Source organism: Salvelinus alpinus, chromosome 5 (assembly GCF_045679555.1).
Source record: "Salvelinus alpinus chromosome 5, SLU_Salpinus.1, whole genome shotgun sequence".
Taxonomy (NCBI): domain Eukaryota; kingdom Metazoa; phylum Chordata; class Actinopteri; order Salmoniformes; family Salmonidae; genus Salvelinus; species Salvelinus alpinus.
The window spans coordinates 39,156,219-39,444,576 of record NC_092090.1 but is presented as its reverse complement, the minus strand read 5'-3'; the positions used below and the strand labels follow the sequence as shown (position 1 = coordinate 39,444,576).

At 43.4% G+C, this 288,358-nt stretch overlaps 9 protein-coding genes, 2 long non-coding RNA genes, 1 other non-coding gene and 1 pseudogene across 18 annotated transcripts in view; 3 read left to right on the top strand and 10 right to left on the bottom strand.

Moving 5' to 3' along the window:
- The window catches only part of rhcga (Rh family, C glycoprotein a), a 6,441-nt gene extending 2,581 nt beyond the window's left edge, over nt 1–3,860 (bottom strand). Inside the window, exons 1-6 of the mRNA XM_071401802.1 lie at nt 3,552–3,860; nt 2,564–2,756; nt 1,217–1,367; nt 877–1,024; nt 524–690; nt 89–226 (exon numbers count right to left, since the gene is read on the bottom strand). Of these exons, the coding sequence (XP_071257903.1) occupies nt 89–226; nt 524–690; nt 877–1,024; nt 1,217–1,367; nt 2,564–2,756; nt 3,552–3,777 (1,023 nt within the window). The 5' untranslated portion in view covers nt 3,778–3,860. The remainder of the gene's footprint in view (nt 1–88; nt 227–523; nt 691–876; nt 1,025–1,216; nt 1,368–2,563; nt 2,757–3,551) is intronic.
- A 15,728-nt stretch (nt 3,861–19,588) lies between these two features.
- fes (FES proto-oncogene, tyrosine kinase) lies at nt 19,589–56,453 on the bottom strand. 2 transcript variants are annotated; one of them, XM_071401797.1, is made up of 19 exons: nt 56,299–56,453; nt 54,133–54,402; nt 52,462–52,635; nt 46,811–46,907; nt 46,344–46,527; nt 42,918–43,055; nt 42,687–42,806; nt 37,743–37,865; nt 36,072–36,267; nt 32,168–32,245; nt 28,424–28,633; nt 28,153–28,275; nt 25,304–25,357; nt 25,063–25,181; nt 24,880–24,974; nt 24,664–24,787; nt 23,767–23,924; nt 23,197–23,319; nt 19,589–22,500 (listed from the first exon to the last, which is right to left on the bottom strand). In XM_071401797.1, exons 2-19 carry the CDS (start codon nt 54,355–54,357, stop codon nt 22,349–22,351), a joined length of 2,493 nt encoding a protein of 830 aa, XP_071257898.1. In that variant the 5' UTR covers nt 54,358–54,402; nt 56,299–56,453; the 3' UTR covers nt 19,589–22,348. The 2 variants fall into 2 exon arrangements, with proteins under 2 accessions (XP_071257898.1, XP_071257899.1); XM_071401798.1 differs by lacking the exon at nt 32,168–32,245.
- A 53-nt stretch (nt 56,454–56,506) lies between these two features.
- On the top strand, nt 56,507–63,493 carry LOC139576116 (uncharacterized). The gene is made up of 3 exons (XR_011675064.1): nt 56,507–56,641; nt 62,459–62,508; nt 62,752–63,493. It is a non-coding gene; the product is annotated as an uncharacterized lncRNA (long non-coding RNA).
- A 6,222-nt stretch (nt 63,494–69,715) lies between these two features.
- Nucleotides 69,716–164,475, bottom strand: furina (furin (paired basic amino acid cleaving enzyme) a). 2 transcript variants are annotated; one of them, XM_071401801.1, is made up of 16 exons: nt 163,775–164,475; nt 159,032–159,335; nt 111,250–111,348; nt 105,678–105,773; nt 97,802–97,930; nt 97,570–97,646; nt 88,267–88,355; nt 85,875–86,047; nt 83,927–84,139; nt 82,517–82,617; nt 81,537–81,640; nt 81,032–81,149; nt 78,883–79,062; nt 78,680–78,804; nt 77,362–77,490; nt 69,716–73,725 (listed from the first exon to the last, which is right to left on the bottom strand). In XM_071401801.1, exons 2-16 carry the CDS (start codon nt 159,230–159,232, stop codon nt 73,112–73,114), a joined length of 2,448 nt encoding a protein of 815 aa, XP_071257902.1. In that variant the 5' UTR covers nt 159,233–159,335; nt 163,775–164,475; the 3' UTR covers nt 69,716–73,111. The 2 variants fall into 2 exon arrangements, with proteins under 2 accessions (XP_071257902.1, XP_071257901.1); XM_071401800.1 differs by lacking the exon at nt 163,775–164,475 and adding an exon at nt 162,413–162,567.
- A 13,519-nt stretch (nt 164,476–177,994) lies between these two features.
- On the top strand, nt 177,995–179,943 carry LOC139575294 (creatine kinase U-type, mitochondrial-like; annotated as a pseudogene).
- An 855-nt stretch (nt 179,944–180,798) lies between these two features.
- On the bottom strand, nt 180,799–194,949 carry LOC139576113 (stereocilin). Its single transcript, XM_071401796.1, has 29 exons — nt 192,386–194,949; nt 191,110–192,264; nt 189,572–189,596; nt 188,823–189,408; nt 187,821–188,729; nt 187,673–187,735; nt 187,456–187,581; nt 187,191–187,357; nt 186,924–187,110; nt 186,714–186,829; nt 186,451–186,583; nt 186,073–186,255; nt 185,940–185,978; nt 185,658–185,834; nt 185,217–185,366; nt 184,779–184,837; nt 184,459–184,582; nt 184,158–184,240; nt 183,927–184,062; nt 183,510–183,718; nt 183,274–183,364; nt 182,947–183,118; nt 182,659–182,828; nt 182,396–182,551; nt 182,146–182,288; nt 181,809–181,957; nt 181,532–181,629; nt 181,256–181,403; nt 180,799–180,985 (listed from the first exon to the last, which is right to left on the bottom strand). The coding sequence occupies exons 1-29, from the start codon at nt 192,456–192,458 to the stop codon at nt 180,897–180,899; spliced, it is 5,916 nt and encodes a 1,971-aa protein (XP_071257897.1). The 5' UTR covers nt 192,459–194,949; the 3' UTR covers nt 180,799–180,896.
- A 7,258-nt stretch (nt 194,950–202,207) lies between these two features.
- Nucleotides 202,208–218,641, bottom strand: LOC139576112 (vitamin D(3) 25-hydroxylase-like). Of its 4 annotated transcripts, XR_011675063.1 has the most exons (10): nt 218,382–218,583; nt 217,431–217,593; nt 214,543–214,695; nt 214,105–214,265; nt 208,369–208,542; nt 208,071–208,209; nt 207,808–207,995; nt 205,964–206,109; nt 204,692–204,833; nt 202,208–202,467 (listed from the first exon to the last, which is right to left on the bottom strand). XR_011675063.1 is itself a non-coding variant. In XM_071401793.1 (9 exons), the coding sequence occupies exons 1-9, from the start codon at nt 218,538–218,540 to the stop codon at nt 202,280–202,282; spliced, it is 1,467 nt and encodes a 488-aa protein (XP_071257894.1). In that variant the 5' UTR covers nt 218,541–218,641; the 3' UTR covers nt 202,208–202,279. The 4 variants fall into 4 exon arrangements, 3 of the variants coding, with proteins under 3 accessions (XP_071257894.1, XP_071257895.1, XP_071257896.1); XM_071401793.1 differs by lacking the exon at nt 205,964–206,109 and having other exon boundaries at nt 218,382–218,641; XM_071401794.1 differs by lacking the exons at nt 205,964–206,109; nt 218,382–218,583 and adding an exon at nt 217,935–217,994.
- A 5,135-nt stretch (nt 218,642–223,776) lies between these two features.
- Nucleotides 223,777–237,276, bottom strand: LOC139576111 (transcription factor E2F4-like). The gene is made up of 10 exons (XM_071401792.1): nt 237,028–237,276; nt 236,100–236,515; nt 234,050–234,159; nt 233,798–233,958; nt 233,457–233,566; nt 233,111–233,360; nt 232,660–232,785; nt 224,251–224,298; nt 224,022–224,066; nt 223,777–223,932 (listed from the first exon to the last, which is right to left on the bottom strand). Exons 2-10 carry the CDS (start codon nt 236,241–236,243, stop codon nt 223,817–223,819), a joined length of 1,110 nt encoding a protein of 369 aa, XP_071257893.1. The 5' UTR covers nt 236,244–236,515; nt 237,028–237,276; the 3' UTR covers nt 223,777–223,816.
- Nucleotides 237,277–247,303: 10,027 nt separating this feature from the next.
- Nucleotides 247,304–249,474, bottom strand: LOC139576110 (uncharacterized). Its single transcript, XR_011675062.1, has 3 exons — nt 249,013–249,474; nt 248,574–248,607; nt 247,304–247,776 (listed from the first exon to the last, which is right to left on the bottom strand). It is a non-coding gene; the product is annotated as an uncharacterized lncRNA (long non-coding RNA).
- On the bottom strand, nt 247,935–248,057 carry LOC139577396 (small nucleolar RNA SNORA76). The gene has a single exon (XR_011675287.1). It is a non-coding gene; the product is annotated as a small nucleolar RNA SNORA76 (small nucleolar RNA).
- Nucleotides 249,412–253,675, top strand: LOC139576109 (lysosomal protective protein-like). The gene is made up of 11 exons (XM_071401790.1): nt 249,412–249,771; nt 250,423–250,534; nt 250,671–250,808; nt 251,029–251,187; nt 251,402–251,493; nt 251,677–251,761; nt 251,896–252,045; nt 252,209–252,363; nt 252,490–252,652; nt 252,782–252,871; nt 253,007–253,675. The coding sequence occupies exons 1-11, from the start codon at nt 249,596–249,598 to the stop codon at nt 253,088–253,090; spliced, it is 1,404 nt and encodes a 467-aa protein (XP_071257891.1). The 5' UTR covers nt 249,412–249,595; the 3' UTR covers nt 253,091–253,675.
- Nucleotides 253,676–256,306: 2,631 nt separating this feature from the next.
- Nucleotides 256,307–265,984, bottom strand: LOC139576108 (sodium-coupled neutral amino acid transporter 7-like). Of its 2 annotated transcripts, XM_071401788.1 has the most exons (13): nt 265,854–265,984; nt 264,971–265,030; nt 263,717–264,220; nt 263,534–263,587; nt 263,296–263,440; nt 260,355–260,499; nt 260,087–260,185; nt 258,519–258,576; nt 258,273–258,387; nt 257,996–258,143; nt 257,711–257,910; nt 257,573–257,624; nt 256,307–257,475 (listed from the first exon to the last, which is right to left on the bottom strand). In XM_071401788.1, the coding sequence occupies exons 3-13, from the start codon at nt 263,969–263,971 to the stop codon at nt 257,358–257,360; spliced, it is 1,389 nt and encodes a 462-aa protein (XP_071257889.1). In that variant the 5' UTR covers nt 263,972–264,220; nt 264,971–265,030; nt 265,854–265,984; the 3' UTR covers nt 256,307–257,357. The 2 variants fall into 2 exon arrangements, with proteins under 2 accessions (XP_071257889.1, XP_071257890.1); XM_071401789.1 differs by lacking the exon at nt 264,971–265,030 and having other exon boundaries at nt 265,854–265,949.
- Nucleotides 265,985–278,363: 12,379 nt separating this feature from the next.
- Nucleotides 278,364–285,910, bottom strand: LOC139576106 (aspartate aminotransferase, mitochondrial-like). Its single transcript, XM_071401787.1, has 10 exons — nt 285,722–285,910; nt 282,906–283,062; nt 282,088–282,216; nt 281,931–281,990; nt 281,523–281,684; nt 281,231–281,335; nt 280,856–281,006; nt 280,576–280,741; nt 280,236–280,386; nt 278,364–280,071 (listed from the first exon to the last, which is right to left on the bottom strand). Exons 1-10 carry the CDS (start codon nt 285,802–285,804, stop codon nt 279,949–279,951), a joined length of 1,287 nt encoding a protein of 428 aa, XP_071257888.1. The 5' UTR covers nt 285,805–285,910; the 3' UTR covers nt 278,364–279,948.
- Between the last annotated feature and the right edge of the window lie 2,448 nt (nt 285,911–288,358).

The window sequence follows — 288,358 nt, the reverse complement described above, 5'->3', positions numbered from 1 at the left end:
GTCATGACTTTCTTTGGACAGAACCTACTAAGCCTACAAAACAAGACATTGTAGCTTCAAGCTGTGAGAGGCCAGGGGTGAGACTCACAGAAATGAAGATGTAGCCCATGGTAGAGATTATGCCGCAGAAGAAGCCCACGATCAGAGCGCCGTAGGGAGAGATCATAAACTCAGCCGCTGTCCCCAAGGCAACACCCCCCGCCAGGGTGGAATTCTGGATATGCACCTGTTAAGCAAGAGAGAGCACCAGTCATGACACTCGAAAACTTGTCAGTCAACAAGATGAGTGCAGAGGAAGATTATGTAGACTGAGAGGTTGTCAGTTAGTGTCACAAATACACAGTTACAGAGAATGTCACACATGTGTACGTCCAAGCACACACACACACACACACACACACACACACACACACACACACACACACACACACACACACACACACACACACACACACACACACACACACACACACACACACACACACACACACACACACACACACACACACACACGGTTCCTTGCCATGTCGAGCTTGCCAGTCTTCTGGGAGAGGCTGGAGATGGCCACTGTGGTGAGGACAGTGGAGGCTAGGCACAGGTAGGTGTTGATGACTGCCCTGTGCTGGCCGTCTCCATGGTCAGTAATGGCCGAGTTGAAACTGGGCCAAAACATCCACAGGAACATTGTGCCTGAGGAGAGAGAAGGGACAACACAGTTAAGACACACCGATCATCACTCATACTTCAGAACAGGAACAGTGCCATGGCAGAAAACTTCTACAAACTAAAGATAGGTCACCATCACCAGAGGGAGTGAAACCCACACAGAGCAAATCAGAACCATTCATATGTTTATGCAATGGACAACTAACTCACCGATCATGGCGAAGGTATCGGAGTGGTACACAGAGCCCTGCATACGCTTGCTCTGGTGTAAATTAGGTCGGTAAAGGACCCGGGAGATGGCCAGACCATAATAACCTCCAAAGGTGTGAATAACCATGGAGCCACCGGCATCCCTAGCCTGTGGGTACAGAAACAGTCATTTGTTACCAGGTGTACCAAACCATGTGATTATGTGGCTGCAGGCCATTGAGGTTAGATAAATAAGTTACTATATCAGGGTTATAGGGGGAATTAAATGAATCCAACCATGGCTAATACAGTGTGTTTAATTTAATAGTTGTACGCCCAGAGAGTGCTTGATGGGACTCACATGAAGTAAGTTCAGAATGATGTACTCTTCCACAGCGAACAGAGTGACACCAAACAGGGTCATAACCAACAGCTGGACCGGGCTGACTTTGCCCAGCACTGCCCCGTAGGCTATGAGACAGCCCGCCACACAGAAGTCAGCATTGATCAGACTGCAGATAGAAGACACAGGTGGGTGGGGTGGAGACAGATTATTACTGGAGAGTCATGTGAGAGTCAGTCATGTATACAGTAGTAAAACCTGAATGACTAGATCAGTAAGTAATCCTCCTTCAGGTAATCCTCCTTCAGGTCTTTCTCTCATCTATGAGAGGAATGATAGTCTGCCCTTCAAGATGAATACCACAGGAGATAAGTCTCAAGGATAATGATATTTGTGATGAAGTCAACCTAAATGATTACAACCTCCCCGCCTCTTGTTATTGAGATTCTCAGAACAAGAACCCATCCATCAGTTGAACCCAGGGATGGGCAACTTTGATGGGGTGAACCCCCTCGTGACAGTGAAGAGAAAACATTTACATTTCAAAGTTCATTTCCTGCAAAACAGCACATTTTGGCATGGGACGTAGAGAATATGTTGCTGTTCTAAAGCAAGTTTGCTGCAATTCTACACATTTTGTCATGGGGTGGAGTCAAATATTTGCATCAATGGGCCCCACACTGATCGGTAATACGATCATGCTTAGATAGCTGACCACTAGACTAACTCACCAATCTAAAAACAAATGTAGCTGACATGGGCTAATTGAGTGACTGCTGATGCACAACCACATTTTGAAATTGCACTTAGTTTATTCTATTATTCTAACACTCAATAGTAAGTTGAGACCCCGACTGAGTCCCCCCCCAGTTTAAATAATAATAATATGATGCCCTCGGGCCGCCAGTTGCCCATACCTGGTTTAACCCATCACTGCTTAACCCATGGTGACAGCTTGCTTAACCCTAAGAGAGTCTATGGTACAGTCTATTGCTCCAATAGGGGCAGGGTAGGGGAGGCAGGGTAGCATAGTGGTTAGAGCGTTGGACTAGTAACCGAAACGTTGCAAGATCAAATCCCCGAGCTGACATGGTACAAATCTGTCATTCTGCTCCTGAACAAGGCAGTTAACCCACTGTTCCTAGGCCATCATTGCAAATAATAATTTGTTCTTAACTGACTTGCCTAGTTAAATAAAGGTAAAATAAAAAATAACCATTCTGCCATTGTTTCAGTATGAGTAGCAACTCACTGATTAAGCCTCCTCCCCTCCCCTCTCCTATGTGTGTGCATACCTCATCAGTTCTCACTCTAATTACTGAACAAATTGCAGCCTCATAGATGCACATCAGTGCGGTTGCATACCTTTCAACACCGATGAAGATCTTTCCTGTCTGAGGATCTAGAGAGTGGAACCAGCCTTGCATGAGCAGAGCCCACTGCAGGCCGAAGGAGGCAATGAGGAAGTTGAAGCCGACTGCGCCGAAGCTGTACCTCTTCAAGAAAGTCATGAGGAACCCGAAACCCACAAAGATCATCACATGGACATCCTGGAAGCCTGGAGAGAGGAGGGTTAGAAGGAGAATGAGAGAGAAAGAGAGAGGTGGAGAGTGAGATAATTATTCAAAGTGTGAAATAAATCCTATTAGTTAATGCAACATAATATTGCATCCAATGCAAGAGGCTCTCAGTAGTTGCATAGTTTTTGATAAAAATCAGTCCTGATGTTCTGTACCATTTGGTCAAAGTTTTAAAGCAGTTAACTCAACATGTTCAACTGGATATGTCATCATCAGATTAGAATGTTTATGATACACACCCTATCAGTTTACACGCCAGAGCTACAGCTGGGAAATAATCTCTGATAAATCCAAACACATCATATTACAAGAGGAAACAGATGCCACATAACATCACAAGTGAACTTAACTTGTCACTCATTCAGCCTGGCTATCAGCAAAGATGCACCATCAGAAGCTGGTATAAACCAAGCTAGAATCAGACAAATTGGAAATAACCACTGACCTACATTTGGTAAAGAGAATATGTAGTTTTAACCCAAGTTAGAGAAGTTAGAGAGGCAAATTTGGACTGCCACTGCATTTGTCCACTAACGAATAGATGCTTTCAAAATAACTGAGACTGAGATCGTTGTCCAGGGGATTTCACAGGGGAAATTGTCAAACATCCTAGAGATCAAAGGTTGTCATCTGATCAAACAGCAAGCATGCTTTTTATTAATAACCTGATTCTTTATCATTTCAATGAAGATGAAACCATGAATCATACATTTACTGTATATTGTCAACCTAAACGATGCACCAGGCAGTCCAGTGATTATGAATGTACTTACTGGGGTATCTGAAGTAGAAGTCATTCTCTATGTCACTGGTGATGTTCTCATGGGCCTTGGTCTCTACCCAGTGTGTGTCCGACTCCTCGTCGTAGCGGATGAAGACTCCGAAGAGGATGATCATGGCGATCTGCCAGACGAAGCAGACTACCGGCAGTGTAAGACGGATGTTGGTGTTCTTTTGCCGAGAGAAGTAGTCTTTGCATCCCTGGATGCAATTCCCCATGGTGGTGGCTGAGTAAGTACTGAGACAGTGATGCTCTTTGACGTGCCCTGAGTGTGGCTGTGACCCTGAAACTACAGGCTGTATCAGCACAGGTATATATGGACCAAAGAGAGGTGTGTCCTCAGTGTGAGCCAGCTGTTGCCCTACCCAGCGCCAAACCCTCCCTCCCCCTTCCTGCCCTCTGGCACCTTGATAGATGACATCTGGCACAAAGCAGCAGAGAGTCCCGTGCATTTGATGTTGCATAAGAGGGGTTAGAGGAAAACCTGAAAAAAATACATTTGGTTGCCATTTTTTGTTGTTAGAGGAGATCTCCTTTGTTGTTACTGGGCAACAAGCAACCTGGTCTCAGAGAAAGAAGTATAATACTATACATCCTCCAAGATGTATGATAAGTTAAGTCATCCAATTTGTATGCTATTGTACTGTACAACCGGGTAAGACATATACAGTACCAGTCAAAAGTTTGGACACACCTACTCATTCCAGGGTTTTTCTTTATTTGTACTATTTTCTGCATTGTAGTATAATAGTGAAGACATCAAAACTATGAAATAACACATATGGAGTTGTCTGGTAACCAAAAAAGTGTTAAACAATTCAAAATATATTTTATATTTGAGATTCTTCAAAGTAGCCACCATTTGCCTTGATGACAGCTTGCATACTCAACTGGAATGAATTTCAATTAACAGGTGTGCTTTGTTAATAAATCCTCTACTTAATCACCCTCCCGGATCCGGGATCATCCTCATCAGAAAAGCTGACTAGCATAGCCTAGCCTAGCGCCACAGGGATATCATACGATATAATTTCATGAAATCACAAGTCCAATACAGCAAATGAAAGATAAACATCTTGTGAATCCAGCCAACATTTCCGATTTTTAAAACGTTTTACAGCGAAAACACAATATATATTTATGTTAGCTCACCACAATAGCCAAACACACAATGCCATTTTTTCACCGCAAACATAGCTTTCACAAAACCCACAAATAGAGATAAAATGAATCACTAACCTTTGAACAACTTCATCAGATGACAGTCTTATAACATCATGTTATACAATACATTTATGTTTTGTTCGAAAATGTGCATATTTATAGCTACAAATCCTGGTTTTACATTGGTGCCATGATCATAAATGGCACCAAAACAGCCAGAATAATTACAGAGAGCAACGTGAAATACATAAATACTCATCATAAAACATTTATGAAAAATACATGTTGTACAGCAAATGAAAGATAAACATCTTGTGAATCCAGCCAATATTTCCGATTTTTTAAGTGTTTTACAGCGAAAACACAACATATATTTATGTTAACTCACCACAATAGCCAAACACACAACGCCATTTTTTCACCGCAAACATAGCTTTCACAAAACCCACAAATAGAGATAAAATTAATCACTAACCTTTGAACAACTTCATCAGATGACAGTCTTATGACATCATGTTATACAATACATTTATGTTTTGTTCGAAAATGTGCATATTTATAGCTACAAATCTGGGTTTTACAACGCAGCCATCGTCACAAATAACACCAAATTGTCCGGAGAAATTTTACACAGCAACGTAATCTAACTAAAAAACTCATCATAAACTTTGCTGAAAAATACATGTTGTACAGCAAATGAAAGATACACTTGTTCTTAATGCAACCGCTGTGTTAGATTTAAAAAAATAACTTTAGTACAAAGCACAGCATGCAATAATCTGAGACAGCGCTCAGCCATTCTCCGCCATGTTGGAGTCAACATATTCCACAAAAATACGAAATAACATCATAAATATTCTCTTACCTTTGATGATCTTTCATCAGAATGCAGTGCAAGGAGTCCTAGTTCCACAATAAATCGTTGTTTTGTTTTAGAATGTCCATTTCTTCTGTCGAATTAGCAACTTTGGCTAGCATAATGGTGCTCACGTGTCCATGAACGCTTGGCGCATGGAACGAAAAATTCCAAAAGTCATAATAAAAGTCGAATATAAACTGGTCAAACTCAGTTGAAAATCCATCTTTATGATGTTTTTCTCATATGTATCCAATAACGTCCCAGACGGAGCATTTCGTCGTGTCTACCTAACGCATTGCAGAAAATGATATGGTGCTCCCAGGTGCGCAGCAAAATACTGCCAATATGGCGGACCTGTCACTCCAAAAGCTCTCATTCGGTCCCACATCAGGCTAGACACCTCATTCAACATTCTACTGCCTGTTGACATCTAGTGGAAGGCGTATGAAGTGCATACAGATCCATAAATACAAGGCAATTGAATAGGCAAGGCCTTACACAGAGACCCATTTTCAGAATTTTCACTTCCTGTTTGGAAGTTTGCTGCCAAATGAGTTCTGTTTTACTCACAGATGTAATTCAAACAGTTTTAGAAACTTCAGAGTGTTTTCTATCCAATAGTAATAATAATATGCATATCGTATGATCTAGAACAGAGTACGAGGCCGTTTAATTTGGGCCCGATTTTTTCCCAAAGTGAAAACAGCGCCCCCTATTAAGAAGAAGTTTTAAAATGTAATTTGTGGAATTTTTTCCTTCTTAATGTTTTTGAACAAATCAGTTGTGTTGTGACAAGGTAGGGGTAGTACACAGAAGATAACTCTATTTGGTAAAAGACCAAGTCCATATTATGGTGTTAGGTTCTAAATGAACCGAGTAAAACACACGGACGATTAGTAAAGCTTAAACCAAGTTTTTTCACCCATTGAGTCATACAGCTGCATAAGACAAAAACATATTTCCACCAGTGGTAGTATATATACCCCAATTTGGGAGGAGTCTCCTCCTTCCCTCTAAATATTACATCTTTATTACTAGGCAGGACGTTAAGTGATTAAGTGATGTGGGCAATAAACTGTTCCTTCTCCCTTAATGTGACCTTATCTGACCTCAACTCCCTTCCTCACTAATCCACGGCTCTCAACCATTATCAGTGACCGCAATTATGTGATTGCCTCTCCTCTACTCAGCACCTCCCAAAGCCCCCTGGCTCCTCCTGACCCAACCATATACATTCCTCCTACAGATACCCATTAACTTCTGGTGTATAAACCAGACTAAGGCACTCCTCATGTCTCTAGTATAAGTGATTATTAACAATATGTAAAGTTTAGAAATCCGAACCCATCAATAGCAAGAACAGCTCAAATAGGCAAAGAGAAACGACAGTCCTTCATTACTTTAAGACATGAAGGTCAGTCAATCCGGAAAATTTTAAGAACTATGAAAATTGTGCAGTCGCAAAAACCATCAAGTGCTATGATGAAACTGTCTCTCATGAGGGCCGCCACAGGAAAGGAAGACCCTGAGTTACCTCTGCTGCAGAGGATAAGTTAATTAGAGTTACCAGCCTCAGAAATTGCAGCCCAAATAAATGCTTCACAGAGTTCAAGTAACAGACACATCTCAACATCAACTGTTCCGAGGAGACTGTGTGAATCAGGCCTTCATGATCAAATTTCTGTAAAAAAAATAAAAGCACTACTATAGGACACCAATAAGAAGAAGAGACTTGCTTGGGCCAAGAACACGAGCAAAGGACATTCAACCGGTGGAAATCTGCCGGTGGAAATCTGACATTCAACCGGTGGAAATCTGCCGGTGGAAATCTGTCCAATCTGTCCAAATTTGTTGGTTCCAAGCTCCAACTCCGACTATTTACATGGGACAAGACGGGACAAGACAAACACACATCCGACTGCTACGCCATCTTGGATTAAGTTGTATGATATTGTATGACCACTATTCCATTCATATTGTAACCTAAAGTAGTAGCAGAGATTTACTTACAGAAGTGATATAGCAGTACTCATTACAAACAACATTCTGCATTAGAGGTCAGAGAAACTACTAATACTGTAGGTCATGGTTGACATTTTTGGTAGTCAAAAGACAGATATATACAATATTTAAAGCTGCAATATGTAACTTTTTGGGCGACCAATCAAATTCACATAGAAATGTGAGTTATAGATCTGTAAATTGAAAGCAAGTCTAAGAAGCAGTAGATCTGTTCTATGTAGATATATAGATGCTTCCCCTGCTCAAGTTTCGTTTTTGCATCTTTTACTTTCGGTTTGTACACCAGCTTCAAACAGCTGAAAATACAATATTTTTGATTATGAAAAATATATTTTACAGCAGTTTAGATGGTACGTGAGAGTCATTTAATTAAGATATTCTTCCAAGAGGTAGGGTTTCAGAGGTTTTCGGAAAAGGGGCAAGGAACCCTGTCCTGACTGTAGGGGGAAGCTTGTTCCACCATTGGGGTGCCAGGACAGAGAAAAGCTTTGACTGGGCTGTGCGGGAGCTGCCTTCCCTTAGAGGTGGGCTAAGAGACCCAGGGATGGCTGAACGGAGTGGTTAGGGTTGGGACATAGGGTTTGAGCATAGCCTGAAGGTAAGGAGGGGCAGTTCCCCTTGCTGCTCCGTAGGCAAGCACCAGGGTCTTGGAGCGCGAACCCATTGGAGTGTGAGGAGGAACAGGATGACATGGGAGAACTTAGGAAGGTTGAACACCAGACATAAACAACACATTTGGTATGTTATCCCGCAGCACTGTGTTGTATCCCCTTCTACCTGCAGTGTTTATTTAAAAAAGCAGCTGATGGATCAGCAACCTCAACTTTGGCTGCTTTGAGTTACCGTGAACTGTATTTGCATCTTGGGGGGGATTTTGCCCTATCCGCTGTCTGTTATGTATGAATTAACATGTATTTAAATATTTATGTTTGGACAAACAAATTATCCTTTTTGTTTAACATGTGAGGACCTATTTGACAATGTCTGTCTTCCTTAATCCATTTGAGCAGACATAATTCATGTAGCCTAATAATGTTGAGATGAGTACCAAGGCTATGCAAATTACAGTACCAAATCTTCTACACATAGCTTGCAGCTTAGTTGGTGCATTATTGATAGAATTTAAGGTCAGTGCAATATAAAATATACTAATTTACAGCCTACATAGCGGCTTGGTTGTCCTGGTGATGGTGATGTTTGGGTTGATAGTGTACTACTTGGTGCCCTGACTCCTGTTGATGGTGATGTGTGGATTGATCTTAAATTAACACTGCAGGCAACAGGGGCATTTCTGGCATACAACACAGGCCTGCAGGATAACATACCAAATGTTTTGTTTATGTCTATATCAATTTAAATAGACACACATAGAGCAATATCTGTCCAGTCATCTGCCCAACGTGGTAATGAGGTGTATCTGAGGCTATAAGGGCATCCGGTAACTCCATGTGCCACACTGACTTCCCTGAACAGCAGGCCTGTATCAGTCTGGGTTATATGTACATAGCCAGAGCACTAAGAGGTAACTTATACTTATGTGTTACCCCACATAAGTAAAATGTGGGGTAACATAAGCTTACTACTAAATATGTATTCTGAACAAAGTATATTGAATGAAATGGCTTTTCAATTAAATGGAATCTGGAATCTTAAAGTTTTGTTCAGGGCAGGGAGAACATAGAGGAGTGTGAGAATTAGAAATTAAAGTAATCTAATCCTGAAACAAATGTTCAGTAAACAAAATGACTCTCACCTGGACCTTTATATGGATCAATGTTGTTTCGTTTACCTTGGACACTCCCTGATGTGGTTTTCAGTAGAGCCCAAACTTTAGCTGTGATTTTGAGTTATAATTTGCCTTGACTGAGCCCCTACCAAACTCTACTTTCATTGATCAGTCATTGAAAAAACATACAAAATAAATGTCAACATCTTCTAAAGATACCGGTTGCTAACCACATAGGCCAACTACTATAGTCATAATACTATATGATGAAATACAGTATTATTGAATATTCCTCTTCTGAAACAACCCTTAGTGAACTCAGTATACTGTATCAATAAGGACCTGTGCACCTGTACTAGAAGAGAACATCCTCCTACATGCATGTGTTTTCTAGGTATGCAGACGACGCGTGCACATGGGGCCTGATAAGAACACGCGTGACGGACACACACACACACAGCATGATGTCGGTTGCTGTCTTAGTTGGTGTCTTGCTGACGACTCTTATCTTAACTATGATCAAGGCCCTGGAGCGTTTCTTTTGCTATTCTAACATTTACTGTCGTTTTTGACAGTTGATAATCAGAGGGAATTAATGGACAAACTCGTGATATTGGTACTGTACAAGACCTTAGTGACATAAGCATAAAAAACTGTTAGGTAAAACCTAAATTGATGTTGTACTGTATGTAATCAACATGAAATACAATGATAAGAATGCTGTAATGATTGTCAATTGTGCTGTAATAGCTATTTTGCATTTTAGATTAGGTTTGAGGTGTCTCAAGGTTATCTCTCTTGAGGTTATCTCCAGTGTTCAACTATGGTAGCCTGGTCCCATCTCTGTTCGTGCTCTTGCCCAAAAAATTTTAATAAATGTAACCTATACTTAACTAGGCAAGTCAGTTAAGAACAAATTATTATTTACAATGATAGCCTACCAGGGAACAGTGGGTTAACTGCCTTGTTCAGGGACAGAACAACAGATTTTTACCTTGTCAGCTTAGGGATTCGATCCAGCAACCTTTGAATTACTGGCCCAACGCTCTAGCCACTGCCGCCCCTTAATGGCTGTCATTATCAAGCCAACCATGACATTGGCATGATAATAAGTGATAGCGTAACTCAACTGGCACTGAGGCTTCAACTACGGGATAAAACTTCAACAAAATATGTTGTATGAGTAGGCCTGATTTGTCTGTAAAAAAAGAAGATATTGAACGAGGACAAAAGTGCCTTGCATATCTAATAGGTTGTCTAATAAGGAGTTCTCTGATGGTTCGGAATAATACAACAACCTTATTCAAAAAGAAATGTATGACTGGGTCTCACCTCATTGTGATGAGCCTGAACAGCCTTCGAATAACTAACCATTAGAGACAAAACTAATCAGTGAAAGAATGTGACCGAGGGATATGGAGGCACTCAGATCGTTATCTTCAAAGCTACATTCCTACAATGCTCTCTATCACATGGTGTGGTGTCCTCAACTGTCATTGTCACAGCGCTGATACATTCCACTAGTGATGTAGCTTAAGATATCATGGAGAGCTGCCAATCAATTGGCAGGTGAGTCACAGAACAGCGTCCCACAGATACTTCAGGCAATTTCTGAGTTTTGCTTTCTTACCCCTCTCTGCCCAAAACAGTGAATGTGGTTTGCCTGCCAGTGCTGCAATACAATAACACTATTAACCATCTCTGACACCACTGAGGGTTGTAAAATCACTTGAGCTCTGAGGATAAGAGAAGATGTACAATGTAAAGCAACAGGGCCCTCTCTCCTTAAACTTAGCTGTGATTGCCTTGGTGCCAGTCTGTTTTTGCTCTCTTGCCAACTACTTATTGAATTATCATGTCTTTGACAAGGAGTTGGAATGATAGCACCGATCTGGGACCAGGCTATAGCTGTGAAGGAGAGAGACAGTGAATATGAATGACACAACATCGGAGATGTGAAGGGAAAGGGGAAACCTAGTCAGTTGTACAACTGAATGCATTCAACCGAAATGTGTCTTCCGTATTTAACCCAACCCCTCTGAATCAGAGAGGTGCGGGGGGCTGCCTTAATTGACGTCGACATCATCGGCATCCGGGAAGCAGATGTTGTTGGAGGTTAACTACCTTGCTCAAGGGTAGAACGGCAGATTTTTCCACCTTGCTGGCTTAAAGGAAAATAAACTATGCATTTTGCATCATGATGATGTGGCAAATGACACTTTGTCGAATATCTTGAAAACTTGAATGCTAATATGCAAAACATTTGGGGACTGTATCAACAGTAGACTAATGAAAAGTTTTTGAGTGGGTTTGTCCTTTCAGTCAGGGATTTACAACACAAGAAGATTTATAATCCACCCATTCTGCATAATAGCATTGCTATACCACAGTAATAGAAACCAAGCCAAAGAAAACAGGAACAACAGTAAAAGTTCCATTAAGGCCCAAGCCCAGTGATTGTTTACCTTTGTCTCAGATGGCTCCTCGTACGATCTCTACTGTGAAAACGAATCAAATGTGATTTATGTGATACATTTCCAGTTTGCTCCTTTGTTCGTGTACCTTGGTTGATGCTTATGGAGGTAGCAACTGTACATTTTTTCCTCAGACTGTTACAGAGACATACAGTATGCATTCATGAGATAGGTGATAGCGTAGAGGAATGAGAGACAGACAGCTCTCTCTGGGTGACACCGACCCACGCTCACTCATAGTAGAGAGCAGAGATCACTGATCTACAACAGAGATACACTTCATCATACCTCACTGACGTGAAACCCTTCACAATGGCTAATCATGTGATAACTCACTTTTAAGATGGCACAGACTGATGCAAAACCCCTGCCAGTGTCATAAGGTTTCCTGCATCGTGATGTGTGGACAAAAAAAAACAGGTAACGCTGAGTGATGGGGAGATAGGCTTCTGAGAAGTTTGGAGATTATTGGAGTTTTTGCACATAGAAGAAGCACGCTTTTATGAATTGGAATGTTTATGCAGCAGAATTTTGTGTTATTTTGTTGACACCTACCCTGGTCATCCTGTGACATTCAGGCCCTGAAGTCATTGTGGTTCAAAGCTCAACCAGTAGGGTAGTAAGTAAAGTGGACAGGCTCGTTGAGCGGAGGAGCCAACCAAAACTAGCTATAAATCAGGCCCTGACTCAATTAAATGTTAAAGTACCTTTACAGCTAATGTTTAAAAATTGACTAATCCCAACACTTTGCTGTACTAGCTGCTTTTGAAATTGCTGTACTAGCTTTGAAAATCTTTATTAGCAATGAAATGTAATCTGTACGAGATGTACTAGCTCTGTAACTGCAACTGTACAAACTGCACTAGCTTTGAAATTGTATCTGCTCAAAGAACATACAGTGGTGTAAAGCAGGGTATCCCAAACTCAGTCCTGGGACCCCCCCTGGGTGCACGTTTGAATTTTTTGCCCTAGCACTGCACAGCTGATTGAAATAATTGAAGCTTGATGATGAGTTGACTATTTGAATCAGCTTTGTAGTGCTTGGGCAAAACCCACAATGTGTGCCCAGGGGGGGCCCCAGGAACGAGTTTGGGAAACCCTGGTGTAAAGTACTTAAGTAAAAATACTTTAAAGTACTACTTAAGTAGTTTTTTGGGGTATCTGCACTTTACTTTACTATTTATATTTTTTGACAACTTTTACTTTTACTTCACTACATTCCTAAAGAGAATAATGTACTTTTTACTGCATATATTTTCCCTGACACCCAAAAGTACTCATTACATTTTGAATGCTTAGCAGGACAGGAAATGTCCAATTCACACACTTATCAAGACAACATTTCTGGTCATTCCTACTGCCTCTGATCTGGCGGACTCACTAAACACAAATGCTTTGTTTGTAAATTATGTCTGGTGTTGGAGTGTGCCCTGGCTATCCGTAAATTTAAAAAACAAGAAAATGGTGCCGTCTGGTTTGCTTAATATAAGGAATTTGAGATGATTTCTACTTTTACTTTTGATACTTAAGTATATTTAAAACCAAATACCTTTAGACTTTTACTCAAGTAGTATTTTACTGGTAGTTGATTCACGTTGCTTAACCCGCCCTGTGAATGGAAAGAGGGAGGAAGGCGTTTCTGTATTATTGAAGTAAGATGAAGAATTTCTCCTGACCCATGTAAAGCTGGGATATATGAGATATACGGTGCGAGTTCATGTACAAAAGCTTCAATGTCATAAATGTAAAAAAGTTGGGCCACATGTCAAGTGTTTGCAAACGGAATATCATTGTTGAAGAGTCTGAGGATGCAAGGTGTTCAAATTGTGATGCGAATCACATTCCAGAGTTCCCTGGGTGCCCTTTTAGGGTGAAGGAGGTCAAAGTAGGAAGGATCAGGGCTGTCGAGAAGGTCTCCTATGCAGAGGCAGTGAAAATGTAAATGATGAAGCTATGACAGTGGATGCCCAACAGTCTGTGGACGTCAGTCAGTTGAGAGATCCTGAAACATTAATCGTGAAGAATGCTGATTTTGTTTATTGCGGAGTTCATTAATTGCACAGGACAAACTAACAAAATATCTGTAAATCATTGTGAAAGCGGCTAAAAGATATTTGGATTTCCACTATTTCAAGGCTGAAAACATTGCAGGGAATACTGTTTGAAGATGCTTCCACCTCTCAGGCCCCCAGAGCCTGTAGGGATCTGAGTACATTTGTGAAGTGAAGGAGTACATTGACTTTTGTTTAGTTAGTTTTTTGATAATAAAACCTAGTTAGTTCGTAGCTCATGCAAGTTTATTGTGTATTGTCTAGAATACGGCTGGTCATGTAAAGTTATCATTTGATAATGCTAGCGAGGCAGGTTAGCTAGCTATAGGCTAGCTAATGTTAGCTAGTTATTTAGCTAGCTAACGTTGGCCTACAATTCGGGTTTGAAAGTTAGTTCGTAGCTCTTACAGGTGTGTCCTGTATTGTCTAGGGCAAAACGAAATAATGGATGCAGCTATGGTGGTAGCTAACAAATGTCTGACTAATACAGTGAACTAGGACTGGAGCAACAAACCGTAATGGCGTTACCGGCCTGAATATAGTCCAATCTGGAGCTACAGTCATTCTACATCTGTAAAGCATATAATTAGGATTTCCACAAGTTACTACAGCCACAAAGTAAAAATTGTCTCTATCAAAAAACTTATAAAAAATAAAAATAAAAATCTAAAAGTTTGCCTTTTGGTCTTAAGTTAAGGTTAGGGTTATGCATGAGGTTAGCAGTGTGGTTAGGGTTAGGTTTAAAATCACATTCTAAGAAGTGTAATTGTAGAAATAGGCAGTGTATATAACTTTATAACTGTGTCTGTGGTAACTAGTAACGACCTAGAATTAACTTGACCCGAGTTACTGCCTTGGTGACATAGACGGCTTCATCAACAACGGTAATGTGTGCTATATGAAAATGTGTATTAAAAAAAATACCCGGTAAATTACTAGGTTAATTACTCAGCCAAGCAGATACAAGGAGTAGTTTTTTGGGTTGTGAAGTGCTTTATCAAAAAGCTTTGTCCTTTCTTAATAACAAAATGCAATTTACCACTTGGGTATCTATTGAATAACCCTGTCACAGGCTCTCCCAGTCAACACCACCTCATAAGATGAGGAAGTACATTGTTTATGAGGATTGCCTGCTGCAGAGAGGTCAAGTTTGAAGCCGAACATGCAACATAGAGAAGACCAGCAAGGGGACCCTCAGCATCATGCAGACATGCCCTTGCTGTGAGCATTCTTATAAATGGAACATTTATAGTCAAAGGTCAAAACAGTTTAGAGTTTTTCCCAATTCCCCTTCATAACTTAGCCTGGTGTAACCAGCCTGATCACTGTGTTTACCATTGTATTTCACTTCACATACCATTATATCTGAAGTGAAATAGAAAGGTGAATACAGCAGTCAGGTTGGTTCCACCATGCTAATCATAACCACCATTGATAATGTAATCAGTGCTTTGTGTGTGTGTTTGTGTATGGCCGACCAGTATCTTTGATGAGGGGCCAGGAGCTGATCTATGCTGCCATGCCCATCAATGGGGTGCTGACAAAAACCTTACCTCCAGCCTCACCTCTTGCCCTCTCTCCAATGGTTTTCGATGGGGAGACCATAATTGGTAGGTTTAGTCTGACCTATTCAAACTTTAACATAGTATACTGTACACTCAGTGGCCAGTTTACCTTGTTCACAAAAATGGATTGCTCCTACAGACAGTGAGTCACTGGGCAGTGGCTTGCCTTATAAAGCAGGCCGACAGGCATCGAGGCATTCAGTTACTGTTCGATTGAATGTTAGAATGGGCAAAATGAGTGGCCTAAGCGACTTCGAGCACGGTATGATAGTTAGTGCCAGGAGTGCCAGATCCAGTATCTCAGAAACGGCTTCCCTCCTGGGCTTTTCACACACAACAGTGTCTAGGGTTTACTGAGAATGGTGTGACAAACAAAAACATCCAGTCAGCGGCAGTCCTGTGGGCGGCCGAAGGAGATTGGCAAGAGAGGTCAAAGGAGAATGGCAAGAATCTTGCAATCTAACCGGTGGGCCACAAACAGACAAATAACGGCACAGTACGACAGTAGTGTGCAGAATGGCATCTTGGAACACACAACTTGTCGATCCTTGTTACGGATGGGCTATTGCAGCAGACGACCACACAGGGTTCCACTCCTCTCTTCTAAAAACAAGAAGAAGCGACTCCGGTGGGCACGCAATCACCAACACTGGACAATTGAGGAGTGGGAAAACATCGCCTGGAACATGACAGTGAGTTCAGTTTACTTGAGTGTCCTGCGCAGTCCCCAGACCTTAATCCAATAGACCATCTTTGGGATGAGATGGAACGGGTTGTTGGCAGCATGAACGTACCCCCGTCCAATCTGCAGAAACTGTGTGATGCCATCGCGTTAGTATGGACCAACATCCCTTTGGAATATTTCCGACACCTTGTAGAATGCCCCGAAGAATTCTGACTGTTCTGGAGTCAAAGGGGGGTCCGACCCGGTACTACATAGATGGGTGAACCAAAATAAATTGTCAGATATCAAGAGGATCTATGGACCCAGCACATGGAGACTTGCAAGATGATGTGATAGAGTCCTGACCGACTAAGGCTTGATACTGACGTCGCTGAATGGACAGAGACCTGGCACTCAGCATTAACATTTTACTAGACAACTTTTACTTGTATTGTCTTTTTTTATTATTTAATTGAATGGTATGAGTCATTATGGGGAGGGAGAACTTGTGTGTATACTACACCAGGATCAGGAAATTCCTGTTGTATACGGGACAACACAGGAAGTTATGACCACTCTGACATGTTTGCCAAGGTAGCCCTATTACCACCAGACTTAATCCCTGAGAAAGACAATGAAAGGTGCACATTGTTATATTAGCAGAACACTGCTTCTATGGTATTATGTAAACGGTTGTTTATTGTACATGGACTTGTTGTTACATTTGAAAGTTATCAAAACACTTAGTTTAGAATATCTACATAAATTCAGCAATTTCATTTGTCTCATATTACATTGTAGGCTGCTGACCTATTCAACGCTTCATCCGGCATCTCACCATACATCTATCTGCCTGTAGTTATTGATCTCAACCTGCAGGCGGTTTGTTTGTTGTGATTGAGTGGGGGAAACAGCTGCAGGCAAGGTTTTGACAGATGGGTGTGGCAAGGATCCGTCTTCTCTATGTTACACCAAGAAAAACCCACATCAAATTACACCCCCAAGCCAACTCACATTTGGCTTCTGTCAAGGCCTCCAGCATTTCTTGAGGAGCAAGCCAAAAAACAAGGCCGAATCAGCGGGTGCAGTTCCCCTTTAACTATAACAATGAATATAATTAAACACAAAGATAGTTTCAATGAAAGATGTTGCAACTGCAGCTTTCTATTTCATGTTCACTCTTTGTTTTAAGTGAGATGTGAGAAATTGGTGTGTGTTGATTCCTGGAACAGAGTGCATTTGGTCCTACATTCAAAAGCAGTCCCATTCCTTATTTCGCTTATATCAAATAGTGAATTTGGCCCTACTTTTATACACATAAATGGGAAGCTGCAGTTGCAACATCTTTGACTCAAACTAACTTTTCATTTATGCATTTTCATTTTGTAGTTAATATTCAACTACTAAAGACCTAGAGACACACCACTGAGTGTTTGAACACTGCAATAATAAATAATTATCAATACAACTTTATTATAAGTTATATGTTTAGTAGTTACATTTTAACTACAAAAATGAACATGCATAAACACATTGAGTCAAATATGTTGCAACTGCAGCAATCCATTTCATGTCTACAAAATTCGGGCCAAATTAAGACCGGTATTCAATCCAATCCCGAGTTATATGCATTGCGGCTTTTAAAGGCAATGTTCCAAATTCACACTGTTACAGAAATCGAGGCAAACTCCTGGAACAGAGTGAATTTGGTCCTACTTTTCAAACCAGCCCATTCCTTACATCTCACTTAGAACAAAGAGTGAATTCTGCCATAATTTGTACATATTAAATGGGTAGTTGCAACATCTTTGACTCAAACTAACTCAAAGTTTGTGTTTATGCATATACATCTTTGTGGTTAATAATGACTGCCTGTGACTAACTGCTATTGATCACATACAGTATGTGTTTGAGGAAAAATGGGTGCTATAACTGAAAAGAGATAAAGGCTGTTGCCATACTTTACTTTCATCCACTGGAGTCAATAAGATAAATATCAGATGGGTTCGCTTTGTTTGTTGTTTTCTATAGAGACCGAACACACTCATCATGGACAACTACAAATACCTAGGTGTCTGGTTAGACTGTAAACTCTCCTTCCAGACTCACATTAAACATCTCCAATCCAAAATTAAATCTAGAATCGGCTTCCTATTTCGAAACAAAGCATCCTTCACTCATCCTTCAAACATACCCTCGTAAAACTGACCATCCTACCGATCCTCGACTTCAGCGATGTCATTTACAAAATAGCTTCCAACACTACTCAACAAATTGGATGTAGTCTATCACAGTGCCATCCGTTTTGTCACCAAAGCCCCATATGCTACCCACCACTGCGACCTGTATGCTCTCGTTGGCTGGCCCTCGCTTCATACTCGTCGCCAAACCCACTGGCTCCAGGTCATCTACAAGTCTCTGCTAGGTAAAGCCCCGCCTGATCTCAGCTCACTGGTCACCATAGCAGCACCCACCCGTAGCACGCGCTCCAGCAGGTATATCTCACTGGTCACCCCCAAAGCCAATTCTTCCTTTGGCCGCCTCTCCTTCCAGTTCTCTGCTGTCAATGACTGGAACGAACTGCAAAAATCTCTGAAGCTGGAGACTCTTACCTCCCTCACTAGCTTTAAGCACCAACTGTCAGAGCAGCTCACAAATCACTGCACCTGTACATAGCTAATCTGTAAATAGCCCATCCAATCTATCTCATCCCCGTACTGTATTTATGTATCTTGCTCCTTTGCACCCCAGTATCTCTACTTGCACATTCATCTTCTGCACACCCTACCATTCCAGTGTTTAATTGCTATATTGTAATTACTTTGCCACCATGGCCTATTTATTGCCTTTACCTCTCTTATCCTACCTCATTTGCACATGCTGTATATAGATTTTTATACTGTATTATTGATTGTATGTTTGTTTATTCCATGTGTAACTCTGTGTTGTTGTTTTATGTGTCGAACTGCTTTGCTTTATCTTGGCCAGGTCGCAGTTGCAAATGAGAACTTGTTCTCAACTAGCCTTACTGGTTAAATAAAGGTGAAATAAAAAAATAAAAAATCATGAGACAATCAGGTGATGCAGAAAGTGACTGAACATGCTTAACTGGCGAGATGCTTTTCACATCAGGCTTGTTGCACAATCACAGAGAATGTGACATCTTTATCACCTGGCTGTCTGCCTGTCATGCTGTTTGCTGAAGATGGGGGATGAGTGAATTGCTGCCACTCCTCCAGGACTGTGTAGGTATTGCTCCTGTTAGATCAGCAGAGGATGAATGGCTATTAAGCACTGCCATATTACACATCTGCATTCTTCTACAACAGACAGGATCCAAATCACTTGGGCTACTCTCCTGTAGGTTCATCTGTATTTTCCCTGGATCGGTCGGTGGATGGGCTAACCACTGCTTACCAAGATTAAAAACCTCAATTTTTTTGTGCTATCTTCATGCTTTTGATCTTATACACATGTAAAATAAAGAATACAATACAAACTGCGCATGTTAGACACAATATCCACAGATTTGTTTACTGATATAGTACATTCAAACTCATGCTTAGACAGGTAGAATAATGTGACATATTTGGCTAAGTAATGCATAGTAGCAGTGCTTGTGTGATTCCACAGAAGGGGTTAGCATGTCCTCAGAAGTCTCTCTGGTGTCACTCCTGTACAATAAGTGGTTGATCCTGAGAAAGTTGCTCACTAGTCACTTAACTTGATTGTCATGCGGTTTGCTGACCTTTCGCAATCAAGAGCTTTAGAGATGAGTCACGAGTGTCACCGTTGTCTTTTAGCTCCTTTTTAGACCTCTGTTTTGCTAGTCTGGTCTCAGATCTGTATGTTCTTTAGCCAACCCTTCTGACTATCATTGTGTGTCAAGTTGGCTAATGCACAAACAGATCTAGGAACAGGCTACTGTTTCCCCTCTTGTCATTTAGTATTGTTGTGAAAGGTTTTGACATGAAAGATCTGAATAAAAACATATTGCTGCCCGTAGACGTCACTACAGTCTCTGGTTCGAATACAGGCTGTATCACATCCGGCCGTGATTGGGAGTCCCATCGGGCGGTGCACAATTGGTCCAGCATCGTTCAGGTTTGGCTGGGGTAGGCCGTCATTGTAAATAAGGATTTGTTCTTAACTGACTTGCCTAGTTAAATAAAGGTTAAATACATATATATATATATATATTGCTTAAGATAAAGGCCAGTCTAAGAATCTGGAATTAAATGAGCAGCACAATGAACTAGAAATAAAGTTCCAGAATCTGAGAATGTGACAGTGCCAGTATCAATGTTTAGACAAGGTCCCGTGCAGAGGGTGTGTCACATACCATACTGTACAGTAGTTATCTACATGTGAGCTGTCTCATCACTAGCCTCACTGGAAGTGGATCACTCTTTCACACACACAGCGCTGCTCTCTCGTGGCTACATTTTCAAACGTAGTAGAAAACACAGGCATCATCATGATCAGAGGATTTGAATTAATTTAAATACACTGAACAAAAATATAAATGCAACATTTTCAAAGATTTTACTGAGTTACAGTTCATATAAGGAAATCAGTCAATTTAAATTAATTAGGCCCTAATCTATGGATTTCACATGACTGGGAATACAGAACCATCTGTTGGTCATTGATACCTTAAAAATAAGGTAGGAGGGCGTGGATCAGAAAACCAGTCAGCATCTGGTGTGAACATCACTTGCCTCATGCAGCGCGACACATCTCCTTCGTATAGAATTGGTCAGGCTGTTGATTGTGGCCTGTGTAACGTTGTCTCACTCCTCTTTAATGGCTGTCAGAAGTTGCTGGATATTGGCTGGAACTGGAACACACCGTCGTACACTTTGCTCCAGAGCATCCCAAACATGATCAATGGGTGACTTGTCTGGTAGGTATGCAGGCCAGGGAAGAACTGGGACATTATCAGCTTCCAAGAATTGTGTACAGATCCTTGCATTATCATGCTGAAACATGAGGTGACGGATGAATGGCATGACAATGGGCCCCAGGGTCTTGTCACGGTATTTCTGTGCATTCAAATTTCCATCGATAAAATGCAATTGTGTTCGTTGTCCATAGCTTATGCCTGCCCATACCATAAACCCACCACCACCACCATAACATTGACATCAGAACATTTACATCAGAAAATCGCTTGTCTTCCATCTGCCCAGTACAGTTGAAACCGGGATTCATCTGTGAAGAGCACACTTCTCCAGGGTGTCAGTGGCTATCGAAGGTGAGCATTTGCCCACTGAAGTGAGTTACAACATCAAACTGCAGTAGGTCAAGACACTGGTGAGGATAACGAGCATGCAGATGAGCTTCCCTGTGATAGTTTCTGGCAGTTTGCGCAGCAATTCTTCAGTAGTGCAAACCCAGTTTCATCAGCTGTCTGGGTGGCTGGTCTCATACGATCCTGCAAGTAAAGAAGACAGACTTGGAGGTCCTGGGCTGGCGCTGTTACACGTGGTCTGCAGTTGTGAGGCCGGTTGGACATACTGCCAAAACGACATTGGAGACAGCTTATTGTAGAGAAATGGCAACAGCTCTGGTCCATTAATGCAGTCAGCATGCCAATTGCACACTCCCTCAAAACTTGAGACATCTGTGGCTTTGTGTTGTGTGACAGAACTGCACATTTTAGTGGCCTTTTATTGTTCCCAGCACAAGGTGCACCTGTGTAATGATCATGCTGTTTATTCAGCTTCATGATATGCCACACCTGTCAGGTGGATGGATTATCTTGGCAAAGGAGAAAGGCTCACTAACAGGGATGTAAACAAATTTGTGCACAACATTTGAGAGAAATAAGCTTTTTTTGCATATGGACAAATTCTGGGATCTTTTATTTCAGCTCATGAAAAATGAGACCAACACTTTACATATTGCGTTAAAATTTTTGTTCAGTGTATATTAAAAAAGACAAGAGAGAAAAAGATCCCATCAACTCTTTAAAGCTGATATAATAGGAACATTCAATTTGTACATTTACAGTAATGTAATACAGCAAACAATAGCAACATTCAACAGATAGAATATTCTACTTTGTAGAATATGGTACCAATATTTTCAATACACACGTCCTGTGTATTTACATTACCTGTGGTCTCACAGCCTGGCGCATTATCACTACTTAAATATGGTAAAATCAAGATCACATAGCAACTGGTTCTCTATAATCAATGTATATTAAATAAAGGCAACATTTGCTCCATATAAAAAGGTAAAAGAGAATCAAACAAGTCACTTGAGTAAGGACACTTTGTGGTATAAAGCACTGAGTTCGGTCCTGAGTTTGCTGAACGACGGCCGGTTCCTGGTGTCGTACTGCCAGCAGCGACACATAATGGCATACACATCTGGAGGACAGGAGTTTGGGGCTAGCATCCGGTATCCTAGGAGACGGGACAGGAGAACATGATTGGACATCAGGTTGGCTTCACCTGGGGTTAATCCAGAGGGGTGTAATGTTTTGGACTCCTGTATAGAGCTGACCTAACTCCATATTGTACCCAGAGTCATGTCTGTTCTATACACTTCTATAATGTTGCATCACCACTCCTAAACTAGTTACACGGACTGTCTGAGTTAACCTTGTATCCTTATTGACCTTTTTATTTTTGCACTGTTTATGCACACTCAGAGTCCTACACACTCACTGCTCACTCACACATAATATGCACATACATTTATACTGACTCTACACACACGTACACCCACTCACATACAAGCTGCTGCTACTCTGTTAATTTTATATCCTGATGCCTTGTCACCTTACCTCTATACATATCTACCTCCATCACTCCAGTAGCCCTGCACATTGTAAATATGGTATTGGAACTGACCCTGTATATAATATGCTTACTTACTTTATTGTGTTCTTCATATTTTTTTTTTCTCCTGTTTTTTTCTAGTAATACATTATTGCATTGCATTATTGATTATTGCATTGTCGGGTTTTGAGTTTGCAAGAAAGGCATTTCACTGCACTTGTGCATGTGACATTAAAACTTGAAACTCCTACAGAGCACAAACTACAGTCAACTCCAAATGCTGACTAATGTGTTAGAAATCTCATTGACTCGCTGTACCTTTCTCCACCTCGTCCCGTGTCTGCTGGTTGGACATGCTGGTGTAGGGGGTGACTCCCCTGGAGAATATCTCCCATAGGAGAACTCCAAAACTCCACACGTCACTCTCCGTGGTGTACCTCCCTGAAACACAGGCAGGGAGCAGCATTGAGACAGCTATTACATTTGACAGTGATCCTGTAGAGATGCCATACCCATTCAACTGTACACTATTCCACAATCACAGCTTGAGAAAAGTAGTGATAGAGTTTTGAAATTAAGCTTCCTCTAAGCCCCAAAAGGTATGTTCTGACTTTTATTCTGACAGAACTCTTCTATGTTTCACCAGCACTCCGACCCCAGAGAGCACAGTTCAGCGTGTGTCTGTTAGAGATGACATTTCAGAGAAATACAAAAGCAGTACACTGATCACAGGGTGAGGAATGATGGCTGGGTTGACAGGTTGTTGCCATGTTTAGTGGGTTCTCTCTAGCCTTGGGATATGCAGAGAGATTGATGAATAAAGAGAGGAGGGGGGAGAGGGATGGTTGTGAGTGTTGTGGCCGTGGGGCAGAGCCAGATGGGACGTACCGTAGTTGAGGGCTTCGGGGGCCGTCCATTTGACAGGGATCTGTTTGAGGCCCCCCGCGGCAGAGTAGACCCCGTCCTGCTGCTCGCGAGACATCCCAAAGTCACTGATCTTCACCCTGCTCTGTTCTCCCACCAGACAGTTACGGGCTGCTAGGTCCCTGCAGAGAGAGAGAGAAAGAGAGAGAGAGAGAGAGAGAGAGAGAGAGAGAGAGAGAGAGAGAGAGAGAGAGAGAGGGTAAGGAAAAGAGGAGCAAGACAGAGGGGTTGAGGGAAGAAATTAGAAGGCAATATAATCAAAGTCGAAAAAACAGGTAGAAGATGAGCCAGAGAGGGAGAGCGAGAAAGAGCGAGCGAGAAAGAGAGAGAGCAAGTGAGCGAGAAAAGTGAGTGAGAACGAGAGCGCCAGAGAGAGAACCAGAGAGAGCCAGAGCCAGAGAAGGAAGCAAATGACAGCCGATAAATAAGTGAGAGAAAATCAGCAGCTCTTGTCATCTGTGGGCTCCCTGATGCAGGGTGTAGTAGTGAGCAGAGGCAATTTGACATGCAGTGTTCGGAGGAGTGTTAGAGGGTAACAGGGGCTGGAGCATCCAGCCTGGATGTGTTCCTGCTTGGTTAATTATCCAGCACTCCTCTGATGAGCCAGGAGCCAGGGCTCTGAGCCCTCTGTCCTCTGCAACCTCCTCAGAGACACGGCAGCTTAACACTCCTAGGGTCATTCCTACGCTACAGGCTCCAATAACCCCTACACACTGTGTTAACTTCACTGTCCCAAAAACCTCAATCTGTTTCATCATCTAGAATAAATTGTGCAACCAAAGGCAATGTAATCACATTGTATGGCAGCCTTCATTCAGCTCAATGTCTGAGAAGACTAGATCCATCTCCCTAGCCTCTCACCGGTGGATGCATTTCTTGCTCTCCAGATACTCCATGCCAGATGCCACATTCTCTGCCATTTTCACCAGCATATTTGACTTCAGGTTGTGACCTTCACTGCGCAGGAAGGACAGGAAGTCTCCCCCTGGCAGAACACACACAGTCACACACACACTTTATCAGTCCATTGTAATGATAGCTGTGGTTAGTGTAAAGGCCCTCGACAGATTGGCTCACCTTGTACCAGCTCCATAATGATATAGATTGGTTGTTTCTGTGTGCAGACACCAATCAGCTTCACTATGTTAGGATGGTCATACTGCTTCAGGATCCTGCACAGCAGAGAGTCAGCAAGGTCAATGTGAATGAGAGAGAGACAGAGAAAGAGAACGAGAGAGGGAGAGGGAGAAACAGACTGACCTGGCCTCCATAAGGAACCTGTTCTTGTGTTCTGGGGCCAGGTTCTCTCTGCAGGCTTTCACAGCTACAGGGGTGTTGTCAGAAAGCAGACGACCACTGTACACCTCCCCAAAGTTACCCTGGACAACAGACACACATCAAGCTTCATTCTGGATCTTGGCTGAAACAAAAACAGAAGGCCAACCTGACAATCAGAGCCTCTCATAACTCCAAACAGACATTCCACGGGTGGTGAGCTCACCCGGCCAATGCTCTGCCCCAGGATGACATCATCGTGTTCCAGAACCCACTTGTCCTGGAGGGAGAGAGACAGAGAGGAACCAATCAGAGATACCAGTGCTGCTGTTCCTTCTGAATGGGTAGACTGGCTTTGCAGCCTGGTAGAAGCATTTCGGACCAACTTCTAAAACTGCGTTGTACGAGTGTAAAATAGTGTATGTGTACAGTATGTGTGTGTGTGTGTGTGTGTGTGTAGAATGGAGACCTTGTAGTGTGTGCAAAACACTGGAGCCCTTTTGATGGACAGCATAGTGGTAGTACAGTATGCATGCAGCTCTAGAGAACATGTGAGTGTGGTATGTATAGCACTCTGGAGGAGGGTGGAGAGAAAGTATGAGTATGTGGATCTTGGGAGCTCATTAAAATCTGATGGATCCTAACGCTGAGACAGCTGCTACACAGAGTGGTGAGCAGAGCAGGTGTGTTCCGAGCCCATTCACTCCCAACATGCTCAGGAGAGGTGTAATAGAAGCTTGCGCGCATGCAGGCACACACACAGTGTTTTGCACACACTACAAGGTCGCTATTCCACACACACACAAAATATAGACCTACATACAGTGGGGCAAAAAAGTATTTAGTCAGCCACCAATTGTGCAAGTTCTCCCACTTAAAAAGATGAGAGAGGCCTGTAATTTTCATCATAGGTACACTTCAACTATGACAGACAAAATTAAGAAAAAAAAATCCAGAAAATCACATTGTAGGATTCTTAATGAATTTATTTGCAAATTATGGTGGAAAATAAGTATTTGGTCTCCTACAAACAAGCAAGATTTCTGGCTCTCACAGACCTGTAACTTCTTCTTTAAGGGGCTCCTCTGTCCTCCACTCGTTACCTGTATTAATGGCACCTGTTTGAACTTGTTATCAGTATAAAAGACACCTGTCCACAACCTCAAACAGTCACACTCCAAACTCCACTATGGCCAAGACCAAAGAGCTGTCAAAGGACACCAGAAACAAAATTGTAGACCTGCACCAGGCTGGGAAGACTGAATCTGCAATAGGTAAGCAGCTTGGTTTGAAGAAATCAACTGTGGGAGCAATTATTAGGAAATGGAAGACATACAAGACCACTGATAATCTCCCTCGATCTGGGGCTCCACGCAAGATCTCACCCCGTGGGGTCAAAATGATCACAAGAACGGTGAGCAAAAATCCCAGAACCACACGGGGGGACCTAGTGAATGACCTGCAGAGAGCTGGGACCAAAGTAACAAAGCCTACCATCAGTAACACACTACGCCGCCAGGCACTCAAATCCTGCAGTAGCAGACGTGTCCCCCTGCTTAAGCCAGTACATGTCCAGGCCCGTCTGAAGTTTGCTAGAGAGCATTTGGATGATCCAGAAGAAGATTGGGAGAATGTCATATGGTCAGATGAAACCAAAATAGAACTTTTTGGTAAAAACTCAACTCGTCGTGTTTGGAGGACAAAGAATGCTGAGTTGCATCCAAAGAACACCATACCTACTGTGAAGCATGGGGGTGGAAACATCATGCTTTGGGGCTGTTTTTCTGCAAAGGGACCAGGACGACTGATCCGTGTAAAGGAAAGAATGAATGGGGCCATGTATCGTGAGATTTTGAGTGAAAACCTCCTTCCATCAGTAAGGGCATTGAAGATGAAACGTGGCTGGGTCTTTCAGCATGACAATGATCCCAAACACACTGCCCGGGCAACGAAGGAGTGGCTTCGTAAGAAGCATTTCAAGGTCCTGGAGTGGCCTAGCCAGTCTCCAGATCTCAACCCCATAGAAAATCTTTGGAGGGAGCTGAAAGTCCATGTTGCCCAGCAACAGCCCCAAAACATCAATGCTCTAGAGGAGATCTGCATGGAGGAATGGACCAAAATACCAGCAACAGTGTGTGAAAACTTACAGAAAACGTTTGACCTCTGTCATTGCCAACAAAGGGTATATAACAAAGTATTGAGATAAACTTTTGTTATTGACCAAATACTTATTTTCCACCATAATTTGCAAATAAATTCATTAAAAATCCTACAATGTGATTTTCTGGATTTCTTTTTCTCATTTTGTCTGTCATAGTTGAAGTGCACCTATGATGAAAATTACAGGCCTCTCTCATCTTTTTAAGTGGGAGAACTTGCACAATTAGTGGCTGACTAAATACTTTTGCCCCACTGTATATACATACATACATACATACATACATACATACATACAAGAGCACCCCCTGACTCACACATCTCCCTCCTCCCACATACATAAAGTTAAACCCACAGGTCCACCCAACACCAGCACACAGGACCGGAGACACGGGGCCCATTAACTACACTTTGCTAGGCCCCAGACTTAATTGATGGCCGCCTCATTATTCTCGACCTGTTAGAAGCATTAACCAACAGCCACATGTCCCACAGCACAGAATGAGAAGGGCAGCGGAGGGTTTTTACTGTAATCCTGCCAAGGACAGATTTAGAACACCATCTGAGATAAAATTGTATGTAATTCATCTGTAAAAGAGACATGGTCTCAGTATAACTCCCAGATAAATTAAAGGTAAAATTGTCATTACAGAACTACTGGAGAAAGACAACTAAACATGTGGGAATGTAATTGAATCCTTATTTAGGTAAGTTAAACTAATAACATTAATATTTAAGAAATACTTAGACAAATAAAGCATTGAGGAACCTTGAATTAAACACGATAAAACAAAACAAGGGACTTTTCAACAAAGGTAAAACAGGATCTACAATATATTACAGTTGATCAGTGAGTGAGTGTGAGAGAGAGAGAGAGAGTGTGAGTGTGTGAGTGAGTGAGAGCGAGAGAAGCGTTACCTTTAGGACAGGTCTCTTCAGGACAATGTCAGACCTCTTGGTGACATGTTGGTGTGACGAGACCAGGTGGTTCATCAGCATGGGAACGGTGTGGAATCCCTCTCCATCCAGGCGGTACATATTCTAAAACACACACACTTTATAACCATACAAACTGTACAGACATGATCATATTGTAAATACACACACACACACACACACACACACACACACACACACACACACACACACACACACACACACACACACACTCACACACTCACACACTCACGTCTGTGCTCTGGATAAGGAAGTGCCTGCAAGAGCCAGCCCAGTGGACAGAGAGGACATACTCCTGTTTGCCCTGACTCTGTCTGACCAGGAAGTCTCCATCACACCTCAGCAGCTCCTGGACTTCCAGCCTGGGGATGACTCCGTGGTACCAGTTCTGCTGCTCCAGGGGGCGCTCTACCTCTGGGACTGGGGACAGGGCAGGGGGCACCTGGAGGGGATTCACACAGCAAGGTCAATGAGGGGCCAGGAAAGGAGGGACCTGGGCATGGAGCGCCCACTGTGAGACTCATAAACCATAAATTGATTTCAATGGGAGATTAGTGCGGTTTGAGATGCATGACTCACACGTGTATCTCTAGATGAGATTCAGCACAGGGGAACAAATACCAATAAAGTACATCCAGTGGTGTAGTGGAGTGTAAACAAGTAAACACAGTTTACATTTTTTTTTGCCCAACAGTTTACACACCTTTTGCAGAAAAATTAAAAAATGAAAGAATAGGAAGGGTTACTTTTTTCACCACAAACGCGATCAGTTTACCCACCAACTTTGTTACCACTACATCACAGATTAATACATAGACAGGGTAACAATACACTGCTAAGGAGACAAGATACAAGGAAGATACAGCTACAAACTACATTGATCAGGAGATACAAAATACACTGCTCAAAAACAATACAATATATCTCTAAAGACCACCCACATGGATACTAGTGGTGTAACGGACCGTAGTTGATCTGGATCACCCCCACGGTTCGGCACCCATGTGAACCGCGGATTAATTGCAACGTTTAACCATCATAGTGTGAAATACAGTTTTACTGCCGCTGTTACTTTTTAAAGTAATAATAAATATCGATGCAGAGTTGCAGTGAAAAGATAAAGACAAGACAGATGTATTTTACTCTGAAGCCTGAAGGTTGATTTGATTTTTTTTTTTAAGCAGTTGCGTGTACTGTTCACGTGAACCGGGCATGTTGAATCCCAACGAATCAATCTTGGATGATCGCGTTACAAAAATCAAAGAAGAAGAAAGAGCAGTGACAGCCATGGCTAGCGGAGGAGCTGAAGAACTGGAAAAGCCTCCCGCTTCATTTAAGTCTCATGTTTGGGAGCATTTTGGCTTCCCTGTCAAATATGATGACGGAAGAAGGGTGGTGGACAACACCATAACGGTGTGTAGGCATTGTGCCACAAGAAAGCCGTATGGTCATGCAAATACATGGAGCATGGCCACACATTTAAAGCGTCATCACCCTGGTGTGTCAGTGACGGGAGACAACAACTTCTCACTGCGACATTTAAGCAGCCCTTTGCTGCAGAATCAGACCGGGCTAAAGCCATCACCAAATCTATTGGGATGTTTATCGCTTTAGACCTGAGGCCATACTCCGTTGTGGAAAACAAAGGTTTTCAAAATATTGTAATGGAGCAGGTCGCTAACCCTCGACCTATCGACTGTGCCCCAAAAGCATGCTCGAGTGGCAGAGTCGATATCCGCGCTTATAAACCCAGGGTCGTTACAATATGGTGAAACTACTTGAGCCACGCTACGAAATCCCCTCGCGCACCCACTTCAGTATGAAGATCGTGCCAGATCTTTATGAACAGGAAAATAACAACATTGTCGACGAATTATCCAAGGCATCCTCTGTTGCCTTCACCACAGACGGGTGGACCTCCTGGGCGACGGAAAGCTACGTGACTGACTGCTCACTACACCACAGAGGAGTGGAAGATGCGAAGTCTGGTGCTACAGACACGCCCCCTCTACGAGAGTCACACAGGCACAAATCTGGCGCAGGTACTGCTAGGAGCAGTAGCAGAGTGGAAGCTAGAGGCCCAATAGCAATATCCCAATCACCACAGATAATGCCAAGAACCAAGTAAATGCAGTGATAGAAGCTGGACTGGGGCCACAGATAGCTTGCTTTGCACATGTGATCAATTTAGCATCCCAAAGGGGAATCTCAGTGAACCAGATGGACCGCCTCCTTGGGACGATCAGGAAGGTGGTTTCCTTTTTCCAGCTGCTCATGTGCTTAAGATCAAGCAAGAAATGCTACAGCTACCGACCCACAAGCTCATACACGATGTCACTTCAAGATGGAACTCCACTTATGACATGTTGGAGCGCTATCTTGAGCAGCAGGCAGCTGTATACTCTGCACTGACAGACGAGACCCTGGAAAAAATATAAAGACATCGTCACCTTATCTGATGACCTGAAAGTGGCCGTCTGTGTCCATGATCCTACTTCTGAAAACAAGGATTCTACAATCCATGGCCCCAAGAGAGGAAGACGGCACCATCACTAGAGATGTCAATGCTGCCATTAGAGAGGACCTGAACCCCAGATACCCCCCTAATGTACAGGACTACCTTCATAGATCTACTGCACTGGATCCAAGGTTTAAGTCCCTGTCTCACCTAGACCCTGCCCTACACCGGAGGACATACAGTGATCTCCCCACTGAGATTGTGGCCACTGAAGAGGTAACAACAACAAAAAAGAGTGAATTACTTCAATAATAAATATACTGCAGTCAAATGTTAGATTTAGAATTGGAATCATCCGGTGTTTATTTTGAATAATAATGGATTTTATTAAATGTTATTGCCACAATTATAGTTCTAGAGCTGACAGGAGCAGACTCAGAGGCATCTCCTCCACAAAATAATTTGGCCACGAAGAAGCTTTTCGGGGAGACCTTTGTGAGCAAGGACACAGGCAAGATGTTTGCCAACACCATCAAGAGGAGGTGGCATCCTACAAGGCAGCAAGTGGCATTCCAGTGGATGGTGATCCACTGTATGTTGGAAAAGCAATGAGTGTAAATACCCTCACATTGCTATGACGGCAAGATGCTACCTGGCTGTGCCTGGCATTTCATATCCTAGCGAGAGGGTCTTCTCCACAGCAGGGGACATAGTGACTGCAAAGGAGGTCTATCCTCTCCCCAGACAATGTAGACACCCTCATCTTTTTGAAATAGAATTTGAAGTTCTAAGCTCAGGTCTGCTTTGCTTTCTTTTTTTTGATGTGGACACAGGCTATTTTTTCATTCACTATTGTTCAAAGGAAGAAGGTATCATGTCTCATATTGCACTTTTTAATTTAACAATTGAGTACTGAATATTTTATTTAAAGATTTTATTTAAAGATTGAAAAGTTCCTTGCTTTAAGTGTTCTTTAAGTAATACATGGAAAGCAAAGTTATATTTGTCCCCCCCTTTTTTTTGGCGGATCCGGAAAATGATCAGATCCGTGACTCAAAACTGTGATCCGATCCGAACCATGAGTTTTGTGATCTGTTGCACCACTAATGGATACCTAGTCATTTTTTTATTACTACAGACAACATGGCGCCAATTCAAAAATATACTACTGTTCAGATGACAAGATAAGGCATCCTACAACTGGAGCGTTTCACAACTGGAGTCCTACTCTGAACAGTTAGGCTTACAGAGAAAAAATGGCGAAATGCTATTTGACAAGGGAACTGTTTGACTGTCTGACTTGGGTTGTTTGAATAGACAGAGAGAGATAAATCAAAGGCAGCAGGTGGGTGAAAACAGAACAGGTCCATCTGTGACAGGGGTGATCACAATGATGCCTCACTGACAATGAATGACTATAGTTGACCGTGTATGAAAATAACAGATCGTCTATGCTGCATCAGTGGTATGACCATAGCTGACTATTTCTGAACACTGACTGTGTGTTACATCACTGACCGTGTATTTGGGTTTGAACAGGCCGCTAAAATGGCTTATGATGCCGTCCACACTGAGGTTTCTGAGGCCGTCCCTCTCCTGAAACAACACAGAGCACAACCATCAACAACCTCTCTTTTAGGAATGCTCATCACCACCAGTATCTGTGTTAATAATAACAACATGTAACAGCACTCAGAAACACTTAACATAATCCACAGATGAGAGAATTTCACAAAAAATTACAAACATGATGAGTAGAGAATGTCAAAGAAGAAAATACTTGTTTGCTTTAGGGCGGATCTGGATAAATCAGCGCTATGAAAATGGGTGAAGGAATGCACTCCAGTCAACACCATGACAGACAGCAAAGTATGCAAAGCACCAAGATCCTCAACCATGCCTCTGTTACAATAGAGATGGTTGTGTCTGAACGAGACACGAGGATAGGTTGTCCTCAGTACAGAACAGACTGGTTGAGTCAGTCTGTAGTTCAGATGCCTTCTAGTTGAACTGTAAGGTTACATAAGGGCAATTCCAAGGTAGCAGAATGACGCTGAGATTTTTTACTTTAAAAAGTATGCCAAACAAAAACCATTGATTGCAAAGTTAAACAAGTCATACAACTCTATGCACAAGCAGTACTATTAAACATTTCCACAGAATTCTACAAAAACACATTTACTCGAATAACAGTATAGATGTAAAGTTTGTTAACAGAATGACGGTAAAATCTCCTTCAGTTTTTTTATGTGACCACGTTTTCCAAAAACTCTTAAATATCTACTCCGAATTGAGATTCAAAGAAGTTTGCAGAAAGATTGGGGTGTCAGCTATAACATGATACCTTGAGTTTGACATTTTTTTATACTTTGGATATTGAACCACAGTAAGTGAAGTGGATTACCACCCGGTAACAGAGTGATGGTAACATAATGACATCATGGGTGCCTGAACTGTACTACACAGAAATGCATAATCCTGAATGGCATTCTCTTCATGGTGATGTATCCTGAATAGGTACACAAAAAGGTAGAAACATTTTATATCCTCCTTTGCATGTTTGGGTATTATTCTACATACTGGCTATTCTAATGAGCGCCGCCCCAAAACAAGATGAAATCTGGTTGAACCGGACCGCACCAAATCTGTACCAATCATAGACGTCTATGTTTCACAAGTTTGTACATCACAGTTTAGCACAGAGTACAGTACAGCAGAGTAGAGTTCAGTACAGTGCAGTATAGTACTATACAGTAAATTATACTGTGCTCTACTGTACTGTACTAAACTCTACTGTACAGTAAAGGACAGTACTGACCTATACTCTACTTTAGATTACTGTACTCAATCAAATCAATTTGTATTTGTCACGTGTAGACTTTACCGTGAAACTATCTCAGGAGCTCTTCCCAACGATGCACAGTTAAAAATAATACAAATACAAATAGTAACACAAGAATTAAGCTGTATAAAAGTGAGTACCAGTACCATGTCACTGAGCAGGGGTACAAGGTATTTGAGGTAGATGTGTACATGAAGGCAGGGTAAAGTGAATAGGCATCAGAATATATAATAATAAGAGTAAAATTAAAAACAGTAGCAGCATATGATGATTTTGAAATTATGTGTGTATGGCGTCGGGGTGTGTGTGTGCGCGTGTATGTATGTAGTGTATGTGAATGTGTGTGGGTTTGAGTGAGACTGTCACTGTAATGTTTGTGGGTGAGTCTATACATAGTGTGTATACAGTTGAAGTCGGTAGTTTACATACACTTTAGCCAAATATATTTAAACTCAGTTTTTCACAATTCCTGACATTTAATCCTAGTAAAAATTCCCTGTCTTAGGTCAGTTAAGATCAGCACTTTATTTTAAGAATGTGAGATGTCATAATAATAGTAGAGAGTGATTTATTTCAGCTTTTATTTCTTTCATCACATTCCCAGTGGGTCAGAAGTTTACATACACACAATTAGTATTTGGTAGCATTGCCTTTAAATTGTTTAACTTGGGTCAAACGTTTTGGGTAGCCTTCCACAAGCTTCCCACAATAAGTTGGGTGGATTTTGGCCCATTCATCCTGACAGATCTGGTGTAATTGAGTCAGGTTTGTAGGCCTCCTTGCTCGCACACACTTTTTCAGTTCTGCCCACACATTTTCTATAGGATTGAGGTCAGGGCTTTGTTATGGTCACTCCAATACCTTGACTTTGTTGTCCTTAAGCCATTTTGACACAACTTTGGAAGTATGCTTGGGGTCATTGTCCATTTGGAAGACCCATTTGCGACCAAGCTTTACTTCCTGACTGATGTCTTGAGATGTGGCTTCAATATGTCCACATAATTTTCTTTCCTCATGATGCCATCTATTTTGTGAAGTGCACCAGTCCCTCCTGCAGCAAAGCACCCCCACAACATGATGCTGCCACCCCCGTGCTTCACGGTTGGGATGGTGTTCTTTGGCTTGCAAGCCTCCCCCTTTTTCCTCCAAACATAACGATGGTCATTATGGCCAAACAGTTCTATTTTTGTTTCATCAGATCAGAGGACATTTCTCCAAAAAGTACGATCTTTGTACCCATGTGCAGTCTGCCGTTTTTGGAACAGTGTTTTTTTCCCTTGCTGAGCGGCCTTTCAGGATATGTCGATATAGGACTCGTTTTACTGTGGATATAGATACTTTTGTACCCGTTTCCTCCAGCATCTTCACAAGGTCCTTTGCTGTTGTTCTGGGATTGATATGCACTTTTTGCACCAAAGTACGTTCATCTCTAGGAGACAGAACGCGTCTCCTTCCTGAGCGGTATGACGGCTGCGTGGTTCCATGGTGTTTATACTTGCGTACTATTGTTTGTACAGATGAACGTGGTACCTTCAGGCCTTTGGAAAATTCTCCCAAGGATGAACCAGTCTTGGCTGATTTCTTTTGATTTTCCCATGATGTCAAGCAAAAAGGCACTGAGTTTGAAGGTAGGCCTTGAAATACATCCATAGGTACACCTCCAATTGATTCAAAGTATGTCAATTAGCCTATCAGAAGCTTCTAAAGCCATGACATCATTTTCTGGAATTTTCCAAACTGTTTAAATGCACAGTCAACTTAGTGTATGTGAACTTCTGACCCACTGGAATTGTGATACAGTGAATTATAAGTGAAATAATCTGTCCGTAAACAATTGTTGGAAAAATGACTTGTGTTATGCACAAAGTAGATGTCCTAACCGACTTGCCAAAACTATAGTTTGTTAACAAGAAATTTGTGGAGTGGTTGAAAAATGAGTTTTAATGACTCCAACCTAAGTGTATGTAAACTTCCGATTTCAACTGTATGTAGTATCGTGAGTGTGCATAGAGTCAGTGCAAGATAGGGTCAATGCAGATAGTCCAGGTAACCACTTAGCAGTATTATGGCTATTTAGCCATCTTTAGCAGCCTTTGCTTATTCCTAATATTTAGGATAGAAAATGGTTAAACACGTTATACATGCCTTTGTAAAAATAGACTCAGCTTTCATTTGACAGCAAATTTGATGCGCTCCAATGAACTTCACATTTTAGTGCTCGTGTGACTTTTTACTTGGTGGCATTTTACAAATGCCCATAACACCAGGGTTACAACACAACCTGCGTGGGAACATTAATGCAATTCACTTTAGTCATCTGCTACTACTGTATGAGTATAGAGGGGACGACAAACCAATTAACCTTTTGTTTAATTTCTTTCGTTTTCAAAACAATGGGATTTCAAAAGCTTTTATATATAGCTCAGTGATTTTCATAAGCCCACAGTACATTCATGTTTTAGTGATGATGTATTTGTAGAACTTAGAAAGCAGCAAACTACCAAGCTAACAAACTAAAGTACAGAGGGTGTGTGTGCGTGTGTTTGAGAGAGAGAGGGAGAGAGGAGAGAGGAGACCTACACTAGAGGTGATGGAGGAGAGGGAGATACGGTCCTCTTCCAGCCCCAGGGCAGGTGGGGGTTCACTGGATCCCAGCCATTCCAGCTTCCCCTTCAGCAGCAACCTCTGGGCCTCCAGCCTGGTTCTAGCTCCCAGGGACAGCATCACCTGCTGTCGGCTCTCCTCCAGCGCATGCCTCTTACTGAACTGGTAAACCCTGCAGAGAGTGGAGCAGCCTGTCAGCTCATCAATTAAAGCATTGTGATGATACTGTGGAACAATGTGTTTCCATTACAACATATAGCAACAATTCCATTGACTTTTGCCTCACTGTCAATATATTTACAGCATAACTGACATGCCCGATGGCTTTACACAAGAATGCTGGTTAACTGGCCCATCTCCTACACCTTAGCCATATTGCTTCCGCAGGGCACTCACCAACAGTATAGTTTAAATGAGATATTCTATAGGGGAGAAGTACGGTTAAAAATGCAGTAAGTCATGTCAGAAGGTAGCAGATGTATTAACAACAGCTGCAAATTCCAATAAAACTACATCACGTTTTAAAGTTCACTTTCCTTGCTTTGTCTAACAACACTATCATGAATCTAGTGAAGAGGTTTTCTGGGTCAGAGTGCATATTTATTTAGTTCATAGCACAAATGTTTGTTAGCACGTTTCTCACACTGGCTTTAGCCATGGCGGGAGCAGACCAGCCCAGGCAAGTGCAGGGAGATTGCCATGCAACACGTGCCTTAGAGGGAGACGTCTTCATAGTGTGACAAATTCCCATGATTTGTGAATCTGTTCGAACCGAACAGCTATCGTGACAGCTAAAATGGCTTTGTAAAAATATATATTTCAGCTAATAAGGGGTACCTAACAAAATAACTACATTATGGCATTCACTAATCATAAACCTTTTACATATAATAGAAATGTCGGTATATTTGTGGACAAAATTCTTCCTTACTTAGCTTTCAAATATTGCACTGCTACATTAACTAACATCACCACTTGGGTAAAAGAGTTCTTTACTAATCAAGGAAGCATTCAGTCACTCCCGTCTGTCTCTGTTGATTTCCAAAGTGTTTCATCAAACCCATGACTCCTTAAGGAGAGGCATGTTTCCCTCGGCACCAGTGAACATTAGGCTAGTGTCAGTCAACACAGCTGCTCCATCTATGCACTAAGAGCTTATTAGTAACTTCTAATAACAGAGGACAGGCATCTAAACCAAGATAAATGAGAGAAGCTTGAAAAGTCTCCTCATATCACCATGTTATATTCATAAGGCATAGTGAGTCTGTCCCCCAGAGAGCAGCCAGCTTAGCCAGCCATAGCAGAGAGGAGAGGAGAGCAGCCTAAACTACTCTGATAGGAGACTGCCTGCAGATGGAACACCACCGTTGAGAGGATACACCAACACACTGCAAAAATATGACGCAGATCTTTTTTTTTTACAGTCAGTGTTGGTGAAGACGGTGGTTTGGTACTGCCAGAGCCAACTTTATCCTGGTTCAAACCATAAAAATGGAATTCTATTCTGTTTACCCAGGATAAATCACCATATTATCAGGTATAACAGCTGTAAATACTATCTAATTACACTATATCTGCCTAAGTGATTACCAAGTACGCTTGTCCATGTAAAGTTGGACCTTCCTGTACATGTGGATATCGCCTCACCTCTGACCCCGTTTGATGCCCTCTTCCTCTGCCTCCAGCTCCAACTCCAGCTGGTTGACTGAGGCCTGTTGGGAAACCACATTACCAGCCAGAGACAGCAGTTCCTCTTCCACTGCAGTCAACCTGGTAGAGGGGTAGAGACATGGGGAGAGAAGGGGGACGAAGGGGTGAAACGTGTTGTTGGTGTTGAGATTGTGTGTGTGTGTGCCTTTTAAAATTATAAACTTGGATTAGCTAACACAGGAGTGATGGTTGCTGATAATGGGTCTCTGTACGCCTATGTAGATATTCCATAAAAATCTGCAGTTTCCAGCTACAATAGTTACTTACAACATTAACAATGTCTACACTGTATTTCTGATCAATTTGATGTTATTTTAATGGAAAAAAATGTGCTTGTCTTTCAAAAACAAAGGCATTTCTAAGTGACACCAAACTTTTGAACAGTAGTATATATATATATATATATATATATACACACTGCTCAAAAAAATAAAGGGAACACTTAAACAACACAATGTAACTCCAAGTCAATCACACTTCTGTGAAATCAAACTGTCCACTTAGGAAGCAACACTGATTGACAATACATTTCACATGCTGTTGTGCAAATGGAATAGACAAAATGTGGAAATTATAGGCAATTAGCAAGACACCCCCAATAAAGGAGTGGTTCTGCAGGTGGTGACCACAGACCACTTCTCAGTTCCTATGCTTCCTGGCTGATGTTTTGGTCACTTTTGAATGCTGGCGGTGCATTCACTCTAGTGGTAGCATGAGACGGAGTCTACAACCCACACAAGTGGCTCAGGTAGTGCAGCTCATCCAGGATGGCACATCAATGCGAGCTGTGGCAAGAAGGTTTGCTGTGTCTGTCAGCGTAGTGTCCAGAGCATGGAGGCGCTACCAGGAGACAGGCCAGTACATCAGGAGACGTGGAGGAGGCCGTAGGAGGGCAACAACCCAGCAGCAGGACCGCTACCTCCGCCTTTGTGCAAGGAGGAGCAGGTGGAAAACTGCCAGAGCCCTGCAAAATGACCTCCAGCAGGCCACAAATGTGCATGTGTCTGCTCCAACGGTCAGAAACAGACTCCATGAGGGTGGTATGAGGGCCCAACGTCCACAGGTGGGGGTTGTGCTTACAGCCCAACACCGTGCAGGACGTTTGGCATTTGCCAGAGAACACCAAGATTGGCAAATTCGCCACTGGCGCCCTGTGCTCTTCACAGATGAAAGCAGGTTCACACTGAGCACGTGACAGTCTGGAGACGCCGTGGAGAACGTTCTGCTGCCTGCAACATTCTGATAGGCTAATTGACATCATTTGAGTCAATTGGAGGTGTACCTGTGGATGTATTTCAAGGCCTACCTTCCAACTCAGTGCCTCTTTGCTTGACATCATGGGAAAATCAAAAGAAATCAGCCAAGACTTGTTCATCCTTGGGAGCAATTTCCAAACGCCTGAAGGTACCACATTCATCTGTACAAACAATAGTACGCAAGTATAAACACCGTGGGACCACGCAGCCGTCATACCGCTCAGGAAGGAGACGCGTTCTGTCTCCTAGAGATGAACGTACTTTGGTGCGAAAAGTACAAATCAATCCCAGAACAACAGCAAAGGACCTTGTGAAGATGCTGGAGGAAACAGGTACAAAAGTATCTATATCCACAGTAAAAACGAGTCCTATATCGACATAACCTGAAAGGCCGCTCAGCAAGGAAGAAGCCACTGCTCCAAAACCGCCATAAAAAAGCCAGACTACGGTTTGCAACTGCACATGGGGACAAAAATCGTACTTTTTGGAGAAATGTCCTCTGGTCTGATGAAACAAAAATAGAACTGTTTGGCCATAATGACCATCGAGATGTTTTTTTTGTTTGTTACATTACAGACTTTTTCAAAAAATTCTAATTATCCTCATCAAACACAAATTACCCCATAATGACAAAGCAAAAACAGTTTATACATTTTTGCTAATTTATTTAAAAAAATAATAATAACGGAAATATCACATTCATAAGTATTCAGACCCTTAATCACTACTCTGTTGAAGTACATTTGGCAGCAATGACAGCCGAGTCTTTTTGGGTGTGACGCTACAAGCTTGGCACACCTGTATTTGGGGAGTTTCTCCCATTCTTCTCTGCAGATCCTCTCAAGCTCTGTCAGGTTGGATGGGGAGCGTCGCTGCACAGCTTTTTTCAGGTCTCTCCACAGATGTTCGATCAGGTTCAAGTCCGGGCTCTGGCTGGGCCACTCAAAGACATTCAGAGAGACTGGTCCCGAAGCCACTCCTGCGTTGTCTTGGCTGTGTGCTTAGGGTAGTTGTCCTGTTGGAAGGTGAACCTTCGCCTCAGTCAGAGGTCCTGAGCACTCTGGAGCAGGTTTTCATCAAGGATCTCTCTGTACTTTGCTCCCTCCATCCTAACTAGGAGGTCGACCGATTATGATTTTTCAACGACGATACCGATTACTGGAGGACCAAAAAAGCCGATACCGATTAAAATCGGCCAATTTATACATACTTTATATATATATATATATATACACACAGAATACACACACACATATATATATTTGTAATAATGACAATTACAACAATACTGGATGAACACTTATTTTAACTTAATATAATACATCAATAAAATCTATTTAGTCTCAAATAAATAATGAAACATGCTCAATTTGGTTTAAATATTGCAAAACATAGTGTTGGAGAAGAAAGTAAAAGTGCAATATGTGCCATTTAAAAAAGCTAACGTTTAAGTTCCTTGCTCAGAACATATGAAAGCTGGTGGTTCAATATTCCCAGTTCTTCAATATTCCCAGTTAAGAAGTTTTAGGTTGTAGCTAATATAGGAATTATGACGCGTCGACTATTTCTCTCTATACCATTTGTATTTCATATACCTTTGACTATTGGATGTTCTAATAGGCACTTAAGTATTGCCAGCCTAATTTCAGGAGTTGATAGGCTTGAAGTCATAAGCAGCGCTGTGATCAAGCATTGCTTAGAGCCTCTGGCAAATGGAGTAAAGTTTGAATGAATCCTTATGAGCCTGCTGCTGCCTACCACCTCTTAGTCAGACTGCTCTATCAAATATCAAATCATAGACTTAATTATAATATAATTAAGACAGAAATACGAGCTTTAGGTCATTAATATGGTCAAATCAGTAAACTATATTTTCGAAAACAAAACGTTTATTCTTTCAGTGAAATACGGAACCGTTCTGTATTTTATCGAATGGGTGGCAACCCTAAGTCTAAATATTGCTGTTACATTGCACAACCTTCAATGTTATGTCATAATTATGTACAATTCTGGCAAATTAGTTCGCAACGAGCCAGGCAGCCCAAACTGTTGCATATACCCTGACTCTGTGTGCAATGAACGCAAGAGAAGTGACACAATTTCCCTAGTTAAAATGGCCTGTTAACATGAATTTCTTTTAACTAAATATGCAGGTTTAAAAAATATATACTTCTGTGTATTGATTTTAAGAAAGGCATTGATGTTTATTGTTAGGTACATTCGTGCAACGATTGTGCTTTTGTTAAATCACCCGTTTGGCGAAGTAGGCTGTGATTCGATAATAAATTAACAGGCACCGCATTGATTATATGCAACGCAGGACAAGCTAGTTAACCTACTAATATCATCAACCATGTGTAGTTAACTAGTGATTATGTTTAGATTGATTGTTTTTTAAAAGATAAGTTTAATTCTAGCTAGCAACTTACCTTGGCTCCTTGCTGCACTCACGTAACAGGTGGTCAGCCTGCCATGCAGTTTCCTCATGGAATGCAATGTAATCGCCGATAATCGGCATCCAAAAATGCTGATTACCGATTGTTATGAAAACTTGAAATCGGCCCTAATTAAAATTGGCCATGCCTAATTAATCGGCCATCGGACGACCTCTAATCCTAACTAGTGTCCCTGTCGCTGAAAAACATCCCCACAGCTTGATGCTGCCACCACCATGCTTCACCGTAGGGATGGTGCCAGATTTAGTCCAGACGTGACGCTTAGCATTCAGGCCAAAGTGTTCAATCTTGGTTTCATCAGACCAGAGAATCTTGTTTCTCATGATCTGAGAGTCTTTAGGTGCCTTTTGGCAAACTCCAAATGGGCTGTCATGTGCCTTTTACTGAAGAGTGGCTTCCGGCTGGCCACTCTGCCATAAAGGCCTAATTGCCGGAGTGCTGCAGAGATGGTTGTCCTTCTGGAAGGTTCTTCAAATCTCCACAGAGGAACTCTAGAGCTCTGTTAGAGTGACTATCGGGTTCTTGGTCAACTCCCTGACCAAGGCCCTTCTCCCCCATTTGCTACGTTTGACCAGGCGGCCAGTTCTAGGAAGTCTTGGCGGTTCCGAACTTCTTCCGTTTAAGAATGATGGAGGCAACTGTTCTTGGGGACCTTCAATGCTGCAGAAATGTTTTGGTACCCTTCCCCAGATCTGTGCATCGACACAATCCTGTCTCAGAGCTCTACGGACAATTATTTCGACCTCATGGCTTGGTTTTTCTTTGACATGCACTGTCAACTGTGGGACCTTATATAGACAGGCGTGTGCCTTTCCAAATCATGTCCAATCAATTGAATTTACCACAGGTGGAATCCAATCAAGTTGTAGAAACGTCTCAAGGATGATCAATGGAAACAGGATGCACCTGATTTCAATTTCAAGTCTCATTGCAAAGGGTCTGATTACTTAATTAAATAAGGTATCTGTTTTTTGTTTTATAAATGTGAAAAAAATTATAAAAACCTGTTTTCGCTGTGTCATTATTGGGTATTGTATGTGGATTGATGAGGAAAAAATACATTTAATAAATTTCAGAATAAGGCTGTATCTAAAAAAAAAATTGGGGAAAAGTCAAGGGGTCTGAATACATTTTGATTGCGCTGTGTCTGTGTGTGCGTATAAACTAACCTGTGCTGGATCCCCTCCACTGTAAGCTCATTTAGTTCCAGCTCTCCAGTCTTTAGTCGATCTGTGTTCTCCAGAAGACCAGAGTCAAACTCTACACACACCGGAACCTCCCCTACAGACCTGAACACACATGGTGAAACTTTTCAGCCTCTTGACAGCACTAAGATCAGAATATTTACATTTTAGTAATTTAGCAGGTTCTCTTATCCAGAGTGACTTGCTGCTGAATACCTGTTCTGTTGGATGAAGCTCTCATACTCTCTGTGTGGCTCTATGGCCATCAAAGCAGCAGACATCTCCTCGTGGACAGATACGACCTCCTGTTGGAGCATACTGGATATGTCATAGTACTCCTGCAGGATCTCCTTCCTGGGTTACAGGGCAAAAGTCAGAGGTCAGGGCTGTATTATTCAATCCTGGTCTGGGGACCCACTGGGTGTGCAGGCTTTTTTCTAGCCCAGCACTAATGCACCTGCTTCATCTAATCAAAGGCTTGATGATCAGTTATTAAATAGGTACAGTGACTTCGGAAAGTATTCAGACCCCTTAACTTTTTCCACATTTTGTTAGGTTATAGCCTTATTCTAAAATTAAATTGTTTCCCCCCCCTCATTAATCTACACACAATACCCCATAATGACAAAGCAAAAACTGTTTAGAAATTTTTGCTAATTCATTAAAAAAACTAAAACAACGGAATTACCACATTTCCATAAGTATTCAGACCCTTTACTCACTACTTTGTTGAAGCACCTTTGGCAGCGATTACAGCCTCGATTCTTCTTGAGTATGACGCTACAAGCTTGGCACACCTGTATTTGGGTAGTTTCTCCCATTCTTTTCAGCAGATCCTCTCAAGCTCTGGCAGGCTGAATGGGGAGGGTTGCTGCACAGCTATTTTCAGGTCTCTCCAGAGATGTTCGATTGAGTTCAAGTCCGGGCTCTGGCTGGGCCACTCAAGGACATGCATGCTCTTCAACCGATTGCTGCTCGCACCCGCCCGCCCGACTAGCATCACTAACTCTGGATGGTTCTGACTTAGAATATGTGGACAACTACAAATACCTAGGTGTCTGGTTATACTGTAAACTCCCATTCCAGACTCACATGAATTAATCTCCAATCCAAAATTAAATCTAGAATCGGCTTCCTATTTTGCAACAAAGCCTCCTTCACTCATGCTGCCAAACATACTAGAGGTCGACCGATTAATCGGAATGGCCGATTAATTAGTGCCGATTTCAAGTTTTCATAACAAATCGTTAATCGGCATTTTTGAACACCGATTATGGCCGATCACATTGCACTCCACGAGGAGATCTCTGTTATGCGAGTGCATTAAGGAGCCACGGTAAGGTGCTAGCTAGCATTAAACTTATCTTATAAAAAAACAATCAATCCTAACATAATCACTAGTTAACTACACATGGTTGATGATATTACTAGTTTATCTAGCTTGTCCTGCGTTGCATATAATCGATGCGGTGGCTGTTAATTTATCATTGAATCACAGCCTACTTCGCCAAATGGGTGATTTAACAAGCGCATTCGCGAAAAAAGCACTGTCATTGCACCAATGTGTACCTAACCATAAACATCAACGCCTTTCTTAAAATCAATACACAAGTATATATTTTTAAACCTGCATATTTAGTAAATATTGCCTGCTAACATGAATTTATTTTAACTAGGGAAATTGTGTCACTTCTCTTGCGTTCTGTGCAACAGAGTCATGGTATATGCAGCAGCTTGGGCAGTATATGCAGCAGCTTGGGCCGCATGGCTCGTTGCAAACTGTGTGAAGAATATTTCTTCCAAACAAAGACAGCCAACTTCGCCAAACGGGGGATGATTTAACAAGAGTGCATTTGCGAAAAAACACAATCGTTGCACGTATGTACCTAACCATAAACATCAATGCCTTTCTTAAAATCAATACACAGAAGTATATATTTTTTTAAACCTGCATATTTAGTTAAAAGAAATTCATGTTAGCAGGCAATATTATCTAGGGACATTGTGTCACTTCTCTTGCGTTCATTGCACGTAGAGTCAGGGTATATGCAACAGTTTGGGCCGCCTGGCTCGTTGCGAACTAATTTGCCAGAATTGTACATAATTATGACATAACATTGAAGGTTATGCAATGTAACAGCAATATTTAGGCTTATGGATGCCACCCGTTAGATAAAATACGGAACGGTTCCGTATTTCACTGAAAGAATAAACGTTTTGTTTTCGAAATGATAGTTTACGGATTTCACCATATTAATGACCTAAGGCTCGTATTTCCGTGTGTTATTATATTATAATTAAGTCTATGATTTCATAGAGCAGTCTGACTGAGCGGTGGCAGGCAGCAGCAGACTTGTAAGCATTCATTCAAACAGCACTTTCCTGCGTTTGCCAGCAGCTCTTCGCAATGCTTCAAGCATTGCGCTGTTTATGGCTTCAAGCCTATCAACTCCCAAGATTAGGCTGGCAATACTAAAGTACCTATTAGAACATTGAATAGTCAAAGGTATATGAAATACAAATGGTATAGAGAGAAATAGTCCTATAATAACTACAACCTAAAACTTCTTACCTGGGAATATTGAAGACTCATGTTAAAAGGAACCACCAGCCTTCATATGTTCTCATGTTCTGAGCAAGGAACTTAAACGTTAGCTTTCTTACATGGCACATATTGCACTTTTACTTTCTTCTCCAACACTTTGTTTTTGCATTATTTAAACCAAATTGAACATGTTTCATAATTTATTTGAGACTAAATAGATTTTATTGATGTATTATATTAAGTTAAAATAAAACTGTTCATTGTTCATTCAGTATTGTTGTAATTGTCATTATTACAAATACATGTATATAAAAAAACTGTAAAACAATTTATTTATATTTATTTATTTATTTATTTTTTAAATTGGCCGATTAATCGATATTGGCTTTTTTTGATCCTCCAATAATCGGCATCGGCGATTGTGGGACCTTATATAGACAGGTGTGTGCCTTTCCAAATCATGTCCAATCTATTGAATTTACCACAGGTGGACTCCAATCAAGTTGTAGAAACATCTCAAGGATGATCAATGGAAACAGGATGCACCCGAGCTCAAATTCGAGTCTCATAGCAAAGGGTCTGAATATTTATCTAAATAAGGTATTTCAGTTTTTTGTTTTTAATGTGCAAAAATGTATAAAAACCTGTTTTCGCTTTGTCATTATGGGGTATTGTATGTAGATTGCTGAGGAAATTGTTTTATTTAAACAATTTTAGAATAAGGCTGTAACGTAACAAAATGTGGAAAAAGTCAAGGGGTCTGAATACTTTCCGAAGGCACTGTATGTATAGTACAGGGCTGCAACAAAAGCCTGCACACCCTGTGGGTCTCCATGGCCAGTATTGATTACATTATTTGTGTTTGGACAACAGCCCAAAACTATTATATCAAACTTCCCATGAGAGTGCTTGAAATCTTATCATCAAAAGGGAAGGATATTAGGTGAGATAAAAAACCATGCAGTGTAATGACGGGATGACCATAGAGTCACAGTACTTCCCTACCGCGCTGTACACACACAATATGATCATCACTGACTGGGAATTCACTGACAGAGTTGTGCTTTCCGCTCACTCACCCACACACACACACTTACAGTACGAGTACCATCTCCTGCTGTAGGCTCTGTAGTGCCATGAGCAGGGCAGGTTGGGCCTGGCTGTAGTGGTGCTGATGGTACACCTGGGCTGCTCTGACTGACAGCACATACTCATTATGAAGCTCATGGAGCCTCAGAGTAGCCTTCACATAGCGCTCCCTCGCACGCTCACGTTCTTTATCTAAACAAACACAAGATATATGTATATATATATATATACCAGTAGGACACACACAAATGTAGCATAGAAGTGGAAAAACAATACACATGACAAATAGTCACTACTAATATGATCAACTGTGTTAATTTGGTGAATCAATAGGATATCAGTTGTCTAAACAGAAATATCAGGAGGTAATGATCATCTGTTGTCCAGAATGTAATCCTTTCAGTCAGTCAAAGTGAGAGTGTCTCTGTGCTGTTTGGAGAATTGAGACGGAGCCAGACAGAGTGAGCTTCCCCACCTTTACTGGCCTCCTGGTACTTCCTCTTTGCCTGCGCTGCATCCCTCACCAGCTGTCTGTAGCTGGCCTTCAGCCTCTCCACCTCCGTCTGGGTCACCTGACAAATGGAAAGGGTATATTAGTGTTACCTCATCCAAACAAGGTGCATAAATTGAAGAACAAATGGGATGCCTAGAGAGATATTCAGCCACTCTCTGAGGACAATGAGAGTCCTCAAATACATTTCTACTCGTCCTGTGATCTAACCACACAGCACCGTCATCAGAGGGAAAGGAGGGGATCATAAATGTACTTAAAAAGGAGCGGAGGTGATACTGTACAAACAAGTGATACGGGTGTGGTTTGTTAAAAGCGGGAGTGCCTTCACAATGTAGGCTTTTGTTTGACCCCAGCTTTGCCACCTCTGAGGCAACACAGACATACGAGAGAGAGTAGAAACAACAGACAGGAAAGACCAAGACCGAGACCCTACAGGTCTGTATCTCAACACCTCTCAACTCAGAGGTAGAAGCACACAGGAAGTGGTCGGTGACGTCAGAGAGGCCCTGTAACAGGAACTGGTTTGACTGCAATTCTTTACCCTTAACATTTCCATTAGCCACCATCTAAGGCAGTGGTCACCAACCTTTTCTGAGTCAAGATCACTTTGAGTCAAAATGCCTATGTAACATTAACCAATTAAAAACAGTTCTGTAGCAATGGTGTTTGTGCAGTAGGCTATAGGCCCAATACATTATATTGGCTATGCTTGAATTGCCCTGCCAATTATGTTCTTCTCAGACAATTTTGAAATTATATTTTTAAAATGTAGGTATATGATCACACTGGGAATAGATCATTTGTCGCAAATGTGTCTTCCAAACGGACAATGACCCCAAGCATACTTCCAAAGTTGTGGCAAAATGGCTTAAGGACAACAAAGTCAAGGTATTGGAGTGGCCATCACAAAGCCCTGATCTCAATCCCATAGAACATTTGTGGGCAGAACTGAAAAAGTGTGTGCGAGCAAGGAGGCCTACAAACATGACTTAGTTACACCAACTCTGTCAGGACGAATGGGCCAAAATTCACCCAACTTATTGTGGGAAGCTTGTGGAGGGCTACCTGAAACATTTGATCCAAGTTAAACAATTTAAAGGCAATGCTACCAAATACTAATTGAGTGTTTGTAAACTTCTGACCCACTGGGAATGTGATGAGAGAAATAAAAGCTGAAATAAATAGTTCTCTCTACTATTATTCTGACATTTCACATTCTTAAAATAATGTGGTGATCCTAACGGACCTAAAACAGGGAATATTTATTAGGATTAAATGTCAGGAATTATGAAAAACTGAGTTTAAATGTATTTGGCTAACGTGTATGTAAACTTCCGACTTCAACTGTATATATACACACACACACATTTTTCCCCCCATATATTTTCCCCTAACCCTACCATCCCTCCCCTAATTGGAGTAAACTAATTAACAACAACACTTAGGCTTATACATACTACCCCTCCTGTCTCAGCCTCCAGTAATTATGTTGCAATAGTTTATGTGTTGGGTGGCTAGGGTCAGTCTGTTATATCTGGAGTATTTCTCCTGTCTTATCCGGTGTCCTGTGTGAATGTAAGTATTCTCCCAACCCCCCCACACTCGCCCGCACCTGCTGTCTAACTCTGAATGATAGACTATGAAAAGCCAACTGACTTTCTAAGGAGTTTTTCCTAGACACCATGCTTCTACATCTGCATTGCTTGCTTTTTAGGATTTTAGGCTGGGTTTCTGTATAACACTTTGTGACATAGGCTGATGTAAAAAGGGTTTAATAAATACATTTGATTGATTGATTGATTTACAGACACAGCATATTTTACAATAGTAATCTTTTGTTTGTTTTTAATCCCATCCTTCAACCACTCAACCCCTCCCATCTATCTCTGAACACCATCCAGTTTTGATTTATATTTGCCATATATTTTTCAACTGTGCTGTGGTGTTTCACAAAAGTTCCCAAAAGGTTAATTATACATTGCACTACCAAAGTGCAGAGGATGTCTGCATGGTGCCTGTGACTTGTTTGTAGTGCACTGTACAGAGTACTAAGGCAAAACCTGACCCAGGCAATGTACAAACTGCAACCCATAAACCTAACAATTCATTAAAGATTAACACATCATTTGCTCGCCGTAATAGGGTAATGATAGAAACCATGGAAAGGGCAAAAACTATTGTCATATTAAAGTCCCCGATGGATTTTGCTCATCAAAATGCATTTGCTATGCAAGAGCAATTCTCAATTAGACAACAATGGCCAAACTCAGTTACAGCCCATTGGCTTTCATTTCAACTTGGTGCTGTCTGTTAATGAAGTTGCAATAACTGTGCAGCTCTGCATCTCAATGAGGAGCGCCTGCTGCATATCCACACTGGTGAAAAGGGAATGCATTATATTCACACATTTGTGGTTCTTTTAACTATTTCAAGGCCAAAGTTTAAAACAGCTTTCTTTGCAACCTCGATCTTCAAATGAAGCACATCATATTACAGAGATTAGTACAAGGTGACCGTCTGTTTTGACTGTTTGTTTCAGGTGATAACAGTATTCCTACGAAAGGTATGTAGGCGCAATAAGCCTTAACAATAGTCATATTAATAGTCTTACAGTAATAGCCCTTTGTGAAACAGGATTTTTGATAATTATTATTTGTACATTGCCTTTTTTTATTTCACCTTTGTTTAACCAGGTAGGCCAGTCGAGAACAAGTTCTCATTTACAACTGCGACCTGGGCTTGATAAAGCAAAGCAGTGCGACAAAAACAACAACACAGTTACACAAACAAACCTACAGTCAATAACACAATAGAAAAATATATGTACAGTGTGTACAAATGTAGAAGAGTAGGGAGGTAAGGCAATAAATAGGCCATAGAGGTGAAATAATTACAATTTAGCATTAACACTGGAGTGACAGATGTGCAGATGCTGATGTGCAAGTAGAAATACTGGGGTGCAAAAGAGCAAGAGGATAAATAACAGTATGGGGATGAGGTAGTTGGGTGTGCTATTTACAGATTGGCTGTGTACAGGTATAGTGATTGGTAATCTGCTCTGACAGCTGATGCTTAAAGAAAGAGAGGGAGATATAAGACTCCAGCTTCAGTGATTTTTGCAATTGGTTCCAGTCATTGGCAGCAGAGAACTGGAAGGAATTGCGGCCAAAGGAAGTGTTGGATTTGGGGATGACAAGTGAAATATACCTGCTGGAGCGTGAGATACGGGTGGGTGTTGCTATGGTGAACAGTGAGCTGAGATAAGGCGGGGATTTACCTAGCAAAGACTTATAGATGACCTGGAGCCAGTGGGTTTGGCGATGAATATGTAATGCGGGCCAGCCAACGAGAGCATACAGGTCGCAGTGGTGGGTAGCATATGGGGCTTTGGTGACAAAACGGATGGCACTGTGATAGACTACATGCAGTTTGCTGAGTAGAGTGTTGGAGGCTATTTTGTAAATGACATCGCCGAAGTCAAGAATCGGTGGGATAGTCAGTTTTACGAGGGTATGTTTGGTAGCATGAGTAAAGGAGGCTTTGTTGCGAAATAGGAAGCCAATTCTAGATTTAATTTTGGATTGGAGATAATTAATGTGAGTCTGGAAGGAGAGTTTACAGTCTAACCAGACACCTAGGTATTTGTAGTTATCCACATATTCTAAGTCAGAACCGTCCAGAGTAGTGATGCTAGTCGGGTGGGCAGGTTCGGGCAACAATCGGTTGAAGAGCATGAATTTAGTTTGACTAGCATTTAAAAGCAGTTGGAGGCCACGGAAGGAGTGTTGTCAGGCATTGATGCTAATTTTGAGGTTTGTTAACACAGTGTCCAAAGAAGGGACAGAAGTATACAGAATGGTGTCGTCTGCGTAGAGGTGGATCAGAGAATCACCAGCATCAAGAGCGACATCATTGATATATAAAGAGAAAAGAGTCGGACCGAGAATTGAACCCTGTGGCACCCCCATAGAGACTGCCAGAGGTCCGGACAACAGGCCCTCCGATTTGACACACTGAACTCTATCTGAGAAGTAGTTGGTGAACCAGGCGAAGCAATCATTTGCGAAACCAAGGCTATTGAGTCTGCCGATAAGAATGCGATGATTGACAAAGTCGAAAGCCTTGGCCAGGTCGATGAAGACGGCTGCACAGTACTGTCTTTTATTGATGGTGGTTATGATATCGTTTAGGATCTTGAGCGTGGCTGAGGTGCACCCATGACCAGCTCGGAAACCAGATTGCATAGTGGAGAAGGTACAGGGGGATTCAAAATGGTCGGTGATCTGTTTGTTAACATGGCTTTCGGAGATTTTAGAAAGGCAGGGCAGGATGGATATAGGTCTGTAACAGTTTGGGTCTAGAGTCTCTCCCCCTTTGAAGAGGGGGATGACCGCGGCAGCTTTCCAATCTTTGGGGATCTCAGACGATACGAAAGAGAGGTTGAACAGGTTAGTAATAGGGGTTGCAACAAGTTCGGCGGATAATTTTAGAAAGAGAGGGACCAGATTGTCTAGGCCAGCTGATTGGTAAAGATCCAGATTTTGCAGCTCTTTCAGAACATCAGCTGTCTGGATTTGGGTGAAGGAGAAGCCGGGGGGGGCTTGGGAAAGTTGCTGCAGGGGTTGCAGAGCTGTTGGTCGGGATAGCCAGGTGGAAAGCATGGCCAGCCGCAGAAAAATGCTTTTTGAAATTATCGATTATCGCAGATTTATCGGAGGTGACAGTATTTCCTTGCCTCAGTGCAGTGGGCAGCTGGGAGGAAGTGCTCTTATTCTCCATGGACTTTACAGTGTCCCAAAACTTTTGGGAATTAGTGCTACAGGAAGCAAATTTCTGTTTGAAAAAGCTAGCCTTAGCTTTCCTAACTGACTGAGTATATTGGTTCCTGACTTCCCTGAAGAGTTTCATATCGCGGGAGCTATTCAATGCTAATGCAGAACGCCACAGTATGTTTTTGTGCTGGTCAAGGGCAGTCAAGTCTGGGGTGAACCAAGGGCTATATCTGTTCTTATTTCTACCATTTTTGAATGGGACATGCTTATTTAAGATGGAGAGGAAAGCACTTTCGAAGAGCAACCAGGCATCCTCTACTGACGGGGTGAGGTCAATATCCTTCCAGGATACCCGGGCCAGGTCGATTAGAAAGGCCTGCTTGCTGAAGTGTTTTTAAAAGGCCTACTCGCTGAAGTGTTTTTTGCCACTGACATGATCAGTGGCAAAAGGCTCTACAAAGAGATGTATACTGTCTCTAAAATAGAGTGGTAACCAAAGAAACTATCAGAACTCATAACAAACAAACCAGATACAGTATGAGCTACAAACAAGACTCAGAAATAGCACCACAAATGTGTGATTTTTTTCAACACTGTAGGCTACTGCATATTTCTCAACACAAGCATATAGCTGAAAGCCAGCATGTGAAAGTGGAAGATACTTCCCATTTTGAAAGCAAACTGACAAGGTGTTTAGTGGAAGACTACAAAGTGCCTGGTAATATTTATCAGGGCAAATTGAGTTTTACAGAGTGATATGTTCATCTGTTTGTGTGTGCGTGTGCAGTCGTGTGTGTGTGCGTGCAGTCGTGTGTGTGTGTGTGCGTGTGTGTGTCTGACCCTGCTGAGCTCCTGGCTGAGCTGGCTCCACTGCTCTGCGTAGGTCTTCCTCAGCTGCTGCTTGTCTCTGATCAGCAGGGTCAGTTTGCTGAGAGGCCCAACCTGCAGGTCCTCAGACTGCCGCCGCATCACACGACTCAAACTCTCCGTCTGAGCCACCAACACACCCCACGACTGAAAGAGGAAGGAGTGCAGAGAGAGAAAAAGAGACAGGGAGAGACAGAATGAATCAAGAGAATACTCTGCGTATTGCCATCTACTGATCAAACGTAATGCTCAATCATCAATAATGTTTGAAAGGTCAAGTCCACATTGCAGCTGGATGTGGTCTAATGTCTAAACCAGTGTGCTTGCTAAAACCCACTGATATAGTGTAGGGGTCATTCCATTTGATTTCAATCACTTTTTGACCGCACCCCTTTTGATTTGAATGAAACTTCCCATTCATATTTGCCCATGGTTAAAGTAAGTGGTCAGAAAGGGACTTAATGGACCGGAATGCAAAAACATTTAGGAGTTAGCGGTGCTCAAAGTTGACCCATTTTGCCTACCCCACCCAACCATGAGACATACTGTACATGTCTTAATCACTGGAAAATATAAATGGTTGAGTTTGACATAATTTAAAAACTTAAACAGGGTTGTCAAACAAAAAAGAATGTCATTTTTTATCCTTTAACGTCAATTACCTACAAATGAGTAAACTACGTTTTTTTTCCCGCCTTATGTTGTAGCTTAGACCCTATTTTACATAATCTGAGATGTTTATATTGTTCCCTCCATCGGTTGAGACGCAGTATACTTTTGAATACAGGGTGGGTGTCATATCGATCATGAAAATATATGGATATATCCCAGACCACTGCAATTTAGCTGGTACATCATTGAAATGTAATATACATTTTTACATCCAATTACTACCACAAAGATGGCAACTGACCCACCCACCATCGAATGTCAACTTAAATAGGAATGGCTAGAGGCGTCACTGCAGTCCCTGGTTCGAATCCAGGCTGCATCACATTCGGCTGTGATTGGGAGTCCCACAGGGCGGCGTACAATTGGCCCAGCGTCGTCCGGGTTTGGCCATCATTGTAAATAAGAATTTGTTCTTAACTGACTTGCCTAGTTAAATAAATAAAATAAATAAAAAATTCAATAGGTTTCCTATGGAAGATTGACAGTATAATTTCAAAAACTGTCCCCCACCCTGTACTCAAGAGCATGCTGTGTATCAACTGATGGCAGGCACAACACAAACACATCAGATGATGTAAAATAGGGACTAAGCTACAACATATGTGAAAACTGTAAAATAAATCTGAGTTCACGTGATAAATAATTGATATTAAAGGTTAAAAAAAAATGATATTACATTTTTCTTTCTTTCAAGAAATAATAAAATAAAGACAACCCTGTTTGTAAGCTTTTAAATTATATCAAACCCAACCGTTTATTCTTTCCAGTGACGAAGACATGGATGTCTCATTGTGGGGTATGCAAAATGGGTCAACATTGAGCACTTCTATCTTCTAAATGTTTTGGCATTCAGGTCCAAAAAGTTACTTTCTGACCACTACTTTGATGGGCAAATATGTATAGAAAGTTTCATTCAAATCAAAAGAGGTGCGGTCAACAAGAAAAAATGTCAATCAAATGGACCCAGAGTACCTGACTGAGCTGGCTGATGTAGTCCGGTCCTCCCCCAGGCTGGGGCCCCTCCAGTTTCTCAACCATGGCAGCCATCTGGTGCAGCTGAACAGAGAACTCCCGGTCGCTCTTGGACCGCTGGCTCATCCACTTCTTCATCACCTCCATCAGACGCAGCTCCGAGTCCTGTAGCCGCATCAGGGCCGCGTTGGCCTGGGGACACCACAGGTCCTCCCCAAACCCCATCAGATATGCTCCCAGAGCAGTGGGAACCCAGTCAAACTGTAGACACTGGAGTGGATTTGAGAATAAACCACACACACACACACACACACACACACACACACACACACACACACACACACACACACACACACACACACACACACACACACACACACACACACACACACACACACACACACACACACACACACACACACACACACACACACACACACACACACACACACACACACACACACACACGTGACCTGGCTAATAAGGTGCAGGAAGATGAAAATAAAAACTGAATGAGAATGCATGGGATTTATCCTCAGTCTAGACTCTGAACTTTGGGTGTACTTTCTTTACTGGACTGTAGAGTCAGGTGAATTAGTTAAACTTGTGAGGCAAGATGTATAAATAATACCAAGACTACACAACTGATTATTTAAACAAGTTGTGGCATGTGGAGGGTTTCACTTCTGGGTGACTTATTTTCAAGGGAGAAAACAGTTAGGAGGCACTTCCTCTTGAAATACAGAACCGATGAGAAGTGTGACACGACTCTAAACTGTTTATTGGTTTTAGTATAATTTTACTAAGTGAGTAATTATACTATTACAGAGTAGAATGGTAAAGTAAGTTGGATTTGAGGCTTAATATAATGCAGCCTACTGTGGAACTCTGGCATCATCCATAACCACTCTCCTTTGCCAAGATAATCCATCCACCTGACAGGTGTGGCATATCAAGGAAGCTGATTAAAGCGCATGATGTTTACACACATGCACTTTGTGCTAGGGACAAAAAAGGCCACTCTTAAATGTGCCGTTTTCTCACACAACCCAATGCCACAGATCTCTTAAGTTGAGAGAGTGTGCAACTGGCATACTGACTGCAGGAATGTCCAGCAGAGCTGTAGCCAGAGAACTGAATGTTCATTTATCTACCATAAGCCGCCTCCAACGTAATTTTAGAGAATTTTACAGTAAGTCCAACTGGCCTCACAACCGCAGACCACATGTATGGCGTCGTGTGGGGGAGCAGTTTGCTGATGTCAACGTTGTTTACAGAGTGCCCCATGGTTGCGGTGGGGTTATGGTATGGGCAGGCATAAGCTATGAACAACAAACACAAATGCATTTTATCAATGGCAAATTTGAATGCACAGAGGTACCGTGACGAGATCCTGAGGCCCATTGTCATGGAATTCATCCCCTGCCATCACCTCATGTTTCAGCATGATAATGTACATCACCATGTCACAAGGATCTGTACACAATTACTGGAAGCTGAAAATGTCCCAGTTCTTCCATGGCCTGCATACTCACCAGACATGTCACCCAATTGAGCATGTTCCAGTTCCAGCTAATATCCAGCAACTTCGCACAGCCATTGAAGAGGAGTGGGACAACATTCCACCGGCCACAATCAACAGCCTGATCAACTCTATGTGAATGAGATGTATCCCAATGCGTGAGGCAAATTATGGTCACACCAGATACTGACTGGTTTTCTGATCCTCGCCCCTTTTTTTAAGGTATCTGTGACCAAGAGATGCATATCTGTATTCCCAGTCATGTGAAATCCATAGATTAGTGCCCAATTTATTTTTTTCAGTTGACTGATTTCCTTATATAAAATGTAACTCAGTAAAATCTTTGAAATTGTTGCATTTATATATTTGTTCTGTGTACATAAAGCAGGGATGAGTAATGTGTTGACGAAACCTTCAACTGAACATGTAAACCCGCCCTGCTGAGTTTACCTTGATCGAAATTCGATCACACAAAATCCTTTATCTAACTTCATAGGGAGATGTACATGTGTAGCTAGCTGTTGAATCCGATACAAATGGTATCATTATCAATAGCCCATGTCGGCTATCGTTAAGAGTTAAGTAATAGTATACTGTAGTGTAGCTTACTATGAGTTTAGGTCGTCTGAAAAAAATATTCTCACCTCAGGTTATTGCAAGCAGTCCACTCCGACGTTTCAAGTATTTATAGCATATGTAGGCTATGACTATTCGTATCGAGGAGGCATTAATTGTGCCGAAAAACTGTTACAGTGAGGTAGTATTGATATCACTGGTCTGGCACGGCGACCATACTCGCATCAGAAACATAAAAGCAGGAAGCCAGCGCTGTCCTATCAAAGCGGGACTGACTGGGGAGGTGAGTGACTGCGTCCTCTTCGGGACGGAAGGCTTGGTACAGCCCTGGTTTTAATGTCTATGGGTACAGCACGGTTCAAGAACATAACAGCTCATTAACTGGGTGGATTAACGGGGACAATAATTGCGGTAAGCAGGTGACTAAATTGGAACACAACATTAGCTTGAGCAGCGGTGGCCTAGACTACTTGCCCTAGTGACATTCATGATCCAAAATTATACTTTCTGAAAATGCTGTAGAACACCTGCCACACATACATAACACCAACCTACAGCACAATGAAATGTATAAGTATGAAATGTACATGCATAGGAATGCACCACCACAGTATGAGTCATAATACCCATAAAACCTAGCGGGCAAACAGGGAAATTGTTCCAATCGTTTTCCTACATACATTTTCCCCATCGGGAATTTTAGAAACACAAAAAAACAAGGGCTGTGGCTCGTGTAGGCTTACCCTGGCGTGACGTTTTGATAACAGTGTAAATCTCTCTAGGAAAAGGTGACTTCTTTGAAATTACATTGCTGACAGGCCAGAGCCCATATTCACAAAGAGTACTGATTTTAGGATAAGTTGACAAGGGGGAGGTTATCCTAGATCCCGGTGGAAACTGTGGCCTTCAATGGTACTGGAAGCAAGGGCCTTACATGGGAGACAAGCAACAGTCTCTCTCTCTCTCCATTCTGTTAACATGTATTCTATGTACATTCATACAAACTGCTATGGATGCAATCACTGACTTCTATTCACTTTGTCTACTTGTCCCATTCTTCAATCTTTTCTGGGATATACTGTATATTATTTAGTTGACACACCTGCAATGTATCTGATATACATTAATACAAATGTATTCAGCCTGGAAATGAGACTTGCATTTACTTTAGAACTGATGTCTGTGTTAAGTTTACCACAGAAGTTAGTAGAAGTGAGTGTGAAGACCAACTTGACAAACATGCTATGAAAAAGTTGTTTTCTAATCTAACAAAATAAACATTTGTTTATACAAAACTTTATTGCATTTGGTCATTCCCAAGATGTGGCCTTTTGAAAACTTTGATAGTTGCATCCTTGCACAGGGAACTTTATGCAGATAGTTGACAACAGGGTGGCAGGTTTTTTGATGTGCTGCTCTAGAGTTCCATAGCCCAGCAGACTCACCTGGGGATAGGGGGATGGATACATGTTAGCTTTGATAAATGTCTGGGAGACTTTTACAGTGAGGAGAGAGCATGAGCTTTGGCGTGGGTACAGTAAATCCAATCCAACCAGTGGCCTTGGGATAATATGCTATGTCACACAGGCAGACTGCAATAGTGAAGTAGGTTTACATAGTGCATCAGTTATACTATTATGAGTGTAGGTTACTTCTCTGTGCTCTGGAGAGGTCACAGGTAGTTACTTGGTCAGAAGGCTCTGGAGGGGGGGGGGGGGAGAGAGACAGAGGTAGTGAGTGCTAGAAATGGAGAGAGTCCTCACCCCTGACCTCCCACTGACCAAGGGCCTGTAAATATCATGACTAGAGGTTGACAGATTATGATTTTTCAACGCCGATACCGATTATTGGAGGACCAAAAAAAGCCGATACCGATTAATCGGCCAATTTATGTATATATATATATATGTAATAATGACAATTACAACAATACTGAATGAACACTTATTTTAACTTAATATAATACATAAATAAAATCAATTCAGTCTCAAATAAATAATGAAACATGTTCAATTTGGTTTAAATAATGCAACAACAGTGTTGGAGAAGAACGTAAAAGTGCACTATGTGCCGTGTAAAAAAGCTAACATTTAAGTTCCTTGCTCAGAACATGAGAACATATTTTTTATTTAACCAGGTAGGCCAGTTGAGAACACGTTCTCATTTACAACTGCGACCTGGCCAAGATAAAGCAAAGCAGTGCGACACAAACAACAACACAGAGTTACACATGGAATAAACAAACAAATAGTCAATAACACAATAGAGAAAAAGTCTATATGCAGTGTTTGCAAATGAGGTAAGATAAGGGAGGTAGGCAATAAACCAGCCATAGTGGCAAAATAATTACAATTTAGCAATTAAACACTGTAGTGATAGATGTGCAAAAGATGAATGTGCAAGTAGAGATACTGGGGTGCAAAGGAGCAAATGAATAAATAAATAATAAATAACAGTATGGGGATGAGGAAGTTGGATGGGCTATTAACAGATGGGCTATGTACAGGTGCAGTGCTCTGACAGCTGCTGCTTAAAGTTAGTGAGGGAGATATGGGTCTCCAGCTTCAGTGATTTTTGCAATTCGTTCTAGTCTTTGGCAGCAGAGAACTGGAAGGAAAGGCGGCCAAAGGAGGAATTGGCTTTGGGGGTGACTAATGAAATATACCTGCTGGAGCGCATGCTACGGGTGGGTGCTGCTATGGTGACCAGTGAGCTGAGATAAGGCGGGGCTTTACCTAGCAAAGACGATGACCTGGAGCCACTGGGTTTGGCGACGAATATGAAGCGAGGGCCAGCCAACGTAGTATATGTGGCTTTGGTGACAAAACAGATGGCACTGTGATGGACTACATCCAATTTGCTGAGTAGAGTGTTGGAGGCTATTTTGTAAATGACATCGCCGAAGTAAAGGATCGGCAGGATAGTCAGTTTTACGAGGGTATGTTTGGCAGCATGAGTGAAGGATGCTTTGTTGCGAAATAGGAAGCCGATTCTAGATTAAATTTTGGATTGGAGATGCTTAACGTGAGTCTGGAAGGAAAGTTTACAGTCTAACCAGACACCTAGGTATTTGTAGTTTTCCACATATTGTAAGTCAGAACCGTACAGAGTTAGTGGTGCTGGACGGGCGGGCAGGTGCGGGCAGCGATCGGTTGAAGAGCATGCATTTAGTTTTACTTGCATTTAAGAGCAGTTGGAGGCCACGGAAGGAGAGTTGTATGGCATTGAAGCTCGTCTGGAGGTTAGTTAACACAGTGTCCAAAGAAGGGCCAGAAGTATACAGAATGGTGTCGTCTGCGTAGAGGTGGATCAGAGAATCACCAGCAGCAAGAGCGACATCATTGATGTATACAGAGAAAAGAGTCTGCCCGAGAATTGAACCCTGTGGCAACCCCATAGAGACTGCCAGAGGTCCGGACAACAGGCCCTCCGATTTGACAAACTGAACTCTGTCTGAGAAGTAGTTGGTGAACCAGGCGAGGCAGTCATTTGAGAAACCAAGGCTGTTGAGTTTGACAGAGTTGAAAAGCCTTGGCCAGGTCGATGAATACAGCTGCACATTATTGTCTCTTATCGATGGCGGTTATGATATCGTTTAGGACCTTGAGTGTGGCTGAGGTGCACCCATGACCAGCTCGGAAACCAGATTGCATAGCGGAAAGGTACAGTGGGATTCGAAATGGTCGGTGATCTGTTTGTTAACTTGGCTTTCGTAGACCTTAGAAAGGCAGGGTAGGATAGATATAGGTCTGTATCAGTTTGGGTCTAGAGTGTCTCCCCCTTTGAAGAGGTGGATGACCGCGGCAGCTTTCTAATCTTTGTGGATGTCAGATGTACGAAAGAGAGGTTGAACAGGTTAGTAATAGGGGTTTCAACAATTTCGGCTGATAATTTTAGAAAGAGATTGTCTAGCCCTGCTGATTTGTAGGGGTCCAGATTTTGCAGCTCTTTCAGAACATAAGCTATCTGGATTTGGGTGAAGGAGAAATGGGGGAGGCTTGGGCAAGTTGCTGTGGGGGGTGCAGGGGTGTTAACCAGGGTAGGGTGGCTAGGTGGAAAGCATGCTGCCTACCACCGCTCAGTCAGACTGCTCTATCATATCAGACTTAATTATAATATAATAAACACACATTAATGACCAAAGGCTCGTATTTCTATGGTCAAATCCAGAAACTATAATTTTGTAAACAAAACATTTATCCTTTCAGTGAAATACGGAACCGTTCTGTATTTTATCGAACAGGTGGTCACCCTAAGTCTAAATATTGTTGTTACATTGCACAACCTTCAATGTTATGTCATAATTATGTACAATTCTGGCAAATTAATTATGGTCTTTGTTAGGAAGAAATGGTCTTCACACAATTCGCAATGAACCAGGCGGCCCAAACTGCTGCTTATACCCTGACTCTGCTTGCACTGATCGCAAGAGAAGTGACAAAATTTCCCTAGTTAATATTGCCTGCTAACATGAATTTCTTTTAACTAAATATGTAGGTTTAAAAAAATATACTTCTGTGTATTGATTTTAAGAAAGGCATTGATGTTTATGGTTAGGTAAATTTGTGTAACGATTGTGCCTCTTTGGCGAATGCGCTTTTGTTAAATCATCACTGGTTTGGCGAAGTTGAAGTAGGCTGTGATTTGATAATAAATTAACAGGCACCGCATTGATTATCTGCAGCGCAGGACAAACTAGTTAACCTAGTAACATCATCAACCATGTGTTGTTAACTAGTGATTATGTGAAGATCGTTTTTTTTATAAGATAAGTTTAATGCTAGCTAGCAATTTACCTTGGCTCCTTGCAGCAACAAGGTCCTTTTGATGCTTCACTCGCGTAACAGGTGGTCAGCCTGCCACGCAGTCTCCTCGTGGATTGCAATGTAATCGGTCATAATCGGCATCCAAAAAGGCCGATTACCGATTGTTATGAAAACTTGAAATCGGCCCTAATTAATCGGCCATTCCGATTAATCGGTTGACCTCTAATCATGACTAAAGGAAGGCGTAATGCTTCAGCCCGGCTGGTGCCTAACCGACTCAAACGAGTGTGCTTGCATAATCCCTTAAAGGGACCTTTGCTTGAAAAACCATAAAAAAGCAGCAATAGTAGGGGAGTCTTTTAGCAATAATGTCTGTAGCATTTCCCTACACATTCATTGCTTATAATGCATCTATGCACTTGGTAAAATAGTGCCATCCTCTCATCATTGATTTAACTTACTTTAACTTTCTCTATAGTTGTCTAATGTTGGTGGGTCGTTATTCTGTTTCAATGTTACTCCTGAATCACTATAATAAATACAATATCATAGTTTATCTTGAGTGTTTATTCAACAAAGCTGAGATTTACTTTGAAGTCCAAAGTGCAGGAATACAGGTGTGGTGGCGTAGCAGAAATATCATAATGCCGTGAACAAAGAGGTTGTGAGTTCAAATCCCAGATGATGACACATTGAATAGTAATTACTGTATAAATAAACATACACAATGTAGTCAAATATGTCAGATGAACACTATGTTAAAATAACTGTGTGTGTATCATAAACACTTGTTTTGTTGTCCAAATACATGTGAAATGTTCTAAAAAAGACATGAGTTCACATATAAAACGTCACATTTGAAGTGTTCCAAAAAAAAATGTTTTTGTGTGTGTGTGGATGTTTATACTTGTGGAGAACAAAAGTCTCAACAAGAATAGTAAATGAACAAACATTTGACCAACTGGGGACATTTTGTTAGTCAAATGCTATTTCTAGGGTGTTTAGGATTAAGGTTAGAATTAATGTTAGGGTTAGGTTTAAGGTTAGGAGCTAGGGTTAGTTTTAGGATTAAGGTTAGGTTTTTGGGTTAGGGTTAAGGAAAATAGGATTTTGAATAGGACTGATGTGTGTCCCCACAAGGTTAGTTGTACAAGACTGAGTGTGTGTGTGAGTGAATGTTTGACATGTTCACTGAGTCACAGTTGTGACAGTGGTATGGTAGTCCTGGGGTACAGGCTTGGTGGGCATAATTTGCTATTCCCAGTACCCAGACCTCCTTAGGCTTGTTACAACTAACCCTGACCCTTGCAGCCATTAGCTATCTTCAATTTTAGCTTCAACTTCAAATATATCTACACACACTGGTTATAAATCTGATATAAGTTTGGTGAATCTAACGGCATTTGTTACTTTCTTACCTCAAAATCAGATTTTTGTCAATAAAATCTGCGGTCTTTCACAGGGTCTTGCTTCTTCACATGAGGTTTGAGGACTAAACTGACCATCTGCACAGTGAGTAACATGATTTTAGTTGGTTCCTGATTAGAGATATTGAGAGTGTTACAACTAACCTGTGTTATAACCATCCCCGGTCTCCCCGTCGGTTTGTCCATTTTTAGATGCCGTAGCCAGAATACACTTCCTCAAAATAGTCAGAAATAGTATAAGATAACTGTTTGGTGCACTATCCAAAATGAACAAAACGTCACAAAATGTCATCATAATATATGCACTAACTCTACCGAACTGTTTCAGGTGGGAAGAATGCTGGTAGAAAGCCTTAATCTGGATGCAGAAAAATACCCTGTGTTGTAGTATGGTTGCATCAATCTTCACCAGGCTTCAAGAAATCATACGACAAACCAGTAGATTAACAAAAGAAAATGGTATTTAGGATTCATGCCGTTCTTATGGCATCCGTCAAGTGTGGCTGAAATTCCCGAATCCACTCATTTGAAGGGGTGTCCACATACCTTTGGCCATGTACTGTAGATCTGATGAAAAGTATGCATGCCATTTTGTGATATTTGTTGCTTTGACAAATGACATGGCATACATGTGAATTTATAACTAGCTAAGATATTTATATTATGGCACAATGTCTCATCTCAGTAACAATTGCTCAGGCGTACAGCAAATTCCAATATTGTGGCTAATCTGTATTGTAGCTACCTTCACATACAGTAGGTGACTTATTCCATCATGACAAAATGTTCCTCCTTATTTGACAGTAGTTAGCTAGCTGCTAGCTTAGATACCTGTGATTGTTGAGACCTAATTTTGCAGTCAAACTGCTTCAAAGAAGGATGATGTCAAGAATTTGCAAAGGTAGCTAGCTAGTTAAATAAACGACAACCCTATTAAGTATTCACTCTATTGCTTAATAAATGACCTACAGTACACTGAACAAAAATATAAACGCAACATTTAAAGTGTTGTTCCCATGTTTCATGAGCTGAAATAAAAGTCCCAGAAATGGTCCATACGCACACAAAAAGCTTATCTCACAAATTGTGTGCATAAATTTGTTTACATCCCTGTTAGTGAGCATTTCTCCTTTGCCAAGATAATATATCCACCTGACAGGTACGGCATATCAAGAAGCTGATTAAACAGCATGATCATTACACAGGTGCTCCTTGTGCTGGGGACAATACAAGGACACTTTAAAATGTGCAGTTGTCACACCACCACAGATGTCTCAAGTTTTTAGGGAGCATGCAATTGCCATACTGACTGCAGGAATGTCCACCAGAGTTGTTGCCAGAGAATTTAAAGTTAATTTCTCTACCATAAACTGCCTCCAACGTCATTTTAGAGAATTTGGCAGCACGTCCATCCGGCCTCACAACCGCAGATGACACGCCAGCCCAGGACCTCCACATCCGGCTTCACCTACGGGATCGTCTGGGAGGGTGGGAATTTCTGTCTGTAATGAAGCCCTTTTGTGGGGAGAAACTAATTCTGATTGGCTGGACCTTGCTGCCAAGTGGGCCGACCTGTGGCTGCACCTCTTCGCAGTCATGTGAATTCCAGAGATGAAGTCCTAATTTATTTACTTCAATTGACTGATTTTCTTATATGAACTGTAACTCAGGAAAATCTTCGAAAATGTTGCATTTATATTTTTGCTCAGTATAGCTAGCCAACATGCTTATAACACATTCTACTATCCTGCTGACAGATATTTAGCTACCGTAGCTAGCTATATAATAATGGTTTACGATAATTGCAGTTATCTAGCTAAGTGTAAAACAGAGAACCTGTCTATAAAACGCAGCTAGCTAGCCACCTCGACTTTATCAGTTGTAGCCAAGCCAGCTAGCTTGATAATCACTCAGTAATGTTAGTTTACCATGCTTTTTTGGCCAACTGGACATTCCTCTCACCCATCCCGGTCGACTCCTTGCCTACTGCCGTCTCTTGGTCTTCTTCTAGGTTCAAAACTATATGGCTGTAGTCTGGTGCCTTATTGTCAAAAGTAACCTACTCGTAACACAGCTAACTGGTGCTTGCAGTCAATGGCTCAGTGTTCCAAAACTGTTCACCCGTTGCTACATCAAGTAAGGACAATGTTCCATTTCTTTGTTTTGTGTATTTTTATGGTGCGCGTGCGGAAGGCCAAAAAGATTATCAAGGACAACAACCACCCGAGCCACTGCCTGTTCACCCCGCTATCATCCAGAAGGCGAGGTCAGTACAGGTGCATCAAAGCTGGGACCGAGAGACTGAAAAACAGCTTCTATCTCAAGGCCATCTGAAGGTTAAATAGCCATCACAAGCACATAGAGGCTGCTGCCTATATACATAGGCTTGAAATCACTGTCCATTTAATAAATGGAACACTAGTCACTTTAATCATGTTAACATGTCTTGCATTACTCATCTCATTTGTATATACTGTATTCTATTTATTTAACTAGGCAAGTCAGTTAAGAACAAATTATTATATACAATGATGGCCTACCAAAAGGCCTCCTGCGGGGACGAGGGCCTGGGATAAAAAATATATATATATATATACAGTGGGGAGAACAAGTATTTGATACACTGCCGATTTTGCAGGTTTTCCTACTTACAAAGCATGTAGAGGTCTGTCATTTTTATCATAGGTACACTTCAACTGTGAGAGACGGAATCTAAAACAAAAATCCAGAAAATCACATTGTATGATTTTTAAATAATTAATTTGCATTTTATTGCATGACATAAGTATTTGATCACCTACCAACCAGTAAGAATTCCGCCTCTCACAGACCTGTTAGTTTTTCTTTAAGAAGCCCTCCTGTTCTCCACTCATTACCTGTATTAACTGCACCTGTTTGAACTCGTTACCTGTATAAAAGACACCTGTCCACACACTCAATCAAACAGATTCCAACCTCTCCACAATGGCCAAGACCAGAGAGCTGTGTAAGGACATCAGGGATAAAATTGTAGACCTGCACAAGGCTGGGATGGGCTACAGGACAATAGGCAAGCAGCTTGGTGAGAAGGAAACAACTGTTGGCGCAATTATTAGAAAATGGAAGAAGTTCAAGATGACGGTCAATCACCCTCGGTCTGGGGCTCCATGCAAGATTTCACCTCGTGGGGCATCAATGATCATGAGGAAGGTGAGGGATCAGCCCAGAACTACACGGCAGGACCTGGTCAATGACCTGAAGAGAGCTGGGACCACAGTCTCAAAGAAAACCATTAGTAACACACTACGCCGTCATGGATTAAAATTCTCCAGCGCACGCAAGGTCCCCCTGCTTAAGCCAGTGCATGTCCAGGCCCGTCTGAAGTTTGCCAATGACCATCTGGATGATCCAGAGGAGGAATGGGAGAAGGTCATGTGGTCTGATGAGACAAAAATAGAGCTTTTTGGTCTAACTCCACTCGCCGTGTTTGGAGGAAGAAGAAGTATGAGTACAACCCCAAGAACACCATCCCAACCGTGAAGCATGGAGGTGGAAACATCATTCTTTGGGGATGCTTTTCTGCAAAGGGGACAGGACGACTGCACCGTATTGAGGGGAGGATGGATGGGGCCATGTATCGCGAGATCTTGGCCAACAACCTCCTTCCCTCAGTAAGAGCATTGAAGATGGGTCGTGGCTGGGTCTTCCAGCATGACAACGACACGAAGCACACAGCCATGGCAACTAAGGAGTGGCTCCGTAAGAAGCATCTCAAGGTCCTGGAGTGGCCTAGCCAGTCTCCAGACCTGAACCCAATAGAAAATCTTTGGAGGGAGCTGAAAGTCCGTATTGCCCAGCGACAGCCCCGAAACCTGAAGGATCTGGAGAAGATCTGTAGGGAGGAGTGGGCCAAAATCCCTGCTGCAGTGTGTGCAAACCTAGTCAAGAACTACAGGAAACGTATGATCTCTGTAATTGCAAACAAAGGTTTCTGTACCAAATATTAAGTTCTGCTTTTCTGATGTATCAAATACTTATGTCATGCAATAAAATGCAAATTAATTACTTAAAAATCATACAATGTGATTTTCTGGATTTTTGTTTTAGATTCCGTCTCTCATAGTTGAAGTGTACCTATGATAAAAATTACAGACCTCTACATGCTTTGTAAGTAGGAAAACCTTCAAAATCGGCAGTGTATCAAATACTTGTTCTCCCCACTGTATATATATATATATATAAATATAGGACAAAACACACATCACAACAAGAGAGACACAACACTACGTAAAGAGAGACCTAAGACAACAACATAACAAGGCAGCAACACATGATAACACAGCATGGTAGCAACATAACATGACAACAACATGGTAGCAACACAACACAGTGTCCATGATTGAGATAAAACTGTCCAGTTTGAGTGTTTGTTGCAGCTCGTTCCAGTCGCTAGCTGCAGCGAACTGAAAAGAGGAGCGACCCAGGGATGTGTGTGCTTTGGGGACCTTTAACAGAATGTGACTGGCAGAACGGGTGTTGTATGTGGAGAATGAGGGCTGCAGTAGATATCTCAGATAGGGGGGAGTGAGGCCTAAGATGGGTTTTATAAATAAGCATCAACCAGTGGGTCTTGCGACGGGTATACAGAGATGACCAGTTACAGAGGAGTATAGAGTGCAGTGATGTGTCCTTTAAGGAGCATTGGTGGCAAATCTGATGGCCGAATGGTAAAGAACATCTAGCCGCTCGAGAGCACCCTTACCTGCCAATCTATAAATTATGTCTGTAATCTAGCATGGGTAGGATCGTCATCTGAATCAGGGTTAGTTTGGCAGCTGGGGTGAAAGAGTAGCGATTACGATAGAGGAAACCAAGTCTAGATTTAACTTTAGCCTGCAGCTTTGATATGTGCTGAGAGAAGGGCAGTGTACCGTCTAGCCATACTCCCAAATACTTGTATGGGGTGACTACCTCAAGCTCTAAACCCTCAGAGGTAGTAATAACACCTGTGGGAAGAGCGGCATTCTTCTTACCAAACCACATGACCTTTGTTTTGGAGGTGTTCAGAACAAGGTTATGGGTAGAGAAAGACACTAAGAAAGCTTTGTTGTAGAGGATTTAACACAACATCCGGGGAGGGGGCAGCTGAGTATAAGACTGTATCATCTGCATATAAATGGATGAGAGAACTTCCTTACTGCTTGAGCTATGTTATTGATGTAAATTGAGAAGAGCGTGGGGCCTAGGATTGAGCCTTGGGGTACTCCCTTGGTGACAGGCAGTGGGTGAGACAGCAGATTTTCTGACTTTATACACTGCACTCGTTGAGAGAGGTAGTTATCAAACCAGGCCAAAGACCCCTCAGAGACACCAATACTCCTTAGCCGGCGCACAAGAATGGAATGGTCTACCGTATCAAAAGCTTTGGCCAAGTCAATAAAAATAGCAGCACAATATTGCTTAGAATCAAGGGCAATGGGGACATCATTGAGGACCTTTAAGGTTGCAGTGACACATCCATAACCTGAACGGAAACCAGATTGCATACCCGAGAGAATACTATACACATCAAGAAAGCCAGTCAGTTGATTATTGACAAGTTTTTCCAACACTTTTGATAAACAGGGCAAAATAGAAATAGGCCTAACAGTTAGGTTCAGCTTGATCTCCCCCATGAACTGTGGCTGCCTTACAAGCAATGAGAACATCCACAGAAAGGAGAGACAGGTTAAAAGGGTCGGAGATTGGCTTTGTGATGATAGGGGCAGCAACCTTAAAGAAGAAAGGGTCTAAACCATCTGACCCAGATGGTTTATTGGAGTCAAGTTTAAGGAATTCCTTTAGCACCTCGGACTCAGTGACTGCCTGCAGGGAGAAACTTTGTAGCAGGGCAGGGGAAAAATAGGGAGAAGCATCAGGGATAGTCGCATTAGAAGGGGTGGGAGATGAGGAAATGTTGGACGGGCAAGGAGGCATAGCTGAGTCAAATAGGAATCCTGTCTTAATGAAGTGGTGATTAAAGAGCTCAGCCATGTGCTTCGTGTCAGTAACAACCACATCATCAACATTAAGGGACATGGGCAGCTGTGAGGAGGAGGGTTTATTCTCCAGTTCTTTTACTGTTTTCCAGAACTTCTTGGGGTTAAACCCACAGAGAGAGAACTGCTCCTTAAAGTAACTAACTTTGGCCTTCCGGATAGCCTGAGTGCACTTATTTCTCATTTGCCTGAACAATAGCCAGTCAGCCCGAGTATTCGTGTGCCAAGCCTTTCGCCAAATGCAATTCTTGAGGTGGAGTAACTCTGCAAGATCACGGTCGAACCAGGGGCTGAACCTGTTTTTAATGTTCATATACAATATATACATTTAAAATAGTGTGAGATGTAAACCGACAAAAAAAAGTGTGCGCAATGTGTATATGCCATCGGGTTAGCTAGAACCAATTTTGAAAGTTTTAGGAGTAATGGTTAGAGCTATTGAAATTTGATTTGTCACTATGTTGACGGCCCCTAACTGCTGATGGTGGATGTTTAGCCAAACTACCAGCAAATATTCAACCTGAATCTGTCTTTACCTCAGGAAATTCAAGTAAGTCCCTCCCCGTTCCGTTCCATTTAAGAAACGTTTTTCGACAGAATTGGCACAATGAATATGCCCCAGTGGACAGCCATTACCTATACAATGCGCTCTTGCAACAGCTGAATAGTGGAATAAGAATTTGAGGAGTTCCTCCCTTCTAAACTCCCCCGTGGTAGTGTGCTCCATACTATCAAAAACAAGTTCAATTTAAGAAGACCACAAGTAGCGCTTTTATTGCTCAATTGAATGCTGATAAGAAAAATGGACACATGCTCAAACTCGCGCACGTTTGATATACTTAAACAGCTGCAAGTTAGCAAGATAAAGTGTTACCAACAAAATGTAAAAAATAGGCGGTGAATGCAGCAATTTTGGACAACTAGTAACTAACAGATTACATTAAGAAAGTAACCTACCCAACCCTGGGCGGAGGCCACATACTGTAGCTCTTCTGGTGCGATACACAGTACTGCTATTGTAAGAAACAGGTTATACTTTTCTTTTCATGTACCACAATTGTCCAACCCCATTAGGCCTATACTTTGACTCTATATTTGAACTGCCATTGTATTCTCTTGGAGCACAGCACTCCGGTGAAATAAAGTATTCTGCTCAATTGAATCTAGCTGGACATAAGATATTGATTCTTGTCATACAGGTACAGTATCAATCATAATTTAGATTTTTGTAATACAGCTTTCCATCAATCACATAGAAAAGCACATGACAAATCCTGAAGTTTGCATAGATCTTTATTTTTCGTAGAATCTATCAATTAAATAAAAATGACAAATTTAACAAGAGCAAAAAAAATCTTTAAATTACAAGAACATTACACTGCACCATATATATATATATAGTACAAAAATAGGCCTTATTTTATAGTTATGTTCCATCTAAGGTAGTCATTCTTTTACATTATTCATAGGTCACTGTTTCTGTAAGGTACTATATGTAGCCCCAGGTCAAAGACTTCATAAGGAGAGGTGTGGAGAGGTGGACAGAGCTGGATGGGCCGTATGTCCAGAGCTCTGTTTAACCCCCATGAGTGTGTTTCTTCTGTAGTTAAAACACACACACACACACACACACCCTCATTCAGCCCTTTAGTGTATGGGGATGGGATACATTCTCAATCTGCTCCCTCCACATCCAACGCTGTATCTCAGCATACAGAATGTCTCTGCTCCACCACTGTCACCAAGCAGGGGGTGGAGAGGGAAAGGTCTCTCTGCATTAAAAAGCAGGAATAACAAAGATATTAAAAAAGACATATTCATCTGATTTATGAATCAATGCATATAGAAAACCTCAGATTACATCATCTCCCCAACTCAGGCTCAGCAATCTGGAGCAGAACTGTACTGAACACAACTCTAAATTGCCACGTCTTTGGTAATGCCAGAATCTCTGCTGCAGTCAGCTGTAGTATTGAGGCTGCACTGCAAGGGGCGCAACCTCCTTCCCAGCAGCTGTCTTTTTCCTTAGACAAACTGTTATAATGCAATATAGATTTCCCCATTCAGAAGTGACCAATTTAGAGGAAACAATGTAAAGGGGGGGGGGGGGGGGCATTAAAATGATTGCTATATGATTGCTCAACTATAATTCTGGTAGGAAGAAAAGTCTCTTAGGATTTATCAGTTACTTCATTTTAAGGGAACACATTATCATCAACGACAGCACCTTACATCAGCCAGGGCTAAACGGCACACTATTCCAGCGTTGTAGTAATTACATATTTTGCTCAAAGTTGGCCGTCATTACTTTGCACTCAGAGGATAGCAACTCCCCAATCTGTGTATGGAAGATTGTCTTCCTCAGCAATGTTTTTAATTACATAAGATTTAAAGCACAGGAATCACCCCCCCCCCCCCCCCCTTTAAAAAACAATCCTGAAAACGATATATTCAGAGGGCATAAATCAGGATATATTAAATTACATTTCAATTGTGCCAAGACAGAGTAGGGGAGGAGAGAGAAAAAAGGAGAGAGACTGCAGCCCTACAGCCCTGGCACTGTAGATAAAGACATTTCAGTCTTATTATTACTGTAGAAGTGTAAATCAGTGTAAGGAAAACTCCTACAGTTCAAAAGAAATATCCTTCTCTGAAAAGCTTTCACCTTTGACCTATATAATCCTTCATCATTGCTATGGAACACATATACTCTGCTGCCGTTGCTGTGTGATCTGAGTGAGAGGACGGGATGAGCAGCTGCATCAATCTTTTATGCACGTTGTCACTATGACAACCCCTCTCAGTGAAGCCCCCTATTATCTGCTCGAAAATGAAAAATAACTTCAACATAAAAATAGAAAAAAAAAGATGGATGGATCCAATATTTGTCCAATGGATGAATTAATGAGGTACAGATTGTAGAAGGAAGATATGCAGCCAAAAATTCACTTAAAAGTTTTTCAATAAAGATACAGTATGAGTAGAAAAAACCTCCTTTGGAACACATCTGAGCTGTAGTGTCGTTCAGGATATAATTCATTGGCAAGTATATGAAACAGATTATCTCTAGTTTGCATCGACATCCCTGATGACGACTGGAGGGCGAGTGGAGAGAAGCTGTGATAAGTCTCAATGACAGATAAAAGATGTTAAAATAAGTTTGCTTATTATAGCCAACCTCAGTTCTTTAACATAGGCAGTTCTTTAAAGAACAGCAGACAGGGAAACTACATAGGCCAACCAGTATCATAACTCAGCCTACAAACACAACCACATCCTTAGTATTCTTAATGTGGTCATTCCTTCCTTTTGCTCAACTGGACACCTGCTCACACACTTGGCAGGCACACACTCAGACACACATATACCTTACTGAAACGAGGTAGGGTGTGTGTAAGACCAACATAGTGCTAAGTGTGTGTGATGAACAGCATTAAAAAGAGCAGCAGAGTCGGGAGAGTGGAGTGGCCCGTCTGGTAATCACGGCCAGACTTTGTTATTCTCTCTCTCTCTCCTCTGCAGTGCGTAAAACCCTTCTCTCTATCACACACTCCTCTCACTACCTGTATAGCTGCTCAGAGAAGCCCACAGGAACCCTTGTGTTAAGTCACTTCTACAGTACTGAGCCCCATCCACAATACATCTCACTACCACTTTCACCCTCAGTAGCTGAGCAATTATAAGACTTAAGTGGAAAGCCAATTTAATTATTCATAGGTACTTTTTTCTTGGGAATGGGATTTCAAATCATAGAGGCAGTATTATTTTGGTCTAAATTCTGAGGCCCAGTAAAGTGTGGAGGCGTAGCTGGGTGAACTGCTGACCTATCTTTGGGGATCTGGCAACGAGCAAGCACTCGGTCCGAACACCCCCCCCCCCCCCCCCGGAGAACAGAGAGGGGCGGAGGTCAGGGGACTTTATATAACCCTCAGAATCACATGAATTCAGCATTCCTAAACCGCTCGGAATAAGCAGAACGCCTTCTGAATTCCATGCTGGGGGTAGAGTGAGTGTTGCTAGTCTCATGACTCATAGCCTTGTATCCAGCCAGAGCTGAGAGATACAGTCTCATACTGCAGCATGGACACACTCAGTAGCTCTGGGAGAGCCTGGGGCTGATTCACCAAAACACTGGGACTATGAGGACTCAAGCTGTGGCTTCTCAGAATCTGACACTACCCTGATCTCGCTGTCTACTCAGCACGCACACAGCTGTGTACCCCCAATTTACAATCTCATCCGGCTACTGCACTGGAACTGGAAAAAAAGAAAAAGAGAGCAAACAATAATGGTTTGTTTATTGTGACAGGGAAACCCTGGAGCCGTCCGGGAAATGGGCTGTGTTCAGAAAACACTCTGTCTGGTGGTGATTGAGGGCGAAAGGGCACAGAGAGACAGTTTAATAGAAAAGCACCCGAGTGTGAAGCGAGCGCCGAACACGCCATCCCTGTTTCCGCGTGACTCCAGCCTCCCATCAGGTCACCCACTACAGAGTGGAACACTAAACCTGGGGGATGAAACCCGATGAAAGGAAGAACGAGGGAGCGAAACAGGGAAAGAGAAACCAGAGGAGAGGACCATGAGGACAGGGAGCCCAGAATTAGACGAGTCAGTGATTGGGGGGGGGGGGGGGGGGGCTGTAGAAAGCAGGAATACGAAGACAGGAAGGGGTTAAAGAGCACTTTGTGTTTTGATAAAGGCAGTCTTCTCATTGTGTACGTCAAACTCATCGTTGTCGGAGTCAGTGTTTACCCCTTCGTCGCCCCACACTGTAGGGATACCGCGGTACGACACCATTCTACTGCTCCCCCCCAGGCCGAAGCCCCCCCTCAGGCCTGAGCCGGCTTCCTCCAGTGAGGGCAGTTTGGCCAAGACTCCAGATCTCAGCTGCAGCAGAACGAACACCCCAGCGAAGGTGGCCATGATGATCATGCAGCTGAGCACGGCGATGGTGACGGGCAGGCGGGAGCTGAGCTCTGGGCGCGGACCGGTATTGCCCTGGCCCACCATGAAGTTGCCAGGGGACTCCCTCTGGATCTGGTTGAGGTGCAGGCAGGTGCTGGACACAGGGTCCAGGTGGCTGTGAGGGGGGCAGGAGAGGCAGGCACTGGGGCTGAGGCCGCTGCAGGTCAGGCAGGAGGGTTGGCAGGGCAGGCAGGAGGGGACCGAGGCTGGATCCACAGAGTTCCCCATGGTGTAATTGAGGAGCTGGGAGCCTGCGGTGTAGCCGGCTGGACAGTCCCTCACACAGCCCTGCTGGAAGAGGTAGTAGCCACCATTGCACTCTGCATACAGGGAGACAAGAGGAGAAACAGAGACACGTTTTAGTACTGCTGGTGTCCAAATTCTTCATTTAACATGGTTAGTGCACAATCACCACTAATAAATTGATTTAATTCACACAAACCTTCAAATATGTGAACTGTATTTGAATAGTCTGCCACGACAATCATGCAGCACATTACGCATCGCCTCATTCTGGGGCATTAAAATCATGAGCCTGTGAAAGTTCCCTCAACTTAAGCTGCATAATGTTCATGTAGCCTCTGCTAGAATGAACAGTTTCCTGCCGCAAACTGTTTGGAGTGTGAGAATGTACAGATTGTGTGCTGAGACAAATGCAGCATGTGTAAATCCCTCATCTATCTGAGGAGAAATGCACTGTAGCATATTTATGCCCTGAGCCGTGCTTTGCCAACCCAGTTGGAAATAATAATATCGCAGATATATGGACCTTCTAATAAGCTCTGAAGCATTTATCTGTACTAAGTCTGCACATCCATGTGAACAGTTTGGCAGTGGCATTAGTGTGTTATCACCACAGTAGTTTCTGTAGCAGCACCCTGTAACTCCTTATCTCCCCCAATGATTTGGAAAGCTAATCTCACACACACAGCTACTGAGGCTACACCCCCCCCCCCCCCCCCCCCAGCAGCCCACTCCGCAAGGCCCATTCCCCCCCAGCCTACACGGTCAGACAGACCATTACCCCAATCTAATTACTTGGTTCATAATGAGTTGTCATTCTCTCCCTGTTGAAGTGGGTGGGAGAGAGAGGAAGGATCAAATGAAAGGGGACAGCAGGAAAAGAGGAGGACAGAGGAAGGAGAGGAAGGAAGAGAGAGGAAGAGGGTGGGAGTAGTGATGGAGTGTTGAGGGAGAAGGGGTTGATGACAGAGGCAAGAGGAAAGGGGGAGGAGGGAGCAGTAGGGACGAAATTCCAATACAAATGATACAGTATGTCTACAGGGCTGGTCTGGCTGCACTAATAAGAGTTGTCATCTGCTAACTGGCTGAATGTGTTAAACACAGCCAGGCCCTGTCCTGGCCGTTCTGCTGCTCTAGATGAGACCCAAAATTCCCGCCCTCCTCCTATACCCCTACAAAACTAGAATAGTCCCATTAATTAAGTATTTTCCAGACGTTGAAGTGACGTTCATTTTAGGTTCTGAATGAAAGGTGAAAATACATATTTTCCGGATGTTTAAAATACGTATTTTCCGGATGTTGAAATCAGGTAAAATTTCAGTTCTGAATGAAAGTAGAAAATACGTAATTTATAGTCAGCCGTCTGTTTGGAGCAAACAAAGGTCGGTCCAGACCAAACCTTTAAATTTTGGTATTTTTTCCCCCCCGTTTTTCTCCCCAATTTCGTGTTATCCAATTGGTAGTTTTGGTCGTCTTGTCTCATCGCTGCAACTACCGTACGGACTCGGGAGAGGCAAAATTCGAGAGCCGTGCGTCCTGCGAAACACAACCCAACCAAGCCGCACTGCTTCTTGACACAATGCCCACTTAACTCGGAAGCTAGCCGCACCAATGTGTCGGAGGAAACACCGTGCACCTGGCGACCGTGTCAGCGTGCACTGCGCTCGGTCTGCCACAGGAGTCGCTAGTGCGCGACAAGGACATCCCTGCAGGCCAAATCCTCCCTAACCCGGACGATGCTGGGCAAATTGTGCGCCGCCCCATGGGCCTCCCGGTTGCGACAGAGCCTGGACTCAAATCCAGAATCTCTAGTGGCACAGCTAGCACGGCGATGCAGTGCCTTAGACCACTGCGCCACTCGGGAGTCCCAGACCAAACCTAATCTGAGCCAAACATAGACGTCTATAATTGGTTCAGATTTGGTATGGACCTGACCAAAAATCTACATCCGTGGGCGTGGAAACAAAAAGACTGGTCCGGACAGGACCAAAAAAAAGACACCCAATTGATGTCGGCGTCAGTCAGTGCTGACTGGGGTGTAGCCTACAGTGTCAGCCTGCAATGGAATTTTATGAATGCCCATCCATTTGGTAGGCCTACTGTTTGTAAAACAGGCAGTTGCATTTGCTTCATTAGTCCTGATTCCCATGATTAAGTTACCCTGTGACTAAGCTACCCAACTTTATCAGGAGTTATCCTGGGCCTATTTGCAATGAGAATCAATGTGTTTACACAGCAGCAAATGCAGAAGTATCTTATTTTTTACTATGATCAGCTCGTCAAAAATGTACCGATACAAACTTGAAACCAATGTAACCCACTGGTTGTCCATTACATAATGTAATTTTTTTTTTTTTTAACCTGTCCTATTTTTTTAGGATTGTTTTGGGGCAGAATGATGTGTTATGTGTTGTTGGAGGTGCGTCTTGGTCAGTTTAGCTCGGAAAATGCCGTCCTCGCCAACCTGCCGCCATGTTTACTCAATATCTCAGTAGATGTCACTGAGGACGAGCTAATCAACAAACTCAACCATCCAGAGTTCATGCTTCACAACCTACATCTATGCCATTACGCCACTCACTATCTGATACAGTATACCAACAAGAGTGTTAAATTGTGATACCCAGGGGATCCTGCAGGGGTCAGACTGTTCCTGTCTCTCCCAGTCTTATTCTAGGGCAGTGGTCTCCAACCTCTAGCATGAACGCTACCTTAAAATTTAACATGTCACGAGCTACTTTTTTTTTATATTTTTTTTATTATTTTTCAAATAGGCACATTATTTTGTTCTCCTCTACCCTGCAACTCTTCCCCGGATCCTTAGTGAACAATATTTGTGCTTTCTGTCAATATATCCGGGTAATATAATGGTTAATAAACAGTATTTGGCATGACAGGCCTCATACAATGTGTATTTTCACAAATTCAGATCTCTGTTTAATTGTATTTTTAACTCTCAATATAACAATTATTCATAAAGAAACAACGAAAATGGAGTCCATGTCAATGCTTAAACCACATCAGAAGACCATTTTTGAGATCTGTAGAACATGTCATGGCAGAGTTTGCAAAGCAATGGCCACCCAATTGATACAAATAATCATGACATAGCCTAGTTCTGTGAGGTTAAATGTTTGTTCACATTTAGTTGAAAAGGTTTATGGGGAAAGTCCTTCTGTCTACCCACAAGACGCCGGTTATCATTAGACAAACGCGTCCACCAAACAGGCAATATTGCGAGAATTTAATTGCCAGATATTGTGTTACGTTTGGCTTTTTAGTCAACAGTGGCAAACCAGGGGTGGGATAATGTCAATGTGTCTGATTGGATAGTAACCGGTAGCCTTATGTTCATGACAATTTCTGATTCTACCGGTAGCTCGCAAACTATCTTTTGGAGACAAGCTGCACACTTTTGATAGGAGAGCCAGTGTTTCATCTCTCCGGTCTTACCTGTACAGTGTGCAGTGTAAATGTACCTGTTCATTAAATGGTTAGGTTTAGGGTAGGGGTAGGTAACTGAAGCCTGCAGAGCCACAGTGGGGCAGACTTTTGATCCATTAGACCATGATGGATTTAATTAGGTGCATTTGTGCTGTGCAGGAACAAGCCTGGGCACACCATAGCTCTACGAGACCCTAGTGGCCTAACCCTAGGTACAGAATCTACATTCTCTTACAGTAACCAATGGTAACCAACAGTAACATTCTTACCAATGCAGATCTGCTGTAGGTCAAAAGTCTTACAGCTGCCGTTACTGGACTGAGAGAGGTCCTTGGCTGTGGAGCTGGGAGAGTCTGAGCCTGTACCATACAGCACCAGGGTGAACTGAGTCAGAGTGCCTAGACAGAGGGAGGGAGAGAGCGAACTTTACACATAAGCAACAACAGCACAGATCTCCAAGCCACCGTCTACGCCAGCAAGGCTTTGGCACTCTTCAGGGTGGGTTCTGTAATTGCAGCTTCTATCCTGCTCATTTTATATTCTTGGATTTCCTGGATGGAATGACAGGAAAAGATTCCTAGAAGTAAAGCATTAAATATATAAGCATATATTCTGGTGTTTCTCTATAGACCCGTTAGTTAAGAACAACATTTCCCGGGAGAGCCATTTATATGAGGGGCCCTTTGAGAGGGTCCAACTTCCTATATCACAGAAGGGGCGGGGGGGGGGGGGGGGGGGGGGGCTGAGAGGTCTACAGCCGGAGGGAGGGAGGGAGGGAGGGAGGGAGGGAGGGAAAGAAGAGTGAGAGAAAACAAAACGAAAGAGAGCAACAGAGAGAAAATTACAAATAAATATTGTCTGACAGTAGTGTGGCCTGGATGGGTCTTAGGTCATAGTTATTCTGAGTCAGCCTGGGTCAGCCTGGGCCAGCCTGGGCCAGACAGCAGGGCCCTCCACTCTCCTGCTTGATTTACTCTCCCTGGTTTAATGAAGCTGATTTAGAGGTGGGTGTGTGGAGCTAGAGAGAGACTGCCTGACAGTTTGTATAAAAGGGATCAAAATGAAAGCTCTCCAGGCACAGACACTGCTGCCCCTCGCATAAAACACCCCTGTTAGCGGTCTGGAAGCATCTCACACACACAAAATCATCAACACATGAATGACGTACATGCACAGACGCACACTACGAAATACACAAATCCATTAACACATAAATCAAGCACATACTGCACATGCACACACTCTCTCTCACGCAGTACATCAATGAATCAAATCAAATCAAGTTTATTTTATATAGCCCTTCGTACATCAGCTAATATCTCGAATTGCTGTACAGACACCCAGCCTAAAACCCCAAACAGCAAGCAATGCAGGTGTAGAAGCACAATCAAACATATATGATGCACAGATAAATGCAAACACAAGCACACATCCCGTCACACACACATTCTTTCAGTGACACTGCTAGTCAGACATGGTTGCACTAACAGAAACCCTGTCACTCTCTCTTTCTCTCTCTTAGCTCCCAGACAATGTTCCAGACATAACAATAGCATATGTTAAGGTATTAAACGAGAGGTGTCTTACCATAGTCACTGGCCCCTGCCACGTTTACCATCTCCAGGATCCACTCCCCCCGGGGGTCCTCATCCCAGGAGTGTGTGGTCATGAAAGCCCAGTCATTAAAGCCCTCTGACGAGTAGTCATGCGGCCTGCAGAGGGGAGAAACAGGAGGTATGTAATACAAGGTGTGTGTGTGTGTGTGTGTGTGTGTGTACGTACATACGTACCTGGGAGCGAGCAGTGTGGAGCGGGTACCCTGTGGGCTGGTCAGGTAGATGCCCAGGTTGCCCCTGCGGTTGTAGGAGAGGGTGAGCTGGGCCTGGGCATGTTCTAGGGAGCTCACATGGTTGGCTGTCCCAACACAGCCGTCCACTGTCTTGGTGATCAGCAGGTGGCTCCCAATGTTCCTGACACAGATAAACATATATATGGACCAAATACATACATTTGCACAAAGACGGCTTAGTTATTGAAGATGAAAATTGGCTTGGAGTGGCTTGTGTTGTCATGTTGCTGGCTTCTGGTGTCAGTGAGAAAGATGCCTCATCTGGGAGTGAGCATGTGACAGCAATTATGTGTGCGCGACGATAATGGTTCTCTGAGTGATGCTGCATGAGGGTGTGACTGTTGCTCTGGACTAGTGTGTGAGAGAGAGAATAGTGTGTGAGAGAGAGCCTGCTGAGGGCATAGGGTTTGCGGCCTTGAAACAGGATTAGCAGCTCAGGTCCTGCAGCAGCCCGGTCCTCTACAGGAGAAGAGTACCAGGCTCCCTCGTCTCCCCCCAATCCGCTTAGCAGCTTACACACATCCACTACAACTGAACCCAGAGGAGGAGGGGGAGGAGAGGAGGGCTGTGGGGGGAGAGGAGGGCATGAGGCTTTAGAAAAGCTGTGGCACCCAGCTGATAGAAAATACGGGCCGTAATCAGTGAACTGGGTGTAAAAACACACCGCTTCCTCCTAATTAAATCCCTTAAAATGTTAAAAACCTCTTGTACTGTACAATGCACACTGCACAAACACCATGTCACTAACACCTTTATCACAGGCTCCAGTGGTAGGCTGTGATCTGGGGACCAGTACAGAGAGAATACAACAGGGCTGGGATCCTGTCAGCTACTGTATGTAGCAGAGGCAGGGTTAAAGACAGGAGAGAGTGGGAGAGAAAGAGCGATATTGAGAAAGTGTGAGAGGAAAACAGAGAGGGCTAGAAAATGAGAGAGGGATAGAGAGAGAGCAAGACCAAAGGAGCAGAAAGATGGAGTGGAAGAGGTGAAAGAGTAAAAGATCGACAGAGGTCTAGAGACAGAGAGAGAGAGAGAGGCAAAGAGAGAGAGAGAGAAGCAGAGCGAGAGAGAGAGGCAGAGAGAGAGAGAGAGGCAGAGAGAGAGAGAGAGAGAGGAGAGAGAGAGAGAGAGAGAGAGGAGAGAGAGAGAGAGAGAGAGGCAGAGAGAGAGAGAGAGAGGCAGAGAGAGAGGCAGAGAGAGAGAGAGGCAAAGAGAGAGAGGCAGAGAGGGAGAGAGAGGCAGAGAGAGAGAGAGAGAGAGAGGCAGAGAGAGAGAGAGGCAGAGAGAGAGAGAGGCAAAGAGAGAGAGGCAAAGAGGGAGAGAGAGAGGCAGAGAGGGAGAGAGAGAGGCAGAGAGAGAGAGAGGCAGAGAGAGAGAGGCAGAGAGGCAGAGAGAGAGAGAGAGGCAGAGAGGCAGAGAGAGAGAGAGAGGCAGAGAGAGAGAGAGGCAGAGGCAGAGAGAGGCAGAGAGAGAGAGAGGCAGAGAGAGAGAGAGGCAGAGGCAGAGAGAGAGAGTGGCAGAGAGAGACTCATCTGAAAGTGATTATTTCCCTTAAACATGCTCCCCCAGGCTCAGAAGATCATCACCCTACCACACACACAAGAACCCAGCAGAGCATATCAATGGGCCTCCGGTGCCATGATCAGAATAGAAACATGACGTGCAGTCACACTGAGGTATGACAGCTTGGTCCCACATGAGCACCTCTCACACCTACGGCCCATCACAAACCAGCCCACATCACCTCCACAGCCGACCCCCCCCAGATGTGAAACACTCACACACACACAATCTGAAGCATCCTATTCTAATAAGGATCACATAGGTTTATTATACGTTAATCACCTGGTAGGTTAACTGTACTATACCCAAAACCAATGTAATCCCTATGAAGCTAGTACTGATACTCCTGCCAGCCAAACAGTGAGTGGTATTACAGGTCGAGTTGGTAGAGCTGTTGTGAGAGTGTGAGAGTGAGAGAGAGAGAGAGAGAGAGAGAGAGAGAGAGTGTGAGTGAGAGAGAGATAGAGAGAGAGAGAGAGAGTGTGAGTGTGAGTGTGAGAGAGAGAGTGTGTGTGCGTGCAGCTCACCTGGGCTCTGCCACCATGGACAGCACACATTCTTTCTGGGGCCCAACGTTGGTCCAGTTCTCAGCCAGGGCCACGATCGCACTGGCATCAAGCAGACCATACCCATATGAGTGGCTCACTGAGAGAGAGAGAGAGAGAGAGATCGAGAGAGAGAGAGAGAGAGAGAGAGAGAGAGAGAGAGAGAGAGAGAGAGAGAGATAGAGAGAGAGAGAGAGAGAGAGAAAAGAAAGATCGATATCAGACTGCTGAAAGGCTACTTCATCACGATTCCAGTTCCAACTCAATAAGTGCCTCTTCACTATTAGATTATTGCATGTACCCTGCTGTGTGCCCAGTAAAACCTCTCCCTGAACTTTTGAGCCATTGCTTTCTGTAATTGCTTAATGTAGGCAACTTTAAATCAATTGATGTAAATACAATATAGATCAGTCTCCATTGTGCAACTGGCAGGGCACGGGAATGATGATGGTCAGCCGAGCTCAGCTAATGGGACGCCTCGCTGTACCTTTTCGGCCGACCCCATTGGTATTCCAGTCGTTGGTGAGGAGGTGGGCGGGATGAGAGGTCCTCACGACCAAGTGCTGCATGTCCCTCCATGTCAGGTTTTTACTGCACACGCACACACACACACACACACACACACACACACACACACACACAAACAAACACCAACCATACCTTTCATCAATATAGAAGATACCAGATCTGAAATATCCTTAACATGATTATGAAGACAGTACAACAAGCAACAACATATCCTACTGTACCACAATGCATAGCGACTGATTGCAAAGGAAATGGCATTAGGTGCCCAAGAAGAGTTGAACATCCGGCTTAATGTTACCACATTGAAAAGATAAAAAGACCAGAGATCCCTCTGTCAGTCTCATCTCTGCTCTCCCAGACTCTCTTCTGTTCTCCATATAAAACCCTGTGTTACTGCAGTTCCACCCAGCAGAGCAACAGTAAAATCCTACAGTAAAACAGAGTCAAATAGTGTACAGTACCCCAGCGACACAGAGTTTAAAACCTCATCAGCTCTCTTTTACTTAAAGGTCAGCTTTGACTGAAGGGAAAGTCAAAGCCCTGCAGTACAGTCAGACACTTTTAATGGACAGGGAACTACAGAGGTTTTTAACGGGTCACACGTGCCCCGTTCCCCAACCAGACTACAGTACTGAGCTGATGACACGTACATAGCAGAATGATAGGAGATAACTGACTAATCTATTCTGATCCACAATGCATTATTACAAGACAGTTTCCTTCCCCCAAGAGTTAGTCGTACTTCTGAGACATCTGTGTGTGTGTGTGTGTGCGCTCAGACGGCAAATATTTGTGAACAGACAAAATGCACAAAGGAGGGAGAGAAACAGAGAGAGAAAGATCAGGGAGAGAAAAATGGGAACAAGAAAGGGGACAAACAGAGACAACCAAAAGAGGAGACAGAGACACAGAAAGAGACAGGTGGTAAGAGTCACTCACTTGGCTTCCAGTGCGAGGGCGATGATCCCAGCAGCCAGTGGAGCCGAGGCGGAGGTGCCTGTGTGGGTGTCAGTACACTTCTGTCTGAGGTCCGTTGTCACCTGACAGGAAGAGAGTTTCATAGTCAGATATGGTGCTCAGATGAATGCCCATACCGGGCCGAAATGTTTACACCTAATATATGGGCAAATAAATAACTTTTTATTGAAGCAAGTTATACACTATAAAAGTCATATATTCTACTCAGCCCCATCTACTTTGATAGATGTTTATGTATCAACACATGGTGAACATGATTAATCATGAATGTGGAAACATACACCAATTCATTATGGCAAGAGGTTGGGATGAACATCCATTATACAGTATTGTACTGTAATCTCTCCTAGTGAGAGGCTCTCCTTCCTCCATCTCGTGTGTGTGTGTGTGTGTGTATGTGTGTGTGTGTGTGTGTGTGTGTGTGTGTGTGTGTGTGTGAGAGAGAGAGAGAGAGAGAGAGACACCGGTCTGTGGAAGGGCGAGACATGGAGATGGGATTTTAATGTTTTACAGTTCTTCATTCAAATGGGCCTCAGAGGGCGGGTGGGAAAGAGTGTGAGTTTATGAAGAGAGAGAAAAGAATGAAAGCGGGAAAGAGAGAGTGTCACTGCTCAATGTGAGAAGACTGCAGGCTATGGCTGTCTGAGGCAGGCCAGTGAGAACTCATTCCTCCAGAGTGAACATACAAAACCTGCCTTGAAGCACCAAACAGTTTAGTAAGCATCTGGCTTACAGGAGCACTAAAACCAATTGGAAAACTGACAAAGAAGTGCAACAGAAATAAGAAAGAAGTGCAACAGGATACAGGCTAACAAGGACATCCAGAAACGCTCAAACCTCTAGAGTACAGCTAGAGAGTCTGGACTAGTGCTTTGGCTCTGGATTCAACCATCTGAGATACTCTATGGATCCCAGGAGCCAAGTCAACCTGGTTCTATACATCACCCTGGCTATACATCAAAAGTTTCTATCCATCCATTCTTACTGAAGCACACATCATTCCCCTGACTAATATGCTGTAAAATAGACTTCCTCCTCTTCAAAGCTCAGTGGAAGCTGTGTGATCTCCCATTGCAGTTAGCAACATAATACCACTGAGGCCCTGGAACCACAGAGCACAAGACTCTCACAGGACAGGAGCCCCGACTCACACACTCCTCCACCCTGCATGCACACCACCACTCAGTTTAATGTTTTCTGACATGCCTATTTTCAGACTGTACAGACGAATACTTCCCGTTCTCTCCATGACGCTCACACTGGGAGTGAATGAGAGTGTGTGTTCAGTATGTTTATTAATCAAAATCTGTGTTTCCCCCTCCGTTTGCCACTATGTGTGTGTGTGTGTGAGCACGTGTCTACTGAACTCACTATCTGTTTCTCGTTGAGGTTGCCAGAGCTGTAGGTTGTGGCGAGGGTGGAGGAGCAGGCCTCGCTGTACCAGGGCACATTGCCGTTCTGGGTGGAGCTGCTGATGGACAGGGTGTAGATGCTGTTGGTGTAGCCGTCACAGTTACAGCTGTCCTTCTCACGCCCGCCGTTCCCTGACGCCCACACAAAGATGGAGCCCAGGCCCCCACGACCCTAGAGGGAGAGACAAAACAGAGTCAATAACAAACCTAGACAACCACAAGGCTTCTAGACAGGCCTTTCTGACGTACATGACCACATGCATGTGTATCTTGGTGTGGCACAGCTTATGAAAGAGGGGAACACGGTGTCATTCAATCTAAATTAGATTCCCATTGATACTACAGTACAACTCTTTACAGGGTCCATCTCTGAAAGGCCTGCCTCAGCTCATCCATACATCACAAGACCGTGTGATCACTCAGACGCTTTGAATCCAAAGAGCTTTAATGTACCACGGCCACAATACAACAGGGACAACCCCGGAGCAATACATTATCTGTGCTATTCAGCATTCACAGTGAATAAATATCAAAGTCCCACAGAATGCTCCATTGTGCAGCCTCTCCACATTGACCGTCACACGCAACCATCATGAACAGTGTAAACAACAGACTGGAGCTACTGATGATGCCATGGCTCCCTATAGAATAGTATGTGTTTACATGCCATATACTTTTTATTTGACAGGCCTGTAATAAAAAGGGAGGCAGAGAGGGCACCATTAACAGCCCTCAGATGCGGTTTACCCCATAAGATCTGATGTTTCTTTGTCTGAATGGCTCTCTGTGGCTCGGCTCAATGCTTTATGACTGGCTCTCTCACACCCTCTTACCCTTAGAGCTGGGATCAGATGGATGCAGGCTCCCATGTGTACACTACAGAGAGCCTGGCATATGGACCCTATACGTCTGCAGTCTTGATGCTTACTGTTCCCTCCACTCAGTCATGCACTGTACACACCTGCCACACTCCCTGGACTCCCACACATACAAAGACTATACACACCCTCTCATGACTTATTGCTTAACTATAGTATGGCCTGAAAGCGTTGGTAATCACATTTTTGTTTGGTGGAGACTGTATACAGTAAGAAGCCCATTAAAGACACAGCCTTCAGCAAACCAGCTACTGTTTCATATTGACACTAAAAACCAGGACCATTCACCATCCTGCTCTTTAAATAGCTATCAAAATGCCTAAAAGCAATAGTCTCTCTCTCATAAGCTCTCATATACTCCCTCTCTCTCTCTCACACACACACACACACACACACACACAGTGAGCGGTAACGTCTCAGGGTTGGCAGTATGCCAATGCTCTGCCCGGATGCCCATGTGAGACGAAGGAGCTGTAGCTAAGACTTCGGTCTCTCTGAATCCTGCCACACTAACGTTAAAGCCCCATGAACTATTTACATCCGTTTGCATTTCACATGCAGAAGAAAATCTGCACCTGAGTTCAATGGCTTTTTATTGAGATATTCTCATAACACAAATATCTTCCCACTCAGATTCTGAAATCACTTCTACAATTGTGGTACTGTGAAGGGAAATTATTGTGTAAAGTGCACTTTTGGTGGTTATGAATGTACAATATTTTCAGTGCTTTGTATTGAGGATTATTTTTCCTATATTATTTTTTCAGGACATTTATTTTTTTATCCTTACTGGAAGCCTGATACTTCCACTGCGACCAAATCAAATTTCCCCATTCATAATCGTCAGGGTCAAAAAGTGTGCTTGCGTTGTTCAAGCCACCTTTGTCCTTCAAAATGGTTGAATAGTTTACTACATAATTACTGCCTGTGTGTAGAGGAAGTCACCCACAAACTATTTTATGGGGCACATAGAAATGGTGGAACGCGGCACACATCTGAGGCCCAAAACACACCGATATTTACACACACCTCGGTCACTCCGCGCAGGAAGGCCTCCTTGGCGAGCTTGGCGGGCCCATCCACCGTCTTCCCATCATCCTCTGGGCCCCAGCTGGCACTGTAGATGTGGATGTGCTGTGGGTTCAGACTGAGAGACTGGGCCTCCACCACGTCGGTCACCTCGCCGTCCAGCATACGCACTCCTTCACACACGTCAACACATACAAATTTGTACACATTTGATCTGATAATCATCTACTCCTTTTCTTTGAAGAGAAATGCAGGTGAGGTTAAACTCAAATACCAAAGCCACTGGTAGGAAGTGTTCCACAGAAGAAAAAAAACAGTCAGCAGCAGAGTTGGTGATAAATAAGCCTTAGATCTGAAGAAGCTCTGATACTGAAGGTTCGTTTACAGGTGATAAATGAGAACATTCTGTTTCCCTCCCCAGAAAACAGATGCAGTTTGAATCCGGGTGGACATTGGGTTGCACAAATCCCCTCTGCAGAAGAAGGACACTTGAATTGGGATATGCCAGCACTTTTTGTATATTAAAGCCATCGAATCTGAATTTAATTTAGAATGTTTTCTAGCGCCAGCCTCCAGGGCACTTTTCGGAGCCTCCTCATCCTCTTTCTCTCCGCACCCCCATCCCAGCCCAGCAGACAGAAAGCTGAGAAATCGAAGGCAGACATCTTCAAAACAAACGCGTTGGCTGCTTTGATGCATGGAGGGTCAAGTTACTCCATACTGCTCTCATACTGGTTAAAGTAAACAAACAAAGTTCATCCCTTTGAAGTTCTCCAAAGGCATCCAGCTGTGAGGGCACTGACTCAGGGTTCCCGTAGAGCTCAGAACGAAACGAGCAAATAGTTTTATAGGAGGAGATAGCCCATTATCTGGGGAACGCTGCGCCCAATCCCTGCAACCCCTTACCCCCACCAACACACAGGGATTCTTCTATAGGTGGGTTGAAGCCAATACAGCTTTCTAAATCTTAAGGTCAAAGCTTGAGCTTACAGTTTGTGCTCTGGAATAGTGGTAGGATTTCTGGTGGGATGACAAAGACCTGCCTTTCATTTGTAGTCACTGCCATAGAGTGATAGGAAATTAGATTAATCTCTCCCTGTATGCGTGTGTGCGCACGCGCACATACACACACACACACTTTACTATACTTGTGAGTACCAGAAGTTCTCACAAGAATAATAAACCAATACAATTCAGAGAAGTGAGGACATTTTGCTTGTCCTCACTTGTAAAAAAGGTATTTTAGGTTTAGGGGTTAGGTTTAGAATTAGGGTTAGCGGTTATGTTTAGGGTTAGGGGTAAAATAAGATTTTGAATGGGAATCAATTGTTGGTCCCCAAAAAGTCCTCACATGTATAGTAAGACATAGTTGTGTGTCTGTAGGTGTGTATGGTATGAGAGCTGGTAGAGTGGCAGTGCAATAGGCCCTCTACAGTATTGCCTTTCTAGAATTCAAATATTTCTTTCTAGAAGTGGGTACTACTCACTTATTAACAAGCAGCTGCCGGACTGGGCCAAACCTGCGGGTTGGTCACGCACGCACCCACACACACACGCACACAAACACACATGCACACACGGCCTGCTGTTCCTCTGCTTCACTCTCCTTTACGCCCGACAGGGCAACCTTGCTGCAGTCTTGGAAGGACTGTGGTTGGTCAGAAAGTTTCTGTCCTCTGAGTGAGGAAGGTGAGCAGAAGCTGCTGCTCATTAACCATCTCATTAACACTCAGGTTCCAAGGCAGACTGTTTAATCACTGCCCAGTGTGGAGTCTACCTTAATAAAGGAAGTAGTCATGCTGAAGAGGCTGAATGCAGGAGGCACACACTGTTAAAACTTCTGCAGACTTCATTTTTCAACTAACCGAATAAGACTTGTCTGTGTGTTCATGGTTTAAATGAGACAGTACTACTCCTGACAGTAGAGAAGCGGCGGCAGGCAGATATTGGATGTGACCAATAAGGACTAAAACTATGCGTTGGATTTAGCCGGGCTGTGACAGCTGGAAACATGCAGCGGCATGGAGAGATAAAACATGCAGAGGGGTAATGAGATGAGAGCATGAACTGACTGGATAAAAGAGATGGCTCTAATTAAAGGGATTACACACGCTTACACTGAGGCATGGACTCAGAGGAGCCACGCTGCACGCAGATTATCTCACACACACAACTAATGTTCATAGAGCCTCCCTGTCATCTCAGGCCAGAAGTGGAGGAAGAGTTACCCTTGAGCAACTCCCGCTCAAACTGAGCTCAGAATAGTACGGAGGCAGCACACATGGGTATTTCAGCTGTTTAAGCAGTCTGAAAACGTGAAGAATTGAAAGATAAAATGGAGGAGAAACACAGAAAGATGACATCAATCACCCTCTGTTCTACGGTACTGTACCTCCAATCTTGGCGTTGTAGGCAACCCCGACTCCACAGATCCCATTGTTGGCCATCGCTGCCACCTCACCTGCACAACGAGTCCCATGCCTGGAGGGAGAAAGAGAGAAAGAGAAAACGAACGAGAGAGAGAAAGAACGAACGAGAGCGAACGAGAGAAAGAACGAACGAGAGAGATAGAAAGAACGAACGAGAGAGATAGATAGAAAGAACGAACGAGAGAGAGAGAGAACGGGGGAATGTAAGTCCTCATTTTGATGTGATTTACCCATATAAACACAGTGTACATTAGCTACAAATGACATAATTGTCTCCAGGCAGTGTGCATTATCTATGAATAGAGCTCTTGCAGAGAGTAAATTAACAGATACAGGAGGTTGTGTAGGAATGCACTCCCTGCGATACTGTGGTCTAAGATAACCATCGACAAAAAACTAACTCATGTAGACAAGTCCTTGGCTCTAGCTGCCTCTCAGCTGTTCCGACTTGGTTGTAGCCCAGAGGAAAACAGTCAGTCAGTCAGTCAGTCAGTCAGTCAGTCAGTCAGTCAGTCAGTCAGTCAGTCAGTCAGTCAGTCAGTGAGCGTGGGTCATGAAACAGACTGTGCCCTTCCAGCAGACCTTGAGTCTGGGGCCGCGGGGCCTGCCGGCAGCAAGGAAAGGCAAAATGAGCTGACATGCTACCATCTTACGATGGGGGAAACAAATTAGATTTGCCATTTCCACAAGGTCTGGTCCTCTCCCTCTCAGCACTGCAGGAGATCGGTGGAGAATGTGGCCCACCACATTCCAGTCAGGTTCATTCCGCCGCTCGTTCATCTCCACCGGATGGACACGGACACTAAAAGTCCTCCAAACCACCGGCTCCCAAGCGGATCGCAGGACAATCAGTGGGAGCGGATAATGCCAGGGTTAGGATACACCAGATAAGCAGAGAGCAGCTACACTGCCCAAGAACACAGCCCAGCCAGCAGGCTCCCATTCAAGCAGAGAAAATAAACCAGTACTATGGTGTTCTATCATAGCCCAGGGGAAATACCCCAGTGGGCTAAGAGAGACTGATATCCTCCATTGATAACTTGCATGTGGTCTCAGCATGTGGCTCTATGGAGCACTGAGACACCATAGCTCTATGAAAGCAGCAGCATATGCAAACTGTTAGCGATACACCTCGATGAGCAATTAAAGAATATGAAAGGGACTTAACGCCTCTAGTACCTGTCTTATAGTGGGACGTCTAGTAACTGCCATTTAATTCTGGGGGTCAGCTGTACTCAAACAACCTCTGCAACACTTTAACCTAATTTCTCCAGGACTGACTGATGGGCGTTAGGCTAGGCTAATGTATTCCCTTCATTAAACCCACAGTGCGGAGACCAGACCCCGTTAAACAAGAGGATCAGAGAGCGCTGCACTGTGGCAGTGGATCAACCAATCCATTGGAGATCTCTTTAGACGCGGCTATGAGCTGCAGGTCAAAGGTTAATGTCAGAGTTACCCCTGAGTGCTCAATGTCCCACTAACAAGTGTCATGGGACCTGGATTAACTGCAGGACCAGAGGGCCTTTTAACGACATGCTTGAATGGTGAAGGGTAGAATGTGTAGAGGCAATTCAAAGAAAACTGGGTCATGAAGACCAGATCTGAAGCGAAGAACACATCTAAAAGAATGACGCACACACGCTCTCTCTCTTGTACACACACGACAAAGGTAAGCGAAAACACACCCACACACATGTAGGCTGGCAGCTAGTACACCGCTAGTGTGAACTGACAATGGAAGATCGGCAATGAACTTAATCTCCACTTTCATACCAGGGCAGGTATGTTAGTCTCTGCCCAGGCAGTGTTTGTAAGTGATCCATCCCTTTGTAGCGGTAGGAAAGCAGGCCAGCGATGCAGCAGATAAGGCACAGCTCAGATGTCTGAAAGGATGTAGGGCAAGCCCAAGCTTATAACACCAGTCTGGTCTTGATCCCATTCATATCTGCCTCTGACAAATACATATCCACCTAGATCTATCTGACACATTCTTCTGGCATGTGATGTTGCTAGGGTAAAATCAAAGGATGCGGAAAATATCCCAATCTGAACATCTTCCAGAATCTAAGATGTGCGATCCTTTTGATGCAAAATGTTCTTTCCACGAGACAAGTGCATTTTGATCTATTTGCACCACTAAAAGGTGTATGAACATTTCTAAAAAGGTTGGAAATTATCCAGGAGAGACCATTTGGCGTCTCTCGTGTTGCAAGACATCCCAGGATCAGGAATGGTGGCGTGTCGACTGGCCAGCAACGCAGGACAGTAGCAGTGCATCTCAGAGCCACACAATGTGCTTATCTGACCTCCTCATTCAGAGAATGTGGAGGACATAAATGGTCGGGTCAACAGCCCATAAATCAATTCCTCCGAGTGAGTGGGCCTTTACAGACTGTGGGTTGCTGCTCCAATGGAGAGGGATCAAAGCAAACATGCCACGGTCATCCAGTCTGGTCTAGTCTGGGGGTTAAGGATGAAAGTGGGCTTTTGGAGGTGCTGGAACTGCTGATGAAATCTCCTGAAGAAATGGTTTGTGAAGTCTTCTGTAATGGAGGAATGTACAGACAGACTGACCATGTAAAAGCTATAATGCCTTGTCACTTGTTAAATCCACTTAAATTCGTGTAAATTAAGTGGAGGAGACAGGTTAAAGAAATATTTTTAAGCCATGAGACAATTGAGACATGGATTGTGTATGTGTGCCATTCAGAGGGTGAATGGGCAAGACAAAAGATTTAAGTGCCTTTGAATGGGTTATGGTAGTAGGTGCCAGGCATACCGGTTTGTGTCAAGAACTGCAGCGCTGCTGGGTTTTTCACACAACAGTTTCCCGTGTGTATCAAGAATGGTCCACTACCCAAAGGACATCTAGCCAACTTGACACTGCTTCCCACAATTGTGTCAACATGGACCAGAATTCCTGTGGAAAGCTTTCGATACCTTGTAGAGTCCATGCCCCGACGAAACTTCCCCCTTACACTAACTGGTTGTGCCACCTTTAGCTGCAACCAAATGCTTCCTGTAGTTGTTGATTTGTCTCTCATATCGCTGTAGAGGTATTTAGGCACACTCGTGCATGCAGAACTACTTTAACTCGCCGACATTTATGGGTTTTCAAGCATGAACTGCTCATTCCGTATCTGTAACTCTGAAGGTAAGTGGAACTCTGTTATACTATGTTCCAGGCTTCCAGCCTAATAACCACTGGGGGTTCAACCAGCTGGCCAGAGTCAAGGTCAATTCCAACTCATTTCCTGATCCAATGGAAGCACAAAAACAAACAGAACATTCCCAAGATTATCTATGACAATGTACGGTTTACATTTGACATTTTTAGTCACTTATCCAGAGTGACTTACAGGAGCAAATAGGGTTAAGTGTCCTGCTCAAGGGCACATTGACAGATGTTTCACCTAGTCGGCTCAGGGATTCGAACCAGCGACCTTTTGGTTACTGGCCCAATGCTCATAACCACTAGGCTACCTGCAGCCAAATTGAATTTCAATTGATTCGATTTCCTGCATTGCCTCAGCCTGGCATTGACATGGGATTGAACCCAACCTTGTGGTGTGGTTACAGAGGTTGTTGCTGAGCAGAGCTCTGGTGTAGGCTATATGAGGGGGCTCAGATGAATTGGCCTATCAAAACACACTGTGCTCCACTCTGGCAGAACAAAGTGACGTCTCTCACTCACACAGGGGAGGAGGGCATCTTTCATCATCAAGTCACAGTGAGATAAATTAACATCGAAGAGCCTTAATATCCCCCTGACACGTCTCACTGACAGTCTGGACTGATCTGACACACTGGCAGACTCATTTACCATCAGTCACAGACCAGAGGACAGAAACTCTACTTTATATTACTGCTGTAAAGTGTGCAGTTAAACGCCTTCCATAAAACAACCATCAATGATATATAATATAGATGAACTAAATGTACTTCCCTGGGATCAGACACTGATTCATGTGAGTAGGTCGGCCTCCATCTTATATTTCATGAAAGAATACACTGACACTCACGTTCAACACAAAGACTCAATCACACCGTGCTGGTATGATATAAACTACAGCATGTAGAGAGGAGGTGCATCATCAGTAATAGATTATAGTTATCCCTTCAGTTCCTGTTTCGCCATCATTGCCAACATCAGCTAAGCAGGAGGCAGACAGACAGTCAAAGTAGTAGTGTTCTTTTTCAGCAACTCTGGCTTGTGGCTACAATATGGCAGCAACTACAAAGATTAGCCTACATCATCACACAAAATGCTAATTGTTTTTGCTCCAATGCAATGTGTAAGGACTGCGTCCTGCTTGTGGAACTGTAATATCCGTTACAACAGTCAGAGAAGGTTGTAGCCTTCCTAATGGCCTTGAATGTTCGTTCAAATCGCCGCAGGGTTTTTATTTCAGCTGTTCAGAACTATGAGGCAGAGGCTATCACCATGGTTCAGAAGAGGGTGAGTTAAAGAGAGAAATGTGAAGGGAGGTGGAGTGTGAGCAGCAGCAACATAGAAAAAATGTGCATGTAAAATAACATGCGCAGAATGTGATCCGAATCCATAGGTTTTCAAGAGGGACGGGGACCAAAACACTATTCGTAGCCACAGCATTAATAATATCCTCTGAATCTTTGACTAATTGTGTAACAATGCTCTGCAGTCTCTACACAATGGTGATATTTATCTAGAGGGATAAGAGCAACAAAAAGCCATGTCAATGAGTTGAACACAACAGGCAATATCTGATTACAGACACACATGTCTGGAGAGAAGACTCAGACTTACACACAGCTACAGCTGGCTGCCAGCCCAAAGCGAACCATTAGATTAGCATTCATTCAAAGAACAGACAGCCCTACTTGCATCACATCACTGTGTGGAGGAAACACATTCTACTCAAAGACTCTTAAACACGGACTCAACTGAAAGCAGGCAGGCAGTGTCTAGGCACTACGGTAAACCCATAGGGTAATACCTCACCAAAGTCACTTTGAAACATTAGACTAACTCTGAGTAATTGCTCTACTGTAGTCTGGAACATGGGCACAAATCTTGGATCAGCTCCCCCAATCCTAGGCTAGAACTCAAAACTGACATTGAATTAGTCCAAGTGCTAATTTTACTTTTATGTGATGACGCTGGGTCAATTGTCTTCGTCCTTGCTTTAATTGACAACTGCAGTAGGTCAAATAATCCATCTCCGTCAGACCGCTAGCTGGCCGTTCCTCCTGGCAGAATTTACCATTAGGCATGGATCTAGGATGAGCTTGCCATGCCCAAAACCTCACCCGTAGGGGGAAAACTCAAAAACAAACCTAAGCTCAGTGTGAAGGGGAAACTCCATCCTTCCTTTGTCTGGGCTGCAGCAGAGCAAGAAATGAGGCTGGTCCCTGAGGAGCTGCAAGTCAGCCTGACCAGAACTACTGGAGCATAGACACGGCCATCTCCATCGCCAGTCTTAACACCACTGACAAAGCCAGTTTTCAACTGAGCTGGCCAGAAAGTAATAGATAAAGGTAAACTGAGGAAAGTATACTAGAGACGGTGTTGGAATGATAAACGAGGAGACAAACTTCCCAGAAGTTTGGACTAACTTAACCTAAGGGCATATTAAAATAAAACAGGAAAGCTGATTTCCATGGTAAGGTAAAACAACATTATCATTGTGCTGTGAGAATGCTGACTTGGCTTTCTCCTTAGCTGGAACTCATATTTCATAGTTATCAGTTTCGATAGAACATGCCTCCCATACTGGTGTGGAACTTGAGGGCTGAAACCAAAAGGCTACAGTTTGATGAACTTTCGGGATGATGCAGCCAATTTGGTGCTCACATCTCCATGGCAACCAGCTGCCTCCTGAAAGGTCTCACATTAGCATAATACATGTTTATACGAGGGGGAAAACCACAGGTGGAACTTCCATGGAGACAATATTTCAAACGGAGCCAACTGTTATAAGAAAAGAGACATAATGGAATAAACAAATTAACGAGACAAATATTTTTATGTGGGAAAAACTACAGGTGGAACTTTAGAGGTTTCCTACAAAGCAGAAACACAGTGCTAACAGCCATTATGTCCTTTCAGGTCATACATAAAGTTAGACCTATTATCGTTGCGTAACATGATGAAACTTCCTAAGGCAGATCCAATTGGAAGCTGTAAAATACAGTTCAGTCCACAGAAGTCCTGGTTAAAATCCAAAATTACACCCTACTACGCATAGTGCACTACTTTTTAATGATGTCAAAAGCAGTGCCCTACATAGGGTATAGGGTTCCATTTGAGCCTGGGCCGTAGTCCGTCTTTGTGTGAGAGCTCTTTCTTCTCTCTCAAATTCCATATTGGGCTATTGATAGCTTGGCAAGGCGCTCCTTCCACTCGCTCTGCTTTTCCTAACTTGAATTAATTACTGAGAAGAAAATCATTTGTGCTCTCTGAGGCTGGGCCAGTGGCCCCAGCTGATCATTAGGCTCTCTGCTCACTGCCTGCCGGGCCTCTGCCCGGAGGTAAATCTGGACAACTGCTCTGGCCCCGCTCCTACTTAATCAGCTGACTAATGAGTTGACCTACAGGACAAAAGGTCTCTCAGTGTTTATGGAACAGAGGCAGAGGGGGAATACAAAGCAAACATCTTGTGTAACTAATCTGAGACAATGTAAAATGAATCAACCTGGGTTGTTCTGTGGAGTGGTCCTGATAAATAGAGCCTTCCTCCCAATACTGACGACCGGGCACATTAGGAAGAGTGATTTAATGTTCCAAAGAAATGATGGGCTGTAATGAAGAACAAGCATTCTCCTCCTCGAACTTATAGCAGCATTTGATAAGTCAGAATGCAAACTTATAACATCAATTGAACTATTTTCCTTGGCCCCTGCAGCCTTGGCACAGACACAAACATGTGTATGTACTAGACATTTCAAGCTGTGTGCACACAACCTGACATGTGACAGTGACACAGCGGAAACTGAAAGCAAATACTACACACAAACACACATGCCTCCTGTTACAAAGCAAGAACTCGTTCTGTCTTGCACTAACAGACACAGAGCACTGGCACCCTGGAGGCCTGAGAAAAGGTGGTCAGATGATGATCAATATACAGCTACATTACCGTGTGTGTACAACTACAGTACAGTTCATCTACGTTTCTTGTCCTTGATGGTATCTTGCAGCAAGCCAACTTAATGTAATGCACTATTCAAAGTGGCAAATTCAAATTAGCCAACTCCCTGGCTCTTTTTAATTAAAATATTAATAACATGATATCAGCCATAGTACAGCAGTTACAGCATTGCGTGATAAAATCAACTTCCTCAAGTCTACTTCCCACTGCTTTACCAAATGTCTCAAATAACAGAAAAGCCTCCGTTGGCAAAATCAATAACACAAGAACCTCAGCTCAAATCTTGTGGAGATTATCCCGCGCTAGACGTAGCTGTACAGCCTGCCACTCCCAGCTGGGGACGGGTATATGGGAAACATTCAATACATAAAAAGAAAACCCCCCCAATTTAGCTCGCAGCAGAGGCCCCTAGAGAGACTGATCCTCCTGTTCTAAGACAGTAAGGCTGCAGACCCACAGGGCCAGATCACATGTTGACTTGACAAACACGGGGCTGAATGGCCACATTGCTGCAGAGGAGCGTTCCTCATGCAGGGGAAGAAAGGGAGCTTTATGGAGGTGAACAGAGCTGGGCTTTCTGCAGGGAACAGACCCTTACACAGCCTTACAGAGCTCCAGCCTTCCCACAGGGTGTTTACACACACGCCTACACCAACCCCACGCAGTTACACACACCTCAGTCCTGCCACGGGGAAGCGAGGCAGAGCTGGGCGGCCGGAGATAAGGGCTGGGGTGAGCTAGGCAGGGAGGAGAGGACAAGCCAGGAGGATTCTCAGTCCAAAGGCATTTACTCCACTGTGTGTGGGGGATAGGGGAATCAACTGTCTGTTGGCTGTGTGTATGCTGGGGGAATAATACTGTATGGCGCTGTGTGTATACTGGGGTATTCATAATAACGGATGGCTCTGTGTGTGTGTATATATAGTGTGTTCGCGTGGTAAGTGGCAGAGCTCCATTGGCGTTAGCTCTTACTCCGCCGTTTCACTTTCTCGCCTTGACAGCAGGAGGCTCAAGACCTATGGCTATACACACTAGTGTAGGAAGTACTGTATACACTGTCGTTTTACTTGAGGCCATCTCCATCTCTCCTTACACCAGTCTGGCCTCCATGTGGACAGTGCCTGCTCCAGACCCATGCAGTCTCAGTTGGAGACCTTTGATTTCCACCAGCGTCTAACTATAACCTTTGTCTGTCATCACCAATCATGGTCAGCCTCAAGTAAAAAAAAAAAAGGGTATTTGGCTAGCAACACGAAACCAGCAGATTACGGAAAATCACAAATTAAAAGTCAGAAAGGGGAAGCACGCAGGGGAGCGGAACGAGGGGAGCAGGCATTTCCAGAGCCAGGAGATTTGTCGTATTTCGTTAACGCTGATGAAATTAATTCGATCAATTCAGGGCAGCAGGGAAGACATCGGGGTGGTAATAAACAAGTCTTAATGCTATCTGCTCAGGCCACTGCAGTAAAGCTGCTTTCTTCACAAATTCACTTAATCCCAGGAGATTTACTCCACTTAACTAGGCCACAGAAATGCCCTGGTAGCAGCTGGGTGATTTAAGACCAAAGCACATGTGCTTGCTCTCGATTGGGGGGAGACCCAAAACCCATTGAGATGTCCTCCGGCCCTCTAAGAGTCTACTACTTCAATCGGTCTCCCGGCTTATTAAAATATCTCAACTGTCACATTCAACACATTCATTGAGTGCATTTCCCTTTCCAGTCAGAGAAGCTCTGCTCTAACAGCAGTGGGCAGCCCAACACCTGACAGACCTGGACCCAAGCCAGAGTGATGGTGACCATAACTCACTTCATTACACCACCACTACCCCAGCGCTTTTGGCATTGTCTCGCTCCCTCTCTCAGCTGACTGCATGAGAAAATACAGTATTTTTATCAGGACATCACAATGAAACAGCCTATTCATGTAGAGGCGTGACGTTTCCTGTGTCCTACACGTCTCTCCTCTCAGAACTGAATCATTATGTGGCATTGGCACACGACGTGACTTGTATTTCCATGATAATCATGCATTGACGTCAATGGTAGATTTGTATAAAGAATCAAGTTAGGCACGGGGAGATCAAATTCTGCTGCCACTGAAACAGTGTCTTTTTTAAAATCAGGATCTTACCGGTTGTCGTTGAGTTGTGTGTATCGTGGCTGAGGGTCTGGATCTCCATCGTTCACATCATAGCTGGCGTCTGGGTCCTACAGGCAGACAGAGACAATCAGAATCACTCATCTATGATAAGAGGAGCAAAAGTCTAGGGGTGAATACCAATATTCCAAAATGGCCATCTTAAACTATTGAGATGCAGCAGCCCCAGCTTTGAAGCCAGGGGTAAGATGACGGTGATACTCACATAGTTTGATATAAGGTCTGGGTGGTTCTTCTCTATACCATCATCCAGGATGGACACCACCACTCCCTTCCCAGTGTAGCCCAGCTCCCATGCACCTTTAGCATTCAGGTCACGATGATTAGTATTGTACTGTAGAGTAGAAAACACCAAAACCAGTCAATAGACTCTAAAGAGCCATTACAAGACACGCATGTGAGATGACGAAAATGATCAAACTTCTTTGCATTATCAAATTAAGCAATATACCACAAACCCCTGAGATGCCTTATTGCTATTATAAACTTGTTACCAACGTAATTAGTGCAGACAAAAATGTATGTTTTGTCATACCAGTGGTATACGGTCTGATATACCACGGCTGTTAGCCAATCAGCATTCAGGGCTCGAACCACCAAGTTTATAATTGTTTTTAGACTATGAAATGTAAAAAATAAAGAGCGATCGTCACCAAACAGAAATATATAGATGAGTGTTTCCGGTCACAACTTGCAGACTTGTTTACATGCTGCTGTGCGTTTTGTTGCCAACCTTACTTTGCTACCTGACAACTTTACCGTTTATATTTTTTGTTTTTCCCTCACTCAACTTTTTTTCATTTAACTTTTTCACTCCTGACGTTTTATCTGGACATGGTTCGTCAGGACTTCCAACAGTTGAAGCTAAGTAGTAACATTAACATGATGCCTTCTACTGCCTATTACTCATAATATACAGGAGAATGATCGCCTTATGGCGAGGATAGCTGTGCTGCAAGCCCAGCTTCAGACGCAATCGTTAGGCAAGGGTAATTTCAGTGTAGGAAAGGATGAAACAGCGTCTGTGCCACCAGTAAGTACAGATAGTAACGTTAGTATAAATCCCCTCACACGGTCCCTGCAGCCAGACAACTTTCTCATGGCTTCTGGAGGGAAATGCTGTAGGAATGCTCAACCGGTGTCGCTCATTCAGCCGACAGAAACTTTCAACCGGTTCTCCCCATTAAGCAGCGAGTCGGAGTCAGAGGCCGAGCCTTCTCTGGTCTCTACTCCTCTCGTTACGGGGTCTGAGACGGCGAAGGCTCCCACCATTAGCTCTGACAAATTGAAAACCCTAGTCATTGGCGACTCCATTACCCGCAGTATTAGACTTAAAACGAATCATCCAGCGATCATACACTGTTTACCAGGGGGCAGGGCTACCGACGTTAAGGCTAATCTGAAGATGGTGCTGGCTAAAGCTAAAACTGGCGAGAGTAGAGAGTATAGAGATATTGTTATCCACGTCGGCACCAACGATGTTAGGATGAAACAGTCAGAGGTCACCAAGCGCAACATAGCTTCAGTGTGTAAATCAGCTAGAAAGATGTGTCGGCATCGAGTAATTGTCTCTGGCCTCCTCCCAGTTAGGGGGAGTGATGAGCTCTACAGCAGAGTCTCACAACTCAATCGCTGGTTGAAAACTGTTTTCTGCCCCTCCCAAAAGATAGAATTTGTAGATAATTGGCCCTCTTTCTGGGACTCACCCACAAACAGGACCAAGCCTGGCCTGTTGAGGAGTGACGGACTCCATCCTAGCTGGAGGGGTGCTCTCATCTTATCTACCAACATAGACAGGGCTCCAACTCCCCTAGCTCCACAATGAAATAGGGTGCAGGCCAGGCAGCAGGCTGTTAGCCAGCCTGCCAGCTTAGTGGAGTCTGCCACTAGCACAGTCAGTGTAGTCAGCTCAGCTATCCCCATTGAGACCGTGTCTGTGCCTCGACCTAAGTTGGGCAAAACTAAACATGGCGGTGTTCGCCTTAGCAATCTCACTAGAATAAAGACCTCCTCCATTCCTACCATTATTGAAAGAGATCGTGATACCTCACATCTCAAAATAGGGCTACTTAATGTTAGATCCCTCACTTCAAAGGCAGTTATAGTCAATGAACTAATCACTGATCATAATCTTGATGTGATTGGCCTGACTGAAACATGGCTTAAGCCTGAAGAATTTACTGTGTTAAATGAGGCCTCACCTCCTGGTTACACTAGTGACCATATCCCCCGCGCATCCCGCAAAGGCAGAGGTGTTGCTAACATTTACGATAGCAAATTTCAAAAAACAAAACAAAAAAAAGACGTTTTCGTCTTTTGAGCTTTTAGTTATGAAATCTATGCAGCCTACCCAATCACTTTTTATAGCTACTGTTTACAGGCCTCCTGGGCCATATACAGCGTTCCTCACTGAGTTCCCTGAATTCCTATCGGACCTTGTAGTCATAGCAGATAATATTCGAATTATTGTTGACTTTAATATTCACATTGAAAAGTCCACAGACCCACTCCAAAAGGCTTTCGGAGCCATCATCGACTCAGTGGGGTTTGTCCAACATGTCTTTGGACCTACTCACTGCCACAGTCAGATTCTGGACCTAGTTTTGTCCCATGGAATAAATGTTGTGGATCTTAATGTTTTTCCTCATAACCCTGGACTATCGGACCACCATTTTATTACGTTTACAATTGCAACAAATAATCTGCACAGACCCCAACCAAAAAGCATCAAAAGTTGTGCTATAAATTCTCAAACAACCCAAAGATTCCTTGATGCCCTTCCAGACTCCCTCTGCCTACCCAAGGACGTCAGAGGACAAAAATCAGTTAACCACCTAACTGAGGAACTCAATTTAACCTTGCGCAATACCCTAAAAACTAAAAACATTTGTCATAAGAAACTAGCTCCCAGGTATACAGAAAATACCCGAGCTCTGAAGCAAGCTTCCAGAAAATTGGAACGGAAATGGCGCCACACCAAACTGGAAGTCTTCCGACTAGCTTGGAAAGACAGTACCTTGCAGTATCGAAGAGCCCTCACTGCTGCTCGATCATCCTATTTTTCCAACTTAATTGAGGAAAATAAGAACAATCCGAAATGTCTTTTTGATACTGTCGCAAAGCTAACTAAAAAGCAGCATTCCCCAAGAGAGGATGGCTTTCACTTCAGCAGTAATAAATTCATGAACTTCTTTGAGGAAAAGATCATGATCATTAGAAAGCAAATTACGGACTCCTCTTTAAATCTGCGTATTCCTCCAAAGCTCAGTTGTCCCAAGTCTGCACAACTCTGCCAGAACCTAGGATCAAGGGAGACACTCAAGTGTTTTAGTACTATATCTCTTGACACAATGATGAAAATAACCATGGCCTCTAAACCTTCAAGCTGCATACTGGACCCTATTCCAACTAAACTACTGAAAGAGCTGCTTCCTGTGCTTGGCCCGCCTATGTTGAACATAATAAACGGATCTCTATCCACCGGATGTGTTCCAAACTCACTAAAAGTGGCAGTAATAAAGCCTCTCTTGAAAAAGCCAAACCTTGACCCAGAAAATATAAAAACTAATCGGCCTATATCGAATCTTCCATTCCTCTCTAAAAATTTTGAAAAAGCTGCAACTCACTGACTTCCTGAAGACAAACAATGTATACGAAATGCTTCAGTCTGGTTTTAGACCCCATCATAGCACTGAGACTGCACTTGTGAAGGTGGTAAATTACCTTTTAATGGCATCAGACCGAGGCTCTGCATCTGTTTTCGTGCTCCTAGACCTTAGTGCTGCTTTTGATACCATCGATCACCACATTCTTTTGGAGAGATTGGAAACCCAAATTGGTCTACATGGACAAGTTCTGGCCTGGTTTAGATCTTATCTGTCGGAAAGATATCAATTTGTCTCTGAATGGTTTGTCCTCTGACAAATCAACTGTAAATTTCAGTGTTCCTCAAGGTTCCGTTTTAGGACCACTATTGTTTTCACTATATATTTTACCTCTTGGGGATGTCATTCGAAAACATAATGTTAACTTTCACTGCTATGCGGATGACACACAGCTGTACATTTCAATGAAACATGGTGAAGCCCCAAAATTGCCCTCGCTAGAAGCCTGTGTTTCAGACATAAGGAAGTGGATGGCTGCAAAATTTCTACTTTTAAACTCAGACAAAACAGAGATGCTTATTCTAGGTCCCAAGAAACAAAGAGATCTTCTGTTGAATCTGACAATTAATCTTGATGGTTGTACAGTCGTCTCAAATAAAACTGAAGGACCTCGGCGTTACTCTGGACCCTGATCTCTCTTTTGACGAACATATAAAGACTGTTTCAAGAACAGCTTTTTTCCATCTACGTAACATTGCAAAAATCAGAAACTTTCTGTCCAAAAATGATGCAGCAAAATTAATCCATAGTTTTATTACTTCTAGGTTAGACTACTGCAATGCTCTACTTTCCGGCTACCCGGATAAAGCACTAAATAAACTTCAGTTAGTGCTAGATACAGCTGCTAGAATCCTGACTAGAACCCAAAAATGTGATCATATTACTCCAGTGCTAGCCTCCCTACACTGGCTTCCTGTTAAGGCAAGGGCTGATTTCAAGGTTTTACTGCTAACCTACAAAGCATTACATGGGCTTGCTCCTACCCATCTTTCCGATTTGGTCCTGCCGTACATACCTACTGGGATTCTCTGCCTCTAACCCTATTACAGGGGCTGAGTCACTGGCTTACTGGTGCTCTTCCATGCCGCCCCTAGGAGGGGTGCGTCACTTGAGTGGGTTGAGTCGCTGACGTGGTCTTCCTGTCTGGGTTGGCGCCCCCCCTTGGGTTGTGCCGTGGCGGAGATCTTTGTGGGTTATACTCGGCCTTGTCTCAGGATGGTAAGTTGGTGGTTGAAGATATCCCTCTAGTGGTGTGGGGGCTGTGCATTGGCAAAGTGGGTGGGGTTATATCCTGCCTGTTTGGCCCTCTCCGGGGGTATCATCGGTTGGGGCCACAGTGTCTCCTGACCCCTCCTGTCTCAGCCTCCAGTATTTATGCTGCAGTAGTTTATGTGTCGGGGGGCTAGGGTCAGTCTGTTATATCTGGAGTATTTCTCCTGTCTTATCCGGTGTCCTGTGTGAATTTAAGTATGCTCTCTCTAATTCTCTCTTTCTTTCTCAGAGGACCTGAGCCCTAGGACCATGCCTCAGGACTACCTGGCATGATGACTCCTTGCTGTCCCCAGTCCACCTGGCCGTGCTGCTGCTCCAGTTTCAACTGTTCTGCCTGCAGCTATGGAATCCTGACCTGTTCACCGGACGTGCTACCTGTCCCAGACCTGCTATTTTCAACTCTCTAGAGACAGCAGGAGCGGTAGAGATACTCTCAGTGATCGGCTATGAAAAGCCAACTGACATTTACTCCTGAGGTGCTGACTTGTTGCACCCTCGACAACTACTGTGACTTTTATTATTTGACGATGCTGGTCATTTATGAACATTTGAACATCTTGGCCACGTTCTGTTATAATCTCCACCTGGCACAGCCAGAAGAGGACTGGCCACCCCTCATAGCCTGGTTCCTCTCTAGGTTTCTTCCTAGGTTTTAGCCTTTCTAGGGAATTTTTCCTAGCCACCGTGCTTCTACACCTGCATTGCTTGCTGTTTGGGGTTTTAGGCTAGGTTTCTGTACAGCACTTTGAGATATCAGCTGATGTAAGAAGGGCTATATAAATACATTTGATTTGTTTGGGTGATGTGGCCCATGAGAAATGTGTCAGACTGCATTAGACATCAATCATAACAGAAAATGACAAAATCCCCATGGGAGGCAGACTGCATCCTGTGGCACCAGATAGGCTTACAACCTCCTGTGGTGCTAGGCAGACAAAGACATAGACAGACAGGTAGGCAGACAGACAGACTCGTCACTTAGCATGTAGCATCAGTCCCAGACCAGACTCAGCATACATCTCTCATCAGAGCCACCCCCCCGAGTGTCTGTTCGTGGACAACCAGCTAGCATGGTAATGGTACAGGGAGACTTCTACACAGGCCTTTTGGTATTCTCTCCATATCATCCTTGACCTTTGGTCAAACACCATGTTTGATGCCTTGCCGTTCTCACACAGCCATTTCTCTAGAATGCTGCCGCAATTTAATGTAATTTGTCTGAAAAGTGCCCTCCTACTATTTTCCTCTCATCCAAACCCTTCAGTGTCAGATAACCATGGCCAAAGCTTTGATCTGTGTAGATTCATCTCACTCAGAAAATCCTGCTCAAATCTGACTAAAAAGTGGAAATTACCATGAAAATTATCCAGGTTCTTGTAATGGTCTTGGACATTGGTATTTGTCTTTTTCCTATACCTAAATTGACCATTCTTACTGCATTAAATATTGGCACATGAACACATTTTCCTGCCTTTGAAATCTCACACTGTGCTTTGAGATTTTTCTATCATTTATCCAGTGATATAAGCTAACAGATCAGTGATATGAGCTGCTGTCATACATATAAATAAGCAGAGGAAGTAGCAGCAGAGTCTACCCATGTCCTTATCATAGAGACACAGTGTTAACTGACTACACAGATACTATCTGCAACCAAGAACCACCTGGGCTCAGACTAGGCTCTCAGACTCGGCTCTCAGACTCTCAGACAGCAGCACTCCATCTAGAACACTGCTTTGCCTGACTACACCCTTAAACACCACACTACAACATTATTACACCTTTGCTACAGCTACATCCTCCCACTAAACCTAAATACTTGACATTCCTTACACCCTCACCACCATCCCATTGCATACTCTCTACTCCTCGTACCTCACTCCACAGTAGCCTTACTAAACCCACTCTACACACACTAACAGCAAGCAGCATCAGCTATACCTCTCCATACTTCTCCATTGCAGGGCCCCAGGTTCCCCGCTTCCCTCTGTAGCGTGATAGTAACCTGCTTAAGTCAAATCAGTGTGCCTGGAGAGTTAGCTAGCGAGCTGTGTGCGACAGAGCTGTGAACACCGGAGGGGAATTAAATGTAGCTAGTCACACTGGTGAAGTCAGCCCCCCCCCCCCCCCCCCAACAGCAGACAGCAGCTCGGGGACATGGGGCGAAATTGGATTTGCTTCAGCACCAGCGTGAGCGTGCGGGAGAATAAGCGAGGAATGTTTGTTTGTTGAGAATTACAATCAACTCTTTATATTGCCTTGAACCTTCTTTGAGACTAATTAAAGGTGGAGCAAAGTGAAGAGAAATCACAACTTGTTCTCACCGTTTCTTTCATGGACCACTGGATCAGACTGTGTAACCTTCTCAAAGTCAAAGTGCGTCACTTTGCATTTAAGATGATACATACAGTCAATAACTGAGACTGGTTTAATTTCAGTCCTTTATTTGTATTCACTGCCTCGTTCAGGGACTGTGCCATTGTCTGGGGAATACAATAAATAGATGAATTCAATTTAAGACTGGAAACCCAAATGTGTATGCCGTTCTGATAATGGACTCCTAAAAGACCATGGTCATTAAGCAGTCCACTCTGCATCATCCAAGACGCTTAATCGCATCCACTCCTTCAGACAAAAGGGCCTCCATGTTTAAATACAGTCTATTGAATAGAGCAACGTTTATTCTTTTACTCAGCCAACAGGGAACTATCCACTGAGTTATTGAGAACGGGCAGACAGATCAAACAGAGTGCTGGGCCCTGCTGTGCCACTGTATGGGCTCTTATGTCATTTCCCTTTTAATAAAGAGACTGGCTCTATAGAGCCCTGTGCATCCAGACATAACATTGCACACAGCCGAGCACAGGGAGGAATTACTGATCAACTGAGAAGAGGTTTGAACTGTCTGTCTCCTGACAACACCGTGGCTTCAGTTATGGACAGTCGTCTGAGAGGTTGTTTCTGAAATTTCAGTCCATACACTGAGGAAGCCATTGTGGCTTATTTATGACAGCAATGAAGCACAGAGTGGGTATTGATTTCTCTCCCTACGCATTTGAGACACATTCTTCCTCATATTTTTCCTATTGAGAGATAATAAAGTGATAAAGATTGTTAAACGTCAGCCAGACTTGGTCTACTCACCAGGTACCACTGCTGGGTAAACTTGGGGTCCGAGGGCTCCGTGTAGATGTCCCTCTTCTTCCTACTCTTCACCACCTGCTGTTCTGCCCACGTCACCTGAGGAACACACACACACACGCACAGAGCGAGAGAGAGAGAAAGGCATCAGTCATGGCATCAAACAGAGAGACGTGATTACATTCAGCTTGGACACTACATTAAAGCTGGAATCCTTAAATGGTGAATCTGCGAAACTACAACAAGTTATTGCAAACACATGTGAGAAGCAGCAGAATGTGTACTGCAATTTTTTGGTTACGTTGGGCGAGGCTCCTCACATCCGCTTCGTCAACAAAACAGAAACAATAACAAAAGCCGTGGGGCAGACAGTGGCACCGTTTCCCCTACTGCGGATTCCATCTTTAAGTAGACTCGCTCACCATGCTAATATGCGGATGGGAACGCCACTACTCCACTAGTAACAGGGATTTCAACCAGAGGAGGGCCATTACTGAAGTAGCCGTGCTAAAACGGCACTCAATATACCAGAGGAAGACCATTAGTACAGGGTATAAGGAATAACAATGAGCAGGAGGGAACATGAGGGTCACTGTTTCCCCGAATGAAAGAGAAATCTAGTTTCAGCAAGCAGAGCGGGATGACAGCAGAGAGAGATAAAGGGAACAGCAGTTCTAACATACATATTCAGGAGCCCCTCATTAGAGACCGGGCCTAACGACGGCCTGCGCTGAGACTAATTACAACTGCTAGATGAGGCCAGATAGGGGGCCACACACACAGAAGAACACAGAAACACACACAATATCACATTAACGCAGACAGATACAGACCCACAAACAAAAATCCACATTAACATAGAAAGGAGGATATACACACACACACACTGGAGGACACACTACGACACCGTCTTTGTCCTCAGTCTCCCTCCTCGCTGTGCTATGCCTCCCCACACAAAGCCCTGGTAATAAGTAGGCAGGAAGGATTTTTCTGGATATTGTGTGCATTGTGTTTTATTTCTTATTTTATTACCAGGTATTACTGCGCTGTTGGAGCTAGAAACTGTGTAAGCGACCAATAAAATTTGATTTGAGCTATTCTTCTCTGGGAGTCCCGGCCGGCGTGCTGCAGAAAGTGTAGACAGAGGCAGATTGCACAAGGCGACAACCCTGCGTCACACCCCCTCTACGGGCTGCTGTCTCCCTGTACAGTGGAGCAGCTGAAAGGAACACAGGCAGAGAGGGAAGTGGAGAGAGGGGTGTGGAAGAGAAGCTGCAGCAGGGAGACAAGAGACTGCTGCAAGGACAGAGAGGCAGGCATGAAGGACAACCAGGAACCACAGCAGCCCCCTCTCTGCTAACAGCTCAAACCACAAGAGCGTCAATAACACCAAGGTTACTACCGACACAACACGCACCTTTATGCACTGCCCTCCAACCAATAATTGGTGTACAGAAGTTGTTTTTGTTTTGTTTTTTTGAATTGGGGGAGAAATTGGACGTGTTTACATGAATCGATGTTGAAAGGCCCTTGCTGGTTGGCAGTTGTACAGAATCACACTGGAGCAGATGCTTCCACAGTGGGTGGCCCCTTCACAAGGTCAACACATTAAGAAGAATGGGGGACTGGGGGTGGGGCGCTACTGTACTGACAGCAGCAATATGAAAACAGAGATAACATGGGTGATGGTCTGTGTCCTACAGCAGGGGATATCAGATGAAATAGTGGGGCATGGATAGGAGAAGAGGTTTAGGTAGGCTGAACCACTCTCCCAGGTCAGTCTATGGGGGCGTCACAATACAAGAGGCTTCCCCTCCATGTCTCCTCGTCTCTGCACTGACACTAAGGTAGGTGAAAGCCAAATGACAGGATGCCTACCAGGAATTTTCTGTCCCAGTTTAATGTCAGCGCAGGTAATGGAAAGAAGATGAAAGGAAGCTACGTTAGACTATTGAGATGTACCATCCGACTTCACTCCATTACCCATGAGTCCATGTGGCTTCCTGTCAGGAAGCAACACAGTTTCCATTGGTCTCTAATCCAGGCTGCAGTCATGGAACAGAGTAGATAGTGTTGCTTTCCTATTTCTTCTCCCCACAGACCAGTCATCAGCTTTACACTCACCAGCTCCACACAAAACAATGACAACTAAGGCGACCGGGGTCATCAAAAACAGAGTTCAAAAAGGAAACGGTGATATTGCATGGCCAGAAGCAACATGGTATTCCCTGACTGTTAAGTCTCTTACTCTGTGATTTACTGGCGGCCACAGAATGAGGCTAGGTCAGCCATGCGGAGTGTGAGAGGGCCAAAAGAGGGAGGGAGAGGACCCCTTTAATTGCGCCGTTCCACAGTCTGGGCTCGTTCTCCTGCAAACAAGGCATTAACAAGGCCTGCTACAAGACCCCTTAATCACAGCTCAAGCACACTCAGTCAGGCATGCAGATTAGCTGCCGGTACTGGCCTCACTATGTGGTGTGTGTACTGAGAACACACGAAGCACATTAGGGAGAAACCTCACTTTGCATGAAAACAGTCTCTATGGTAACTCAGGGCAACACTGTTTACCCTCTGCATTTGGCCAATGGAGCCTGTCATTGCTTTCACGAACTCTGCCAACCACAATACAACCAGAAAGAACACTGTTCATAGTTTGTTACCTTGATGTTCCAGATGGAAAACCTCCATCCAGTTCAACCAGGGGAGATGAGATTAGAAATTGAGGTTTTGGACTGTTAATGAACAGTCTGCTAAGCTCAGACAGCGTCAGCCTGGGGGAGGGGGGTCAGTATCTCTGAGGTTATTGATTAAAACAGGTCAGCCATGACAGAGAGCGTCCCAGAGTAGCTAAATCCCCTCTCAAGATGCACAGGGTTATCAGTAGCGCCTGACTGCATAGCGGATGGGTAGACTAAACCTCACATGGAGCAACCAATCCTTTCCATATGACTGCTCTCTTCAATTAGCCTAACGGATCACCCCCAGAAACAGCATTAATGGGGCTTGTGTTAGTCTTGACACTGAGAACACTTTAATAAAAGTATTTCATATGAGACAGGGAGTGAATAAACATTTTGAATGGATGGATTTAAAATCAACACAATAAGACAAGAGCAGTTAACTTTGTCTGAGTTTTTAGTTTACCACAGATTACCGTCCGATCCTCAGTCAAGACAGACAGACGTTTCCAATGTTCATTACACTTAAAGGCCTTTGCCAAAGTTTCCCTATCGCAAACAGAGACAATTAAGCAAATGTTTGAAAAGGGGAAAATCGGAGCGAGCCAGAGAGGGAGTCTCCGGGAATTCTTAAACAGACCGAGTGAGGTGGAACAGAACAGAGGGAACAGCTAGCAGTTAACAGATAAGATCTCCATTATAACTGGGTCCGGATGCCAGCTATCTGAGACCGCTTTTCTCCTCGCTCCAGACCATTCACATACAGGACCCCGGCTGCTTGGTTAAATGCTGCTGTCCAGCAGATACTGAGCAGACAGGTCTCTGTGCCTTCCTTCCTGCTCTCTTCTCTTCCCCTCCATATACAAACATGAACACAACCTTAGGCTCACACCAAAGCAACAACCACAGCTAGAGTACTATTACCATGGCAGAGCATGGCTGTAGTGTTACATTGCTGTAGTAAAGGTAGCTGTATGGATTGTAAAATGATTAGGTCCAGGGGTTTTCCCTGACCACATGGCCAGACCAGGAAAAACTTGTGGTAATACTGATGGCTGGATTGATGGCATTTCCATGGGTATATCATTTAGGCCTAACTAACAATTTCACTACATCAATGGTCTTACAACAGCAACACAATATTAGAGCAATGCATCACCATTAGATGTGAATGAGCAGCCGGGCCAAGCCCAGGCATTAGCTCCTCGATCAGCGGGGTCTGTCAGCCAGACTGAGTTTTGGCAGAGTCCCTGGCCGTTTAGTCCACAGTAATGTGAGAGTCTTTGAGCAGGGTTTATTGCTGCTTTTGTTTGGGATCCATCTCCCCCAGTGTGACTGCTGTGGGCCACAGGGCTGACCTGAGCAGAGGAGGGAGGTGCAGGGAGGCTCCCCTTTCTCTGAGGTGCTCTGGGAGAAAAGGAATTCAACAACAGGAAATGGAGCGGCGGCTAGAGAGGAAATCCCGTCAGTTGAGTGGTAAGCGGAGGGGTGGGGAGTGGGGTTGGGGCGGGAACCGTGTTGTTTTGGTGCTGTGCTGCTAAGGGTAAGAGGAGATAGGCCACACAACGCTTTTCCCACCGTGCACCTGCTTAAGACAAACAGCGGCGAGACTTGGCCACAGTTCGCTGGCTGAATGACCTCCCATAACGCTGGGAAACCAAAACATGGGTTCTCTAAAGTCGGCAGGAACGAGGCTGGGTAGGGGAGGTGTCCACTGGCAGACTGCAGTAGCACTTAGTCCTTCCCTTAACACACAATGGACTTCCTATGACACCCTATATTTACAGGGGATTTTCAATTGTGGGTTCCCAGGGAATGTCAGTTAGTTAGTTCCCTGGACATCAGTCTGTGGGTTTGTGTTACAAGCCCTCTCTCTCTGATCTTCCCATCTGGACCCGAGCTGCGCTGAGTGACAAACAGTGAAGTTCTGAGCGGCTGCTGCAGATGGCAGGACATTCATTGTGCTGCAGTTCAAACGCTCGCCTTTCACAGCCATGGAAACACAGCCAGAGCTCAAAGAGCTACAGAGGGAAACGTGAGACCAGGAGACCACAGAGTGAACTACACACAGCACCAGCCACACTAAATCACAGACCTTTTAAACAGGGCACCATCACTCAAACATCCACCACACACACACACACACACAACATACACACAACAGGAGTGGAAGAGAAGTCATCAGACAAGACAGGCATTAGAAATCAAACTGGAAACCTAATCTATTCAGAGGTGGTTTGAGAATGGGGTCATTAGACAGCACAGTATAGCCAAGCACGGTATACGTGTGTATGTGAGTAACATGTTTAGGATGTTCTCACCTCCCAGCTCTAACGTAAAGCAGGGAAAGGAAACGGATCGGGCAGATGCTGTAGGGTGTCAGAGACATCCATTAAAAGTGGGTGATAAATGAGAGCTTAGGTCTCTGGCACTCTGCCCTGTAGTTGTTAGCTCACCGTGGTCCCCTTTGCGTCGACCCTCGCCCCCGCTGTCTACCTAATGGCCGCTCCACAGGTGGTGAAGTACCTGCAGCTCCTCCAGTCATGTTATGGAATATAAATTAACCCATCCAACCTAGCTACAGTACAGTGACTCTCAACCTCTTTCACATACTGCCCATCATCACCTCTCACCTCTCACACTGTCTGTGTTGTTAATGGGAGGTGCATTACAGTATGAGTCTAGATTAATTAATAATCTTTCAACAAGCCCAATCCAACCCCCACCCTCTGTTGCGGCTGGTGAAGTCATGTTATTGATAAAAACCCATCCTTCCCTACACTCACATCCCTCCACCCTCTCTAGCTGCACACTCACTCTCAACCTCCTCCTCTGCTTTGATACACTCACCCACCCAACATCTACACACACTCACACCTCCTCCCAAGGTGTCTAACCTGAGGCTCTTTTTGTAGATGGACGTGCGTCCCTCGGTGATCCGACAGAGACCTCTTCTCCACAGAACGGTGCCGGAAGTGATAGAGGTCACCAAATACCTGCAGACAGACACACACATAGGATTATTAATATTATCACCCAATACGTGTAGACACACACAAACAGTCATTAATCCCAGCGTCACTGATGCAGCATCAGTGTATCAGCATCACTACATGTTAGGGAGATAAGGCATTCCATTTGCAAGGGGCCTCTTTACACTACTTCAACAACACAAACTAGGTCCTGGAGAGATACTTGTGTAGCTCAAAATTGTCAAGGGACAAATCTAGATTAAAATCTCTCTTTAAGAGATGTTTCTCACACTACCTCCGGGACAAGGTTTCCGTTATCCAGTAATAGCCGGCTTTTGTCCTATCAAAAATAGAAAAGTCAATAAATAAAATTGGCGCCGGTAGAATAAGAAAAAATCCCATTACAAAATAATGCTTTTCAGCCTATTTATTTATGGAAATACCAGTCCATGTAAAAACATTTGACTGGTCATGCTTAAAGATAAAAAAAATGTGTCTATAGGTTACTTTGTATAATTTAGTGGAATTAAATTGGTGCGTGTACATTTTATTCGTTATGCATCTTATTTATCATCCCACCCGTATAGCATATAGCAGAGCCTGTGAGTGGAAAATCTGTCAGGACAGCGCAAGTGCTGCTGCTGTCTTGTGGTGCTTTCAATACAACTGGGAACTCTGAAAAATACAAGGTCAAATCATGACGTCAGTGATCTTGGAATTCCGAGTTGGATGACTGTTCAAAAAAATGACCCCAGTTGGAGCTTTTTCTATTTTCAAGTTGTCTTGAACGTGGCATTACGAAAGGCAGGCTTCATCAGACCGTCACACAACACTTTGCAATGAGCTGGAGGCAATATGCATTTTGAAAACATATACTTATTTGAACCCTGAACGTTCTAATACATATGAGGCATGTCTTACCTTGCTTCAAAAGTAGCCTATTAGATCGCCTCGCACATTTCTAATGGATATTTTTACATGAAACCGCTCGCATGTTCAGTGTCCTTTTGACAATGGTGTTAACCCACTAATTGCATTATGGAATGAACATTATTACTGCCTGGTGCGCATTGCTGCGCTTATAATGTGAAGAAATAATATGTTATTAACATTAAGCTAAACATTTTGATCTGTTGCATCAGACTCATTGCTTTTTAACGTTTGTTTTATGTAGCCTAGGCCTACTGGTTGTATGCATTTGGAATCTATCGTCCCACAACTGTCCCAGAGTCTGTTTGGAATAGGTTATTTCTTTCTCCACAAGCTGACCAACAGAATGGGTAACCTAAACTTCTCTACTATAGTAGATTGACATAGGCTAGGGATTTTGCTGTTCGTTACTCGTCTTGTTGGCTGAGGAAAAGTAAATGGACAGTTATTCTAACATGTTCAAAGTGAACATCAGAATTCGGTAAGAAGGACAGCACATCGTTGAATTGTAGATTTGCATGTTCTGTTAATATGAATTACCATAATCTAAATGTAATTTCTGTCATTCTGAGCACCATGGGTGGACGCCTTAATCAGGTTACGCACCCAATGAATATGGGTCCGGTACATTTCTCAAATGTCCGATAAATTCAAATGTTGCCTGTCAAAAGTCCTGCACCACATTTTCCTAAGGGGAATCCTGTGAAAACCTGCTCTGGGGGTAGTGTTGGAGACATAACCACTTCTGAGTGGTAAACTGCAAAGATAACAGCTCTCCCACACCACATGCACATGCAATAATTACCTTTATACCAGTAGACAGCATTATTGCTTTTAAAGTATCCACCCATTTGTGAATCCTTGCATTAAATCAAGTGTGCAACACTGTGCAATATGGTTTAGTTGAGAACTTTTTTATATACTAATGCTATTTACGGTATGCTAATAGCTGCACTCACAAGAAGCAGGAATGTGGTTTTTGGCCACACCACATCCCAGGCTAGTGTAAACAGAAAAGTAACACATTTGATGTTGAAGAGAGATAGATCTCACTAGACATATTTTCCAAGTTTAAATCCATATTATACATGACGGGGTGAAGTCAGAAGCCAGACAACATGGCCTGTTAAAGCAGGGCGGTCAAATTCATTCCATGGAGGTCCTAGGGTCTTTGGGTTTTTCCTTTCAATTAAGACCTAGACAACCAGGTGAGGGGAGTTCTTTAATTAGTGACTTTAAATTCAATCAATCAAGTACGAGGGAGGAGCGAAAACCCACAGACACTCAGCCTTCCGTGGAATGAGTTTGACATGTGTGTTAAAGTTTGGAGGATGAAACATCCAATTCATTCTGACTTATGGATTCATGGAAATATACATAAGAATCCATTCATCTAATTGTGATTCCATTAAGTCAATGAATTTGATCATCAGTATTCATCATCAAACAGTATTTATATTTAGAAGGCTACATGTAAATACAGTACATGTAATCCCTCTATCACTGTTTATACAGCTATTTTCATGAGTTACAGCTGAGTTCATGGAGAGTCTGACCCAGAACAGGGGTGGGGGGGGTGGGGTTGGATGACAGCACTGCAGTAAACACACCCTGAGTTACTGTAACACAAAACACCCATACAGACACACTTCATCTGCTCTCAGAGCTCAGTGTCAGTGAGAAACTACCTGACCCACATTGACAACATCTCTAGAAAGCTCAGAAAGTTGAAAAAAGGAAGTGTCGCAATGTAGAGAAGTTTCTTGCAACAAGTGCATGGACTAGTTCAGAACAGAAGTCAAGGAGAAGGCACACAGTTGGAAAATAGCATGGAGAAATTATATCAGGCTGATCCTGTACAGTACAGTACCCAGTGAGGGAGGGAGGCACATGTGGAACAGTCTCTAACCTGGTGTACTCCAGCAGGGCCTAACAACGCAGCATTACAGCTACACTAAATGAGAACAAGCTGCACTAACAACCTGACAGAGGGCAGTGGAGCGCTGCGGGGCCCTGCTTGAAACAAGGTCACCTGCAGGATCACAGCTGCTGCCTAGGCCGTGACCTCACTGAGTAAGATGGGCTGGGACACAGTGTGTATAGTGCACTTGTGTAAGAGAAAGTGTCTAAGACAAAGACCTGGTTAAACAGGGCACTGGCCACGTCTGTCCCAATAATCCTCCGCTCTCAGTCCAGTCCTTGCGGATACGGAGATGATCAATATCACACAGTAACACCTCTAGTCCTGGGCTAAATATATGTGTACACATGTAACAGGACACACACACACACACAGTGTGGATGAGTCAACCTGCCGTATGCACCCTGCACCTTTCCTAGTGACAGAGCAGTCTGTGATGGCAGACGGTAGTCTGGCGGTGTGGCTGGGCATCAATCCCTCCCTCCCCAGCTAAGTATGACAGAGCCAGGAAGTGTGAAGTTAGAGCACTGTCAGACCGGACCAGAAAGACTAAACGAGGCCCTCAGCAATCAAAAATGAAAAAGGTTTAATGTTCAGAGAGATAGCGCAGTTGAGAGTGCTGAACCGCCCACCCAGACCTTGTGAAGGAGCAGAGCTCAACCTAATGGCAGTCTGATGGGTTCTGAATAGCCAATTAATGATTTCATTAGAGAGAATGGAAGTGTATAAATCACTGTAGCTAACTAAAGCCTGCCAGTTAGACGTGTCATGTCTACAGCATTAACACATTACTGTAGGTGGATCATAACATGTCTACAGCATTAACACATTACTGTAGGTGGATCATAACATGTCTACAGCATTAACACATTACTGTAGGTGGATCATAACATGTCTACAGCATTAACACATTACTGTAGGTGGATCATAACATGTCTACAGCATTAACACATTACTGTAGGTGGATCATAACATGTCTACAGCATTAACACATTACTGTAGGTGGATCATAACATGTCTACAGCATTAACACATTACTGTAGGTGGATCATAACATGTCTACAGCATTAACACATTACTGTAGGTGGATCATAACATGTCTACAGCATTAACACATTACTCTAGGTGGATCATAACATGTCTACACCAAACGAGGGCACTGCTTTAGAAAACCAAAGAATGACTTCAGACTGAATCTTGGCAGGCTATGTAATAATAAATAGTACAATATGTCCATCCTGGCTGTGACAAAGCCTAGGGCTGGGACATGGCTAGGAAGGACTATTCTGAATGAATAGGCCTAGCATGACCCAGCTACAGTATGGCCCTAATATTACCAAGTTGACCATTTAGGCTGGGGTATTTCAGGCCACATAGTGACTGTGCCGTTTTGTCTTGGCTGGCAGCGTCAGTACCGTTTAGACGCTGCAGTGGAGAGGGGAAATAGAACACCCTTCCTCCACTCTGGGGGGGGGGGGGGGGGGGGGGGGCTCAGCCTCTCTTGCTCCCATTTAAATCCCAGCAAACAGGTCAGCTCCAAGCAGGTCAACACAAATATCCCCCCTCTCAGAACACAGACAGCGGAAAATAGAGAGAGGCAATAACCCAGAAAAAGCAGATTACATGATTCACAATGAGATGCCTCCCAGAGCCCGACCCACCACCACAAACACCAACAAAGAGATGGGGAGAGGGGAAGAGTGAGTATGTGTGTGAATAAGAACAGAGCGTGAACCCATGAGAGAGCGGGATGAAAACGGAATAAAATGCTGACATCATAAAAGCATGAGCGGCTCCACAGAGCCCATTGTCCCTTCCAGAGATGGAGAGGGAAGAGATAGGGAGAGAGGAAGCCAAATAAAGAAGGGAAGAAAACCTGGAGCGCTGAGGGCCCCATTGTGTGTGAGCCTAGATAACAGCCTGAGAACGGTGGGCTTCGATCAAAGACTTGAGGGAGGTGGAGGGGGGGGATATGTAGATATGGCTTCAACAGAGAGCCGCAGGGTCCATTAAGGCAGCTCTTAAATCACATCAACACCAAGTAAAAGGGAAGCGTGAACAAAGCAGCCAGGATTGATTCAGCCAAAGTGATTGCTGCTTAAGATCGCCCATCCGCTTTACAGTGCTTCATTAGCCTGGAAATTACGGTTAAGAATTCTCCAACGCTGCGGCCTTAGAATTCAATAGAGGTCTGAGAAATGGTTTAAGCCTGAGAGTTTGACACTGATAAAAATCAGATAATGGGTTGTGGTTGAAGTCTTGACGGTTCGTGCCAAACCACACTGCTGCTAGGCAAGAGTTGGAAGAGTGTGGAATGTTTTGGAAGCCAACGCACAGCAGCACGCCATCAAGTAAATGTTAACTCAAAACATGACTATGGAATCAATTAGGGGTTTTAGGCTTCTGCCATGCGTAGTCTCTGACTGACTGCTGCCGTACGCTATGGCCGGTCTGTGATTACACTCAAACACCCTTTATCACACCACACTGTCCTAGAGTACTACATCACAGAGCTACTGACGCAGCGGAATGTTACAGCCCTTTCCAGGTCATCCACCATTCAGAAAGACCCCAGCTATCTCCTCCGCTACATCAGAAGCGAGTTCACTTTAGGGCCTTTACAATACAACTTATTAACTGCAGAGCTTACAAACTGCAATAGCAATGTCCTTCTAATTCTATAACACTCACCGCTGACTTTAGTTGGGATGTGAGAAATGTACGGTCATTGTATACAAAGGTGAATTCATGAATGGTTCTCAAAAGATGTTTCCGCTCTTCACTCCACCCAGACTGTCCTTGGCATTTGAAGTGCTACTGCAGAGATGGTTGAATGGGTAGAGAGGCTGTGGCATTGATGCTCTGCTGCTCTCAGGCCTGGCTGGCATGGAACACGGCTGGAGGCTGACATTTGAAAGCAGTGTGACCCCAGAATGTCATGACCAGAGCGAGGCGAACCCAATTAGCTCAGAGACGACCCCTGACCCTTCAGTAGAAGTCAGAGAGGACTCTGACCAAGCAGAGCGCACACACACACATCCAGCAAGAACACACCGCACTCTTGGAAAGGCGCGCAAACTTACAAATGGACACAAACACACACAAACATAAACCCAATCCACCACGACTAAAAGCCTAGCCCCCTGGGTTATTTTAGCCCTGTGTATGCATTTGTGAACCAAACATAAGAGCCTTATTGTCTCCATCTAATCTGGCGTCCACGTTCCGGCGGTAAACTTTAACTAGTCGTTTGTGGGGAAGCAGGCCATTTACTGCAGTTGCACACCAAAGAAGTTTAGATAAGGAAAATGTGGAAAACAGCCGGCCCAGACGCCATTACAAATGTGAGAAGCAGCGAGCCACTGATAAAAGCAGAATGGGACTTCTGGCACTCCGCCTCTCAGCCCATTACTGGAGCGGAGCGCTAATCCATCAGCCTCATTGGGATGCAGAGCAACAGGCTCCGAAATAACTGCATGTTTGTTGGGTTGTTTGTTCGTTCTACTCGAGCCCTGCCATGTTTACCTTGTGGGAATGCACTTATCACAAGGTGTGGCGTCTTCAGACTGTAGACACAATTAGGTGTTACAAAAAGCCCAACAACGTCTGGAGACAAATTGGAGAGGCGGGCATAATGGGAACAAAGTGAGGTGAAAGGTTCTCTATTCCAGAAGGAGTTATGAGCTCAGGGAGGGAATACGTTTGGTGATTAGAGCTGCGGATGTGGAAAGAGTAAAGACAGGTATGGATCTGGAACAATGTTTTTGACTCAACACATCTAAAGTGATTCACAGCCTCCATTTTTTATATTCATTTCCCAAGTGAAGCGCAATAGAATCATTCGATTAGTACAGAGTTCAGCCAATGGATACTTTTTCTAGAAACCACCAAGATTTAACCTCTTTAAATTATTTTATAATAAACTTAAACATTGAAATACATACTTGCCAGTAGAGGAACAAGTTAAAAACAGCATCTCCCAGAAATGATTTCCCACCTTATTTACATTCTGCGCTGGAATATAAACGTCTCCTCCAGGTTTAGAGAATGTCTTGGGAGCCACACCCTGTCTCAGCTGCTGCTCTGAGGGCCGGGGCTGAGGGAGTTGGTGGAGGGGGCAGAGAGAAAGAGAGCCAGGCCACGCTGCACTGGGCTGGCAGCTGGCGCTAACAGGCAGTTTCCCTTAATAATGGTCAGGCGGGCTGGGCCAATACGGCAGATGGGTCTGTTCTGCCATTCAGTCTGCCAGAATAATACACCTTCTGCTCATCCTACTCGTTGTTGGTTCCTCTTTTCCGTCATCTCTTTCCGGAGTCATTTCTCTCTCTCATCTACCATCCTCTCATCTTTATTTCTTACGCTCTCCTTCCAGTCTGCTCAAGTGGGTTGTTATTCAAATTTATTAGTCACATGTGCCAAATACAACAGGTGTAGACCCTAATGAAATGCTTACTTACAAGCCCCAAACCAACAATGCAGTTTAAAAAAAAAACACAGATAAGAATAAGAAATAAAAGCAACAAGTAATTAAAGAACAGCAGTAAAATAACAATAGTGAGACTATATACAGGGGGGGTACCAGTACAGAGTCAATGTGCAGGGGCAATGCAAATAGTCTGGGTAGCCATTTCATTAGGTGTTCAGGAGTCTTATGGCTTGGGGGTAGAAGCTGTTTAGAAGCCTCTCGGACCTAGAGACTTGGCACTCTGGTACCACTTGCTGTGCGGTAGCAGAGAGAACAGTCTATGACTAGGGTGGCTGGAGTCTTTGACAATTTGTAGGGCCTTCCTCTGACACCGCCTGGTATAGAGGTCCTGGATGGCAGGAAGCTTGGCCCCAGTGATGTACAGGTCCGTTCGCACTACGCTCTGTAGTGCCTTGCGGTCGAAGGCCGAGCAGTTGCCATGCCAGGCAGTGATGCAACCAGTCAGGATACTCTCGATGGTGCAGCTGCAGAACCTTTTGAGGATCTGAGGACCCATTCCAAATCTTTTCAGTCTCCTAAGTGGGAATAGGTTTGTCGTGCCCTCTTCACGACTGTCTTGGTGTGCTTGGACCATGTTAGTTTGTTGGTGATGTGGACAACAAGGAACTTGAAGCTCTCAACCTGCTCCACTGCAGCACCGTCGATGAGAATAGGGACGTGCTCGGTCCTCTTTTTCCTGTAGTCCACAATCATCTCCTTTGTCTTGATCACATTGAGGGAGAGGTTGTTGTCCTGGCACCACACAGCCAGGTCTCTGACCTCCTCCCTATAGGCTTTCTCGTCGTTGTCGGTGATCAGGCCTACCACTGTTGTGTCATCGGCAAACTTAATGATGGTGTTGGAGTCGTGCCTGGCTGTGCAGTCATGAGTGAACAGAGAGTACAGAAGGGGACTGAGCACGCACCCCTGAGGGGCCCCTGTGTTGAGGATAAGCGTGGCGGATGTGTTGTTACCTACCCTTACCACCCGGGGGCGGCAGTTGCAGTGGGAGGTGTTTAGTCCCAGGGTCCTTAGCTTATTAATGAGCTTTGAGGGCACTATGGTGTTGAACGCTGAGCTGTAGTCAATGAATAGTATTCTCACATAGGTGTTCCTTTTGTACTGGTGGGAAAGGGCAGTGTGGAGTGCAATAGAGATTGCAACATCTGTGGATCTGTTGGGGCGGTATGCAAATTAGAGTGGGTCTAGGGTTTCTGGGATAACGGTGTTGATTTGAGCCATAACCAGCCTTTCAAAGCACTTCATGGCTACAGACGTACGGTTCGGTAGTCATTTAGGCAGGTTACCTTAGTGTTCTTGGGCACAGGCATTATGGTGGTCTGCTTAAAACATGTTGGTATTACAGTTTCGGACTCAGTGAAGACACTTGCCAGTTGGTCAGCGCATGCTCGCATGCTTGTGAATGTTGACCTGTTTAAAGGTCTTACATCGGCTGCAGACAGCGTGATCACAGTCTTCTAGAACAGCTGGTGCTCTCATGCATGTTTCAGTGTCATTTGCCTCGAAGCGAGCATAGAAGTAGTTTCGCTCATCTGGTAGGCTCGTGTCACCGGGCAGCTCTCGGCTGTGCGTCCCTTTGTAGTCTGTAATAGTTTGTAAGCCCTGCCACATCCGACGAGCGTCAGATCCGTGTTGTACGATTCGATCTTAGTCCTTTATTGACGCTTTTCCTGTTTGATGGTTTGTAGGAGGGCATAGCGGGATTTCTTATAAGATTCCGGGTTAGAGTTCCGCTCCCTGAAAGCGGCAGCTCTAGCCTTTAGCTCTAATCCAGAACCAAACTCCAGATTATAAACCTCTCAGATTAGCACAAACAACCAAATCTAACCAAATTACATTTATTCCAGTTTATACAAATAAATACATACCTCCCTCCATTCACCAACACCCAGACAGGCAAACTTTAATTTAGATGAGCATGCCAGTCAAAACATGAATGTATTACCGGAGATAAAGTAATGGTTTGGGAGCCATACACAGTGAGCGGACATGCATTTTGTTCTTTTTACAGCTAATCAAAGGGCTACCCAGACCTCTCTTTTACGCTGCTGCTACTCTCTGTTTATAATCTATGCATAGTCACTTTAACTCTATATGTACATATTACCTCAATTACCTCGACTAACCGGTGCCCCCGGACAGTGACTCTGTACCGGTACCCTTGTATATAGCCTTGCTTGTTATTTTACTGCTGCCGTTTAATTATTTGTTACTTTTAATTTTTTGCTTAACACTTATTTTTATTCTTCACTTCTTAAAGCATTGTTTGTTAAGGGCTTGTAAGTAAGCGTTTCACTGTAAGGTCTACACCTGTTGTATTCGGCGCATGTGACATAAAACTTTGACAGAACTTCTCCTTCACTCCGGCAGCACCTGGAGAGGCCAGGCAGCACCAAACCGCTGCAGCCGTCCACCTGCCAGATAAACTATGTGTTTATGAAACCTTATACGGCCCTCTACAGCACACTCATTTATCCACATATCACATACCAGCCCATTCCGGACAAGACACCAAATTCCTCTCTGCACTGTCTGACAGGGCTTATCACTCTCAGCACAGTAAACTGCCTGCCTGTGTTGTTCTGAAAACAGCTTACAGTAATGGATTTAATAGTGCTGACAAGAACAACTGGTTTAGATAAGACTTGGGTGATAAAAAGTTGCCATTTTAATGACAATAACCGCAGCAACCAAACAAAAACTAAACTCTGGCCAAAGTATTTAGTAACTGTTGTGTGTATAGTTGCGGGTAAACCATAAGTGTTCCGATGTGTTGCGATTAGTGGTGGTCAATGGTTTGGGGATGAGGGTGGGAGCCCACTGGCAGCCACACACACACGCACCCAATCTGTTAGCATGTTGTGTAACCAAACCCACTGGATTTATTTAAGTTTAAGCGGAGTACAGGACATCCCTTTACCCCTAGCAGCAGGAGCACCAGTGTAGTTTATGGAGTGGATCGGTGTGTAAAAAGTGTACAGTGTTGTAGCACAACTGCTGCAGAGGCTGTCAGTCTCTGGTGTTGATGAGGAGTGTCCTTGGAGGCATAACTCGGCCTGCTGCCGAGGTCTTTAAGCTGACAGAGCTGTATGGTGCTGGGAGAAAGCAGAGAGATAAGCACAGGGACGGCATGCATATGCAATTACAGGGCCCTGCAAAAGCCCAGCCACAGTTTAATAGAAGCCTTATCTTCAGACTATCATAATCAATTACAGCCAGATCAATACGGCCGAGCACCTGACAACTCAGCAGATGGGACTCTTCTACATCACCAGTGGACTTTGACGGGCCACCCCAGGTGGTGAGGGAACGAAACAACATCTCCATCCCGCTGATACGCAACACTGGGGCCCCACAAGGGTGCGTTCTCAGCACTCCCCTGTACTCCCTGTTCACCCATGACTGCGTGGCCATGCACGACTCCAACTCAATCATCAAGTTTGTAGACACGACAGTGGTAGGCTTGATTACCAACAACGACGAGTCTGCCTATAGGGAGGAGGTGAGGGCCCTCAGAGTGTGGTGTCAGGAAAATAACCTCACACTCAACATCAACAAAACAAAGGATGATCGTGGACTTCAGGAAACAGCACAGGGAGCACCCCCCTATCCACATCGACGGGACAGTAGTGGAGAAGGTGGAACATTTTTAGTTCCTCGGTGTACACATCACGGACAAGCTGAAATGGTCCACCCAAACATTAATAAATGTTTCACTAGTCACTTTATATAATGTTTACATACCCTACATTACTCATCTCATATTGTTAGATTACTTGTTAGATATTACTGCACGGTCGGAACTAGAAGCACAAGCATTTCGCTACACTCGCATTAACATCTGCTAACCATGTGTATGTGACCAATAAAAGTTGATTTGATTTGTGTTGTGCTTTGGAACACTGGACAGTCAAGTGATAAGTTGCCCTTATGTATAGTTTCCCCTTGACTCAACACAAGTTAAGTAACTGACACTGCCCCAATACATCTTCCTCCAATGTAGAAGTGCATAGTGTTTTCAGGGGCATTATAGTTAGGGGGTGAGTAAAGGTCAAAGGTTAAAGTTGACTGGTCCTTTGACAGAGGGCTCAAACCTTATTTACCCATTTTGGATTGTAAATTAAAGTTTATACAAGACCGTGTTTAGAATATTCCATGACCAAGCAATGCATCACAGATTAATGTGACCATCTGTACTTAAGGAGAGATGGTCCAGTCTATTTCAGAGCGGAGTACTCCAACTATCAACACTACCTTTCAGCAGGCCTCATGGTGAATAGGGCTGTAACAAAACATGATTTGTTTCAATTTGTTGTTGTAGTACATCAATATATTGATATACAGCCTGCATACCCTAATGGAGAATTGGTAGAAGACACACTAAATATTTCTGTTTAATGTTAGGCCAGTATAGTGAGTTACCTGTGCAACCCACAAAAGTTGTTTATCTTGACCAGATTTGACCAGATGACTGTTGTATCGAATGTTAACGTTCAGCGAGAGTCTGAAATTGAACAGTATTGAGAATAATAGCTGGTCTATTGAGATGTTTTGGCACACTGAAGAACTGTCCTTGGAGGTTCATGATACATTCACTGGAAAAATATCCTCATGGAGTGAAAGAGTTTCCTTTTATAAGGTGAATCAAAGACAGTTTTATAAAACCACACATCAATGGCCTCAATCAAAAACTTATATCTAAAAATGAGCAGTCTTTTTGACAGTTGAAATGGTTAGACAGAGGTCACAATTCAAAGGAGCTTGCACAAAACGTGCTGAAGTCCCTGTTAAACACTTCAAATCACCAAGGAGAAAACAGATTGTCTATGAACAGAGGAGAGAGAGGAGAGCTGGTGGAGTGTAACTCAGTAGCCACAGGAAAAACTCATCCTGTGAGTTAGGAGGGAATATCATTTAAGCTTTTAATTAAGTCACACTCCCCAGGACCCATTTAAGCAAGACAAACGTTATAGAAATGCTGGACAGTCGTTCGCCTTGGGAACAGAGGCAGCGTGCAGCACAGATATGAGAATGGAAAGTTATTGCTGTTCAAAATTAACATGCAATTTTAGCCGTCGAGTCCTGAGGTGCAATGTTTAAATAATAGACCGCAAATGTACGTACATGTGTGAAGGGGTTGAGAGTGGGGGAAAAAGAAAGAAAAAAACATATGGCTTCAAGCTGCTACTATGAATTAGTAAGTAAATAACTAAGAAACATGGCCTCCAAGTAAATAACTAAGAAACATGGCTTGGTTTCCCTTCCTTTGTTTTTAATGTGTTGATAAGAAAAAGAGCGGAAACACTATTCCTAGAACTCCAAAAATCTAATCATGACTTTCATGTCACAGCATGACGGCGAACCATCTTTGCAATATCTGAAAAATAAACATTCAGTGCCCTGGCTTTTCAAGCATGAAAACAAATGATACTCCTCTTGCAACTGGAGTCTGCATCTGAGGTTCTGTTATTGAGGCTGAACTTTTTCATGTCCATGCAGTAGTGAGACGCTCTAAGAAGAACACACTAAAAATACTTCCTCCAAGTAGGGAAAATAAAATGTGTTTTTCACTCAGCTTGTGAACCCAGTGCGGATGAAGTGTTTCAGACAGGAGGATAGACATGAGGATGGAGCATGGTGGCCAGAGGAAAGCTAAGATTTACTTTAGGCAGTAGGAAAAGATGCAGGGCCACTTCTGCCGAGACGCCCCATTAACTGGGCCTGTGCATCAGCGAGTTAACAAGCTGCAGTAAAGGACACGACTGCCCTCTGTGCGCACGCGCGCACACACCACATCCAAAACACTACCACCCAACTGATGATCCAACAAACATTACCACCCACGCAAACACCTACACACAGGTCCAAAGGAGACATGACACCAACTAAACCAGTTCCATTGAGAAGTGCCGGACCACTATACACACACAACCACCTCACCACGCCACAAGCACACCACAACTAATCTCGGTTAGCCAGAAGTAAAATTATATTGAGAAAGTTTGTCATTTCCTGTTTAACTTCTGGGGGGAATGCCGTTAACAATTGTGATTACCTTTGTGCAAAGGAAGGCAGCGAAGTCTCCTCCCTCGCAAACGGAAACTCTCGGCCAAACCCCTCCCTTCCACTAATTTCATCTGTGGTTTATAAAATGGCCAAAAAGGCCATTTTTGTTTTTATGAATTTTTGAGTTTGTGGCTGTGGAATCTAGTGGAAACCGTTTATCATCCAAACACAGGCTTGAAAATCAACACACCAGTTTAAGCACCACCTTCACCCAGTCTTGATTCATCCAAATAATCAACAACGAAAACCCTCCGTCCACGAGAGATTACACCACCATCACCACACCTGGCAGACAGATCCCAGCACACAGTCCCTTCAAATGGGGATCAGCTCTACCCAGCCCAGTGGTGGTGACTGATATTAAATGGGCAGGTAATATAATAAGGAGAGTCTGTCTGGAATGTTCATGTGGACTAGACTTAGTCACTAACAACCCTTTCTGAAATTCAGCTGGAGAAGGGGGGGGGGGGGGGGTGGCAGGGGTCCTTTCATGTGGCCTCACAGGCTCAGAATGGGTCTGCTAAACAGCTCTACTTTGCCAAGTGACTACAGTTTACAAAATGTATACAAAATTATCTAAATTAGAATCAAAATCCTACACAGACTAGCTATCCTCCCCTGGCCGACAGTACGAAGAATATACCATAATTTTACCCTACAAAGACTACCACAAAGACTACCACCGCCCACTACACAAACACTCCCCACCATGCCATTGGCCTACTTTACGAGAGACTGGAGCTTCAAAACAGCAGTATCTGAAGAGGAACAGACTTTTTTCTTCTCTTGCTGTGCCATTCTGTCTGAGATTTGCACATGTTTTTCATTAAAATCAAAAAAGAGGAAAGGAATGCCTGAAGTGGGGACTTTCAAAGAACCTTCGACATAACAAGCATGGTGCATAAAATCTAAAGGAGTCGGCCCGAAGAGTCCTTTATATAATCACAGCCACACATCTAACACAAAAACACTCCCTCGCTCGCAGTAGCAACCATATCAAGTCAAGTCACCTACCAATAGTAAGAGGAAAAATCCATACAGTTACATATTGCAATATTATATATCGATACTTTAACTCGGTAGGTAGGTAGCATTAGCTAACGCTGGTCAGCTGTACCTGTGACAAAACTACAGTATTTGTCATCCTATAGCTTGTTCTCCATCTTTTTAAATAGTGAGCCAACATGTTTTCAGCACTTTTATTTCCATGACTGATCAAAACAATTTTCTCATGCTCTCTCTGCAGCAGAAATATAGTGAGCAATATGTTTGGAACATCAAATTGAAACAAAAACAAACCGCAATACAGTGCATTTGGAAAGTATTCAGACCCCTTGACTTTTTCAACATTTTGTTATGTTACAGCCTTATTCTAAAATGGATTAAATTAATATTTTTCCTCAATCTACACACAACCCTCCATAATGACAAAGTGAAAACAGGTTTGACATTTTTGCACATTTCTGAAATTAAAAACAGAAATAACTTATTTACATAATTATTCAGACCCTTTGCTAGGAGACTCGAAATGGAGCTCAGGTGCATCCTGTTTCCATTAATCATCCTTGAGATGTTTCTACTTGAATGGAGTCCACCTGTGGTAAATTCAATTGATTGAACATGATTTGGAAAGGCACACACCTGTCTATATAAAGGTCCCACAGTTGACCACAGTGCATGTCAGAGCAAAAACCAAGCCATGAGGTCGAAGGAATTGTCCGTAGAGCTCCAAGACAGGATTGTGTCGAGGCACAGATCCGGGGAAGGGTACCAAAAAATGTCTGCAGCATTGAAAATCCAAGAACACAGTGGCCTACATCATTCTTAAAAATGGAAGAAGTTTAGAACCACCAAGAGTCTTCCTAGAGCTGGCCACCCGGCCAAACTGAGCAATCGGGGGAGAAGGGCCTTGGCCAGGGAGGTGACAAAGAACCCAATGGTCACTCTGACATACCTCCAGAAAGTGGTGTAAAGTACTAAAGTGAAAATACTTGAAAGTACTACTTAAAACCTCTTGCCGCTAGGGGTCAGATATATATATATATTTTTTTAAATAACGTTCCCAAGGTAAACGGACTATTTCTCAGGTCCAGATCGTAGAATATGCATATCATTTACAGATTAAGACAGAAAACACTCCAAAGTGTCCAAAACTGTCAAAATATTGTCTGTGAGTATAACAAAACTGATTCTGCAGGCGAAAACCTGAGAAAATCTAAACCGGAAGTGATATTTTTTAAAGAATAATCTGTGTTTCCTGGCCCATCTTTCTTCCATTTAAAGGGGTATCAACCAGATTCCTTCTCCAATGGCTTCCTCAGGCTGTGACCAGGCTTTAGACATAGTTTCAGGCTTTTATTTTGAAAAATGAGCGAGATTTTTCAAAAGTAGTCAGGTGTTCTCAGATTAGTTCCTGCGCGCGAGAGGGTAGCACTCCATTTTCTTTTTCTCTCTTATTGATTAGGTTACGGTCCGGTTTAAATATTATCGATTATGTTTGTTAAAAACAACCTGAGGATTGATTATAAAAAACATTTGACATGTTTCTATGACCATTACGGATACTTTTGGGAATTTTCGTCGAACGGAACGAGGCTTTGGTTTTCTGAACATAACGCGCAACCCAAATGGCGTTTTTTTGTTATAAAAGTAATATTTATCGAACAAAAATAACATTTATTGTGTAACTGGGAGTCTCGTGAGTGCAAACATCTGAAGATTATCAAAGGTAAGCGATTAATTTTATTGCTTTTCTGACCATGCTAATTTGGGGCTAGCTGTTCTAGCATTGATTGATACACTCACAAAAGCTTGGATTTCTTTCTCTGTAAAGCATATTTTCAAAATCTGACACGATAGGTGGATTAACAACAAACTAAGCTGTGTTTTGGTATATTTCACTTGTGAATGCATGATTATAAATATTTTTTGTAATATTTTGCGCCCTGCAATTCAGCGGTTGTTTAGGAAAATGATCCCGTAAAAGGGATCCATAGCGCAAAGAATTTACGTCGTTTTTGGGGGTATCTGTACTTTACTATTTATATCTTGGACAACTTTTACTCCACTACATCCCTAAAGAAAATAATGTACTTTTGACTCCTTACAATTTCCGACACCCAAAAGTACTCGTTACATTTTGAATGCTTAGCAGGACAGGAAAATTGTCTAATTCAAACACTTATCAAGAAAACATCCATGGTCATCCCTACTGCCTCTGATCTGGCGGACTCACTAAACACAAATGCTTCATTTGTAAATTACGTATGAGTGTTGTACTGTGCCCCTGGCGATCTGTAAATTAAAAAAACAAGACAAATTGTGCCATCTGGTTTGCTTAATATAAGGAATTTTAAATAATTTATACTTTTACTCAAGTAGTATTTCACTGGATGACTTTCACTTTTACTTGAGTAATTTTCTTTTAAGGTATCTTCACTTTTACTCAAGTATGAAAATGTGGTACTTTTTCCACCACTGCCTCCAGAGTTCCTCTGTGGAGATGGGAGAACCTTCCAGAAGGACAACCATCTCTGCAGCACTCCACCAATCAGGCCTTTATGGCCAGGCGAAGCCACTCCTCAGTAAAAGGCACGACAGCCTGCTTGGAGTTTGCTAAAAGCAACCTAAAGACTCACAGACCATGAAAAACAAGTTTGTCTGGTCTAATGAAACCAAGATTGAACTCTTTGGCCTGAATACCAAGCGTCACGTCTGGAAGAAACCTGGCACCATCCCTACAGTGAAGCATGGTGGTTGTAGCATCATGCTGTGGGGATGTTTTTCAGCGTCAGGGACTGGGAGACTAGTCAGGATCGAGGGAAATATGAACAGCGCAAAGTACAGAGAGATCCTTGATGAAAACCTGCTCCATAGCGCTCAGGACTCAGACTGGGGCGAAGGTTCACCTTCAACAGGACAAAAATCTTAAGCACACAGCCAAGACAACGCAGGAGTGGCTTCGGGACAAGTATCAATGTCCTTGAGTGGCCCAGCCAGAGCCCAGACTTGAACCCGATCGAACATCTGTGGAGAGACCTGAAAATAGCTGTGCAGCAACACTCCCCATCCAACATGACAAAGCTTGAGAGGATCAACAGAAAAAAATGAGAGAAACTCCCCAAATACAGGTGTGCCAAGCTTGTAGCGTCATACCCAAGAAGACGAGGGTGTAATCACTGCCAAAGGTGCTTCAACAAAGTACTGAGTAAAGGGTCTATCAGTGTTTTATTTTTAATCAATTTGCAAAAATGTATAAAACCTGTTTTTGCTCTGTCATTACGGGTTATTGTGTTAGGAATGAGGAAAAAATACAATTTAATCAATTTTAGAATAAGGCAGTAACGTAACAAAATGTGTAAAATGTCAAGGGATCTGAATACATTCTGAATGCACTGTACATATTAATTGTGAAAATCGCAATACATATCGTATCGACACCTACAGTAAGTATTGTGATAATATTCTATCGTGAGGCAATTCCCAAACCGCCTTACAAATCTGTCTTTTGCAAGTCAGTCTAGCCACTCTGCATCACTTGTTCATTCTTGTGGACATGAAAGGTCATCCTCATTGCCATCATATCCACCCTGTGCAGAGATAATCTATTCAAATGTGTATGTTCTCATGCAGCCTGCTGGGCAAGCTCGAACTTTGACATGTCTGGAATTCTATTACATTAAGCCTGAGCCAGTAACACGTTACCCTGCTCAGACAGAGAGACAGAGAGGACATCAGGCTCTGACACCAGGGAGCTGGCCCTATCAGTGGCAGGGCAGGCTGGATGATTGCTCAGGTCTCTGTGAGGGAGCGCTAAATCTAATCTGAGACGAGGCCGAGGCTCTTCTCTGCATTACCATGGAGCAGCCCGCCACATCCCACATCAACAGGGAAATTATGGCGCTGGCACAAATGGCATTGTGTGTGTAGACATGCATGGAGAGAGTACCACCCGGGACTGCGCACACACACAGCGTAATGCTATACATGCTTCTGGGTTCAACAGAATGAATGTGTGTTGATGAATAAACATGAGGGATAATATGAATGCAGGAGTGAGTCACAGCAATGCCAGTGGAACCTGAGTGTTTTAAAATACACTAACAGTGTCACAGTTCGATCACTTGTCATTGTGGCCTGGAGTATTCAACATTCCAAGAACATTTTAAAAGGTTAACGTTATTGCACACAAGAGGGCAACAATGCTGACAGTGGTACCGGCAAGTAAGGGCACTACAGTGAGTTCTGCACTGTGTGTGTGGATAGAAGGAGTTGAAGGGTTCTGGTCACTATATCCATGTACCTCTTAGACCAGAAGCCATGAAAGCCATCCTGATGAATTTGTTCATTATTCATGGCTCCCATTCCTTCCCCAGGGTTGCACTTCATTTCCTCTCCTATCACATGACACAGAGCCGAGCGGGCCAACTCTCAGGTGGGTTCAGTCATGATGATAGGCCGGGGAGACCAAAGGCTAATGAGATCAACTCCTGAATCTATTTATAGCTCTCTGCTCTCCCTTCTCTCACCTCTCCACTCCTAGGCACTTTCTAAGAGTAGAGCAGGAGGATATACAGAACAGGATTAGAACAGAAACATGGAAGCACCACTGGGCCCTCTGAGGAGGAAAGAGACTTAACAGCCTCTAACAGTTCTCTCTAAAGCAGTAGTCCCATCCCCATCCCCTCAGAGGGGTAGGTTACCTCTGTTACTGCTCCTACTCCGGGGAGCTAAAATTGGTCCCCCTTCCTGGACCAGCTATAATAGACTTTCCAGAGGGCTCTCCAGAAGTGTCATAGTCACCCTGGAAATTAAACGAAGTTTAAAAGCAGCTTTGTCCTGAGTGAGAAACGGAGTTAGACCAGGCCGAGTCTCACAGGCTCTCTACCACTCTCCTCCAGCGAGTCGCTAATGGGCTCAAACTAAGTGATGGATGCCAATGTAGACCCAGACTGAATGTGACTGAACTAGACCCTATACAGTACGTGTATAGTGTCTATGCTGAGCGATGCTACACTGATGCTTCATTGAGCAATGCAGATTGCCAACGGGCCCAATGCATATACAGGTATGCAGTGTCTTACAGAGTTTGAGGAAAGGACAGTCTCTCTCATCAGCACCCTTCCTTTTCTCCATCTCTCCACATGACCCATCTTCATTAGTCTTTCCACCGTCTCAATCCCTGGTTGCCCTCTGACTGCAGATGAACAGAGTCAACATGAAATGGAGCAACACCCACCAACCCCCCCGTCCGTCCGTCCGTCCGTCTGTCCATCCACTCCACTGCTGCCAAGACACACGCCTACGCCCACATTACAATGTGTGCTCCTCCATCTCCAAGAGCCTCTCACTTCATTGTGTTCCCTCTGCCTGCATTGTAAGTTAAAAAAAACGGGCAGAAGGAAGGAAAGGTTGGACAAAAGAAAGTCGACCCACACTGCCCCAATACACAACAGATGGGAAAAGGGCCTTTCCAAGACCATTTGTTACTCCCGTTCCCATGGAGACAAAGCTGCAACGATAAAATCAGTTTATGATTAAATCTTGAACAGTGTGGTCTCGTAAGTGGGGCAGGGTGAGGGTAGAATAGTTGCTAGACTTTAAACATTATTATGATTGTTTATGTACAACAATATTGGGTGTTTGGGGTGTTTAAATCAAAAGTAAAACATTTCTAAATCAGAACTTTCCTGCCACACATAGTGAGGAAATTGAAAAGGCTTATTATTATTAACATTATTCACCATCTGTTGGTCCTACAAGTTCCAGCCACCAGATGGATTGTAGAGGACTTATCTCTACATGTACAAAACATGTAGTAGCTTATTCATCTGCCACACTATATGTGATCTCATGTATGTGTCTGGTCTTCAAAACAAGTTATGTCAAAACTAATCCAACTCATAATCCTACTCAGCATTAAAACCACTTGTACGCAATCTCTTAGTGAGCCAAAACACACTCCAACAAACGGAGACGCTGACAGAGACCCATTTCTCTATTTGGATGATTCAGTGTATTACCCCTCCATCTACAGAGAGACGGTGACAGACAACATTACAGTGACAGTACAGTGAGAGCTGATGGACCTTGGGGTAATTTGATGACCCCCCTGGCGGAGACGGAAGCAGGAGATGATGATAGACTGGAGGTGTAAGTGACCGGGTATTATGTTCAAGCTGTTCTTTCACACCGAATGACATTGTTGGCACATCGTTCGCCCATCCCTCCCCAAAGTCAAAACTGTAATAGATATCGAATAGGGTGGCGTTCCAAGAAAGTGTTTCTATAGATGAGCGAGGGTCATTTTCTAGAAGCACTTTCTGGAGATTTATCTGTAGGAGGAAATAAAAGCACATCTTGTAAGTACAGGATCATTTCCCTGGGTACCAGAGGGTGTGGTGGGAACTCCAGCTCTTAGCCAGGGCACAATGAGAGCTGGATCTGAAGGACACTGCATGGGGAAGCTCTTTGTGGAACACCTGCCTGACAGACATTGACAGTAGGATTAACACAATCGGTCCCACAATGTAAGATAACTGATTGAGAGAGTAGGGCGCAATCCCGCCCACCCACACCACACACACACATGGAAAAACACAGACACACAGCCTGCAGTTAAAACATATGCTCCTGTTCTGTATCACATTCATGCCACATTTGGAGGCCAACTGTCAAACAGGTCAGATTGGTTAATATCATTAGGCTCTTAACCCCTGACAGAGACCAGGAGGGCCAAGGGACAGGTGAATGGGAGGGATTGGTTGGGAGTGTAGGCCTATAGACTGAGCTGCAGGGGAAACTAGACCAACCTGCTTTGCTCCTCTTGGGCACAGTGCCCAAGAGCACATAGTCCATATCGGTTGATCATTAGTCTAACAGTTCTGTACTGGGTAAACATCAGGGATGTTTTAGAGCCGTGCAATGGTTAGGAAGCGCCTCTAATGGGTTGCTTGCTGGTTCACAAGCCAGGTAGTAGGAGTGGAATGACTGTTCATCAAACTAAAATGAAAGAGGCTTCATCCAACCGGTAGAGTGATGGGCGATAATGGTACAGGACTTGACCTCGCTATTGCTATTTCCGAGAGAATCAATACATTTCTCATCTCAGGGTGAAAAAACATTTGCATTTCCAGCCCATTTGGGTCAATTTTGTTTTGATTTCCACCCACAGAGATTCCCTCTCGGCAGCCGGAATGAATAAATAAATTCATCCAACCAAATAATTCAGGCAACAGGAGCTGTGTGGGGAGGAGAGGGACACAAAATTATTCATACAGAGAGTGGCGGCACAGAGGACAACCCCAGTCTCATCATCTACACTGAGTGTCTATGAGGAGCCTACTGAACACTAATAACATGGGTTTATTTCAGATCGATGTCACCGACTTTGGACTTGAGCCCAACGTCAAATAAACCAATCAGACGCACTGTTTCCGGGATGCAAGGCAGACACAGGCACTAACCAGGACATGAGCACGCATAAATGAGATGCACAGCCCAGCTAAAGCGAGCAGGCACTGAATCACTAAAACAATACAGGAGTTGAGCTCATGTTGCCTTTGTCCCTGTAAAATCACAGAGATGTGGGGATTGGATAGGACTGTGTGTGCATACTGTTAACTCAGTCAAGTCAAACGCTCTACTGTCTCTCAGTAGTCCTGGAATCAGGTGTCTTCCCAGCAGTAGTCTAAATTTAAAGACTGCCGCTCTGCCAAACACCATGGCAGCGGGATATGGCGCCTGGGGCAGGGTAGAGCCTTCCTTAGCGGTGACAGGATGTGTTCAATGTCCTCTTGAGCACACAGAGCCACCTGGTAGCCTCTCCTCTTCTCCTCCAGACAGCAGCCAAACACTGAGCCTCCTCACCTGACACCCCTCGTCAGCAGACAATGTCAGACAGAAAACAAGAGACACACAGTCAAAGCAGCAGACCATAGACAAACTCTAGTACTCACTTGAAAAAGAGCAGTTAATATCGATGTGGATTTCCTGGTTAAATAAAGGTTTATGTATTTACTTATTTAAACCGGTGACATTATGTTCTTGTCCAGGGTACTAGGCCATTGTGAACAATGTTCTTGGCAGTGATTGTAGTGTTGTGTGTTTGTGAGGTTGTGGTGTTCTGTGAGGTTGTGGTGTTCAGACTTGGAGTGTGCTGTACAGGCACATCAGGTCAGTCACCCCACAGGGGGGAACATTCCATTCTGTCCCCAAGGGTTCACCCCCACTGAGCCCTGCGGCCAGTCAGCCGTTCACCATGACAACTGCTTCAGGGTCACAGGTCGCTGTTGGCCCCCAGCCACCCTCCTGCTCAGCAGTGAGGGCCAACCAAAACTTAAGGGTTTAACACCACTCAGAGACTATTGTAGTCAGTAATATAATAAAGCAGGGCTTGCACATTCAAAAGCGCCAACACCTACTGTAATTGACACATTTGGATCAAAACACTAACGAATTAAGGGATGGTGTTGGAGCATTTGAATGTGCAGGCCCAGCACCCCCATTAAAAGGCAGCATTAATTGCACATTTACACCGTTTTCTCAGTCATCAGAGGAGTTCACACTCATTCTCCAACATCAAACCGTCATGAAAGACCCTTCACCATCCTCCTCTGAGGCTGAGCTTGAACATGCAAACAGAAAAATGCTGCTTATGTAACTGGTGTGAAATTATTATTATTATTAGGTGGGTGCTTATATTTGTCCTATTTCCCAGCGGTGCACACTAGTAGCGTTTCAAAATCGGTGTCGTCACAGACCTTTAAGAAGTTGTTTACCCTGTTCTGCAAGGGCAGAGGCATTTGTGGGTGACTGTTGTCAATGTGTTCAGAGGGTCTCTGGTTAGGCCAAGGAGAGGGATGGAAGCAAGACTGTTACACTTACTGTACCCTGATGACTCATCAGCCTCGGTTTACTGTAAGCTAACTTATTGCTCAACCTACAGATGAAGTTTGACTTCCAAAGAAGCAGTGGTTATAAAATGGGCAAACAAGCCAAACTGATGCCAAAAATACAGATAATGAGAGGTTTCTCTGGCCTCAGCTGAGCCGCTCAGTCTCAGTGTTTGTCGAGGGCAGGTTTTGCGGCCGAGAGAGATTCTTGTCCCAGACCGTGTTAAGTCAGCCGACTGACTTGGCTGTGTGGAGTGAAGACTGAACCCACCGGTTGGGAAAGCTCCCTTGCAGGCGGCCGCATTTCTCAGCTATTTCACATGCACCGTAATTGCAGGCCTTGTGGTCTACTTCGTGTACAAGCAAGTCGAGGAATGGAAGGGAGCTAGACTTCCAGAGAAAGGCTGCAGTCTGAGTCTCTACACCACAGCACAGTGGACTGAGCCAGGTCTGGAAATCTGCCCAGAGAAGGAGGGAAAGAGGAGAGAGATGTGGGAAGAGAGTGAGAGGATGGAGAGAGAAAGCAAGGGAGAGAACTGAGGCCATGGAATAAACAAGCGTACAGTCAATAACACAATAGGGGGAAAAAAGAGTCTATATACAGTGTGTGCAAATGGCAAGGCAATAAATAGGCCATAGTAGCGAGGTAATTACAATTTAGCAAATTAACACTGGAGTGATAGATGTGCAGATGAGGATGTGCAATTAGAAATACTGGTGTGCAAAAGAGCAGCAAATGGGGATGAGGTAGGTAGATTGGATGGGCTATGTACAGCTGATATGAAGACAGTCATGAAAATAATATAACTGTCATAACCGCTAAACCAGAATTTTGACTTCGATACTGATACCAGGTTTGTATTATAATACTTGATACCGAAACGATATCTGATACCAAAATGATACTCGATACCGAAGACATACCACGGCAACAAAAAAAGAAAGTGTATTAGCTAAAGTCACAGAAAAACCACAGGGCTTTATTTAAACATTGAACAATATGTTGATAATGGGTAGAACAAATAAAATACCAAATATAATATCTTCTATTATAACTTCTTAAAAAATAAAACACCATATTAAATAACAGAAGAATGTAACATTTTCCATATGCAAAATCATATCTGAGACTCATACAAAAATTATTGTACAATTACATCGGTTTTAAAATGTAATTTGATACATAATAGGGTTAATTTGCACATGGCCATAACATTTGGTCAAATTACATTTATTAGACATACGATTCATTATTCATGAGAGCTAAATCATTTATTGTATTAAATGAATAGTTTAATTCCAAAACAACAAAAAACTCTGAAGCTCATTTCTGAAGCTTCTTTATTGCAATAGTCTACACACCATAGAAATGCAATGGATTTTACACAGCATACTAAGATTGCCAGAGTGCATTTTAACTCCCAAGGTGCAATTCTCCACCCAGGGCTGCTGGCTGGCTATTGGCTACTGCTAGCAAGCCCAGACAAACGCAAAGTAATCTAAATATATTGCTGTCATAGCTAAGTTATGAGTGCATTTCACAAATAAAAATCAAACAGGGAACATGAGCCCAGTCTTCAAAGCAATTTGCTCATGTGGAGTGGAGAGTCAACTTTTATTAACAACTGATGAAACAAAAGGGGGTGGGCGGGTTGCTTGGCTGTGGTCCCTTCATGAAAAACCTGCATCTCTGATAATAAAATATTCACGAGCAGTCAAATGCATCCCTGCAACTGATACTGTAAAAAGACCAAGACAGACACACAAACACTCACGTACACTACCCCACAGCAACAGGAATAGATATACAGCCTCCTAGATCATACAAGCTGTTTTTACTGGTATGTTTAGTGACTGGGTTCCTGTCTTTCTTGTGAGTCACTGTGCTGTCAAGATCAAAACCATTTCAAAGCTTTCTAGTGAAATCTAATGAGAATTCAGAGGAACAGAACCAAGTCGCATCCTGACTAAGCTGCCCGCTTAATTCGGCAGTCTGATGACTGGGGAGACAGTGTAACAAGTAGGGAGGATGCCAGTATCAGTGTGGCAACAACAGCCTTCTCTGAGGTGTTGGCAGTGGGCAGGATGAGACCAGAGGTCTACAGCAGCCTTCTCTGAGGTGTTGGCAGTGGGCAGGATGAGACCAGAGGTCTACAGCAGCCTTCTCTGGGGTGTTGGCAGGATGAGACCAGAGGTCTACAGCAGCCTTCTCTGGGGTGTTGGCAGGATGAGACCAGAGGTCTACAGCATGGCATGACTAATGCAGCAGCCCTCCTCACAACACAGGCCTGTGTGTGCATGTGTGGTGTAAGAGCATTTAATGCAATGTATGACCTGGTGATTCATTCATGATGTTACAACAAAGCAGCAGCACACAATAAGCCCAGCAGAAAATGATACCCAGGTTACATTTATCTGTGGTAATGATGACCGGAGAGCTGAAATGTGAGCCCAGCTATTCTGCTACAGCGTTACAGAGAGGTGCTGAGCAGACAGCTCAAATCTACACTAAGATCTGATACCCACACACACGCGCACCACCATGACTCCTATTACAAGGAAACACCATTTATGACCAGCAGTCATAAAAACATTCCTCCTACACCACCACAACCGTTACACTGGTTAAAAGGCTTTTAAGGGAGACTTCATTGTTTTTATTGTAAAAGGCTTATCTGATCTAAGCGTTAACCTTTTGAAAACACACCAAGCGGTCGCTCCACCTTCGACAGTCAGAGTGTGTGTCTACCTGGCTGGCCAGTGTAAAGTGAGAGACTGGGTCATGCAGGGGATGCCTGACAGGCAGGGTTTCAAGCGGACCTGGTTGAGGGCAGCGGTTCCTGTCCCGGGTAGACGGTCCGTGACATTAGATCCAGCCACATGCATCAGCGACCTACAGGAGTTATTCAATCTGCTGAACGCCAGCCAACACCATTTCCCTGAGCGCTTGCACAACAGTGAACAATGAACCCAGTTCCAGCTGCCAGAAACAAAAGACACTAACTTTCCCGTCCCACACACTGTATCCCTTACAACCAAATATTTATTGAGGAATATCCTTTTAAAGTGTTTCAGCGTGATTGATCGTTTCTAATTTCAACAGCTCAGAGTATTAAAAACAAGCTTCAGCAGAAGTCTCATGTCTCTGTAGCATGGGAACTTTTCTGATACTCTGACTGACATACAACTACATGGCCAAAAGTATGTGGACACCACTTCAAATTAGTGGATTCGGCAATTTCAGCCACAACCGTTGCTGACAGATGTATACATTTAAAAAAAAAAAAAATGTTTTTATTTTTTTTATAATCGAGCACACATCCATGCAATCTCCATAGTGAAATACTGGTAGTAAAAGGGCCGTACTGAATAGCTAAGTGACTTTAAAATTCTGCCCTGGTCAACTGTACGTGCTGTTATTATGAAGGGGAAATGTCTAGGAGCAATAATGGCTCAGTAGCAAAGTGGTAGGCCACACAAGCTCACAGAACAGGACCGCCGAGTGCTGAAGCGCGTAAACAGTTTGTCCTTGGTCGCAACACTCAATACCGAGTTCCAAACTGCCTCTGGAAGCAACTTCAGCACAATAACTGTTCGTCGGGAGCGTCATGAAATGGGTTTCCATGGCCGAGCAGCCACACACAAGCATAAGATTTGCATGCGCAATACCAAGCTTCGGCTGGAGTGGTGTAAAGCTTGCAGCTACTGGACTCTGGAGCAGTGGAAACTAGTTCTCTGGAGTGATGAATCACACTTTACCATCTGGCAGTGCGACGGACAAATCTGGATTTGGCAGATGCCAGGAGAACTCCACCTGCCCGAATGCATAGTGCCAACTGTACAGTTTGGTGGAGGAGGAATAAAGGTCTGGGGCTGTTTTTCATGGTCCAGGCTAGGACCCTTAGTTCCAGTGAAGGGAAATTTAAACGCTACAGCATACAATGACATTCTAGACAATTCTGTGCTTCCAACTTTGTGGCAACAGTTTGAAGGCCCTTTCCTGTTTCATCATGACAATGTCCCCATGCACAAAGCGTGGTCCATACAGAAATGGTTTGTCGAGATCAGTGTGGAAGAACTTCACTGGCCTGCACAGAGCCCTGACCTCAACTCCATCAAACACCTTTGGGACAAATTGGAACGCGACTCCGAGCCAGGCCTAAACTCACAACATCAGTGCCCCGACCTCACTAATGGTCTTGTGGCTGAATGGAAGCACGACCCGCAACAACGTTCCAAAATCTAGTGGAAAGCCTTCACAGAAGAGCAGAAGCCGTTATAGCAGCAAAGGGGGACCAACTCCATATTAATGCCCATGATTTTGTATGATATGTTCGACGAGCAGGTGTCCACATTCACTACATGGCCAAAAGTATCTGCTAAGAGGTTTGGGTGATTCATCTCAGCTTCTTTGTAACCTTGACTCCATCTAATATCTTTAGAAGGTAGTAGTAGACCTACGTGTTATGTTAGGTTATGGTCATTGGGGGGGGGGGGGGGGGGGTCCTTGTCTGTTGGCTTTTCTGCATATACATTATTTTAATACAGATCCTATTTCGATGCACAAAATAATTAAATACGAGGTCCGATGGGATTTCTTCCTCTTTTGCCAAAATATTTGCGTCACAAACCCTGCTGCTGCGGTCATTTGATTGCAGTGGTGGCATATGTTCTTCAAAGAGAGGATGCCATAATGAAAGGAATAATGTAGCATTAGCCACTGAAAACAGATTAAATCATGACAGGAGCGTTTGATTCTTATTAAAGAGATGGAGTCCAGACAGGCTATTTCAGGAAACTTTCTGAATGGGCAGACACTGAGTATACCAAACATTAGGCACATCTTCCTAACATGCTGACCAGACCGGACACGTCGCGTGCGCGAGGGTCGCAAAATACATTTAGAAATCCATGTTATTCAATTATTGCACCCACACTGCTCGCGCGCACCAACGAGCACTGAAAGTCCTGCCTCTCCCATCTCCTCATTGGTTTATAGAAGCAGGTACCCACGTGCCATCTCCTCATTGGTTATACCCACGTGGGTGGTTGAAAGACTAACTGTTTTGCCGGTAGTCGTGGTAATACTATGAAAGTTTAGATGCGATCACCATATAAGTTCAACGATGAAAAAGCCTGTAAGGAGGAGAGATGACTAGAAACGATTCGGTTGGCGGTTTTGTGTGTGGATTAATTGTCGGAGTAGAGGCCCTTGTGCAGTTCAGGTAAAATAACAACTCAATGTTTATATCCCAGAACAAATTAGCTAGCAACAGCAAGCTAGCTAAATAGGACAAATTAGCTAGCAAGTGCAAGCTAACTAGCTAAATTGCCATACATGTTAAATGCTTTTCGACCTGTCCCCAAATTAATGTCATTGGTTCAGAGTTTGTTTTGATATTTTAACCTGCGTGTCGTGATCACGTTTGGTGTAGGGGGACAAAATGAATTTACGCACGATGGCGCACGCTTGCAGCCGGTTTTAGTTCCGTGTAATATTGAGTGGCAACCCTCCCCTTTTTCCCTCGTAACAGCCTCAATTTGTCAGGGCATGGACTTTACCAGGTGTCGAAAGCGTTCCACAGGGATGCTGGCCCATGTTGACTCCAATGTTTCCCACAGTTACGTAAAGTTGGCTTGATATCCTTTGGGTGGTGGACCATTCTTGATACACACAGGAAACTGTTCAGCAGCATACCACCCTGCATCCCACTGCTGGCTTGCCTCTGAAGCTAAGCAGGGTGGGTCCTGGTCAGAAGAGCAGATGCTGGAGGGCCAGTAGGGGGCACTCTTTCCTCAGGTCTAAAATAATTACCCCAATGCCCCAGGGCAGTGATTGGAAACATTGCCCTGTGTAGGATGCCATCTTTCGAATGGGACGTTAAACGGGTGGCCTGACTGTGGTCAATAAAGATCCCATGGCACGTAAGAGTAGGGGTGTTAACCCCGGTGTCCTGGCTAAATTCCCAATCTGGCCCTCATATCATCTAATCATCCCCAGCTTCCAATTGGCTCATTCATCCCCTCTCCTCTCCTCTCCCCTGTAACTATTCCCAAGGTCATTGCTGTAAATGAGAATGTGTAATCAGTCAACTTACCCAGCAGTTTTGGTTTATTTCATACCATCATTTATGCGCTCCATGTGAGCAATGAGCATGTGTCTGGTTTCTCTATCTCGTTAATGTTGACGGAGCATGTGCGCCTGAACATGCATGTAAGTACCTGTCCTGCTTCTCGCAAATGTCAAAATGTAGGAAAGTGCCCATTTGGGGATGTCTGATTGGCTAAACTCACCACCACTAATAAGCTGGCCTTCTCAGCCATTTTGTCTTCACCACAAAGTCACCTCCCAAATTTTTTTACATCCAGATTATTATATTTCCTAACACTATTTAAAAAAATATTTCCAACATACTCCCCCTCAATAATCAGCATCGCTGATAAATAGGCTATGGACATGTTGCGTGTATTTGTTTCTATTTTAATTGTCATCAATTTCATCTTCATACTACAGCATAGCTGTTGCCTTCATACTTTCCTTGTCAATTTATTCTCTTTTAGCCTAAGGTAGGCCTAGCTTTTTCATACGTTTTAAGGGAAGGAGAAATATTTGCTTGTGTCTGACATATGCTGGTGGCTTTGATGGACGCAGGTTCTTTTCAGGGGAAGTTTGGAAAAGCTTACAATTTATCCTACCATTTTTACCGATCTGCGTGACAGTTATGATTATTTATTATGTGCATTATTGTGAAACAGTTTCATTTCAATAACGTTTTTATTTCTCAAAAATCACTGTCACGTGGTTAATCATAAACATCTAAAAGTTCAAATTCAACTAAGGTGGGAGCACCAGCCTCTGCCACGTGGACACATTGATAGACTGTGGTCCATTGGCGGCTAAAGAAATGAACACATAGAACTCAGAGATAACATACAGGCCAGGGCAGCAATTCTGTTTCATCTCTCTATTTCACCTCCCTGCCTCACTTTGACTTGAGCTATTGCTAGCAACATTGTCTAAAATCATCAACTGGGTCCAGCCAGAAGCTGGTGCTAGCAAACTTCAAACATCGTATCAACTAGCTTATTCTTGGCCTTCAGAGTTTCAGTGAGCTCGGGACAGATGGCTGGTTTTTTTTCATGACGTTTCCACTGGAAATATGGAATCATCAGATCATGATATTTAGTTTTCACACGGAGGCTTGGTGATTAGAGGCCCGGGAGTGTTGGAAAGATTTTTCAAATACTAAGGAACTATCTTTTGCAATAGATGTGAAAAAACAGACATTAACATTCTGTGAGGTGAAGAAAAAATTACTGGGAAGCTCAGCTTATTAATGGTGGAGGAGGTGAGTTATGAAAGAAATCAGACATTGCCAATTGGGCACTTTCCTACATTTTGCACACAGCAAGCGTGAGAACTGTAAATAACACATGCATTAACAGAAATTAATGTAACCAAATGACAGGGATTAACATTAAATTGCCTGATTTTCAAAAGCTAGGCTACCACATGGGCATTCGCAAAATTGTATTGCAGGCCGACACTGTATAGTCTAGGCTACTATTCTACTTGGCAGGGATAGTAGGGCTGCAATTTGTCTTTATCTCGCCTAGGGCGACATATCGGCCAGGACCGGGCCTGATCAGCATTGATTAGTCTATAAATTAAGAAACAATTCCGTATCAAATTATACCATGCCAGGTTGGAGAGGATTGGCGCATTATCCATGACATAACATTAGTGCATTATAGGCCACAGAGCCAGAACAACCTTGTCGACTGCTGTTGAATTTTCTTTCTTTTTTTAAAGACTGATTTATTTATTTACTAGTAAGCAATGAAAACTTGCATTTATAAAAGAATGTCCACATAAAATATTTTTTTACCAAAGTGCCATAGTATATAGCATTCTACACACCCACGCATCTAGGAGAGGAGATGTAGAAAGTTGAATAGACAGACTAAGTTAGCAAAACAATTGCTTAAATCATTAGCAAACACTCCCGCTATTAGGACAACTTTATCTACATGAAAATAAAGTTAAGAAAAATTAAATAAATCCCAAAATGGATGTAGGCCTATTTAAAACGTTTTGACGGTTATTTTATTGTCATGAAGGCCTTTATCCATAACCATCAGTTACACGGTTATTCAATTACTGTCACAGCTTTCTACACCCATCCCTGTCAGATGTGAGGAGAGATGACCCAGCCGGTTTCGTGTGTTTGTGAGGTTGTCAGTGTATATTTGTGTCCCCTTAGCACATCTGGCTCTGGTTACAGCCCTTGTGACCTGTGAGTGGTTCACCTCAGTCATTCTGCCCTGACCCATCCCTGTCCTGCGGGAGAGCAGTGGAATAATAGAGACTGGAGTTCCCATGGCCCCTCTCTGGTCCCTGGCTCCCATGGCCCCTCTCTGGTCCCTGGCTCCCATGGCCCCTCTCTGGTCCCTGGCTCCCATGGCCCCTCTCTGGTCCCTGGCTCCCATGGCCCCTCCCTGGTCCCTGGCTCCCATGGCCCCTCTCTGGTCCCTGGCTCCCATGGCCCCTCCCTGGTCCCTGGCTCCCATGGCCCCTCTCTATCTGGGTGTCCACTCCTGATGTAGGCTCCAGATGGCCGCCTGCTGACAGGCTGGCTTTTACTACAAGTTCATTTCAGGAGAAAATGTTTTTGTTTGGGAGTCGGGGTGCGGCCATCCCAGCCCGGCTCTGTCCAGAGGTTAACCTCATACTCAGGTCATGTCTCTTTAAGCAGCGCCAAACAAGACCTGCTTTTGCAATGCAAAACGTTTCCACCCCAACTACTGACTGTTCTCACGGGCCAAGTTGAGGGTAGTTCAGCAGATGATGAAAGGTCATTTACCTCTTAAATAATGCTCTGCCTTCAGGCTCATCACCAAAAAGGTTACGAAAAGTCTCATGCCTCAACTCCAACTCTGGAGCAAAACAGAGTTGATCCCACCATTCTCAAGATGCCAGAGACACAGATTAATATCTTTACAGTGTTATGGATGTCAGGGGGCGCAGCACTCGTCTATAGGGAGCAACAAAGGCCAAAGACAATGCAGAGGTCATCTGTTACCACCAAAGAGGTGGGAGGAGAAAGTCGCATTTCGACACTACGAGACCAAAGGGCCAACTCCCATGGTTAGGTCTAAGAGCCACGGTCGCGGTTTTATCATTACGGCACTTCAAAGCTACAGCTAAGAGGCATCCTGCTCTGGCTGTATAGAAGCGGCACGCTCCGTTAGACCCGTCAACTATCATTGGCTAAAGTAGGCCACAGCCGAGTCCACAGGACAAGTCACAGGCCTGTTAAAGATTGACACAGCGATTGCACAAGTATGCCATGTTACAAAACACTGCAAAGCCATAATGCAATATTTACCACAGCAGATCTATAGCCAAAGTGTTTGCAATACAGTCTCTCCAACCAAGGGAGTGGTAACTCGTAAGCCAACAAAGTCACCTCACCACACTGGGCGCTAACAGTTTCTCCAAGAAACCATATCATGAGAGAGTCCTTGTGTTCAGGCTGTGAGAGGAAAGGGGGAGTAGGGGTTGAAGAGGGGTTTGTGTTTGAGAGAGAGGTGAGGGAGCATGATAGCGGTGTGTTCTGTTATGTTTAGGACCTGAACTGGTGCTGTGCACAGGAGAAAGCACCTTTGTGGAGTAGAGCTGAATTCTGCCTAGTGGTGCCTCAAACCCCATCAGCATGCCATTTTCTCCCTGTCACCCTCGTCCAATAACTTCCTCATTCCTCGCTCTCCAGCAAATCACTTCAAACCCCTGTTGACTCCCAGTCAATAACCTGGGCTCCCCAGGAACCAATTATGGGCTATGTGAGTCCAGCCTCTCCTATTCGAGCCTGAGGTTCTGTTCCCCATTAGCTATAGCTAGATTTTAGGGGGCTAGAGAAAGCATCAAGAGCAAAACAAAAGGGTCACAGCTGATTTATGGCTGGTGGAGTGGCCCAGGTCCAGCAGCTAGTAGAGAGACTTGAAGAGTTGGAAACACACACAGTTCCCATGAACACTGGATTATATTCATATCGTTCAAGATTCCCCTCTGTATTATTGGAGACATGGCAAAGCTATTTATCAAAACCAACTTCAGTGAACATAGAGAAGTGTGTGTGTGTGTGTGTGGCTGCTTACATAGTGTTTTTCTGCAGCGGCAAGCGTTCATCTGTCCTCACTGGCACCAAGCCTGGTGATTTACAGTAGGTGCAGGGAGTTCTGGCACTGCACCACAATATGCCCATGGACATTTGGAACCGCTGCAATGCGCACTTACAATCTCCAAGTCCTCATTGTCCATCTCTATGCCCGAGATCAACTGCTAAGAGATGAGCATCCGGATGTGTTCTGCATTACTTTGCATGAAAAGTATTTAGTCGTTTCACACAACCACAAGATCAAAACAAATGTAAAAGCACTGGGAAGGAGACAGAGCAGAGAGACTTCTGACAACAGAACAGAGAAGTCTAGAGCGAAAACAAGAACTATACAGATGGGGAATCTAACAGATAAACACTGCGGATGCCTGTTGTGCGCAGATAGGCCTCCAGGCTTGCTACATGCAGTGTATAGGCCTTAGCTTTCCATAGTTAGCCATGCCTTTAGGAAATTGATTGAATTGAAAAAGGCAATTACACAATAACAGAATTATGCTTTGACTCAGATGTTTCACTTTTAAATGTATGCCAAAGAAAAAACATAAATTCAAAGTTTAACTAACCATACAACTCTAAGCACAAGGACTACTTTGAACAATTTACACAGAAATGTTCACAAAAACACATTTTCTGGAAGAACTGTGCAGATGCAAAGTTTGGTAAAAGAATTATAGAAAAATTTAATTTTACAAAAACTTAAATACCCTGCTCAAAAAAATAAAGGGAACACTAAAATAACACATCCTAGATCTGAATGAATGAAATATTCTTATTAAATACTTTTTTCTTTACATAGTTGAATGTGCTGACAACAAAATCACACAAAAATGATCAATGGAAATCAAATTTATCAACCCATGGAGGTCTGGATTTGGAGTCACACTCAAAATTAAAGTGGAAAACCACACTACAGGCTGATCCAACTTTGATGTAATGTCCTTAAAACAAGTCAAAATGAGGCTCAGTAGTGTGTGTGGCCTCCACGTGCCTGTATGACCTCCCTACAACGCCTGGGCATGCTCTTGATGAGGTGGCGGATGGTCTCCTGAGGGATCTCCTCCCAGACCTGGACTAAAGCATCCGCCAACTCCTGGACAGTCTGTGGTGCAACGTGGCGTTGGTGGATGGAGAGAGACATGATGTCCCAGATGTGCTCAATTGGATTCAGGTCTGGGGAACGGGCGGGCCAGTCCATAGCATCAATTCCTTCCTCTTGCAGGAACTGCTGACACACTCCAGCCACATGAGGTCTAGCATTGTCTTGCATTAGGAGGAACCCAGGGCCAACCGCACCAGGATATGGTCTCACAAGGGGTCTGAGGATCTCATCTCGGTACCTAATGGCAGTCTGGCTACCTCTGGCGAGCACATGGAGGGCTGTGCGGCCCCCCAAAGAAATGCCACCCCACACCATGACTGACCCACCGCCAAACCGGTCATGCTGGAGGATGTTGCAGGCAGCAGAACGTTCTCCACGGCATCTCCAGACTCTGTCACGTCTGTCACATGTGCTCAGTGTGAACCTGCTTTCATCTGTGAAGAGCACAGGGCGCCAGTGGCGAATTTGCCAATCTTGGTGTTCTCTGGCAAATGCCAAACGTCCTGCACGGTGTTGGGCTGTAAGCACAAACCCACCTGTGGACGTCGGGCCCTCATACCACCCTCATGGAGTCTGTTTCTGACCATTTGAGCAGACACATGCACATTTGTGGTCTGCTGGAGGTCATTTTGCAGGGCTCTGGCAGTGCCCCTCCTGCTCCTCCTTGCACAAAGGCGGAGATAGCGGTCCTGCTGCTGGGTTGTTGCCCTCCTACGGCCTCCTCCACGTCTCCTGATGTACTGGCCTGTCTCCTGGTAGTGCCTCCATGCTCTGGACACTACGCTGACAGACACAGCAAACCTTCTTGCCACAGCTCACATTGATGTGCCATCCTGGATGAGCTGCACTACCTGAGCCATTTGTGTGGGTTGTAGACTCCGTCTCATGCTACCACTAGAGTGAAAGCACCGCCAGCATTCAAAAGTGACCAAAACATCAGCCAGGAAGCATAGGAACTGAGAAGTGGTCTGTGGTCACCACCTGCAGAACCACTCCTTTATTGGGGGTGTCTTGCTAATTGCCTATAATTTCCACCTGTTGTCTATTCCATTTGCACAACAGCATGTGAAATTTATTGTCAATCAGTGTTGCTTCCTAAGTGGACAGTTTGATTTCACAGAAGTGTGATTGACTTGGAGTTACATTGTGTTGTTTAAGTGTTCCCTTTATTTTTTTGAACAGTGTATATCTATCTGCTACGAATTAAGATTAAGTCTGCAGAAATAATGGGTTGTCAGCTAAGACATGACACCTTGTAACCAAAATGTTATATCATTGGTCCCTGAGCTGTACTATACAGAAATTCATAATTATGGATATGAATATCATTACCTTCATGGTGAAGTAGCCTGAATTGGTACACAAAGGTAGAAATTTGGGAGAAATATATTTGGGTATTAATCTACACTGGCTATTATCGTAATGAGCTCTGCCCCCAAACAAGACCACATTTGGTTGGTCCGGACGTCTATGACTGGTTCGGATTTGGTCAGTGCTCAGTGGGTGAGGATGCTTGTTACAGTAAATGTAAAATGGGTAGGTAGTAGGTGCATGCAGCTCAGACGCTGCATACATCAACCACGTCATTGACTTTCACCAACTGACAGATTGCTATAACATATGTGGCTAGCTGATAAAATACCTATCTAGGCGTTGTAAGGTCTGGCAGGCATCAGCAAAGCCAAGGCAGAGGAACATACCCATTAACTGGAGCAAGAGAAGAGCAGCAGAGAGAGAGAGAGAAAGAGTGAAAGAGGGGTTGTCCAGGCTTTTTTCACAGTCTTGCTTTGACCACCAGACAACAGAAAGAGAAGAAAAAAAAAAGTTATGAGTTGAACATAACAGTATGGCAGTGGAAGGGAGGACAGTAGCAGGTGACCCAACTGTGGTTTATGACTACTATCATTTCCCATTGTAGCCAATTAAATTGCAGTAATTCCATTACTGATAAGCCTTTGCTTATTCCCAATTTGTAGGATGGAAAATGGTTGAAAAATGTATGCCTTAATTTCTCAAAAGGATAGACTAAGCCTTCATTTGACATGAGCCTATGAACTTCACATGTTGATGCTCATGGGTCCTTTTAGATGGAAATGCCCCCAGTAACACTAATCACACCCAGTCATGGTGCGGTGCTGGTCTGTAGCAGCACTGATTAGAATCAGCCTGTCTCATGATGGCAGAGATAGACCATCCTTCCCCATTAGATCATGTATGGGTTTAATGCTAGGCCTTGTGCGTTGTGGTTCCACGTAGTACAGAAGGGATAGAGTACTCTTAACAAAATGCAGGCACAGAGTTGGAGGTTCAATAAGTGTAATGAACTGGAGGCTCCTGTTCTTATTATCATGAAAATATTTGACCTTCTCTGATCAGGGTACCCCACCTTGCACTTCCTCATCCTAGCTTACACTCTGAACACAGGAAGCGTTCACATCAGCCATTAGTGACAGAAACTACAGCGCTCGTTTGGAAAAAAGGAAACGGCAGGGTTCTGAGAAATGCTGGATTCTACTTTGATGTGCGTGTGTAGGAAACAATGAGGCATTTATTTATTAATCAGGTTCCTTCCCACATCTGTCTATAAATAATCAAAATAAGTTGTCATTAAAAGAAAATAGGACAGGAAAGGCAGATTTTGTTAAAGATCTGTACACCAGTAGCAAGGCATTTCCGTCACAGGAAAACAGCACAAACCTGTTTTAAATTCCTGGGAACTATGAAAGTAGGTGGAGAAAAGAGAGACATCCATCATGCAAACACTGCTTTTCAAACAGCTCTCAACTTCATATACAAGTGTGTTTAACTTCTGCTATTCGACTTACCCCAACCCAATGACGGTGCCAAAAGGTCACCCATGTTATAAAAGCCAGGGTGAATCACTCTATAATGACAGTAATTGACTGTGGATAGGTAAATCAGGAGTAGGAGAAAGAGGACCAGAGAGATGAGACCATTAACCCAGGCAGGGGCAGTAAACCACACGAGACGAGGTATACCCCAGAAATAGCAGACTATTCCAGCAGAGGGACAGGTTTAACACCAGGACTCCGAGCGTCATCAACATCGCAGGCGTTATGAGCTTCAGCCACGATGGGAGTAGAGACTAGAGGTCGACCGATTAATCGAAATGGCCGATTAATTAGGGCCGATTTCAAGTTTTCATAACAATCGGAAATCTGTATTTTTGGACACCGATTTGGCCGATTTTTTATTTACACCTTTATTTAACTAGGCAAGTCAGTTAAGAACACATTCTTATTTTCAATGACGGCCTAGGAACGGTGGGTTAACTGCCTTGTTCAGGGGCAGAACGACAGATTTTTACCTTGTCAGCTCGGGGGATTCAATCTTGCAACCTTACGGTTAACTAGTCCAACGCTCTAACCACCTGCCTCTCATTGCACTCCACAAGGAGCCTGCCTGTAACGCGAAAGCAGTAAGAAGCCAAGGTAAGTTGCTAGCTTGCATTAAACTTATCTTATAAAAAACAATCAATCAATCATAATCACTAGTTAACTACACATGGTTGATGATATTACTAGTTTATCTAGTGTGTCCTGCGTTGCATATAATTGATGCGGTGCGCATTCGCGAAAAAGGTACCTAACCATAAACATCAATGCCTTTCTTAAAATCAATACACATGTATATATTTTTAAACCTGCATATTTTGTTAATATTGCCTGCTAACATGAATGTATGTGTCACTTCTCTTGCAACAGAGTCAGGGTATATGCAGCAGTTTGAGCCGCCTGGCTCGTTGCGAACTGTATGAAGACTATTTCTTCATAACAAAGACAGCCAACTTCGCCAAACGGGGGGGGGGGGGGGGGGATGATTTAACTTCTCTAGGATAGGGGGCAGCATTTTCATGTTTGGATGAAAAGCATACCCAAATTAAACTGCCAGCTACTCATCCCCAGAAGATAAGATATGCATATTATTAGTAGATTTAGATAGAAAACACTCTGAGGTTTCTAAAACTGTTTGAATCATGTCTGTGAGTATAACATAACTTATTTAGCAGGCGAAACCCCGAGGACAAACCATTCAGATTCTTTTTTTTTTAGGTCACTCTTTTCAATGGGTTTTCATTGGGAATCCAGATTTCTAATTGACCTTCTTGCAGTTCCTACCACTTCCACTGGATGTCAACAGTCTTTAGAAATTGGTTGAGGTTTTTTCCTTTGTGTAATGAAGAACTACGGCCATCCAGAACGAGGGTAACTTGAAGTGTACTGTTAGATAGAGGCGCGTGACCAGAAAGCTAGCTACAGTTTGTTTTAATCCTGTATTGAACACAGATCATCCCGTCTTCAATTTTATCGATTATTTATGTAATACCTAAAGTTGTATTACAAAAGTAGTTTGAAATGTTTTGGAAAAGTTTACAGGTAACTTGAGATAATTTGTAGTCACGTTGCACAAGTTGGAACCTGTGTTTTTCTGGATCAAACGCGCCAAATAAATGGACATTTTGGATATATATCGACGAAATTAATCGAACAAAAGGACCATTTGTGATGTTTATGGGACATATTGGAGTGCCAACAACAGAAGCTCGTCAAAGGTAAGGCATGAATTATATTTTTATTTCTGCGTTTTGTGTTGCGCCTGCAGGGTTGAAATATGCTTCTCTCTCTTTGTTTACTATGGTGCTATCCTCAGATAATAGCATTGTTTGCTTTTGCCGAAAAGCCTATTTGAAATCTGACATGTTGGCTGGATTCACAACAAGTGTAGCTTTAATTTGGTGTATTGCATGTGTGATTCCATGAAAGTTTGATTTTTATAGTAATTTATTTGAATTTGGCGCTCTGCATTTTTACTGGCTTTTGGCCAAGTGGGACGTTAACTTCTCTGGGATATGTGGGACGCTAACAAAACCGCATTTGCGAAAAAAGCACAATCATTGCACGACTGTAACTAACCATAAACATCAATGCCTTTCTTAAAATCAATACACAGAAGTATGTATTTTTAAACATGCATATTTAGCTAAAAGAAATCCAGGTTAGCAGGCAATATTAACCAGGTGAAATTGTGTCACTTCCCTTGCGTTCATTGCACGCAGAGTCAGGGTATATGCAACAGTTTGGGCCGCCTGGCTCGTTGCGAACAAATTTGCCAGAATTTTACGTAATTATGACATAACATTGAAGGTTGTGCAATGTAACAGGAATATTTAGACTTATGGATGCCACCCGTTAGATAAAATACGGAACGGTTCCGTATTTCACTGAAAGAATAAATGTTTTGTTTTCGAGATTATCATTTCCGGATTCGACCATATTAATGACCTAAGGCTCGTATTTCTGTGTGTTATTATGTTATAATTAAGCCTATGATTTGATAGAGCAGTCTGACTGAGCGATGGTAGGCACCAGCAGGCTCGTAAGCATTCATTCAAACAGCACTTTCCTGCGTTTTGCCAGAAGCTCTGCTGTTTATGACTTCAAGCCTATCAACTCCCGAGATTAGGCTGGTGTAACCGATGTGAAATGGCTAGCTAGTTAGCAGGGTCACTCGCTCTGAGACTTGGAGTAGTTGTTCCCCTTGCTCTGCATGGGTAACGCTGCTTCGAGGGTGGCTGTTGTCGATGTGTTCCTCGTTCGAGCCCAGGTAGGAGCGAGGAGAGGGACGGAAGCTATACTGTGACACTGGCAATACTAAAGTGCCTATAAGAACATCCAATAGTCAAAGGTAAATGAAATACAAATGGTAGAGAGAGAAATAGTCCTATAATTCCTATAATAACTACAACCTAAAACTTCTTACCTGGGAATATTGAAGACTCATGTTAAAAGGAACCACTAGCTTTCATATGTTCTCATGTTCTGAGCAAGGAACTTAAACGTTAGCTTTCTTACATGGCACATACTGCACTTTTACTTTCTTCTCCAACACTTTGTTTTTGCATTATTTAAACCAAATTGAACATGTTTCATTATTTATTTGAGGCTAAATTGATTTTATTGATGTATTATATTAAGTTAAAATAAGTGTTCATTCAGTATTGTTGTAATTGTCATTATTCCAAATAAATCATAAAAAAATCGGCCCGATTAGTCGGTATCGGCTTTTTTTGGTCCTCCAATAAATCGGTATCGGCGTTGAAAAAACATAAATCGGTCGACCTCTAGTAGAGACGTCTCAGGCACGATGGGAGTAGAGACGTCTCAGGCACGATGGGAGTAGAGACGTCTCAGGCACGATGGGAGTAGAGACGTCTCAGGCACGATGGGAGTAGAGACGTCTCAGGCACGATGGGAGTAGAGACGTCTCAGGCACGATGGGAGTAGAGACGTCTCAGGCACGATGGGAGTAGAGACGTCTCAGGCACGATGGGAGTAGAGACGTCTCAGGCACGATGGGAGTAGAGACGTCTCAGGCACGATGGGAGTAGAGACGTCTCAGGCACGATGGGAGTAGAGACGTCTCAGGCACGATGGGAGTAGAGACGTCTCAGGCACGATGGGAGTAGAGACGTCTCAGGCACGATGGGAGTAGAGACGTCTCAGGCAGGCCAGACACAGAGCTTAGGCAAAACACCCATGGCTGAGAAACAAACTACTGCAGTACACCTGCATTCTCGGAGAGCTCTAGCACGCGACGAGAAAAATTATATATTCTCGGGCCATTTGGCCACCTATCTAATCCACTTTTAACAGTGAAATTAGAAAAATGTGCTTGTGTTTTTAACAAGACATCAGTGGCTCATTACTGTAAAAAACAGCCAGGGGCCAGAGTTGCTGAGTCCCAGGGGTGGAATGGAACTCTACAGGGACAATCAGGGGGGTCATAAAACCCCCTCAGCTGCAGCCTGTGATCTCCCTGCCCTCCCTCCACTTCAATACAACACCTGCACACACCAGCCCCACACCACAGCTGGGGCATGCCATTCCTCACCAGGTCCTGCTCACGCAACCCTCATTTCCTTCACTATCAGTCCAGGGAAGGCTGAATAACTGCTTTGATCAGAGCTCTACTACAATTTATTTTGCACAATGACTGGCGATGGATGCCTCATTGAAATCAGGAAGATCATTAAGTACGACTATTTCAATAGAGAATATCTGCATGATGGTATTATCGCATTTCTGCATGATTGTTTCACCTCCTTTAATGTTATTTCAAAGTTAATGCATATTAATGCAGGTGCGATGAACAGATACTGCACATAAATGATGTACTGTTGGCTGAAGATGTGACTGTTCCATGTAGAAAGGTGTAGTCACGGTTCTGTATGGCCTCTGTCCACGGCCTTCTATACAGATAGATAAAGCAGATGAACACATACTCACACTGATCCACATGGTAATGAGATGAGTGTGGAAGGCCTTCAAAATACAAAAAGGGATGGAGGCCCCCAGCCTGACCTTACCACACACACACACACACCACCCAGGGCGAGTTCAGCACCCTCCCTCCGACTCGCTGCGCTACCCCCCCCCAGCACCCCCTCGTAAATATAAATCGCTGCTCCCTACATTACCATACTCCAATCATCTCACACTTCATTCAGCCGAGCAGGCCATACAGAGCGCCTCGCTCCCTCTCACTTTTAGTGCCCAGTTGGCCCCCTCTCCTTTGCTTAATGGTCTATTTTAATGAAGGGGGGGGCTGCACACGTTGCATCAACAGCCCATCAAGTGATCAACCTTGCCTGATGCCGTTTGTGGCCTTGCCTTGTCCACAAAACAAACACAGCTGTAGTCAGTGCTGCTCTAGGTGATATGTTCAATCTTCCGGGGACGCATTAGCTAGGAATTTCTACGTTTGCAGGTTTCATGCCACATTACCCTGTGAATGGCCTTTTCCTCCTGGCAGGTTTATGGTTTGGGTCAGAGAGAGTTAAGGTCACACAGTGTGTCACCAAGCTGATAAGAGACAGACGATGAGGCATGTAGAAACTACCAGTGAGGTGGCTGATCTGGATGTCAAGATAATGTGGTTGCAACAGCCTATGCAGATGTCAAAACACTGGTTTTCCTGTAGCCACATTGGAGGTGGTAGCGTTCTAATAATCACACACACAGTGACTGAGTACTCACTTGCAGTGTGAAATCTAACAGCATAACAGGGTCAACTCTGTCCTCTAACTGGAGCCCACTGCAATTGAGTAAACATGAAGGCTAAATATATACCATTAGAGGAAGTACAAATACCAACAAAAAAAGTGCCACACTAGTATTGAGGAAGTTGGCTGCCTTATTCCTCAAGAAGAGTCCCGAGGGCAATGGAAGAGCAATCTAAATGTCTGAGAAGACTCAAATACCACACTGCTGCGGAGAGAAAATGTAAATACATTTCAGACTCCATTTCCAGACTCTGACAACTCTAAAGTGGAGGACAAGAGCTTATAAAAGCTGAAGTGTTGTCATTACAACATGTCCCTTCCCGCTGTAGGTCTGGGGCTGGGCCAGGTATGACCATGTAGAGAAAATAGTGTTTTTTGCAGAGCAAAAGGTCAGAGTAAAGCACATTAGCCGAGTAGAGTTACTGATCTGACCAATGAGGCTTGGCTAAACTTGGCTCTGGTCAACCGAGTGAGGCTCAAAACTTTTTACGTCTCCAACACGTTCAGATCCCTTTATGGTGATGGGACAAATCTACTCAGCAGTCATACAGACAGAGAGGCCCACACACAGCTCACAGTATCCTGAAAACAGTCTGAGTAAGTGTCTCTAATGGTCATGTCTGGATTCCTTATTCCCTTATGGCCAACACATAGTTAATGGCTTACTAGTAATCACAGTAAAAACAAAGCCATTGGGCATTTCACAGTGAGATTACTGATTAGTCTGCACTCTGTGTCTCGCAGCATAAACAACATTCCTGATGATTAGTAAGAAATACTGTCGGAATACAGGCCCCTAATCACAAATGGATGCCCTGTGAATAGAGGTGGGGTCTTTAAAATTGAGAGGCCTAACATCTGTCAACAGAGAGAAGAGACCCACAGGCCAAGCCTGCCCCAGTGCAGGAAGCCTGGCTTCATATCCGACCAAGCTCTTCAATTACTGTCAATATCACACAGGGGAAGGAGGGGTCAGTTGGTGTGGAAGAAGGAGCTACAATCTCTTACCGGGCCCTCCAGATATCCACTACTGTCCCTGGGTGGCTGACTGCTACAGAGGTAACCTAACTACCATATGTGAGGGCCGGTCACCGGTCACACTGGCAGGGCAGGCCGATTAAACTCTCCTTAGATTCCGTCAGAAGGAAGAATTACTGGGTCCCCCTTTCCATTAGGACCAATCAGTCACCCACACGTCAGCCGACAAGCCCACACCACTACCAATTACTGACATTATACACCCACTAAACACAACCTAGGAGTCAGTGGGAGGAAAGGTTTATCGTCTGACCTTCCCATAGCCCAGAATAGAATCTGTTCATGGATGCAATGTAAACAAATTATAAAGAAATCAACTAAAAATAATATTTTCTTGCAACCATTTTGTGTTTGTTTGCTAGCTAGTGATTTCACAATCCTCCACAGTTATTTTCCCAACATATTTTCCCCAAAGGGATTAAGCAATCTTATTTCATCTCTCTCGCTCTCTCTCTAGTGAGTTTTCAGAAACCATTGATTGATTTTTGCAACCTTTATTGAGTCTGTCTGAGCTCTAAAAAGGTCTAAGCTGATGTTTACTATGTGGTTCAGATCATTATTTGATAAATCAACATTATTGCCCATGGCATTAGTATAAAATCGACCTTTAAGCAAAAAGGCCTTTTAAAGGAAATTGACTCACAGACACTACATTTCCACAGTAGGCAGCATACAAAACATCTGGATGGAAACTATTACAGAGAGACATGTCAGAACGATAAAACCCCCGAATAAAAAGGTATCACCTTATAATGTCACCGGAATAATTATCTTACACACAGATCTATCCCATGACCAGGTGCATAATGAATGATTTCTAACTGGAAGACGTGATATCCAGTTGCCTAGCAGGATACAGGCTAACCAGGAAGGAAGCTATTAACGTTAAATGTGAAATGGATGCAAAAAGACAAAGGCAAAAAAACTAAAGTACTTCTACTCATCATGCCCCCGTTGAAGTCTTGGAGCAACCAGAGAATAGTGGCTCACTTACAAACAGGAAATGTTTACATTTATTTTACACCCGCCCACTGGCCCCTCAACAACAAACTATCCCAAGTAGAGCTTAATTATTCATAGATTGTCCTCAAAACGGAAGGAAGGAGAGGAACAGTGAAAACTTAAACCCTGGTGGTGCTGTTCATAGGATCGGAGTCCCATTCCTGTCACTGCCTGTTAGTCTTCCCTCAGCAGCACTGTGCAATTCATAGTTCAAAGTCCCATCTCACCCACGCTCTGATTGCGCGTTCCAGTCAGGAAGCTCCTGTCGGATCATCTGTTCCTGACACAAACACACAGCTCTGCTATGCAAACAATGCCACAACACAGCGCATTGAGGAGAAGAGAGGGAAGAGTCTGATGGCTAGTTCAAAAAGTTCTGTTAACACCACATGAAATGTACCATGACTTGCCTCTCAGCTGCGACAAAGGAAGACCACCACAGAAATAAGTTTGTGGGATGTTTCATTGAAAAGAAACAGAAAGTATGGAAGACTGTGGTAGTGTTGAGAACACAAACATATCAGAGAGACGGGGGAGGTCATTTTCTGATGAACTCATTTACCACAAACAAAACAGGAGGCTGAGCATATGGCGAACTTTGAAGGCCTCCTCCCCTTAAGTAATGAGATTAAAAGCTGTGTGAAAAGCAGAGAGATGAGTGAAGCTTTCAGGACAATACAGAGATCTCTACAGACACACACAGGTGTGGGATTCAACCATTTCGCTACACTCACAATAACATCTGCTAAACACATGTATGTGACCAATAAAATTTGACTTGATTCATATGGAGGTTGTGGTCAGCCACTCTCAGTAAGAGAGTAACAGAAGAGACATCTTACCCAGAAAGGCAATACTGCAGTCATTCAGGTAACTGTGTTTAGTCTGTTTGGGTGAGTCATTTCTCTGGAATGGATGACCTGAAACTAAACAGTCATAGAGGGGTTTCTATAAGGACCACTGCCTCTGGTACACTAATATTTAGACTAAATCTCCAGAAGAAGCACTGCATTTTACAAGTTATATGGGATATAAATACCATTCAACATTCTCAATATTACTCCTATACATAATATTTTTTTAAAGATACAGTTGAAGTCAGAAGTTTACATACACGTAGGTTGGAGTCATTAAAACTCGTTTTTCAACCACTCCACACATTTCTTGTTAACAAACTATAGTTCTGGCTAGTCGGTTAGGACATCTACTTTGTGCATGACACAAGTAATGTTTCCAGCAATTGTTTGCAGACAGATTATTTCACTGTATCACAATTCCAGTGTGTCAGAAGTTCACATACACTAAGTTGACTGTGCCTTTTAACAGCTTGGAAAATTCCAGAAAATGATGGCATGGCTTTAGAAACTTCTGATAGGCTAATTGACATCATTTGGGTCAATTGGAGGTGTACCTGTGGATGTATTTCAAGGCCTACCTTCCAACTCAGTGCCTCTTTGCTAGACTCATGGGAAAATCAAAAGAAATCAGCCAAGACCTCAGAAAAAAAATTGTAGACCTCCACAAGTCTGGTTCATCCTTAGGAGCAATTTCCAAACGCCGGAAGGTACCACGTTCATCTGTTCAAACAATAGTACGCAAGTATAAACACCATGGGACCACGCAGCTGTCATACCGCTCAGGAAGGAGACGCGTTCTGTCTCCTAGAGATGAACGTACTTTGGTGCGAAAAGTTCAATCAATCCCAGAACAGCAGCAAAGGACCTTGTGAAGACGCTGGAGGTAACAGGTACAAAAGTATCTATATCCACAGTAAAACAAGTCCTATATCGACATAACCTGAAAGGCCGCTCAGCAAGAAAGAAGCCACTGCTCCAAAACCATCATAAAAAAGCCAGACTACGGTTTGCAACTGCACATGGGGACAAAGATCGTACTTTTTGGAGAAATGTCCTATGGTGATGAAACAAAAATAGAACTGTTTGGCCATAATTACCATCGTTATGTTTGGAGGAAAAAGGGGGAGGCTTGCAAGCCAAAGAACACCATGAAACAAAAATAGAACTGTTTGGCCATAATTACCATCGTTATGTTTGGAGGAAAAAGGGGGAGGCTTGCAAGCCGAAGAACACCATCCCAACCGTGAAGCACCGGGGTGGCAGCATCATGTTGTGGGGGTGCTTTGCTGCAGGAGGGACTGGTGCACTTCACAAAATAGATGGCTTCATGAGGAAAGAAAATTATGTGGATATATTGAAGCAACATCTCAAGACATCAGTCAGGAAGTTAAAGCTTGGTCGCAAATGGGTCTTCCAAATGGACAATGACCCCAAGCATTCTTCCAAAGTTGTGGCAAAATGGCTTATGGACAACAAAGTCAAGGAATTGGAGTGGCCATCACAAAGCCCTGACCTCAATCTTATCGAAAATGTGTGGGCAGAACTGAAAGCATGTGCGAGCAAAGAGCCCTACAAACCTGACTCAATTACACCAGCTCTGTCAGGAGGAATGGGCCAAAATTCACCCAACTTATTGTGGAAGGCTACCCAAAACATTTGACCCAACAATTTATAGGCAATACTACCAAAAACTGATTGAGTGTATGTAAACTTCTGACCCACTGGGAATAAAAGCTGAAATAAATCACTCTACTATTATTCTGACATTTCACATTCTTAAAATAAAGTGGTGATCCTAACTGACCTAGGACAGGGAATTTTTAATAGGATTAAATGTCAGGAATTGTGAAAAACGGAGTTTAAATGTATTTGGCTAAGGTGTATGTAAACTTCCGACTTCAACTGTAAGTATTTTTCTGCTCTAGTAAAGTGATATAATTCAATTGGATCCGAGTGCCTCGGAGGCTTGGCAACTTCCAAGTGTAATAAATATTTAAGCCAATTTGGGGTCAGGTATTTTGGCACTAACAGGCAATGTGGGAAAAGACGTCTAGATCAGCACTTTCTGCAGTAGATGTTCCCTAATTATTCACTTAGACAAAAAAGCACACAGAGACACAAACAAAAGAGGGTGAAGAATCCCCAACAACTCACATTGCCATGGTTGACGAAGCCATGTTTACTGGCAATGCGGTCAGCCTCGTCTGGTCCTCCAGCGATGTGGACGGCCCATGTGTTGGTGTAAACCCTCTGACCAAGGGCCATGCCCAGCCCAGACACCAGCAGGACCAGCAATGGTCCCAGTAGCAGCCGCGACCAAGGGCCCATGGAGGAGGATGGAAGACCCAGAGCCATGGTGTCCTACAACAGCGCAGTCCCTGAGCTCAGCGTCTCTATGATAGGCCGGGGGTGGCCAGGGGACATACAGGGGCGCAGAGAGACGACACAGGAACAGTCACTGCACCGGGATCACATAAGAAGAAAGAGAGCGTTACTAACATGTAGCAGAACTCAGCACAATGAGAAAAACAACTCCTACAACTTCTATTCAGAGCGCTGTAATAGTGAGCTGAAGCAGCATGTATTGTCAGAAGGAAGGCAATCCTGCCAAGGTTTGCTGACTTGTTACATCGCAACCATGACAACAGCATTACAAAAGGAAAGCGGTGTGATGTGAAGATGTCAAAATTTACAATGGAACAATACCAGATTAACAACAGACTTGAGTTAAAGGAGTCCAAGGTCCTTACTTCTCCCTTTCAGTGAAGCTATGACAATTAAACACGTATGGTATTTGGAATTACAAAAAGGCACTTTGAAAGAAAATAATCATTAGTTGAAGGAAACAGATTCCATTCCAATTTCTATAGCATAAAAATGTTGATTGCAAATGCAGACTTTTCAACAGCCTGTTCCCCTGACAAACTAAAAACAAATCCATGACAGTTGAAATATTATTTTCCTCCTAACTTTGCTTCTTGGGTTTTCTCAGCACTGGAGGTGGTGGAGGAGTGGATGTCTCTTACCATGCATTATGCAAAGCTTATGGATCACACATGTACTATTCTACTTCCCCTCTCACTCTCCTTCGGTAAGCCAAGATAGAAGACTTTCGCCCAGCAATGACCAAAAGTCACCCAGCAGTGACTAGTCTAGGTCTTCACCCATGAGAAAACTTTTCCAAGTAAAGAGCATTGTGAACTGGAATCATGAAAACACTGTCCAACCCCATAGAGATCCCTAACCACTAGTTTGAGAGGTGTTCAGAGTGAAACCAATTAAGAAATGTAGCCTGCTGACTTCAGAGAATGTGGTTGAGGCTCCTTTGAGACTTCCATTACTTCTCCAAAAAGCTACAAAGAACACTGGCCCTACCTGTTCCTCAACCTTCCAAGAAGATTTTTCATCGAACAAAACATTTCATTTTCAGCTCGGTCTTTCAAAAGGAAACCGGATGATGATGAGTCACGGAGAGAGTCAGAGAGAGAGAGAGTGATGGGGATATTTCAGCTGGTCTTCCCTATGAGGATGAGTGTTAGCCATTGGCAGTCAGTTCTGAGACCTCAGCTGGGATGGGGCTCTGGCTGAGGAACCTTGGAGGCTCGTAGGCTCAAGCTCCACACAGGAAATTTGAAAGAAGAAAACATGAAAAAACATGCAAGGCTCGGCTCCCCTTTGAAGCGCTTTTGGCAATTGAAACCCAATACATGCAAATTACAGAGCGTCTGGAAAAAAGACAATGTCTTCAACAAAACAGAGAAATAGTGTTGCTTGGCATGAATATGCTAAATGAGAAGCTGGCTGAAAAATCCTGGAGGATTCAACCCATTAAAGCTTAAAATAGCAGGCAGAGGTAGAAAGAAGCATGGCACAGTTAAAATCTCTTCAATACTGATCTAGCTATAGACCTACTGGCCGTTAGTTACAAATAACTACTCTCCAAATAAAACTACTTCTGACTGCGCCTTTCAGACAATTTATAGGGATGAGGAAAAATCCCTACTGACTCATACACTTACTCATAACTAAATGTTTAAGTTTGTACTGTAGTATCCTAATTCCATCACAAATATCATTACATAAAATAAACCAACGCTTCTTTGTGCCCAAAGATTTATGATCCACTTAGAGAATTATTTGCAATGCTAAAGACACAATGCAGAGGTCTAGATTAAGCATTGGTTTAAAACCTGCTAAACCACATGGTCATGGTGACCATTAGCTTCTGGCAAAACAACTTGTTTTTCAAGCTCAGAGACCAAAACATTCCAGTCTAAAAGGCTACAAACAAGACAAAACACTTATCTGAATGAACATTTGATGCATTCCAGGTTATTTCATTCAATGAAAACATTTCAAAGAACTAGTTGAAATACTACTAGTCCCTCGGGTTTGTGAAATCCATTGACAGAGTGGCCGTCAAATCCCTGTCCAGTGCTCCAGGCAGCGTGTTCTGTTACAGCTGTTCCAATAGACCCGACAAAACATACCCACCTAACAAGCAGCAACATTTCCACTTTATGTACTGCCTTGTTCTGCTGTTGTTCTGGCTGGCAACATCATTGTATTTTATTTTAGAGGGGGTGATGAATTTTTTCATCACTGAACAATTCAAAAACAGCTCTACAAAAAGTACCAGTATGAAAATACTCAGGTGGATCAACTTCAGCTTTCAGAACGGATGTATTATTCTGACAGAACACTTGGCCAAAGCCACCAAATACAATGCAATTTTAACTTTAACTATAACTGACAAAGTACCACACTGTTACAATAGCAGGAATATGCCCAGATTGACAGCTCAAGAAACAAGGAAAAAGAAACTGACATTCCAATTATTCCACAATGATGATTGACATTACTAGTTTCACAGAAAAGGTTCTGAGAAAACAAATGCCTGGCAAAAAAATGAAAAAGCCTTAGCTCAGAAATGAGAAACATTTAAGCCACACGAAAGCCATTATATCACGCTCATACACACTATTTGGCCCATTGTTCCCTAAACCTCAGTGCATGTGGAACCCTGCAGGGAAGAAGAGCTGCGGTGCTGCCACAACTATGAGAGGAGAGAAGTTTGCTCTGCCAACTGCAGCCAGTGCTATCAGAGCAGCAAACACAAAGTTAGACAGTCTGTAAAGTCAGACCGTTCCTCTGAGATGAGCACGAATCAGTCTGATTCTCTATGGTTCATTTATTTATTCGGGCACACCAAAGCTTCTTTGTGCCCAAAGATGTAGGATACACTTAGAGAATTACTGGCAATGCTAAAGACAATGCAGAGGTCCAGATTAAGCATTGGCTTAAAACCTGCTAAACCACATGGTCAGAGTGATAATTAGCTTCTGGCAAAACAACTTGTTTGTCGAGCCCAGAGACCAAAACATTACAGTTTAAGAGGCTGCAAACAAGACAAAATACTTATGAATAAAATGTTGATTAAACTCACTGGGTTCTCTCTAAATTCCCTAAAGAAAACTACAGTCTTTAGAGCATAACACTTTCAAGGGAAAAAAAGCTGTAAGATATGCAGCTCACCTTTGAGCTTCAGACTATTGTTGTTGTGATTCTGATGCAGTCCGATCTGATGCGGAGGCAGCACACACAGACAGAGGTGTGCACCTTCCCCAAGCCTCCCTTTAACGGTCACAGACATGCATGGCTCAAAGTACACCCGCCCCTAGTGACCTCATCTGGGCACTCAACTGTTCAGCCGGAGTTTAATGTCAGTATAAAACCATATACCGTGGAATAACAAAAGCGCAACTACTTTACTGCTCGCGGGAGAAAGTGGGAAACCAGACATTTTTCTGCCAGTTCTCATAAGTGTTAGCAGAGTAAATAATACCATACATCAAAGTTTGGCAGCAACTATTATAAAGCTGCACAAGCGATAACAGATAGATGTGAATCAAAATCAGCAAGTAGTCATACATTTCACAACTCTGCTTGAAATTATCTAAAAGGGTCACCAAAGGCCAAATGGAAAACACATTACATCCTAGGGTGATAATTTCACCAAGTGTAAGTCAAAATGCAGATGGGGATGGTGATTGCCCTTAACAGGAGATAACATTGGCAAACCACAGAGCAGTGACCAAGGTTAGAATCCTTCAGCATTTTCCTCTGCCAGAGGTGTCAGGTCTCCCTACTAGCAATCAAAACATGGCCACTGGCTCAGGAGTTGAGGAATGGCTAAAAAGTCAACAAATCTCAAACAGGAACAAACTTTCAGAGTCCAGTGGTTATTTGCACAATTTGCATTTTCCCCAAAGGCAAATTGGAACTCAGGGAGAGGACAGCCAAGCTCTGACACACACTAACCCAGAAACATGATAGGGGCACTTAAAGGGTGCTAATCACTTAATATGTGATGAAGACAATACATTTGGATCACAATCCACAAAGAGTATCCAGGTCCTAAGGTTAACATTTACAGCATACTACAATATCCTGTCTTCTTGTGTTGAGCTCCTCTAACACGCCACTGTATGTTGCTTGCAGATAATTAATATGCTCTGTCATAAGGAAAGTGTTTAATTACCATGAACAATGCCTTTATCATATAGAGTAACAAGGCTACAGTAGTAGCGTTTTCTCCACTGAATAGACACTTCTTCAAATCATGTATGTCCCCCAAGCAAGCTACAATTCAAATGTAAAAAATATTTCAAGAGGCCTTTCTTAAAATTGTGAGCAAAACATTGAATATCTCCTCTTTTGACAGTCATACCAGTGAGTCAACATGCCCAGTTAGGCTATACAACTTCTGCTCGTAGCTCAAAAAGTTACCCAACGTTTCACTAAACCATTCGAGTTTCATTATATTATATTGTATGACAACAATTATGGTTCATATCAGAAATGGCTTATTATTGCAACAAAAAAACAGTAACTTACCACAAATGTCCTTGACAACTGCAAACGGTTTGGCGAAAAACTTCGAATACAATAAATTCCTGAATCGTCTCCCGCTGGTATTTCAGTAAAGTAACACTGTATCGCGTTATCAGCAACAACTACTTGATACAACGTAGCCTACTGCGATTCTGCGGCGCTCAGAGCACGCGCTCTTTCACCCAATTTCTCCCCTGTGTCTAATCCCAGCCTTCTGTTTCTCTGATCGTTCCGATTTGGACGGTAATCGGAATATAATTTCAAATAAACCCACTCCACAGAACAACAACAACAACCGGGATCGACGGCGTCAAGTTTCAGCTAACGTTACCGCCAGGCTCGTAATGCCCTTCTAGCCGACACAGTTACAGCCCGAGTGTCTCTGTAGATAGGGACAAGGCAATACCGATGACAGGCAAAGCACACTCCTCACACTAACCAACTAGTCTGGCCTCTTCCAGGAACGAAGGCACACCAGTACAAAACTCCCCATGAGCGCCTCAATTATCGGGAAACTTTCCAATGCCTTGGGAGGGTTTATTCTGTAAATTTACCAGTTCCCGTTTACATTATGCATGATCCCCTGTCTTCTTTGATATACTAATTAATCGAATATACTCTTACAACTACCATACTACATTGCTAATGGTTACAAAATAAATAAAAAATAATATGAACCCTCTCAAAACAGCTGAGGGGTCCACCTTACGTAGCCCCTCGGGAAATACGTCATGGCGAACGAGGGCAAGGGGGAAATGCACAGGATTTGGACACACTTACTGCTCAAGAGTAATATACACAGTAGTATATCGCCATCTGCTGGAATAATCTATAACATTTTTTGTTATATAATAATATATATATATATAATATATAATAATTACAATTTAGCAAACAAAAACTGGAGTGATAGATGTGCAGAAGATGAATGTGGAAGTAGAGATACTGGGGTGCAAAGGAGAAAAAAAAGACAATATGGGGATGAGGTAGTTGGATGGGCTATTTACAGATGGGATATGTACAGGTGCAATGATCTGTAAGCTGCTCTGATGCTTAAAGTTAGTGAGGGAGATATGAGTCTCCAGCTTCAGTGATTTTTGCAATTGTTCCAGTCATTGGCAGCAGAGAACTGGAAGGAAAGGCAGCCAAAGGGGGAGTTGGCTTTCGGGGTGACCAGTGTTATATACCTGCTGGAGCGTGTGCTACGGTTGGGTGTTGCTATGGTGACCAGTGAGCTGAGATAAGGCGGGGCTTTACCTAGCAAAGACATATAGATGACCTGGAGCCAGTGGGTTTGGCGACTAATATGAAACGAGGGCCAGCCAACGAGAGCATACAGGTCGCAGTGGTGGGTAGTATATGGGGCTTTGGTGACGAAACGGATGGCACTGTGATAGACTGCATCCAATTTGCTGAGTAGAGTGTTGGAGGCTATTTTGTAAATGACATCGCCGAAGTCAAGGATCGGTAAGATAGTCAGTTTTACCAGGGTATGTTTGGCAGCATGAGTGATGTATGTTTTGTTCCGAAATAGGATATTGTCTGCAGTGGTCAGAATAGTTTTTTAGGGGGGTGGACCAGATGTTTTCATTTAGATGAACATCAGATATGCATCATAATATAGCAATATAGTCTATATGCATTACATTATGATAATACACCTTTATTCATTAGGGTTTAGGTTTTAAATAGTAGGGCCCTCACTCACAGCCCTAAAACAAGCAGTGATGTGCACCACTACAAATTCGTTTTCAAAAGCTCTGAGCTGAGGAGTCTTTCAATAAGAACTCAAACAAAGCAAACCCTTTCCACCCCAGCCCACTGCTACCCACCTGGCTCTGTTGGAGTATATTGGTGCTCACTGCCATTTAATGGCTGCAAAGGGATGGAGCGTGTAATTGTTGAATAGCCTACCGCGTGGCGTTCAGGTCGCACCATTGGCGCAAACTGTAGCCTAATTATGCCTGTTTACTCAGCCAATCAACGACATTATTATACTTTTCAATCTGGTCACTTTCCTTGGCTTGTCTGATCCAAGGCTAAAGACAATTGCAACCCTGTTAGTAAATAGATTGAAAATTAATTTTAAAAAGTGTACTAATCTTCCACCGAACATTGGTCAGTGGTCGACTAAAATAAAAGTTTAGCTAAAACGTTTAGGAATAATACCTCCATCTTGCGGCTAGTTGGACTACTGGCAGTGGTTACGTTCAGCGCGCCCCCTGGTCTTCAACAGTTGTGCTCTAGAATGTTAAATGAAATATGTTTTACATTTCTTTTTTTTCTTTTTTTATTATGAAAACAAATACAAAAAAAACTGAAATATACAAACAAGAGTACATAAACCTAACAGATCCATTTTCAATTTGTTAAATACTTTCATGGTGCAAATTGCTTTTTTGTTTTTACATTTACTGATAATTTCAAAATAATATTTCAATTCTATCTTAAATAATGTGAAGAGGGGTTTGTTCTCTGCCCACTTCATTTCATGGACAAATAATCTTCCATGAAAGATAAACAAATTAACAATGAAAGTTAAATCAGGGTCCATATCATTTGGTTCAAAATAAAATATAATATCAGAGTCTTTCAAATTAACATTAATAGTTGTTTCTTTTAAAATAAAATCGTCTAACTCACTCCAAAATCTTCTGACATAAGAGCAGTCCCAAAATAAATGGTCAAGAGTCTCTGGGTCACAATCACAAAATACACATTTGTTATCAATAGCTATTTTAAATGTGTGTATAATAAAGGTCTTTACGGGGTAGATTCTATGAATGAGTTTGTATGATACTTCTTTCACCTTATTAGATATACAATATATAGCAGATAACAACGAAACTTTGTTCCAGTTCACTTGTCCTAGGGCTGCATTCCAGTACATTTTAGCAGAGGGAATAGTAACATATTGACATAGTTTCCTTATATACATGTTATTACATTTATAGTTTAAAATGTCAATTCCTTCTAATTGTATTGAGGCTACAAAATCCTCAACAGTTGCACTTGGAGTATTGTTATATTCTCCTAAAAGAAGAATAGCACCTTTAGGGACAGCTCTAATAACAATTTGATACTCCTCGGGAGTGAATGTAACATTGTGTGTTCTAATAAATTCTGGAATATCATATAGTTGTCCATCACTATTCAATACTTGTTTAACCCAAATAATGATGTTGTCAAAATCTTTATGATTCCAGATTGTATACCTATGAGGGGAAAAATTGTGTTTGTACATGAGGTTCCAAGTTAGAAGTACTTGTTTATGAAAGTTTGCAAGCTTAATAGGGATTTTACCCATATTAAAGTTGCATTTGAGTAAGAATTCTAGACCACCAATTTGTTGGAATATTAAATTAGGGATGATATTCCAGATGCAATCCTTATTTCTTAAATAGTTTTGTATCCATTTAATCTGAAATATTATATTAGAGGTTTTAAAATCCAGAGCATTCAACACTCCCTCACCTTGGGTGCTACATATTACCGATTTTCTTTATAATGAGGTTTATTCCTCCATATGAAGTTAAATAATTTAGTATCAACCATTTTAGTTACTGACAGAGGAACATCCAAGGCAAGGGAGGTATAAACTAATCTGGACAGACCTTCAGATTTTGAAAAAAGTACACGTCCAGATAAAGAAAGATCTCTTAATAACCAGGAGTTAAATCTCTTTCCAATTTTCTCTACAATATGAGAGAAATTTAAATTGGCCCTTTCTTTCTGATCTTTGTTAACTGTAATAGCAAGATACGTGATCACATCTTTTACAGATATTACATACTGAGTTTAAGTCACATCTTTTCAACGCAAATAATTCACATTTCCTAATATTCAGAGATAAACCTGATACATGTGTGAAGGCATTAATACAATCAACAGCTTTCCTGACTTCATTATGATCTTTTAAAAAATGGTGGTGTCGTCAGACAATTGTGAACATTTTATCTCTTTGTCTTGTATCTGAATACCCCTAAAACTATCCTTATTTATATGAAGTGCCATACTTGTGTGACCAATAAAAATAAGAAAGGAGAAATTGGGCATCCTTGTTTAATTCTAATGTCGAATCTTTGTGAAGTTCCATGGGATCATTTAACAGAGCTGTTACTATTATTGTAAAGTGTCTTAATTACACTTTGAAAATATTGACCAAAACCAAAAAATCGAAGAGTCTCAAAAATAAAATAATGTTCAACTGTATCAAATGGCTTGTAAAAGTCTACAAATAAAATAAAGCTGTCTTCCATAATATGCTCATTGTAGTCTATCAAGTCCAATACTAGTCGAACATTATTACATACAGTGGGGAGAACAAGTATTTGATACACTGCCGATTTTGCAGGTTTTCCTACTTACAAAGCATGTAGAGGTCTGTAATTTTTATCATAGGTACACTTCAACTGTGAGAGACGGAATCTAAAACAAAAATCCAGAAAATCACATTGTATGATTTTTAAGTAATTAATTTGCATTTTATTGCATGACATAAGTATTTGATCACCTACCAACCAGTAAGAATTCCGGCTCTCACAGACCTGTTAGTTTTTCTTTAAGAAGCCCTCCTGTTCTCCACTCATTACCTGTATTAACTGCACCTGTTTGAACTCGTTACCTGTATAAAAGACACCTGTCCACAACCTCAATCAAACAGACTCCAACCTCTCCACAATGGCCAAGACCAGAGAGCTGTGTAAGGATATCAGGGTTAAATTGTAGACCTGCACAAGGCTGGGATGGGCTACAGGACAATAGGCAAGCAGCTTGGTGAGAAGGCAACAACTGTTGGCGCAATTATTAGAAAATGGAAGAAGTTCAAGATGATGGTCAATCACCCTCGGTCTGGGGCTCCATGTAAGATCTCACCTCGTGGGGCATCAATGATCATGAGGAAGGTGAGGGATCAGCCAGAACTACACGGCAGGACCTGGTCAATGACCTGAAGAGAGCTGGGACCACAGTCTCAAAGAAAACCATTAGTAACACACTACGCCGTCATGGATTAAAATCCTGCAGCGCACGCAAGGTCCCCCTGCTCAAGCCAGCGCATGTCCAGGCCCGTCTGAAGTTTGCCAATGACCATCTGGATGATCCAGAGGAGGAATGGGAGAAGGTCATGTGGTCTGTTGAGACAAAAATAGAGCTTTTTGGTCTAAACTCCACTCGCCGTGTTTGGAGGAAGAAGAAGAATGAGTACATCCCCAAGATCACCATCCCAACCGTGAAGCATGGAGGTGGAAACATCATTCTTTGGGGATGCTTTTCTGTAAAGGGGACAGGACGACTGCACCGTATTGAGGGGAGGATGGATGGGGCCATGTATCGCGAGATCTTGGCCAACAACCTCCTTCCCTCAGTAAGAGCATTGAAGATGGGTCGTGGCTGGGTCTTCCAGCATGACAACGACCCGAAACACACAGCCAGGGCAACTAAGGAGTGGCTCCATAAGAAGCATCTCAAGGTCCTGGAGTGGCCTAGCCAGTCTCCAGACCTGAACCCAATAGAAAATCTTTGGAGGGAGCTGAAAGTCCGTGATGCCCAGCGACAGCCCCGAAACCTGAAGGATCTGGAGAAGGTCTGTATGGAGGAGTGGGCCAAAATCCCTGCTGCAGTGTGTGCAAACCTGGTCAAGAACTACAGGAAACGTATGATCTCTGTAATTGCAAACAAAGGTTTCTGTACCAAATATTAAGTTCTGCTTTTCTGATGTATCAAATACTTATGTCATGCAATAAAATGCTAATTAATTACTTAAAAATCATACAATGTGATTTTCTGGATTTTTGTTTTAGATTCCGTCTCTCACAGTTGAAGTGTACCTATGATAAAAATTACAGACCTCTACATGCTTTGTAAGTAGGAAAACCTGCAAAATCGGCAGTGTATCAAATACTTGTTCTCCCCACTGTATATGTCTGCCCTTCATAAAACCCGACTGGGTATCGTCAATGATTTGGTCAAGACCTTTTTTAAGTCTTTCTGCAAAGATGGATGCAAGTATCTTTCCATCATTGTTCATTAATGTGATTGGTCTTCAATTTTCTAACATCATACAATCTTTGTTTGGTTTGGGTATTACAGAAATTAGGCCCTGTGTCATAGAAACAGGCAGGACCCCGAAATCAATTGCCTCCTTAAAAACATTAAATATAAATTCAATAATATCCTCCTGAAAATATTTATAGAATTCACTGATAATGCCATCATTCCCTGGAGATTTGTTCTCTTTTAACTTGCTGACACATTTTTTTATTTCATTAATAGAAATAATTTCATTACAAAGCTTTTTCAAGCAGAAATTTGCTTCCTGCAACACAAACTCAAAAAAGTTCTGGGACACTGTAAATGTAACAGTTTAACTTTAGTCCATTCCCTCGCCCCGACCCGGGCGCGTACCAGGGACCCTCTGCACACATCAACAACAGTCACCCACGAAGCATCGTTACCCATCGCTCCACAAAAGCTGCGGCCCTTGCAGAGCAAGGGGAACCACTACTTCAAGGTCTCAAAGCGAGTGACGTCACCGATTGAAACGCTATTAGCGCGCACCACCGCTAACTAGCTAGCCATTTCACATCGGTTACATAAAGTCCATGGAGAATAAGAACACCTCCTCCCAGCTGCCCACTGCACTGAGAATAGGAAACTCTGTCACCACAGATAAATCCACTATAATTGAGAATTTCAATAAGCATTTTTCTACGGCTGGCCATGCTTTCCACCTGGCTACCCCTACCCCGGTCAACAGCACTGCACCCCCCACAGCAACTCGCCCAAGCCTTCCCCATTTCTCCTTCTCCCAAATCCAATCAGCTGATGTTCTGAAAGAGATGCAAAATCTGGACCCCTACAAATCAGCCGGGCTAGACAATCTGGACCCTTTCTTTCTAAAATTATCTGCCGAAATTGTTGAAACCCCTATTACTAGCCTGTTCAACCTGTCTTTCGTGTCGTCTGAGATTCCCAAAGATTGGAAAGCAGCTGCGGTCATCCCCCTCTTCAAAGGGGGGGACACTCTTGACCCAAACTGTTACAGACCTATATCTATCCTACCCTGCCTTTCTAAGGTCTTCGAAAGCCAAGTCAACAAACAGATTACCGACCATTTTGAATCCCACCGCACCTTCTGCGCTATGCAATCTGGTTTCAGAGCTGGTCATGGGTGCACCTCAGCCACGCTCAAGATCCTAAACGATATCTTAACCGCCATCGATAAGAAACAATACTGTGCAGCCGTATTCATTGACCTGGCCAAAGCTTTCGACTCTGTCAATCACCACATCCTCATCGGCAGACTCGATAGCCTTGGTTTCTCAAATGATTGCCTCGCCTGGTTCACCAACTACTTCTCTGATAGAGTTCAGTGTGTCAAATCGGAGGGCCTGTTGTCCGGGCCTCTGGCAGTCTCTATGGGGGTGGCACAGGGTTCAATTCTTGGGCCGACTCTCTTCTCTGTATACATCAATGATGTCGCTCTTGCTGCTGGTGAGTCTCTGATCCACCTCTACGCAGACGACACCATTCTGTATACTTCTGGCCCTTCTTTGGACACTTTGTTAACAACCCTCCAGACGAGCTTCAATGCAATACAACTCTCCTTCCGTGGCCTCCAACTGCTATTAAATACAAGTAAAACTAAATGCATGCTCTTCAACCGATCGCTGCCTGCACCTGCCCGCCCGTCCAGCATCACTACTCTGGACGGTTCTGACCTAGAATATGTGGACAACTACAAATACCTAGGGGTCTGGTTAGACTGTAAACTCTCCTTCCAGACTCAATTCAAACATCTCCAATCCAAAGTTAAATCTAGAATTGGCTTCCTATTTCGCAACAAAGCATCCTTCACTCATGCTGCCAAACATACCCTCGTAAAACTGACCATCCTACCGATCCTCGACTTCGGCGATGTCATTTACAAAATAGCCTCCAATACTCTACTCAATAAATTGGATGCAGTCTATCACAGTGCCATCCGTTTTGTCACCAAAACCGTTGGCTGGCCCTCGCTTCATACTCGTCGCCAAACCCACTGGCTCCAGGTCATCTACAAGACCCTGCTAGGTAAAGTCCCCCCTTATCTCAGCTCGCTGGTCACCATAGCAGCACCCACCTGTAGCACGCGCTCCAGCAGGTATATCTCTCTGGTCACCCCCAAAGCCAATTCCTCCTTTGGCCGCCTCTCCTTCCAGTTCTTTGCTGCCAATGACTGGAACGAACAATGACTGGAACGAACTACAAAAATCTCTGAAACTGGAAACACTTATCTCCCTCACTAGCTTTAAGCACCAGCTGTCAGAGCAGCTCACAGATTACTGCACCTGTACATAGCTCATCTATAATTTAGCCCAAACAACTACCTCCTCCCCTACTGTATTTATTTATTTTGCTCCTTTGCACTCCATTATTTCTATTTCTACTTTGCACATTCTTCCACTGAAAATCTACCATTCCAGTGTTTTACTTGCTATATTGTATTTACTTCGCCACCATGGTCTTTATTTTGCCTTTACCTCCCTTATCTCACCTCATTTGCTCACATTGTATATATACTTATTTGTCTACTGTATTATTGACTGTATGTTTGTTTTACTCCATGTGTAACTCTGTGTTGTTGTATGTGTCAAACTGCTTTGCATTATCTTGGCCAGGTCGCAATTGTAAATGAGAACTTGTTCTCAACTTGCCTACCTGGTTAAATAAAGGTGAAATAAATAAATAAGACTTTTGGAAGTCTTCATCTATGAATTTTGCACAGTCTTTGACAGAGTCTAGAAAGGCAGATATGTCACTAGTAGGACAGGCATTACTGGTATAAAGGTTACCATAGAATTCTGAAACATATTTTGAAATATCTTTGGGGTTTTCATTTTCTTTGCCATCTATATTGAGCTTATGAATAGATGTAAATTCAGAATGTTTTCTTTCTAAATTGTAAAAGTATTTTGTATTTTTTTCACCTTCCTCCAACCATCTCCTTCTTGATCTTTCAAATGCCCCTTTTGCTCTCTCTTCATACATTCGGTCCATTTCTAGTTGTAAAGCGAATAACTGACACTTTCCTTCTTCATCAAGGTCCTCCATAGAGATTAGAGAAAGTATTTCCTTATCAAGTTTATCTTCCCTCAATCTTTTAAGTTCAGCAATTTCTTTACCTCTCTTCATGGCTGTTTGTCTTATTTCATACTTCATTAATTCCCAATATTTCCCATAAGACTTAAATAGTTGGGCTTTCCTCCAATTGTCTTGTATAATATCTTTGGCATCCATCTTGAAATGATCATCTTCCAACAGTCTACTATTGAGTTTCCAATAACTCCGATTCAGTTTAACTTCAGATCCATTCATATTTAAAGATAACAATATAACTTTATGATCAGTAAGAATTGATGGTTCAATTGATACCTTGACTACAGAATTATCTAATGAATTAGAAATCAACCAGAAGTCAATTCTTGACTGTCTGGACATGTCCTTGTTACTACAAGTGAATTCATTTTTATCAGGATATTTAGATCTCCAAATATCTACTAATCCAAGACCAAGACATAGGTTATTAAACTCAGGATTAACTATGCTGGATCTGTTAGGAGGGGGATATCTGTCAATCATCACATTAGATACAGAATTAAAATCTCCACCTAAGATAATTTTGTTATCCTGAAATACACCTATTAATTTCTTCTTCAAATTCTTGAAATAATATCCTGTTGTTTTGTTTGTTGTTGGATGCATAAATATTCCCTAATAAAAACATTTCACTGTTGAAATTTACTGTTAAAATTAACCAATGTCTAGAGTGGTGAGTCTTACTACTGATGGCCTTCCCTTTAAATGCACCTCTTAAAACTGCTACACCTGCAGAGTGGTTGTTGCCATATGATAACCAGATATCGTTACCCCATTGAGTTTTCAAAAAGATAGATCGGAAGAACAAGCATGAGTCTCTTGTAAAAAGTAAAAGTCTGCATTAAACCGTTTGCAATACAGGAAAATAGCCTTATGCTTGAGTAAATTACGAATACCCCTGACATTAATTGAACAAAGAGATAAAGACATAAACTTCAACCAACAACCTTGTTATGCTAATATAATATATATATACATATATACATATATTACATATATAATATATATGTAACTCAAAAGGATTTCCATCCCATTATTAACCTCTCCAACAAAAAACAAACAAATATTGGTCATACATTTACCAAAGTATTCTTACTCCCACAAGGGGGAGATATTGTGTAGACTTTACAATAAGCAGTTATTCACCTATAGTTAGTGTTTAGTTTACCAGTTCACTGTTCGGCCTTTTCTCATTCAAGTGTTTGTGTACATTTTTATAATAAAAGGATGCTTTTCACCTGGTAATCATTTTTTTGTCCTGACAGTTCTGTCCGAGTTAGACTCTGGCTCTCACTCAAATGTTCTGATTTGGCCGCATTTCTTTCCCATCGATGATCACTCTTGCACCGATAAAAAATGCAGTTTTCCCTGCCTTTCGAGCTGCAGCCACCATCGGCCACAGTTTCTCTCTTGTCACTTTGTCTGCGGAGGTCAGATCCTCCGTGAACCTCAATGTTTGCTTGATGAGAAATTCACAATTCTTCGCTCGCCTCCAAAGAAGATCCTTTGTAGATCTGTTGGTGAACCGGATGATGGTTGTCCTCGGTCTCTTGTCTTTATCCTTAAGTCTTCCCAAACGATGGACGATGTCTATATTTTCCTGAAGTTTGGCTTTTGATTTGGGAATGACAGCTCCACAGATGTCAACAACTCTGCATTTGATGTCCTCATCCGCCTGCTCTGGAATTCCATGGAGCCTCAGGTTCCACCTGCGCTGGTATCTCTCCGCCTCATTCACCCTTTGCTCGAGTTCAGCCACCTTCTTTTCATTTTCCTGGCAGATAACTTCCACTTTCTTCATGTCACTTTTGAGGGTTTTCACTTCTCCGAAGATAAAGTCAACAGATTTTTGAATGGCCTCAATTTTCATCGTATTCTCCCTAACCGTGACCTCCAAGCCATTTGCCCTTTCATCTATCTTTCCTGTCAAAAGCATTACAATATTGTTTTGCATCTCAAGAAGTGACATTTCTCTTGGCCTCTCATCTTTTCCCGCTGGGGCTTGACTGGAGTGCCGGGGTCGTAAGGTAAAGGCCTGAGCTGGGGGCTGGAGGGCGCAAGTTGTGAGCATTGTTGTCCGTGCTCACCACATTTTCATCACCCATTGCAGTATTTCCCCCCCACAGTTACATTCTGAAGAGGAGTACCCAAAATCATACTATCTTTTGTGGTTAATTGTCCATCTGACGATCTCTCCATTTCTTTTCCTTTTGGTTCTGGTTGTGGCAGTTTACATGTACGTTCGACAAGCTCGTTTTTGAGCTAGCTAGCTTATCAGGCTATCTAGTGTTGTCGCAAACTTAGTTTTAGAGGTGAATAACTTGCAAAAAGTAATCAATTACTTTGGTAAATAAACTAAACCATATTCATACAGGGTTTTAATATAAATATATATGGTCATAATGGTCATAATTGGGTAAGGAAATCCAATAATTCCTTCAGTTTCCAAAACAAATTATCTGCACTGACCGCCATCTTGCGCGCCATCCTCATGTTAAATTAAATATCCCATTTGTTTAGTGTTAAACTTATCAAACAACCCAACATTCGCGATCCGATGCTAACCAGTCTTGCTAACTAGCTAGGTTAGCAAACCGGCCTGCGTTGTTGGATTTATAGGTATAGACATAGTCCTCCAGTCAAGAGGCTAGTTAGGTAATTTAAGGTATGTTGGCCTACCTACCATATGAATCTACTGATGGAGGGACAATAGGCCTAATATATGACCAAAACACTCATCATAGTGTGAAAAGGACGCTAGCTAACATTACTGTAGACTTTCTGATATGTTATGGTGTTTGATACAGTTGAATCCCGCATGAAAAAGTACCACTGGATTACTACACAAAACCTATACATGTTGTAGAAGTGACTATGTAGAGACTTATAGGGATTGTGTAGTGAATGTGTAGTTCATGCACTACTCAAGATACACAAGTAGAGTTTTGTAGATTTCAGTAGGAAAACCATAGTGTTTCAAGTAGTAATCGTGTAGTTTTACTACTTGATGTAGTTAATAAGTAGTCAAAACACAACAGCTTTACTACACAGGCTTTTCAATAGTAATCAGGTAGATTTTTTACAACTTTATGTTAGTAGTAAATAAGTATCACAACACTACAGCCAGACTACACTGGTTTTTCGCGATCGCAGAAGAAGACATAACAGGAAGTATTTGGTTGCACCATCTGTAAATCAACTTTCCATCATGTTTCATGAATACGTTCATGTCGTTGTTTAGCCGTGTATTTAACTTTTAACCACATCAAAAAGATTGCTAGCCAAAACGGTCTTAGGCGTTAGCCGTTGTCATAGAGATGTAATTGAGTTTAGCCTAGCTCTTTGCTAGCACCATTGAAATGTAGCTACAGTATGTAGCCTCATGATACCTAATAAGTGTGTTTGTATGCAAATGTACAGTATTTTCATATTGGTATTCTTACCCATTCTACTTACCTCTTTTGACATGTTGCCAAGGTGGCCCTCGACATAAGAAGACTGGAGGCCATTGTTGGTAAGATTAACATTGTTTATCAAATGTTTTTCTTTGTTGTCTTATGTTAGCAGATGATTAATAATAGCTTATAATTGTATTACTACACAATGCCTACATATTACTGCTGCGTATCTTTATTTTCTAAAAGTTACGTTGTGGAGAAATGTGACTGCAACAAAAAAGAGGATCTGAAGATAGTTAAACAATCTCCGACAAAACATGAGGAGAAACAGAGGGTTAAATACACAACATGTAATTGATGGGATTGGAACCAGGTGTGAAGGAAGACAAGACAAACCAATGCAAAATGAAAAATGGATCAATGATGACTAGAAGGTCGGTGACATCGACCGCCGAACACTGCCCGAACAAGGAGAGGGACCGACTTCAGTGGAAGTCGTGACATGGTCAACATTATGAGACCTAGAGAACAGCAAAAACTTGGTTTTATTTGCATTTAACACTAATTTAAGTCAAAGCTGAATGAAGAGAAGACTTCAAAGGGTTTAACAAAAAAGTGTAACTATGTAATTTAATATGTAATTAATGTAATAATAATAAAAAGTTCAATAATGTGCACTGGTCTAGTAGTGACACAGTAGTGAAACAAGAAGATGTCAGTAGTGATTTTGAATAGATAAACAGTAGTAAATGTTTTCAATAGTAATTCTAAAGGGTTTATTTAGGAGATTAAAAAGGATCAGGAGCAATTCAGTAGTGACACAACACTACACACACAGATGGCACTGGCAGTAGTAATTAAATAGGGATTGAATAGGCATACAGTAGTAATGTGTAGGCGTTGTGTAGTAATCCAATAGTGAACATGTAGGAATTGTGTAGGTATGTGTAGATTTTAAGCAGTAGATACCCAAAAGCTCAGTAGTTGCACAGTAGTCATTAAGGGAGAATTATGTAGTGATTTGAGTAGGAAATATGTAGTGTTCAACAGTAGTGAAACCCAATGTATCACTCATTACTACCGGTACTTAAATTACTACATAAATCACTACTGGTTTACTACACATCTCAATAGCAATCAAGTAGTAACACCAGTAGGTTTTGTGTAGATCTTGAGTAGTAGTGATGAGTAGTACTTCAGGATCAAGGGGACAGCAGCTAGTATCAGTAACACACTCTCCTCTTATGTTTCACAGGGAAAATGGCAAGCAGTTTCTTCAAGCTGTGGTCACCTAGGAAGCGCAACATAGGAGTCCTGTCTCTTAGTGGAGTATGGTCATTTGCTACAGCAGGGGTTTTTCTGAACAGAGAGCACGTCACCACAGGAGCTCAAGTCAGGAGGCTGTACCCTGCCAGTTATCCCAGACAGACAGTGACAGATCCCAGTGTCCACAGCCTCCAACACCTATTAATTCGTTAGGGGTGTGCTATCATTGTACCCCCTTTTTGTCTGTACTTATTTCAATAGTGTTACCAACCTTCAATTTCTCTCACAGTGAAGAGTTCCCTGATTTACGCAAACACAACAACTGCAAGGCCAGTCACCTCATACCTTCCCTCTATGCCAAGCTGTGTGCCCTTCATAAAGTCTGTTGGCATGGTAGCCGGAGACGAGGAGTCCTATCGGGATGGGTCACAACGGCATTTGTGGTCTGTGTTTTTTCACAGTGAATTGGTATGCCTGCTACCTATCTTGCTGGAACTTCAATGCATTTTTTGAATCTAATGGCGGTCACCGTGAAATAGATATTCTAAAGCTACTACACATATTGGAGCATCACCCATTCCTTATAAATGTGTTATACAGATAAAACCTAGATGAAAGAGGATCAACTGCAGTTTTCAATTCTGCCTTGAAGTGAAGGAAAGTGCTCTGCAGACTCTTAATAGCAGAGTTTCCCAATATTCCACCTTTTTGTGTGTAGAGAGGAGAAGTATTGAAAGGAAAGAATAACACAGAAGCCTTTGCTTTGTGATTGCTGTTGGTTACCAAGGTTTCATTTATTTAAGGCCATACATTTATACACAATCTTCCCACAGACCTGGATGCCAGCAAGGTACAGAATGATGGGAATGTCCATGGACATAAGTATAGAAATGTCATTGCATCAACCACCCAGTTGACTAGGTACCAGACCTACATATCTACATTCTAAACTGTTCAAGTGAGCCAGTACTTACCATAGTCTCTTGTCAGGTCCGGGCAGGTCAGTTTGATGAGCGCCACGTGTCATCGTCACGTGGACGGGCCTGAGCACCTGAGGGCTGAGCCTGCCACCTGGCTGTTTTTGGGCGGAGCGCCGGGAGGTGGAGCTGGTGGTGGACGCCCTCAACGTCCTGCAGGGGTAACTCAAGGGACAGTACAGATGACTGACAAGGAGCAGCAGCTGCTCATTCATGTGAGGAAAACACAGTCTGCATCACACACTGCTTTGGAGAAATGTTTTTATTTGTTTAATTTCCTTATTCTATCACTGAGATGCATAACACTTGTTTCAGAGTTCACAGGATCACTTTCTGTTCGATATACCAGTGTCCCCCCTCTTGACCTGTGCAGGAATGGCCAGGGATTGGCCAGATGCACAGGGCATTTGGTAAGTATAATGTTTTGATAAAAGCACAACTCTAAAACCAAACAATAGAAACTATTTTAGAAGCGCTGAAACCTATGGAGATAACCCGTTGGTCTGGAAAGGCACAACAACCAGGAGAACTTCCTGTTGTGGATCAACTAGGAGGACCACACCCGGGTCATCTAGATAGAGAAGGGCAGCAACATGAAGAGGGTGTTTGAGAGGTTCTACAGGGGACATGAGGGGAGCCCAGCAGAATCACTGATTGGATTCATTGCCTACACCCACACGTTAACTGTGTCTTAAATGACACTTAAACCTTTCATGCTTTGTTGTGTCTTTTTATGAGCTGTTGTTGACATCACCACCAGGTGAAGAGGCTGATCATGGAGAAAGGCTGGGAGTTCATGTGGAGGGAGAGGCTGGGTTACATCCTCACCTGCCCCTCCAACCTGGGCACTGGACTCAGGCCAACCAACCTCGTCTTAGCAAGGTCTGGCCCTTACCACCTCACTCACCTATGGGTTGACACATGAACAGTCGTATGAAGAAAATGTGCTAAGGGGATCCCTGTGCTGAGCTGTCCTCAAATTCCAGGATCCTAAATTCTCTGTTTGTTTTTCTGTTATTTCTTACTGGGATGCTCGTTTTCAGAAGATGCTGGACAACCTGCTTCTGCAGAAGCGAGGTATGGACGGCGTGGACTCCGCAACTGTGGCACAACCGTTGACATCTCTAACCTGGCCAGACTGGGTGAGTCAGAGGTAAGACACTGCATCACTACACCACAGAATAGAATGCAGTGACAGTGACAATCATAATCAGCTTTAATAGGTAGTTGTAGAGAGTGGAGAAAGAATAGGTTATGTGTGTTTGCATGTTGTATGTAGGTCCAGCTTGTTCAGAATGTGATTGATGGGGTTAAATACCTGATTGCGTGTGAGAAGAGACTGGAGAGAGATCAGGATATCCGAATCCCTGCACCCATCTCACAGTTCAAGTAGAGAGAGACTGGCCTTGCAGATGCCCCGACTTGCGATTTTACATTCACAAACAATATACTTCAATAAAGCTATATAAATCCAAATCATTAATTGTGGTCCTCCTTTAATTTGAATGTATTGATATATAGCTGAAGAGTTTATAGCTGCTATTCAGGACTTTACCTGAACTCTTCAGCTATATATCAATACATTCAAATTAAACTTGGGGATTACATTTACATTTAAGTCATTTAGCAGACGCTCTTATCCAGAGCGACTTACAAATTGGTGCATTCACCTTATGATATCCAGTGGAACAACCACTTTACAATAGTGCATCTAACTCTTTTAAGGGGGAGGGAGGGGTTAGAAGGATTACTTTATCCTATCCTAGGTATTCCTTAAAGAGGTGGGGTTTCAGGTGTCTCCGGAAGGTGGTGATTGACTCCGCTGACCTGGCGTCGTGAGGGAGTTTGTTCCACCATTGGGGTGCCAGAGCAGCGAACAGTTTTGACTGGGCTGAGCGGGAACTGTACTTCCTCAGAGGTAGGGAGGCGAGCAGGCCAGAGGTGGATGAACGCAGTGCCCTTGTTTGGGTGTAGGGCCTGATCAGAGCCTGAAGGTACGGAGGTGCCGTACGGAGGTGCCGGATTGACCAGTAATTGTTGTGTACTATACAAAATGAGGTTGTGTCCTACTGCCCTATTTTCCGAGAGGCGCTTTTATATCAAATTTAATGAGTGCCCTCCACACTGTAACCACAGTAACAGAGTAGCATAATCCCAGACACACAGACACATCAGAATGATGCATGCAGAGTATGTCAGGCATTAGAATAGCATGAGGTGAAGGTTTCATTCCAGGATACAAATGGAACACAGTTCAAAATGTTTGGTTTATTTTTAAGTACAAATGTTACAATTCGATAAAAGAAGGTCAAAGAACAAATAAATACAAATGGGTTACTGTGTGTTTTACGATAGTTGCCATAACATACAGCATAGAGACAATAAGCACACAGTGAGGCTGTCAGCTGACCGTGTTGCCGGGGCCACATTCCTCCCTGTGGACGCAAACAAAACATACCAAACAGTGATATCACTACCACATAGTTACTGTTAAACATAACATGATGATATTGGTATGCTATTGCAGACAAAAAACATAAATCATTGAACAACACCCATCAATAAGACCAACTAGTTCTTTCCCTCTTTCTCATGAGATGATCTTTATCCATGTCCCTGAGTCCTTAACGTTTGAATCATTACCCCTGTGAATTCTTACCTCTGAATCCTTACTCCTGTGAATCCTTACCCCTGTGAATCCTTACCTCTGTGCTCTAACAGGACATCCCCCTCATACTGCGCCAGGCCCAAGGCATGTCTCTGCCCACTGTTCAGCTCCGCCCACTGCTTCTCTGTGACCACCCACGCCTGTTCCACATTCAGCCACGACAACTGGACCGCACTGAATACCACCTGACAGACACACACACACACATCGTGCATCAACTAACAAAATGGGATGTGGTTTGGAGAGCATTATTTAAACAGCATTATCCAAACCAGCTCTTAAGTATCCTGAGGTGAACCAGAGAGAGACTCACAGCCATCTTTGTGGGGGGAATCAGGGCGATAGCTTCGGGGATGAGCCCCTCCACCTGCTCCTGTACCAGAGCAGACAGAACCATGTCCTCCAGACCCGCTGGACAGAGAGAAGGAGGGAGAGAGGACTCATGTAATGAGTGTGCGTGCAAGAGGGGTGGATTCACCGGTCACTACCAACTAACTATTCCTTATAGTTAAGGATCAAATACAGTACACTGAATATACAACAATAAAGCTTTCTGAGTTTAAACCCCTGCCCCATTTGAACAGCTGTACCTGCTAGTGTGCCGATCTCAGTGAAGACCTCGGGGCCCCAGTTACTGACAGGGCCAAAGGCCTGAGGACTGGAGAGATGGACGGTCAGAGCCTCCATCTGCTGCTCTGAACACGGCAGGGCCAGCTCCCTCAGGAACAGAGCAGCCATGCTGTCAGTCATATAGCAGGAGGACTCATTAGGACTGAGTTGATGGAAGCATTATCACCAAGTGGAATCAGACAGCAAAAAATGACAGATTTTTGCCTTTTGCACTATAGGCTGAGCTTTATTCACAAGGTATGTCATCTAACATTTCTGTGGTTAAAATAAAGTGGGTATTTCTAATACATGACTGACCTGAGGTTGTAGGGGTCCAGTCTGTTGATCTCTGACAGTGTTAAACCACAGAGCAGGTGTCCTAGAGAAGCCACTTCTACAGCTCCGAGCTGCTCCACCTTCAACTTCCGCTTCCGCATCACACCAACAACTGCTGCTCTCATCTGAAATGATACACAGGGTTGGAGAGTCAAACAACTTACACCAGGAGTGGGCAACCCTCCACACTACAAATATCACATGTGAGATTGGAATATGGGAGCCTCGTCACCTTTTTTGGGCTCCAGTCGGTCAGAGCCCCCAGGTAGGCCAGGACACCCAGGTCAGTCAGGTTAGTGTCCTGGAGCTCTCTCTCCCCCAGCTCAGTGACCAGACAGCCGAGCCCCAGGACCTGCTCTGGCCTCAGGCCTCTAACTGGACTGTAGGCCTGGAGGAGGGTGAAGGATAGTGCACAAAATACACAACACATTTCCACTGTCAATCTTTAGCAGGCAGTGATGAAAACCAAAACGTCTCCGGTGTTCTGAAACTAACCTGCCTGAGCTTTACCCACAGTGCTCGGCGCTGCTCAGGGCTCAGTGAAGCGTCCTGACCTATGACCTCCACGCACTGCCTCAACTCCTCCCCTGCCATCCGGCTCAGCTGATTGGCTGTCCATGCTGAGGGGAAGGTGCCTCTTATGTCACCACAGCTTGGGACTGGCACTGGATAGATGACATGAGACCGCAATGAGTTTAGAACCACAATGCATTATCATCAAGCTTTCCTTCAGAGCTAGTGGGTATGATACATTTGTGATATAGAGAGCTGATCAATGATGACCTTTTCTCCTCCTGCTCTGTGCTCTGATGACCCCCCGTATCAGGCTGAGGATCCTCTCTCTCTGGCCCTGCTGGTCCACACACTGGGACACACAGGCCTGACCCACATCACTGTTCTCCCAGCGCCACTGACCTGCCAGAACCTCCTCCACCGTGTCTGCACTCAGTACCACCTGATATATGGTAGTAAAACACACACTTAGCACATTCTGCTAAAAGTACATGCATGCAATCACATACAGTACTGCAGGGCTTTATTTGTCATCACCAATGATAAAGTGATAGTCATTATAAAGGCACTTGATGTTTCGCCCATTGGAGTCCTCACCAGTGGGATGGAGTTGATCTGTTTTGGAGAGAGAGTAAACAACAGTCTGCCAACAAGCTCCACATCACCAACCGTCCATGCCGATGCCTCTCTACAATAAACACACACACACCAGCTTTCTGTTATAAATGCATACATGACAGATACCCACAAGCCCAGTGCTGCCATAACCAGCTCACAACCACCCCAGGCCTCCCACTCTACCATCTCCTAAAAGAGAGCCAGCTGTCTCTCACCCCAGCAGGTCTCTCCCAGTAAGCAGAGCAGCCAAGTCCTTCAGGGTGTCCCAGGGCAGGCAGTACCCCCTCAGCTCATCCAGCTGCAGCCCCAGGGCCCCTCTGTCCACCAGCCCCAGGGTATCCCTGTCCAGGAAGGGCAACAGGGGCCCCAGGAGGTCCACAGAGGCCACCCTGAGCTCCCCCTCAGCCAGGCCCTGAGAGGTGCCCTGGATGGACACATCAGAACACAGTTACTACAGTATAATTACTGCAGGTACTACAGTATAATGACTACAGCTGACAACAAAGCACAATCCGTTTAGCTGATTATTAAGCATTCCCACCCTGTATCATTACGTTTGGATGAATTGATCAATGTGTATGTTTTATTAATCAGGAGTATTTCGTCATAATAATATTATAGTCTCTCCTCACCAGCACAGTGATGGCCTTTTCTGCTAAGGCCATCTGCTTATGACGGGGCAGCTTGAGGAAGTCCACAAAGTTCTGCTGAATGTGAGCCAGGATGGCTGTCAGTGAAGTATTAGACAGGCTCTCAATCAGGTTCACCCTGGGACAGCAGGAATAACCAGATTAATATTGTATAGAGAAAGATTAAATGTTGGCCCATTTATACAATATATTTTGGAGTGAATGATATCTTACGGTAATTCTGCAGCAAACCAGGGGCTTATACCATCCAGGTCTTCCTCTGGTCTTTTCCGCAGCTCCTCTACAACGCATTTCCTCTGATAACAAAACACAAAACATCTGAACAAACTAGTATGAAATAGGAAGCTCTGAAGAATTCCATTAATACTTTTCTTGACATTTGATATGGTAGATAAAATACTATAGATAAAGAAAGATGTATCTAAATATAGATAAATAAAAGGAAGGGGTGAGAGAGAAAGAGGAGGGGAGGGTGACACGAGGGATACCATGTGGGTAGCTTGTGGTTCCTCACCAGAGCTGGTCTCACCCCTCCTGGCAACTCACTGACAAACTGAAGCAACTCTGAAAAATCGGTTTCATTGGTCCAAAGCTTTAGCCAATCACAGCTCATTCCACCAGCAATATGGCCCAAGTCCCTAAAGACCAAATAGATGATTGGATGAATACATTGTATCTGGAAGACTGCATTGCATTTGTAATCCAGGTAAGTGAAACTAATGAAACTGGGTACTGACTGAGTCTCCAATTTTGTCATGTAATGATTTGCATGAATATCGCATGATATTCAATAACACAGCACATACCCATGACACCTAATAACATTTGACTTACTCTACAGTGTCTCTGGTAATGATTTCAGATTGATGGGTCCTCTTGAAAAGTAGCTGAGCCTATATAATTCAGAAATACAACGTGTGTAAGAGAGAGAAAACAGGTGGTGAAAGGAATCTAATACACCCTTGACTCTGACTAAATCTATTTAAGGTAGGCATTACTAATTTATATTCCCCCTCCAGACTATTGTACTACATCCAAACCAATTTTCTTGATGACGGCTGAGGCGTATGGGGTATTAATATCCTGAATGGCTCATGTGAAGCATATCCAATGATTTGCAGATTAATGGGAGCCCAGGCCCACACTGGCAGCTTGGCAGCATGGCTTTCGCTCTAGAGCAACAACAGTAATGATGCTATACCATAGCCAAAGGAGTGGGTGTTTATGTAGTGTTGTCTGTTCAGACAGAGCATAGTGGAGATGGATGTGCACCTGTTGGGGGGACCATGGCAGGTCTCTGTACAGGCTCATATCTCTCAGGAATGTCTCTCTATCCAGAACCTCTATCAGCTCCCTCAGGGGCACAAACGGCAGGAGACATTGGAGCTGCACTGTGAAGTTCCTTGAGTTGCTGGCTAAAGCCTTTTTTAAAAGCAAAGGAATAAACAATGGAATATGTACCTGAGTAATAGGTTAAGTACTGTACTTATGGAATTACTTCCAGGTAAATTCACAATGACTAGCCGTATAAGGTAGTTGATTGACAGCATAATTGGTTTGTTGGCATTTAAATTCCACCATCTCTTTACTGTGTCATCATCTGCTCTCAGTGTGGTAAGAAAGACAATGCAGAGCCACTGGAAATGATGAATAAAGAACCGTTTGACAGCAAGGAGAAAGTAATCTCCCCACAGAGAAACAAGAGCACCTTACCTCCTGCAGTGCCCTGTGGAGCATGGCTCTATGGGCAGGCTTCAGGTCAGCCAGTAGAGTGCGCCAGCACTGGCAGTGAGTGGTTCCACTGATCTCAGACCAGTGTATGCCTCTGAGCACAGCAGGGGACAGGCCAGGCAGTAAGGGCTTCAGCCTGCACAGTGTATCCATGGTGAGCTGACAAGGAGAGGATCATCATGCATATATGGCCTCGTAAGAATGCACAACAAGCTGTGTAGATTAAAACATAACTGAAGAGGTCACTAATAAGCCTTTACTTACATTTGTGTCTTGTGAAATTTTGGATAATATCTGGAACGCCTGGAGGAAGTTAAAAACAACATGTAATGTTCACCCAGCAGAAAACAACATACCGGTAGATTCAGTGTGTAGGCATAGGCCATGCAGTGCTGACCTGTGCTGGGGAGAAGCTGGGCAGGCCTGGTTGTGTTAGCAGGTCCAAGAGCTGTAGTGAGGGCAGTGACTGCAGGAAGGAAGCCCCTAGCTGGGGCAGTAGGCCCCTGAGGGTGGCCAGTGCTGGAGGAGGTAGAGTGCTGGCGTTCAGAGGCCGCACCGCCTGGACCAGCCAGAGAGACAGCTGAACATGGCAAGAGCAGGGTCAGAGCCCCTCACATATGATATGGACTGTATACATATACAAATGGCAATACTGATATTTTTACTGATATCCTAACAGGTGTTTAGGAGGAAAGAATTGTCACACTGCCACAAAATGAACTTGGAACTTTTGGAGTGCATCCCATTTTTTTTTTTACATGCAATTCTCTCTCACCCTGCCTGAATCACTGATGAGTCCCTCAGACACACAGATAGCTAGCTGCTGCCAAAGAGCAGAGGACACAGGGGAAGCCAGCAGAAACGGACGCAGCTCCTCTGGTTTCAGGTAACAAACCAGAACTCCCAGCCTGTTGAGAAATAATGCCCTCGTCTCTCTGGTCTAATACTCTGGTAACTGCACAAAGGGACACTGTGGCTCTGGTCAGAACTAGAGCACTATATGCGGAATAGGTTACAACTTGAGACAAAAGACCCTACCTCGATATGTTATCACTGGTGAAGTTCCTTTTTTTAATGAATAGAGTCCGTAGAACATGGCGCCCCCTTGTTCCATCCAGACTGGTGTTTCCCAGAAACTCCACCAGGGGACTCAGCTTAAGGAGGGACATGATGACAGAGTAATGCCAATGCAGTACACAATACTTCATGAAAATATCTGTAGAGTAGATAAGGAATGAGATGTCTAACCTGGTCTGATGTCAGCTGTTGAAATTGGCTGACTGGGAGGTGTGGGAGCAGTGGGAGGATGGAGCTGAGGAAATATGGTGGCCAGGAAGGGACATCTCCCACCACACTGGACTGCAGGAGCCTCTTCACAAATGCCTGTTTCTGTGGAGACTTCATCTCTGTGCTGTGGTCACGGATCGCCATCAACCTATGATACAACACAGAACCAGTCAACACGATTACCTTTGACCTTTGGCATAAAATGGCAGCTCAGGTCTAGTAACTCACACACTGGTGTTGACCATCAGGGAGGTGGGGAAGCTCATGATGTCAGAGACGGACATGAAAGGTATGAACTGTGATAGGTCGACGAAGAGGTCAGGGGTCACACGAGGGAACTTGTGGATGAAGGCGGACGTCATGGTCTCCATGGCCTGCAGTTCTCTTTGAGAGGACTGGGGGAGACAGTGGTCTTTATTGACAGTAGTAGTAACTTAGTAACATCCCTACTTTCCAGCATCCATGACTAAACTGAGAGTGTTTGAGGGCAAACCTGAGTGGTCTCTACGTGCAGCTGGTCCCAGCTCTGGTGCATGTGAGACAGAAACCTCTTCACCGCATCTTTCTCTGCTGACATCACCAATGTGCGGATACTCTCCCTGGGCATTTGGAGGTACTCCTGGAGAGAAAACAATGTTCACCTTAGTACAGGTAACCAGTCAATCTGCATCTAAGATCCCAACTAACCGTTTTATAAAAGTGTACAGTACCTGCATTAGGACTCTGAGGGCAGAGGAGTTGTCCTCTCTCTCAATGAGGTCCCATAATACAGGCTGTCAGGACAGAGGAGGCATTCACATTACCTTCATGTGTCTATGTCTGTGTGTATGTGTTCTATGTATAAGGTATGTGGCTTACACTGAAGCAGCTGAGCAGGTCCTCTTTGAGAGCTGCGCTCTGCTCCCTGCGCAGGAACAAGCCCACGGTTTGGAGCACGCTCAGTGAGGCGTCGGGACGTAGAGTTGCCCAGAATGAGGCGTTGTCAAGGAGACTGGAGAGGAGGATGGCCTGACCCAGGCCCTGCCTCACCTCCCCCTCCCCCTCATCCAGCCCCGCTGAGAGCCCAACCACAAAGTCCAGTACCCTCAGCACGTACCCCACAGCCCCCACCCAGCCCCCGCGCTCACCCCCATCCACCTCACACACACTCAGCCTGTGCAGTGCCTCCACCAGCAGCGGAGCAGGATTCACACACAGCTGTGATGTGTCAAAGTCGTACGGCGCCGGGAGCATGTCAAAGAACCACTGGAGGAAGCACTTCCTGTCCTCCTGTTCTACATCCAGGTCAACGCAAAGGTCAGAGAACTGAGGATAGGCTGAGAGTAGCCGGCGGTAGAGGGTGGCATTGCTACAAACATACTCCCTCAACCCCTCTGTACTGACACAGAGCTCCAGCAGGGTGGCATTGGTGAAATGCTGCAGGCTCCACTTCCTGTAGTCACATGTGTCTTCTATGGATTCAGGGTGGGAGGAGTTGTGGAGCCTGGAGCAGTACTCTGCAGCCCAGCTGCCCTCCGGAAGGGATGTGTGGGAGGGATGGGCCTCAGGGGACTCGCTGCCACACAGGGCTGAGACCAGAGCAGAAGTGTTGGGCAGGAAGCAGCGTCTGAAGTCCTGGGCGCTGAGGGACCTGGTGCCCAGCTGGGCCAGGCAGGCTTCGTCAGGCCCTGGGCTGCCCCCGCCCTCCACCATCTCCCCTGACAGCTGCACACACAGGTCACCTATACTGGACTGGTTGAAATAGTGGTAGTCCTTCATCTCTGCAGCCTGCAAACATCACAGGCAGAATGTAGTTAAACAAAGTGAGTTGAGAACCCAACTCTTTTGCATTCAGAAGTGGGGTTTGATCATGGACTGTACCTGGTGTGCTCTCTGCAGCCAAAAGGAGGTGTTGGCACACACAGTGTTGTTAAACTGGTGAGCGAAGAACTCGCTGCAGACGTGGACCCACAGGAAGTCATCCTCGGCTGCAGACAGGTACCAGGCGGCGTCGGAACACGTGGCGTGTAGGTCGGGTCCCAGCTGACCAACCTCCGGGTCCACAGACCCATCGTCCCCGTCAAACAGGTTACAGTAGAGGAACACAGTGAAGTTGGACACCCCTGTAAGGCCTGGGATAGAGGCGTTACACGCTGCTTCCAGGATCTCTGCCGAGGCAAAGTACCCCATCTCTCTCAGGTGGCTGTGGCCAACTTCTACTGCCTCAGACTGGGGCTTGAGGAGACGGGAACGGCGGGGTACTGGGGTTGAGCTGGGTGGTTGTTTCTGTTTGGGCGCCCTGCTGGGTGACAGGGCTGGTCTAGGGCGAGAGGGGCGTGGTGGGGGTCTGGGGTCCCCACTCTCACCCTCTATGGCTGGGCAGGAGAGGAAGGGAGGGGTGCTGGGAGGGCCCTGCGAGTTGAAGCCCAGAGCCTGAGCATTCCACGTGACATTATGTCTGATCCCCCTACAAGTCACAGACAAGTGGAGAGAGTATGGTAAACTAAGGTACTACAAACAACATACATTTTCAATTAACCTCATATTCTTTGTGAGGGAAAGTTATAAAATGAAACCATCATGATGCATGTAGTTTATATTATAAGCTTAGTTTTTTCTCGATTACTTACCATAAGATTAGCTGTCTCAGGTCACCTTTGAAAAGATAGATTAAAAAAAGATAGATTAATGGAAAATCACAGACAGTGTAAGAGAGCTAGTGAATATTATGGTAGATCAATGGTGGAAAAAGCGACTTGCACCATACAATCGGGCCTGATGTAACAGCATAGCTGGGCTCACAATGCCCAGGAGATAGTGTTACTGGCATCAATGAGAGGGCAAAGAGATTAGCCAAAGCATGGGATGCAGGGTAACACCGATCCTCTCAATGACTAACATGGCCATTATGATTTAAAGCACTGTCAGTTCAAACACTCATGTGTCATGGGTTTCAGTCTAAATCATTCATGACTAATGAGTAAGAGCTGTTTGAGACATATTATCAGCTTAGTATGAAGGGAAATTCAATTCAAGAGACCTTGATCAACATGTATGACCTGTCTCTGACATGTGTTTTATAAGAACAGTAAAAGTAAGAGCATATATACTGAACAAAAATATAAATGCAACATGTAAAGTGTTGGTCCAATTTTTCATGAGCTGAAACAAAAGATCCCAGAAATTTTCCATACGCACAAAAAGCTAATTTCTCTCAAATGTTGTGCACAAATTTGTTTACATCCTTGTTAGTGAGCATTTCTCCTTTGCCAAAATAATCCATCCACCTGGACAGGTGTGGCATATCAAGAATCTGATTAAACAGCATGATCATTACTTACACAGCCGCACCTTGTGCTGGGAACAATAAAATGTGCAGTTTTGTCAAACAATACAATGCCACAGATGTCTCTTTTGAGGGAGTGTGCACTTGGCATGCTGACTGCAGGAATGTCCAAAAGAGCTTTTGCCAGATAATTTAATGTTCATTTCTCTACCATAAACCGCCTCCAACATCGTGTTAGAGAATTTGGCAGAGCATCCTGAGTAGCACAGCGGTCTAAGGCACTGCATCTCAGTGCAAGAGGTGTCACTACAGTCCCTGGTTTGAATCCAGGCTGTATCACATCCGGCCGTGATTGGGAGTCCCATAGGGCGGCGCACAATTGGCTCAGCGTTGTCCGGGGTAGGATGTCATTGTAAATAAGAATTTGTTCTTAACTGACTTGCCTAGTTAAATTAAATCCAACCACAGCTCAAGTGTAACCACGCTAGCCCAGGACCGCCACATCCGTATTATTTCTGTCTGTAAAAAGCCCTTTTGTGGGGAAGAACTCATTCTGATTGGCTGCGCCCCTGCCCAATTATGTGAAATCCATAGATTAGGGCCTAATGTATTTATTTCAATTGACTGATTTCATTCTATGAAGTGTAACTCACTAAAATCTTTGAAATTGTTGCATGTTGAGTATATATTTTTGTTTAGTATAGCTAGCCACCAGGGTTGAGGCTCAATTCCAGTTAAATTCAGTCAAATCACAAAATCCTCAAGGAAAGAAATAGGAAGTATTCCATTCATACATTGAATTTCAGCTCATCCACTGAATTGACTAAATTGAAGTGGAACTGACCCCAACCTTTTGGTGAATGGGGAGCATCATGGACTCACCTACGGAACATCTGCCCTTATGTTTGGGCTGTGGCACGTCCACCACGCTGCTGACATCATCAAGCAGCGCCATGGTAACACGGGACACCTTTCTCCTCAGGTTGCCGTACACGGAGCTGCCCACCCTGTGCAAGAATCCCCTTCTGAGGCCGTCCAATCCCTGCAGCAGGGCAGGGTTTTGCTCTGCCAGCTGCCCCGCCCTCTGTCCCCCATCGGAGGGTGATAAAGCCTGCAGGAGCAGTGTCTGAAGGAAGTCCAGGTCTCCCCCCATGTCCCTTCTGTCCCCAACGTCCCCTTGAGTGGCATTCTCAGACAACCCCTCCTCTCTCAGGGCCTTGGGGGGCATGCTGAAGGGTTTCAGGCGCCCAAAAGCAGCCGAGCCCCTTCTCTGGTTGGCCCCCATCCCCGCAGGGTGCAGGTTCACCACGGGCTTCCAGTTGCGTGTCTCCATGAAGCGGAGGAACTGTGTTAGCCAGCTGACACTGAAGGCACATTCATTGCGGCCCCTAAGGGCACAGATGAAGCCCTGCAGCCCGGCACTGGCCTGGCCATAGGTCCCGCTGACCAGCGCCTGCAGGGCCGCCTCAAGCAGGGCACTCACTGTTCTCCAGTTCTGGGACAGGAAGTCAAGCAGAGGCCTATGGGGCTGCCGCTCAGACAGGGACATGAGGCTCTGCAGAAGCCCCAGCAGCCCGTCCCAGTGAGGGCTGCCTCTCAGGGACAGGAACCAGTCCTGGAGTCTGACGCTGGGCCTGGGGGGCTCCCGGCTGTCCCACTGGTTCAGCGCAGCGCCCCCCTCTGACTGGATAAAGGACTGCAATACCTTCTCCCACAGTTGTTCCTCGTCAGAGACAAGCTGTCGCTCCTCCAGCTCAGCACCCATCTCCTGGAGGTACATGGAGATATTGTAGAGGAAGCCTGACAGACGGTGCCTGTCCACAGGCTTCTGGAGGGAGGGGAGGCCCATGCTCTTACTGGGCAGGAGGCCCAGGGTCTTCAGACTTCCCATGATGCTCCTCACCACGCTGTGGACCTGCTGGTCTTGGGTTCTCTCCGGGGAGGCAGGCTCTTTGCTAGGATACCACCCCCCTCCTTTACGCCATATTGATACTAACTCCTTGAAAATGGGCTCTCTTTGGTCCTCTTTTTTACTTGCTGGAAATGATGTTGCAAAGCCATATTTTGAGCATGATACAGCAAACATTATTAATATCAAGACATTATCACACCATTACACTACATCATAACAAGAAATTGTAAGATACAGTCTCCTCACCTGAACTCTTGGTGGATGTATTGCCCAGTAAAACAACCAACAGTGTGATGCGCATGACCCTAAACACCGCCATCTTCTCTACCACCTCCAAGCCAGTGCTGATGATGTCACAGTGATGTCACATCTGTCTCTGAGTCCTAAGTCTGATTGATGTCATATCCCTGAGTTTGGACTGCATCCCCTGTTACAGCCTTCCTCTGGCAATGGGTTGGTGTCAGTAGGGTGGACACAGGGAGTAGAGTGTTTAATTGTAGAGTGGACATTAAACCTTAATGACAGGCCACCGTCACCTGACCACCTTCCCTCTCACAATAGAGGTGTATTACCATGGATTTCAATCAACTAAGGTATATTCTTTATTCTTTCTATGAACTTGAAGCAGTTTTGAGTGAGACTTTGAAATATGAAATGCACAGAAGGAATACAAATACTGGTACTAAATAAGTTGTTTATCTATCCAGAAATATTCTCTCTTCAAACGGGAAAGACATTAGACATCTTAGACATTATGAGAGCATGAAGATAGGTTAACATTTGCCACCTATGCATCTCTATCCATATACTTGGGATTTGTTTGATGTCCCAAAAATACTAAACAGGAGCCATCTGCAATATCAAAAGGAGTATAAAGAGAATTATAATTGTTTGTACTCACCAATGACGCTCTATTCAGTTCTTCAAATCCTTGAAAATGTCTTTATAAGGCTTTGTGAATATCTCCATAAGTTCCAGGTATAAATGTGCACTAAAACAATATTATTTCACCTCTTTTCTCTCTGTCTGTCCCTCTCACTTTCAACTTCTCTCCCTCTCTTTGTTTCCCTGTCAGCCCCTCCCACTCCTACTCTCCCTCTCTGTGTTTATCTTGTTTTGTGCACCTGCTCACCCAGACCCTGAGATCCAGTTGGATGAATTAGGACCATAGCTTAGCCTCATATTTCAGTGGTATCCCCCTATCTTGTGCCAGCTGACTGTTTTATAAGGTGAGTTTAACGCAATGGAGGACAGGACCAATCAAATCAAATCAAATTGTATTAGTCACATGCGCCAAATACAACAGGCGTTACAGCCAAATACAACCTTACAGTGAAATGCGTACCCTAACCAACAATGCAGTTTCAAAAAATACAGATAAGAATAAGAAATAAAAGTAACAAGTAATTAAAAAGCATCAGTGAAATAACAATAGCGAGACTATATACAGGGGGGTACCGATACAGAGTCAATGTGCCGGTTATTTTAGGTAGTATGTACATGTAGGTAGAGTTATTAAAGTGACTATGCATAGATGACAACAGGACAGGACAATGGACAGGACAATGGGCGGGACAGGACAATGGACAGGACAATGGATAAAGTGTTGTCTATACGGCGTTAAGGTTGCATGTGTATGAACAAAAATAAACTTTAACAAAACTCTATGACTATGTCATACTGTAGAAGTGGTCCCTTCTATCAGGGCATTTACTATAAAATGTTTAGATTTCCCCATGATATGTGAAACAACCCACTTTAGGAAAGAATAAAACAAACTTGTTTTGCTATATTTCAATAGTTCTTTGCATCTAATATGTTGATTTCGGTGTTGTTTTGAAACAATCCCAAGGTTAGGACTGTCAGCTTGATTCACAAGCAGGGTTCAAATCTGGATGGTATTAATCACACCCAGGTTATCTCTCCCATTCTCTAGCTGTCCCATGTCTCCCACTGACTAATTCTCTATTGAGCTGTCTCTCAGCTAGGGCTCATCCTGTGTGACTCTAGGTCTGTGGAGTATAGGTTTACCCAGAGGGCCAAGCCAGCGCCGCTCTGTGGGCTGTCACAGAGCAGACACATCCATCCTCCGGTCACTGCAGCCACACAATCAGGCCCTGTACTGGGCCACAGCGGCAGGCTCCCTGGTGTCAGACCGCTGTCTGCAGGCCCCGTAACCTGAGTGGGGAAAGTGAAAGGATCCCTCCCTGCCCCCCTGGCCCTTTAACTCTGTGTCACTGTGGCCTGTTGTGGAACAATAACTTCCTCTTGTATTATTGATGCTGTAGGGAACAGCAGTCAGTCAGCGCTGTGGGGTTCAGTTTGCTAAAGGAATATATAATGAGAAACAGGATAGCGCCAGCCTCTCTATCTGTGTCCCTGCAAAACACACTGGTGAGACCTTCGAAACAGAGGATGCTGGAGAGACAAGGGACCTGTTTGAATACATGAAGAGTGCATCCTTCCCATAGAGATAGATACTCTATCTATCTCTATGATCCATCCATCCTCCCCTCTTGAAATAATCACTGGTTGGATGGGTGAAGGCAAGGATGGTATGGTATGTATTTGTGGATGTCCATCATCCATTTTGTATGATACTGTATGCTACAAATTACAATTTGTATGATATGTTACGAATTTGCAAAATGTATCATATATTATGAATTTCAATTTGTTGTGACTAACGTTAGCTAGCTGGCTAACGTTGGCTAGGCTAGGGGTTAGGGTTAGGGTTAAGTTTAGGAGTTAGGTTAAAGGGTTGAGGTTAGGGTTAGGGGATGGGTTAGCTAAAATGGTTAAGGGCATTTATAGTAGAAGGGACCACCTCTACAGTATGACATAGTCATAGAGTTTTGTTAAAGTTTATTTTTGTTCATACTCGTCAGTCTATTCTTTTTCTGAGAAAAAAGGGCTATTCCATGAAAGATATTGCCAAGAAACTGAAGATCTCATACAACGCTGTGTACTACTCCCTTCAAAGAACAGCGCAAACTGTCTCTAACCAGAATAGAAAGAGGGGCGGGAGGCCCTGGTGCACAACTGAGCAAGAGGACAAGTACATTAGTGTCAAGTTTGAGAAACAGACGCCTCACAAGTCCTCAAATGGCAGCTTCATTAAATAGTACCCGCAAAACACCAGTCTCAATGTTTCACAACTTCCGCCGAAGTCGGCTCCTCTCCTTGTTCGGGCGGCGTTCGGCGGTCGACGTCACCGGCTTTCTAGCCATCGCCGCTCCATGTTCTCATTGTTCCATTTGTTTTGTCTTGTTCCCTGCACACCTGGTTTACATTCCCTAATCACACTGCATGTATTTATTCCTCTGTTCCACCCCATGTCTTTGTGTGAAATTGTTTTGTTACGTGTTTAGTGTGATGCGCCAGGCTGGTTTTCCCCCCGGGTATCGTATTTTGACCCGTTGTATGTATTTGTCATACATGTGTATATTTGTGAGTGTTTTCGCGCTTATTGACTTTTACCTGTGGCTGGAGGATTTTTGACGCGGTTGCGTCTGTCTTTTGTGCTTTTGCCAAATAAAAGTGTCCCTGATCACAACTCACTTCTCTCCTGCACCTGACTTCGTACCAGTAGCGCACAACCTTGACACAATGTCAACAGTGAAGAGGCGACACTGGGATGCTGGCCTTCTAGACAGAGATGCAAAGAAAAAGCAATATCTCACATTGGCTAATAAAAAGAAAAGATTAAGATGGGCAAAAGAATACAGACACTGGACAAAGGAACTCTGCCTAGAAGGCCAGCATCCTGGAGACGCCTCTTCACTGTTGACGTTGAGACTGGTGTTTTGCGGGTACTATTTAATGAAGCTGCCAGTTGAGGACTTGTGAGGCGTCTGTTTCTAAGGGGCCAAAAACGTTTTAATGGTAGTGTACATAAGACAATACTTGTGCAAAACTGAGAGTACTTTTAGATGATTTATCCAATTGTTTTACACTACCAAGTTACCAAGAAACATACAATGTTACAAGTCATCGTCAATATTTTACAAAATAAAATGCATTATCATTCCCATACAATTATTACAGAGAATCAGACAAATTATGCTACCCTCTGCCTATTAGCTACTTAGTTTATTCAAGACTTGCTTTTCAAAGATGTCCGGAAATGTACACATTTTGCGCTGTTTTAGGAAGCAATCACTCCTCTTTTGCTGACTACAAATGATCTATTACTGGGCTAATAACTCACTAACTAGCAAAGGATATGAGCAAAATGTGCACACTTGGCTACATGCAGCTCTCGCTTTGATCTCAAAACAACTCACAACCGCTCATGCTGTAAACACAGTCCAGCTCAAAGTAAATGGCACAGATCCATGTATGGCACTGGTCTATTTGCATTTAGGTCTATTTGCATTTAGGTCTACTGATTGGTTATGCCACACTGGCCTGTGTAGAGAGAATGGGCTGAGTACTGCTTGTCAATGCAATGGAATCCTACTCCAATGCGTTCTGCCTACAACAAAATCTCTTGCGTAGTTAGTTTCACATAGTTAGTTTTACATAGTTTGTTTTGTTTCTGTATGTTGCATTGAAAGTGACTAATATTGCATTGATTCGATCACAATTGCCACAGTAAAGGGAAACGTTGATAGTGTTAACTAACAAGGAAAACTCTAGAAAGTTCAGTGAAGTTAAATCTCGTGCTTCTCTCCATTTCTAGCTACAATAGTCATTTACAACATTAACAATGTCTACACTGTATTTCTGATCGATTTTATGTTATTTTAATGGACAAAAAATTGGCTTTTCTTTCAAAAACAAGGACATTTCTAAGTGACCCCAAACTTTTGAACGGTAGTGTATGTTAAGATCAAATTACATTAACCTCTACAGAATCGGTGTCCCCCCACTGGACGGTTAAGCTAACGTAGGCTAATGTGATTAGCATGAGGTTGTAAGTAACATGAACATTTCCCAGGACATAGACATATCTGATATGGGCAGAAAGCTTAAATTCTTGTTAATCTAACTGCACTGTCCAATTTACATTAGCTTTTACAGTGAAATAATACCATGTTATTGTTTGAGGAGAGTGCACAATTATGAACTTGAAAATGTATTAATAAACCAATTAGGCACTTTTGGGCAGTCTTGATACAACATTTTGAACAGATCAGTCTAAAACTTTGCACATACACTGCTGCCATTTAGCGGCCAAAATCTAAATTGTGCCTGGGCTGGAAAAATACAGCTGGAAAAATACATTATGGCCTTTCTCTTGCATTTGAAAGATGATGGTAATAAAAATAGGATGTTTTTTTCTTTGTATTATCTTTTACCAGATCTAATATGTTATATTCTCCTACATTAATTTTACATTTCCACAAACTTCAAAGCGTTTCCTTTCAAATGGTATCAAGAATATGCATATCCTTGCTTCAGGTCCTGAGCTACAGGCAGTTAGATTTGGGTATGTCATTTTAGGCAAAAATTGAAAAAAGGGTCAGATCCTTAAGAGTTAAGTTGGCCAGATCGGAGCAGCTTAAAAAACATTTTATAGACCTTGTTAACAAACTGAAAGACTTAACTAAGTGTCTGTTCATCTCTGTCCCTCTTCCTCCACTGGGTCATAGAAGTGGCGGATTCAGGAGACTGCTAGCACTCCATGACTGGCTGAAAGTCTACTGTTGATCCTCAGGAATTACTTCTATCGAGACTTTTGATACCTTTTGGCAAAATACTTTTCAGGGATGATGGAATTCACTCAAATCACCTTGGCCCGTGGACACTATCTAATCGCTACAAGGCAGCTATAAGAAATTGACTGTTATGCTCTTTTACTAGCCTTGCTATGGCTAGAAAGGAGGGTACTGCCATTAGCACTTTTACAAATTTGTATTGTAAAGTGAAGCCGCTACTGTCTCAGGTAATCCCTACTATTATTACGTCTCGACTCCCCCAGCAAACAGTGATAGATAAACAATATGCAGGGCGGATTGAAGTCAAAATCCACCGACAGGTGCGACCACGGCCGTTGTGGAACGGGTAAGGGTTGTAGCTTACCTCTGGGCAGGTGCCTAGGAGCCTTACACTGGGCACACACCGAGCAGGATGAAACATAAACCCTCACATCCTTAGCCAAAGTGGGCCACCAGTACTTCCCACTAAGACAGCGCACTGTCCTACCGATCCCCGGATGCCCAGAGGAGGGTGACGTGTGGGCCCAATAGATCAGCCGGTTGCGGACAGCAGACGGAACGTACAGACGCCCAGCTGGACACTGGAGGGGAGCGGGCTCTGCCCGAAACGCCTGCTCAATGTCCGCGTCCAGCTCCCACACTACCGGCGCCACCAGGCAAGAGGCGGGGAGTATGGGAGTAGGATCCATAGGCCGCTCCTCTGTGTCATACAGCCGGGACAATGCGTCTGCCTTAACGTTCTGGGAGCCTGGTCTGTAGGAAAGGGTAAACACAAAACAGGTGAAAAACATGGCCCACCTTGCCTGGCGAGGGTTCAGTCTCCTCGCCGCCCGGATGTACTCCAGATTGCGGTGGTCAGTCCAGATGTGAAAAGGGTGTCTAGCCCCCTCAAGCCAATGTCTCCACGCCTTCAAGGCCTTGACGACAGCCAACAGCTCCCGGTCCCCCACATCATAGTTTCGCTCCGCCGGGCTGAGCTTCTTCGAGAAGAAGGCACAAGGGCGGAGCTTCGGTGGCGTACTCGAGCGCTGAGAGAGCACAGCTCCTATCCCAGCCTCGGACGTGTCCACCTCCACTATGAACGCCAAAGAGGGATCCGGATGGGCCAACACGGGAGCATGGGTAAACAGAGCCCTCAAGTGACTAAAAGCCCTGTCCGCCTCAGCTGATCACTGCAAGCGCACTGGGCCCCCCTTCAGCAGTGAGGTAATGTGAGCCGCTACCTGACCAAAACCCCGGATAAACCTCCGGTAGTAGTTGGAAAACCCTAAGAACCGCTGCACCTCCTTTACCGTGGTGGGAGTCGGCCAATTACGCACGGCTGCAATGCGGTCACTCTCCATCTCCACCCCTGATGTGGAAATGCGATACCCTAGAAAGGAGATGGACTGTTGGAACAGGCATTTCTCAGCTTTGACGCACAGGTCATGCTCCAACAGGTGACCAAGCACTCTGGGCACCAGGGGGACATGCTCAGCACGTGTAGCGGAGTATATCAAACTGTCATCAATATACACCACTACACCCTGCTCGTGCAAGTCCCTGAAAATCTTGTCTACAAAGGCTTGGAAGACTGATGGCGTATTCATCAACCCGTACAGCATGACGAGGTACTCATAGTGCCCAGAGGTGGTACTGAAAGCCGTCTTCCACTCATCTCCCTCTCGGATACGCACCAGGTTGTAAGCGCTCCTGAGATCTAGTTTGGTGAAGAAGCGCGCCCCATGCATTGACTCAATCGCTGTGGCTATGAGCGGTAGTGGGTAACTATACCTCACAGTGATCTGATTCAGACCCCGATAGTCAATGCACGGGTGCAGACCTCCCTCCTTCTTCTTCACAAAAAAGAAGCTTGAGGAGGCGGGTGAAGTGGAGGACTGAATGTACCCCTGACGCAGGGATTCGGAGACATATGTTTCCATAGCCTCCGTCTCCGCCTGTGAGAGGGGATACACGTGACTCTTGGGAAGTGCAGCGTCTACCAGGAGATCTATCGCACAATCGCCCCGTCGATGAGGTGGTAATTGAGTCGCCTTCTTTTTAGAGACGGCGAGAGCCAAATCTGCATATTCAGGGGGAATGCGCACGGTGGAGACCTGGTCTGGACTCTCCACCGTAGTAGCACCAACGGAAACCCCTAAACACCTACCTGAGCACTCTCGCGACCACCCCGGGAGAGCCCTCTGTGGCCAAGAAACAGTGGGGTTATGACAAGCTAACCAGGGTAGGCCCAGCACCACGGGAAACGCAGGAGAGTCAATATAGAAGAGACTAATTCTCTCCGTATAACCACCCTGCGTCACCATGCCCAAAGGCGCGGTGACCTCCCTAATCAACCCTGACCCTAGTGGTCGACTATCTAAGGCGTGAACGGGGAAGGGCACCTCCACGGGAACGATGGGGATCCCTAAACTATGGGCTAAAGCTCTATCAATAAAATTCCCAGCCGCACCTGAAACGACGAGCGCCTTATGCTGGGAATGCGGGGAAAACTCAGGGAACGTGACAAACACAAACATATGTGGTGCCGGCTCACATGGGGTGACACCAGAGTGCAATGCCTGCTGCCTCGATTCCCAGAGGAACCAACCCGGCACTGACCGGCAGTGTGACCTCTGCGGCCACAGATGGTGCATGAGCGGGAACCCCCTCCGGTCTCCCTGCACACCGTCCCTCCCAGCTCCATGGGTATCGGAGAGGGGGTGCGGGAGGATGGAACCACCAGACCCCGATCCGAACGTCCGCGAGTAGCCAGCAGGTTGTCCACCAGCTGGTCAAACGTGAGGGTGGTGTCTCTGCTGGCCAGCTCCCGACGGACGTCCTCGGCCCTGTTGTTCCATCCCGCGCCAGCAGCCAGGGTCCTAAACTCCAGGGCGAACTCCTGGGTGCTCCTCGTCTCCTGCCTCAGATGGTAGAGGCACTCACCCGCCGCTCTACCCTCAGGCGGGTGTTCGAAGACTGCCCGGAAACGGCGGGTGAACTCCTCAAACTGGTCCAACGCCGCATCTCCCTCTCTCCACACGGCGTTGGCCCACTCCAGGGCTTTCCCGGTGAGGCACGAGACGAGGGCGGACACCCGCTCACGGCCCGATGGAGCTGGGTGGACGGTGGCCAGATAGAGGTCTAATTGCAATAAGAATACCTGGCAGTTCGCAGCCCTCCCGTCGTACTCCTGGGGCAAGGAGAGACGGATCCCACTGGGTTCAGGCGGGAAAGGGGCGCTCAGGAGAGACCCTGGTTGAAGTGAAGGCACTGGAAGAACTCCCTGTCTCTCCCAGCGGTCCATTGTCTGGACAACGCGATCCATGGCGGCGCCAAGTTGGTGAAGCATAACTGCATGCTCCTGGACGCGCTCCTCCACCTCACTGGCCGGGGTACCTTCTCCTGCTGACTCCATAGTTCGGGTCAGTGATTCTGTAATGGTTGCGTGCTGGTGGCAGGGAAGTCAGGCGCAGGAGAACGAACTTGGTATAAACGGAGTCGTTTAATAAGTGCTCACAAACTCCGAAAAACCAAAATATACAAAATAATAAAAGTGGGTACAAAACCCGTCGCACACCAGAACATAACTTGCACATAACATACAATCAAACAATCACCGACAAGGACATGAGGGGAAACAGAGGATTAAATACACAACATGTAATTGATGGGATTGGAACCAGGTGTGAAGGAAGACAAGACAAAACCAATGGAAAATGAAAAATGGATCAGCGATGGCTAGAAGGTCGGTGACGTCGACCGCCGAACACCGCCCGAACAAGGAGAGGGACCGACTTCGGCGGAAGTCGTGACAGCTCGTAAGTAAGCATTTCACTGTAAGGTCTACTACACCTGTTGTATTCGGCGCATGTGACTAATTAAAATGTATTTGATTTGTAGAAGAGTTTTATTTCAATGTGACTCCGTTTAATATCAAAAATAAAAGATGAGTAGCTAATGTACTTGTGCTTTGAAAAAACGAACAATTTGTTCATATAGTTTGATCTAGGCCTTAAAGAAGACTTTTACACACCTTTGTATATACCGTTTCTACAGTCCAGTAGTGTTCTGTATGTTCAGAGGGCTATGAGCATTTTCTTTTCAAATTAATAAATTATAAAGAAATAAAAATACTTAGATGGTTGTTTTGTTTGAGTGTTGTTTTTAGGACTTTTACATTTCATTCTATTCTCTAGTTTCATTAGAAATGTTTGCATCATATCTGTGTCTGGGTCTGTTTACTGTGTCTCTGTATGGAATGTGGTTTGAATAGTCATGGGTGGGAGAAAATGAAACACAAAAATCACTATCCCATTTATTTCTGGACTGGCTGCAGAATATGACATCATTTGTTTAGCATTTGATTTCGACTGTCCATCACAGGTCACAAAATTGGTTATCAAAAACTACAAGGCACTCAATGGAGGGTACAGCATTGTTTAATGTGCTGCTTTAGTGATATTGCTTCTCAGTGAAAACTGTCGGTATTTCACCATCACTGGCTGCTCCTCAGGCGCACTCCCAGGCGGTAGGGTTTTTGCGCCTGTGCAAGGCCAAAAACCTTGCGGAAGTTGGGTGCACCTTCTTGTTCAGGCCAGACAAATTGGAAACGTCGAAGCAAGGTCACCAGTATCAGAAAGAGCTCAGTGCGCGCTAACCCTTCTCCCAGGCATACACGAGAGCCTGGGGAACACAAACACACAAACACAGTTATTTATGTTGACAACACACTCCTACACATGCTCTAATAAACATGGTGGACAAGCCGTTTCTACATATACAGTGCCTTCGGAAAGTATTCAGACCCCTTGACTTTTTCCACATTTTGTTACGATACAGCCTTATTCTAAAAAAAAATGTTTTTTTGAAATCTATACACAATACCTAATAGTGACAAAGCGAAAACAGCCTTTTCGAAATGTTTGCTAATTTATTAAACATAAAAAACAGAAATACCTTATTTACATAAGTATTCAGACCCTTTGCTATGAGACTCGAAATTGAGCTCAGGTGCATCCTGTTTCCATTGAGCATCCTTGAGATGTTTCTACAACTTGATTCAAGTCCATCTGTGGTAAATTCAATTGATTGGACATGATTTGGAAAAGGCACACACCTGTCTATATAACGTCCCACAGTTGACAGTGCTTGTCAGAGCAAAAACCAAGCCATGAGGTCGAAGAAATTGTCCGTAAAGCTCTGAGACAGGATTGTGTCGAGGCACAGATCTGGGGAAGGGTACCAAAACATTTCTGCAGCATCAAAGGTCCCCAATAACACAGTGGCCTCCATCATTCTTAAATGGAAGAAGTTTGGAATCACCAAGACTCTTTCTAGGCCTCCTGAGTGACGCAGTGGTCTAAGGCACTGCATCGCAGTGCTAGCTGTGCCACTAGAGATTCTGGGTTCGAGTCCAGGCTCTGTCGCAGCTGGCAGCGACCGGGAGGCCCATGGGGCGGCGCACAATTGGCCCAGGGTCGTCCGGGTTAGGGAGGGTTTGGCCGGCAGGGATATCCTTGTCTCATCGCGCACTAGCAACTCCTGTGGCGGGCCGGGCGCAGTGCACGCTGACACGGTCACCAGGTGTACGGTGTTTCCTCTGACACATTGGTGCGGCTGGCTTCCAGGTTGGATGGGCATTGTGTCAAGAAGCAGTGCTGCTTGGTTGGGTTGTGTTTCGGAGGACGCATGGCTCTCAACCTTCGCCTCTCCCGAGTCCGTATGGGAGTTGCAGCGATGAGATAAGACTGTAACTACTACCAGTTGGATACCACAAAATTGGGGATCATTTATTTTTATTTTTTTAAATACTCTTTCTAGAGCTGGCCGCCAGGCCAAGCTGAGCAATCAGCGATGGGCGATTGCTGGGCGGGAACCCGATAGTCACTCTGACAGAGCTCTAGATGTCCTCTGTGGAGATAGGAGAACCTTCCAGAGGACAACCGTCTCTGCAGCACTCCAGAAATCAGGCCTTTATGATAGAGTGACCCAACGGAAGCCACTCCTCAGTAAAAGGCACATAACAGCCCGCGTGGAGTTTTCTCTGGTCTGATGAAACCAAGATTGAACTCTTTGGCCTGAATGCCAAGCGTCACGTCTGGAGTAAACCTAGCACTATCCCTAGCACCATCCCTTGTGGTGACAGCATCATGCTGAGGGGATTTTTTCAGTTGTTTTTGACTAGTCAGGAACAAGGCAAAGATGAACGAAGCAAAGTACAGAGAGATCCTTGATGAAAACCTGCTACAGAGCCCTCAGGACCTCAGACTGGAGGCGAAGGTTAATCTTCCAACAGGACAACGACCCTAAGCACACAGCCAAGACAACGCAGGAGTGGCTTCGGGACAAGTCTCCGATTGTCCTTGAGTGGCCCAGCCAGAGCCCGGACTTGAACCCAATCGAACATCTCTAGAGAGACCTGAAAATAGCTGTGCAGCAATGCTCCTCATCCAACCTGACAGAGCTTGAGAGGATCTGCAGAGAGGAATGGGAGAAACTCCCCAAATACAGGTGTGCCAAGCTTGTAGCATCATACCCAAGAAGAATCAGGGCTGTCATCGCTGCCAAAGGTGCTTCGACAAAGAACTGAGTAAAGGGTCTGAATAGTTATGTAAATATGTTATTTAAGTTTTTTATTTTTAAAACATTTGCAAACATTTCTAAAAACATGTTGTTGTTTTTTTCATTATGGGGTATTGTGTGGAGATTGATGAGGGGGGGAAAAACTATTTAACACATTTTAGAATAAGGCTGTAACATAACAGAATGTGGAAAAAGTCAAGGGGTCTGAATACTTTTCGAATGCACTGTACACACTCTTATATGACTTATACCAACATAAACTCTCTTGTTCAATCTCTATGCATCTTCTCTCTATCTCCCTCTAGCTCTACCTCTCTCTCTGTACCTGCTGAGAATGGCAGAAAGGCCTCTGGTTTCACAAACTCGCCGTCCTCATTGAGGAAGTTGTCAGGGTTGAACTCCTGAGGGAACTTCCACTGGCCCTCTTCATGAAGCACTGAGGACAAGTTAGGAATCACCATCGTGCCCTGGAACCAAAGAGGAAAGCGTAGTTAGGGTGAGAAAGAGATGGAGAAAGAGATGTACTCATATGACTGAGAAATGGGGAGGTTTTACAGATGATCTCAGGTATAGCCTACATTCTGTACCAATCATGACATCACTCCCTGTAGCCCAGGACAAGCGTGCGTCCGTGTGCACCATCGCGCGCATGTTGATTTTGTCCAACCAGACGCGATCAGGACACGCAGGTTGAAATATCAGAACGAACTCTGAACCAACTATAGCATTAACTTGCTGTTGCTAGCTAATTTGTCCTGGGATATAAACATTGGGATGTTATTTTACCTGAAATGCACAAGGTCCACTACTCCGAGAATTAATCCACAGATAAAAGGGTAAACCGAGTTTGTTTCTAGTAATCGCTCCTCCTTCAGGCTTCTTCTTCTTCTTTGGACTTTATATGGTGGTTGGCAACCAGCTTTAAGGTGCATTACCACCACCAACTGGACTGGAGTGTGGACCTCAGTTCATCTTTCAATCACCCATGTGGGTATATGCTCCTAAAAAACTATTAGGAGATGGGAGAGGCGGAACTTGCAGCACGTCAAGCGTCCCAAATAGAACCAAGTACTATTTTAGCGCCTGGCTACGCAGACGCTCGCTGACGCACGCGAGCAGTATGGGTGCAATGATTGAATAACATGTATGTGTACATTTATTTTGCAACGCACACAATGTGAGCTGTGTCATCTTTATGTTAGGGTTCTAAGGTCACCAGTGGCAGCATATTGTTATGATATGGGGAGTAGTTTAGTGGTAGTACATAGACACTACACACTACCACTTCCACACCCCATCCCTAGGGGGCAGCAGCAACCGGGTCATTAACTTCTCTGCGCTACGGATCCCTTTTACGGGATCATTTTCCTAAACAACCGCTTAATTGCAGGGCGCAAAATATTACAAAAAATATTTATAATCCTGCAATCACAAGTGAAATATACCAAAACACAGCTAAGTTTGTTGTTAATCCACCTATCGTGTCAGATTTAGAAAATATGCTTTGCAGCGAAAGTGTATCAATCAATGCTAGAACAGCTAGCCCCAAATTAGCATGGTCACGAAAGTCAGAAAAGCAATAAAATGTATCGCTTACCTTTGATAATCTTCGGCTGTTTGCACTTACGAGACTCCCAGTTACACAATAAATGTTCTTTTTGTTCGATAAATATTACTTTTATAACAAAAAAACGCCATTTGGGTTGCGCGTTATGTTCAGAAAACTACAGCCTCGTTCCGGTCCTGAAAGGCACAAGAAAATTCCCAAACGTATCAGATTCAAAAATATGACTAAAAATATTTATAATCATGCAATCACAAGTGAAATATACCAAAACACAGCTTAGCTTATTGTTAATCCACCTATCGTGTCAGATTTTGAAAATATGCTTTGCAGCGAAAGTAATCTAAGCTTTTGTGAGTGTATCAATCAATGCTAGAACAGTTCGCCTTATATTAGCTTGGTTAGCTTGGTCACGAAAGTCAGAAAAGCAATAAAATGAATCGCTTACCTTTGATAATCTTCGGATGTTTGCACTCACGAAACTCCCAATTACACAACAAATGTTCTTTTTGTTCGATAAATATTACTTTTATAACAAAAAAACGTCATTTAGGTTGCGCGTTATGTTCAGAAAACCAAAGCCTCGTTCCGTTCGACGAAAATTCCAAAAAGTATCCGTAATGTTCGTAGAAACATGTCAAATGTTTTTTATAATCAATCCTCAGGTTGTTTTTAACAAACAAAATCGATAATATTTCAACCGGACTGTAACCTATTCAATAAGAGAGAAAAGAAAATAGAGAGCTACCCTCTCGCACGCAGGAACTAATCAGAGGACACCTGACTAGTTTTGAAAAATCTCGCTCATTTTTCAAAATAAAAGCCTGAAACTACGTCTAAAGCCTGGTCACAGCCTGAGGAAGCCATTGGAAAAGGAATCTGGTTGATATCCCTTTAAATGGAAGAAAGACGGGCCAGGAAACACAGATAAAAAAAAAATAATAATCACTTCCGGGTTAGATTTTCTCAGGTTTTCGCCTGCATAATCAGTTTTGTTATACTCACAGACAATATTTTGACAGTTTTGGAAACTTTGGAGTGTTTTCTATCGTAATCTGTAAATTATATGCATATTCTACGATCTGGACCTGAGAAATAGTCCGTTTACCTTGGGAACATTATTTTTTTAAATTAAAAAAATCTGACCCCTAGCGTCAAGAGGTTAACAACAGCGCAGGCATTCAAGGGGATAGTCAATCCGTGAGAGAGAGGTGTTTACGGAGCTTCTCCGCCTGCTAGTCTTTATTTTTGGACATATTTTGGTAGTTCCTTTTGCTTATATGTATTTTGGTCACCACTTTGAACAACAACTGATAATACACTTGGGCTGGCAGACTCAAGAGGTCAAGAAGGAGCTGGCCCTGAACTCGGGACTCGGCTGTTTCCTGGGGCACATGCATTCAACACATGGTCCGCATACGTTTACTTCTTACAGTAATGCACACATTAAATCAGGTTACAGACCATTTAGCTAGGCCTATGACACCTAGACAAAACGAGTGTAGCAAAATCAGTAGGCTAGTTAACTTCTCTGGGATATGTGGGACGGTAGCGTCCATATCTTACAGGGAATTGAATCGGCAATGAGTTGAACATTGACCAGTCTCAGAATTCTCACTTCCTGTTTGGATTTTTTCTCAGGTTTTTGCCTACCATATGAGTTGTGTTATACTCACAGACATCATTCAAACAGTTTTAGAAACTTCAGAGTGTTTTATATCCAATAGTAATAATAATATGCATATATTAGCATCTGGGACAGAGTAGGAGGCAGTTCACTATGGGCACGCAATTCATCCAAAAGTGAAAATGCTGCCCCCTATCATAAAGAAGTTAATCGGTTACGTAAGAGTATCAGTTGTCATGTCCATGCTCACCTGGGGCAGCTGGTAGCCTTGTAGTTGCGTGTTGCAGGAGGTCTTATGGAACACGCTAAGAGGAACAGTGTCAGCCATCCGCTGTGACTCGTGGATCATCGCTTGAACGTACGGCATGGCGTGTCGGTCCTCAAACAATGTGTATGAACGTCCCTCAAGAACGTCCTCAATTTCCCGGTGACAACGTTCTGGAACACACACACTCTTTGTGTACCATACACAAAATGTGTCCCAGTATGTGTGTTGTATGTGTATTTACTCACCCTGTATGTGTTGGTTGGTCATCAGGTGTAGCATGGCACAGTGGAGGGTGTTGGAAGTGGTGTCTGTTCCAGCAACGAAAAGATCAATTAGTAGAAACACGATCTGAACGTCATTAAATGTGGAGCCTCCATCACCAATCTGAGACATACACAAACACAGACACAGACACATTCCTAGGACTTAGAACCCAATGTTTGGTTAGAGCGCCAGCACAACACAACTACTAAGTTTGACCTACTTTGAAAATGTCTCTGTTTACTGAACTTGCATAGTTATATTTCTCTCCTGATTAGTTACCATGTCAATCTGGTCAAGGTAGCAGTCAATGAGGTCCCTGGGCTCTCCTGAGACCCTTGAACTTTTGTGGCTGGTCACAGCCTTCTGTGCATGTTCTTTGATTTCATCATAGATGTGGAAGGCTTTCTTGAAAGGCAAGGGTAGGGCCCTCAGGGCAGGTATGATATCATAGAGCTACAAGAGATAGATCAGCAGGTCAAAGAGACATAGAGCAATATACAGTGGGGAGAACAAGTATTTGATACACTGCCGATTTTGCAGGTTTTCCTACTTACAAAGCATGTAGAGGTCTGTAATTTTTATCATAGGTACACTTCAACTGTGAGAGACGGAATCTAAAACAAAAATCCAGAAAATCACATTGTATGATTTTTAAATAATTAATTTGCATTTTATTGCATGACATAAGTATTTGATCACCTACCAACCAGTAAGAATTCCGGCTCTCACAGACCTGTTAGTTTTTCTTTAAGAAGCCCTCCTGTTCTCCACTCATTACCTGTATTAACTGCACCTGTTTGAACTCGTTACCTGTATAAAAGACACCTGTCCACACACAATCAAACAGATTCCAACCTCTCCACAATGGCCAACACCAGAGAGCTGTGTAAGGACATCAGGGATAAAATTGTAGACCTGCACAAGGCTGGGATGGGCTACAGGACAATAGGCAAGCAGCTTGGTGAGAAGGAAACAACTGTTGGCGCAATTATTAGAAAATGGAAGAAGTTCAAGATGACGGTCAATCACCCTCGGTCTGGGGCTCCATGCAAGATTTCACCTCGTGGGGCATCAATGATCATGAGGAAGGTGAGGGATCAGCCCAGAACTACACGGCAGGACCTGGTCAATGACCTGAAGAGAGCTGGGACCACAGTCTCAAAGAAAACCATTAGTAACACACTACGCCGTCATGGATTAAAATCCTGCAGCGCACGCAAGGTCCCCCTGCTTAAGCCAGTGCATGTCCAGGCCTGTCTGAAGTTTGCCAATGACCATCTGGATGATCCAGAGGAGGAATGGGAGAAGGTCATGTGGTCTGATGAGACAAAAATAGAGCTTTTTGGTCTAACTCCACTCGCCGTGTTTGGAGGAAGAAGAAGTATGAGTACAACCCCAAGAACACCATCCCAACCGTGAAGCATGGAGGTGGAAACATCATTCTTTGGGGATGCTTTTCTGCAAAGGGGACAGGACGACTGCACCGTATTGAGGGGAGGATGGATGGGGCCATGTATCGCGAGATCTTGGCCAACAACCTCCTTCCCTCAGTAAGAGCATTGAAGATGGGTCGTGGCTGGGTCTTCCAGCATGACAACGACACGAAGCACACAGCCATGGCAACTAAGGAGTGGCTCCGTAAGAAGCATCTCAAGGTCCTGGAGTGGCCTAGCCAGTCTCCAGACCTGAACCCAATAGAAAATCTTTGGAGGGAGCTGAAAGTCCGTATTGCCCAGCGACAGCCCCGAAACCTGAAGGATCTGGAGAAGATCTGTAGGGAGGAGTGGGCCAAAATCCCTGCTGCAGTGTGTGCAAACCTAGTCAAGAACTACAGGAAACGTATGATCTCTGTAATTGCAAACAAAGGTTTCTGTACCAAATATTAAGTTCTGCTTTTCTGATGTATCAAATACTTATGTCATGCAATAAAATGCAAATTAATTACTTAAAAATCATACAATGTGATTTTCTGGATTTTTGTTTTAGATTCCGTCTCTCATAGTTGAAGTGTACCTATGATAAAAATTACAGACCTCTACATGCTTTGTAAGTAGGAAAACCTGCAAAATCGGCAGTGTATCAAATACTTGTTCTCCCCACTGTAGCTATAAATGTTTAGCAAAATAAATTAGTTTCTTGAAGCCTTCTTCTGATCTCAGGCTGATTACAACAACAGGCAATATGTGTCATTCAACAAATAGAGTGTCTTTGGGATAGTGTAATTTTGTAAAAAATGTATTACTTGTGCCATGCACAAAGTAGATGTCCTAATCGACTTGCCAAAACTATAGTTTGTTAACAAGAAAATAATGGAGTGGTTGAAAAACGAGTTTTAATGACTCAAACCTAAGTGTATGTAATCTTCCGACTTCAACTGTACACGGGTTACCGGTACCGAGTCAATGTGCGGTGGTACAGGTTAGTCGAGGTATATTGAGGTAATATGTACATGTCGGTAAGGGTATAGTGACTATGCATAGATAATAAACAGCGAGTAGCATAAAAAAGGGGCTCAATGCAAATAGTCTGGATAGCCATTTGGTTAACTGTTTAGCAGTCTAATGGCTTAGGGGTAGAAGCTGTTAAGGAGCCATTTGGACCTAGACTTGGCACTCCCGTGCCGATTGCCGTGTGGTAGCAGAGAGAACAGGTTACGACTAGCTGGAGTCTTAGACCATTTTTAGGGCCTTCCTCTGACACCAACTGGTATAGAGGTCCTGAATGGCAGGAAGCTTGGCCACTGTGATGTACTGGGCCACACGCACTAACCTCTGTAGCGCCTTGCGGTCGGATGCCGAGCAGTTGCCATACCAAAAAGTGAATGTTCCTGAGTGACCGAGTTACAGTTTTGACTTAAATCTACTTGAAGTCTATGGCAAGACGTGAACATGATTGTCTAGCAATGATAAACAACCAATTTCACAGAGCTTGAAGAATTTTAAATGAATAATGGGCCAATGTTGCACAATCCAGGTGTGAAAAGCTATCAGAGACTTACCCAGAAAGACTCACAGCTGTAATCGCTGCCAGAGGTGCCCCTACAAAGTTTTGACTCAGGGGTGTGAATACTCACGTAAATTAGATATTTCTGTACTTCTTTTGTGTATTGTGTATTGTTTTGTATTGCTCGGTATTGCTGCACTGTTGGAGCTAGAAACACAAGCATTTCGCTGTACCTGCGATAACATCTGCAAATATGTGTACACGACCAATAAAATGTTATTTGATTTGATGATGGGGAAAACTATAAAAATGTTGGGCTTTCCTAGAAGTTGGACAAACGTGACGTGGGACATGCCAAAATGGGGATTCCCAGAAAAAACAAATAACTTATTTTAATGAAAACACACTGCTATTGTTGGAGAAATGTCCATGACATAATGGGGATTTTCCAATACCTATACTGTTTTCCAAAAACAGCAAGCAGAATCAATATGGGGTCAACTATTAAACATACAGTGGGGAGAACAAGTATTTGATACACTGACAATTTTGCAGGTTTTCCTACTTACAAAGCATGTAGAGGTCTGTAATTTTTATCATAGGTACACTTCAACTGTGAGAGAAGGAATCTAAAACAAAAATCCAGAAAATCGCATTGTATGATTTTTAAGTAATTAATTTGCATTTTATTGCATGACATATAAGTATTTGATACATCAGAAAAGCAGAACTGAATATTTGGTACAGAAACCTTAGTTTGCAATTACAGAGATCATACGTTTCCTGTAGTTCTTGACCAGGTTTGCACACACTGCAGCAGGGATTTTGGCCCACTCCTCCATACAGACCTTCTCCAGATCCTTCAGGTTTCGGGGCTGTCGCTGGGCAATACGGACTTTCGGCTCCCTCCAAAGATTTTCTATTGGGTTCAGGTCTGGAGACTGGCTAGCCCACTCCAGGACCTTGAGATGCTTCTTACAGAGCCACTCCTTAGTTGCCCTGGCTGTGTGTTTCAGGTCATTGTCATGCTGGAAGACCCAGCCACGACCCATCTTCGATGCTCTTACTGAGGGAAGGAGGTTGTTGGTCAAGATCTCGCGATACATGGCCCCATCCATCCTCCCCTCAATACGGTGCAGTCGTCCTGTCCCCTTTGCAGAAAAGCATCCCCAAAGAATGATGTTTCCACCTCCATGCTTCACGGTTGGGATGGTGTTCTTGGGGTTGTACTCATCCTTCTATTCCTCCAAACACGGCGAGTGGAGTTTAGAGCAAAAAGCTCTATTTTTGTCTCATCAGACCACATGACCTTCTCCCATTCCTCCTCTGGATCATCCAGATGGTCATTGGCAAACTTCAGACGGGCCTGGACATGCGCTGGCTTGAGCAGGGGGACCTTGCGTGCGCTGCAGGATTTTAATCCATGACGGCGTAGTGTGTTACTAATGGTTTTCTTTGAGACTGTGGTCCCAGCTCTCTTCAGGTCATTGACCAGGTCCTGCCGTGTAGTTCTGGGCTGATCCCTCACATTCCTCATGATCATTGATGCCCCACGAGGTGAGATCTTGCATGGAGCCCCAGACCGAGGGTGATTGACCGTCATCTTGAACTTCTTCCATTTTCGAATAATTGTGCCAACAGTTGTTGCCTTCTCACCAAGCTGCTTGGCTATTGTCCTGTAGCCCATCCCAGCCTTGTACAGGTCTACAATTTATCCCTGATGTCCTTACACAGCTCTCTGGTCTTGGCCATTGTGGAGAGGTTGGAGTCTGTTTGATTGAGTGTGTGGACAGGTGTCTTTTATACAGGTAATGAGTTCAAACAGGTGCAGTTAATACAGGTAATGAGTGGAGAACAGGAGGGCTTCTTAAAGAAAAACTAACAGGTCTGTGAGAGCCGGAATTCTTACTGGTTGGTAGGTGATCAAATACTTATGTCATGCAATAAAATGCAAATTAATTACTTAAAAATCATACAATGTGATTTTCTGGATTTTTGTTTTAGATTCCGTCTCTCACAGTTGAAGTGTACCTATGATAAAAATGACAGACCTCTACATGCTTTGTAAGTAGGAAAACCTGCAAAATCGGCAGTGTATCAAATACTTGTTCTCCCCACTGTATGTAAGCAGAATGAAGGATGACTTCATGTGAATGTACAGAGCAGCATCAACATAGGGTTGATCATGAGACATGAAAAAACAGAATGTAAGCAGAATATATGTAGATGTGGCAGGCTGGATCAATACAGACTTGACTGTTCTGAGTCATGTCTGGTCCTGTGGAGACTGTTGAACATGCACATGGGTTAATCATTCATAGGCAGCATAGGCCTGAGCTAGTGAAGGCCAGTGACTGTGTACTTTAGTCAATCAGTACTCAAACCACAAGCCATGTATATGTATTAGGGAGACATGTTATGTACTGGAAAGACATGTTTGTATTAATTATTAAGTACTCTTAGAAATGCACTTATATTAGGAACATATACAGTATATGCAATAAATGTATTATTTTTTGTGTTAAAACTGTGGTGTCGCCACCACCAATATAATCTAAACTGTGCAAAGATAATTCAGATGTGGGCGTTAACAAGCAAGAATTGAGACAGAAAGATAATGGTGGTGAAAGAGGCCAAGGGGTGTTAATCATTTACATAGAGAGGAGTGACCATGTGTGTTATCTGAAGGTGGAAATCTATAAACCTGAGTTCTAAAACGAGAGAATCCAGTTGTTCCATGGAATTGCTCGGCTTCTGTTACTTTTGTAATAAAGTCTATTTGATTTGACAAGTTCCGGTATCTGAGAAATATTTGATTCAATATTTCCTCAACACGATTGGATTGTTTTTACATGGATTAGTTTAGTTTCAGCATAGATGTATGTGATCGAACTGTTCAATTGAGTGTTTCATAAAAATGTACACGCATAATGTCGGAGGGACATAAAAGGCACTCTATTGGTGGAACAACCCTGGTTTTCTATTATGATTTATATATTATTATTATATTATCATTATTTCAATTAAAAGTAGTGGAGTAGCAGCAGTAGTAGTGATAATAGTGTTCTGTACCATGGCCCAAGGTCCGATAGCAATTTTGGTTAAATCCTGTATCCTACTGATGAGGGTGAGGAAGACTGGGTTGTCGTATTCAAACCTTTCCCCAAAAATCACTGAGCAGATGATGTTAGATGCTGCTAGATGGAACAGGTGCTGAGGGTCCATCGAACTGCCTGCTAGGACACAGCAACGATCACTGCACCAGGCAATACACACAGACAAGATAAGAGCACCGATCACAGAGCTTCCAAAATTGAACACACTGATAGGATATAGAGAGTAAAAATTACCACATTCTTTATACCCAATGTTAATACAACACTGTAAATATTGTAACGCTAATTGGTTGATATTGGGGAACTTAGGTCTGGATACTAAGTATGTGGTGATAATGACATGAATAGGAATGGTGATGACTATGTGGTACGTTGTGTGTGTGTGTGGCTGTACCAGCATTGCGCTCCAGCTCAGAGCAGATGTGTGAGACCTCCTCAAGGATGCGCTCTTCCATGGAGCGTTTGCCCAGACCAAAGTTTCTCAGCGTGGTCAGAGCAAAGCGTCGGTGGTCCCTCCAGCTGGAGCCAAAATCTGCCATGATGACCCCTGATGACACATGTAACAGGGTTGGTTATGTTTCCACATGCCACTGCAGAAATATGTATTCAATGTTTATGTATTTCTATTGGTTCATTCAAGTCAGATGCCAATAAGGTTTATTGTCATTGGCTATGCTTGCAAATAGGGGAAGATTGTCAATTCTTCCCAGTCTGATGTTGACATGCAAGCAGTAGGTCACGTTCTGAAATACTGTATTCTATTACAATGTGTAAGAGTTCACTATGTACATTTCCTGGCGTCGAAATGTACTTGATATATATGTATATATGTATATACAATTCCAGTCAAAAGTTTGGACACACCTACTCATTCAATGGTTTTTCTTTATTTTTATGATTTTCTACATTCTAGAAAAATAGTGAAGACATGAAAACTATGAAATAACACATATGGAATTGTGTAGTAACCAAAAAACTGTTATTTTATATTTGAGATTCTTCAAAGTAACCACCCTTTGCCTTGATGACAGCTTTGCACACTCTTGGCATTCTCTCAACCAGCTTCATGAGGTAGTCACCTGGAATGCGTTTACATTAACAGGCGTCCCTTGTTAAAAGTTAATTTGTGGAATTTCTTTCCATCTTAATGCGTTTGAGCCAATCAGTTGTGTTGTGACATGGTAGGGGGGTATACAGAAGATAGCCCTATTTGGTAAAATACCAAGTCCATATTATGGCAAGAACAGCTCAAATAAGCAAAGAGAAATGACAGTCAATCATTACTTTAAGACATGAAGGTCAGTAATTCTGGCAAATTTCAAGAACTTTGAAAGTTTCTTCAAGTGCAGTCGCAAAAACAATCAAGCGCTATGATGAAACTGGCTCTCATGAGGACCCCACAGGAAAGGAAGACCCAGAGTTACCTCTGCTGCAGAGGATAAGTTCATTAGAGTTAACTGCACCTCAGATAGCAGCCCAAATAAATGCTTCACAGAGTTCAAGTAACAGACACATCTCTACATCAACTGTTCAGAGGAGATTGCGTGAATCAGGACTTCATGGTCGAATTTCTGCAAAGAAACCACTACTTAAGGACACCAATAAGAAGAAGAGACTTGCTTGGGCAAAGAAACACGAGCAATGGATATTAGACCAGTGGAAATCTGTCCTTTGGTCTGGTGAGTCCAAATGTAAGATTTTTGGTTCCAACCGCAGAGTAGGTGAATGGATGATCTCCACATATGTGGTTCCCACCGTGAAGCATGGAGGAGGAGTTGTGATGGTGTGGGCGTGCTTTGCTGGTCACACCGTCTGTGATTTATTTAGAATTCAAGGCACACTTAACCAGCATGTCTGCGACAGCATTCTGCAGCAATGCGCCATCCCATTTGGTTTTCACTTAGTGGGACTATGATTTGTTTTTCAACAGAGCAATGACCCAACACACCTCCAGGCTGTGTAAGAGCTATTTGACCAAGAAGGATAATGATGGAGTTCTTCATCAGATGACCTGGCCTCTACAATCACCCAACCTCAACCCAATTGAGATGGTTTGGAATGAGTTGGACCGCAGAGTGAAGAAAAAGCAGCCAACTCAGCATATGTGGGAACTATATGTTCTCAGCATATGTGGGAATTCCTTCAAGACTGTTGGAAAAGCATTCCAGGTGCAGCTGGTTGAGAGAATGCCAAGAGTGTGCAAAGCTGTCATCAAGGCAAAGGGTGGCTACTTTTTTAAATATATATTTTGATTTGTTTAAAACTTTTTTGGTTACTACATGATTCCATATGTGTTATTTCATAGTTTTGATTGATGTCTTCACTTTTGTTCTACAATGTAGAAAATAGTAAAACTAAAGAAAAACCCTTGAATGAGTAGGTGTGTCCAAACTTTTCACCGGTACTGTGTACAGTATATTAGATATTGTGGGTCTTCCTGTGGGGGGCTTCCTGTGATGTGGTTTTGTATGCATGACTGCTCTATAAGTGAGTTAGCTAGCATGCTCTAAATGTAGTGGGCATGTTAGCTCCCTGCTAATTCACAGTTATTTCGATGCTAACAGACGAATCACAAATCTACAGTCGTCAACATACTGTTGTCCAGCACATCTAATTTGCTTCCTTTTGTCTATCATCAGGTACTTACATGTATTGTATTTTGTACTATTTTTGTCATTGTTATGATGTTTGATTACAAAATGCCCAGTCTGATATACAATATATATGCAAGTGAGTAAACACCAATCAACTGGGACCGCTGGCTGGGAATTTCTTTAAGAACACAACTCAAGAGAGTTATGAAGTATGATCACTATCTGTTAGACACACACACACACACACACACACACACACACACACACACACACACACACACACACACACACACACACACACACACACACACACACACACACACACACACACACACACACACACAGACATACAGTACATACGTACCAATGGAGGCTGCTGAGGGGAGGACGGCTCATAATAATGGCTGGAATAGAGTCAATGGAATGGTATCAAAAGATGTGGTTTCCATGTGGTTGATACCATTCCATTGACTCCATTCCAGCCATTACTATTAGCCATGCTCCCCTCAGCAGCCTCCACTGATACATATGCAGTTCACACAGTACCGACAAGGTGGTGTGTGTTTGTGCTCTGCATTATCTATACTGATTTAAGGGCACCTCTACCTACACCAATACAATTATATCACAAATTATAAAACTATCCCAGGACCAGCCTAGGGGCCATTAGGAATCAAGAACACAGTACCTTTGCCTTCTGTGATGTCGCTGATCATGAGATGGTTTGGTCGTCCTGAAAATTCTGCTGTGCGTGTCACCAGTGCCTCACGAACCGCCTCAAGGCCATTCAGAACCACGACAGGCCGTGATCCGATGTACAGACTGAACACGTTACCATAGCGCCTCTTCAGCTGAAAACAGAGAGGTAGAGAGAGGGAGAGAGAGTTCCCAAGCTGAACAGTAAGTTGTGTGACAAGTCAGACACATCTGAAGATGAAACTAAACCATAGCAACTACTGACAGTTCCAGTGGAGGACAGCACATAATAATGGCTGGAACGGAGCAAATGGAATGATGAATTTGATACCATACCACCTATTCTGCTCCAGCCATTACCACGAGCCCGTCCTCCCCAACTAAGGTGCCACCAACCTCTTGTGAAAAGTTATTGTATTGTATCATTGACACTCCTCACTATCTGGGTTAAATTAATATGGATGAACAAACTTCTGTAACAAAACAAATCAATAACCTTTTTGAGGGTTGTCAATGAAGGATACTGTATCTCTAAACACATCGTAGTGAACTAAGTGGACTTTGTTTCAAAAGCAGAGACACTGTTGATTTAGGCCTGATAAAACCTTTGGAACTTGACCTATTTTGGATCAAACACAGTTTAGTGGCTGTTGCTGGTCTGACATTAATCACAATAGCATTTTATTTAGTATCTAAGATGCTTTAGTTGAAAGACTTCTAAAAACATTATGTTGTTTGTAAGGACGCTACAAAACCATATATCCTGCACACAGTTTCGGCAACTTCAAGCAAAACCAAATTACTGGTAACTATTCAACATACAGTATATGACACAAACAACATACAGTGACAACACTGACAACATACAGTTTATGACACAAAAATAAACCCAGTGTAAACCAAATTTTTCCAGGTTTGTGGATTTTTTGTAAAGTTCTCTTACCCTTTCCAGGTCTTTGAGGGGGTTGACAGGGTCCAGCTGTAGCAGATTGCCAAGGATGGGCAGGGGACGGGGTCCTGGGGGGAAGTTTTTAGGTCTGCGGACCCTGATGAAGAAGAACAGAAGGAAGAAAAATAGCAACAACACCACCGAACCTATCATGGTGACTGGGCTGCAAGAAATGTGTTCTTCATCATTTAAAGATACCAACCACACCCCCCAGGGATATTTTCTGACTCTTAGACGCCACCCACACACATTAGACTGCTTTGAACACTAGCAGTCATACAGTGTTTATGAGGAGGGATATTTACTTACTCTGAGTTTACAGCCTATTTAGCCTATTAGGGGATTACGAACCTGTGGTTGAACACAGTGTTCACCACTAATAATTGCACTCAAATGGAGTTCATTCAACTTTTTGATGAGGGTTGTTCACGATTTAAAGAGAAGCCACCTACACACACACACATTTTCTGTTTATGCTGCCGTTCCATTTTATGATGTATTATAATTTTTCTAATATTATCATAATATTTCTATTTTAATATGCATTATTATATGACCTAGATCAGGCCAAAAACCACAGCACTTTAAACAAAGTTATAGTTGGATTTTTCTTTAGTATCTATACCAGTTTAAAGGGAAGCAATTGAAGACTGGGTGCCCAAACCTGACACCTGTTCAACTCACTAAAGGGAGGAATCTGTAACATGCAGTAACACAGATAGGACAGCAGTCTGCGCCATTACTTGACTGGCCAGCATCCATTTGAAGTCTTCAGCCAGCACTCAGAACAGCTCACAATAATCGATAATATTTCAACCGGACTGTAAACTATTCAATACAGGAGAGAAATAAAATGTCGAGCAACCAGTGTCGCGCGCATGAACTAATGGAAGGACATCCGTCTATCCACTGACGCGTTTTGATAAATCTCGCTAATTTTTCAGAATAAAAGCTTGAAACTATGTCTAAAGACTGTTCACACCCTGAGGAAGCCATTGGAAAAGGAATCTGGTTGATATCCCTTTAAATGGACGAAAGGCAGTCAATGGAACAGTGATTTTTCAAAATAAGAGTCACTTCCGGTTTGGATTTCCTCAGGTTTTCGCCTGCAAAGTCAGTTCTGTTATACTCACAGACAATATTTTGACAGTTTTGGAAACTTTAGAGTGTTTTCTATCCTACTCTGTCAATTATATGCATATTCTAGCATCTGGACCTGAGAAATAGGCAGCTTACATTGGGAATGTTATTTTTCCAAACATAAAAATTCTGCCCCCTAGCTTCAAGAGGTTTTAAACTGATGACATATTTGAAATAGAAAACATAAATATGTCAGGTACTTCAATAAAATAATTTCTGCATCAGTCGTACCATTAGATATGAGTTCAGGCAATGTTTTTATATGGATTGGGCTATGCTTTAAAACTGTTAAAAACATTTCATATGGGCAAATAGTAATTTTTGTGACAATTTAAAAACCTATCAGTCAACATGAAGTATGTGTCTGTGACATTTGCGATCTAAGAGACAGATATGACTAACGTAAACGTTTAAGTTCTAGTAAGTAGTTCATATTGACTTCATAGAGGCTAGGCGATATGTAGCATTTTTATTAAATATATGGACACTTTTATGAACAATAGCCTATAGGCTACAGCTGTTGAGACTGCAGTTGGTATTAAATTAAACTAAAAAGAACCACAAACAAGTAGAGAGGAGATCCGATCAGGGAGAGTTGAGTTTGAGTGTAACCATTTCTCCAGCTCAACCTATTTGTGGAGCCAATTGAGTAGTGTGCAGGGTTACTCTTATCTTTCATACCACCGCTACATCGTGTTTGACAGGGGGGCAAAAACACTTTGGTTTCATTTCTTCAATTGTGAAACTCCTCAGCTGCTTCAGTTACACTGCTTCAACAAAGCTAAAATGTCGGTCTATCACCTTCAGTCAGATAGCCCTAAAGAATGTGGCAAGCAGTCACAACTCTAAGAATTGAAAATAAAAAAAACAGAAACAAGTAGAGAGGGGTTCCGATCAGGGAAAGTTGAGTTACGTTTGAGTTCAACCATTTCTCCAGCTCAACCTACTTGTAGAGCGGACTGGACAGCGTGCAGGGACTCTTATCTTTCATACAAATCAAATTAAATGTTATTTGTAACATGCGCCGAATACAACAGGTGTAGACTTTACTGCGAAACTCTTAATTACGAGCCCTTTCCCAACAAGGCAGAGTTGAAAAGGAAGAAACATTTGCTAAATAAAAATAGTTAATAGGGTCGCAATAAAATAACAATAACGAGGCTAAATACTGTGCAAGGAGTACCGGTACCGATTCAATGTGCAGGGGTACGAGGTAGTTGAGGTAATTTATGTATTATGTACATGTGGGTAGGGCTTAAAGTGACTAGGCAATCAGGACAGATAATAAACAGAGTCGCAGCAGGGTATGTGAAGTGTGAAAGAGTGTCTGTGTGAGCATGTGTGTGGAGTCAATAGGCATGTGAGTGTGTGTTGGAATGTCAGTGTAGTATGTGTGAGTGTGTGGGTAGAGTCAGTGAAAGATAGTCAGTGCAAAAAACAGGGGGTCAATGTAAATAATCTGGGTAGCCATTTGATTAACTGTTCAGCAGTCTCATGGCTTGGGGGTAGAAGCTTTTCAGGAGCCTTTTGGTCTCAGACTTTATGATCCGGGTACTGCTTGCCATGCGGTAGCAGAGAGAACAGTCTATGACTGGGTGGCTGGAGTCTTTGACAATTTTTAGGGCCCTCCTCTGACACTGCCTGGTATAGAGTCCTGGATGGCAGGGAGCTCGGCCCCAGTGATGTACTGGGCCATATACACTACCCTCTGTACCACCACTACGTCATGATTGACAGGCGGCCAAAAACACTTGTTTAATTTCTTCAATTGTGAAACTGCTCCGCTACTTTAGTTACAGCCAAGCTCAAATGCTGTGTCTGTCACCTTCAGTCAGATAGCCCTAAAGAATTTAGGGAGCAGTCACTTACAACTCTGAGAATTGAGCAGGTCATGAATTAATTGAAAGATTACTCCAACAGTGGTGGAAAAACTACCCAATTGTCATTCTTGAGTAAAAGTAAAGATACCTTAATAGAAAATGACTCAAGTAAAAATGTGAATGACCCAACCCAGGAAAATACTACTTGAGTAGGTCTAAAAGTATTTCGTTTTAAATATACTTAAGTATCAAAAGTAAATGTAATTGCAAAAATATACTTAAGTATAAAAATTAAAAGTATAAATCATTTAAAATTGCTTATATTAAGGAAACCAGAAGGCACAATATTCTTGGTTGATTTTTTTTTTTTTTTTTACAAATAGCCAGGGGAACACTACAACACAGACATCAAGTTTAGTGAGTCCGCCAGATCAGAGGCAGTAGGGATGACCAGGATGTTCTCTTGATAAGTACGTGAATTTGACAATTTTTTCTGTCCTGCTAACCACTCACAATGTAACATTGATAAGTACGTGAATTTGACAAATTTTTCTGTCCTGCTAACCACTCACAATGTAACATTATTTTCTTTAAGAATGTAGTCAAGTAAAATGTGTAAAATGTAAAAAATGTGTTAAATTGTACTATAAATAAATTACACCACTGTAAAACTCCAAAATTGTATCCTTGACTCAATTCAAATTGCCTCAGCCTGTTTGAAAGCTACTGACCACTTAACAGCCACATACAGCAATTCCAACCACATAACATAATATTATGCTCCTCATGGTGTCAACTAAGTAGACAAAAGTGTGTCTGTTGTGTGATGCAATAAAAGAAAGACAAAATTCCAAAAAGTTTTCATATATTCTTTTTCATTCATACCGGTAATCAGGAGTGACTGCCCATTCTTAAAATGAATATCCTCTGAGCCTCATTTAGCATATAGAAACATATAGGCAGGTTTACTCAGTAGATTTGTGGCTACATGCCGAGTTTGTTTGCACATAGGATAACAAAGACGGGTGTGTGAGTGTCAATCTGCAACTTATACATTGCAGAATTGAAAGAGATAAGGGATATACTAATTGTAATCCCCTATAATATAGAAAAATTAACACATTTATGTATAGAACCAATATATCACCTGTAGAATAGTTTAGCATCTCTAATTAAATTTCTCTCACAATAATTTCGCTTATTTGCTGCAGTCCCATTTCACAGACACTGACAAACAGATAGGCCGGGGGGGGAAAAATTCCCAGGGCCGATTTCTGGTTCCAGTTCGCCACGATGTGATCTTGTGAATTTACTCATCAGAACATGAACAGGTTACAAACAGAAATATGCAATACAACCAAACTATACAGCAGATTTTACACTAAACTTGAAAAATATTCACTTCTGAACTTCCTGAACATATCATCATAGTTGAATCTGGATTCGGAGGTAAAAAAAAGAGACAAAAAAAATGTATGTATCGTACTGTTCCTTGACAGTGTCAGTTCACTAGAAAAATACACCAAAATAAAGAGCATTTTACAATAGAAATCAGTGTTGAGACTTGTGAAAATTACAACAAAAATGTGCTCCACATGCAAACATAGACTTTGAGCGAGAAACAGACAAGATATAAAATGCACCAGCAAATGAAGAGAACTGTAAGCCTCATCAATAGTATCAATAGATTAGGACTGGTAAAGGCTTTTAATGGATTTACATGTTGTCAGTATATTGTGGCTGGTCTTGTAGGCCTGACTCATAGGAGAGACTAGGTTGCGGCAGGTGAGGGAGCTGATCTTCTCTTCCCGCTGTGACTCTAGCACCACTATGTGGGCAATGGAGTAGCTGCACTCCTCACATGCACAGCTCATTGACCATAGACAAACAATGAAGCTCCTCACAGCACCTATCCCTCCCTACCCCTAGTCACCATGTAGAAAGGATCAAATAGGTCTGCAATATGGCAATAGCTCTACCTTGCCCTCTAAAAGACTAGATGGAATTGTCTTATTGCTTACTATCCAACAGTTTCAGATGTACATAAGTGCCTAGGTGTCGTAGATGATTTTGCCCTGAGCATCCCATTCATTTCCTATCCTTCCCTCAACCCAAGCCATCTTTACTCACTCCAAATGGAGCACAACTCAACTTTCAAAACACATCCACTGCCACTTCAGCAGCACAGATCAAAAAATATATTCCATGACATCATTAAAGCCTATAAGCCAGTAGGGGATGGCTGCTCTCCCTGTTCAGACATCAACAAAGGGGACATGACAAAAATAAAGAGCATGAAAATTATCAAAAACTGTTTGTTTATCAATTCAGCTTATATTACAAGACTCCAAAAATAGACCACTTCATCGGTTTGTTAGTACTCAAAGAATTGTTTAAAAACTGTTCTTGGCTTTCTTAAAAAAAAAAAAAAAGGCCTCTTCATGTGAGCCTTCTGGCAAGGTTCATAGGTCAAAGGTTGAGAACGGGGATGTCAAAGAGGTCGCAGAGGCCCTCGCTCTCATCCAGGTTATAGATGTAGTCATGGTCACCCGGGGGGGGAGAGAGGCGGAGGAGTGGAGAAAACACTGATAGAGGGAGAGGGATATAAACATATAACTGGAATCATCAAGTCAAAGTAAAGGGGTTTATAACACAATCCGTTTTAGACTCTTACCTTCTGAAGCCATAAGTTCCCCTAGTAGATCTGCACTCACCATCTCTACACACACACACACACACACACACACACACACACAAAGAGGTGAGAGAGTGTTTGCTATACACAAAGTCACAATTTATCATTAACTTAATTTCCTGAAATACAACGCAAGGGTCTGTTTGGATACATTTAAATCAAGTTTAAAGACACAATACACATGCACACACAGAGTCACACACAGTACCTTTAGCAGAGTCAAACATGTCAGAAAAGTATTTGGGGAAATCCAGCACTGAAAAACACAAGGCACAATATAGACAACATACAAGTACATTAGAGGTTGTTTTTATAAGGTAGAGCCAATTTACACACTGTTTTCCTGTGTACGTTCATTAAACAACCAAAAATAAAAACAGCTTGCGCACACACACATTCCTATAGCAAGCAGGCTTTATACATCGTTTGTTACCACACAGATGCTTCCTGTGTTACAGAGCATTGGGCATAGCCAGGGTTTTAATGTAAAAAAAAAACACCCACTGCGGTCAGAAGTGTGTGCTTACTAAAACAGAAAAACAATGTACGTACAGTACCAGTCAAAAGTTTGGACACACCTACTCATTAATTATATATATTTTTACTATTTTCTACATTGTAGACTAGTGAAGACATAAACTATGAAATGACACATATGAATCATGTAGTAACCAAAAAAGTTAAATCAAAATATATTTTAGATTCTTCAAAGTAGCCACCCTTTGCCTTGATGACAGCATTGCACAGTCTTGGCATTCTCTCAACCAGATTCACCTGGAATGCTTTCCCAACAGTCTAGAAGGAGTTGCCACATATGCTGAGAACTTGTTGGCTGCTTTTTCTTCACTCTGCGGTCCAACTCATCCCAAAACAGGTAATCTGAAGCAGCACTCCATCACTCTCCTTCTTGGTCAAATAGCCCTTACACATGGACTTACCTCTCACTCTACTGGGTAGAGTCAATGTAATTAAAATGAATGTCCTGCCCAGATGTCTATATCTGTTTCAATCTCTCCCTATCCCTGTCCCCGCAGCATTCTTTTCCTCTCTCGACAAGATGACCAGACGGTTTATCTGGCACGGCAAAACCCCTAGGGTTGGCCTGGATAAACTGACCCTGGATTACAGTCAAGGAGGCTTAAACCTCCCCAATTTTAGAATGTACTACTGGGCAGCACAGTCTAGGTTTCTGGCTCAGAGGTTTGATAAGGCTCCCTCTCCCTCATGGTTGAACATTGAAAAGCTTGAGGTAAACGATGACACTGGGGCAGAATTGTTTTACAAATGGGACAGAAAATCTATAAAAACCATCACAGACAACCCTTTAATCATACATTCAGTCCTGACATGGTGCAAACTGCAAGAGCTGTTCGGACGAGGGGGATTCCTTTCCCCTAAAACCCCTTTATGGAACAATAGATTGATTCCTATGTTTTTCCAGAATAGTAACTTTAGACCATGGTCCGATAAGGGGATCACTCTTCTGGAACATTGTTACGAGGAGGGAGTTCTTATGTCTTTTGATCAGCTGAAACAGAAATACCACTTGCCTAACAGGGACTTCTTTAGCTACCTACAACTACGAAACTTTATTAGGGTGTCTCTCAAGGGACAATGGAACCTACCTAAGATGTCACCTATTGAACAACTCTGCCACGCAGACCAACCACTGTTCAAGACCATTTCCCGTGTTTACGATGCTCTTATGTCAGGACTAACACTGCCTGGGCTAGATAAACCCCGACTTAGATGGGAAAAAGATCTGGGTATTGATCTTGAGGAGGGTCTATGGAGTGACCTATGCAGGAATGGTGTTACATCCACACTGAACTCCAGATACAGACTGATCCAGTTTAATTTCCTCCATCAGCTCTATATCACGCCATCTAGACTGCACAAGTTCAACCCTGATATCTCCTCCCTATGTTTTAGATGTGGCTCAGATGAAGGAACATTCCTCCATTCCACTTGGCAGTGTTCAAAACTACACGGTTTCTGGCAGGGGGTATGCGACACCATATCCTCAATTCATGGGGTTGCATTCCCTTTAGACCCGGAGGTCTGTCTACTGGGCAACTTTACTAACACCAATCTTAGGCAAAGCCATACTATAAAGCTAACAGAAATATTGCTAGCGATTGCCAAGAAATGTATTGCCTTGAAATGGAAATTGGATTCCCCCCTGCCAGTTGCAATGTGGCTATCAGAAGTTAATAGTTGTATCCCACTGGAGAAAATCACTTACCGCTTGAGGAATAAGTTAAACACATTCTACAGAATTTGGCAACCTTTTATTGACTATATGGAGAATCTCCCCCCACATCACATTGAATGAATCTCTATATTATCCTTATATAATGTTTCACACGTAATGTATAATATGTAGCCTACGGCAGGTGACCATATGATCCAAGGTCTCATTATAATCTTTTTTTATTGTATGTTTGTTTGTATATATAATTATAATTTGTTTGATTTTTACTTTCTTTGTTACGCTCATCTGTTACTGTCACTTTGTCCTATTGTTGTCTAATATCTTTTCACGTTTGTCTTGAATGTTGTTAATTGGAAAATGCAAAAAAAAAATATTCAAAAAAAAAAAAATAGCCCTTACACAGCCTGGAGGTGTGTTGGGTCATTTCCCTGTTGAAAAACAAATCAAAAGTCCCACGAAGCGAAAACCAGATGGGATGGCGTATCGCTGCAGAATCCTGTAGCCATGCTGGTTAAGTTTGGCTTGAATTCTAAATAAATCACAGACAATGTCACCAGCGAAGCACCCCCACACAACTTCCTCCATGCTTCGGGAACCACACATGCAGAGATCATCCGTTCATCTATTCTGCGTCTCATCAAGACACGGCGGCAGGAACCAAAAAATCGCACATTTGGACTCACCAGACCAAAGGAACGATTTCCACAGGTCTCATGTCCACTGCTCGTGTTTCTTTGCCCAAGTAAGTTTCTTCTTATTGGTGTCCTTAAGTAGTGGTTTCTTTGCAGCAATTCGACCATGAAGGCCTGATTCACACAGTCTCCTCTGAACAGTTGATGTAGAGATGTGTCTGTTACTTGAACTCTGAAGCATTTATTTTGGACGAAATCTGAGGTTAACTCTAATGACCTTATCTTTTATTTAACTAAGCAATTTAGTTAAGAACAAATTCTTATTTACAATGACGGCCTACACCGGCCACACCCGGACGACGCTGGGCCAATTGTGCGCCGCCTTATGGGACTCCCAATCACGACCGGTTGTGATACAGCCTGGATTCGAACCAGGGTGTCTGTAGAGACGCCTCTAGCACTGAGATGCAGTGCTTTAGACCGCTGCGCCACTCGGAAGCCCATCTTGCAGCAGAGGTAACTATGGGTCTTCCGTTCCTGTGGCGGTCCTCATGAGAGCCAGTTTCATCACAGCGCTTGATGGTTTTGGCGACTGCACTTGAATAAACGTTCAAAGTTCTTGACATTTTCCAGATTGACTGACCTTCATGTCTTAAAGTAATGATGGACTGTCATTTCTCTTTGCTTATTTGAGCTGTTCTTGCTATAACATGGACTTGGTATTTTACCAAATAGGGCTATCTTCTGTATACCACCCCTACCATGTCACAACACAACTGATTGGCTCAAACGCATTAAGGAAAGAAATTCCACAAATTAACTTTTAACAAGGCACACCTGTTAATTGAAACACATTCCAGGTGACTGCCTCATGAAGCTGGTTGAGAGAATGCCAAGTGTGTGCAAAGCTGTCAAGGCAAAGCGTGGCTCCTTTGAAGAATCTCAAATATATTTTGATTTGTTTAACAGTTTTTTGGTGATTACATGATTCCATGTGTTATTTCATAGTTTTGATGTCTTCACTAGAAAATAGTAAAAATAAAGAAAAACCCTTGAATGAAGAGGTGTGTCCAAATTTTGACTGGTACTTTACGTGTGTGTGTGTGTGTGTGTGTGTGTGTAAGAGAGAGACCATTGGAATGCTAGCCCAGTGCCAAGGTTTATCTGCCTCCATCACATTGCTGCTTATGATTGGGCGGTCAACCTTTGTCCTATCGTGATTAAGTACCCATAAAACATTGTAATGTACGATGGTATCACCCCATATTGGCCAACCCCACAATTGTTTTGTTTTTTACGGTTCAAAAAAATCATTTAAATAAAAGACTGCTAAAAAAGAACCACTAGCGAGAGGATTCATGACAAAATATATCTTGGAGCCAACTCTTTTTTTGTAGTGTATTCCTCTCGGTTGGAGCTGTGGCACGAAAGAGGTGTGTGCCGCTATTAGGTTTGGGCGACATGGCCTAAAAATCATCTCTCGATTCTTTCAAACCTATGGGCGATTCACAATATATATCTTGATTTTTTTTATTTTATGTTTTCACTAAATAAGGTTTTTGTACAATTAAAAGAGCAAATAACACTGCATTTCAACCAGTCAGCAATAATCAAATGGATTCAGGTCTTGTGAAATTATACCAAGGCTAAAAATACACCTTCCACAACCATAAAACCCCATATTAACTTAAGCTAAATAATTTAACCTGCTTTTTTGCAATAATCACTGATCTGGCTTTCAAGTCAGTCTATGAAAATTGCCTTTTTGTTAAAAAATTTACCAGAACCATGCATAATGTACATTCACTAATAATGACTAACTTCTTGTAGCAGGCATTAAAGAACATTTACACAGGTCTCAAACAAATTAGACAGCTAGCAGAATAATCCTTGACTAAAATGCTGCTAGCTGTACGTGGTACCACAATGCGTGCGTGACGAACTGAACATTAATTTTCCAGAACCAATGTTCATTGATACTCCTGTTTTAGTAGTGTCCGCTCTGCGAGCAACTTGAGTTGAGACATAAAAAGGGAATCGTTAGAAAGGTTAACTTCCTCTATTACAGTAAAATAATGTCTCAATGTGTTTCAGTGTCCATATGACCCATTCTGTTGGACCAAAATTCAAATAACGAGTTGAAACCTGTTTGTCAGAGGAAGAAGTGATCTCTCATCTTTGTTATTCTGAGTGGCAGGGGGAGGGGCTTGGTGTGTATGTGTAAATAGAGAGGAAGAGGAAGAGTGAGAGGTTTGACAAATGTTTCCCAAACGTTTCTCCCGCAAAAATCTGTCCAATATAAGCCCAATGCGTTTCTATTAGAGGTCGACCGATTAATCGGAATGGCCGATTTCAAGTTTTCATAACAATCGGAAATCTGCATTTTTGGACACCGATTTGGACAAAAAATATATAAAAATTACACCTTTATTTAACTAGGCAAATCAGTTAAGAACACATTCTTATTTTCAATGACGGCCTAGGAACGGTGGGTTAACTGCCTTGTTCAGGGGCAGAATGACAGATTTTTACCTTGTCAGCTCGGGGATTCAATCTTGCAACCTTACGGTTAACTAGTCCAACGCTCTAACCACCTGCCTTACTTTGCACTCCACGAGGAGCCTGCCTGTTACGCGAATGCAGTAAGAAGCCAAGGTAAGTTGCTAGCTTGCATTAAACTTATCTTATAAAAAACAATCAATCAATCATAATCACTAGTTAACTACACATGGTTGATGATATTACTAGTTTATCTAGCGTGTCCTGCGTTGCATATAATCGATGCGGTGCGCATTCGCGAAAAAGGACTGTCGTTGCTCCAACGTGTATCTAACCATAAACATCAATGCCTTTCTTAAAATCAATACACACGTATATATTTTTAAACCTGCATATTTAGTTAATATTGCCTGCTAACATGAATTTCATTTAACTAGGAAAATTGTGTCACTTCTCTTGCAACAGAGTCAGGGTATATGCAGCAGTTTGAGCCGCCTGGCTCGTTGCGAACTGTGTGAAGACTATTTCTTCCTAACAAAGACAGCCAACTTCGCCAAACGGGGGATGATTTAACAAAAGCGCATTTGCGAAAAAAGCACAATCGTTGCACGACTGTACCTAACCATAAACATCAATGCCTTTCTTAAAATCAATACACAGAAGTATATATTTTTAAACCTGCATATTTAGCTAAAAGAAATCCAGGTTAGAAGGCAATATTAACCAGGTGAAATTGTGTCACTTCTCTTGCGTTCCTTGCGCGCAGAGTCAGAGTATATGCAACAGTTTGGGCCGCCTGGCTCGTTGCAAACTAATTTGCCAGAATTTTGCGTAATTATGACATAACATTGAAGGTTGTGCAATGTAACAGGAATATTTAGACTTATGGATGCCACCCGTTAAATAAAATACGTAACAGTTCCGTATTTCACTGAAAGAATAAACCTTTTGTTTTCGAGATGATAGTTTCCGGATTCGACCATATTAATGACCTAAGGCTCGTATTTCTGTGTGTTATTATGTTATAATTAAGTCTATGATTTGATAGAGCAGTCTGACTGAGCGGTGGTAGGCAGCAGCAGGCTCGTAAGCATTCATTCAAACAGCACTTTCGTGTGTTTTGCCAGCAGCTCTGCTGTTTATGACTTCAAGCCTATCAACTCCCGAGATTAGGCTGGTGTAACCAATGTGAAATGGCTAGCTAGTTAGCGGGGTGCGCGCTAATAGCGTTTCAAACGTCACTCGCTCTGAGACTTGGAGTAGTTGTTCCCCTTGCTCTGCATGGGTAACGCTGCTTCGAGGGTGGCTGTCGTCAATGTGTTCCTAGTTCGAGCCCAGGTAGGAGCGAGGAGAGGGACGGAAGCTATACTGTTACACTGGCAATACTAAAGTGCCTATAAGAACATCCAATAGTCAAAGGTATATGAAATACAAATCGTATAGAGAGAAATAGTGCTATAATTCCTATAATAACTACAACCTAAAACTTCTTACCTGGGAATATTGAAGACTCATGTTAAAAGGAACCACCAGCTTTCATATGTTCTCATGTTCTGAGCAAGGAACTTAAACGTTAGCTTTCTTACATGGCACATATTGCACTTTTACTTTCTTCTCCAACACTTTGTTTTTGCATTATTTAAACCAAATTGAACATGTTTCATTATTTATTTGAGGCTAAATTGATTTTATTGATGTATTATATTAAGTTAAAATAAGTGTTCATTCAGTATTGTTGTAATTGTCATTATTACAAATAAATAAACATTCTTTTTTTTTTTTTTACATTTTTTTTTTTTTAAATCGGCATCGGCTTTTATTGGTCCTCCAATAATCGTTATCGGCGTTGAAAAATCATAATCGGTCGACCTCTAGTTTCTATGGGCTTATTTTAGACGTAAGCTTGTCGCCTGCCTTCCCACCTTTGGGACAACGACTCCCATTGTTAGGGCAGAGACATGAGCATCTTGTGTGTTTGTATGTATGTATGTATGTATGTATGTATGTATGTATGTATGTATGTATGTATGTATGTATGTATGTATGCATGCATGCATGCATGTACACAGGACAGAAGGAGCAGGGACCAAAAAGACACGCGCACATAAACACTCATAAAAAAAATATTCCACAATACAGGCATTTGGAATATCGCGCAAAAACATACATTTTAATTTATCTGATTAATTTTATAAATCGCCCAGCCCTAGTCTGTGTGCCGAAGTGCAAGTGACAGTCAAGGATCCTCGCTGGCTGTGCGTCATGTGATGGGTTGTAAATGATCAAGGGCCCAGCTGCAGAGCATGCAACTCCGCTGTCCCCATAACTGGATAATTATTAAATGACTCACATGTTTTGCCTAATCTTCCTCCCTTATTAGGCCTAGGTTTCTTTCTATATGTTGTATAGGTAGATTGTAGACTACATTGCTAATTATAGGCTATGGAAATTGGCCTACTCTACATATCATTTATTTCATAAGCTTTGCACAGCTGTAAGTTCTTTTGACTTCTCATTACATTTTTCCATCTTGATATTGTTTCCTCAATTTGACTTGTTGTTGCCTGCAACATTTGTTATTTAAAATAAACCTGTGATAGAGAATCGCCTATAGACTGCATTTGAAAGCTGCAACTTTACGACGTTAAACACTTCATTAGAATAGCCTATTTGGTAAATAGTATTTATAATTTTAACTTCATGCTTTTGATAGGCTATTTTAATTAGTGGGATTTGGCTTTTAGCCGTTTGGTTCGCAACGGAAAGAGGGAGGAGGGTTGCATGCATTATTTTATAATAGACTAAGCATTGTCCAACTGTAAGGTTTGTTCAAACTACTCGTTCGATTTTTCTATCTTGTTATTGTTTGTTCGACCTCTTTCATTATTACCCTAGGCCTATCATGTTTTAAGGTTATTCAAAAACAACCTAAAACTTAGAGATAAATTATCTAATGGCATTCTAAGCTAATTGTTTGATCATGAAGTAGCACGGCGGGAGGAGAAAGCCAGCATGCATAAAAACTTAAGTCATATTCATATCAAATGAAGAGAAGAGACAACATTTGATTTTTAAAATAGACACCAGAGTGTCCTCTATGAAAAATAAAATAGGCTTTGGCTTTATACAGCATCTTTCACATCACAATGTCATCACCATCGACGCTGGCTGTCAATAATCTTCGATATCCGATACTATCGTAATATCGCCCAACCCTATTGCTGCTACCACACAACATGCACACACACAGATAAATTGAATTCTAACTCACAGTCAGATGAATCGGATTTGATTGGTTCAAAGACAGTAAAGTTGTTGTCCAACGAAGTAGAAGACTGGAGGGACCAGGTGTCCAATGATGGTGGTTGCGGAGCAGGTTTTTCAGTGCTGGAGGTGTCTGGTAGGTAGAGGTAGAGAGAGGTAGGTAGAGGTAGGTAGAGAGAGAGAGAGGTAGAGAGAGAGAGAGGTAGAGAGAGAGAGAGAGAGAGAGAGAGAGAGAGAGGTAGAGAGAGAGAGAGAGAGAGAGAGAGAGAGAGAGAGAGAGAGAGAGAGAGAGAGAGAGAGAGAGAGAGAGAGAGAGAGAGAGAGAGAGAGAGAGAGAGAGAGAGAGAGAGAGAGAGATGGACACAGAGGTAGACATGGGACAATTCAATGATATTGTATTGAGAGTTTAGCAGACAAAACATTTTCATAGACCATGAGAGATATAACAGTGAGGTCACCTGATGGCTTAGCTGCTGTATGTGCTTTAGGCTTGCCAGTGGCCAGACTCCGGGTGTTCTTGACAAATGTGTGAGTGGATGTGTCTGCAGAGGCTGCAGCAGACTTGGCGTTCTGCAGCATTTCCTCAGGAGGCGGGACTGGCAGCACCACAGGTGTTGAGTTAACTGGGTCCTTGTTGATGAGCAGAACATCAATGGGCCCAGCAGCGCTCATCAGATGGATCTGATACTTCCTCGGACCGTCTTGAACCTAAAATTTGAGACAAACACACACACTTACTTTTCACCCTGAGAAGACTGACAGACTGACTAGGGGGAGGAGGTGGCAGAAACAAATCGAACTTACAGCTTCAGGTATGGGCACCTCCAGCTGCGTACCAGAGGGAGCACGCACCGCCAAGAGGGTATCACCTTTGAAGCAGCTGCAGATGTCCTCATGATTAACATAGGCCAGAGTTGGTCAGAGTTAAGGTCAGACACACAGCTTAACAGAGTATTATAACATTATTAATGCTGGCAAGTGTATCCTCTGCTATTGTACAGACAATACGGCACTGCAGCTCTTTTTCTATAAGTTTCTACTGGTGTGGACTGTGGACTGACATGGATACCTACGTACAGTTAGGTTGGGGTAACAATTTAGATGTTGGTGTAGGTATGAGTATGTGAGTACATAGTAAGGATATGGACTATTGTGTGTGTCCTCGGTCACATTCTTGATGCTTTGTTGGACCCACACCCTCTGCTGGTCCAGCTCACTTTCCCTCATATCCAGATCTTCAAGCTCCGACTTCAGGTCAACCAGCCTGTCACCAATCTCCCTTGTGTTACAGCCTGGCCCAACTCCCCTTAGACAGATAGTGCAATGAAATGTAAGCCCATACTGTGTGCATTCCTACAAACATACAAGTGCGCGAACATACACACACACTCACTCACTTCCACTGAATACTGTTCTTTGACTTCTTCTCGATCAGGCCAATGCCCTCCAGTACATTGGTGATGTCATAGATGCGCCTCTTCTGTCTGACGGCCAGGGTGTCTGCTGCCTACAAGAGCAGGAAAAACAACATTACTCACAACACAACTGTCAAAGGTCACCCTCTCTGATCAGAAGCAAAATAACTTAATGAATGATTTTAAAATGCAAGCACCCAAATGTCCCTACCAAGGCTATTTTCCTTAGGGGGATGCATATCCAGTGTGGGGTTAATAACAAATCACAAAGGTAAGAGCCTGTGAGACAGGGGCCTGTCAACCAATCACTGGATGGGTCATAGCCCTGGTAGCCAATAATAGGAGAGGTCACAACCCTATGAGCCTATCAGAGGGGGGACTAAACAATGCGGACAATAATGACAGACCGTGACACAGCTACCCACTGAGCGATGAGACACGGATTGTCTCTTTTGCACACACACTCTTTCTGTGTTTTACCCTCTTTTATTCCTTGAACTCCTTACTGACAGTAACCTAGATAACGTAACAGTTTTACAATTAGTTTTATATTAGAGTTTAAGCTTCTATTTTATTTTAGAGTATAAATCATCACGATCACAGTGCATGTGTAATTGCCGGTTTTTGGCAGATAAAAAAATGAAAATCAGATAAAATTGTTGCTGGTCAAATTGACTGAGAGAAAAAACAATCCCATTGCAAATAATACTTTTTATTCATTGATGGAAATATCAGTTGATGAAAATACATTTGACTGTCATGCTTATCGGTTTATAAGCTAAAGCTGCAATATGTAACTTTTGGAACAGACCAAATTCACATAGAAATGTAAGTTACAGATCTGTCATTATCAAAGGCAAGTTTAAGAAGCGGTAAATATGTTCTATGTGTGCTATTTCTATGCTTCCTGTTCTTAAGTTTCATTTTTGTGTATTTTACACCAGCTTCAAACAGCTGAAAATAATATAATTTTGATTATGGAAAACATATATCATAGCGGTTTAGATGGTAGAATGATTCTCCACCAGATACTTGCTTGTTTTGTAACATAAATTGAAATAAGGCAAACAATTAGAATTTTTGCAAACAGGAATTGGGGGGGGGGTTGATTTCTGCACAGTGCAGCATCAATGTACACAATTTCGTGTAATTAAATTGGGAAGTGTGTATTTTCGTTAGTCGTCATGTATCTTATTTATTACACGTTTTTTACGGAATACCACTTGTCAGAACAGCGCTAGACCTGCTGCTGCAGAGCCACAGCTCGTTACTTCTGGAGTGCCATTGCGCAACAATTCTAAATGCAATCGCATGTTAAAAACTGTTTTAATGGTTATGATTAAAAATAGCTACTATTGCTTTATTTCTCAACTGATAATTGAAGTATGCCATGCATTCGCCATTTATTGAGATACTTCGGGATTTTGGCAATGAGGCCCTTTATCTACTTCCCCTGAGTCTGATGAACTCGTGGATACCATTTTAATGTCTCTGCTTGCAGTTTGAAGGAAGTTGATAACTAGTGCAAGCACATTTGCTAACTAGCGTTACCATAAACACTGGAAGTATATTGTGTCTGCTAGCACAGACTTCCAGTCATTGCGCTAACACTAGTTAACGTTAGCATTGGCTCGCAACACTACTTCCAACTTCCTTCACACTGGACACAGAGACATAAAAAAGTTTACACGAGTTCATCTGACCATGGGGATGTAGATAATGGGTCTCATTGTCAAAATCCCGAAGTATCCCTTTAAGCATTACACTGTTAGTCTACACCTATTTGACGTTAATTAAAATCTTCCCGGACACATTTTTCTAACGGAAACCCTGGTGTGCATTTCATATTCCACATGCATCTCCTCGGAGTATGTTGCACATCTGTTACAACACAATCCAGCAACCAAACCAGGCAGTGCTTAGACGTATATATGTTAGAAGATTGGGGACTGGGGATACAAAAAAATAAACAAACCATAGCTAACAATTCTTACAGTCAAGACAGTCAAAATGGATGCAGCCCATCACTCACTACTTTGAGATCGAGCACCCCGTCCTTCGCTTCCTGCAGCAAAGTAACGAACTTCGTGGTGAGAAGTCCGAGGCTCCTCTCGTGTCTCTGAGACTGTGGAGCATCGGAACCTTCCAGCTCGGTTCGGCTAAGCTCCAGCTCCATAACCAGTCTGAATCGGTTGGATGATATAGTGAATGGAAGGTTTCCCTAAATGCTGTAAAGCACCGGGCCTATGCCCTCGACCGTCCTACTCCAGTGCAACCGCGGGGATAGTTGCAACCCTGGGAAGGCTGTGCCGACACCGGGTCAGTGGTCGGTCCAGTTCGTCTCCCCGTGAGCCAGAACACAGTAAGAAGCCACCAAGCAATGTGGTCCTGTGCTCGAGCCGTTGGAGGCGGGCTGAAAGCTGGGATGGTTTCAAGCGTAGGGAGCGTCTGTAAAGTGAGGACACCACGGGAAAGTGAAACGAAAAATACATAACTAACTTACTCACTGTACCATAACCTGCTGTGTGCATTGCATACGGACGAAGCTACAGTAGAGTAGCTAGCTATATCTCTTAGAGTTCCAACTCCAATTTGATTTAGCAGTAAATGTACCGTTTTCGATTAGACCTCCGCCACTGGATTGGCTTGGCAACTTTGGCCAACCACCCATAGTTACGTTAGCTAGCTACAGTAACGTTAGTTAGCACAACAAGGTCGCTAACTAAGTAATGTACATTAGATACAAGTACATTAGGTACATGCATATAACTAAAACAACGATGGCTAGTGGCTTACTGGCTCTCGTTAACTAAACGTTAGGTGGCACGATAACTAGCTAGCCAGCTAGTTAACTCACCCGATTATCAGCAGACTAGCTAACGGTTAGCTAGCTACAGTACAGTAAGTTACCTAGCGATCTCCTGTCACAAGCGTCCTGATGAATGGTCGGATGTACTTACCAATGAGTTCGTGAGTTGTCCTCAAAGCAACATTCCAACACTGGAATGCTATTCAAGTTGAGTTTGTTTCGTCGATATATTATTGTAAGCAAGCTATCACTCAGGGCATTTACTTAACTAATATTCGAAAGGCAGTTTAAAAACTCCCTCCAACTACATCTTTCATCCAACAGACCAATGCATTTTTCTTCCTATTAACTAATGTCTCGCGTACAGCGAACTTGACACCGAACGAAGCATGGAGCGGCGCATCAGATTTTCATCTTAGCCAATGAAATAACGTTAGTGCTAGGGAGCGTCACACATAATAGAGTGTCATGATACTGTGCAAAATGAAACGATATTGTAATGTACACTGAGTGTACAAAACATGAAGGACGCCTGCTCTTTCCATGACATAGACTGACCAGGTGAATCCAGGGGAACGCTATGATCCCTTATTGATGTCACTTGTTAAATTCACTTCAATCGGTGTTGAGCCTGGAGAAAATTGAGACATGGATTGTGTATGTGTGCCATTCAAAGGGTGAATGGGCAAGACAAAAGATTTAAGTGCCTTTGAACGGGTTATGGTAGTAGGTGTCAGGCTGCAGGCACACCGGTTTGTGTCAAAAACTGCAACCCTGCTGGGTTTTTCACGCTCAACAGTTTCCGTGTGTATCAAGAATTGTCCACCACCCAAAAAACACATACAGCCAACTTGACACAACTGTGAGAAGCATTGGCGTCAACAAGGGCCAGCATCCTTGTGGAACACTTTTGACACCTGGCAGAGTCCATGCCCCGACGGGGGGAGTTTTGTACACTCAGCATATATTGACCCAGTGTCTTGAATCAAATATGGTATAATAATGTCTTTCAGAACTATGTCAAGATGACATTCACATTTTTGGAACAATGTAGAGAATGAACAATAAACCATACACCCACAGACAAGTTTAAAAGCAGAAATAATTTTGACAAGTCAAGGACTCTTTTCCACAACGTTGCAAAGCCCCTACCCTCTATGAGTCACTCATGTGTAAGGAGATTATCCTGAAAATATGTCACTTCGATACAGATATAACTTTTCTGTAACAGGTTAGGAGAATTAACGTAGCAGTTTAGGAGAATTAGGTTAAGGTTAGGAAAAAGGGTTAGGGTTAGCAAAAATGCTCTCCTAACATTCTACAAAAAGTCACTTGTACTGAAGTGCCGTGTTTTTAGAGAGTACCCATGTTTGAAATGACCAGAAATCATGGTTACCAGAAATCTCCAAAAGTTCCCACAAGGACAGTAAAACAAGGAAAATTCTCCAAAGCCTATTTTAGGCATAGGGGTTAGCTTTAGGATTGGGGTTACAATTAGGGTTAGGATCAGAATTAGGTGTGTGTGTGTGTGTGTGTGTGTGTGTGTGTGTGTGTGTGTGTGTGTGTGTGTGTGTGTGTGTGTGTGTGTGTGTGTGTGTGTGTGTGTGTGTGTGTGTGTGTGTGTGTGTGTGTGTGCGTGTGCGTGTGTGTGTGTGTGGCAGTCTTGGCCTTGTACTTTAATTGACAGTCCTTTGGATTGCAATGTATTTTGTGGATTGAAATAAAGTATTTCAAATGTGTGTGTTTTTGTGTGTATATGTGTGTGTGAGTGTGCGTGTGCATGTGTGTGCTATACCTCTGCATCCTACCACTGGATCAGAGGCTAGAGGTGTGATGGTCAAACACAAAGGGGCACAGGGTGGGGAAGGGCCAAGAGTGGGCATCTCCCTTCCAAAATGACAGCCTGGCCTATTTCTGTCTACCGTGGTTATGAACCCACAAAGAAGCCTTCCCAGGCGGCCCAGCCCAGACAGAGAAGACTGGAGTGGGACAGCCAATTGGGGTAGAATCCCAATTGGGGTAGCAGGCCAAAATGTGGAAATGCTTCAAGATGCAGGGGCAGCACAATAAAATACAATAGTACTATTTAGTTCAGTTTAATATATGCCACTTAACAGATTCTTTTTATCCAGAGCGACATGTATGACAGAGTGCATAATTATTATCATTTTTTGTATGTGATCTTTGTGGGAATTGAACCCACGTTGTTCACATAATATAAACCAGTTATGGTCAGAGTATTGGATCAAGCCACGGTCAAAATTATTTAAACCCTGGTCTGAGGCTAACATTGGAGAGACAACCCCTGATGCATTGATTGTGTGTGTGGAAACGGGTGCATTGGGGGTCAGGAACAGCCATATGCTATGAATGCACAATGAACAACATGAAAGCCCAGGCCGCTGTGTTATCCCTGCACTGTTGGGGGGGGGGGGGGGGGGGCATTGTTTGACAGACAAAAGGCTAACGGTGCCCAGGACACCCCACGGTACATTTGGCCCCCATGGGACAGAGGATGAGAGACTAGGGGGGAACAAGGGTATCTGGAGAGTACACCCAACCAGATGCCCCCCCATCTCCTTCCAAAACCAAAACTAGAATTTCCCACCTCACATCCCCATCCTAAAGAGACAACAGCACAATGAGAGGGCCTCTTCCTCACAATAAGATAAGAATGCGCCGGAATATAAAGGAGAGAAATTTGAGAGCGAGTATGAGGGAGTGGGGTAAAGGACTGACTGTGATTTCTATGATCTTGTAGGAGCTGATGGTGGGTGACTAATATTCCAAGACAGAAGAACACAACACACCAATTGTCATACTAAATATGTCATACCCTCTCCCCAAATCTGTTTAGATTTTTCCCAAATTGAGTTTCTCTGTTTTATTTTTCCTGGTTTCAGATTCAGTTATTTATTCTCAAACTTCCAATTATTTATAGAGAAACATCAACATTGAATGTTCTGAGTCCATGTCAATGCATCAATCAAATCAAAAGGAAAAGAAAGTAACAAATTTAGATTTTTTTGTGTAGATTCCTTTAATTTCTTGTTACAAAAGGAATAAGCTACTAGCAAACATTGTGACAACCAACCCCATTCTGTGTGACATTCAACCCTGAAAATAACTCCATGTTGTAACGGTCGTCATAGTCGTTCTCCTCCTCAGACGAGGAGGAGCATGGATCGGACCAACACGCAGAGTGGGTAGTGCTCATGATAATTTATTAAATCGAAACTGAACACTAACATGAAACAAAATGAATACAACCGACAACAGTCCCGTGTGGCACGAATACAAACACGGAAACAAACACCCACAACACACACGTGAGACCCAGGCTGCCTAAGTATGATTCTCAATCAGGGACAACGATTGACAGCTGCCTCTGATTGAGAATCATACCCGGCTGAACACAAACATCCCAACATAGAAAATCACACATAGACAAACCCACCCAACTCACGCCCTGACCAACTAAATAAATACAAGACAAAAGAAAAGAAAAGAAAACAGGTCAGGAACGTGACACATGTTTGAATAAGGAGGATAAAAACGGTACCCATTTCAACCCAAGACCTCAGTCTTTCTATTAATGTTGAAAAGATTATTGTAAGAGATATTGGTGCTTGAAAGTACACACAAGAGTAAAAAGCGTGACAACCGCAACCCCGGTCCCGGTCTCCCCTACAGCCTTGATAGTCTATACTGACTTGTGTTTGAACAAAACTTTTTGAGTGGAATAGTTTCCCAAGCGACAAATTGTGATAACTTTGCAAGGAGGTGAATCAGGGTGGCACTTTACCAGAATATCAAGTAGGTCCCGACATTAACACAGAATTCAACAATGTTCAAAATGTGTTGAATTTAGAAGATTAATTAAATGAATTGAACTTTTTAGAAAGTCTATTGATCTACACAAGTTTTTCACAAGATATGAAAATAATGCATCAGTGATTTCTTGTAACTTTTTGAAGAAGCAACAGCATGGTAACGCCTGTCTGTGTGGTGCGCTTGTAACCGATGTGAAATGGCTAGCTAGTTAGCGGTGGTGCGCGCTAATAGCCTTTCAATCGGTGACGTCACTTGCTCTGAGACCTTGAAGTAGTGGTTCCCCTTGCTCTGCAAGGGCCGCGGGCTTTGTGGAGCGATGGGTAACGATGCTTTCATGGGTGACTGTTGTTGATGTGTGCAGAGGGCCCCTGGTTTGCGCCCGGGGCGAGGGGACGTACTAAAGTTATACTGTTACACGCTCTTGTCCATCACTTTGTTTAGCCAGTTTGCCCGACCTTATTCATGGTTTCCTCATGCATAAAGGTGGTGGAATTATAAGGGAAATAAGTCAAGGTTAGACTTATCTGTAGACACCCCGGTCCGCCACACCTTAATTTCTTAGATCTCCACCTTGAAAGAAAAGCGGGGTGAATAGCATGCTATTTTCATGTTTAAGTTCAAGGTCAGAATATGCATAGAGAGAAAAGTCCATACAAATAAATAACATTCAATTTATGGATTAACTCAGGTCAGAATCAGGCCTTAGGTGTGCAATTTTAAGCAATAGCCTATCCCATGCAGTCTTAGAAATAGCCTTTTTTTGATCGAACAATATTCCTGACAAAATTCAGCATTTTATTAATTGAGAACAACATTTTGAGTAAATTTGTGTGTGAATGCGTGTGTTTGCACATGCATTTTTGCGTGTGTAGGTGTGTGACAGGAAAAATATGTGTGTGAGAGAGAGGCAATGAAGGGAGCTCTTTATAGCACAAGCCCAGAATGGAGCTTGGGATTTATTGTATACTGGCAATGGCAATGTCCATGAATAATGTAGTTATCATGGGTTAGATTGTGACAACCAACCCCCCAAATAGTTATAATGGAGTTGATAGTGACAACGAACGCCAAATTCAATGTGACAACCATCCCTAACTGAGCAAAAATGCTAACTATGATGCTAGTTACCACATTAATTATTTTAAAGAATTCACACATTTGAATCTTAAAATTATTATAAAGCAACCTCTAGATTGGGAGTAATAAGCACTGTGACAAACAACCCCTGAGACAGCCAAACCTGGTCGCCCTAACTGTCATGTGTGCCTATAGCTCTAATTTAGTAATTTTCTTTATTCCCTCATGTGTGCTTTATTTAGAATTGATTCACTTAGAAGTGCTTTAAATATTGATTTACTCCTAATGTGTGCTCTGTTTAGGTTTACATCTTATTTACTTATTTGACTCCTTTTAATTTGAATTGGTTAACCCCCTTTTGAGTGTTGAGGGAATGTTAAAGGTTGACTCAGCTATAAAAATAAATAAAGAGAGTAGCACGCTCTACATACAAGCTCTAAGTAATTTATTGGGTAAACCAGCAATGTTTCAGCGGCACCATGCCTTCTTCAGGGTAGACTCAGCGAAATGATGTTGCCACGAGCTGCACCAGAGATATTGAGAGGAGAGAGATGCCACACTTGGCTCTCACACAGTCACACACAGTATCTGGCATATGCATGGGTTTGCTTTAGACTGTGTACATCATTGTATTCACAACTTCACAACTAGTAATTAGCACCTTACCAATTGGTTATGAACACAGATTTAGGGATCAGAGCCACGTCCCTCACATCTGAGGAGCATTGGGGTTAATGAGTTGCTACTGCACAAAGGCAGCCCTGAGACAATGTTCTGCAGATTCAAGCCAGCAACAGGGTGCCACAGCCCCGCGGCATCCCAAGCCGCGTCCTCAGAGCATGTGTAGACCAGCTGGCTGGTCTCTCCCTATCCAATCTTTCCCTATCCAAGTCTGTTGTCCCCACTTGCTTCAAGATATCGACCATTGTTCCTGTACCCCAAAAAGCCCTTCTGTCATCATGAAATGCATTGAGAGGTTAGTTAAGGATCATATCACCTCCACCTTATCCGACACCCTAGGCCCACTACAATTTGCATAGAGCCCCAACAGATCCACGGACGACACCTTTGCCATTGCACTGCACACACCCCTCACAATACACTTAATTTGAACTAGCTAAATCCTGTGTAACAACTACTAATTACATTGTACTTAGGCAAACATTACATTTGAAATAGTGTGTTTTTCCTCATCTAGGATGACCAAGTTAAACCAGAAGGTACACTTTATTTTGGTGGCAAGTGCTAGCAATAACATTGAGTGGAGATTTATTTTCAACAGTGCACAACACAACATGCAACAATTTCAAAGATTTTACTGAGTTACAGTTCATATAAGGAAATCAGTCAATTTAAATAAATTCATTAGGCCCTAATCTATGGATTTCACATGACTGGGCAGGGGTTCAGCCATGGGTGGGCCTTGGAGGGCATAGGCACACCCACTTGGCAGTCAGGCCCACCCACTGGGGAGCCAGGCCCAGTCAATCAGAATTAGTTTTTCCCACAAAAGGGCTTTATTACAGACAGAAATACTCCTCAGCACCCCCTCCTCCCCCCTCAGATGATCCCGCAGGTGAAAAAGCCGGATGTGGAGGTCCTGGGCTGGCGTGGTTACACGTGGTCTGCGGTTGTGAGACCAGTTGAACGTACTGCCAAATTCTCTAAAACGACATTGGAGGCAGCTTTTGGTAGAGAAATTAACATAACATTCTCTGGCAACAGCTCAGGTGGACATTCCTGCAGTCAACTTGACAATTACACGCTCCCTCAAAACTTGAGACATCTGTGGCATTGTGTTGTGTGACAAAACTGCACATTTTAAAGCGGCCTTTTATTGTCCCCAACACAAGGTGCGCCTGTGTAATTATCATGCTGTTTAATCAGCTTCTTGATATGCCACACCTGTCAGGTGTAGATTGATTATCGTGGCTAAGGAGAAATTCTCACTAACAGGGATGTAAACAAATTTGTGCACAACATTTGAGAAAAATAACCTTTTTTTGTGCGTATAGAACATTTCTGGAATCTTTTTATTTCAGCTCATGAAACATGGGACCAGCACTTTACAGGTGGTATTTATATTTTTGTTCAGTGTAATTAGAGCCTATTGAGCACAATCTCTCAGACACCCAGCACATCCACGAGGGGTCACAACCTTTGTGACAGTTGTTGCTGAAGCAGATGAAGCTGAGAAGAATCAAAACACAAAGTTTGTGAATTTAGTTGAAACCTGCCCATTTGTAACAAGCATGGTAACAAGCATTCATTGTTACACTTTTGTAATTACAGACCACAATTACTACCAGTTACATGTTGTTATTACACTATTGGTTTTTACAGTGTAATTACACATGTAATTACAGTGTAATAAGGACCCATTGAAATGAAGTGTTACTGATTCAACCACAAAGATCGGGGATGTTTTCCAATGATTTGCAAAAGGCACCTATTCAGATTTTTCTTTTTCCGCAAGTCCTGACTATCTTGCCCAACCTATTTTTCTGTGCAACCTTGATATTCCCAAACCAGCAGGTCAAGCAGTAGGACAAAATGCTCTAAAATAATGATTCATAAAAGAGAACCATGATGGTTAGGTCAATATTAAAAAAGTGCAATTTCCGTAGGAAATACAGTCTCTGTTGGCCTTTCTAAAAAATAGCGTCAGTACACTGATCCCAGAACAGCTTGTTGTCAAATACTACCCCAAGGTATTTGTACTCCACTATTTTGATGGGCTCATCTTTTATCAGTGATGGTGTCAAATGGTAGTGTTCCTTCGAAAGTCAATCACCATATCCTTTGTTTTTAATGTATTTTAGATGGGATGACTCACACTAGACAGTAAAATCATTCAAAGCTGGTCTGTGCTCGGTCTCATCCCCTTCGAGGAGACTGGCCAAAGCAGTGTCGTCAGCATATTTGATCAGGTGGCATCTGTGGATGGAATTTATATGTTTAAATGAATAATTAGAATATTCCACCCTGAAACTATATAATTGTATGTAATTGATTAGAATCATCAATGAAATACATTAGAATCATAAAATTATAATAAATTGTGTGTAGTTTTAGTCAGAATTAGGGTAAAACAATATAACTGTAACAATGTCTATTATAGTATCTTAACAACAGACTGTCTGAGCAAGATTCGGTGCTGACCTTGGCTGGGGGGGCCACTGAGAGTACTTCCCAGGGTCTCCCTATCTTTGTCAGGATTTGGCCAGGATTGTTTTGGTCACTAGATGCCCCCATTGCGCCTTTTTTGAACCTTTTGTTTTTCCCTTGGTCTAATTATTATTTGCACCTGTGCCTTATTTCTTTGTAGGTATTTAAACCCTTAGTGTTCCTCAGTTCTTTGCTCAGTGTTTGTATGTTAGCACCCAGCCCCAGCCATGCTGTGATCATATATTTCTCTTGTTGGATTGTCCAGAGGTACTCTGGTTTTGTTCTTGTTTATTTTTTATTAGTCTTTTGAGGTTTGTTTTTTCCTGCTGTTCTTACCACTTTGTGGATTTTCATTGTATTTTGGAGGATATCAATTTTTTCTCTTGGCTTTACTTTTGACGTTGTGAATTTATATTTTTTGCCTGAAGATCTTTTACTTTGATTAAACCACCGTCTCTAGTACTGCTGTGTCTGCCTCATCTTCTGGGTTCTGCCGACTTAGTGACTGTTTCTCACACCGGGTCCTGACAATCTTGAGGAAGGACGGAGAGTGACGGAGAGTGATACAACTAACCAGTGCGCCCGTGAATAAAAATTTTGACTATCATAGCTGGGGCCTCTGTCTGTTTCATTCAACTAGTATCTTACAAATCCTGGGTTACAGACTGAGTAGTTAATTGAAGTTCAGTTTATGAACATCGAGAACATAATTCTCATGACAGCACCCTGGAAACTGGCTCCGGCAGCCGTCTGTATACAATATGTATAGTACTGGTGAAAGAACGCTGGTCTGTGGGGTTCCAACTGAAGCAGTGCGCATTTCAGAGAGTGTGTTGCCAACTCGTACCTGCTGAGACCTATCAGTTAGGAAGTTGGTGATCCATGTGATAAGCATAGAATCAAGTCCGAAGTCTCATCTAAGTCTGTCCGCGAGGATAAACGGATTGATTGTGTTAAATGCAGAGGGGAAATCTTCAAACATGATACGCATGTTTTTGCTGCCCTTCAAATGCATGTACATCTTTTCCTCTCTCCGACCGGAATGCAAACTGGAGGGGGTCAAGGAAGTGTTGGTAGATGAGTAAAAATAAAGCAAACATTGAATATCCCTTTGCGCATGGTGCAGTTATTAATTACACTTTGGATGGTGCATCAATATACCCAGTCACTACAAAGATTCCTAACTCAGTCGCTGGAGAGGAAGGAAACTGCTCAGGGATTTCACCAAGAGGCCAATGGTGATTTTAAAACAGTTACAGAGTTTAATGGCTGTGATAGGAGAAAACTGAGGATGGATCAACAACATTGTAGTTACTCCACAATACTAACATAAATTAAAGAATACAAATATTCCAAAACAAGCATTCTACTTTTTGGGGTTACTGTATTGTTTGTAGACATTACTGCACTGTTGGAGCTAGATACATAAGTATTTCACTGCACCTACGATAACATCTGCAAATCTGTGTACACGACCTATAAACATTGATTTGATTTTGCCTTTCCTAACCACTGTTCTTCTGCACCTGGATTGCTTGCTCTGTTGGGTTTTAGGCTGGGTTTCTGTAAAGCAGTTTGTGACAACTATTGATGTAAAAATGCTGGCCTGAGGATGGAGTTGTCCCAGATTTCAGCCTCTTCTTTGGCAGGACAGTCTCAAAAGCCATACCACTTGGCATTTGGCATGAGGAGCGAGTGAGGGTGAACTACTCATAGTCTCCACAAGGGAGCACTAGTTCTGCCAGAGCTAGGGAGATCTTATTCTGGAATTCATTCACCTTCAGCAGTTACTAGGTCAAGTTACTAGGTCATGAAAAATATAACTACAGCAGTAGTTTAACAATGTTTTACCCACCATTTAGTGCCTTATCTGTGTTACCTTCTGTAAAGATCAGATATGGGAATGATCATTCAAGAAGTAGATGATTCAGTATGCTTTACCGTGTATTTTGTCTTTATGTCCTTCAATGTGATGTCTTAGAACTATCTCCAACATTGATTTCAGGGGACAGTCTTGGGCCTTCCAGGTGAAGAATTTGTCGCAGGTCAGATCTATTGTATCTATTTTTAAAATCATTCAATTGGTATTTCTATCACAGATAAATCATTCTATACTATTTCAAAGTGTTTGTAAGGAAAATAACAAATGGTTAAAAACGTGATTTCGATTTTTTGAAATGTGACCATTGATTTTATTTCCTCGGATCCCTTAGTATCTATAACTCGTTTGAGGACAGGAGTCCCTGCACCAGACAAAACATGTATATAAACCTCAATATGAGTTTACTCAAAAGTCTTGCAGACTGACATTCAGCGTAGAGATAGGGTGCACATGCAAAAAATCCAAGTTTGTTCTTACTTAGTATCTACATTTATTACATTCAATATATTTCTGGCCTCTATTTAACAAATAGAGAAACATCAGATGCAGACACAGGTGGAATTGAAACATTTATGAGAATGGATTGAAAGACAATTTAACAAGAAACTCGTAAACATCTCCACTCATAAAACTTTATGTATGTCCTTATCAGAGAAGAGTGACTTGTCCTCTGACATAAGCAGCAGTAATCATGTCTGGATCTTTTCTGGATTTCAGTCCCAGCCAGCAAGAATGGCTAACCACATGGGGTAATGAAAGCTAGAGGAGGCCCTGTCTAAGCAGCTGGCTAGGAGGCCTCAGATGGCTTGTCCTCTTCTGACTGTGATGATTTTACTATTATTAAAGGGTGTGTAGAAAAGGACTGTGAAATCCTAGTGGCAAAGACACACCCCTTTACACCTTTGCCCTTTGTATCAATGAGACACTGATCGGAGTCACCTGAGAGGGAAAAGAGAGAGACGCAGGGCACTATTCAATCACATATAAGTACATGATCTGTGTTACTATTCTGTCAGATACTGATACATACACACATACTCAAACATGGACACAGTAACACACAGAGGGAAGATGGTGGGATGGGGGTCAGTAACGGTCACTGTTTCTCAGTTCTCCGCAGGCTACAGAACAAACACAGCCTGGGAGAGAGAGAGAGATTCTGTAGCACTACAGCGTAACCCCAGAGGTCACACACAGACCCAGGGGCTTAATAATAGTGCACACGCACACTTTAATAAGACCAGAAAACACACTGAGGTATAACATTCAATAGTGAATGGACCATATTTAAACTTGTTCAATTTAGCCTAAGGGCTTAGGCTATGTATTGTTAGTGCTTGACTTGGACTGAAATAGGTGCTGGTAATCATTTTGGGTACCGGTACTGTTTATATTTAGGTGCAAGAGCTCCACAATACTTTTGAGCAAATATTCTATAAGATATTCTAAAATATTATATTTCGGGGCGGCAGGTGGTTAGAGCGGTAACCCGAAAGGTTGCTGGATCAAATCCCTGAGCTGACAAGGTAAAAATCTGTAGTTCTACCCCTGGTAGGCTGTCATTGTAAATAAGAATTTGTTCTTAACTGACTTGCCAGGTTAAATAAAATAAATAAGAGGTGCAGAAGCTCAAGCAGTGAAACGTTGAGGTGCCAGTACTCAGCTCCAGTGAACTCCTGCCCAAGTCAAGCACTGTGTATTCAAATAAAATAAAACACAGTGAAACGCATACTTACAAGCCCTTAACCAACAATGCTGTTAAGAACATACCTAAAAAAAAGTAAGAGATAAGAAAAACAAATGATTAAAGAGCAGCAGTAAATAACAATAGCAGGGCTATATACAGGGTACAGAGTCAATGTGTGAGGGCACCGGTGTCGAGGTAATTGAGGTCAAATGTACATGTAGGTAGAGTGATTAAAGTGACTATGCATAGATAACTGACTGTATTGTCTAACTGTTGATGTAAAAGGTATAACATTCAATAGTCAATGTATAACATGCAATAGTCAAGGGGCCAATACATAGCCTTGGGCCTAGGCTATGTATTGTCTAACTCTTGATAGCCTACCATGCATACATATGCATAGTGTACATGCATAGCGTCACCTTAATCATGCATTTTCAGGGGTCTTTTGCCAGCGACCCTTATAAAAACGCATGCCCGATACTCACTTGTCTTTTTTTTTTACCCTTTTACTGGCCTATTCAAAACTCAGGTCGACTATAGGCTACCATTTTCTCTGACACTCATCCACCTAATGCACATTGCCACCTAATTATACCACCCTCATATTCTTCACTGTCATGTTACATCAAACGTTGATATGTTAAATGTTACGCCACGATGGAACAATGTTGGTAAATGTAGCCAATTCTTGGTAGACCTAGTCATATTTTCAGCGTTATACTTTTCTCGATGATTCAGAGCTCGCCATAGTTGTTTTGCTGCCCACTGGCATTTCGACTGATTAACATATTGAGTAATTAATACATCGAAATGCCCGTCCTTGATATAACCGAGACACCGGCAGTAATTATTAAAGCACAAATGTAGCCTATCAAATGAAACGCAATCCGGTGATGAACGCCAAAACAAAAGATCGACCACGTGACCAGAGAGCTCAGTTAGTAGTCATATGACCTGTAGTGTTTCTATATGCAGGGCATAGACACGGCAATTGTTGCGCGCACAGGACTTCGAGTCAAGCGTCTGAGGCCAACATTGTTGGCGCATTAGGCTAGTTTCGTCCTCGACATGACTAGCATGTATTTTGTTAGTTTGGTGGTGTATTTCCTTGCTGTTTCGTGTCTTACATGGGCTGACTACGCCCCTGACGAGGTAACCGAACTACCGGGAATGTCGTTTAAACCAAACTACCGGCAATGGTCAGGCTATTTGAAAGCCAGCCCAGGAAAGTTTCTCCATTACTGGTGAGTATCAGTAATGCCATACGTCGCCCACTTGACTAACTAACAATTTATTGTTTGTTCTGGTTGGGGATGTTTTCAGGAACTCCAGCTCGTGCACAGCATTAGTTTACTACAATATGTATCAGTGGGAATCGGTTTACTCCAAATGGGTGAAATAATAAATGAATCAACGCATGGCATAAGTAACCGTATTAGAGTGGCTATTGCTCAATAGTATATGAATACATACAGTAGTTATTACAGAGACAACTGAAGCATGTTTTAACAAAAGAGAACTTCAAATAGAAAGTCACAGGCAGAAGAGGAAACGCTTCTGAAGCTGGACTAGATGATTGTTTATACTTGCTCTTTTGCTACTTCCTCCAGCATTGGTCATGCATGGTGTTGTAGCGTGTACCTTTCATTGAGAAGTTTAAGAGCTAGACCACCCTTTGCCATAAGCTATGAGAAGTTAATGATTGACAAAATAACACATGACAAACTTTTATTCTAGTGTTCTATAGGCCACACGTACACACACATAAACATAATCAGCAGACACTATTGTACCTGGGGTCTAGAATTAAGTGTGGAGTGCACAGGGTGCACCAAGTGTGTCTTTGGGTGCTCTATCTCCTGTTAACCTGGCCCTCTACCTCCCTGCTTCCCCAGGTTTGTGACCTCACAGAGGGACCCACTGAAGGACCCTGTTGTGCTGTGGCTGAATGGAGGGCCAGGCTGCAGCTCGCTGGATGGCTTTCTGTCAGAGAACGGCCCCTTCCATGTGAGTTCTCCCACACGTTATCTTTTCAGCATGAGCTTAGCAGGACTTGTGATTTCAGTTTGCCTGTGTGTCTCAGTGTAACCTTATTGTATGCAGTGATTCCCACAGAATAACAACATAATTTTGTCTCCCTCAGGTGAATGATGATGGGGCCACTCTGTATGAAAATAAGTTCAGCTGGAACAGGATCGCCAACGTTCTGTACCTAGAGTCCCCTGCAGGTGTGGGATACTCCTACTCTGACGACCAGAAGTACAAAACCGACGACGACGAGGTGAGATCATCAGGGTCTCATTCGGGAGAGTGAAATGCATTGAATAAATCATTCACAATTATTTACCTCTTGTCAATGGCATGTCTGTTATACACACTGTATTCCTATCTGAACGTTCCAGTGTTGTTCCACTGACAGTGGCTCAGAAATCATGCACTTCAATCTTCCTTACTGAATACTAAAGTAATAGTAACTGATATATCTCCCCATTTACTATTAGGTGGCTGATGACAACTACCTAGCTCTGCAGAGTTTCTTTGCCAAGTTTCCAAACTTCACACAGAATGAGTTCTTCATCATCGGTGAGAGTTATGGTGGGATCTATGCCCCGACACTCAGCCAGCGTGTGGCCACAGGGACCGCAAAGATTAACTTCAAGGTGAGTTGATTCACACACCGACTTAATTGTTTTGAGTGGTTTCCACTCTTACGCTCCCTGAAAATCTAAAGACTAAGCATAAGTTACAAGCAATGCAATGGAATTCCAGCCTATCCAACCACCTGTCAATGATTATGTAGAAAAGGCAAGGAGAGGATGATATGAATCCAATATGTGTGACAGTTATAAAGAACTCCTTTAATGTGTTTTTCAGGGCTTTGCAGTGGGTAATGGCCTCAGTAGCTATGCCCTGAATGACCAGTCTCTGATATACTTTGGTTACTACCACGGCCTCTTCGGAGAACAGTAAGAACGCGCAACACATTCACTCATGTGGGCCCAGACTGTTTTGCTATGTTTACATGACTAGGGATAACTATTTTCGAAAGCCCCACAACGTATGTATAGGCCCCCAATATGAATCCAAGCTTGTCTGATGCTTCTGTTACAAGATATTGCAATGTGTTTAAGTAAACTATCCTCTTGCAGACTGTGGACAGATCTGAACACAAACTGCTGTGATAAGGGAACATGTAACTTCTTCAACAACAGCAAGGAGGCCTGCAAGACACTGGTACACATGGAAACACTTTTACAATCGGATAAGAAGTATTATACATCAAATACAAAAATTGGGCTATGACATGCACAGGTTTAACATAGAAATCTGTACTTGTACCTTTGTTTCTCATTCATTCTTGCCCTCAGTTGAGCCAGGCCTTTAGTATTGTGTATGATTCTGGGCTGAATGAGTATGCTCTTTACATGGACTGTGAGGGTGGAGTCAGGGCCAGAGCCTATGAGAGGAGCATGAGCCAGCTCTTCAGGAACTACAGGAAGCACTGGGACAACTTCCAGGTAAGTGCCCCTCCTATGGAGGAATACAGTGTTCAAGTCCATCCTGGCATTAGATATTGGTAGTCTTGTGTTCAGAAGGGTTGTTCTGGTTATTCTCAAATTATGTTTGAAGTGGTTATGATGGAAGAAATTGGTGTTATGTAAGTACTTTGTCTTGCTGTAGCTTCTGAAGGTGCCGTCCGTCACTGGCCAAACTCCTTCTGTGGGTGAGGTCCCTCCCTGCATTAACAGCACAGCTCAGATGAACTGGCTCAACCGGGGTGATGTGAGGAAAGCCCTACACATCCCTGATACACTTCCACCCTGGGACATCTGCAGGTATATTACACTAGTACCCACACATCCCTAATACTCAGTAAGTCTAGATTCAGCAAAGGAACTTCTAAAACGTGACAACAGTAAACTACCTACAAAAGGAGATCTTTACCATAACTTTCTATGTAGTGATGTGGTGGGAGGACAGTACACCAACATCTACCCGACCGTGAAGGATGTGTATCTGAAGTTGCTGTCTCTGGGTGTCCGGGCGCTGGTCTATAACGGAGACACTGACATGGCCTGCAACTTCCTGGGAGACAAGTGGTTTGTGGAACAGCTCAACCAGAAGGTAAAGCGCTTGAAGACTGGTATTTGAGTCATGTGGCATAGAGATTTGGATGCTGGGTTGCAGGGTATTTGGCATGTTTGTAACTCACAGGGCATGCAGTGTGAAGACTTTGTTTTCTTTCATTTCCAGACAACCACCAAGTACCAGAGCTGGATATCTGATGATCAGATTGCCGGCTTCTACGAGCAGTATGGAAACATCACCCTCCTGACTGTGAAGGTAAGCACTACTTAGTTAGCATATTGGCATTGATTCATTGTCTTCAGACTCATTAGCACACCAGACATGTTCATAAAGATTAGTGGATGCAACGGGGGTGAGGCTGCTGCGTTCTAATCCCATCCTCTGTTTCAGGGCGCTGGTCACATGGTGCCGCAGTGGGCTCCAGGCCCCGCCTTAGACATGTTCCAGTCCTTCCTGTCAAACAAACCCTACTGAGCATGCTCCTGGGGCTGCTTCCAGTGTCTGTAATGGAACTTGTTAGTGGGTCAGGATGATGACCCGTTTTTCTCAGGGAGGGTTGGATGGAAAAGGGGAAACAAATGTTTTGTTTTTGTATTGTGATCAAATGTTTCTGTTGCACTCCAAGTAAGCTCAGTAGATCAAAGCTCAACTCTGGAGGAACGCAAGTGTACACACTTATCAGTGTTGGGGTGACAGGAGTGTAATTGGACTATGCCATTTCTTAATTTCAGTAAATGTATAATTGATTGTACTTTTCTTGAAGCAAACTACATATGAATAGCCTTAGAGAAATGTTTTGACATGTGATGCACCTAAACAATCTTCCTTCAGTGATGCTGTGCAATCACTCTGGTTGGCTTTCTAACTGATTAGGAGCTTATTAGTCGCATCAGAACTGTCATTTGCCTTTTTTGAATTTCCTCATGCAATTTCTGAATCAGGGGGTTTCAATTGTCACCACTTGGGGGAGCTGAAATGCCATGGTTCTCAAATAGCCAGAAGGCCAATCAGCACTTTAAAAGAATCTAACTTTCTTTCTAATAAATGCTTTTTATGAAACCATTTGTATCTCATTAAATTTAAGAGCATTTTTTTTTTATTGAACATGATTGATTAATAACAGAATGTGTTAAAACATCCAAGTAATCTTAAGGGACTGTTCCATAGACATGTAAAGATAATGGTGGTGAATTCCAGGGATGGTGATTGAGCACCAGAAATGTACTTCTCAGCCACCATGATGAAGATTCAGTACACAACAGGCCAATCAGTGTAGCAGTTTAACTGGACATGACTAGTGATTCCTGTGGTAACTGAAATTAAGCTATTTTTAGTTGCTTCAAGATATACAGGTAGGATTTGTTGCAAAAGTTATTATACATCAATGTCACCAGTGCTTCCTACATCTTCCGACATCTGCTGACATAAAAAGGACTTTATAAATACATTTGACTAGTCCAGGCGTTTTCCAACTGGGGTCTGCAATGTAAAACATTTTTGGAGAGAAAAAATATTTGTATTTTAAATATAGATTTAATGCCATGTTTGAGAACTAACAAATAAAAGCCAGACAAAAAAAGAAAACAGGCAATTGGCAAACATACTTATTGATTTGTTTGAGCAGAGGAGCATAGCATTAGTCATGGCAAAATTGTCTCACTGTAGAATTGCAGGAAATTAGCTTCAAAACTGCTACATTTTCTCTGAGCTCAATGGAAAAATGTGTATAATTGCAGAATTATTTTAAATTTTCTCTACACCACCAGTGGTGACCTGTAATTTGAGCCCCACTTTTGTGCAAAAAAAATATACAGAATTAATAAAGCCACATACAAACATGGTATTTTTGTTTGTTTTCTTAAGGCAGCTCCAAAATGTAGGTGTTTCAGCCTAGCTCAGTGCTTTCTGTGGTGAAGCAAGCCAGCAGAAAATACGGAGTGTTGCGCCGTGATTGGCTCAGTGTTCTGTCACTCGTGGGGACACTACGTCACCACCAAGTCTAAGGGTAGACCCCGAAAATTCTAGTCCCTTGGGTGCTGCCATAGAATTCCATAAGTGCCAATCAAAGAAGGCTCAAGGTCATTAGCCACAGATAAAAATGACATCAAATCACATATTTACAGTAGCTTTGATTGGACTGATCATGAAGTCATCATGAATCAAGTCGACAATCTACTGGCAAATCCTTTTTAATCCTTGTCATATGAAAATAAATAAAGAGAAATTATTAGATAAAACGTATCAGTGCTCATCGGCCATTGGACATAAACATTACACAAGTTGGAAATTGCAAATTCAACAGTGAGTGGTTTGGAAGGAATCAGTGACAGTGGCTGTGTGGTCCCACTTCTGGGATTAAGGGGCTCTTTTCCAAGTTTAAAATTATAAACATTCAACATTGGCTATGCTGTCAATGACGCATGATTTGTGCCGCGCTCAAAACAACCGTTAACTCGGAACTTCAAAAACTTGACTTCCGTGAGCTCAAGACAACTGGGAAGTTGGGAATAAAACGAGCTCCGATTGGGAAAGTATGTTTTGAATGGTCATTCAACTCGGAATTGTAAATCCAGCCTCTTTCTAGAGCTATGACCTGAAGATCAATGAAGTCATCATGATTTGACCTTGTATTTTTCCAAGTTCCCAGTTGTTTTGAAAGCACCATAAATTCAGAGAATGCCAGACTTTGATGACAAAATTTGCACACCAGGACTGCCACGCCACCTTCCTGTTCAAGTGAGCACAGCACAAGTGAGTCCAAAACTGTTTTGCTGCAGCATAAATGATGTAATATGCCAGGGAGATATGTATACTGTAGCTAAGAAAGTAATACTAAGTGTATGTTATGTAGTAAGATGTTAGTAGCCCATGTGCTTCACCCTAATAATTTGGTCTATTTACCCCTTAATTTCACCTACTGTTCTAACTTGGTGGTGCACATGTAGCCTATAACCTGTTTTAGGGAAATGTAATCATTGAATATTGTAAGAGCTTTCATTGTCTGCTTACATGCCCCCTTTATTTATCCTACGGTTCTGACTTGGTGTACAGGGAGAACACTGTAAGAACGGCCCATGTTCTGAATTCTGTCGCTGTACATTTCAGAAGTGCTAAACAAATAGTTATATTGACTAATGTTCCATCCGTCCTAGCTCGCTCATGTCTTATTCGAAATTACGGATTGCCTATTATCCGCTTGTCGTCCCCTTATGCCATAGTTTGTTCATCTCAATTGTCATTAGAAACCACATTTGTTTAAGCAAGTCAGCCATATTAGCTATGTTTTTTTAAAAGGCAGTTAATGAGGCTGAATTAACTGTTTCGCTGTCAAACAAGGCTCCGCTGATAGCCAGGTGTAGCAGTGGTAAGAATGTTGGGACTCTGTGTAGGCCCTAACAGTGTGTTGGCACCGTTTGAGTGCAATTAATGCATTGTTTAGTGTTGTGGATTTGCTGGCACGCATCCCACAATTTTGGGGATTTTTGCCCTACCAAGATACCTTTCTAGCTAATAGACTGTTCGAGTTTACACTTCATCTTCCAATGAGCTTTGTGTGTATGTGTCTACCAAAACTGTCTACCAAATCTATTCATTTTTAAATGTTGATTATTTTTTACCTGCCATAATCATTCACCTGATAAGATGTTTTCACTAACATGAGGGTTTAGGACAAAACTATGACAATCTAAATTCAATGACAAAACCGTCATGTTTATTAAATTGTAGATTGATAACAGGAGAATTCATGACAATATAAGACTGCTTATTGTTCAACCAGATTACTAAATTGGTTCAGTTCAGAAAAAAACTATTTCCCTTGGCTCCAATTATGGAATACAAGTTATAAAACAATAAAAAGTAATTGAATTTCAAGCATTTCCAATCTCATTCAAGTCATTGTAAAACAGTAATTGCTGCCCTGAGGAACAATCCCTTTGAACATGATAGATTTTTGTCCCTTACCTCTGTGTCTGTAGTCTACAGCTAATCTCTCTATCAGTAAAGCACATTTAAAATATCTGTCTGTATTTGGCCTAGCTTTAAACAATCATTTAACCACAGGAATCAGCCTGAGACCCCAGACTTCTGAAATCTCAAAGGCATTCAAAATCGCTTAATACACTTGCCACGTTACACAGATTTCAGAACTGCAGTTGCAGGATACGTCTTCAAACCACTTGATCATTGGAATTGTAAAATTACTATAAAAATGGATGGAAATGTTTGGCCACATTCTTAAAACAGTATGTTCATTACTCATCAGTAACAACACCAATTAGAGATAGCTACCCTCTCCCACTGCCCAGTTTCTTGAGGGATGGGATGCCACCTGTAGTGCAGTGGTGCATGCTGGGCCAGCAGGGAAAGACATAGGGAGGGTCTGAGAATGTCAAGACTGATTTGGTACTGCAGCCCACAACGGGGCGAAAATAAATTAAAATCAAAAACATAACATTTGCATAATCTTTTTGAAAAGATAGGTCCCTTGTCAGAGGTTGCTCTCAGGACTCTCATCCAATCCTAGAGCATCGCTCCATAGGTGACACGAGTCGTTGCTATGGAGCGGTTTCATCATCAGGGAGACAACGAGCCGTGCGGCATGCAGGAGAGGTCACAAGAGGGAGTGTGTTTGCATGTATGTGTTGGCTCCTCCACATCCTGATACAAGTCAATAAAGTTCAGAATAGCAGCATAGACCTGCATCCTCCTCATCCAGCAAAGAGTCTTCCTGGTCAGAATTCTATTGGCTGTCCGGATAGTGGATGGCGTCTTGATAGATGGCATTGGTGGTGGTCTGGCCAAAGATGAAAGTGCCGATGGTTACCATGAGGACACCGTAGACCACCATCCCATGCCAGCTATGGAGAGAGGAAATCAGCGTTCAGTAACAGTCACATAGGAGATTTCGTCATTTACATTTGTTCAATTACGTACAGGTAGTGAGTCTAGTTTTACCTAGCAGATCGGACCTCTGTTTCTGAGAGTTTTGCTTGAATCAGACACAGACCTGCAGGGAAGAGCAGACATTATATACAGGCATTATGCTTATTGCTGATATAAACACACACACAGAATCAGACACACTGGTCGTACCTGGGAAGACAAAGATGAAGCAGGCTGCCAGTCCTCCGATGAGGGAGATGACTCGGCCAATGTCGGGGATGAAGAGTGCGAGGACGAGTGTGATCGTGAACCACACAAGCGTCTGCAACACTCTGCGTCTCCGCTCACGCCTCACACACAATTCCACCTGCTCGCCGTGGAAACGGAGCCATAGCCCCTCCAGCACCGCCCTGAAGAAACAGGTTACACAACAATGTAGTATTGAAATGGCATGGGTGGCACACAGTACTTTGTAGGGTAAGGTTAGTGTCTCACCGGCCACAGAAGTGTAGAATGGGATAGGAGGTGATAACACAGATGACGACGAAGGCCCTTGCGATCGCCACGGCGATGTCATTAGGAGGATATGACATCAGCACATCCTGACTGACGTTAGACCCAAATGACAGAAAGCCACAGACACCTGAGACATGGAGTATGCACCATTACGCATCAACGAATCACACAAGAAATGGGCCATGTCATTAAAAAAAAACCTGATGCTTTCAAAACTGACCATAGAGCCACACAGTGGACAAACACACACACACACCTGTGCCAGTGTAGACAAAGAGGCAGATGATCATGCCGACAGTGACCACACCTCCCCAGGGCTTGAGTTCACTCCTTCTCATGCTGTTAAACACTGGCACACTGCTCACATGACACTGAGAGATAGAGAAAGAGAGAGATTGTGTGAGGATGTAAGTAACTTCAAGCATTTTCAATCAAATAATAGAAATAGCCATATGCACACCCTTGCACATTAATACACACACTCACAAACAAAGACAGATACCTGGAAGCTAAAGCATATGGTGGGCAAGGCGTTCAACACTGCACTCCAGGAGGACGGGCTGTAACAGACACACTGGCTGATCAACACAAACAAAGCATGATGGGAACTGTAGTTTGATGTAGACTGTGCTCTAATGAAAGACGAGTGGGCTGAAATGCCGTTTCTGGACTCTCTCTCCCGTCTGGCACCATGGGTGCTTTGCAAACTCTTGGCATTCTCTCAACCAGCTTCATGAGGAATGATATTCCAACAGTCTTGAAGGAGTTCCCACATATGCTGAGCACTTGTTGGCTGCTTTTTCTTCACTCTGCGGTCCAACTCATCCCAAACCATCTCAATTGGGTTTAGGTCGGGTGATTGTGGAGGCCAAGTCATCTGCTGCAGCACTCCATCACTCTCCTTGGTCAAATAGCCCTTACACAGCCTGGAGGTGTGTTTTGGGTCATTGCCCTGTTGAAAAACAAAATTATAGTCCATCTAAGCGCAAACCAAATGGAATGGCGTATCGCTGCAGAATGCTGTGGTAGCATGCTGGGTAAGTGTGCCTTGAATTCTAAATAAATCACAGACAGTGTCACAGCAAAGCTCCCCCACACCTCCTCCTCCACGCTTCACGGTGGGAACCACACATGCGGATATCATCCGTTCACCTACTCTGCGTATCAAAGACATTGCGCTTGGAACCAAAAATCTCAAATTTGGACTCATCAGACCAAAGGATAGATTTCCACAGGTCTAATGTCCATTGCTCGTGTTTCTTTCTTGCCCAAGCAAGTCTCTTCTTCTTATTGATGTCCTTATGTACTGGTTTCTTTGCAGCAATTCGACCGTGAAGGCCTGATTCACACAGTCTCCTCTGAACAGTTGATGTAGAGATGTGTCTGTTACTTGAACTCTGTGAAGCATTTATTTGGGCTGCAATCTGAGGTGCAGTTAACTCTAATGAACTTGTCCTCTGCAGCAGAAGTAACTCTGGGTCTTCCATTTCTGTGGCGGTCCTCATAAGAGTCAGTTTCATCATAGCGCTTGATGGTTTTTGCGACTGCACTTGAAGAAACTTTCAAAGTTCTCGAAATTTTCTGGTTTGACTGACCTTCATGTCTTAAAGTAATGATGGACTGTCATTTCTCTTTGTTTATTTGGGCTGTTCTTGCCATAATATGGATTTGGTCTTTTACCAAATAGGGATACCTTCTGTTTACAAACCCTACCTTGTCAAAACAAAATGGATTAGCTCAAACGCATTAAGGAAAGAAATTCCACAAATTAACAAGGCACACCTGTTAATTGAAATGCAATCGAGGTGACTACCTCATGAAGCTGGTTGAGAGAATGCCAAAAGTGTGCAAAGCTGTCATCAAGGCAAAGGGTGGCTATTTGAAGAATCTCAAATATAAAATATATGTTGATTTGTTTAACACTTGTTTGGTTATTACATGATTCCATATGTGTTATTTCATAGTTCTGATGTCTTCACTATTATTCTACAACGTAGAAAATAAAGAAAAACCCTGGAATGAGTAGGTGTGTCCAAACTTGAGACTGGTACAGTAGTTCAGTTAGCTTACCTGGTTGGAATGTAGCCAGGGGTCATCTCTTTATCAGGCCAGATGTATTTCAGTATTACCACAATGGTGACATACCAGGTGCCAACAACACTCAGCGCACTACAAACAGGAGAACAGCAATATCAGACGGACCTGTGTTCCTGTAGCCTACTGATACAAAGCAGGCTTCAAATTCTAATTCAATCATCAGTTGTAGACTAAAGGGTGGTGTGGAAAGAAATACTTGGTCAATTTGTAAAGTGTATTCGTTGGATGCAGGAAGGCATACCTGGCGTATTTCTGGAAGCCAATCTCTTTGGGGATGGAGAGAGGCAGAATGAACAGGACGGCGGTCACACAAATGGTGAACTTACGGTCAATGTACCAGTGACCACCGACCACACCGTCTGGCAAATGAGCTATTGCAGCTATCACTACAGAAAGACAGAGATAGTGAGAGAGATAGAGGAAAGGCAGCAGAGCAAACAAAACATTCCATTGACTAACGTCTTATTTAAAGAATTGTTGTAGTGCTGGCTATCTGATAGCAGGGTCATAGTCCATCTGAGGCTGACCTAAGGTGGCTTTCCAACTGGTCAGCACTTAAAGGCTTAATGGCCATTTCATTATGACGGCACATCTAAACAGCTGAGCTAGAGGATCTCATCACAGACTCCCTTGGCTCTTATCCACAGTGATAACAACTCTTAATTTACTGACGACACTAATACAACACATCAACTAACACACAGCTAGTGTGATGGTGCAATAACAGATTATGATTACCTTTTTTCAAGGTACAAAGGAAATGGAAAACTGGTGAAAAAGGCTAGCCAATGCTACAATCTGCAACTTTGAGTGAAATGACCTTCGGTTTCGTCAACTGTGTGTGTGTGTGTGTGTGTAACCTAGCACTCTGGTACCCTGCAAACTATGATCTGTATTGCATTTTACACAAGTCAAACGTAATGGAGTCTGTGGCACGTTGTTAATGGTTGCGTTCATACAAGGACTTATACATAGCTAGACATGACCGCCTCATTGACCTGATAGCTAGTGATGTGAGACAGACAGTAACAGCATTCACAAACAGTCTCTTGTCAGAGGAGGCTGGTTTGATGTTGATGTGTTTTCTTATATACAGAGTATGCCAGATATTGTTGTTGTGGGGGAGGAGCTCATTTTAGAAGTGGGTTACTCTTGACTCCTACATGGAGCAGACCTTTGCTGACAAGTTGCTGAAATACCAGCCCCTTGTGTGTCAGCTGTCATGGGCAGCTTAGCGGTTTGGAGAAGAAGGTGGGCAATTCTATGGTAACAAGAGTGATGCGGAGACTTCGATTTTTCACTTTAAAATGTATGTCAAACAAAAAACAATGATTCCAAAGTTAAACAACCCAGACAACTCTATGCACAATGTCTACTTTTAACTAGAGGTCAACCGATTAATCGGAATGGCAGATTAATTAGGGCCGATTTCAAGTTTTCATTAAAACATTTTTTTACACCTTTATTTAACTAGGCAAGTCAGTTAAGAACACATTCTTATTTTCAATGACAGCATAGGAACGGTGGGTTAACTGCCTCGTTCAGTGGCAGAACGACAGATTTTTAACTTGTCAGCTCGGGGGATTCAATCTTGCAACCTTACAGTTAACTAGTCCAACGCTCTAACCACCTGATTACATTGCACTCCACGAGGAGCCTGCCTGTTACGCGAATGCAGTATTAGCCAAGTTAAGTTGCTAGCTAGCATTAAACTTATCTTATAAAAAACAATCAATCATAATCACTAGTTAACTACACATGGTTGATGATATTACTAGTTTATCTAGCGTGTCCTGCGTTAGCAGGCAATAATAACCAGGTGAAATTGTGTCCCTTCTCTTGCGTTAATTGCACGCAGAGTCACTGTATATGCAACAGTTTGGGCCGCCTAATTTGCCAGAATTTTACGTAATTATGACATAACATTGAAGGTTGTGCGATGTAACAGGGATATTTAGACTTATGGATGCCACCCGTTACATAAAATACGGAACGGTTCCGTATTTCACTGAAAGAATAAACGTCTTGTTTTCGAGATGATAGTTTCCGGATACGACCATATTAATGACCTAAGGCTCGTATTTCTGTGTGTTATTATGTTATAATTAAGTCTATGATTTGATAGAGCAGTCTGACTGAGCGATGGTAGGCACCAGCAGGCTCGTAAGCATTCATTCAAACAGCACTTTCCTGAGTTTTGCCAGAAGCTCTTCGCTGTGCTTCAAGCCTATCAACTCCCGAGAGTAGGCTGGTGTAACCGATGTGAAATGGCTAGCTAGTTAGCGGGGTGCGCGCTAATAGCGTTTCAAACGTCACTCGCTCTGAGACTTGGAGTAGTTATTCCCCTTGCTCTGCATGGGTAACGCTGCTTCGAGGGTGGCTGTTGTCGTTGTGTTCCTGGTTCGAGCCCAGGTAGGAGCGAGGAAAGGGATGGAAGCTATACTGTGACACTGGCAATACTAAAGTGCCTATAAGAACATCCAATAGTCAAAGGTTAATGAAATACTAATGGTAGAGAGAGAAATAGTCCTATAATTCCTATAATAACTACAACCTAAAACTTCTTACCTGGGAATATTGAAGACTCATGTTAAAAGGAACCACCAGCTTTCATATGTTCTCATGTTCTGAGCAAGGAACTTAAACGTTAGCTTTCTTACATGGCACATATTGCACTTTTACTTTCTTCTCCAACACTTTGTTTTTGCATTATTTAAACCAAATTGAACATGTTTCATAATTTATTTGAGACTAAATTGATTTTATTGATGTATTATATTAAGTTAAATTAATTGTTATTATTACAAATCCTTATTTTTTTATTAATATTTTTTAAACTTTTTTTTTTATCGTCCGATTAATCGGTATCGGCTTTTTTTGGTCCTCCAATAATCGGTATCGGTACCGGCGTTGAAAAATCATAATCGGCCGACCTCTACTTTGAACTATTACCAAAAACACATTCACCTGAAGAACAGCGCAGATGCAAAGTTTAGTAACCGAGTGCCGTCAAACTTTGCATCTGCACTGTCTTCAAGTAAATGCATCCATAAGTGTCCAGATATCCATGTCCTTTTGAATTGCTTGAATTCTTCTCGACTGTAATGTGATTTGTGGATTAAAATAAAGTATTTAAAAAGGTGTGCGCACACGTTCATTATCTGTGTGAGGGAAACACTCACAGCGGTCCAGCTGGTCTCCAATGACGATAAAGAAGGCGATGCAGGTGCCGAAGGTGTAGATGGCAATGGCCACCTCACAGATTACCCCGGTGACCTTCCCACACGAGGCCCGCACCACCTCCTGGTAGGTGCTCTCATTACTGACCTAGACAAACAGCACAGGGTACTAGGATGAGTACTGCTGGATAAGAATGTCTTAAATTGAAGGGGGGGGGGGATGATGTGTTAACTTACTAACCTGGGAGCAGTATGCCAGGATCACCAGACCACTGATGATGAAACTCAGCATGGACTACAACACACAAAAACAGGAAGTTTTACCAAATACATCCCTGTATATATATGCAGTATTTCTGACTTCTGCTCCTGGAGTGCCACAGTGTGCAGGCTTCGGTCTCAAAAGTGTGTGAGTAGCGCTCACCATCTGTAGCACCACCCCTGCAATCACGCCTCCGGCCATGTTGAAGGCGGCGGGGAAGTTGAGTAGTCCTGCCCCCAGCGCAGCGTTCACCACAATGAAGACAGCGGCTGTGGCAGACACCCCTCCCCTCCTCTCCCTGTCTGACAAAGGGGGGCGAACGGACTCTACACTGGGGCTCTGCAGTAGCCACACCCTCTCACCAGCATCTTCACTCCCAGCCTCAGCCCAGTCACCCGCCTCACTGTTAATCGCCATGGGACACCACCCGGCTGGCACAGTCCCAAAAACACTACCTAAAACACCCCCAAATTCACTCTACTCTGTTCGACACAGACTTCAACACTAAAGAGCTGAGTTGAGGGTATTCAGAGTTTGGGTTGAGGGGTAAGTCTGAAGGTTGAAAGTTTGTTGTGGCTCTTGTGACATTCAGGACACAGATGACTGCTTGTCGGTTTATCCTCAAAGTGGATGTAGTGTCACCCAGCAGTCAACCCTTTCGTCAATCTGCAACAAGACAAACACACATTACAGCTTTGGCCTTCTCGACACCTTATCTCAGCGCTCTCTAAGTGCTTACTACCTAGTAAAGCTACAACCTGCTTTCCCAGTAGCCTACACGTTCTTGTCAGTGCGTTCTCCCCCCAGTCCCATGCCTTGTGCTGTCGGCTGACCTTGCTTTACTCATCGACACCGTCCCATGCCTTGTGCTGTCGGCTGACCTTGCTTTACTCATCGACACCAGGATATGACCAAAAATAAAAATCTTAAATAAATAAAAAGACTGGTCAAAAAAAGACTAATCACCAGGAACTCACCTAAAAATTAGTTTAATTTAAGAAATCTCTTCCCAAGTATTTCCACGAATAAAAAAAGAGACATGATCGTGTCTCAAAGTAATCAAGGTATGAAATTGTTATTTTCAAATACAGCCTCTTTTTGGGCCTAGTTGTGGTCAATTTGCATCATGATGACACAGTGTGTGTCATGATGACACAATCATGATGACACAGTGTGTCACAGTAGATAACTGTTGTAAACCTCGCTGTCAGGCATGTGACCTAAACACTAAACAGGCTAATTAGTGTGCTTGTCAGAGGCTATGCATTTTTGCAGGCATTCATGAAGCTAAGCTATGTCATGGACATGTTGATTTTAAGTCATACATGAGAATAGGCTATATTGAAATACAAGGTGGATAACAACTTCATCTCACTTCATTTAGTAAAAGGGAAATAGACTACATACTTCTCTTACCTCAATTATTTTGTCATTTTGTTTGTGTTCACAAGTTGCTAGGCAGAGATGGTAAGGGGCCTGTCAATAGACCATAAACACAAAATAAAAAGATGACACGTGTCTGCAACTAGTCATCCTCAACCACCTTTAGATTTTTCTTGAAGTTGAGGTGACTTGGAGAAATTAATTATCATACCATGAACATTTTCAAATCCCCTGAAGGGGAAATATATCCCCTGCAGGACTTTAAGACCTATTTTTTAAAAGGGGATAGTTTACCTACATTTAATATAATTTTTTACCAAATTCTTAAAAAGGTGCAATATGCAGAAATCGCTCCGCCATTTCCTGGTCGCAAAAATTCTAAATAGTTTGCCTAACTTCAGTTCATGTGACAACCATCTATACCACTGTGAAATACACTACCGGTCTTAGAAGGTTTAGAACACCTACTCATTCAAGGGTTTTTCTTTATTTTGACTATTTTCTACATTGTAGAATAACACTGAAGACATCAAAACTATGAAATAACATACATTAATAACACACACAATGTCATCAAATCATAGAAACGCCACTGGAGGTACCTAAACAATAACAACGACTAGAAACATTCATAAAATACAGACATTTTGTAGCTTTACTAATAGTCAACTTTGCATATAAAGCAGTTGAATCTTAGATTCAGATCTAGCTACAGGCCTAGAACAACACAAATCACGACAATGAACCTAATTGGTGATGTCTTTACAGCAAACTGGACACCGCATCATTGTCAACTGTTGCTAGCTGGCTGATAGTTTTCGAAAGCTGCTACCGACCTCTTCATCTACATATCCTTTAACCTATTCAGTTGAAAATATGAAAATGCATATAATATACTCAAATACTCGATAAATACCTCTCTGTTGTCTCTCCGATGCGTGTGTTTTTCTGCAACAACCGCACGTGCAATGAAATTCCTGCTGAACAAGATCATGTGACGATGTACAATTACGTCTTTAAAAACGAAGTGCATGGTGGGAATTGTAGTTTACTTCCACGAGAACACAAAATCATACCAGGGAGGGTTTTACCAGGGTAGATACTGCAGCACAGGAGGCTGCTAAGGGGAGGACGGCTTAAAATAATGTCCGGAATAGCGCGACTAGAATGGTTTCAAACATATGGAAACCATACAGTTGAAGTCGGAAGTTTAGATACACCTTAGCCAAATACATTTAAACTCAGTTTTTCACAATTCCTGACATTTAATCATAGTAAAAATTCCCTGTCTTAGGTAAGTTAGGATCACCACTTTATTTTAAGAATGTGAAATGTCAGATAAATAGTAGAGAGAATGATTTATTTCAGCTTTTATTTCTTTCATCACATTCCCAGTGGGTCAGAAGTTTACATACAATCCATTAGTATTTGGTAGCATTGCCTTTAAATTGTTTAACTTGATGTTACGGAGTCTAGTTGATAGGTATTCGACTACCCGGACTGTTCCCCGGACTCCGCGTGTAGGGATTTGTACAATGCATAAACAAGGCTATTGAACTTGACATTGGTGTCTGTCTTTATTCCTTTATCCAATATATCATACTGAAACATGGTATCAGAAGTGGCTCGGAAAACACGTTTGTTATTTTTGTAGCTAAGTACAGTATAGGGCGGTGTTGCAATCTACTGCAGAGATAGCCTGCAGAGTTCTGTCCTACTATCCAGGTCTGTACCCAAACAATTTGAACTTATACTTTTAAAAATCCACCTCTCTAAAAACAAGTCTCTCACTGTTGCCGCCTGCTATAGACCACCCTCTGCCCCCAGCTGTGCTCTGGACACCATATGTGAACTGATTGCCCCCCATCTATCTTCAGAGCTCGTGCTGCTAGGTGACTTAAACTGGGACATGCTTAACACCCCAGCCATCCTACAATCTAAGCTTGATGCCATCAATCTCAAACAAATTATCAATGAACCTACCAGGTACCACCCCAAAGCCGTAAACACGGGCACCCTCATAGATATCATCCTAACCAACTTGCCCTCTAAATACACCTCTGCTGTTTTCAACCAAGATCTCAGCGATCACTGCCTCATTGCCTGCATCCGTAATGGGTCAGCGGTCAAACAACCTCCACTCATCACTGTCAAACGCTTCCTGAAACACTTCAGCGAGCAGGCCTTTCTAATCGACCTGGCCCGGGTATCCTGGAAGGATATTGACCTCATCCCGTCAGTAGAGGATGCCTGGTTATTTTTTTTAAATGCCTTCCTCACCATCTTAAATAAGCATGCCCCATTCAAGAAATTTAGAACCAGGAACAGATATAGCCCTTGGTTCTCTCCAGACCTGACTGCCCTTAACCAACACAAAAACATCCTATGGCGTTCTGAATTAGCATCGAACAGCCCCCGTGATATGCAACTTTTCAGGGAAGTTAGAAACCAATATACACAGGGAGTTAGGAAAGCCAAGGCTAGCTTTTTCAAGCAGACATTTGCTTCCTGCAACACAAACTCAAAAAAGTTCTGGGAAACTGTAAAGTCCATGGAGAATAAGAACACCTCCTCCCAGCTGCCAACTGCACTGAGGATAGGAAACTCTGTCACCACAGATAAATCCACTATAATTGAGAATTTAAATAAGCATTTTTCTACGGCTGGCCATGCTTTCCACCTGGCTACCCCTACCCCGGTCAACAGCACTGCACCCCCCACAGCAACTCGCCCAGGCCTTCCCCATTTCTCCTTCTCCCAAATCCAGTCAGCTGATGTTCTGAAAGAGCTGCAAAATCTGGACCCCTACAAATCAGCCGGGCTAGACAATCTGGGCCCTTTCTTTCTAAAATTATCTGCCGAAATTGTTGCAACCCCTATTACTAGCCTGTTCAACCTCTCTTTCGTGTCGTCTGAGATTCCCAAAGATTGGAAAGCAGCTGCGGTCATCTCCCTCTTCAAAGGGGGGGACACTCTTGACCCAAACTGTTACAGACCTATATCTATCCTACCCTGCCTTTCTAAGGTCTTCGAAAGCCAAGTCAACAAACAGATTACCGACCATTTCGAATCCCACCGCACCTTCTCCGCTATGCAATCTGGTTTCAGAGCTGGTCATGGGTGCACCTCAGCCACGCTCAAGGTCTTAAACGATATCTTAACCGCCATCGACAAGAAACAATACTGTGCAGCCGTATTCATTGACCTGGCCAATGCTTTCGACTCTGTCAATCACCACATCCTCATCGACAGACTCGATAGCCTTGGTTTCTCAAATGATTGCCTCGCCTGGTTCACCAACTACTTCTCTGATAGAGTTCAGTGTGTCAAATCGAAGGGCCTGTTGTCCGGGTCTCTGGCAGTCTCTATGGGGGTGCCACAGGGTTCAATTCCTGGGCCGACTCTCTTCTCTGTATACATCAATGATGTCGCTCTTGCTGCTGGTGAGTCTCTGATCCACCTCTACGCAGACGACACCATTCTGTATACCTCTGGCCCTTCTTTGGAGACTGTGTTAACAACCCTCCAGACGAGCTTCAATGCCATACAACTCTCCTTGCGTGGCCTCCAACTGCTCTTAAATACAAGTAAAACTAAATGCATGCTCTTCAACCGATCGCTGCCTGCACCTGCCCGCCCGTCCAGCATCACTACTCTGGACGGTTCTGACTTAGAATATGTGGACAACTACAAATACCTAGGTGTCTGGTTAGACTGTAAACTCTCCTTCCAGACTCACATCAAACATCTCCAATCCAAAGTTAAATCTAGAATTGGCTTCCTATTTCGCAACAAAGCATGGGTGAGGAGGAGAGGGAAGAATTGTCTCCACTGGAAGGAAGATGAGAGGAGAGCAGCTGAGGGAACGGTCTTGGAACAAAGGAAATATCCAGGAGCTAAGCCTAAAGCAACAAAGGCTTCATCCTCAACCACCAGCAGCACCAGAAGAACCAGGCAAGCACCTGGTTATCTTAAGGAGTATGTGGTCGAGTTTCCGACATCAAAGGGCAAGCCCACCCGAGCTCAAAGTGGTGATGGATCAACTGTACGTTTCAGCAATCAACCATCCCCTCTGAGCCAAGAACCGGAAACTGCTTTGGAGCAGGAAAGTGGTCCACAGGAAGAACCCATGGAGGTGACTCCCACAGCACAGGTTGACCAGCTTCCTGAGGCAGGCTCCGGTCACCCCTTAACTAATGGGAAATCATCGAGGCACTCTAGACGGAGTGGTAGTTCGACCAGTGGATACCCCTTTGGAAGTGGCCATGGCAGCCGCCATTCACTAGCCCTCAGCGATTCACAGACTGCTGTCCTACAAGAGAGGATGAAACTATTAGCTTTGGAGGAAATTGAGCGTCAGATTGAGGAGGAATGACAGGCTGACGAACAATGTCACCTATTGGATGTGCAGGCCCGTAGAGCTCTACAGGAATGGGAATTCATTGCCAAGGACCTGGCACAGCAGCGACAGCACCGTCAAGCCAGAAGGGAATTGGAGGAGGCACGGATGGTCTCATCCTTCCTGGAGAGGAACGAACAGGGAGTAGACCTGACCACCCCTCCACATGGACCTGACCTGTCTGCCTTTCTTTCCCAATCTGCCCCTCTGGTACAGCATGGCACACAGTTCCCGGAGGCTCCGGGGTCAACAGCCAACACGGAGCACGGTGGACAGGCCGCTCCACCAACGCCCTCTATGCCAGTGACACAAGTTAGCATTCCTCCATCTGTACAAAGCATCACTCCTTCGCCTTTCCGCCAATTACCAACCACGGCAAATCGTTCCTCTCGACCAGGGCCAGGCCAGTCCTCAAACATCAGGTGGGAGGGCTCTCACCCAATTCCGGCTGCCACCAATGGAGGGTCTGGGACAGTAGGGGACCGGCCCATTGAGGCCACAGTAGGCTCATCAGAAGTCCCGGGTTTATCCTTCACGCAACCAGAAGAGGGAGCCAACATTATGAAACTTCTAGTAGCCTCAGCCTATGGAATTCCCAGACCCAAACTGCCATACTTTGAGAGCGGAAAGGAGAGTGAATTTGTCCTTTTGGAAATGGCATTGGAGAGCCTACTGGGGATTCACAGTCATCTGTCAGAACGCTACAAATACCAAGTACTAATGGATCATTTGCGGTTTCCCAGTGCATACCAGCTGGGCCAATCCTTTATGCACTCCGCAACACCATACACTGCCGCTCTCCAGGCCCTGAAGGCGAGATATGGTGAGCCACGTCAGCTAGTCCAGAATGAACATCCTGAACACGTCTCCAATTAAAATGGGAGACCATGCTGCCTTCCAAGAGTTCTCCCTGGCTGTCCAATCCCTGACCTCGATGCTCCAATCCGTTAAAGGAGAAGACGGGAACGAGATGAAATGTGGCTCCCACGTGGACAGGCTTCTTAGCAAACTTCCAGTGTACCTCAGAGACAGTTTCATTGAACATTGTTTGAACAAGGGCATCCTGAAAGAGGGCTCGAGAAGCACTTATGCTCTCAGAGACCTGGCCGCATGGTTGGAGGTGAAGGCAAAGGCGAAGAGCATCGCTCACCAGGCCACAATCTCAGCCATAGCCACCGGGGGAAGGAAGGAGTTTGAATGCCAGGAGGGACAGAAAAGGCCAAATACCACTATCATGTACTTAAATAGTGAAGCCGGGGAGGAACCCGGGAAGAAGACCCCTCTCAAGAGCAAGAACATCACGTTCCAGCCTTACTGCCCATATTGCAATAGTAAGGGGCACTTCCTTGGCTCATGCCCCAAGGTAAAAAAGCTCACTCAACCTCAATTGAAGGCCTGGATCACTTCAGGCGAGTGATGCTACAAGTGTGCCCGTAGCCATAAGGCGGAGACCTGCACATTGAGGAAACCCTGCAATCGCTGTAAGGAAATTCGTCTCACAGTGTTGCATGATGTAATTCCCCAAGCACAGAAGGAGCAGAGTATGCTCATGGTAGGAGCTGCAAAGGAGCTGTACCTCGATCAGCATAACCGGTCTCCAAGGGTCATGTTGAAGGTGGTCAAGGTCACTCTCCAAAGTGAAGGGAGAAGCATTGATACATTCGCCGTTCTAGATGATGGGTCAGAAAGAACAATCATTCTCACGGCGGCCACCCGTCAGCTTAACCTGGAGGGGACCCCCGAGACCCTTAATCTCAGAACGGTGCGACATGATGTTATCCAAATGAAAGGCTCTGCTGTGACCTTTAGCATTTCACCTTCAGGAAACAGGGATGTGGCCTATAACATCACCAATGCCTTCAAGGCAGATGGCTTGAATCTCGCAGAGCACTCCTGCCCGGTAAGTGTTCTACAGAAACAATATCCTCATCTACGAGGATTGCCTCTTCCTAACCTGGCCAGAGTAGCGCCACTTATCCTGATTGGGTCAGACCACCCACATCTCGTCACCCCAACTGAGCCTATACGAGCTGGACCAGAAGGAGGGCCCATTGCTGTCCATACATCCTTGGGTTGGGCTGTGCAAGGTCCAGCCCATCTACTTCTCTCCACCCAAGCTGTACAGTCACAGCAAGTCCTCTTCACCAGAAGCAATCCAGGTCCATCCCCCTGTGCAGCCACTGACCTCCTTCGGAATGTAGAGATACTTTGGAAGATGGACACCTTCTCCAACCGGAAGCTACAGGAGGTCACCCGCTCGAAACATGACTCCTATGCATTAGATCTCCTGGAGAAGCGCACCACCACCACTGAACTGGATGGCGTTCAGAGGTACGCGACCCCACTGCTACGGGTGTCCAACCATCCTCCTCTGGCAACCACAACACGGGCTGTACTCCCACTACTGCGTGGAACGGAGCAACGCCTGGTGAAGAATCCTGAGCTTGCTGAAGTTCATAACCGAGAGATTCATAACCTTGTGAAGGCAGGCTATGTCACAAAAGTGACCGCTCATGAAGAGGGAAACCCACTCAGCGAATCCTGGTATCTCCCTCACTCCCTCACCACGTCTACTCCCCGGACCAACCTTAGGTCATTCCTTGCTCGGTGTCCTTCTACGGTTCCGGCAGCACTCTACAGCCATCAGTGGAGACATCAAAGCCATGTTTCATCAGATTTGTCTACTGCCTTCCGACACCACACTGCTCCGGTTCATATGGCGAGATATGGAACTAGACGCAGAGCCCACCATCTATGAATGGCAAGTACTCCCATTTGGCACCACCTGCAGTCCTTGCTGTGCCATATACGCTCTGCAGAGACACGCACGGGAGCACCCAGACAGTGACCCAGAAGTATGGGATTCAGTGGAAAATGCCTTCTATGTGGATAACTGCTTACAGAGCATTCCATCCACGGCTGAAGCGAAAGCACTCCTTGATAAAGTACGGAATCTCCTGTCCAAAGGGGGATTTGAGGTCCGACAGTGGGCGAGTAACAGAGCGGAGGTTATCCAGCACCTCCCGCCACAAGCCAGGTCCAGTAGCAGTGAACTATGGCTATCGCAGTCTGGCACTAACCCACAAGAGCCCACTCTAGGACTGAGATGGAGCTGCATACCGGATACCCTTGGGTACAAGCACCGCTCAGCCCTGAGTACCGAAACCCCCACTCTGCGCACCATCTATCGGACCCTGGGCAGTCAATACGATCCCCTTGGGTATATCCTGCCATACACAACCCGGGCCAAAGTCTTAGTCCAGGACCTGTGGCAGACCAAGAGGGACTGGGATGAACCGATCCACCCGGCTGACCTAGTGGAACGATGGATCTGTTGGGAAACAGAGTTATCGGAGCTCTCTGAGGTCCAACTGCCAAGATGTTATGTACCACCCTGTGCTGAACAACTGGGATCATGCCTGGAACTGCATGTGTTCTGTGACGCTTCAGAGCGAGCTCATGGGGCGGTTTCCTATCTAAGAGTGGAGGATAAAGCAGGCCACACCCATGTCTCCTGTGTCATGGCCAGGTCCAGGGTCGCACCCAAGAAGCAGTTGTCAATGCCTAGGCTGGAACTCAGTGCTGCCCTTTCCGGAGCCCAGTTGGCCTCTACCTTGCGAGCCGAGCTCACCTTGCTCACCTTGGTCATCTACTGGAGTGATTCAACCACTGTATTGCCCTGGCTCACATCGGAGTCCTGCAGGTATAAGGTGTTCATCGGAACTCGCATTGCGGAAATCCAAGACCTAACAGAAGTCCAGGACTGGAGGTATGTTGATAGCATAAACAATCCTGCTGATGACGTTACTCGCGGTAAAACCCTTAAGGAACTGGCTCAACCCCATCGCTGGAGCTTGGGACCACCATTCTTGTCCCAACCAGAGAACGAGTGGCCGACAGCCCACAGGCGTGCGGCCCCTCCGTAACCAACTGAAGCTCATGAGTTAAGGAAGTCCGCCCAATGCTACAGCATCTCTACGGAACCAACAACAGCTCTCCCTGACCTAGCACAATCCCAAACACTGCCGGATCTGATCGCCGCCACAAACCAGACCTCAGGTGGGGTGGCTTCTATACCCACCTCCCTCGCGGCAGAGACACTACTCCTCCAGCATGCACAAGCAGTTAGCTTCCCTGAGGAGCTAAAAGCTCTGAAAGCCGGTAGGGAAGTTGCTAAGGAGAGTTGTCTTCTCTCTCTCGCCCCAGAATATGATCAAATCCTTGGAGTGATCAGAGTCGGAGGGAAGCTGCGCCAAGCAGAAGTTTTGGACCCCGATGCTATCCACCCAATTATCCTTGACTCCAGACACCCTCTTACCAGGCTCCTCATCAAGAGTTATGATGAGAGGCTTCTCCACCCAGGGCCAGAGAGGGTCTATGGGGAGATGAGGCGGAAGTACTGGATACTTGGAGGACGAGGAGCCATTCGTAAGCACCAATACGCCTGCGTAGAATGTCAGAGATGTGGCTCCGGCCCGCGCCGGCCCGCGCTCTTGGTCTGCCACAGGTCCTGGACTAAGACTTTGGCCCGGGTTGTGTATGGCAGGATATACCCAAGGGGATCGTATTGACTGCCCAGGGTCCGATAGATGGTGCGCAGAGTGGGGGTTTCCGTACTCAGGGCTGAGCGGTGCTTGTACCCAAGGGTATCCGGTATGCAGCTCCATCTCAGTCCTAGAGTGGGCTCTTGTGCCCAAAATGGCAGATTTACCCCCTGCTCGCTTGCGCCTCCTCAAACCATCCTTCTGGTCAACAGGAGTAGATTGCTTTGGCCCCTTGACAATCAAGCTAGGTCGTCGAGTGGAAAAGCGCTGGGGCATTCTATTCAAGTGTTTGACAACTAGGTGTGTCCACCTGGACCTACTGGAGAGTTTGGATACTGAAGCCTTCCTCATGGCCCTACGGCGGTTTATCTCCCGACGGGGGAAACCGTACAAGATCCTGGCAGACGCCGGTGGCGACACAGCCAGATCTTGGCTGACCATTTCTGGGCCCGATTCATTTGGGATTACCTACCAAGCCTACAGCACAGAGGGAAATGGCGGAGAGAAATGGCCAGCCTGGAAACTTGTCAAGTAGTAATGATGGTGGACCCTCAACTGCTTCGAGCCTCCTGGCCGGTGGGACGTATCACTAAGACCATGCCTGGGACCGATGGTCGCCAGTGGAGATCCAGGTAAAGAACCGGACATATATCCGGCCAGTTGCTCGACTAATTCCTCTCCATGAGATGACGGAGGATGGGGAGCAATGAGCCTTTTTGAGGAGTGTGGAATTTAACAAATTTCCAGGGTGGCTGTAGAAAAGGCCCATGGAGTTGGTGGAATAATCCTTTAATTCATGGCCACTTACTCAGCTGGGCCAGGGGCGCTTTAATTAGGTCAGGCGGCAATGACCGACAGATCTCATCCCCATAAAAGGAGGAAAACGCCATCGCCTGATCTCGCTGCTTTCTCTTCCTTAACTCCGTCTGCTCCAGAAGTTCTGTGCGTCCATGAATCCACACTACTCAGTAAATATACCACTTTATGGTTAAAGGAATTCCTGCCTCAGTCTCATCCATTCCTCTGTCACCTGACACGTGACCACCTGTTCACCTTCACTGTCAGTCATCCTACCTGTCCAGCTACCCACACAGATTCCACTAATCTTTCAATGTCATATTGCACTTCCTAAGGCTTCCACTAGATGTCAACAGTCTTTAGAACCTTGTTTGAGGCTTCTACTGTGAAGGAGGAGAGCATGAGAGCTGTTTCAACCAGATGTCTGGTAGAGTGCCATGAACTGGTCACGTGCATGGCCGTGAGAGCGACCTGCGTTCCATTGCATTTCTAAAGACAAAGGAATTCTCCGGTTGAAACATTATTGAAAAATTATGTTAAAAACATCCTAAAAATGTATTCTATACATCGTTTGACATGCTTCTATGAACTGTTATATAACTTTTTGGACTTTTCATCTGAACTTTCGCCTGGACTTGCCCGCGCCTCGTGAGTTTGGATTGTGAACTGAACGCGCGAACAAAAAGGAGGTATTTGGACATAAATGATGGACTATCGAACAAAACAAACAGTTGTTGGGGAACTGGGATTCCTGGGAGAGCATTCTGATGAAGATCATCAAAGGTAAGTAAATATTTATAATGCTATTTCTGACTTCTGTTGACTCCACAACATGGCGGGTACCTGTATGGCTTATTTGTGTGTCTGAGCGCCGTACTCAGATTATTGCATGGTGTGCTTTTTCCGTAAAGTTTTTTATTCTGTGCATAACAGTTGTATCTTTTATCAAAGATTATGATGAGTATTTCTGTAAATTGATGTGGCTCTCTGAAAATTCGCCGGATGTTTTCGAGGCACAACATTACTGACCATAACGCACCAATGTAAGCTGAGATTTTTGGATATAAATATGAACTTTATCGAACAAAACATAAATGTATTGTGTAACATGAAGTCCTATGAGTGCCATCTGATGAATATCATCAAAGGTTAGTGATTCATTTTATCTCTATTTCTGCTTTTTGTGACTCCTCTCTTTGGCTGGAAAATGTCTGTATGTGTTTTTGTGACTAGGCTCTAACCTACCATAATCATATGGTGTGCTTTCGCTGTAAAGCCTTTTTGAAATCAGACACGATGGGTAGATTAACAAGAAGTTAAGCTAGCGGAACCCCTAGCCGTAAGAAGATAACCCGCCAGCTGTATGTTCCTAATGTCGTCATTCAGCCACGACTCGGTGAAACATAAGATATTACAGTTTATAATGTCCTGTTGGAAGGATATACGTGCTTTCAGTTCGTCACATTTATTTTCCAGCAATTGAACGTTAGCTAGCAGAACAGAAGGCAAGGGCAGATTATCCAGTCATCGCCTGATCCTCACAATGCATCCTGATCTCTTTCCGCGAAACCTACATTTCCTTTTCCAGCGAATATACGGGGATCTTGGCCTGGTAGGGTGTCTGTAGTATATCCCTCGCGTCCGACTCATTGAAGAACTCCTCATCCAATTTGAGGCGAGTAATCCCTGTTCTAATGTTCAGAAGCTCTTTTAGGTCATAAGAGATGGTAGCAGCAACATTATGTTCAAAACAAGTTACGGCCAATGCGAAAAAACAAACAAAATAGCATGGTTGGTTAACTTGTTCTCTGTTAATAAAAAAAGAAAAAAGAAAAGAAAAGGAAGATGACAACTGAAATAAAAAGAAAATGTCATGCTTTTTCAATTGTTATGACTTGACTGTTAAGAACTTAATGTTATGCCGTTATGTTTGCACTTTCTATTGAAAATGATGATGTTACGGAGTCTAGTTGATAGGTATTCGACTACCCGGACTGTTCCCCGGACTTCGCGTGTAGGGATTTGTACAATGCATGAACTAGGCTATTGAACTAGACATTGGTGTCTGTCTTTATTCCTTTATCCAACATATCATACTGAAACACTTGGGTCAAACGTTTTGGGTAGCCTTTGGGTGAATTTCAAACCCATTCCTCCTGACAGAGCTGGTGTACTGAGTCAGGTTTGTAGGCCTCCTTGCTCGCACACGCTTTTTCAGTTCTGCCCACAAATGTTCTATAGGATTGCCTCATGATGCCATCTATTTTGTGAAGTGCACCAGTCCCTCCTGCAGCAAAGCACCCCCACAACATGATGCTGCCACCCCCGTGCTTCACGGTTGGGATGGTGTTCTTCGGCTTGCAAGCCTCTCCCTTTTCCTCCAAACATAACGATGGTCATTATGGCCAAACAGTTCTATTTTTGTTTCATCAGACCAGAGGACATTTCTCCAAAAAGTACGATCTTTGCCCCATGTGCAGTTGCACACCATAGTCTGGCTTTTTTATGGCGGTTTTGGAGCAGTGGCTTCTTCCTTGCTGAGCGGCCTTTCAGGTTATGTCAATATAGGACTCATTTTACTGTGGATATAGATACTTTTGTACCTGTTTCCTCCAGCATCGTCACAAGGTCCTTTGCTGTTGTTCTTGGATTTATTTGCACTTTTCACACCAAAGTACGTTCAACTCTAGGAGACAGAACGCGTCTCCTTTTTGAGCGGTATGATGGCTGTGTGGTCCCATGTTGTTTATACTTGCATACTATTGTTTGTACAGATGAACGTGGTACCTTCAGGCCTTTGGAAATTGCTCCCAAGGATGAACCAGACTTGTGGAGGTCTACAATTGTTTTTCTGAGGTCTTGACTGATTTCTTTTGATTTTCCCATGATGTCAAGCAAAGAGGCACTGGGTTTGAAGGTAGGCCTTGAAATACATCCACAGGTAAACCTCCGAATGATTCAAATGATGTCAATTAACCTATCAGAAGCTTCTAAAGCCATGACATAATTTTCTGGACTTTTCCAAGCTGTTTAAAGGCACAGTCAACTTTGTGTATGTAAACTTCTTACCCACTGGAATTGTGATACAGTGAATTATAAGTGAAATAATCTGTCTGTAAACAATTGTCGGAAAAATGACTTGTGTCATGCACAAAGATGTCCTAACTGACTTGCCAAAACTATAGTTTGTTAACAAGACATTTGTGGCGTGGTTGAAAAACAAGTTTTAATGACTCCAATCTAAGTGCATGTAAACTTCCAACTTCAACTGTATGTTTGATGTATTTGATACCATTCCACTCCAGCCATTATCACGAGCCTGCCCTCCCCAATTAATTTGCCACCAACCTCCTGTGTACTGCAGATACATCTTCATAAAACGAGAGTATTTTGTGTTTAATAAAACCAATGATTTTCATAGTAAAATCATGTCCTACACTGGTTCCCAACCAGGGGTACTTGGTCTATCCACAGGGGGTACTTGAGAAGATTCATGAGACCACCAGCCTACTGGTAAAATGCATGAGGGCTATTTCAGGGGTACTCCGGCCAGAGCAAAATTCAGTTGGTGGTACAGTAACTGAAAAAGGTTGGGTACCATTGCCATAGTCCAACGGAATCAGTTCAGTTTCTTACATTTGGTTTGACAATATTCTTGTTAGAAAGAAATACAAAATAAGCCCAGTTACTTCAATGATAGATATTTTTTTAATTGTTCAGAGAAAGACCTGACCGATGCTCCATATTGTTTTATTATTTTGCGCTAACCCGAAAATGGTGACAGAGCAGCTTAATCTTCATGAGTAGACAGCAGAAAGGTGAATTTCCCTGCACAATCTGTCTTGTTACAATCAGAAAGACACACACAGAGAAAATGTTCAAAGGCTGATCATTGGAGCAAAACAGTGTCTATACATATATTAATAGAAGTTCTATAACCTCTTGGTTCTGAAACAGAGGGGATAGGAGTCGCCCAGTGATCTAAATAACACTTGTAAAATGCCTTTTCTTGTGGAAATACAAGAGCACCATCATAGGACAGTCTATCCTTTTAAAGCTGCAATTTAACTTTTTGGACCAAATTCAAATGGAATTGTTTAGTTATAGATCAGTCATTGTCATTGAAAGCAAGTCTAAGAAGCAGTAGATCTGTTCTGTGCGCTGTCTCTGCTTACCATTAAGTTTCATTTTTTGCATCTTACTTTCAGTTTTGTACACCAGCTTTGAACAGCTGAAAATACAAAACTTTCGGTTATTGAAGATATATTCCACAGCGGTTTAGATGGTACAATGATTCTCTACACATTACTTGTCAAACTGAAATTAGGCAAACTATTAGAATTTTAGCAACCAGGAAATGGCAGAGCGATTTCTGTATATTGCACCTTTAAAACTTCAAACCATTGTTTGGGGGGGGTGAGGAACATTCAGTGGGCATTTAAGACTGGCTGGCTGACTGCTCACTCATCAACACTTAGAAGAAAGACCCCCACAGTAGACCCTGCTCTTAGTGCAAAAAGCACAAAACTTGTACAGTAATATAATTATTTATAGTGAGTATCAAAGACAAGATTATGCAAGTGGAAATGCAAGAGACAGAGGCTGAGTGAAAGGACTGAATGATCATACATTATTGTCCACTTCTAAAGCATATTCAAATATCAATGACCGTATCTCATCTAAAGGTAGTGCCAGACAATCTTATAACTAATTGTTATCTGGAAATGCTGAGTTTTCTGCTACTCTACTGGTGTGGAGGAAAAGTTGAACTTTCACATCCTACAGAAATATGCAATGACAGACAAGAGTTCACAATTCTCACACACAACAGAGCCTAAGTGTTGGTAAACTCATCTGTAGCCTAACAGTAATTTGGACCACAGCAGGCAGAGGTTTAAAAGAAAATATTAACCTGTCATTATTAAGCCATTTATTAAGTTAATTAATATTAACCTTTAACATACAATAAATAAGAGTAGAAGAGAGACATCAGACATCAGCTCATTAGTCAAATGTAGGGCAGATCATTGGACCATCACTAAACAACCTTTGACATGGTGGCCTCCCTACCGCGAGGAAGGTTGAGGTCAAAGTTGAACTTGACGATGAACAATTGACAGTCTTTAAGAATGTCCAGCTCCTCTGTAAGGGTTGGGTGGGGAGGGCAGGGAGAGTAAAATGACACAAAATGCTATTTTTCAGGGTGTTATTTTAATTTGGATTGTGTCCAGCACCACCGTGCCCCGCTGTTTCTCCCAGCATTCTCCTTTTTACTTAGTGACGGCGTGGATTCCATGCGCTAGGTATCCCACATTGCTGGAAGTGACGCCTGCCATGGAGATTCTACCATCCTTGGTCATGTACACTGAAAACTCCTTAGTCAGACGCTCAACCTGGGGTAGACACACACAAACACCTGGAGTCAACGCAATTTATCATTATACTAGAACTTAATTCCAACTGATGAATATGACCAATATGAATATAATAATGTCTTATAAGGTTGTAAGGTACAGGTGTGGATATAAAGAGTGGGTGTGGTCGTTTGTGTGTGTACCTGTTCAGGCTTGAGGCCTGTGAAGCAGAACATGCCGATTTGGTCGATGACATGCTGCCAGTTGTGAGTGGAGCCCTCGTTCTTCAGGTTGGCCGCCAGCTGCTCCCTCATCTTGATGATGCGGTTGGCCATGCCGTGGACCTCCTCCAACCTGTGTAGAGAGGTTAATCAGGGGGGTTGATGAGGAAACAGAATGGAAGTTGTGTGTAGAGACAGGAGACCACTCCAAAGAGAACTCCGATACCTTCCTAGGCAGTCAGCTAGATTACGAAATCACAGGATCAGTTAAATGGGCAAACAAAATTTTTGGGGTCGTGTATATGTGTGTATGTACACTTACCAGATTTTATAAAGGTCTGGTGTGTTGAGAATAGTGGCAGCGATTCTGGCTCCATTCATTGGAGGGTTGGAGTACATTGGCCGGATCAGAATCTTCAGCTGAGACTCCACCCTCTTAGCTTCCTCGGCATCGTTACACACCACAGTGAACCCTCCCACTCGCTCACCTGTCAACACACAGACAGGTAAGATACCACACCGGTGGGAGTTTTTCCCCATTCTCCTATGTCAATACCATAGTTTGTGAGTGAGATTTTGTGTGTGTGTATAATGAGACCGACCGTAGAGGCCCATGTTCTTAGCGAAGGACTGAGACAGGACAATTTTGTGGCCCTGCTCGATGAAGTGACGAACAGCCCAGGCATCACGATCAATATCTCCACTGGCAAAGCCCTGGTAGGCCATGTCAAAGAACACCAACAGGTCCCTTTTCTGAAGGAACAGCAGAACAGGGGAGGAGTTATTATTAGGACCGTGTGTGTAAATAGTTGTCTGGCACAGTAAAGATGTCAGTCTTCACACAAAACACCTGTAGGCACTGGGCAGTAAAGCTCTTCAGCAGTAGAGTCCCAACAGTGACAGAGACTTTAGCTAGTTAGGGCATTTACAGAGAAATCACCATTGAGGTCTTTCATATCTATGGTAAGCACACTCACCTTCACCAGGTCAGCGATCTCCTTCCACTGCTCAGGCTTGGGGTCCACACCGGTGGGGTTATGGGCACAGGCATGCAGCATGATCACACTCTTCTCTGGCATTTTCTGTATCAGAGGGAAAATAGTGTTACACTAACATTCAAATCAGATTCTCATGACGGAAATAGACCCCCACACCGTAACCTTATTAAGTCAACATAACAATATAAAGACAGATCTCAGAAGACATGGTAATGGTCCTCCATGTCAGTGTTGAATCATACAACCCCCCCCTTTCCCATCCCTCTCTCACAGAGATGTCGTCGAGCGCCCCGTTGAAGTCGAAGCCGCAGGTGGAGGGGTCGTAGTAGCGGTAGGCTTTCAGCTGCATGCCAGCATCTCTGAAGATGGGTGTGTGGTTCCCCCAGGAGGGCTTGGGCAGGTACACGTCACGGGACGCACTGTGGAAGCGAGACTAGAGAAAAATATAATGAATTAACTGACTGACACCATACACACTCCGCAGTACTACCGGTATGAAGATAGTATTGTTTTATAGAACACAATCATTTGTAATGCATATATATTATAGAGAAGGCAGTCATTTCAGGGTATGATAGGCTGGTGCACTGTTCTAGGGGGCTATGGGCCCAAATGGAACCGTGGTAGTGTAGGTGCATTCATTCTCTTCCTGTTTAGCTGTTAAGAGGCAGGTCTTTACCAGGAAGTTGGCTCCAATGCACAGAGAGCCGGTTCCTGAAATGGTCTGGACAGTGATGTTCTGAAGAGAGGAGAGAGATGTTAATAGCATTTCTATCATTCACTTAACACACCGACAGCAAATGTGCTTCCAAGCTACCACCCACGCATCCACTCACCCTGCCACTCTTGAGGACCTCGCTGTCAGCCCCCAGGGCTAGCTGAGCGCAGGACTTGGTGAAGTCCCCCAGACCACCGATGGCCAGATACTCCTTATCCAACTGCTTGGAAGAAATCAGAGCCTCTGCCTAGAGAGAGAGAGAGATAGTCGGGAAGGATGGTAGAGAAATAGTGAGTGTGAGGGGAAGTAGAAAGGTTTTTAATGATGACATTTCCTCAGCATCCACTTCTTGACTGATCCAAAGCCCTGCCAAATCAAAGATAGCGTAACACACACAGCTGGGGTTTAGCAGGGCTGTATGAGCTGAGCTCAGAACGACTATGCAGAAATACTGTAAATGTCTAACACATGGGTCTGCTGGAGCCTGCACCTCAAACTTACATACATAAATGTATGCAAACACACATCCACACAGTAATAGAGGTTCCATATGGTTATACATTATACGAGTTAAGCTCAGGATGACAGTGCAGAAATGCACCAATCAGAAACACACAGGCCTACAACTCCATAAAAGCTTGTATAGTGAGAATCAGCTCAATAACATGAAAACCACCGTCTTCATGCTTCTACGTGTTTGTTAACTGATCCGGTTCTTACATAAAAGGGCTAATAGCAGTGTGACAGGATTGGCCTTTCACCAATGCTGAGCTCGGGATTACAAAACAATAAGAGCCGGCGTAGCTACTCACCTTTCCTGTGTGGAGTGAACCTCAAAATATGAATGGCTGGGTGAAACTTGGGATAGTTATCTAGTCCCTGTCTGTGTGTGTGTGGAAGCCTGGGTAGTTACACTGGTTGTCATGGTATTCCTACCTTGCGGACACAATCGAGCACAAAGGGTTTGCCGTGGTCGTCCCTGTAGGCCCCCACCCCCAGGTTCATCTTCTTCGGGCTGGTGTCCCTCTTAAAGGCCTCCGACACCCCCAGGATGGGGTCAGGGGGGCCCATCTGCACTCCACCCCACCATGAGCTGCAACATAGGGGAGGGGGAGAAACAAACAGAAGCAGCTTAATTTAACATAATTTTGCAGACTTGTGTTCTTATTTGTTTCACAGTAGACACCAATGGATGAGTTTCTTTTTCTAAAATCACTCAGTATAGGCTTATATTTCTCCAAGACACTGGACTTAAAATAAAAGACAAACTCAACAGTAAACAGTACTATACTCTGCTCAAGAAACGGTTGCCCTCACCCAACCAGAGGAGAGTAGCACCACCCACCCACAGTAGACCAACACTCTGGACTATGACCTGGTGAATGCCTGGTCATCCCCCAGTACATGCACAGCGAAAAGCTAGACACACACACATTACAAAATCACCACTACACACAGTTAAAGTCTGTCGAGGTGAAGGGCCCGGGTTGGATGGCATTAGGGGGAGTCACTAAAAGGGAGGAGATGTACTGCACTAAATACATGACCATCTCTCTCCATCGCCACTACACTACCAGAATGACAGCTCTAAAGGGCAGGGGGAGTGGTTGAAACAAAGGCAACGATTGGTTCTTTGAAATTCAGAACAAATTCATTCATCATATCTTTGGATCTGGTCATTAGAGCCTGGTCTTTTTTTCACACTGACCCCACCAAGCTGATTATCCATCCAATACTTCACACTTCCCTTTCCACACACACACACACATGCTCTCACACATACAAATGCTCTCAAACACAAAACGATTCCATCCCCCTGTATGGAATGTGTCTTATGAGGAGGAAAGAACAGAAAATTAGCAGGGGCCCAGTTCAGGAACTAATAGAATTACACACACACACACATATGACCTTGCCCCTGACCTCTTCCACATGACCTTTGAAAGAGGGGAAAGCAGGGCCTCTAATCTTACATATTCCTCTCACTGCTGTACTGGAGGCTATAGGCCTGCTGAGGCTGAACTAGAGATATGTTTAAAACATTGCATGGAAAAAAATGTAAGTTGACAGCAAGACTCCCAACAGAGAACCACATCTGTTTTAGACAGCCTACATTTCTATTGGAACCTTCTGTAATATTGCACTCTCTAAAACCATGTTGTGTCTGATGCTACTCACCAGTGTGTACTGCTACAGTAGTATGTTTTGATGTCAAATGTAGTGGTGAGCCACTATGACTTGAGCAGTGATACTCCGCAGCTCATTGAGATTCAGGTTCAACGGTTGTGTTCAAACACCCTGGAACTCACAGCAATACTTAGAGCCGAATGCTTCGCAAAGGGCAGCAACGCCAAGACCGCAACACAAGACTATAGACAAGAATGATGACATGACACCCACCTTGAGTTTTAGGGAACACACTGAACAGTCACCTGTCATAGAGCCTGTTTATATAGCATTATAGAACATCCTTACAGAACGTCCATTGTCCAATAACAAAAAGATCGCAGGCGACTAAAATTGAACACTCTGCTGATCAGAAACATTGGGACTGCACATTAAAATCAGATCCTCAATCAGTAAAACTGATAACAAATATGAATACTTGTTATCTGATTCTGACAAATCTGTTATCAGAGTGAGAAGAACCTGAGTATATTATCAGCCTACCCACTGGTTCATATTGCTACTACTATCAGCAGTTTGTGCGATCTACATACACACAGAACCTTTGTACATTTTAACTTGTGAGATGTCGAGCATATATAAATATGCTTGGTATACACTTCATAGGCCCAGGGAGTACAGTGACAGTCCTATTTATGCCAGCACCAATGAGGGTCAATCCAATGTGAAGTCACAGATTTGAATGTACACTGCTAATGGACTAAAATGCACTTGAATACAGACCGAAATTATTTTTTAATGAGAATAATGTAACACTCGGCGCACGGTGTTCTAACAAAAACCGACAGTGATGCAGAGTGTATTTGCAGATGCTTTTCGAATACATAGCCTGTTTTCCAGATATGTGGAGCGGTATCTTATAAGCGAGCAGAGTTTGTCCTCCAAGAAAAAAGCGAAAGGACACCGGTTACTGTCGTCACATCTCCGTAGAAACCGGGACATCACTTGGCCAATCAGCGACCAGGGGCCTGCACACCATAACCAATGATCACGCTAGAATTAGGGAGCTACGGTATGCGAGGGAGATCAAACCGAGAAAATACGTCGAATCTCAAAGGCTAAATGCCTCTGTGACCCTAAAATTGAAAAATGCTTTAATAATTTACCTTTCACAGGACGAACTGAATGATCACTATGACAACATACCACATGCCACTGAAATCTGAATAATATTTTTACAGAGCCACCAAATAACAGTATCAGTATCCATAGCTGGAAAGTAACCTTGCCAAGTTCGATTGTAAGTGAACTCGTTGAGCTTTGAAGTCTACAAGTATGACTTGACTAAAGCCAAAGATATGAACGGGACATTTCAGTCACGACAGGCGGCGGATGGATGAATGCGAGTTTCAATCAGTTAGCAAACCAAATCAAATGTAATTTAAATATTAGGTAGGTAGATAGCTAGCTACACCACAATGAGAGACGTAAATGCATGACCACTTCGGACCCCCACTCAGTAAACTTGAAGTTAGGCTACTTGAGTCATTGCGGGCATGGCTAGCTAGCTAGCTATTCATTCAATGTCAAACATGACAGTGCAGAGATTGCATGTCTGGTATTACCTGTTACGGGTAGACAAAACTCCCAGGGATGCGGAGAAAGTCCCAATACTGGAGATTGCCTTGCTGGACTTCAACAGAGCCATGGTCGAGCAGGTGGCCTGGGCGCAGAATGACAGAAAAAGCAAAGAGTGAGGATATAAATCGGAGGGACAACAGAGGCACTCAAGCTTCTTTCTTCTTCGATGAGGTTTAACGGTTTAACGCAGGTTTAACGCATCTAATAAATGTTGCATTACCGCCACCTACTAGACTGGAGTATAACTTGCTATTTGCTTAAAAATAAATACAAATATTCAACAAATACCTTACCATCTAACACTACACTCACAAAAAGTATAAATAAATACCATACTCCACTATTTAAATATATTTAGTCCTACTTCAGGCCAACAGCCTGAAAGGATGGGACACCACCACTTAACACACCCTGTAATTCTTACATTTAAGTCATTTAGCAGACGCTCTTATCCAGAGCGACTTACAAATTGGAAAGTTCATACATATTCATCCTGGTCCCCCCGTGGGGAATGAACCCACAACCCTGGCGTTGCAAGCGCCATGCTCTACCAACTGAGCCACACGGGACCATTCTTCTGATGTCATGTCTCGCACACCCAAATACCTCTCTACAGCTGCCACCACACCCTCTATTTTTTGCGACTTACGTTCTATCCCTGCAGTACAGTTGATGACCATTACTATAAATGCCAAAAATCCAATCTTACTGAAACATATATCATTGATGGTTTATCCCCCTGTACTGGTAGACATCTACTACTCACACCACTCCTCTCAGGATCCCTCCCCCTTGACCCCTCTTCATCTACTTTCTTCACTGCCTCAGCATATGACAACTTCTGCACTACTCTAATCCTGGAAACCTCAACCTGCCTCTCTCGCACGGGACAATTCTGATCCACAGCCCCATGGGCACCCTTACAACTAACACATACCACTACTTTCCCCAATGCTACACGTTCCTTTGTCTCATGCCCTTCTGTACTATTCTCACACCTAGAACCTCCCTCCTACACACTGCTTCCACATGCCCATAAGCTTGATACATGTAACAACGTAATGTAGTCAGCACAAAGCTCGTACAGGATAACTTATATATCCTAACATCACTTTGTCGGGCAAAGACTCAATATCAAAACTCAAAAGTAGAGACAATGACTCACTCACGCCACCCTGTCTGTGTCATACCAAACGACGAGCATCACATACACTGGGAATCTTCCCCTTCAGTTGGTCAGCTTCACATTTACCGCTACCCCATTAATCACTCCTTTCAATGGCGCCCTTTTCTTGAGAGCAAAACAATTCACATCTCTTGCCCCAATTCGTTTAACACGGAGCGCCTGCTCCCTCTGACCAGCAGAAACACATACAATTATTAAAATACTCTGGTTACCCTCACCGATTCCACAGCACCCAACTCTGTATTCACCTACCCTGATACCTCAAATGGATCAGCCAAAAAGCAAGGGTCCACTTTTTCCCAAAACGTCACTCCTACTGTCACAGACTCATCTTTATCCTGACCCTCGGGCTCCAAGAACTTCACCACACCTACCACCTCCAATACTGCGCCCTCATTCACTTCCATTTCTCCTACTGTCTTCAACCCACTCTGCTTACACTTTCTACCCTTCTTCTTTGACAAACCATCTCCCTTTTTTCCGCCATTCCTCCTCTGTATTCCAGGTATAACTCTCCTTATGATAATACTGCACTTCTCCTGACATACATCTTGTTATTGCCTTGTCAAGTGATGCCATTTAACCGGCTGTCACAATCTCCATACAATCAGCACGTACTCCTCAGGATGTAGCACTCAACAGTGCATCCCACTTGTAAAGCCGGGTGAGGGGCAGGCGCTCAGGTCTTCTTCTTCTATGGTATTATGGCGGTCCGCAAACAAACGTTAGAGTTGTATGCCCCCACCAACTGGACGGGGGTGAAAATTTTCAATCGCTACGGCAGAAGAGTAGTGTGTTTGAAGTGGAGGGAGTACATGGCTTAGTATGTCTCTCGAGGAGGCTAAAAATAGATTTTCGCTTGAAAAAGTTTTATATTTTCAGAAGGAGTCGGGTAATTGGTTAAGGGAGGAGGACTGGAGGTAAAGAGAGAGGAGGTTGAAAAGACTGAGGGTGGAGCAGAAGATGGGCTTGAATCTGTTGAGCCTAGCAATAACAAGGGAGAGGGTGTAGAGGAAGATAGGTGTAAAGTTCAAACAGAGTGAGCCGGACGCCAGTTCTAGCTGTGGAGGTGAAATGGTAGGGGTAGAAGGTCTTGTGAGGAGCTCGGAGCCTGCATTAATGGTTATGCTAAAGATACGTTTCATCCAGTGGGAGTGAGATTTTTGAAGAGGGTGGAACCAGGCCTTTTGGCTGATCCATGGGTAGTTTCAGGTTGGGTGGAAAAGGTGGTGGGTGCTGTTGAGCCGGTGAAGGTAACCCAAAGTTGACTTGTGATGTTTGTTTGTGTTTCATCAGAGGGAGCAAGCGCCCCGTGCGAGGCAACTTGGGTAAATACCTGTTTTTTGCTTTGCTCTTAGGAACAGGGCACCATTGACAGGAGTGATTTCTGGGGTAGTGTTAAGTGTGGAGGTGGAGCAATTGAAGTTGAAGATTC

Bases quoted from the DNA above. Each gene is read 5' to 3' on its own strand.
- furina (XM_071401801.1), bottom strand. From the start codon at position 159,232: ATGGCTCTGGGTCTTCCATCCTCCTCCATGGGCCCTTGGTCGCGGCTG. The intron at 105,774-111,249 runs GTTAGACACCTT...TGTGTTCCTCAG, and splicing joins ATCTACAAAAAGAGCCTCAG to GTGACGTGGGCAGAACAGCA. The intron at 88,356-97,569 runs GTAAGATCCTGA...TTCTCCCTCCAG, and splicing joins ACACAACTCAACGACAACCG to GCATGGGACTCGTTGTGCAG.
- LOC139576111 (XM_071401792.1), bottom strand. From the start codon at position 236,243: ATGGAGCTGGAGCTTAGCCGAACCGAGCTGGAAGGTTCCGATGCTCCA. The intron at 233,567-233,797 runs CATATCCTTACT...AACTCTGACCAA, and splicing joins CGAGGACACACACAATAGTC to CTCTGGCCTATGTTAATCAT. The intron at 232,786-233,110 runs GTGACCTCACTG...TCTACCTACCAG, and splicing joins TACAGCAGCTAAGCCATCAG to ACACCTCCAGCACTGAAAAA.
- fes (XM_071401797.1), bottom strand. From the start codon at position 54,357: ATGGGGTTTGGGGAGGACCTGTGGTGTCCCCAGGCCAACGCGGCCCTG. The intron at 52,636-54,132 runs GTACTCTGGGTC...TTCCTCTTTCAG, and splicing joins ACATCAGCCAGCTCAGTCAG to TCGTGGGGTGTGTTGGTGGC. The intron at 22,501-23,196 runs GTACAGCGAGTC...CCCGTCTCCTAG, and splicing joins ACGGGACGAGGTGGAGAAAG to GATACCGGATGCTAGCCCCA.
- LOC139576113 (XM_071401796.1), bottom strand. From the start codon at position 192,458: ATGGCGGTGTTTAGGGTCATGCGCATCACACTGTTGGTTGTTTTACTG. The intron at 187,582-187,672 runs GTACTGTACACT...TTTTCTCTCCAG, and splicing joins CCCTCAGAGTCCTAATGCAG to GAGTACCTCCAAATGCCCAG. The intron at 183,365-183,509 runs GTGAGAGACAGC...TGTTTATTGTAG, and splicing joins ACTGGGAGAGACCTGCTGGG to AGAGGCATCGGCATGGACGG.
- LOC139576106 (XM_071401787.1), bottom strand. From the start codon at position 285,804: ATGGCTCTGTTGAAGTCCAGCAAGGCAATCTCCAGTATTGGGACTTTC. The intron at 282,217-282,905 runs GTAGGAATACCA...CTCTCTCTCTAG, and splicing joins TGCTCGATTGTGTCCGCAAG to GCAGAGGCTCTGATTTCTTC. The intron at 281,336-281,522 runs GTGAGAGAGGGA...CCTCTGATACAG, and splicing joins GGGCGCTCGACGACATCTCT to AAAATGCCAGAGAAGAGTGT.
- LOC139576109 (XM_071401790.1), top strand. From the start codon at position 249,596: ATGACTAGCATGTATTTTGTTAGTTTGGTGGTGTATTTCCTTGCTGTT. The intron at 252,046-252,208 runs GTAAGTGCCCCT...GTCTTGCTGTAG, and splicing joins AGCACTGGGACAACTTCCAG to CTTCTGAAGGTGCCGTCCGT. The intron at 252,872-253,006 runs GTAAGCACTACT...CCTCTGTTTCAG, and splicing joins TCACCCTCCTGACTGTGAAG to GGCGCTGGTCACATGGTGCC.
- LOC139576112 (XM_071401793.1), bottom strand. From the start codon at position 218,540: ATGATAGGTTCGGTGGTGTTGTTGCTATTTTTCTTCCTTCTGTTCTTC. The intron at 214,696-217,430 runs GTACTGTGTTCT...ATGTGTCATCAG, and splicing joins CGACATCACAGAAGGCAAAG to GGGTCATCATGGCAGATTTT. The intron at 208,543-214,104 runs GTACAGAACACT...TATCTCTTGTAG, and splicing joins CTATCGGACCTTGGGCCATG to CTCTATGATATCATACCTGC.
- LOC139576108 (XM_071401788.1), bottom strand. From the start codon at position 263,971: ATGGCGATTAACAGTGAGGCGGGTGACTGGGCTGAGGCTGGGAGTGAA. The intron at 263,588-263,716 runs GTGAGCGCTACT...TGTGTGTTGTAG, and splicing joins CAGGGGTGGTGCTACAGATG to TCCATGCTGAGTTTCATCAT. The intron at 257,911-257,995 runs GTGAGACACTAA...CTGTTTCTTCAG, and splicing joins ATTCTACACTTCTGTGGCCG to GGCGGTGCTGGAGGGGCTAT.